This window comes from Papio anubis, chromosome 9 (assembly GCF_008728515.1).
Source record: "Papio anubis isolate 15944 chromosome 9, Panubis1.0, whole genome shotgun sequence".
Taxonomy (NCBI): Eukaryota; Metazoa; Chordata; class Mammalia; order Primates; family Cercopithecidae; genus Papio; species Papio anubis.
In genome coordinates this window covers 117317259-117555895 of record NC_044984.1, presented here as the reverse complement: position 1 = coordinate 117555895, position 238637 = coordinate 117317259, and the positions used below count along the sequence as shown (strand labels likewise).

Genomic DNA, 238637 nt, shown 5'->3' with positions numbered 1-238637 from the left:
TAGGCCGCCTTAATTTTAGCTTGTCCTCTCCAGGGGAGCACCGCCGGTTCCTCAGCCTTATAAGGCGATAAGAAGGGATGGGTCGCCCATCACTAAGTTTTAGGTGTGCCCTCTTTAGTTCCATGACTTCAGATTTTGCCAAACAAGTCCACCCTGGCTCAACCTAACAAACACCTCAGGTTTTTAAGGAATGTCACCAGACGCCCCCCCACTGGGGGCTCTTCCCATTGGAGAGCCCTGTCGTGCCAGATCATCGGGATTAAGCTGTTCGTGATCCTCTTCCAGCTACTCCCTGAGGTGGGAACCGGGGCGGCTGCGGTCCCGGCTCTGCAGTTCCTTGGGCCGTGGCCCGGGCGTCCTGAGGGGAGAGCGCGGACCCGGCGTGTGGCGAGCACCGCGTGCGGGGCTGGGCTTCGGTGAGCGGCCCGCTGCGCTCTGCCCTCCCTGGTTTGCCATTTCGCTCCTAAGAAACTTCATTTTTTAAAATGAGGCTGTTTTAAGAGTCACAGTGGCCGCAAGTCGGCAGGTTCCCGCCTCCGAGTGCGCTTGGCTGCTGCGGACGGTGGGCGAGGACCCTGAGGCGGGGATCCGCGCCGCCGCCCCCGAGTGCAGTCCCGGGGTGTGAGGACACGGGCGAGCTGGGGAGGAGCGGGGGCGCCGCGGCGGGGCTGAGGAACCAGGCGGGCTGCCTGAGTCGGAGAGGTTTCTTCCGGCGGAGGCGGCGGGGCCGGGCCGGGACTCCGCAGGGACGCGCCCCCGCCGCCGCCGCCGCCGCCGCCGCCGCCCTGAGGAGGCGCCGCCGCCACTGAGGGAATGCGAGTACGGCCAGCGCGCGCGGGCAGCAGCGGCCGCTGGGGTGCCCCGCGCGGGAGACACAGCCATGACGTGTAAGGCTGTCAGGCGGCCCCGGCACCGCCCGCCGCCAACGTTTCCTCAATCCGCGGCACTGCAGCAAACCGCCCGCAGCACGTGCGCCGCCGCCATGCACCTGCGACGCCGGGGAGCAATGCCCGCCGGGGCCCTGCCTCGCCCCGGGTCAGCAGGCGAAAGCGAGGCTGCATGAGGCTCGGCCAGGCCGGGGGCCGCGGGCAGGCCGCTCCCCGTGAGGAGCTAGCGAAATAGAAATTGCTTGGCAGCCCACCCGGGGCCGGGGACGGAGCCATGACGCTCAGGCAGGGGAGTGAGAGTGCGTCCAGGCGGCCGCTCCGCAGGCCCGTGGCTAGTCCCGCAGTGCCGGGCGCGGGCCGGGGACCTGGGGATCTGGGGCGGCGGCTCCCAGAGAGGCCCCGGCCCGCCCGCCCTCGAGCCGCCGGGGCTGGAGGAGGGAGCGGAGACCCGGGCAGGGAGGAGGGTGTGGCGTGCGGGAACCCCGCTCGGGAGATGGCCTCAGTGAGTCGCCGGCCCCGGATTCGTGCCCGAAACGCTGATTTCCGAATTTCCGTCGGTCGCGGCCGCATGGGGGACCCCCGCCAGGGACAAGTGTCATAGCGGTCGGGGGGCAGGCGTGGGCAGTGCCGGTGACAGGGCGAGGAAGGGGCTGTCGGCAGGAAACGGAGGTGAGCCCCCTGGCCCGCCGCCTCTGCTTCCCGCCTCCAGCTCAACGTCCCCAGGCCCGGGCCGTGACCTCTGCGTGTCGGGGCCCAGGGTTGGGGTGTGGCCCGTCTCCATCCTCAGTGCCCCCTTCCTGTTGTTATGGGGGTGCCGCCTCTGTCTTCTTCACACCCCGAATCCTTTCTTATCCGTGGGAGGGCTGATGGGGGGGGCTTGGGGAGAGGGAAAGTTCAGTGTCCCCCGCCCCAGTGTGCACTGATTCCCCGCAAGAAATCCCAAACGACCAGTCCAGGTGAACATAGTGCGTGTGGTGCAAATGTCATTTCAAGGCAAGTCCTCCAGACTTGTCCCCTTTCCACCGACTTGCTCCTGCAGGCATCCTGCACTCCTCTCCCTCCCTCTGAAGTGTGGGCTGGGCGCCTCTGCAAACACCCTGGCCTACCTGCCTCCCCCACCCAGAATCTGGATTCTTCAAAGGAGACCTCACTGCAACATCTGTCTTTGTTCACGACCAGCTCTCTCCCCGGCCCCCATCTGGGAGTGACCAGAGCTGCTGATAGACCCCCCACTTCTGGAGGGAAGGCAGTAAGTGCTCCCCTTCATCTGAATCTTCTCTGACACCCATCCCCCAGACTCCTCTCTGCTCTGAACTCCCACTGCCTGCTATCTGTATCTCCTGTGTAACTCTTATCGACGTCTGCCTTATTTTATAGTTACTTTTCCATCTGCCTTATCTCCCCTGCTGGACGGTGAGCTCCAGGGCTGGAGTTGATTCATCTCTGGTCCCCTGCTCTGGTCAGTACCCTGCGTGCAGTCAGTGTCTCCGTGGAGCAGAAGGCCCTTCCAAGGCTTGCCTCTGGAACCCTAGCTTTTCTGGTTCCTGGACTGTTGCTGTTAAATTATTTTTCTTCCGTGAAGAGACTGTATTCTGTGGTTGGAATGGACTTCCAGCCCTCTCCCACTGCAGAGAGAAACACAGTGAGCTAGGAAGGACTGTTTTTCTTGTAAGGAGTGGCTTGCCAAGTGAACAGGACAGTACATCCTCTGCCCTGAAGATGGCCAGGCACAGACTCTAGATTCTAGATCTGGGTAGTGAGTGTTGAATGGGCCATTCTCTCTCCTGGCCTTCTCCAGCTGCTCAGGCATGGGAGGCAGTAGGGGAGAGAAGGGGACTGCGGGAAAGGGGAGAAGGGGACTGGGGTTCCAGGCCTGGCTTTTCCCCATAACTTGCTGTAGGAGCTTAACTACATCGCTTGATTTCTCTTGGTTGTGGTTGCACCTTATGGAATCTGAAAGAATTCCTTTGCGTATCTAAGGCCCCTTGGGATCTGGGTCCTGTCTACCTTTTCTGCCTCCTCTGCTAGCATTTCATTCATACTCTAAGCTGCAGTCCTCTCAGGCTACCTAGAGGCTTTCAAAGACTTGGTGCTCCCTTGCCCTCCATCTCCCCAGGTACCTTCAACTCTTCACTGGTTGAGACCCAGTCTTGGCCTTCACAGGTGGAACTGGTCCCCCTTCTGATTTTCGAACCACCCTAGTCTGACTTGCCTGCCACACAGAATGGCCCTTATCTATTTACATGTGCCCCCCACTAGACCGTGAGCTCCTGGGCGGTCAATGCTGCTTCATGTTTCTCTGCGTCCCCAATGCTTCGCTGCACAGTAAGGCACTTAGGAAAATAGTGAGAGGGTTGGCATAGATGAGCACTGATAGCCCTTCTTGTCCAGAGTCGATTGCTTATACATTCTCTGTTATGGGGACCCATTGCCTTCCTTCGTGTCTAGAGGCCTGTTTTAACACAAAGTAGATAGATGCTCTCCTAACCAGCCCATCCAGTTAGTCTTTCCAACTTGGTCTTCGAGAAGACCAGTCACAGAGGATGTGCAGTTATCTGTAGAGATTAGCAGAGGAAACGTCTGGTACTTCGAGATCACTGCCTTGCTGTTTATGGAAAAGATGTTGGGGGCCATGTGCTCTTTAAAGTAAACGTAGTGGTATTGCTCCAGTGTCTTTGGCCATAGGCAGGAGGAGCCACTGCTTATGACCGCAAGGTCAATCCAAAACGAGCCATTGGGTTCTTGTATGCCAGTTCTCAACTTTGCTTAGATGAGATCAATCCCTTTGCAGATAGTCACCCTGAAAGCTGCTTAACAGGACTCCCTGCCTCCAAACACAGATGCGGATAAGTGGTCTTTGCCCAGCTTCTCTGTAGGTCATTTGGTTGATGTTTATTAAGCTTTTACTGGGTACCCTGGAATGTTATCAAATAGAGCCATGGCAAATCCTCATCTGGTTTACTCTAAAACCATAATCTGAGGCATTTCCCCCTTTTCTAAAGGCTTCCTACAGTGACCCATATTAAAAATTTCTTTTAGAATTTAGGGCCAGGCAAACTTTTCCTTCCCCCAGGAAACTAGGTTGCTTTCTTCTTTGATAATGAAAAGGAAAGTGGGGAAGGAAAACATGTTTTGTTTGTATACTTTGCACCATGCAGTGTGTGCTTGGGCCTCCCTGACACACCCTGCAGGGTAGGTGGTATTCTGCTGCTTTTTTTCCAGAGAAAGAAGTTAAGACACACAGAGAGGTCAGCTAACTTGCCCAAGTTTCCCTGGATTTGTACTCAGTTCTGCTTCTTTGCCACACTATGTGTGGCTCTTTCTATACCACACTATCTTTCCAACTGATTATGTTTCTCCTCTTCTCCTTGGCTTCCAGGCTGCTCAGCACACAATGTGATATTCTGTCTAGCAACTATATTCACTTACCCTCAACATCAGCATATTTATTTCTGGACTCTTTTTTCTGTGTGTGTGTTTATGTGTAAATCTCTCTCTATATGCTCTTTATAAAGTTATCACAAAAGGTTTCTGGAAAACTGTATGGGTAAGAGAATTGAATATAGTAAGTAACATTGCTCGCTGGGCATGGTGGTGTGCACCTGCAGCTGAGGTGGGAGGATCCCTTTAGCCGAGGAGTGTGAGGCTGCAGTGAGTTATATAAGCTTGTGCCAGTGCACTCCAGCCTGGGCAGCAGAGTGAGACCCTGTCTCTAAAAGAAAAAATAAATAAAAATAAAAAGGTAACATTGTACCTAACACACTAACTCACAGTGTGGTTAGGGAGATGAGTCCACAGATAACAAAAGGTATGTGTGATAAGAGTTGTTGAAGGTAGAGGTCAGAGGGGTAGATGCCCTTTCTGGGTAAGGCAGTCAGGGTTGACTTCCTGAAAGAAGTGGGACTTGAAGGAAGCCTTGAAGAATGGGTAGTTTTGATAGTCCACAGCAACTGTAAAGGTGTGTAGGACTTACATTCTAAAATCTGTGGTTATCGTGATGGCCCTGCAAGACAGGTCTTCTGGTGGGAAAGGAGAGAATTGGTCCAGATACTAAAGTGGGGAGCCTGGTGATGCCTTCTTCAAATCTTGTGTATCCTTGATGGAGGATCCCAGAGCACTGGGGCTGGGAGGGCCTGCACCCTATTGAGGATGAGAGGCAGAGGCTGGAAGAATAGAAGTGATTTGGGCAAGACCTCTCTGCTAGCCTGGAACCCAAGTCCCTGATTACCAGTTTAGTGTTCTTTTTTTAAAGTGACAGCTCTGTACGTGGGTCCTTGATTCCTGTAAAATGAGTATGGAGTACTGACCTCCTCACGCCCAGTCTGGCAACACCAGGGCAAACCTCTGCTAAACATTTATGGTCAAACACATGACGAGTGCTGTTAGGAGGGGCATGCTGGCATTTGCTTAAATTACTCTTTTTTTTTTTAACTTTTATTTTTTAAAAAATTATTATTTTTAGATGGAGTTTCGCTCTTGTTGCCCAGGCTGGAGTGCAATGGTGTGATCTTGGCTCACTGCAACCTCCGTCTCCCAGGTTCAAGCGATTATCCTACCTCAACCTCCCAAGTAGCTGGGATTACAGGCGCCTACCACCATGCCCGGCTAATTTTTGTATTTTTAGTAGAGACAGGTTTTCGCCATGTTGGCCAGGCTGATCTTGAACTCCTGACCTCAGGTGATCTGCCCTGAGCCTCCCAAAGTGCTGGGATTACAGGCGTGAGGCACCGCGTCCAGCTGTTAACTTTTAAGTTCAGGGATACAAGTGCAGGTTTGTTGCATCGGTAGACTTGTGTCATGAAGGCTTGTTATACAGATCATTTTGTCACTCAGGTACTAGTACCCATTAGTACCTAAACCTAGTACCCATTAGTTATTTTTCCTGATCCTTTCCCTCCTCCCACCCTTCACCCTCCAATAGGTCCCAGTGTGTGTTGCCCTCCTCTGTGTGTCCATATGTTCTCACCTTTAGCTCCCACTTTAGCTCCCACTTATAAGTGAGAACTTGTGGTGTTTGGTTTTCTGTTCCTTCATTAGTTTGCTAAGAATAATGGCCTCCAATTGCATCCATGTTCCTGCAAAGGACATGATCTCATTCTTTTTTATGACTGTATAGTATTCTATACTATGTGTATATATACCACATTTTCTTTTCCAGTTTACCATTGATGGGGCATTTAGGTTGATTCTATGTCTTTGCTATTGCAAATAGCGCTTCAGTGAACATACGCATGCCTGTATCTTTATGATAGAACGGTATTTTTAGTAGAGACGATGTCTTGCTGTGTTGCCCAGACTGGTCTGGAACTCCCAGGTTCAAGCAGTCCTCTTACCTGGGCCTCTCTAAGTGTTGGGATTACAGGTGTAAGCCATTGCACCTGGTCAAATTATATTAACAACTGCCCTTGCCAGAGGACACAGGAAATAAACTAACAGGCAGGGTTCCAGTAATAGACAAATCAAAAACCCAAGACAGCCTTGGAGAGAGAGCCTGGAAAGATGAGTTTCACACTCTCCTTGTTGAAGTTCCCCATCCTTCACAAAGCTTTTCCTTGAATGCCCTTGCCCCTGCAGTCCCTTATCTCTATTGTGGAAAGGGGTCTTATTAAGACCCGGCTAGTCAGAAAGATCAGAGGTCATGATCAGGGACGTCAGTGGGAGTCATGGGTCCAGGGAAAAGGCAGAGTGTTATCAGAGCAGCGGGAGGACCCAAGAGACCTTGAGGCTGATTCCAGTCTTGGAGCAGAAGCTGACAGCTCAGACTCCTTGTTGGGTGTGGACATGCCAACCTGCAGCCTTAGGAGCACATGACTGCAGGCTGGAATAGCTCTGTCTGAGGAAAGTATATCCTGACTATGCATACATGTATGCATAGTCATTTGATTCATATTGTTGGCCATAGTTAGGTTCTTTTTTTTCTTATTTTTTGAGACAGGGTCTCTCTCTGTCTCCCAGGCTGGAGTGCAGTGGCGTAATCATTGCTCACTGCAGCCTCAAACTCCTGGGCCGAATGATCCTCCTGCCTCAGCCTCCTGAGTAGCTGGGACTACAGACATGTGCACCACGCTGGCTAACATAGTTATGTTCTATAAAGTCCCGCTTAAAACACTGAGTTAGTGAACACTGAACCACCGCTCTTAGGGAAAACACAGGATTAGGCTTCTTTGAGCCTGTGGGCACAACATTTTCTTTAACCAATCCATATGTAATCTTATGTTGTATGTTTCTGTTGAAAGAGGTCTGGCGCGGTGGCTCATGCCTGTAATCCCAGCACTTTGGGAGGCCAAGGTGAGTGGATAATGAGGTCAAGAGATCGAGACCATCCTGGTCAACATGGTGAAACCCCGTCTCTACTAAAAATACAAAAATTAGCTGGGTGTGATGGCGTGCATCTGTAGTCTCAGCTACTCAGGAGGCTGAGGCAGGAGAATTGCTTGAACCCAGGAGGTGGAGGTTGCAGTGAGCCAAGATCGTGCCACTGCACTCTGGCCTGGCGACAGAGTGAGACTCTGTCTCAAAACAACAACAAAAAAGACACCCTATTTAATATGTATTATTGATTCATTAACATTAAACTCCTGGCCATCAACACTGTGACTCATGCCTGAATGAAGCTTCTCTAACATACAGATTTTCTCTGCATGTCATAACCATCTTGCACCCAAGAACTAGACTGCACCTCAGCACTATGATTGGGGGCCATTCCAAACAGCAAAATCACCAACACAGAGCACACAAGTGCCAAAAATATGGCACTGGACAGACCACAAAAAGGACCCTTGTTTCCATTAGGAGAGCTGAGATGGGAAGATAATGTCCCCTCCTTCAACCTCAGCAGGGAATGTGCTATCAGGCAACTTAAATTTTTTGCCAGTCTGCACAGATTCGAAAATGAATTTGAAAGCACCATGAGCATTGATTTTGGGGCTATAGATACATTTTAGTGAGTAGGTTAATTCACAAATATGGAATCCATGGATAGTGAGGATCTGCCACCTTTGGCCTCATGTCAGCCCCCATGGTGTATCCAGCCTAGCTCAGGGCACCATGCTGATGGTACTTAATGGATGAAGGCTGGAGCTGCGGGATGAGGCTGTGGGCAGATTCTTGTGTTTGCTTGTCTTAGGTGCGAGAGAAAGACAAGCTGTCCTCCCTCAGCCCTCCTGTAGCTTCTTCTAGAAGGGCTGCTGCCAGCAGAATGGTGCCCATCTCTCTCTGCTCAGGTCTACAGGTAGGAGGGACTCTGTACTTTCATGCCGAGGGTTCTGGCGGCAGCCCTGCAACAGACTTGGCCTTTCTTAAGAGGAGCTGAGACCAATCCTTCGCCCAAAGGAATAATCCTCTTACGGAGGTGTTTCAGGCCAAAGTGGGGGGTTCCTGGGGCCCCCATGCCTCAAATTGTGGCCTTCTTATGCCTGGGCTCTCTCAGAGGAACCTTTCCCAAGTCTTTTGCCTATTGTGTGCCCTCTTAAGAATTGGTACCTAAGTCATACAGATTATTACTGTTTCTCCTCTGCAGAGCTGTTTATTTCCGTTTGAGAGGTGATTCCTGGGGAGGGCCTGAATTTTATCTTTTGGCAGCTGGGGGGCTTCCCTCCCAAGTCTGAGGCACAGGCTGTGCCATGGAGCAGGGCTGTGCACTTTGCTTCCTTTTTTTTTTTTGAGAGGGAGTCTTGCACTGTCACCCAGGCTGGAGTGCAGTGGCATGATCTCGGCTCACTGCAAGCTCCGCCTCCCGGGTTCACACCATTCTCCTGCCTCAGCCTCCCGAGTAGCTGGGACTGCAGGTGCCCGCCACCTCACCCAGCTAATTTTTTGTATTTTTAGTAAAGATGGGTTTCACCGTGTTAGCCAGGATGATCTCTATCTCCTGACCTCATGATCCGCCCGCCTCGGCCTCCCAAAGTGTTGGGATTACAGGCGTGAGCCACCGCTCCCGGCCCGCACTTTGCTTCCGTTGTCCTCCTGGGATTAGAATCAGGCCCTTCGGCCTCCCGGCCCCTTAGGGAGGGCTCACTGGGCACCAGTGTCCTGCATGAGGTCGTGAGCCTGTGGGGGGCCTGGTTGTGGTACTGCTGGCCTCCACCCTCTGCTGTCTCTCTAGATAGCCCCTTGGAGGAAGGGAGGGAGGGGGGAGGGGGATAGGGATGTGTGTGTCAGGGTAGAAATAGGTGGCCATTCCCAGCTTCCATCAGTGGCGTGAGGTTGTCTGACAGGCAGGGCTTCCCCACAGGTGTGGATGCGTGGTTAACGCTGGCTTGGCCATGGTGCTCTGGAGAACAGGAGGACAATCTCTCTCTCACACTGAAGGGCCCATTTAATTGCTTTCCTTGGTACTTTATAACAGTTGACTTTTCACTTGCTTTTTTTTTTTTTTTTTTTTCATAAGAGGGAGAAAAACTCAACATTTTTTGCAATTAGAATTTTTCCCATGTGGGTAATCACACTGGAAAGAAGCATTTAAATCCCTTGAAAACCACACATAAGTGAGGCTCACAGAGCAGGGGGAACATTCAGTCAGCAGGGGTGGCCAGACGTGGAGGCACTTCAGCGGGTTATCATGTAAGGAAACAATTATTCCACATTTATTTTGGATTTGCTTGTTGCAGCATATTTCAATTAGTTCGTCAATGTTGTGCATCTGACAGGCCAAACGTTTATTGTGGTTGAACCATCTGGGAGGTGGGAGGCCTGCAGCCTTCCCCGTGGCAGTCAGGAACTACTAGTTTAAAGGAAATTTGTTTGATGTGTTTAAGAAGCCAACACTGAAACACCATTAATAACAAAATCCTCAATAATTCTGAAAGCACTCTCACCTATTTCGCCATCAATTGGGCATGCATCACCCGAGACTTCATTCTTCCCCTAAGCGGGACATTTTCCAATATGCTGAAGCAAAGTTTTGAAATGGCTTACTTAATTGGTCCAGAGCACGATTTGTATTAACCCAGCAAGGAAAATAGCTCACTAATTTATATTTGAGTGTGAAGTAGCTTATGCATTTGCTGCTGGGAGTAGCAAGGGATGCGTTTAGTGGATTCTTGCCATTAGTATGCAGCTGAGCTCCTGTCCTGTACTGTGATAGAGAGTGTTAGTTTGATTTCAGTTCCCAGCCTTGGGTGACTCACCAAAGCATTGTGAGTTCACGGTAATGACTGCTGACCGGTGCAATTTGTTGTGCACTCTTTTATAGTACCTGATTTCACCCATTTTTCATTTTACCTCAGTTATTCCTCCCCACCACACCCCCGCTAAAAGTTCTCTTTCCTGAGGAATGTTCTGTCTGACTTTCCAGCAGAGGGGATAAAGGAATTTAGAATCAAACAAATAGGAGAGCCAGAAGGAGCATTGGAAAAAACCGAGCCCAAGGGTTTGACCTTTCCACAAAGAGGAATGACTTTCCATTTCCCTGAAACCCTAAGATCACAGGGCTGGGTGTGGGGTGTTGGCGGTGGAGCGGGATTAAGACTCAAGGACACAGCTAGTGAACTGGAGGCTGGCTTATAAAATCTGGGACGTGCAGCTCACTCAGGTTTGTCTTGGTGGCCTGGGAGCTGTAGGACTGGAGTTTGCAGGGTTCAGGCCAATGGCTCCCATACCATACCCAGCCTTATCGACTCTGTGTTATGGGCTTTTCTGGTGCTTAAGATTCCTGCTCCAGGAGACGGCTGCTCTTCCCTCACCTGGGAAGCCTCCAAACCAGAGGCATCCCTGGTCTATCCCAGCTGCTTCTCAGGCTGAGGGGATCTCAGCTATTTGTGTTTGAGTTGCTGGTGCCAGGCGCAGTGGTATGGTGGCGATCCAGTGTCTGTGGATTGTTCTTGCAGAGGCAGTGGCTGGAGGTACAGAGAGGAGGGGCCTTTCCCGCTTACCCACCTTTTATCTAAGACACCACAGTGCATGGCATACTTCTGCCCATTGTGCTTCACAGGACTCTCACAAATGTTGCTGTGCCCATTTTACAGGTGAGGAAGCTGAGGCTCAGAGAAGTCATGGTGTGGCCCCCAGTGCTTTCATTTGTTGTGTCTCACAGATGGGGACCCTAAGACTCAGAGACGTCATGACTTAGGCCTCACCGCACAGGGAGTTAACTGCTGACTGGACTCTAGACCTGATCCCTCATGTTCATGCTTGTATTCGGTCATGTTCTGTTACACAGCCTGTGCTGTTGTTTTAAAACATCAGTATTTCCTGATGTGGTTGAGTTTAAGCAGTACAAAGTACCTTTCCATTTGGGTTTGTGTGGGTTTTTTTGTTTTTTTTTTTTTTCCTTTTCTTTTTTCCAAGAGGAAAACAGAATTCCTCTTCTGTTTGTTCCTTTTCAAAGAGGCCAAACGGATGCATGGACTTAGAGCAGATTCACCAAGACAGGATTGCATGCTCTGGGATCACATCTGTTTATGTGACTTTGAGGCCAAATTCGGACCTACTTGTGAAGTTGTTCAGGCATGCACCTGTAGGCTGGAGGTTAGAGAGCAGGAGTGGGGTCTAGCTAGGCCTCTGGGGTGTGGTCCTGGGGGGTTTAGGAGTCTTACTTGAGAGTTGCTGCCTTTTTCTCCCTTTAAGGGAGAACGACGTTCAGACTGCCTGGGTGACAGCTGGTCAAGCAGATCCCTGTTTATGGCCTCCTTTCTGTTAGGGGGTGGGGCAGGGGATTTTTAAAAAAAGAGCAGAGTTCCTAGCAGCTTGTCCTGGAGGAGGGGCCTCGCTCACCTTCAGCCAGGGCCAGCTTAGTCTCCATCTTTCCCTGTGCCTGCTCACTTTTGCTCTTTCCTTGTTCTCTGACTCATTAAAGAAGGAGCAGGGGCCCAGAGCTGACCTCAGGATAGGGCAACAGGAAGCCAGGTTGGGGAGGAGGAGGCTGGAACTCGTGGCTGCGTCCTCTGGGGGTGCCCGCCTTCCTTGCTGTCTCTGTGCTCTTCTGGGCTGAAGGAGCAGAAGGGCCTGTGGCCAGTGGGCTAAGAGGATTAAGAGGTTATGCAGGTGGGCCCAGTGTGGGAATCTCTGACTCAGGTCCCCTGAGCAGGAGTCATAGGGCCTGCGTTCCCCGGGGGCCTAAGAGGGCATGTCCGGAGCAGCTGAACCTGGGTTCTTCATCTAGATAGAGACACATCCCTTGAACTTCTCAGACCATCTAGAATTAGACCTGCATTGCTGTCCTCTTGATTTAGCTCCCAGAGCCTGGGTGTCCCAGCCAGCTGGTGGGGTGCCTGGGGACACTGAATTATCCCTTTTTACGTTCCCTCAGGTTGCCTAACTTGGTTCTAAATTTGAAAGAGGGATTTAATTAAATCTCTGGATGAAAGAAAACTTGGGGGAGGTGGTCTGTGGGGAAGGGGTGATAGTAAGTCATACCTAGAAAAGTAGAAGTGGACTACTTGGCCTCTGGGATGGCCAGGATTCCCCCAAAAAGCAAACAGTGAGGTCTCAGGGCTGGGCCTTCCTGCTCGCCAGGTGGTGGATTGCCAGTTTATTTCTACTCTCACTATAGTCTTGCCTAGGTGCTTGGAATAACCCAGAAGGATTCCAAGTTTCTGGCCATGTTAAGGCTGGAGATGCAGAGAGAAAATGCAGTAGATTCCAGGAGATGTGGTGTGTGGGAGAGGACAGGAAGGGTCTCTGGAAGCCCAGTGGAAAAAGAGAGGCACCAGATGAGGCTTTGGACAGAACAGGAAAGAAGGCAGAGATGTGCGATTGTCTGTTTTTTTTTTTGTTTTTTTTGTTTTTTTTTGGAGGGAGAATCTCGCATTGTCGCCCAGGCTGGAGTGCAGTGGCACGATCTCGGCTCACTGCAAGCTCCGCCTCCCGGGTTCACGCCATTCTCCTGCCTCAGCCTCCCGAGTAGCTGGGACTACAGGTGCCCGCCGCCACGCCCAGCTAATTTTTTTGTGTTTTTAGTAGAGATGTGGTTTCACTGTGTTAGCCAGGATCTCGATCTCCTGACCTGGTGATCCACCTGCCTCAGCCTCCCAAAGTGCTGGGATTACAGGTGTGAGCCACCATGCCCAGCCAATGATTGTCTGTTTTTAAAAATTGAGGTGAATTTACACATGATATGAAATTAAACATTTTATTTATTTATTTATTTATTTTTGAGACAGGATCTCACTCTCTCACCCAGGCTGGGGTACAGTAGCACAATCGTAGCTCACTACAACCTCAACCACTTGGGCTCAAGGGATCCTCCTGCCTCAGCCTCCCAAGTAGCTGGGACTACAGGCTTGCATCACAGTGCCTGGCTAATTGCCTAATTTTTTGTAGAGGCAGGGTCTTGCTATATTGCCCAGGCTGGTCTTGAACTCCTGGCTTCAAGTGATCCTCCTGCCTGGGCCTCTCAAAGTGCTATGATTACAGATGTGAACCACTGTGCCCATCCTATAAAATTAAAAGTATTTTAATTTGAAAATTAAAATTTAATTTTATAAAATTAAAAGTATTTTTAAAGTATATAATTCAGTGTTATATAGTATATTCACAACAGTGTGCACCCATTGGCTCTATCGAATTCCAGAACACTTTCATCACTCCAGAAGGAAACCCTACACCCATGGGCAGTCACTCCCCATTCTTCCCTCTCCCAGCCCCCTGGCAACAACTCATCTACTTTCTGTTTCTATTGATTTACCTATTCTGAACATTTCATATACATGGAATCATATAATGTTTGGCTTTTTTTGTTTTTTTTTGTTTTTTTTTGAGACAGAGTCTCGCTCTGTGGCCCAGGCTGGAGTGCAGTAGCACAATCTCGGCTCACTGCAAGCTCTGCCTCCCGGGTTCACGCCATTCTCCTGCCTCAGCCTCCTGAGTAGCTGGGACTACAGGTGCCCGCCACCACACCCGGCTAGTTTTTTTGTATTTTTAGTAGAGACGGGGTTTCACCGTGTTAGCCAGGATGGTCTCGATCTCCTGACCTCGTGATCCGCTCACCTCGGCCTCCCAAAGTGCTGGGAGTATAGGCGTGAGCCACTGCACCCAGCATGTTTGGCCTTTTGTGTTTGGTTTCTTTCACATAACATAATGTTTTCAAGGTTCAACCATGTCATATCATGGATCAGTACTTCATTCCTTTTTTTTGTGGTAAAATATACATAATATAAAATGTACCATTTTAAACATTTTTATTTTTGAAACAGGGTCTCTCTCTGTCACTTGTGCAGTGACACCAACACAGCTTACTGCAGCCTCGAACTCCTAGGCTCAAGTGATCCTCTTGCCTCAGCCTCCCAAGTAGCTGGGACTACAGGCATGCACCACCATGTCTGGATAATTTTTGTATTTTTTTGCAGAGATAGGGTTTTGCCATGTTGTCCAGGCTGGTCTTGAACTCCTGAGCTCAAGCGATCCACCCACCTCAGCCTCCCAAAGTGTTGAGATTACTGGCGTGAACCATTGCAACAGCTAGCTGTCTTTTCTTTTTAAGACTGACTAATGGTTCCTTGTAGGCATACACTACATTTTCTTTCTTCATTTGTCCATTTATAGACATTTAGGTGTTTCTGGGCCAGTAAATTTTGACTTTGGTTTGCCTCTGGATGAGAAACAAGAAAAGACAACTGAACTAGGAGGGTTTAGGGCCATCAGTTGTCCCATTTCCAAGGTAAGTGACCATTGATAGTTGCATCTTTTTTTTTTTTCTTTCCTCCTCCTCCTCCTCCTTCTTATTCTTCCTCTTCTTCCCCTTCCCCTTCCCCTTCCCCTTCTTCTTCTTTTTTTTTTTTTTGAGACAGAATCTCGCTCTGTCACCCAGGCTGGAGTGCAGTGGCGTGAACTTGGCTCACTGCAGCCTCCACCTCCCAGGTTCAAGTGATTTTCTTGCCTCAGCCTCCTGAGTAGCTGGGACTACAGGCGCGCACCACCACGTCCCACTAATTTTTGTATTTTTAGTGGAGATGGGGTTTTACTATGTTCTCCAGGCTGGTCTTAAATTCTTGGCCTCAAGTGATCTGCCTGCCTCGGCCTCCCAAAGTGCTGGGACTATAGGTGTGAGCCACTGCGCCCAGCCACAAGAGCACCTTTCTGTGCCTTGGTTCCAATACCCACCTGGTGACAGTAGCAGTGGTCCCTCTCAAGGCTGCTGTGTGGATTCAGAGAGACTGGCTGGGAGGGTGGCTTTATGATCTATCAAGTACAATCATGAGCTGCTGTTGTCCTGGTCAGGCACAGAGCAGGTATTCATCAGTCATGGGTATGAGGGTTGGTAAGGCACAGCCTTCTTCTGCCCACCTGGGACTTCTGTGGTCTGGAAGGAGCCAGAGAGGCTCACCTGTGACTCTGTCTGCCAGAGGGCCCCCTTTCCTGCAGAGGTTCTGGGGCCAGCTCCAGGAAAAGGTGGCGGGTAAGTGTCCTGGCTCTCGGTGGCCTTTGGAATGTGTGCTGACTCCTAGCAGATAGTAGCAGGGAAGGCACAGGGCACATGGCCTCCTGTAGTTCTGTCCCCTTGGTTGGCCTTTTTGGTGCTCCAGGAAATGAATCCAGGAGGATGACATGGGCAGCCTCCTGGGTGGCTGACTCAGATCAGAAAGTCAGTCTGGCATTCACAAAGTCACACTTGCCCTCATTAGGCTAATTAACTTTCGATGAGAAAGTGCTCCATGAGCAAGTGACTTAGGAAATCCATTTTCAGGCCGGGGTCAATTTTGTGTGCAGTGGTGCCTACAATGCTGTGCTGTACATTTCCATATTCACCAATTTAAAGGTGCTTAATTATTATTATTATTATTTTGAGATGGAGTCTCACTCTCTCTGGCCGGAGTGCAGTGGTGTGATCTCGGCTCACTGCAATTCCTGCCTCCTGGGTTCAAGCGATTCTTCTGCCTCAGCCTCCCAAATAGCTGGGACTACAGGCACGAGCCACCACGCCTGGCTAATTTTTTGTATATTTAGTAGAGATGGGGTTTCACTGTGTTAGCCAGGAAGGTCTCCATCTCCTGACCTCGTGATCCTCCCACCTTGGCCTCCCAGAATGCTGGGATTACAGGCATGAACCACCATGCCTGGCTGAGTGCTTAATTATTAACTTAGGGCTGGGTGACTAAGGAGGAGTTGCATTCAACATGCTTTGAGAATTTTAAGGCCATTTGTGAATTAGCTGTAATATGGTAAATAATCATACTCTTTTTTTTTTTTTTTTTTTTTTGAGACGGAGTCTCCCTCTGTAGCCCAGGCTGGAGTGCAGTGGCCGGATCTCAGCTCACTGCAAGCTCCGCCTCCTGGGTTCATGCCATTCTCCTGCCTCAGCCTCCCGAGTAGCTGGGACTACAGGCGCCCGCCACCTCGCCCAGCTAGTTTTTTTTGTATTTTTAGTAGAGACGGGGTTTTACCGTGTTAGCCAGGATGGTCTCGGTCTCCTGACCTTGTGATCCGCCCATCTCGGCCTCCCAAAGTGCTGGGATTACAGGCTTGAGCCACCGCGCCGGGCCAATAATCATACTCTTAATCTTGTGATCTGTGTTCTAGATTACATGGAAGATAAAGTGAGGCCAAGGGGTTGATTTATTGAAGGCCACGGGGATTGAGATTGAGGGGGAGTCAGAAAGAACAAGCAGGAGGCCCCTTTCTTTTTCTTTTTTTTTTTTTTTGTCCGAAACGGAGTCTCACACTGTCGCTCAGGCTGGAGTGCTGTGGCGCGATCTCAGCTCACTGCAAGCTCCGCCCCCTGGGTTCATGCCAATCTCCTGCCTCAGCCTCCTGAGTAGCTGGGACTACAGGTGCCCACCACCACACCCGGCTAATTTTTTTGTAGTTTTAGTAGAGGCGGGGTGTCACCGTGTTAGCCAGAATGGTCTCGATCTTCTGACCTCGTGATCCGTCTGCCTGGGCCTCCCAAAGTGCTGGGATTACAGGCGTGAGCAACTGCGCCTGGCCTGCAGGAGGCCCCTTTCTTTAATACCAAGTTAAATTTTTTATTTTTTGTTACTTTTTCTGGTTTTTATAAATGTGCTTAAAATTTTTTTTTTTTTTGAGACAGAGTCTTGCTCTCTTGCCCAGGCTGGAGTGCAGTGGTGCGATCTCGGCTCACTACAAGCTCTGCCTCCCAGGTTCATGCCATTCTCCTGCCTTAACCTCCCGAGTAGCTGGGACTACAGGTGCCCGCCACCACACCCAGCTAATTTTTTTGTATTTTTAGTAGAGACGAGGTTTCACCGTGTTAGCCAGGATGGTCTCCATCTGACCTCGTGATCCACCCACCTCGGCCTCCCAAAGTGCTGGGATTATAGGTGTGAGCCACTGTGCCTGGCGAAAAAATTTGTAAGTAGTATGTGTTCATGGGAAATTAACAAAGATAAGTTAAAAAATCAAATAATTAAAAAATATCCATCAGCTGATGAATAGGTAAAGAAAATGTGGAATTCAACAAAATAGTATTCAGTCATAAAAAAGAAGAAAATCCTAAACTGGGTAGGGTAGCACAGGCTTGCAATCCCAGCTACTTGGGAGGATCACTTGAGCTCAGGAGTTTGGGGCTATGGTGTGCTATGATCTCGCCTGTTAATAGCTACTGCACTCCAGCCTAGGCAGCATAGTGAGACCCTGTCTCTAAAACACCAAACAAAAAAGGAAATCTTGCCATGTGGAATAACATGGATGAACCTGTAGGACATGATGTTACATGAAATAGAACAGTCACAGAAAGACAAATGCTGCATGATCTCACTTATACAAGGTACCTAGAGTAGTCAAATTCATAGAGTCAGAGAGTGGAATGGTGGTTGCCAGGGTCTGAGGGGAGGAAGCAATGGGGAGTTAGTAATCTATGGGCATAATGTTTTAGTCAAGTGAGATGAATAAGCTCTAGGGATCTGCTATACAACATTGTACTTATAATCAACAATAACATATTTTACACTTAAGTTTTGGTAAGGGGGAGGTCATATGTTACTATGCTTATCACAATAAAACTTTTTAAAAAGTCAAATGGTTTAAAAATATTTAAAATGAAAGTACCTTATTCCTAGCTATAAACATGTTTTATTTTTGCTTTTTTACAAAAATGGAACCTGAACCTGCAGGTTGCAGGTTTGTTCCTGCCACTGGGAAGGGTCCCACCTTCACCCTGGATATCTTTGCTTGACTTCTGCCTTTGTGGTCTCCTAGGCTGGGTGTGGCCAGATTTAATTCAGCGTGTGTAAAGTGCTGGCTGGTGTGGGGCGTTTCCAGCTGACACACAGTGGGCACTGCGAAAGGCTGCTTTCCATGAGAATGCCTGTCCACATGGTTAGGTTCCCGGGCTAGCCCACTAACAAAACATGATCCACCACGCAGCTGAATTTCTGAGTTTTGTCCTGCTAGGCCTACCAGCTACAGCACCTGTGCTTGTTGGGGAACTTATTGAATACCAGAGGCTCACTTCATCCCACAACAACCCTCTGTAATGAACTCTATTGTACAGATGAGAAAATAGTCCCACAGAGGCCTTACTTCCTCAAGGTCCCATGGCTAACAGATTCAAATTTAGGTCACCTGGCCCTGAGCTTTATGTTAAAGTGCTGCTTTTGATAGTTCACCACACAACAGGCCTATTTTGGAGTTAAATAGGCTTTTGGAATCTAAGCATTTTGTAAAACCTTTTTTTTTTCCTTGTAAGTGGGAAAATCTGTCCCGGGCACACCCCAGAAGGAACACTTCATGTTTTCAAGGCTTGAGAGGAGCCTCCCTGCAGCCTGGTTTGAAGGAGGCATTTGTGTGTGCAAAAATGGTTGTGCCTGGAGGTCTTCTTGGCACTGACTCATGCGAAGCCCATTTGTCCAGGACCCTGTGGGTGACACCGCTGCAGACTCTTGCAGGAGGTGTGGAGTGGTGGTTTCCATCACATCACCAGTGTCCTGGGTGTACTCTTACCTGGTCATATGGCTCAGGGGTGGTTACTGGGCTTGGCAGAACCCCAGCACTTTCGGAGGCCAAGGCAGGCAGATCACAAGGTCAGAAGATCGAGACCATCTTGGCTAACATAGTGAAACCTCGTCTCTACTAAAAATCCAAAAAATTAGCTGGGCGTGGTGGCACGTGTCTGTAATCCCAGCTACTTGGGAGACTGAGGCAGGAGAATCGCTTGAACCCAGAGGCAGAGGTTGCAGTGAGCCAAGATTGCACCACTGCACTCCAGTCTGGGCAACAGAGCGAGACTCCATCTCAAAAAACAAACAAACAAACGGATAAAGTAGCTCCTAATTGGAGATATTCCTTATCATGTTGAAGTCTTTGCCTATCCCTCAGTCTCTATGTTTTTAAGAGTAGTGAGGCTGGGGCTGAATGCGGTGGCTCACACCTGTAATCCCAGCACTTGGGAGGCCAAGGTGGGCATATCACCTGAGGTCAGGAGTTCAAGATTATTCTGGCTAACATGGATCTGGGGACATAGAGATTTGGGCAAACTTTTTCGTCTACAGTGAGGGATGAGCATGTGTGTGTGTGTGTGTGTGTGTGTGTGTGTGTGTGTGTGTGTGTGTTCATTAATTATGTGATGCTAAGGTTGCCTTCGGTAGTTCATCTAGATATTTTTTTTCCCCATTCCTCATGTTTCTACTTTTTCCTGTATTTTGGATTCTCCATTCGAAGGCAGGGAAAGAGGAGGAGGTTGAAGGGAAAAGTATTCTAGTCCTTTCCAAACATTATCATGAAAGGTTTATCAAGGGAGATCGAAACAGTCTCTTCTTGCCACCACCTACTGTCATCCCACAGAGTTTAAGAAAATACTCAAATTCTCTGTCTTCCGTTGGCATCAGATTCACAGCCCTGCCTTTGGTGGGAAGCGACCTTGGTGCATTGGCTCCATTCCCACAGTGGACATAATTGAGGCTCTGAGCAATCGATATATTTATTCAGGGTCACACAGCCAGCAGGCCACAGAGCTGGAACTAAAATTGGATTTTCCTGACCCTACAGCCAGCATTCTTCTTCTTTCTGCTGCTCTGTACACAATGGCAGGAATGAAGTTGGCAGATGGCAGGGATTTGCCATGGAGCCATATCTGGGGCTCTTATGGGACTTGCCTCTTCCCTGCCTCTAAAATTTCAGTTTTGGCAAGTATTGGCAAGGATGTGGAGAAATTGAAACCTTCATGTGTTTCTGGTGGGAATGTCAAATGGTTGCAGCTGCTGTGGAAGACAATTTGGTGGTTCCTCAAGTGGTTAAACATAAAATCCCCATATGACATAGTAGATCCACACCTAGTTCTAGGTCTATACCCAAGAGACTTGAAAGCAGGGACTTGAACAGATACTTGTAGCTTAATATTCATAGTAGTGCTGTTCTCAACGGCCAAAAGGTGGAAACAACTCACGTGTCCAGCAGTTGATGAGTGGGTAAACAGAATGTGGTCTGTTCATACGCCATACTGTTTGGTTCCATCAGACAATATGTGTCAGCATTCCATTCCTCTTTATGGCCAAATAATATTGGCCAAGTATTGAATGAACTATGGATGAACCTTGAAAACATTTTAAATGAAAGAAGTCAGACACAAAAGGACAATATTGTATAATTCTACTTATATGAGGTACCTAGAGTAGGCAAATACACAGATAGAGAAAGTAGAATAGTGGTTATCAGGGATTGGGGAAGGGAGATGGGGAATGAGTGTTTAGTGGGTACAAAGCTTCTGGTTGGGATAATGAAAATGTTCTGGAAATGGATAGTGGTGGTGGTTGTACAACATTGTGAATGTCCTTGATGCCACTAAATTTTACACTTATAAATTGTCAAAATGGTTAAAAAAGGAAAGAAAGAAAAGAACAAAAGAATGACAACAAACAAAAATTTCAGGCTTATAGGGCTGTTCATGAATACTGCTTAGAACCTCCAGTGGCTCTCGGGGCTAGACCACACCTTGCCCTGTGTTTATGGAGCGCTGGCTGTCCCAGGCACTGCAAGAGGCAACCCCACACCTGTGGCCCAACTGAGAGCTCCTTGCTCAACAGTGTACTCGCCATGCTCTTGGGGGAGTGGAGGGGGGTGTTCCTGGCAGTTAACGGCCACGTCTGGTCCCTGCGTATGAATGACATCTGTCTCTGGAACGCTTGTGCACCTGACGTTGGGCATGTCCTTATATGGCTCTCGCTTGCTCTCAGTGAGTGGAAAGATAAATACCTTTTCAAAGAGCAGATGCCAACTGCCTGCGGTCCCTGACATCCACAGCTGCAGAGCGAGTGGGAGACAGTTCTGTCGAGGGGCAGGTGCTTCAGCCCTGGGGGAATCGGGCACTGGGTGTGCCGAGAACCCAACAGCCCTCATGCAGACAGCCTGAATGTGGAGCAGGGTTCTGCCATGGACATGCTGTGGGACCCTGAGCAGGTCACATGCTTTCTCAGAGCTTGTCTTTCCTTCCTGCCTCTGGTTGGTCCTGAGGTTTAAAGGAGAATGTATGTGAAAGGGCCCAGCACAGTTCCTGGCACCTCCCAGAGCTTGACATGCACTTGGATTCATCCTTGTGCCTGGCCCATGTGATGGTCCCTTTCAGTAAGCAGTCACAGTCGGCCCGGGGCTGCTGCTTCCGTCAGGACCTTGCACAGACACAGGCTAGGAGCTGCTCTGGAAGAGCAGTGGAAGGTGTGGCTGGCTGGCAGAGTGAGGCTCTGTGATTGGGGCAAGAGTAAGGATGATGTCCTTGAGGGATTCCAGATGGAACCAGACCCTCCCTCTGCCTCCTGGAGCCTCTGCTCCTAGGGCAGGCATGCAGGGGCTTGTGTACTACCATATCTTTGTGTTAATTCCCTAGGGCTGCCATAACAACCCACCAGAACTGGATGGCTTAAAACAATGAAAATGTATTATCTCACAGTACTGGAGGCCACACATCCAAATTTTGAGTTTCAACAGTTTGGTTCCTTCTAGAGACCGCAAAGAGTATCTGTTCCCGGCCTCCCTCCTAGCTTCTGGTGGTTGCAGGCCATTCTTGGCGTTCCTTAACTTGAAGACACATAATTCCAACCCCTGCTTAAGTTGTCACATGGTTGTCTCCCTCTGTGTCTATCTGCCTCTGTGACTTTTATAAGGACACCAGTCATTGGATTTAGGGCTCACCCTACTCCAATGTGACCTCACCTTAACTAATGACATCTGCAGTGACCCTGTTTCCAAGTAAAGTCACATTCTGAGTTTCTGACAATGATACGAGTTTTGGGAGGACATTCTTCAACCCAGTATAATCTCCATATTTGTTGAATGAATAAATGAATGAGTGAATGAATGAATGAATGAAAGCCATCCTCACACGTCTGCTCAGGTGTATTGATGTAGACTAGAAGGTGGGGATGTCTCTGGTGAGCTAGGCATGTGCGGGTGGGGTGGGGGACAGCACCAGGATCATCTCCTTTTCCTGTCCAAGCATCTCCTATTTCTGGCCTCTACACCCTAAACCTAGCACCCTGGTCACCTCCTGACTTAGCCAGTTTTTCAGGTAGAAGCAATTACATCTATTACAGGGAAAGCTGTTCTCATCTTCCTTTCTGCCCAGCATCTCAAAGCTCTTTTATTTCTCTTCCCCTTCCCCTTGGAGCCAAGAAGGACATAGGGATGGCTCAGTGATGTTGGGCAAATGAGCCCTGCCCCCAACCTTAGCTTCTGTTTTCAAATGAAGGAGGCAGAGCTGGGTGTTTCCAATGGTCTTTTCCATCTATAATTATTTCTACTGTTTTACTGCTGAGATAAGTGTGGGCCAGGAAAGTGTGCCCTTCCGTCCCACACAAGGTAGGACTGAAATCCATAGGCCCTCATTTCCAGCCTGTCCCCAAATGCTCTGTGCCACCTCCTGGAAGCCCTGTGGGATTAGCATGATTCATGTGTGGTTCCCTGGGGTCCTCACTATGCCCTGTGTGTGACACATTGATTCACAAGTACTACTAGCCTGGGCGACTTACTGAGACCCCATCTCTGCAAAAAATTTCAAAAATTAGCTGGGTGTATACCTGTAGTCCCAGCACTTTGGGAGGCCAAGGCAGGAGGATCGCTTGAGCCCAAGAATTTGAGGCTGCAGTGAGCTATGATCGTACCACTGCACTCCAGCTTGGGCAACAGAGCAAAACCTCATCTCAAAAAAAACACACGAAAAACAAAATTCACAAGTACTAGCCTGCTGTTCAGATGGTATTGCAGGAGTGTGCATGTGCATGTGTGTGTTGTTTTCCCCATCTTCCTCTGCCCTCTCTTCCTTCTGTAGGCAAGAACTCTATGCATTTTTCTGTGTCTCTGTGTTTCCCCAGTACAAGTACCCAGCACAGGGCTCATTATGCTGAGTTGTGGGCCAGCCTCAAAAACAGAGATTAAATGTTAGGAGATCTACTAAAAGAAAAAAGGAAAAAAATACAAATAAAACAACTAATATGCTTTCAGTTGATGCCAGAAAAGCATCTGATAAAGTTCACTATCCATTACTTTTTAATTTTTTTAGAGAGAGGACTCCCATGTTGCCTGGGCTGGCCTTTAACTTCTGGGCTTAAGGGATTCTCCTCCCTCAGCCTCCCAAGTAGCTGGGACTACAACTGTGCGCCACCATGCCCAGCCTCATTACTCCATTTTTTTTTTTTTTTGGTGGAGTTTCGCTTTTGTTCTCCAGGCTGGAGTGCAATGGCAGTGATCTTGGCTCACTGCAGTCTCTGCCTCCCGGGTTCAAGCAATTCTCCTGCCTCAGCCTCCTGAGTAGCTGGAATTACAGGTGCTTACCACCACACCTGGCTGATTTTTATATTTTTAGTAAAGACGGGATTTCATCATGTTGGCCAGACTAATCTTGAATTCGTGACCTCAGGTGATACGCCCACCTTGGCCTCCCAACTGCTGGGATTACAGGCGTGAGCCACTGGCCTCAGCCTCATTACTCTTAAAAATGTAGAGACTGAGGGATAGGCAGAGATTTCAACATGATAAGGAATATCTCCCATCAGCAGCTACTTTATCCGTTTTTTGTTTTGTTTTGTTTTATTTTGTTTTTGAGATGGAGTCTTGCTCTGTTGCCCAGGCTGGAGTGCAATGGTGCGATCTTGGCTCACTGCAACCTCTGCCTCTGGGTTCACGCAATTCTCCTGCCTCAGTCTCCCAAGTAGCTGGGACTACAGACGCGTGCCACCACGCCCGACTAATTTTTTGTATTTTTAGTAGAGACGGGGTTTCACCATGTTAGCCAAGATGGTCTCGATCTTCTGACCTTGTGATCCGCCTCAGCCTCCCAAAGTGCTGGGATTACATGAGCCACTGCACCCGCCCCTCCTGCCTTTTTTTTTTTTTTTTGAGACAGGGTCTTGCTCTGTCACCCAGGCTGGAGTGCAGTGGCATGATTTAGCTCACTGCAACCTCTACCTCCTGTGCTCAAGTGATTCTCCCACCTCAGCCTCCTAAGTAGCTGGGACTAGAGGTGCCAGCCAGCTATTTTTTTTTTTTTTTTTTTTTGTAGAGATGGGGTTTCGCCATGTTTACCAGGCTCGTCTTGAATGCCTGACTTTAAGTGATCCCCCTCGGCCTCCCAAAGTGGTAGGATTATAGGCATGAGCAACCACACTCAGCCATTTTATCCTTAATAGTCAAACGCTTTAGTAGCATTTTCCAAAGTATGTTTGAGGAACACAGAATGCTCCTGGGTATTGCATCAAAAAAGCATTCTAGGGACAAATAACATCTAGAAAGCACTACTGCTCTAAGACACATGCCTTTTAATGTCGGTTACAAGACAAGCATGCCTTCTCTCTCATTAGTACTGATCGTTATTCTAGATTCAAGCCAATGCAACAGGCTAGGAAAAAGAGGCAGGACCTAACTCTCAGATAAGAGGTTGCAAAATGAATGTTTTGAATGGATACAACTGTTGTCTTAGGGTTTCAAAGTAGACAAACTGAAAATTAATTAGAATAAGACAGTATGGCAGCCTGTTGCAAAATAAGTAGGCAAACACCATTGTTTTTCTATGCGTCAGTGGAAACCATTGGTGAATTTGATGGGAAGGAGCACCTCTGAAACCTGTGTGCTTGGGCGTCAACAAGCCAGTGACCTTATTTTCTGGTTAGAAACAAGAGTAACACCCGGACAGTTGAGGCGGCTGCCGGCGCCTCCTGGGCCCCCTGTGACCTGGACTCGCAGGAAATGGAGGGCAGCGGTGTAAGTGGTGTGATGCAGGATGTTCAGCATCTCTCATTGGGGTTATTCTGAGGACTCTTCCAGAATGTTTTGAACATATTTTTGCACCATTAAATCGTTATCACAGGGCCTGGAAGTCCATTATTTCAAACTCATCCTGGATGATGGATGTAACTTGAGGAGGGATGAACCATTCGTACATTCTCCAAGGGCAAGGCTCTCAGAAATTCCCTGTAGCTTTGTGGTCCCTTGCCCTGGCATCCCCCAGACCACCGTGTTGAGTGGGAGTGAGGGCAGTGTTTGGACGAGACCCCAATGAACAAAGCCTGGTTGTTGGAAGTAAATCTTTCGCTCCTGCTGGAAACCAGAGAATAGACACTGCTTCATCACTGCCGTCATTCATGCAAGCTTCATCACATTTCCCCAGTCATTATCCTGATCTTTCTCAAAGGCAATTCTTGCCTCTCTTTCAATCAACAGAGAACCCTAGAGATAATTCAGTCTTTGAGGGATTGCTGAATCATTTAGCTGACTGAGGCTACCACGATGAAGCTTAAGTTCCAATATCATGAACCAGGCTGTTCTCGGAGGCCACGGAAGGGGCGGATGGATGTGTGTCTGCCAGATGTCCTTCAGGCTGAACCCATCATGCTGGCCATACTTCCTAAGTCATCCTCCCTCCTCCCTAGTTCTGTTTCTTTTCTCTCCTCAGTGTGGTTTTGCTACTTTTAATTTTCTGCCTTATTTTAACCATAGTGGTTTGCATGACCACCAGAGGGGTCAGTGCAGTTCTCCTAGGACAGAAGCCCTCTGGCTTTGTGACAGCTTTTTTCCTGAAGCTTCGTGGTCTGATCTGCAAGTTGGCCCTCTTCTAAATGGTGGGGGTTGTAGGCAGCCTGCTTGCCAGACTGGATTGTGGAGAATAGTAGGGCAAGAGTGACAGGTTAGTAAGGCAAGAGTTCCCAAGCTTACCCAAGGATATGCATCAATCCCTGAAGAACCCTTTGCAGTTCTATTCAACTCACTGAAGGGTCTGCTTGGTTTTTAGATCTTCTTTCTGATTCTTTAGGGATATGAGGGTCACAGGACCCTACTTTTTTTTTTTTTTTTTGAGACGGCGTCTTGCTCTGTCGCCTAGGCTGGAGTACAGTGGTGCAATCTTGGCTCACTGCAACCTCGGCCTCCCAGGTTCAAGCGATTTTCCTGCCTCAGCCTCCTGAGAGCTGGGGTTATAGGTGCGCACCACCACGCCCGGCTAATTTTTTCGTATTTTTAGTAGAGATGAGGTTTCACTATGTTGGTCAGGCTGGTCTTGAACTCCTAACCTGATGAGCTGCCTGCCTCGGCCTCCCAAAGTGTTGGGATTATAGGCGTGAGCCACCGCGCCCGGCCCCTAATGTGGTTTTAAAGAATGGATTTTAAAATTGTTTTGGACCGTACATTTTCTTTCTTTCCTTTTTTTTTTTTTGAGTTGGAGTCTTCACTCTGTCACCCAGGCTGGAGTGCGGTGGTGATCTCGGCTCACTGCAACCTCTGCCTCCCAGGATTGGCGATTCTCCTGCCTAAGCCTCCTGGTAGCTGGAGTTACCAGGCACACACCACGGCGTAGCTAATTTTTGTATTTTTAATAGAGATGGGGTTTCACCCGTTGGTCAGGCTGGTCTCGAACTCCTGACCTGCATTGATCCGCCTGCCTCGGCCTCCCAAAGTGCTGGGATTACAGGCGTGAGCCACCCACACCTGGCCTGGACCATACATTTCTTTGCATTCCTGCTATTCCAAAAGAAATATTAAATATTGGCATTTTAAAACATAAAATAGTTATTAGAATTGGGGAAATTTTAAAAACTCCTATTAAATCTGTAACATCAACTTAAATGAACCATCATTTAGTATGACTTGGATATGACTGAGTCTGCTTTTTGTACCCAGATATCAATTATTGATTTGTTTTTGTTTCTACCTAACTTCTTCCTTCTCTAACAATTCAAGACTCATAATTTTCTTTTTTTTTTTTTTTTTTTTTTTTTTTTTTTTTTGAGGCCGGAGTCTGCATCTGTCGCCAGGCTGGATTGCAGTGGCCCGATCTCGGCTCACTGCAAGCTCCGCCTCCCAGTTCCGCCATTCTCCTGCCTCAGCCTCCGGAGTAGCTGGGACTACAGGCGCCCGCCACCACGCCCGGCTAGTTTTTTGTATCTTTTAGTAGAGACGGGGTTTCATCGTGTTAGCCAGGATGGTCTCGATCGCCTGACCTCGTGATCCGCCCGTCTCGGCCTCCCAAAGTGCTGGGATTACAGGCTTGAGCCACCGCGCCCGGCCAAGACTCACAATTTTCTAGGATTCAAAGAACGTTGTTTTTTGAGTGCTTTAGAATCATTTACTCATTCATTCTTTCACTTATTAAAAAACATTTAACATTTGCGAGGTTGAGGTGGGCAGATTCCTTGAGCCCAGGAGTTTGAGATCAACCTGGGCAACATGGCAAGACCTCATCTCTACAAAAAAATACAAAAATTAGCGGGGTGTGGTGACACATGCCTGTAGTCCCAGCTACTCGGGAGGCTGAAGCAGGAGGATCAAGGGAGCCCAAGAGGTCGAGGCTGCAGTGAGCTGTGATCTCACCACTGTGCTCCAGCCTGGACTACAGAGCGAGACTCTGTCTCAAAAAAAAAATTTTTTTTAACAAAACACTGAAAAGGCTATGCATGACATTGTACCAGACATTAGCAAGATTCTGAAGATAAATTAGATACATTCCTTATGGAACTTACAAACTCATAGATTACAGTTAAGTAATAAAATATAAAGATCATGTATATATTAAATATTATTTGTGTAAGTAAGTAATGCATTATACTTGGTACCAAAATGAAAAGCAGCTACAGGCAAACATAAGACTTCTTGCCGCCCCTGTCTTCAATATCTTAGTTTTCCTTCCCAGAGACAGCAATGGTTGCTAGTTTTGTGTGTGTGTCCTCTTTCAGAGAGATTCTCTCTATATATTAATGTATATTACTTTTTAAATTTTTTTTTTTCTGAGACGGAGTCTTGCTCCGTTGCTCAGGTTGGAGTGCAGTGGTGTGATCTTGGCTCACTGCAGCTTCTCTTTCCTGGGTTCAAGCGATTCTCCTGCCTCAGTCTCCCAAGTAGCTGAAATTACAGGTGCACACCACCATGCCTGGCTAATTTTTTGTATTTTTATTTTTATTTTATTTTATTATTTTATTTTATTATTATTATTTTTTTGAGACAGAGTCTCCCTCTGTCGCCCAGGCTGGAGTGCAGTGGCACAATCTTGGACTCACTGCAACCTCCGTTTCCCGGGTCCAAGCAATTCTCCTGCCTCAGCCTCCCAAGTAGCTGGGGTTACAGGCACCCGCCACCACGCCCGGCTAATTTTTTGTATTTTTAGTAGAGTTGGAGTTTCACCGTGTTAGCCAGGATGGTCTCAATCTCCTGACCTCATGATCCGCCTGATTTGGCCTCCCAAAGTGCTGGGATTACAGGCGTGAGGCACCGCACCAGGCCAATTTTTTGTATTTTTAGTAGAGATGGGGTTTTGCCACATTGGCCAGGCTGGTCTTGAACTCCTGACCTCAGGTGATCCACCCACCTTGGCCTCCCAAAGTGATGGGATTACAGTTGTGAGCCACCGTGCCCAGCCACTTTTTAAATTTTAAATTTAATTTTTTTTTTTTTTTTTTTTGAGGCAGAATCTTGCTCTGTTGCCCAGGGTAGAGTGCGGTGGTGCGATCTCCACTCACTACAACCTCTGCCTCCTGGATTCAAGCGATTCTTGTGCCTCAGCCTCCCAAGTAGCTGAGATTACAGGAATGCATCCCCCACACCTGGCTAATTTTTGTATTTTTTAGTAGAGCCAGGGTTTTGCCATGTTGGCTAGACTGGTATCCCACTCCTGGCCTCAAGTGATCTGCCTGTCTCGGCCTCCCAAAGTGCTGGGATTATAGGCAGGAGCCAACGCTCCCGGCCTAAAAATTTAATTTAATTTTTTTTTCTTTAGAGAGAGGGTTTGCTCTGTTACCCAAGGTAGAGAGCAGTGATGTGATCATAGCTCACTGCAGCCTCGAACTCCCGGGCTCAAGCAGTCCTCCCGCCTCAGCCTCTTGAGTAGCTGGGACTATTGTCATGTGCTGCTGCACCTGGTTAATTTTTTTACTTTTGTGGACACGGAGTCTTGCTATGTTGCCCAGGCTGGTCTCAAACTCCTGGCTTCAAGCAGTCCTCTCACCTCGGCCTCCTAGAGTGTTGGGATTATAGGCATGATCAACCTTGCCTGGCCTATATTACTTAAAAATAAAGCTAAACACAAATGACTGCTTATTGTTGTGCATCTTTTTTTTTGACTTTGCAATACATAAATCCTGCAAATGGTTCTCTGTTGGCTCATTTAGTGTTGCTCAGTTCTTGTAATGGTGGGCTTAGTATTCTGCTCATGGATGGACCATCATGTGTTAAACCAGGTCCCTGTTGATGGGGTTTTAGATTGTAATAGCAGAAGGTGGGAAGCAAACAGTGCTGTAGCAAGCATCTCGATAAGTAGGTTTTCATGCAAATATACTCTCATGTCTGTAGAATAAATTTCCAGAAGTAGTATTGCTGGGTCAAGGAGTGTTTTTCTTTTATTTTTGTTAGCAATTGCTAAATTGCTCTCCATAAAGGTAGTACCAATTTACACTCCCACTTACAATGTGTGACTGTGAGGCAGTGGTTTTCAACCTCAAAACCCCAGGCAAGGAAGAGCTTTTAAGTAAAATAAAAATCTGGAGAAAACTCCTTCTGTGTGAGAGCCTTTTCTACCGCAAAGGGCAGGCTGTAGGGTAGTTCCTGGCATAGCCAGTTAAGACTGTTCATTCCCATTAGCTGCCAACTTGCACATCACTGAAGGGCTCTTGGGTTTTTGGATTCCTGTAGTCAGGTTGTGGTCTGGAAGGTTCGTTCCTGGTAAAGGGTGGGGGCAGCAGCTGCCTTGCCCCTCCTCTGTCAACTTGTTTATCACCAAGTATCTAAGAAACACCAGAAGCTTACCTTCAGGGAGGTTATGTTTTTGGGGGAGCTCAGATGTGACCAGGAGTCCTGTCAACAGGCTTGTGACTTGGATTTCCCAGATCTGTAAGTTGATGTCATTTCTGTCTTTTTTTTTTTTTTTTTTTTGGAGACGGAATCTTGCTCTGTCGCCCAGGTTGGAGTGCAATGATATGATCTTGGCTCACTGCAGCCTCTGCCTCCCAGGTTCAAGCGATTCTTCTGCCTCTGCCTCCTGAGTAGTTGAGATTACAGGCATGAGCCATCATGCCTGGCTAATTTTTGTATTTTTAGTAGAGACCGGGTTTCACCATGTTGGCCAGGCTGGTCTCAAACTCCCGACCTCAGATGATCTGCCCGCCTCAGCCTCCTAAAGTGCTGGGATTACAGGTGTGAGCCACCGTGCCAGGCCAATTGACTTCATCTCTAAAGAGGTTCCCCAGGGAGCTGGGGGCAGGAGGAATGGAGAGTTAGTATTTGATAGGTACAGAGTTCAGTTTGGGAAGATGAAGAAGTTCTGGAGGTAGATGGCAGTGCTGATTGTGCAACATTGTGAATGTCCTTCAAACCATTGAACTGTACACTTAAAAATGGTTGACATGTTAGCTGGGCATGGTGGCGTGTGCCTGTAGTCCCAACTATGATACTTGTGAGGCTGAGGTGGGAGAATCACTTGAGCCTGGGAGGCAGAGGTTGCAGTGAGCCAAGATCATGCCACTACACTCCAGCCTGGGTGACAGAGCAAAACCCTGTTTCAAAAACAAACAAATGGAAGGTTGACATGGGCTGAGCATGGTAGTCCAAGCCTGTAATCTCAGTGACTCAGGAGGCAGAGGTGGGAGGATTGCTTGAGGCCAGGAGTTAGAGACCACCCTGGACGACATAGACCTTTTCTCTACAAAAAAAAAAATTTGTTAAAGTCAGATGTAGTGGTGCGTGCCTGTAGTCCCACCTACTCAGGAGGCTGAGGCAGGAGGTTTGTTTGAGCCAGGAATTCAAGGTTGCAATGACCGGTAATCATGCCCCTGCACTCCAGCCTGGGAGACAGAGTGAGACCCTGTCTCAAAAATAAATAAATAAAAATAAAAAAGTTAATATGGTAATTGTTATTTTATGCGTATTTAACCACAAACACAAAAAAGGTATGATTCACTGTAGCTATCATCTCATGAACAAAAGGAACACTGAGAAGTAGGAAAGATCTAAGAATAAAGAAACTAAGTGGAGCTTTTTGATTTTTGTTCTTTTGTTTTGACACATGGTCTTGTTCTGTTGCCCAGGCTGGAGGGCATGATCATGTCCTACTGCAGCCTCAAACTCCTGGGTTTGAGAGATCCTTCTATCTCAGCCTCGTAAAGTGTTGAGATCGCAGGTGTGAGCCACCATGCCCCGCCTAATTGTAGCTCTTTGAACAGCTTGGCCCATTAGCCATGTTCTCATTTCTCCTTGAACTGGTGAGAGCTTGGCCAGGCCTGGCGCTGACCTGCTCACTGGGGTTTGGGAGTCAGCAGAGAGGCCTCTGAGGGCTGGAGCCAGAGTCAGCTCCCCAGAGAAGGAGCCTGGGCTGGGCCTGGAGAAGCTGTGTGTTCTGAGAAAAGATTCTGTTCTCTGACTTGGGAGACCTGGGGCTGTCTCATTTCTCTGTTTTTAAACAAGAAGTGTGTCCTTGGCCTGCTGCCGGATGTTTTGGAGGCTGGTTCAAGTGAAGCACCCAGTGATCTGGGTGTGGTCTTCGTTATGATTTTCCAATTTCCCCAGGGGCTCAGATAACTTTTGCAAAAAGAGCAGGTGAGCAGAGCAGATGTTTGTTTAGAATGACATGGTGGCTCAGAGTAGGTGCTCAAAGAGGTTGTCTCTGCTGGGGCTGTGGGGTCTGACCGGCAGGGAGGAGCTTTGCAGAGGTATTGCGTGGCCTCTGCACAGCCATCCTGCCTCACTAAGGTGCTAGGTGTTGTACCAGCAAAGGTCATCATCCCAGACTGTAATTACTTTCAGTAAACACGTGCCACTAAATCTCAGTGCCTTTAGAGGGTGTGGATGTGAACTCACTCTCACTGGCCAGGGTGTGACTAACAGTGAATTAGCTTTATGCTACATCTGACTGAGGGCTCTGACTCTTCCATAATCCACTCTCCATATGAGAGGTCTGTGGTCATCACTCTACTTGCAGAGAGAGAGGCACTAGTCCTATAGAAGACCAGGGAACCCCTATTGCACTCTTGACCACAAGGAGGCTGCTGCCCCGAGCCAGTGCCTGCCAGCCAACCTGTGAGTATTAGACCAGGATGCTGCTTAGACCCCTGTTGTCTTACCCCTCCTTTCACAGCCAAAACACAGATTCCAGGAGGTGAGGGGCTGTCCAAGCTCACAGCCAGTTGGAGTCAGAACTGGCTCTTGAACCCAGTCCGTGAACTCAGGTCCTGAATGCTCTGGTTGGGACATTTTAAATCTTAGAGGATGTTAGTTATTAGGTGACCTTAAATCTGCGGGTTCATATTTGACAAAACCAAAGCCAGGCCTTTGCTGCAGGTGTGCCCTCAGAAGGCCCTTGTCAGCTGTGCAGCAAAACCCCGGCAGGCCATGTAGACACCTGTGATGAGTTTCCCTTTGACTCACCGGTTGTCAAGTAGGTAACATGACTTCACCATATTCACAGGGCAGTATGGTTGCTGAGCTGACACAGCCTCCTCACGTGGGTGGCAAGCGTATGCTTCCCATTAAGAAAATTGCTACTTTTGAACGGGCTCCCAACAGAACTTTTTCTCGCTTACTAAAAGTAAGAAAATAATAATAAAACAAGCCACCCAACACCCCAAACTCAAAAAAAAAAAAAAAAAGAAAGAAATATTTAACACCGACCCAGAAAAAAACCTCTGTATTCAGCCGGATATTAGTGCTCATGGAGCCACATGGATAGAACGAAGAAATTCTCATTTAGGTGCGATTATGATCACCATCCTCCATCCTTCTAGATAGAGCACAACCTTTAGTTATGCTATCTAATCCTTGTCCCTACCTCCCGAGTGTGCCAAAGCTTAGGCAGAAGCTGCTTCAAACACAAATGAACTGTGCTGAATTTTCCTCTGAGAATTCTCAGCGGTCCCAGGAGATCACTGGAGAAATCCCCCAGGTGGCCACAGAATCAGAGCTGTCTTGCTGCGTTAAGTCTTGTTGGAGCACTTGAGTCCTGAAGAGGCCCTTGATAAAGGGAATAGTTAGACTATTGTCATCATTGCTGAGCCCAGATAGATCTGGGAGTGGGAGCTGGAGATCTCTGCCCCTGACCTGGAGGTGACTGAAGCTGACAGCATGGGCACAGGCCACAGGGACACAGTTGAGTGACACTGTTTCACATCCCTGCAGCCTGGCCTCCATCAGCACTAAGGCACAGCATTTGCGGAAGGGCCATGTGTTCGACAATACTTACCGCATCCAGTAGCCAGATGGTCTAAACAACCCATCAGTGGTATGGTATGTAAATATTTTCCGTCATTATCATGGTCCTGCCATATTGACATTAACGAGGATGAAGAATTACTCTGAGGAGCTCTCCATTAAGAGCCAGTCAGGCCGCAGGCGGGGCTACAAAGCTATCCCTACACCCTGGAGGCTGACAGCTTTCCAGGCTAGCTTGGTTTCCTCTTGCTGCCTCCTGCCCAGGCACAAATTGCCTCACACACTGGCCCCGTGGACATTCCCCTCAGAGCTCTTCCCAAGCACAACGTTTGTTTCGCATCATGAACTAATATGTTTTCCACTATTGGGAAGAGCTTTGTGACCCAGCATATTTCCCTCTTTGCTTTGCCTACCAGGAAGCACACAGGTAAGATTTTTACTTATTTGCTTTTAGATTGTTCTCAATTTGGAACCTTGATAGAGATTTTCTCCCTCCTATTTGGTTGCTTTCTTTCTTTGCTCATCTCATGTTTGGTGGGAAAATGTGATGAGTCTATGTTGTAAGGTTTTTGGAAGCAGGCAGTATGAATAGAGCTTTAACAGGTTCCCATCATGATTGCAGAGTACAGAACTGGTCTGTATCCAATCTCCCTGAACAATCACCTAGACTGGTAGTTCTAAGAAGGCTAAAATTAGACCTCAGCCTAATTCTCTTATGTATCTCCTACATATCTGACACTTAGTATCAATTTGGTGAATGTATTAGTTAAGTAATGCTAACTGCTAGACAATCCTCTAGTCTCAGTGGCTTATCACAATAAAGGCTTATCCCCACTCTTGTCTTAGATGAATTTCATACTCTATGAGTGACCTCCATGTGGTGAATTGGGGACCCAGGATCCTTTCATACTGTGGCTCTCCCATCCCCTGGGGCTCCCCTGGAGTTCTCCAGTGAATCTGTGCAGTCAGCTGACTGGTAAGCAGAGAAAGAGGGAGCATAGGAGATTGCGTGGGGCATTCTGGGGGCCAGGCTTTGAAGTGGTGGACCTCCCCTACTCATATAACTAGTCCCATAGCCTCACCTAGAGTCCAGGGGGCTAAACATGTGATTTAGGAAGAGGAAATTGGACCAAGCCAGAGTCTGCCACAGTGAGATATTGAACAATGAATGAACAAATCCATGAAGGACACAGAGAGCAGAGCAGGGCTCCAGGAGCACACATGTGAGGAGCCCAGTGAGCACATGTGTCTGCCTTGTAAACCCAGATGCAAGTCACTGGACTTGGTGCAGGGCTTTGGATTATAGGCCAGCATTTCCTTCTGTCCAAATCATAGGATTGTAGAATGTTGGAGCCGAACTGAGAGCGCCCTTTCAGAGATCACCACGCCCAGCCTCCTTACACTACAGATGAGGAAACAGAGGCCCAGTGAGCAGAGCTGACTCACCCAGAGTCAGCAGCCAGAACTCTGGTCTCAATCCCATGCCAATGATCACTTCACTTCTCTCAGGGAATCCCATCCATATCTCTGTCCACAATGTGCAAACCCCTGCTCTGCACAGAGAGATGGAGAGTCATGTAATTAAGTGACAGCTTGAGTTGATCATCTGATGGCCTGCTTACTTCATAGGATCATTGGAGAAATTCCCCAGCCTCACAACAGCTCTTTGAAACTCAGCACCAGCTTCATTTCAGCATTCACTCCATTGGGATATTGGGAGTGGAAGACTACTCTTCCTAAGACTCATTTAAGCACTAGTATCTCTCAGCGACTCTCATATGTGAGGATGCAAAAGGTCTTCATGAGTCTTATGATAGGAATAGAAATTCCTGCAAACCCGCTAGAGAGCTTGGCCACCGTCAGTTACCTATTGCTGCTTAACAGAGTGCGTCTAAACATAGTGATGCAAAACACTAGCCATTTTATTTATTTGCTCACAATGTGGCAATTTGGGCAGGGCCCAGTGGTAAGCTTAGCTCATCCCTGCGCCACTGGTGTCAGCTGGAACAACTTGACTACTTGAGGTGGAGGACCCATTGACAAGGTGGCTGGCTGCACTCCTGTGGCTGGTGAGGTGGTACTGGTGTTGGCTGTATCTGCTAGGGCTGCTGACTGGGACATCTGTTCCCCTCCTCATCACCCCTTGGGTGAGGTACAGGTGGTTGGCTTCTTACCTGGCTTCAGCTTCCCTAGAGTTCAAATGCAGAAGCATCCAGGCCACCACCACCACTTCATTCTCCTCACCCCTCCCCCTGCCTTTTTTTTTTTTTTTTAAAACAAGGTCTTGCCCTGTCACCAGGCTAGAGTGCAGTGGCATCATCATGGCTCACTGCAGCCTCAACCTCTTGGGCTCAATGAATTATCCTGCTTCAGCCTCCTGAGTAGCTGAGACGCGGTAGTGTGCCACTGCACCTGGTTAAATTTTGTATTTTTTGTAGAGATGGGCTTTCTCTATGTTGCCCAGGCTGGTCTTGGACTCCTGCCCTTAAGTGATCCTCTTACCTTGGCCTCCCGAAGCACTGGGACTACACATGTGAACCACCGCTCCTGGCCAGAATGTCCGTCTTTTTTAAGGCTAACATTCCATTGTGTGGATAGACTACATTTTTTATCTGTTCATCTGTTTGTGGATGCCTGGATTGTGCCCACCTTTTGGCTATTGTGAACATTGCTGCTGTGAACATTGGTGCACAAATACCTGTTTGCATCCTGCTTTCAATTCTTAGCCAGGCCTCCCTAAGCTTAGAGGTACAAATCTGGCACAGTGTTACTTCCACCGCATACTGTTGGTTAAAACAGGCCACAAGGCCAGGCTAGATTAAAAGGGAGGGGACTCCACGAGGGCATGGCTCATTGAAAGCCATCAAAGTAACAGTCCTTGACAACCACCCTGGGAAAAGATCTTTGCAGACCCACTCACACAAACCCTTCCAAAGCCTGGCTGTGCTGCTGGATGCCCCTGGAATATCCAGGTTCCCATGGCCCAAGCAAGGTCCTACTGGAGCCACTCAAGCCAGATCCCAACTGTTCCCTCCCTTGGAGAAGGCTGCACGCTTGTGCTGTGTTTTGTATTGCTGATGGTGGTGCCTCCTATTACATAATCTGTTATTTTGCACTGCACAAGGCCCTGGTTACTTGTCAAAAGTTTCTAAAAGCCAGCTGTATCAGCTCCAGGCAACTGGGGGTGCTGCCTCTCCCTCATAGTATTAGTCACTCTGTACTTAGCTAAATTTAACTTTTTATCATCCAAATGATATTTTTGTGGGCTTGGGATTTTACATAATGCTACCAACTGCTGCAGGCTAAGAATTTCTCCTCTTTGTTATGCGCGCGCGTGTGTGTGTATGTGTGTGTATGTGTGTGCGCGTGTGTTGGGTTTTTTCCCTCCATCAACTTCTGCACAATTAAGCAAGGCTTGTTCCGTTTCTCTTCCCTTGCTCTGCTTTCCCAGGTCTGGGTTTGGTTCTTTGGGCTCTGCTTTTGCCACTTGCCAGCAGAGAGAAAAATCACTCCTAACAGCCTTTTAATGGCCCTGCAAATGCTTCCGCCTTCACTGGAGGTCTCTCCACTTTGAAGGTCTCTGAGGGTTTCCCTGCTGCCTCCAATAATCTGGGCTTCTGAAAGAGAAGCTCAGCTCTGGAGTAGAGTGTTTGTTGAAGAAGCTGGAAGGGAGGCGGAGTAGGGTCATGAAATAAGAAATCCAGCCAGCCAGCCTGTCCAAGGCATGGGGTCCATGATGCCAGCTCCTCCTCTCGGCCTGTGGGAGGGTGGGTGATGGTGGAAGCTTCAGAGCTGTTCTTGGGAGAACACAGGGAGGTGGGCCGGTGAGAGGATGGAGACCTAGCCTCAGAAGGGCCTGGAGCAGCACGCAGGGAGCTGGAGACACATCTCAGCCACCTGACTTTCCCTGAGTCCCCGCTGCTCAGAGGCTGTAGCACTCCTGTCCCTCACGCAGGGATCTCGGGTCTACACCATAACTGTGCCTGGGAGGTGCCTCCCTTCATTTTCCTGAGGAGAAAGCTGAAGATCAGCTCAGTGAGGTGAAGCAGCAGTAGTAATCACAGCAGTAGCAAAACACCGAGCACTTACTGTGTGCCAGGCATGGTGCTAAGCACTTACTTTTGTTAGCTCATTGACTCTTCAGACATTCTATGAATTAGGTACCAGTATCCACTCTCTTTTTTAAATAGAGAAACCAAGTCCCAGAGAGGTTAAGCAGGTTGCTTGAGTGAGGCCTCGTAACTGAAATGGAGGGCCACATTTCAGAACCCATCTACCTCCCGGACTCCTCTTGCCACCCACTTCTGTGGCCTCTTCTAGGCTACATGGCTTTCCAAGGGGCACACTGGGACAAAGGGGAGAGATGGCACTTGGACTGTGCTCATTTCCTGGCGTTACTGGGCTGATTCCAGCCTGATTCCGGCCTGATCTAGTTGCCAAGTTCCTCCCATGCAAGCTGTCTTTAAAATAAAGCAGGGTGTATATGTATAGGCGGTCTCTGGGAGGATTAGCCAGAAACTGGAATTTGCCTCTGGGCAGGGAACTGGGTGCTGGGGAACAGGGACAAGAGAGAAACTTACTCTCACCCTCTACCCATTTTATCCTTTTGAGTTTTGAAAGGTTTCAAAATACAGATGCATTCCTTGTCTTAAATTAAGTGATGTTATCTTATTAAAAAATTAGGAACAACTAGGTATATACCCAAAATAATTGAAAACAAATGTTCACACAAAAATTTGTACAGCAGTGTTCACAGTAGCATTTATTCGCAATAACCAAAAGGTGGAACCAACCCAGATGTCCTTTGATGGATGAATGGATAAACAAGGTGTAGTGTATATAATAGAATGTTACTCCGTCGTAAAAAGAAATGAAGTACCAACACATGCTATAACATTGGTGAACCTCAAAAACATTATGCTAAATGAAGGATGCCAGACACAAAAGGATACATATTATATGATTCCATTTACGTGAAGTGTCTAGAATAGGCAAACCCATAGAGGCAGAAAGATTAGTGGTTGCCAGGGGCAGGGAGGAGGGGAGGATGGGAAGTGACTACTTACGGGTACAAGCTTTCTTTCTGGGGTGATGAAAATGTTCTGGTATCAGATAGTGGTGATGGTTGTACAACACTGTAAGTAGACTAATAACCATTGACCTATATACTTTGAAAGGGTGGGGTTTTGTTGGGTTTATAGATGGTCTTGCTGCGTCACTCAGGCTGGAGTGCAGTGGTGTGATCACAGTTCACTGTGGCCTTGATCTCCCAGACTCAAGTTATCCTCCCAACTCAGCCTCCTGAGTAACTGGAATTACAGGCATGTGCCACCAGACCCAGCTAATTTATGAATTTTTCTAAAGATGGGGGGGTCTCACTATGTTGCCCAGGCTTGTCTTGAACTCCTGAGCTCAAATGATCCTCCTGCCTCGGCCTCTCTAAGTGCTGGGATTACAAGCATGAGCCATGGCACCTGGCTAAAAGGGCGGGTTTTATGGTGTGTAAATTATATCTAAATTGAAAAAAATTAGGAACCATGCCTCCAGATGGAGTCAAAGGCCATGGTCTGTTGTCAGCACTCTGGACAGTTTGCCGTGGTGCCACCTACCATACGTATGGGTCTCTCTCTACCCATTCTTTAGCCACCTGCCTCACGGTCGCCATGTCAGCGGAGGCTGGAGACAGCAGTGTTTAACTTCGGCAGCACTACCCACTCATTTGGAACTTATACTTTCCACAAGGGCCAGCCTGAGACGTGTGGACATCTGGGCAGGCTAGTAGCTGGCACCCCATCAAACTGGTATTCTTTAAGTGTTTGTTTGACATTTATTTAGTGGGGATGAGGAGAGACTGATATTCTATTAATAGGAATCATATAGAGAAACAGATTCACTTGCTAATTCACTTCCATGGACTGAAACAGAGTCAGGGATCTGAAAAATTTTGAGGAAAGCGATTCTGACTTCTGTTGTTCTTGTCTCCTAAGGTATATTTTTGTTTTGTTTTTCTTTCCCCTGCAGTTTTCCAAATCATTCAAGAAGTATATTGAAGATTTAGGCCAGGCACGGTGGCTCACACCTGTAATCCCAGCACTTTGGGAGGCCGAGGTGGGCGGATCACGAGGTCAGGAGATAAAGACCATCCTGGCTAACATGGTGAAACCCCATCTCTGCTAAAAAATACAAAAAGAATTAGCTGAGCATGGTGGTGGGTACCTGTAGTCCCAGCTACTCGGGAGGTTGAGGCAGGAGAATGGTGTGAACCCGGGAGGTGGAGCTTGCAGTGAGCTGAGATCGCGCCACCTCACTCCAGCCTGGGTGACAAGAGTGAGACTCCGTCTCAAAAAAAAAAAAAAGTGTATTGAAGATTTAGATTTAAAACTTAAAGGAATGAAATGACATTTGTTCCTGGGAAATAGCAACACGATGTATTATTTGGTCTTGGATGCACTGCTCCCCTCCAGGACTGTGACTACACATGTATGGAGCGTACATTACACACAACAAACCCCAGCAAGGAATTATGTTTTGTTGTGGCTTTCCATGTCCCCTTAGGGCAGTGGTCAGGTTCACTGTTTACCATTTATGTGAGGGGTCACTGGAGGAAAACTGAGTTAGCCAGCAGCACATTTTAATTTCTTTCCAGGGATGTTTTGAGCCCCCTGCCCCTAGAGGTCTGTTCCCCAAATAGCTGCCTACTGGGTTGGCTCCTTAGCCTGACCCTGCATTCACTTTTTTCACTTTTAATACTTTTAGTCAGAAACATAATTCCCTTCAGTGCCTCTCTTTGCATTCCGAGAGTGCTTTTTTCTCATAGCCCCTGTGGATCTGATTCTGCGAGGTGTGAGTCACCACTGCCCTTCTCACCTGCCGAGAAGCATTGTGGTGGGCTGGAGCAGGGCTGGACTACCAAATCTGGCTCGCCATTGATGGGTGTGTTACCACGGCAAACCCTCAACCCTCTCAACAGCTTTCCTCACCTCAAACATGGGGAGACTTCAGAGCTGCTGGCCTCAGCTGTGGCCTACGGTGGCTTGTAGAGGCGAGACTGGAAGGCCAGCTTGCTCATGGTCACTGGGAGGGCTGGGACCTGCATCCACCCTGCTGCGGGTGCCTGGGTTGTTTCATTTGTTCTGGGGGTCGAGGGTGTATGTGGGTGTGTACATGTAGCCATGAAGACAAGGGGCTGGGGCAGGACAGCGATGGAGCCTCAGTCCCACAGAGGAGCCTGCACGGGGGTGGGCATGCAGGACGCAGTGGCGGTGGCGGGGTTGGGTGCGTGAAGAGCCGCCCGCTCCCTGCAGCCACACCTCCCACTACTGTGCATTGCTAGCTATCTTCACACCTCCCCAATTCCACTCTTCCTCCTCTGACTCTTACTGTCTGGCCACTCACTTGGCAGTTGATGACTTTGCCATCCCCAGCCACCATTCCATTTCCCTTTGTTTGGGACATGCTTGCCCCTAGCGGGCATGGACTGGTATCTGAGGAGACCCCCACCATGCCTGTCCTCAGCTCTTAAAGCAGGGTTGCCCTGGAATTGGGCATCAGTTCCTGAAACACTCCCAGCTTCCATAACCAGCAGACAAGCGGCCTCTCTGTCATGGTCATTGGAGAGCCCTGTAGGCTGCTACCTGCTCTCTAGGCCCAGGGTCAGGAGGCTTGTATGTGTGTCAGGCAAACAAGAATGTGTGTTGAGCTGCGAGGTGGGCTACCCACCTTGTCTGTGGTCCCTGTAGGAGCCCTGGGTTGGGTGGTGGCTTCAGTGGTACCTGTGAAGACTGTTGTCTCTGAGGCTGTTGGACCTGGGACTCTTTGGAAGTCCGTTTCTCCAGTTTTTTTCATTTTGTTTTGAATGCTTGTCTCTGGCCTCTGTGTAATCAGATCACACTCTGCCCAGCTGGGGGGGCTTGCTGGAAGGCTGGAAGCCATTTGCATCACCCCACAATATGACCACACCCCTGCCCCGGCATCAGGATGCCATCCTCTCGGACTATGTCTCCCTCTCTTCTTCCTGCATTATCTCATTTTCCAGCCTCCCCTCTGTGGTCTGAAGTCCTCCAATCCCAGTGGAGTTCACGAGTGAAAATCAAGGTTTGAGACAGAGCTCCAAGGGGCTTCTGAAATAAGATGGCTTATGGTGTGTGCTGGTAGTCTCAGTTCCCGCTCCCTGAGCAGTTTTCCTAAGTAGAAGGGGTGCCGGGCAATGTTGGGGTGTATCTGTCGCCAATACTGAGTTAGGAACTTGCCTCCTAAATGGTCCTGGACTGGGTCCCTTTGTAAAATGGAGACACCTTTAGTCAGATGTCCCCTGTTCAACCCTCTTGGTCCATCAGCATTGTGAGTCTCCCAGTTGGATTGGTGTGGAGCGATCAGAGTCCAGGTGTCTCACCTCCTCTCCCATTGTGCTTCTCCCTGCAGAATGCTGGCACGTGTGTCCTGGTCCTTGACACCCTTCTGTGAGCCTAGGGACCCATTTCTCCTCCTGTGACAGGGACATCAGTGGAACCGTCTCAGACCCACAGGTAAAGCCGTCCACCTGTGCAGTAGCACCCAACTTCCCAGAGCTGGGGCCCTGCAGGCCACCCTAGCCTTTGGAGTTTGAGGGTACAGAGACTTTATTGCTGTTTCCTTTTTCCCCTAAAAACCGGACTGTTGTTGGGTGCAGTGGCTCACACCTATAATCCCAGCACTTTGGGAGGCTGAGGGAGGAGGATCACTGGAGACCAGGATTTCAAGACCAGCCTGGGCAACATAGTGAGACTGCATCTCTACAAAAAAAAAAAAAAAATTTACTGGGTGAGGTGCCACATGCCTATAGTCCCAGCTACTGGGGAGGCTGATATGGGACGATCACTTGAGCCCAGGAGTTCGAGGCTGCAGTAAGCCATAGTCGCACTATTTCACTCCAGCCTAAGTAACACAGTGAGACCGCGTCTCTTAAAAAAACACTAAAAACCTGACTTTATCTGATTAATGTGGGGTAGATTGTATTTATTGATTATGCTTTTTCAAATATTGACTTCTCTTCACTAAATAGGAAAGACCGATGTTTTGCCTCTGGTAGCTTTCGATTCCAAATATGATAAAAACTCCTTGGGTCAGCCTTTGAGTCCCCAACGGCTGCTAGTCTCCTGTTTATAGAACACCCCAGGGTGGCTCTTTTCTGTTTGCTGTTGAGGCTCAGCCTGACCTGCTCTTCCCTTAGTACATGGAACAGGACAGGCAGGAGTTTTGCTTCTTCTGTGCCTTGGCTGGGAAGCTCAGGCTCTGGCTACTCCCTGGCTTTGGCAGAGAGCAGAGGCTGGGCTGCTGCCTTGCTCAGCTGCCCACAAGTCATGGTCAGTGGCCCAGAAACAAGCATGAGTGTGTTTTTTAATGCACCATCCCTCTGGATGCACAGTGAGAAACCAAGGCTGAGTGGAGGGCAGGCCTGAGCCTCTGTCTTGAGTCTCAGGGAGTGCCAGGTCTAGAGATTGAAAGGCCCAGGGAGATGCAGTCTCTCCCCTCCCACCCCCAGCTGACAGCAGGAGCCCCTGGCCTCCCAAGCTTCTTTCCATTTCGTATTTCTGAGTCTCAGGCACAAACCCTGGCCTTGGCCTCATTTTCCATGCCAAGGCCTTTATTGGGTGGAACAGGAGGTAAAGTGATTTTTCCTTCTTTTTTTCTAAATTTTGATGAATCCTTCTCCCTGTGCACTCATTGGCTAGTTTCAGCTTTGGAGGCACGGAGGATGGATGTTCCATCAAGGGAAGCTAGCAAAGCCAAGTTGAGGATGCTGGTGGGGATTAATGGTTTAATGTACCCAGCCCCTGCTGCATGGGGCTAAGTCCCACAGTAACCATGAGCTGTGCCTGTTAGGGTCCCTTTTTACACAGGAAGCCGAGGCTCAGAGATGGCAGATATCAGCTCCAGGTTGCACAGCTAGTCAGTAGTGGGATTGGGATTGGACCGAGTCTTGACTTGGAAGCACATGGCATGGTTTTCCAAATTTGGCCCGTGACTCACAGGGCCCTTGGTTCAGCCCAGGCTCAACCGTCACTTGCTGTCTGATCTCAGGTAAGTCCCCTCCTTTCTCCAGGTGCCCTCATCCTCTCTGGGAAGACGGGGCACATTTTGATGGGGCCTCTTAAGTTGCCTCTGGCTCCATAGTTCCAGGCTGGCACTGTGGGCTGTTATCTTCTCTAATTGCTCATTCTTTTCAGTTGCTGTGAAAAGGCCTCCAAGTGCTAAGAAGAGAGAGTGCTATGTTGTATTTTTTGTTTTTCTGTTTTGTTTTAATTCACTTTCCAAGGTGTCCCAGCTACTGGGAGTGGGTGTAGGGAAGGGCGCATAGTAACACTCAGCCCTGACTTGCAGCTTCTCCAGGGGTCACTTGGGTTCTGCGGGGTTGGGGCCTCATGGTTGTCCTGTTGCCAAAGGTCTTGGCTGCCAAGTCGAGGCAGGGCCCAGTGAGAGCTCTTCTGCCCTGCATGGCCTGAGCACTGACATTGCTCTGAGGGACCCTGCTTCAACACGGCCTTGGTCTCCTGTCTCCTTTCTTATAGGAAGGAGGTTCTTTTCCTTCTTAACAACTGCATTCCAGAGTGCAGTGACTTTGCAGAGACCATGGCCTTGCAGCCCACCTCATCCGAAGGTCTTCACTTAGACCTAAAATATCTTCAGGAATTGTTCTGCTCCACTCATTTGTCCATAAAGTATTTATTGTTACTTAGTATGCACCAGGGACTATTCCAGTTGCCAGAGATGCCACTGTGAACAGGCGTCCTGCCCAGACAGGCATCCCTGCCCGCATCTAGTTTATATGCTGGTACATTCTCTGCGCTTTGCTTATGCAGTTCCAGCATGCTGAAGTTCCCTCTTCCCACCTCTACCTGTCAGGTTCCTGTTTCCCCTTCCAAGCCCATTTCAAACAGCTCCTTTCCTCTAAATTTCTTTGCAAGACCTGGGTCCACATTAGCCTCTTCTTCCTCCCTCTGTGCTGTCACGGCATACTGCTTGAACCTCATAGAATTCTTGGCATCATTTTCCCTGAAATATTTCGGTAAGTGTCTGTGTCTGCTGTCGGCCTGGGAGCCCTGTAACGTGGGAGACTTGCCTTTGGGTGCCATCCTTTCCCCCCAGATCCTGGACTAGAGAGCTGGTACCACCTGCTTTTCTCAAAACCCACCCAGACCCAGAAAATGGCAGGCTCTATGTGAGGATGATTAGGGTTGCCCCCTCCATGCCTCTGCACCCCTGCTTGGGAGTTTGTGGCATAGTGACCACCAGGCCCTGGTAGCAAGAGTCATGGGGTGGAGGGAGGCCACACTCCCTGGGGTCGGCTAAGAATGAGATATTTCCTTCTCCTCTCTCCTCCACAGGGGACTGAGGAAGGAAAGGGCTCAAGGACCAGGGTTTATTTTTAGAAAAGCTCCTTGCTGTGGAGGAACCCAGAGGCCTTCCTTCCAGAAGGTGGGGGTGGCAGGTGGTGGGTGGGGGTAGCTGGGGTTGTGTCTCCTAGTGCTGCCTGGCTGTCTTTCACAGAAGGGGTCTGCCTTAAAGATGAGGGTCCTAGCCAAGGAGATTATTTGTCCTCAGCCCCCACAGTTGAAGACATTTGCCATTTGGCATTGGTGAGCAGAGCTTCTGGCATTGCCAAGAGCCTCAGTGTCCCTCAGGCAGGAGCTCAGCAGGGAGGGTCCTGGGCCCAGGCAGTGGCTTCCTTCCGGACTCGGACTCCCCGTGGCTCAGGCAGGGAGGGGCACTTCCTGCCATTGTCTCTGTGACAGGCCTCAGAAGGTCACTGTCTCCTGAGGAGAAAGAGAGCTCATGACATGGGCAGGGCCTCAGACCACAGCAGCAACGACACAAACTTTCCAGGGCACGTCCCTACCTCCCCATGCTGTACCCCCACCCCCACCTCCAGCCCTTTGGATGAAGTTCCATCCCAGGCGAAGAAGGGGCTTCTCTCCACCTGCAGCAGCATTGGAGCCCTACCCATAACGAGGGCCTTACTTCTTAGTCTCTCCTCTCAGGCAGCCCCAGGTCCCACATGGGAACATGGGCCTGTCCGTCCCTGTGAGGTTTAGGTCTGTGATAAGTCTCACATGTTAGAAGGCTGCCCAGAGAGCCCAGAGCATGCGGAGGCTATGGAGAGGAAGTAGAGGGCTGAGCACCCTCATGCCTGGAGCAAAGATGCTGCCCTGAGGTCTGCAGAGAGCTCCTCCTCAGTTCCTTTGCTGTCCCCACAGAGCTTGGTAGGAAGCTGGGCACAATCTGATGACCCATGTCATGCCCTGGCCAGCTCTGTCACCTGTGCCCCTCCTGACTGCTCCTGTCTATATTTCATTTATCGACATGGTTCTTTGACACACACCGGACGCTGCTCAGTACGCGGGGCTTCAGCCAGAAATTGCTGGCTCTTCTCAGTCTCCTCTTCTTCCTGTTCCCCGGAGCTCTGGGGACCCACCCCTACATTTGCCTTGTTTGCTCTGATGCAGCATGTCTTCCTGAGACTGTACTTTCTTTTCTTCCTTTTTTTTTTTTTAAGGAATTATTTATTTACTTATTTTAGAGATGGAGTCTTGCTCTGCCACCCAGGCTGGAGTGCCGTGGTGTGATCATGGCTCACTACAGCCTTGAATTCCCAGGCTTAAGCAATCCTCCCACCTCAGCCTCCTGTGTAGCTGGGACTACAGGTACATGCCACCACACCTGGCCCAGAATGTATTTTATTTTCAACCAGGTGGCAGAAGCCAGCATTCCTCTGGCTTGTGTTGCATTGTGCTTCAGAAGGATGTCCTCTGGCTGCTGTGTTGAGAGCAGGCTAGCTGGGGTGAAGAGAGGAAGCAGGGGGCCTGTGGTGAGACGGTTGTGTTTCTGGGCGATGCTTTTGGTCACTTGTTGAGGTTTGCACAGGCATACCATGCTTGCCGGGGAATGGGCATGGGTCTGTTTCACTTGCGCTGTTCAGGATGGGCAGGGCCAGGAAGGAAGCTGGCCTGGCCTCCCTGAGGGCGTGTGAGGCCAGGTACCCTGCTGTCTCAGTCAGTCGTGGTCTGGGGCCGGGGGTTTCTCTGGATCTCTGCCTGCAGGTTCTTAGCATGGGAAACTCTTTCTCACCACCTTTCTTCTCTTTCTTCCTCTCGTTTCTGTTTTTCCTTGGCTAGCTCCTGTCTTCGGTTCATTTCCGGTACTTCTCCATGGTGGGTGTCCAGTGTACCCATGTTGATGACCTCATCCCGCCTGCAAGGAGGCAGCTGGAGGCATGAGGGCTCAGCACTCCAGGTGCCTAGAGGCATTCCCGTATGCGCTGAGTCTTCATGCCTCCCGGTAGCCAGGTGTCGTAAGCAGGAACTTTCTGGATCTGTGTCCCTTGTGTCACTTCCTTTCTTTGTTTCTTCACACACTTCCTGAGACACGAACCCTGCCTGGAACAATTGCTTTTGTTCCTGGAGACAGTGTTCAGAGCTTGGAATTCTCAGAGGGATTCCTGAGATGGCACCATTCAAGCCCAGGGGTTGAATAGCTTGAGACTCTTCATTTCAGCAGCATGATTGACCCCTCAGTGGATCAACAGCGATTCATTCCACTCATATTTAGTGAGTACCTACCATTCTAGGAGCTGGGCATAAAGATGTGATAAAATGTTAAAAACTTCTGGCCCTCCTGGGGCTTGTATTCTAGTCGGGGGTAGACACTCGATAGACAAATAGGCAGTAAAACCTGTAAGCACATCAGATGGTGATCAGAGCTGCAGAAGCAGGGGAAAGGAAGGCCTCTCAAGTTGGGGACATTTAGGTGAAGACCTGAAGGAGGTGGGGAGTGAGCCAGGACGGTAGCTCAGGGAGAAAGGCCCTGAGGCAGGAGCTTGTCCAGGATGTTAAGGAAACTGGAGTGAGTGAGGGGAAGAGAAGCAGGGGAGGAGGTCGGAGAATATTGAGGGCCCCCTTGTTGGCTGTATCAGGACTTTGGCCCTGACTCTGAGTGACCTGAAGCTTCGGAAGTGTTTGAGCAGTAGAGGGTCAGGATCTGAATTGTGCTTTAAAAGGATGGTTTCTGGCTATGGTGATGAGAGCAGGCTGGATGGGAGGAAGGGAGGAAGCTGGGGGACTGTGGGGAAACAATTGCAATAGGGAGAGGCAGTGGATGTGTGGGGGCTGCAAGCCTGTTGGGCCCCAGGTATGTTCTAAAGGTAGAGCCAGGCTGGGCGTGGTGGCCCTAGCCTGTAATCCCAACACTTTGGGAGGCTGAGGCAGGCGGATCACCTGAGGTTGGGAGTTCAAGACCAGCCTCCAGCCTGACTAACACGGAGAAACCCTGTCTCTACTAAAAATACAAAAATTAGCCAGATGTGGTGGTGCATGCCTGTAGTCCCAGCTACTTGGGAGGCTGAGTCAGGAGAATCACTTGAACCCGGGAGGTGGAGCTTGTGGTGAGCCAAGATCACGCCATTGCACTCCAGCCTGGGCAACAAGAGTGAAACTCTGTTTCAGCATACATACATACATACATACATACATACATACAAATAAATAAAAAAATAAATGTAGAGCCTAGAGGAATTCTGAGGCATTGGGTGCCCCTTGCTTAAAAGAAGAAGACGCGAGAAGTCATCTAGGCCGACCTTTACACCTAACCCACTGGAAAACTGAGGCCTAAGAAAAGAAGTGACTTGTCCAAAGTTTCATGGCAAACTGGCTAGTTGCAGAGCCAAGATTTGGGCCTCTGGAATGCAGGTCCAGTGTTTTTACAGCTGAAACAATGAATGGTTCCAGTGAAGTTGAGGTCCAAGGAAAGAAAGACTGGCCCCAGGGTCCCAGAGCCAAGCCGCAGGGTCCTGACAGCACCTACAGTGGCCAGGGTGGCAGCCTCCACTGGTTGGCAGGAGCCTGAGGCTTTGTGAGCTGAGGATTCTTGGCACTCTGGGCCTTCAGCAGCTCTCTATGGACCAGCATTTTGACCTTAGCTCTGCTGAAGTCTTGACGATGTCAGGCCTTGGACAGATCAAAGTCAGTGCTCCTGTGCATTATTCACTTGGCTGGTGCCGAGCCTCCATGGAGTGTCAGGCCTGAACAAATAAGAGAGTCTTGCTGTCAAGGCGCTAACAGTTCAAGGGAGACAGACGAGCAAACCCAGGGAGCCTGTATGATCAGGGTCATAGGTTCGTGTTAGAGGCATATGCAAGGAAATGGCCAAGGTCAGGGGATCATCACTGTAAGGACAGTCATGAAAACAACTTCTGTTGCTGCCAGATGCCCCAGGGAACACAAACCAGAGGCCTTGTGTCTACCAAGGTGGTTTGTTTAAAACCATGATTCAGTTAGCCTGGTGTGGTGGTGTTCACGTGTAGTCCCAGCTACTCAGGAGGCTGAGGTGGGAGGATTGCTTTAGGCCAGGAGGTCAAGGCTGTAGTGAGCTATGATTACCTCATTGCACTCCAGCCTGGGCGACAGAGTGAGACCTGTCTCTAAATAAACAAATTCATGATTCAGTCTCTTGGAATACAACAGGCAAAGAAGGTCGGTGGGGGCTGAGATCTGACTGCCCTACAGGTAACTGTGTCACCAAGAACAGGTTTCCCTTAAACCGCCAGGACCATACATACACTTAGGTTGATCACTGTGGGGTGTCCTCGCATTACATCGGATAACTCCCCTTTGCTTCTTTGTGAAGAAAGCTGGTACTTTTCTTTTTTAGTGTGCAAGGCTGCACTAATGACAAGTTTTAAGGTCTCCTGTGGCTGGTGGGATTTGGAATGAGACCTGTGAAGTTCCCAGCTCAGCATGGGAAGAATCAGGTGTTGTCTTTACATGTCTCAGCATGAGGGCTGCCTGTGGGGGATGGGAGGGAAAGATTCTGCTTTTGCTGTCCTGGGAGGAGTTGAATCTATAGGCCAAAGGGGAGGGAAATCCAGTTTGCTTTTTCTTTCAGTCTTTTAATTCATCATCCCCATCACAGTAAATGTATTGTTGAGGAATGACAACTTGGAAATTACTTCCATTGATTGGTGTATGGGCTGCCCCGGTAAACCATTCTCAACTGCCCTTTGCTCTGGTGAATGCCCTGGTGCTCACAGGTGATTACAGGACATGGCTAAGGACACAGTGCCCAGAGGTGGAGCAGGCAGAGCCAGGCTGCTGGAGGCAGGCTAAGGCCTGACTGGGCTTGGTGTTGGGCTAGCCCCATGTCCTTGCAGAAGGTGAGTTCTTAGTGTTTTCTTCTGAGGCTGGATGAGGGAGCGGAGACGGTGAGGAAACTGGAGACAAGCTCTCTGCCCTTAAGTAGCTCAGGGCAGCATCTTCCCCCACAGCACATGTTGTTCAGCCTTTTCCTTCCTCTCCCTAGCCTCCTCCCTCCTGCTCTGGGATGCAGCATTCTAACACACCTTGCTGGGGACTTCCTTGCATTTTCTGTGGCAATTCTCAGGTGTAGACATAGTTCTATGACAACTGAGGTTGAGTGCTATGTTTAGGTTGTGCCTCCAAATTAGTGGTGGGCACTATAATTTTTAAGAATTTGTTTTTTAGAGGCAAGATCACTCTGCCACCCAGGCTGGAGTACAGTGGTGCGATCTTAGCTCACTGCAGTCTCGAACTTGCATGTCACAGATGCATACCACACCCAGCTAAGTTTTTAATTTTATGTAGAGATACGATCTTGCTATGTTGCCCAGGCTGGTCTTGAACTCCCATCCTCAAGTGATCCTCCCACCTTGGCCTCTCAAAGTGCTGGAATTACAGGTATAAGCCACCATGCCGGACTGGTGGTGGGTTTTAGAACTCACTCCACCACCCCCGGAAAAGGGAACTTGATGGCTTGTCCCCATGGAGCTTGCACTAGAGCTTTCTAGGGGACAGGTTCCCAGATGGGAGGAGTGGCGTTAGGTAGGCCACTTAACACATGACAAACATGTACTAAGCACCTTCTGTGTGCCTGAACTGCACTATGTGCCAGAGGTAAAAATAATATGTAAATGTTGTGCTTTGAGGGGCTTGGGAAGGAGAGCCATTTCTCCATTATCCCTCCAGTGCCTGAAATTTCACTACTGATCCCTTATTCCTTTTAGTCAAGCATTGCCCTCTTTCTAGTTTTCATTCAGATGATAAATACTATTGGGAAATATGTTGCATTCACTGATACTTCACTGTGGATGTGTTTATTGAGTGAACCAAGAAGCAGGGCAAGTTGATGACAGTGAGATAGGAGTGCGGAGGTGGCATCTCGGCAGGAGGGAGCTTGTCCTGCATCACAGGTTGGCCCAGGGTCAGCCCACACTATGTCCCACTGCAAGGGGATATTTGAGGTCGTAAGTGTGTGTTTTTGAAGCATTAAAGCATCTCCCAAAAATGGCCTAGGTTTGAAAATACTTTGACCAAAGGAAAGAAAAGAAATAAGAAAACCAGTACAGAGCACCTGTGCACTGTGTCAGGCACTTATTAAGTGCTCAATAAAGAATGTTCTTCCCTAGAACAAATAGGAGTGGCCATGGCTCCTGGCACTTGCAGCTACCTGGGAAAGGTGGCCGTGCACCTGGCTGGCAGAGCTCTCTGATCCATGCCAGTGTGGGGTATGCCTGGGAAAGGTGGCCGTGCACCTGGCTGGCAGAGCTCTCTGATCCGTGCCAGTGTGGGGTATGCCTGGGAAAGGTGGCCGTGTACCTGGCTGGCAGAGCTCTCTGATCAATGTCAGTGTGGGGTATGTGTGGGGAATGGGGCACATGAAATGATCAGTTCCTTCATATGTGAAGTCAGGAAAGGATTCTGGAACCAGGGAGTTCTAGACATTATATGGAGTTACAGAAACACAGTGGAAAGGGTGGCGTTAGATGCTGTTCCTGCCTCAGGTGAGTCTGACTGGGTCTCAGTCTTTTCTGATAGAGAAGAAGAATGGCTAATGCCTTTTCTGGACATTTCGTATGAATGGAGTCATACATGATGTGGTCTTTTGCATCTGTGTCTGGCTTCTTTCACTCAGCATCGTGTTTTCATGGTTCATCCGTGCTGTACCATGTGTCAGTGCTGCATTACTTTATTTATTTATTTATTTTGAGACAGAGTCTCTCTCTGTTGCCCAGACTGGAGTGCAGTGGCGCGATCTCGGCTCACTGCAAGCTCCACCTAGCAGGCTCAAGCGATTCTCCTCCCTCAGCCTCCCAAGTAGCTGGGATTATAGACGTCCGCCACCACGTCCAGCTAATTTTTGTGTTTTTAGTAGGGACGGAGTTTCACCATGTTGGTCAGGCTGGTCTCGATCTCCTGACCTCAGGTGATCCACCTGCCTCAGCCTCCCAAAGTGCTGGGATTACAGGCGTGAGCCACCATGCCCAGCTTGTGTACAAGTTTTTATTGGACATGTTTCATTTCTCTTGTGCATATGCCTACAAGTGGCATTGCTGGGTCACATGGTAACTCTGTGTTCAGCATATTTAAGGAATTGCCGGACTGTTTTCCAGAGAGGCTGCAGCATTTTTTGTTGCACAGTGTTTTATCTGCATGGAGAATTGTATAGTGTGGTGGTTAATGCAGGTTCCAGAACCTAACTGCCTGGGACACCTTGGGCAAGTCTCCTCAACTCACTGCACCTCAGTTTCTTCATCTGTGAAATGCGGACCTTATTAGTCCTTACTGCATGTGATCATGTGGAGGAAAGGAGCGGGTGTCTGCAGAGTCCTTGGTAAGGCTGTGCGCGTATCACCTGCAATTCTTACTTCCCCCGGGCATAGGTGCCCGCACGCCTGGGTGCTCTGTCAGTGGTGTTTTCTGTGGATGTAGAGTTGTCCTTACAGGGCACTGCCTTTTTCAGTGCTTTCTAGTCTTCTGATTGCCCCTGGGAATAGGCCTCCCAGGCTATCAGTGCCTGGCACATCTGTGCATCTCTCTCCTCAGCTGGAGGGCCTTCCTGAGGGTATTGCGCCAGCTGTGGGATCTGAGAGGCTGTGGGTGGGACTTGGAACAGTGCCAGCATGGAGAGACATCTAAATCCAGGCACACAGCGGGACCTGGAGCCAGGCATCCAGGAGCTAGGACCTGTTTGGGTCTTTAAAAAAGCAGCGTGGAGAAAGTTAACCCAGCCCTTAGCTACGTGCCTAGTTCTCCTCTGCACTGGTCTCCTCCTCTATGATCGGCCATGCGGAAGAAGATAGTGTTCAGGCCAGGAGCCTGTGGGAAGTCTGCCAGTGCTGCAGGTGTGGCCCAGAGCCCCCAGGGCTTCGCCAGCCCACAGGCACAAAGGTGGGTCTGCTCCCTCTCCATAGAGGAGTATCCCACTTGTCCTGCCAGCCAAACCCTGGCCTAACAGTAGCTTCCCAATCTTGCTGCACTGGGTGCTCTCCGAGGAGCATAGGGAGGCAGATTCAGAGAGCCAGACTTGCCTTTGCCCTCATCTCCAAAGGAGTTCTGGTATATATGAGGTTTCATTCTTTAAAAACATATATATATATATATATATATATATATATTTTTTTTTTTTTCCGGCAAAATCGACAGTTCTGGGTGAGCGTGAAGCGTGAAGGAGGGAATCAGTTGCCTCCCTTATCTGGCGGGTGCTTGCTCTGCCTACTGAATCAGTGAGATCCAGTGAGGAAGGGGAACTCAGCCCCTGGGATGGGGATATAGACACGTGTTAGAATGCATAGCACATGCACAGACGGGAGGCACAGAGTGCAGCTAGAGCAGAGAGAAGGCAGCAGCTGACATCCGATGGAGAAAATTTCATAGAAGAGGGAGCATTTCAAATGGGCTTTGAAGGATGTGGAGGAGTTTATCAGGAGTAAAGGGGGAAAGGCAGAGGGACCAGAATGAGCCTTCAGTACTCAAAGTGCATGGTATCTTTGGGGAGTGCTGAGAAGTTTCAGGTTCTTGAAGTGCAGAGACAAAGGCTGGCAGGATGGAGATCGAGCTGGGAAGGAAGCTGGCCCCTGAGCTCAGCTCTCAGGAGTGGACACTTGGGAGCCTGTGGGATTCGGGAGACTCACTCACCAACCTTGTGGCTGTCTCTATGGCATCTGTGTGTTTGCTTCTAATTAGGAGGGGCTTCCTTTTCTCCATTTGCTTATTAGCTCACTGCAGCCTTGAACTCCTGGGCTCAGGCAATCCTCCCACCTATGCCTCTGGAGTAGCTGGGACTACAGGTGCAGGCCACTGTGCCTGGCTAATTTAAAAAAAAATTCTCTTTTTGTAGAGACAGAGTCTTACTGTGTTGCCCAGGCTGGTCTTGAACTCCTGAGCTCAAGTGATCCTCCCAGTTTCCCAAAGTGCTGGGATTACAGGTGTGAGCCACTGTGCCCGGCCTGCACATGTTTCTTTTCTCGCACTGCTGCCCTCCTATGATAGGGCTCCAGCTGGTGGTCCCTGACACCCTCCACCCTGCCTAAATGTCCAGCTCCCCATCCTGGTCCTGACTTACATCTGGCGCCTTCTTCCTCCTCCCATGAGCCCTGACCCATTCCGGGCCTCTTTAGGACCCAGATCCTTGTTCCCCTGAGAGTATCTCCCAGAGCCTGTGGGCCAGCACTCATCCCAGAGGACAGAAATGGGAAATGGGCCCATGATTCTGTTGTCCAGGTGCAAGAAGCCAGACAGGAGGGCATCTCCCTGCAACCTGGGTGCTTGGGGTGACCTGCTTTCTGTGAGGCTATGCTGCTGCCTTTGATTCTTCTCTCTTTCTCTGGACTGTCTACTCTGATTAGCACACTGACGTCAGGAATCTCTGTCACCTTTGGTCTCCCTGTGGCCTGGCAACTGTAATGTGTCATTTTCGATGTGTCCCCTGCATCACTACAGAGGGCCAAGGCCAGCAGAGAAAGGAGGATTATGTTGTTCCCATCTGGCTGCAGCCGCTTCCCGAGCTCTGTCAAGCTGTTCCTCATACCCACTGCCAAGTGGCAGATGTAGGGGCGAGGTCAGCCCAGGAGCTGGGGACCTGCCTATCATCTTCACGTGAATGTCTTCAAGGCTATTTCTGTTCTTGCCATTATCCCAATGGCTTTGGGCGATAAATATAGACACAGATTGAAAAGCCCCAGTGGAAGGCAGGCAGGCAGGCAAGTGAGGCAGGCCACACTGGAGAGTGTGTGGACAGGCTGCTTGGCTATAAATAAGTCTGCTGGAACACCTCCCCATCCGTGCCACCACTGCTGAGTGTGTGTGTGCCTTAAGAAAGACACTCTCCCCTCCTGACTCCCAGCCACAGCTCACTTGTGCCTGTGGGGTCAAGGGTAGAGGAGCGAGGGAGGGTCTGCCAAGGAGAGGAGAGGAGGTGCTGGCCTCTTGAGGACTGTGCAGAAAAGTGGGCTCCTGGAAGTCTTTCCCCCTTAGCACTTTGCAATCACTAATAAAAGGGAGATGGCAGACTGGGCATGGTGACTCAAGCCTATAATCCCAGCACTTTGGGAGGCCAAGGCAGATGGATCACCTGAGGTGAAGAGATCGAGACCAGCCTGGCCAACATGGTGAAACCCCATCTCTACTAAAAGTACAAAAATTAGCTGGGCGTGGTGGTGGGCACCTGTAATCCCAGCTACTCAGGAGGCTGAGGCAGGAGAATCACTTGAACCCGGGAGGCAGAGGTTGTAGCAAGCCGAGATTGCACCACTGCACTCCAGCGTGGGCGACAAGAGCGAGACTTCGTACCAAAAAAAAATAATAATAATAAATAAAATAATAATAATAAAGAGAGATGGCAGGGTGGCCCCACCCTGGGGAGTCTTGGGGACAGCTGTGTTGCGCTAAGCACAGTGGCACCAATCCAACATCCTTTCGTTCCCCTAGCTTCCCTGGGCCTCGTTTTTGCTGCAGAGGGGCCAGGGAGACCTGCTGGGCCTGGAGGATTCTATGGCCAGCCTGCCATCCTGCTGGGTGGCTCCTGGCTTCCACAAGCCACCTTCCTGTGTCTTTTTTCTGCTTCCGCCCTGCCTGGATCCCTCCTCTTGACAAGAGTACAGCTTTGCCTTCTGGTTGCAGGTCATTACTGCTCAGCCCAGGCTGGCTGGTGTTGGGGACCCTCGTTTAGGCTAGTGGCGCAGGGGGAGGGATTCCAGATGCCCCCGGGCCTGCGGCTGGCTCCTTCCCTATTCCTCTCTGCTCCTTCCTCACACCTTCCTCCCTCTTTCTTCCTTCTTCATGTCCTTTTGCATTCTCTCTCATTCCTCGCCCCCCTCCCCATCTTCCCACTGCCTCTTCCTAGCTAGAAGCAGATTCTGGCATTGGGTGAGGAACAGAACGCATGCCCAAGACACACTTTTCATGGAAAAGGATTGAAGTCGGTAAGCTGGCAAGAATCCCAGGAACTCACCGTGAATAAAATATGGTTGCTGTGCAGTCACCAATCATGGGAAATGGCTTCCCACAAGCCCGTTTCTCTTCTGTGGCCTCATTTAACCAGGGCCAAGAGCTGGGGCATGCAAGCAGGGTATGCGTTAATATTGCATAAATAAATGGTGCCTGGGCGTGCTTGCTGGCTACAGATGGGGAGTGAGCTGCCATCACATGGGAGTGGGGCCAGTCCCTCAAAGGAGGGGTCTGTCCTCCTGTCCCAATTCCCAATGTATTCCTGGTGCTTTAGGGCTTCAGGGGACAAGCCACGGGGCCACTTTGGCTCCCTGAGCAGGCAACAAGTGTATGTATTCATCTTTCAGCCCTGAGTATGGGCTCTGAGCTACAGGGCTGCAGAGTGAATCAGTTTCAGCCCCCCACTCTCAAGGAGCTCTCACGCCATCGGAGGCATCAGTCATGGGCGGTGGTGATCCTTACAATAGTGCCAAGCCCTGTGGAAGTGGGGTTGGGGAGTCTGCCCCTGGGGTGTGGAGCCCATGGAGCGAGCCTCAGGGTGCTGATGCTTGGTCTAGACCCTGTGGGGTGCCAAGTTCACACAACACAGGAGGCAGGGTTGGGTGTAAACGAGGGTAGAGGGAACCGCCTTTGCAAGGGCCCGAGGCAGGAGCCCCATGGGCTCCTGTCTGTGAGAGCCTGGCTGGGACTCAGCTGAGGGAAGGACCAGGCTGGGGGCCTTGTGCCCTGGTTAAGGAGCTTAGATGTCGCCTTGAAACCCAAGGGGAGCGCTGAGGGGCTTTAATCAGAGAAGTGACACGCTCTGATGTGTGTATTGAAGACACTTCATCTCACTTCATCTGGGTGACAGGTCGGAGGCGGGGGGAGGAGGGGGCAGGCTGGTGGCAGCATCACGACATCTTGCTTTGTTGAGTACCTGAAAGATCTTTGCGCTTTTAACAGAGCCTGTAAAATCGAGATGTACACATGTGGGTGCATGCCCAAGAAACGATTGTTTCTAAAGATGGCAGCACAGAGCAATTGTCAGCAGGGGCTGCCAAACGGGATCTGTGCCCAGCACAGGGCCGTCGGTTCCGATTTGCTTGGCTCTCGTCACCACAGGGGTGACTGTCCAGCAAGCTTGGCTACTGCCAGGAGCCAGGGTCTGGAGCAGAGATAGCTGACTCCCCAGGGGACCAGCTCATTCCCCCAGGCCCCCTCACCACGTTTCAAGCCCTGAATCAGCCTGCTGTGCAAGGATGGTGGGGTGGAAGGTCTTGGTTCCCCCACCAACCACCCTAATGTGGACGCACTGCTGTGCTGTGAGCCCCAGCGCCTTGAAAAATAAGTGACTGAGCAAAAAGTGTTGTGTGAGGGAAGGATAAACATGCTTGCTTCAGTGCGCCATGAAGCCCAGGAGTTAATCTGGTCATATAAATATTTTCACGTGTCTGTGGTTCTGCGAGGGTGTACTGATAAATAGAGTGAAGAAAGGAGAGGTTGTGTGGCTGCAATCTTGCCTTGGGGGTAGATGCGATGTTTGTTCCCAACTATGAGTCAGACGTGGGGTCAGAGCCAGGAGGTCGCTCAGTCCAAGGCCTTCGATTCTCAGATGGGAACCTGCCCTTCCCTGCCCTTGGCCCCACCTGGGAGCTGCTTCTTGGAGGTGGACCCCACCCCAGGACCCCACCCCACTGCCTGTGCTTGGTTTCAGAGAAGGCTGTCTGGGCCTTTGATGCATCTGTGCAGATGGAGGACGGTGATTTATGGTCCTGTGGGGGAAGGAGAAGAGTTTCTTCAATTACCAGCTTCCCAAGTTCCTGGCTTTATGGCCAGAGTTGGAGGCAGCTGTTTGGGTAACGTCCCCAGAGGACTCAGCCCACTTTCCTGGGGCAGAGCAGATGATGGAGACTTCAGTGGCATTGTGTGTGAGCCCAGTGCGCCAGAGGATAAGCCTGGCAGGAAGCACAGGCTCACAGGCCTTGGCTGGGCTCCGCTTCAGCCTGCTGGGTGAAGACATGAGGCCTTTCCGAGGTCAGACAGGGTCACCACCCTCAGGAACCTCCCTGAGCTCTCTCAGAGCCTTGGACTGGCTTCCCGGTACCCTGGGACCCCCTGCACCACTTGAGTTCCATTCCTCTGGCTGGCGGACCTGTCACCTTGGTCAGCCCCCTTTAAGTCTACAGCCAGCCCTGGACTGATGAGGCTCAAATAAGACAAGTATTCCTGAAATGTGTCACCTGGCTCGGTTGGCTAAGCCAGCAGTACCACAAGAGAAGCAGCTGCCATGGTCCAGTGATACCTGGAGTGTTTGACGATGCTTTGTGTCCATGTAGCCCCTAACCAGGCCTTTCTCACAACCACATAGCATCCCCAGGCCTGCTGCACTGGGCCAGCCGCGGCCTCAGAGCCCAGCCTGAGGGGCCTCTCGCTGGGTTTGTCCCTGAGATGAGGGGGCTGATCCTGAGTGTGGGTGGGGATGCCTCTACCCAGGGGATTCTGGTGGTGTTGGGCTCTGGCCCAGGCCTCCTGGCTCTGTGTCCTTCCACGGACTCCAGGTTCCTCACAGTCATTCACAAACCAACTGGATGTTGGTGTCTTGGGGCTTCTGGTCTCAGGGTTGGAGGTATTAAAGCCGTGGAAGAGCAGTCTCTCCTGGGCTGCAGCAGCCTGTCTTCTGGGGCCTCTGGCTCCATCCTCAGAGTTTGGGAAAGGGGCTGAGTCTTTTGCTTGTTCTCCCTCCCAGGGCTGGCCCCCAGAGTCAGTACTTAAGGTTGGGGGGAGTGGGAGGTTGGCTCTGGAGGGGCTGCCAAGTGGCAGGACTAAGGGGCTCAGGAGCAGAGGGTCGCTCCACTGCAGCGGCCAGACTCTGTTGATTACAGATGATTATTTCAAGGTATGTGTGTGTGTGTGTGTGTGTGTGTATTTTTAAATAACAGCTTTATTGAGATATAGTTCACATGCCATACAATTCACCCATTGAAAGTGTATAATTCAGTGGTTTCTAATATGTTCACAGAGTTGTACAGTGAACACCACAGTTACTTTTAGGACATTTTCTTCTATTATCTTACAATGTGTAAAAATAAATAAAGGTTTTTAAAAAAGAACACTTTCATCACACCAAAAATGAGCTCCTAGATAGATGTTATCCCTCATTTGTCCCCAAACCCCCAGCCCCTGGCAACCACTAATCTACTTTCTATCTCTGGATTTGCCTATCCTGGACATTTCATATGAATGGAGTGATACACCATGTGGCCTTTTGTGTCTGGTTTCTTCCACTGAGCATCATGATTTCAAGTTCATGTAGGAGCATGCATCTGAGCTTCATTCCTTCTCATGGCAGAATCATCTTCTACTGTGTGTATAAGACCACATTTTGTCAATCCACACATCCATGGATCACAAGTGCATTTTTAAAGGGTGCTTTTACATCTCAAACACAGTTCTCAGTTGGCAACAGGGTCAGAGGATATACAGCAGTGACTGTAAGTGACATAAACTGTAGCTTCCCAGAGGGGTTCCAGGGACTGCAGGGAGAGGTCAAGGTGGGGAGGCGATGTCCTTCCTTTGAGCAACCACTGAGAGGGAGGAAGAGTTGCAGAGATCAGGAAGGAAAGGATTTCTTTCCAGTTTTCTGGCAGTTTTTCCTCGCTCTTTCGGAGACCTGGGATGGGTTAGGAGAGGGTATGGCAAAGGCAGAAGTGGCTCTGCTGGAGGAGGCCGAAGGTGTCTGCAGGCCAAACCTGGGGAGCCAGCTGTGTCTGGCCTCAGGCCCTGCTTTGAGAAGATCTAAAGCCTTGAGGAGGCTTTTGGGCAGATCTGGGAATCCAGCAAGACTAGATTAGCCTGACTGATCACAGCCCAGGGATAGGGATGAGGGCAGTTAAGTATTTGTTTACTCTTGCTTTGTCTTTTCAAACAGCGATTTAGTAGTCCTGTTTGAGGCTGCAGTGTGGCAGTGCTTTCCGGAGGATGGAGTCCTTTTTTTTTGTTTTGAAAAAATACAGATGAGGTTTTTAACTATGTTGCCTAGGCTGGTCTCATACTCTTGGCCTCAAGCCATCTTCCTGCCTGGGCCTCCCAAAGTGTTGGGATTACAGGCGTGAGCCACGGTGCCAGACCTGGAGTCCTTTTATTAAAATTAACTGCCCTGCTCAGCTTTCTGCTAGGCCACCCCAGAGCCACTCCTTGGTTCTTGTTCCAAGGCTGGAACCAGGGGTTGCAGGAAACAATCTGCAGCATCCAAGTGGGGTCCGTCGTACCCACTCCAGTGTGTAGGTGCAGAACGCTCTTTAGGGGATTTCTCTGCTGGGCCACCTTACTCCAGGGATCCCTTAGGTTTCAAAACAAAGCAAGAGGGCAAGGAAGAATGGAGAAACAGCTCAGTGTTGACTCTCTTCCCCCTGGTGAGTGCCGTGCTGGGGCCTCTGTGCACATCATACCACTTCCCCCTCGAATCAGCCCCACAAGGCAGGGTGAGAGATGAGGACTCAGGGTGCAAGGAGGTCTCACGGCTTGGAAGTGGATCAGGACAGCTCTAATTCTCCAAGGCCAAGGTCTTCTCTACATGACAAGGCAGCCCAAAGATGTGTTTCTACACATCTTCTGTGTAGAAACTCAGGCCAGGCTCCTGTATGCTCTGGGTGACAGCAGGAAGGTGCCTTCCAGTGTGAATCATTGTGGCTCACCTGGGGGTCATAATGTCATGGCCTCTTCCAAAATATCAGCATAGCTGACCCTAGTCCTTGTAGTGCTCAAATGTACTTCTCTGCATTTGTGCCATAGGGAAATGGATTTGATCCTGGGGGTGGTGATACCAACTTCTGTCTCCATTCCACGACTCACACTCAGCACCCCCACTCCAGGCCTGTGCAGAGGAGGAATAACTGTCCTTGAGAACCATCCAGCCCTGGGTGGAGAAGTTAGATTTATGGACTTAATCAGTTCTTTTTCCCTGTCTGTGGTGGTGAGAATGAAATGGGGGAAATTGATAAGCCTCAGTCGTGTTTTCCTGCGAGACAAGGCAGCTTTGGCAGCTGGTGGGACTGACGCCTTCTTCACCTGTGTCCTCCGCCTCTGAGTGACTATAAATTGCAAATCCCATGAGGTGGCACCTGCAGCCACAGATCGCTTAGGCGCCTTGCACAGGGGGCCACCTAATGAACTGGCTGCAGGACGGCAATCCTGCTGTGAAGTCAGGCACCTCGGGAGGGGACAAGGTGGCAGAACCGAGAGAGCAGATGCTCCTTGCTGTTTCTGTAATGCCACCAGTGGCCGGGTGGCCTGTTCCTGGTAGCAAAGTGGTGACCGTGTGAGTAGCTGAACGCTGCACTTCTCCTGAGCCTCCTTCCACCTGGATTCCTGCAACTATATTCTCACTACATGACTCACCACCGATTTGTTCTCTCTGCCCCAAGAAGGCTGGACAAGAGGCTCAGGTCAGTGCGGATATGCAGGAACCTATGTCTATAAAATGAAAATGCCTGCCTTCAGGGGCTGTCTTGAGGATGAAAGAAGATGGTCTAGATCAAGGGTTAGGAAGACCACAATGTGGCTGTGCTGGCCACCTCCAGGCTGGCTTCAGTCTCCCATCCCTGTAGTCATACCCCTGTGCAGTCCCTTCCCATACTGAATCGGGCTACCTGTGTATCTTATAGGGTGTTGGGAATGACAGAGTGTGAATTCCAAGGCCCTATAAAAGACAGTGTGGGCCAGGTGTGGTAGCTCACGCATGTAATCCCAGTACTTTGGGAGGCTGAGCCAAGCAGATCACTTGAGGTCAGGAGTTCTAGGCCAGCCTGGCCAACATGGTGAAACCCTATCTCTACTAAAAATACCAAAAAAAAAAAAAAAAAAAATTAGCCAGGTGTGTTGGTGCCTGTGCTTGTAGTCGCAGCTACTCAGGAGGCTGAGCCAGGAGAATCACTTGAACCTGAGAGGTGAAGGTTGCAGTGAACCGAGATTGTGCCACTGCACTCCAGCCTGGGCAACAGAGTGAGACTCTGTCTCTAAAAAAAGAAAATGTGATTTCTGCTGTCCTTTCTCTTGGATCACTTTCTCTGGGAAACCAGTCGCCATCTTGTGAGGACACTCAAGCTCTCTGGAAAGGTCCAGAAATGTGAGGAACTGAGACAGACCTCTTGCCAAAAACCATATACTAACTTATCAATCACGTACATGAGTTGACTTAGAAGTGACTCTATCAGCCTCAGCCAAACCTTTAGATGACCCTGGTCAACATCTTGACTGTGACCCCATGGAAGACCCTGAAACGCTCAGCCAAGCCACACTCAGCTTCCTGATCCACAGAAACAGCATGAAATAATAACTTTTTCTTGTTTTAGACTGCTAAGTTTTGGGTTAATGTGTTACACAGCTGTCGATAACTCCGAGAATACTCCATAAATGTTGATTTCCTTTCTGCGGCTCCACTGAGTCATCTTTGTTCATGGGCAAAGCTCATTGTCTCTCCACTGGCTGCAAAAGATGTCCATTTGTTGGCTCTGACTCATGCTTGTGGTCTTGATGGCTCACAGCAAGACCTTTTCACAGAGGATGGTGGTTTGTCACACTCAGAACCCAGGTCTTACCTGCTTTCCTGCTCCATGGAATTTTGATCTGAGTTTGAAGGCTGGTAGGGGATTGATGGGTGAGGGAGAAAGACAGAGTCAGTTCTTAGAGCAGTAACTAACCTAGGGGTTTCTCTGACTTTGTTGGCATGAGTGGTGATAGTTGGGGATGAAGCAGGGGTATTCGAGATCCTTTTTTGTGTAAGTATGGGAGGAAAAATTCTGTTCTCTACTTCCTCCATCTTTTTTCTTCTCTGTCTTCCCTCGGCTCAGCTTTAAAGACCCCTGAGACTCTAGGACTTGGTTTGCTTTTTTCTCACCACTGGGATCCATCTCCCACTAGTAGGAAGAAGGATCTAAGAAGTTGAGCTGCATAAAGGGGAAGTAAACAGCCAGACAAATGTTACATTTTAGAGCCTTGAGTCACCCAGAACTTTCTATCAGCTTCATTGGGTGCAGGGAGGGTAGCGATTTCTGGCTGCTGTCACCTCCTTGCTCATATCAGGAAGCGCTAATTTTGAGGCACAGTTCAGTGCCCTCTGGCTCACCTAGGGCCCCTCTTGCCTAATTTCATGGGGCCAAGAGTTTGAGGGTGGGCTCAGGGCTGCGCAGCCTGGATGCCTTGGTTTGCATGCCTACAGCAGCTGTGCCCGAAAGCTTTTTTTAGAGTAAATATGTAGCTTTTGCTAGGCTTTTTGTGTGCCTTGTTCATTTCCTCTATCATTTTTTGTATACCTGCTATGGTGTCAGGCACTGGGGATACAAATTAGCCGGAGACTCGGACTTGTAAGCAAGTAAGCCCAACAGCAGCTAACATTTATGCAGTGCTCACTGTGTGCTTGGATGTCCAGAGTAATAGAGCAGGTTTAGTAAGGAGAACAGAGGGTTCAGACCAGAGGCAAGGTGGAGAAGGGCATTTCTGGAGGTGGCAACATTAGTGCAAAGGAGACATACACATGGTTCCCTGGGGGATTCCAAGTTGTTGCTGTCGTGGCTTCAAATCTTACTTTAGCGCCTACTCAGATGGCATCTTGATCATGAAGATGTGCCTGTTTTTTGTTTTATTTGTCCCCCTTCCCCCAACAAAAAGTGACCTTTCCTTCTGAGCTTCTTGAAAGTTTGCTAGCATCACCTATAAAACTCTCTGGGCCTGGGGATATTTTGGGGGGAGCAGGGAAGATCTTTGATTACCATTTTAACTTATTTCATATTCATTTATCCAAAGTTTTTCTTCTTTCACCAATTCTCAAAAGCCCCACACCACCCTCCTGCCACCCCCACACCCCTCCACGTCCAGTCACTACCTTCCACGAATCATTCTCACTTCTAAAGCCATCAGCAGAGGTTTTGAACACCACTCATGTGTCAGGTATTGTTCTAAGCACAGATTCATCAGTGAACCAAATGAAATTCCTTCCTAAAATACACTCTTTGGTGGTGCTAAATGCGAGAAAGAAAAGTAAGCAAAGGGAGGGAAGAGAGAGGTGTGGGGTGGTGGGGTGGCGAGAGCTTGGATAGTCAGAAAGGACCTCTTTGTAGAAACTTAAATAAATTTAGAAAGCAAGTCATGTAATATCTGGGAAAGAGGAAATAGCAGGTGCAAAGGCCCTGAGGTTGAAGTGTCCTGGCAAGTTTGAGGCAAGCAAGGAAGGCAGTGTGGTTGGAACAGAACAAGAGAGGAAAGGTGATTGGAAATGATGGAGAGAGAGTCAGGGGCTCAACCTTGGAGGACTTGCAGGTCATTGTAAAGACGCTGGACTTGATGCAAAGTGTGAACAGAGTTCTTGGAGGATTCTGAGGTAGAGAGTAACACAATCTCATTTGTGTTTTTATTTTAACATGCTCACTTGGGCCACCTTGTAGAGGCTGGAGTGGAAAGGAGGGAGACTAGTTAGAAATTCTGTATTGCTGGCTGGGCATGGTAGCTCCCAGCACTGTGGGAGGCCAAGGCCAGAGGATCACTTGAGTCTAGCAGTTTGAGGCCAGCCTGGGCAACATAGCGAGACCCTGTCTCTGCAAAAAATTTTAAAATTGCCCAAGGATGGTGGTGCACACTTGTAATCCCAGCTACTTGGGAGGCTGAGATGGGAGGATTGCCTGAGCTCAGGAGTTTGAGGCTCCAGTGAGCTGTGATTGTGCCATTGTGCTCCAGCCTGGGTGACAGAGCGAGACCCTGTCTCTAAAAAAAAAAAAGAAAAAGAAAAAAAGAAATTCTGTATTGCAGTAGCCAAAGAGAGTCATTAGTTAAGAGGTTTGTAGTAGGCATTTTTTAGAAAGTTGCACTGAGCGCTAGGCGCAGTGGCTCACTCCTGTAATCCCAGCACTTTGGGAGGCCAAAGTTGGTAGATCATTTGAGGTCAGGAGCCTGGCCAACATAGCGAAACCCTGTCTCTACTAAAAAAATTAGCCGGACGGTAGTGGCATGCACCTGTAATCCCCGCTACTCGGGAGGCTGAGGCAGGAGAATTGCTTGAGCCTGGGAGGTGGAGGTTGCTGGTGAGCCGAGATCGCGCCACTGCACTCCACCAGTCTGGGCAACAGAGTGAGACCCTGTCTCAAAAAAAAAAAAAAAAAGAAAGTTGCATTGAGGGAAATTCATTCCCTTTGAGAAGGAGTTGGAAGCAGCTTGCCCTTCAGCAGGACACACAGAGTCTCCTGTGAGTGTACAGGGCCTGCTATTTCTAGTCCCTAGAAGGATTTGGGTCTCTAGTTGTCTCCAGTCTCTCTGACGGTATCTAAGGAAAGCCTCATAAGCGAGAACATGGAGATACAAATTCCCTTTAGTGCCCTAGTCTTGGTTCTGGAGGAGTTAATTGCACCCTTGGGTGCTAATCAACGTGGCTGGGCTGAGCAGAACTGAGTACCAAAGTCTTGGGCCTGAGAAGAACCTTGAGCAGAACCAGGCCAGTCCAACCATTCTGTGGGCTTCCCTGAGGGACCTGCTCTGAAACATTTCCCTAGGACCTCCAGAGACTCACGTCCAGAAGTCAGAGCTGTGCAAGCCGGCTGTGGGTCTGCCTCTGCATGCCAGAGACTCTTCTCTGAGCCTCCTTCCACACTTCCCTGAGACACCCTATGGAACAGTGGTGGCCAGCTCAGGCCTGTAGCCAGATGACTAGAATTTGAATCTGGGCTCCACCATCTCTTGGCTGTGTGTCCTGGGGCAAGTCACTATCCTCTCTGTGCTTCAGTTTCCTCATATGCAACACAGGGACAAAATGATTCAATCAGTTAATTCACATGCTGAGAAGAGTAGTTGTAGTTGTGATCTGGCCCTACTGGCCCCTTCTCCTGCCTTCAGGATCGCTGACCCACACATCCTGGCCAGCCTTATGGGATTAATGTTGTACTTCCATTATAATCCATGTATCGTTACCATTTACCAACCTTTGACCATGTCCCAGCCATATGCTAAACACTTACTATACATCATCTCATTGTAGTCCTCAGAAAAGCCCAAGAGACAAACACTGTCTTCACCCCCATTTTGTAGATGAGAAAACCGAGGTTTAGGGGGTTGAAGAAACTGGCCAAGGCCCCCTAGCTGGTAAATGATGGAGCCCGGACCTGATGCCCCCTGCAAGCTGCTTTTCTGGAGCCAGGGAGCATGAAGGTGCTGGCATGTCATAGTGTTGGGGCCTTGGCTTTCCTTTTCTTGCTCACGGCTACCTTGCCTGGCTCCAGCAACCTTCCCTGTATTTTTCCGACTGTAGATGGTCAGAGAGGACCTCCCTGTGAAAACCTAAATAAACGTAGGAAGCAAGTTACGGAATTCTGGGAAGTGCGTTTCAGGAAGAGGGTGCAGTGAATGCAGAGACCAGGAGGTGCCTTCCAGGGAGGTGTCCATGGAGACTTCTCAGCCCCTGCCTGCCCTGTGGCATCTGGCTGGCTGCCAGCGAGACAGGGCATCCTGGCTCAGTCATGCTGGCTCACACAAAGAGCCCTTCTCTGAAGGTCCCTAGTGTTCCTACATGACAAGACAGGCCCTGTGAGCCTCTGAGCTGTGCTTTAAGCATTGAGTCTGGCTGGGTGCAGTTTGCAGAGGGTCCCACCATCGTCCCTATGGAGTTGTTGGCCATCCTGTATCTTCAAGTTGCATTCTGGAGAGTGGGCTTTTTTCTCCTTGTATTTTTTTTGTTGTTGTTGTTGTGATAAGATATACATAACGTAAAATTTACTGTGTTAACCACTTTTATGTGTATAGTTCATTGGCATAAGTACATTTACAATGGGTGCAACCATCACCCCTATCCATTTCCAGAATTTTATTTATCATCTCAAACAGAAACTGCACCCATTAACTAACAACTCCCAACCCTTTTCCTCACCCCCAGTAGCCCCTGCCATACTCTGTCTCTATGGATTTGCGTCTTCTCGATGTTTCATAGGAATGGAGTCTTGCAATATGTGGCCTTTTGTGTCTGGCTTCTTTTGCTCAGCATCATGTTTTTGAGGTTTGTCTATGTTGTAGGGGGTGGACTTTTTGAAGCAAAGGGATGTCAGCACTGTGTGCTGACCCTGTACCAGGTGTTGCCAGGGAGCAAAAGAGGAAGAGAAGCCCAGGTCCTGCCCAGGAGCCTCCACCTGGGTCACGCAGATGGCGCTAGCTCACACCTACTGAGTTACTCCTCAGCTCCTGGATCTACCTGTTTGCATCTCTCCAGACAGGCGCCTCTTGAAATCAAGGACTCAGTTCCACATGTAGGACTCCACGGTGCATGCCACAACTCTAGGTTCATCTCAGGGCCTGATTTCTATGCTTGGGCACCTGACATCTCTCAGCCTCATCTCTCTCATCTGTGGAATGGATCTGGTGCTCTATTAAGAGCCGTACTTGGCCTGATTAAGCTAGCTTCCCAGAATCAGCTCAGAGCTGACCTTTGATGGGGAAGGGGGGTATGTGGGGTGGTGCTTCTTAGACTATGACTTTTTTATTTATTAAAAATTAATTCAGGGACTTTGATGTATCAGACCTTAAAAGGAGTTGACAGGTCACATGGTCTCTGAAAGCACAGGGCTGGTAATCCATTTAAGAAAACATTTTCTTCTTCTTTTTAATTTAATGGAGGAAATCATTAGCTGGGAAATTGGTAGAACTGATTTATTCTTGTTTTGGGGAAGGGGAGTGGAAGAGAAAATCTGCTTTAATTGCTGCTGGCTCTAGAAATATCTCCGCAAACTATTCCCATCAGCTGGGCCTGGCATGAGAGGCGGCAGTAGGCTAAGCGTTCGTCTCTTCACCCATGCTCTGGGGGCAGCGAAGGGGCTCTTTCTGGCCCCAGGTGGGTGGCCATGATGTCAGCAGTGGCAAATCTTCAAAGTTGCAGCCTTGGCTCCCTGGTGCTCCAGTTCCTCCCGCGAGCCTGAATGCACCGCGTGGTTCTGGTCGGGGGCTGGGTCCCAGAGAGCTCATGCTCAAGCCTCATTCCCAGGGAAACAGGACCAGGACCCCCGCCTGGGAAAAAGGACTACGTGCCTCTGGGGCTTCATCCGGTTCCAAGGGGAGGCAACTGGGTTCACCCTAAAAATAACTGAAGATGCAAACAGCTTCAACATGCAAATGTTTTTCGTATCTGTGGGCCAGATAATTTAAAGGTACAGCTGTTTTTCCACTGTCCCAATCTGTTTGTTTTTCCTAAAGCAGGGAGGAGGCCTGGGGTGAGCTGAACCCTTCTGGGGTCACCATCCTCCAGCATCTCTGGCTGAGGTATGCCTGGGTGCCCAGCTGCTGCCTTCTCTTTAGATGCCATCTTCCCGGGGACACCCCAAACCTGTGACTCTCAGCAGGCCCTCAAGGGTCCCTGTCATGGAGCAGGAGCTGTCAGCAAGCCTGGCCTGAGTGCAGTCACCCCAGCAGGCTTGCTGAGGTTGGGGGGGTGGTCCACCTGACTTCAATTCACCAAGCTTGTTAAGCTCAGAAAAATGGGTGAAGGAGTTTTCAGAAAGAGGGAGGCTATAAATATCCCGGGAGGACGAGGAGAAGGTGAGAGGTTAGTGATTGTCAAGGTTGTAGCCCAGCTCCTGGCCAGCTGCCACATCTCCAGGTCTCCCGAATGCCCCCAGGCTGCTTCCCCTCCACAACGTGCTGGCCTTAGGCTCTGTTGGCCGAATTCTGGTGTTCCAGGACCTTCCTGGCCTCCATGTCTCTTCCTGGTGGCTGCTGCCCTGTGAGGCTCCAAGGCACCTTGTCACCTCCATGGCTGGGACTCTCATCTGCCCATGTCATAATTCTCCCGTAGACATGTTACATCTGGGGGATGTAACTGGGGGAAAGACTTGAAGCAGTTAGCCATCTGGGAGAAGCCTACCGTCAAATGGGGCATCTTGCCATGCTGAGCACAGCTGCCTCTCAGGGATGGTAGGCCTGGGGCTTCAGCTCCAAAGCTGTAGTATGGGACCAGGAGTTAGTCTACAGTGGGGATAAGGGACATAACTCAAGGCCAGGCACAGACATTTGAGGCACTGACCTATACAGGGTCTTCATTCATCCATCCATCCATTGGTTCATCTGTTTGTATATTTAGAAATTCTATTCAGTGCCTGCTGCTTGCCGGTACTCTTCCAGCCCAAGGATACAGCCAACCAACATCGCTGCCCTCACAGAGACTCCATTCTAGTAGGAGAGACAGACAGTGAAAAACTTTTTTTGTGTTTTTTTTTTAGAGATAGGGTCTTGCTATGTTGCCCAGAGGGGCTGGACTCAAACTCCTGGGTCAAACGATCCTCCCACCGCAGCCTCCAGTAGCTGGGACTACAAGCATATGCTACTGTGCCTGAGCAGACAATATTTTTAAAAGAACATGCTATAACACATGAATGAACCCATAAGACATGCTTGGTGAAAGACACCGGACACAAAAGGATAAATACTATATGATTCCACTTACCATGATTATATGATGAGGTCCCTAGAGTTGTCAAATGCACAGTGACAGACAGTAGAACAGGCTGGTGAAGGGGGAATGGGGAGTTAGTGTTGAATGCATAGAGAGTTCAGTTGAGGAAGGTGAGTTGGTTCTGGAGAAGGATGGTGGGGATGTTGCACAACAATGTGAATGTGCTTAATGCCATGGAACCGTGCACTTGGGAGTGGCTAAGATGGGTCAGGCATGGTGGCCACGCCTATAATCCCAGCACTTTGGGAGGCCAAGGCAGGCGGATCAGTTGAGGTCAGGAGTTTGAGACCAGCCTGACCAACATGGTGAAACCCCGTCTTACTAAAAATATAAAAATTAGCTGGGCATGGTGGTGGGCGCCCGTAATCCCAGCTACTTGGAGGCTGAGGCAGGAGAATCGCTTGAACTGGGAGGCAGAGGTTGCAGTGAGCTAAGATCGTGCCACTGCACTCTAACCTGGGCAAGACTCTGTCTCAAAAAAACAAAAATAAAGAAGTGGCTAAGATGGTAAATTTTATGTTACATGTATTTTACCACAATTTTTAAAATAAGAAGGAAAGAAGAAAGAAAACTAAGTCGGGTACCAGATAACGATCAACGCTCTGAAGAAAATTAGAAAGGGTCAGAGGAATGCCAGGGTTAGAGTCAGGGCCAAGTTTTACATCAGGGTGTCAAGGAAGGCCTTAGTGAGAAGAGGCCCTTGACCAGAGGGGAGGGAGAGTGGCAAGTCCAGATGCCCCAAGGCGGGAACTTGCCCACGGCCTTGCCAGGGCAGAGAGGTAGCAGGGCGGAGCCTGCAGGACCTCACTCTGAGAGGGTGGAGAGAGGCCATTCAGGGCTTTGAGCATGTCCTGGTCCTTCTGGCCAGTCTTTTGAGGGAGCCAGGAGAAGGCTTTGCAGGGTAGGGGTACAGGCCCATCTTCAGCTGCAGCTCCCACCTCTGCGTGACTCCTACCTGTATGTGGGCTCAGCACAGCAGGAGTTAACGATGCTTTACTTAGTGGTTGTGTTTAAATTTTTCCTGTTTTTCTGGAGTCTCCACTACCCCTCCTTTCCCAGCTTTGGTGGGTTCAGGTGGGTCTGGGACAAGAGAGGGATGGCTTGCTCAGTCTTCAGTCCCTGATGTCTGGGCTTTGAAGCCACACAGCTGTAGAGAAGCAGACAGACTTTTGCCTTACCCAGCAAGGGTGCACAGTGCCCTCTGCCCCTGGGTCTGCTCCCGAGGCTCCTGCAGGGCCAGCTCAGTGGGCTGTGACCAGCCTGTGACCCTGCCCTGCTGGGAGAAGTTACTCCATTTCCTTTTCTTTTTTTTTTTGAGACGCAGTCTCACTCTGCTGTCAGGCTGGAGGCAATGGCTGATCTTGGCTCACTGCAAGCTCTTGCCTCCAGGGTTCATGCCATATTCTACTGCTCCCAGCCTCCCGAGTAGCTGGGACTACAGATCACCACCACCACGCCTCTGGCTAATTTTTTTTTTTTGTATTTCTTAGTAGAGACAGGGTTTCACACCGTGTTAGCCAGGATGTCTCGATTCTGACTTCAAGTGATCCATCCACTTTCAGCTTCCCAAAGTGCTGGGATTACAGGTGTGAGCCACCACCAGCCAAGCATTTCCCTTTCTACCTGAATTGCCTCTGCAAAGTGAGAGGGCTGGGTGGCAGTCAGTTCTGGATTCTTGTCCTGACGCTCCCTTTCAGAGGAGCCTGAGAGAGCAGCTTCTTGGCTATGCGAAGCTTTCCCTGAGTGCCTAGCTCCACAGCCTAGCTGAGAACCAAGGCCCTCTGTACATCTCCTCAGGGGTCTCTGCCACCACATGAGGGATTGGGGTGGGACATGTTCCAATTTTACAGCCCTTGCCCAGACATTCCAGGGATAACCTCAAGAGTTGCTAGGGGAAACAGCAGTTGGGGGGTTCTAGAACAGGGCAGAGGAGAGGCCAGACCCACGTCATTATGGAGTCTATGGTGCCCACTCCCCAGTTGGTGTCTGTGCTGTTCCCTGAGAGCCCCACCATCCACCTTCTGTCCTTTTAGAGGTGCCTTTGGAGCTGGGCTGTGGACAGAGCCTGCTCCCCTGCCCAGACACTGTGGGGTAAGTAGGAGAGGAGGGGTTGAGGGAAGAGATCAGGAGCTAGGCCTGGGCCTGGACCATGCGTCCTTTCACACTTGTCATCTCTTCAGGCCTTAGAACTGACCACCAGTCTCGTGTGACTATTTAAGTTCAATTGTCAATTAAAGTGAAATAAAATGGAAAAATTCTATTCCCCTCTCCCACTCATCACATTTCAGGTGCTCGGTAGCCACCTGGGGACAGTGGCAGGTCACTGTGGCTGCACTGGACAGCGCAGGTGTGTAACATGTTCGTCATTGGGGAAAGTTCTACTGGGCAGCGCCAGCCTCGTCTCTAGAGCAACCCCATGGGGTAGAGATTGTTGCCCCATTTCACAGCTGAACAAGCTAAAGCTCAGAGAGGGGTGATGACTGGCTAGTCACGTAGTCAGTGAGTGCCAGTGGTCCTGGCACTGGGTTCATTTGGTCTCAAAGCATGAGTGTGGGGTTGGCACATGCACGTTTCTCCCTGCCCAGCTGACTGCTTACCTGGGACGGGATGGAGGAGGCTGGAGGCCCACTTGCAGGCTACACACAGGCTTTTAGGATCTCTGCATTGGGCCCCAGGGCCAGCCAGAGCCTCCCTTACTTGGTCACCCATGGGGAGCATTGCTTTAGTGGAAAGGCAGGGTGAGGTGAGCACTCACTTTGGGGCCTCTGGGCCTGCAACGTTGGGAACAAATCCCTTAGGAGGGGCTCTAGGACATTTCACTGGGCTCTGAAGACTTCATTTTAAAAGTGAGAAGCTGAGCACAGTGGCGTGACCCTGGCCTGTAGTCCCAGATACTCAGGAGACTGAGGCGGGAGGATCACTTGAATCCAGGAGGTTGAGGCTGTAGTAACCTATAATCACACTACTGCACTCCAGCCTGGGCAACAGAGCGAGACCCTGTCTCTTAAAAAAAAAATGTGACAACAATAGCTAAAGGTGAAAACAGCTCACACGTCCATTGGCTGATGGATAATGCATAAGCTGAATGTGGTCCATCCATGTACTGGGGTACAATTCAGTCATAAAACAGAATGAAGAACTGACACACGCCACAACATGGATGGACCTTGAAAACAGGATACTGAGTGAAAGAAGCCAGACACAGAAGGCCATGTAGTTTATGAGTCTGTTTATATGAAATGTCCAGAATAGGCAAATCCATAGAGACAAACAGTAGATTTTTTGTTGACAGAGCCTGAGGGAGAGGGCACTGGAGAGAACTGCTAATGGGTCTCCTTTTGGGTTGTTGAAACTCTGGAACTAGGTAGAGGTGGTGGTTTTACAACATTGTGAATATACTCAATGCCACTGAAGTGAACACTTTAAAATGGTTAAAATGGTAAATTTTGCGTTATATGTATTTTACTGCAATAAAAAAAGTGAGAAGAAGCGGTAGAATCTAGATGGTGAATATATGGATGTTCATTATAAAATGTTTTCAACTTTGCCATATGCTTGAACACTTTCATCATAAAACACTGAGAGAGAGGCCGGGCACGGTGGCTCATGCCTGTAATCCCAGTACTTTGGGAGGCTGAGATGGGCGGATCACCGGAGGTCAGGAGTTCAAGACCAGCCTGGCCAACATGGTGAAACCTGTCTCTACTAAAAATACAAAAAATTAGCCGGGCGTGGTGGTGGGCGCCTATAATCCCAGCTACTTGGGCTGAGGCAGGAGAATTGCTTTGAGCCCGGGACGTGGAGGTTGCAGTGAGCTGTGATCACACTACTGCACTCCAGCCTCTGTCTCAAAAAAAAAAAAAAAAGAAAAAGAAAAAAGAAAAAGAAATGAAATAAAACACTGAGGGAGAAAGTGACAGGATTGGGCTGCCCCCCAACTCAGATGTCTCTGTGTCAGGGCAGCCGGGTCTGGTAGGCTCTGGTGCCGGCTGCAAGCCTGCTAGAGTCTTAGTCCTGAGGGATCTGCCAAGTGATCGGGGAGAGATAGGAGGCTGGGGGATGCTGCTACTGTGCTCCCAGCCCTAAGGAGACCACAGCTCCTGAGATGGACCCAGGACAGCACTAGTGCCTGCCCTGAGCCTTCCCCAAGTCCTGCCTTGTCTAAGTGCCTGGGAGTGCCGGTTGGTAGAACGTGGTAGCATCTCTGTCTGTAATAAGGAGATAGAAGCTCAAAGAAGTGACCAGACTTGCCCCTGGTCCTGTGATCTCCAAGGAGAGAGACTGAGACCCCACCGAGGTCTCGTGGCTCTCTCCCCAGCCCCATTTCACTTCTCCCAGTATGAGTGGGGCCAGGTGGCTGAAGCCAGTATCGAAGCTGGGACGTGGGCAGCTGCAGCAGTGAGGCTGGCACAGGCGTGATGGGAGACGCCACCCAGCATGGGGAGCCTGGGAGTTCCCGTCCACCTGCCAGTGTGTCCAGGAGAGCCCCCTCCCCCTGCTGTGCCCAGCAGCCTCCCTTCTCCTCTGCTTCCCACATGGGTGGCACTGGGCCATCGGAGCCCTTCCATAGGTGGGTATCCCCTCATCCCTGAGGGTGGGAAGATATGACTCAGGATTTGGCAACAGAGTTTTAGAAACAGGGAGGCTGGGCAGGTGGAAATCTGCAATGCCTCCCCAAACACCAGGTAACACCTAAGCCTGGGGAGAGGGTCACTTTACTCTCTGGGGTCCCGACTTCAGGCTCTGACTGGGCAGCGTGGCATGAGACGGAGGGCCCAGGCTCTTGGGGCAGCGGAGCACCACGGGCCAGGAGAGAAAGCCCCCATCTCCACCCTTTTCCTTGGCATGGTGGCCACCAGCTGCTGCTTTTGCCCGCTGGTCCGGCCAGTACCCCTCCCCGCCTGGCCACCTGAACCCTGAGGCCTGGTATGGGGGAGGCTGCAGCAGCAGAACTGTTGGATTGGCTCTCTGCTGATGCCTTCCCTCCGACATATGGCTCCTCCGCCTGCCTTGGGCTCTGCCAGCGGCTCCCCTTTCTCCATGGCAACTCAGCTCAGTGGTCCCAGTGGAGGAGAGAAAATCAATTCTCCCTCCTTCCCGCCCTCCCTCTCCACTCCCCACCCCTTCCTCTCCGGCCTGCCTTTCTCCCTTCCTCCAGCATCCCTGACCAGGCTCGCAGCTCCTCCGTCCACCCGTCCCGGGGACACGCGTGCTCCTCAGCGTCCTCTGTCTCTAGGCATGGGCTGCTGGGAGAGCCGTGCGCTGGGGGCGGCCCCCTGAGGCTGGCAGCATGGGGAGCTCAGTGGACCTCTGCAGGGATGGGGGGCTGCTGTGCGACCCCAGCCCGGCTCCTGTGGTGCGCACCTCCTGGCTCTGATACTTTGTCCCCCCACCCCTTCCCTCACATTGGCTTCCTAAAAGGTAATTTTCTGCTCCTTCTGAAACATGTCACAGCCTCAGGAGGGGTTTATTAGCAAAGAAGGCTCCGTCTGGTCATGCGGGCTGCTTGCATTCTCTCCAAAGAGCTGGGATGGAGGGAGAGAGAGAGGGAGAGGCCTCACCTGGCACGTTCAGAGCTCAGAGGGGGCACAGCAGAGTTTGGGTGCGTGGGGTTCTCCTCTAGGGAGTCTGTGAGTAGCTCGGCTCCTGCCTCCTGGTGCTTGGGTAGGTACAGCACTCCGTTGTACTTCCATTTTCCACTGTGATTGCCGTGGAGCATAGAAAATCTGCTTTCCTGGACTGTGGTTGGACCAAGGAGAGGGGAGGAAATTTAGAGGCATGCACGTGCGCCCTAGATGGGGCAGGGCTCTGGAGTGGTGATTGTTGGCCACAGATTGGCTATCTCTCCAGACAATCCTTCATTGTCTGAAAATGAGAGTTCAGTGAGGAAATGTTTTGTCCCTCCCCACCCCGATACCAAGGGTTGCCCCTCCCCACCCCGATATCCCCCATAATCAAGATTTCCAAGAAGGTGGTGTAGGGAGGATCGTTTGCCGGCTGGCTTCAGGCACAGTGGCCCTGCAAGGGTGTCTGTCTGGATAGCACCATCTGTGTGGGACAGCCCCTCGGCACAGTTTGGTTCAGGCAGGATTTCAAACCTGCTACCCAGTGGGTCAACATTCTGCATCATTTCTTCCCACATCCCAATGGGCATTCAGAATGACTCTTTCTTTTTTTTTTTTTTTTTTTTTTGAGGCGGGTCTGGCTCTGTCGCCCAGGCTGGAGTGCAGTGGCTGGATGCCGGCTCACTGCAAGCCTCCCGCCTCCGGGTTCACGCCATTCTCCTGCCTCAGCCTCGGTGGCTGGGACTGAAGCCAAGCGCCCGGCTAGTTTTTGTATTTTTTAGTAGAGGCGAGGGTTTCACCGTGTTAGCCAGGATGGTCTCGATCTCCTGACCTCGTGATCCGCCCGTCTCCGCCTCCCAAAGTGCTGGGATTACAGGCTTGAGCCACCGAGCCTGGCCAGAATGACTCTTAAATGGCTTTCCCAGAGGGAATCTGTGAGGCTAACCCCTCAGCAGAGCAGCCTGGGAGACACACTCCGACCCATGCCCGGCATAGGCAGCTCCCACCGTGACTTCTGCTTCCTGTGCAGCAGGCAATGGAAAAAAGAACCCCTGGTTGTCAACGAGAACAGCTCCCGTGTTGATGGAAAGTGAGGGCCAAAGAAACCGGATTTAGCACCCAGTTCTTAGAAGTCATGGGTTTGAATGGTGTCTGAGCGTAAGCCCTGTCTGATCTTTAAATAGAAAGTGTACACCAAGTAGCCCCGTCTGACTCACCAGGGAGCTTCAAAGTTCAGGTACCAGGGAACCCATAGTCAACTCTGAAAGAGGCACCCAACTTGGAGGGCTGACTGCAGAGAAGTCTAGACGTTCAGGTATGTGTCTGTGCCTCAGGGTGCAGTGGATTCAGGGTGGGACCAGAGTTGGTTCACAGAGTGAATAGTTGAATGTAGGACTTCAGCCTCATGAGCACCTGATTGGATTCTGGTTTTTGTTTCAGCATTCTCTCTGTCAGATTGTTTTAATAACAGCATCGGAGCTTCAAAGGTGGCCTGAGACAGGACTCCCTGTGTGGTTCTATGGTTGGGCATCTTTAAACTATGTTTATCTCCCCAAAGCCCTGTTTCTTTAAAGCTGCCTTTGAGCCCCCCAGAGACCCTGAATTCTTGGTGCTTCTCTTTGAGCAATCAGATGGGTTACGACTGGGCAGGATGAGAGGAACGCTTTTGTGTCTGCACAGGTCTGTGCTGTTTCTTCCTCTGCTTTGGGGCTGGAGACTCACCCAGACCCTCTTGGCATCTGGGCAGTGTGCAGGCTTCTTAACGACATTATGGGCGTCTGGATTCTGGTTGGTTGCTGAAAATTCTGATGGGTTTACGAGTTATGTGATGGGTGGGGAGGCCATGTGCTAGTTTTGTTTGGTTTGGTTTTGGTTTGCTAGCGAGCGGAAAATCTGATGTGACACCTTAAAGGCCAGCCCACTAGTGGCAGCACCCGATCCTCATCTCTGCTCTCAGCCTCTATGGGAGGCACCTGGCCCTGTCATTCCAGCTGGGCTTCCTCTGCCCTGGGGGCTTTCATGTGAGCCCAGAGCAATGCAAGTGTGTGTTCAGTCGGCAAGCCCAAAAGTCAAAAGAACAGCCAGAGCCAAGCTGGCTTTTGAGGAGAGAGCCCGGCTCCTCCAGCCTAGCTGCATTTGCCTGAGGTAGATCCTGAGTGCTCTGCCCCGGCCTCTCCGCCCTCCTGTGTGCTTTCTCAGCGGCTGCTCTGAAGTGTCATTTCACGTAGTGGTGACTTAACTTGAAAGGAGCCGCAGGGGGCGTGAGAGCAGCTTGGAGAGGTGGGAGCCTGGGCTGCCGATGGCTCCAGCCCGTGAAAGTGTGGAAAGCTCATTCCAGGAAAATTGGAATAATCACTGCATTGGCTGGCTTTCAGGCGGTGAGTGGTTCTTTCTTTAATTTGAGAGGAGCTCTGGGATTCAGGGAAGGGCGTGGTGGGAAACCCTGTGGTTCAGACAGACCTCACGAAGCAAGTGAAGATCCCAGGAGAAAGTCTGATTTATTTTCCCCTGGCCTGGCTCGCAGCATGGTGGGGTCCACCACCCAGGCTATGCTGGGCAGGACAGGCAGCTCTGATGTGGGTCAGAGATTCTGGGACTCAGAACATCTGCCTTGGCCCCCGCCCAGCCTGTGCCTAGCTTTGAAAAAGTCTGTTGGTGGTGTTGCATGATAACTTAAACTGCGGGAAGAGAGAAGCTCATGAACATTAAACTCTCCCCCAGTCTCTCTTGTGAATTTCCTGAACACACACATACTTATACATGCACATATACGCCCTTGCCCAATTGTGCACATACACAAGTACACATATGCTTGCAGATACACAGCCTCCCCACATGCACACTCACACAAATACATGTGCACATGCCATGCAGGCACACACATGCAACTCACAAGCTCACACACACATGCACACACACACAAATATGTTTTTCCTGCCTGCTAGCAGGGGTGTACCTACCATTTGGCATTGTTCTCATGCTAACGTGATCCCATGTAAACGGTTCCCAGGATTCGTAAGATCAGACAGCTGTCCTTTTTATGCATCGCTTTAAAGCTCAGTGTCTTACCTGAGCGAGACAACAGTCCCTGTCCACTTCTGGAAAGAGCTGCCTCTGTTCCCTTTTTTCCTCCCTGGTGCTCTGCTGCATGGTCTGGGGTGTTATAGAGATTGGCATGTTTGTGTCTGCAGGGGAGCCTCTGGGTGCTGGCTTTCTGTCCAGGGCTTCTGAGGGCCACCAGCCCAAAGGGAAGGGATTCATCAGAGACTGATAAGCTTAAGGTGTGCTGAGCTGTAAGGCCATGTGTGTGTGTTTGTGTGTGGGGGTGTGTGTGGGTGTATGTGTAGGCGTGTGTGTGTCCATGTGAGGTGTGTGATGTGTTTGCATATGCGTGTGTGGTGTGTGCATGTGGGGGGGTGTATATGTGTGTGTTGTGTGTATTTATATGTGCATGTGTGGTATGTTGTGTGTGTGAGGTTGTGTGTGCATGTGTGTGGCATGTATATGTGCCTGTGTGTGCCTGCGGGGTATGTGAGAGTGTGTGCAGTGAGTGTGAATGTGGCATTTGTATTTGGGCATCTTTAGCTTTTCATTCTGTTTCTCCCCATTTTCTGCTTCAATTCCCAGAGCAGGGCTCAGCAAACTCCTTAACCCACATCTGCACTGGGATCTTAAATCCACGTCACAGACACTTTCCCAGGTCTCATCTGATTTAACAGTTTGCAACCACCCTAGAAGTCCTTGGTGTTGTTCCCATTTTACAGAAAAGCAGACCGAGTCTCAGAGGGTTGAGTAGCCTGCCACCTGTGAAGGCAGAACCAGAACTTGGATCCCTGGCTCTTTCACTGCTTCACTCCCTCCCTCCCTCTCCCTCACTCATTTGTTATACATGCAACCTGCTCTGCACCAGGCACGGCTGCTGAGCTCTTGGCCTGAAGACTATATTCAGCCCTTGTCTTTCAGTGGGAGCCCCATATGGGAGGAGGCTGAGGAGGTTGGGTGAGGAGAGCTGGGGGATGCTCACTCTCCCTGCACTCCATGGCCACCCACCTTAGTTGTCTGAGAAGAGAAAAGGAAGGAAGTAGTGAGAGGAAGGAGCAGGCAGCCTGGGGCTGAGCCGGAGGAGAGCCCCCTGCATCTGCCCTACCAGTCACTTGCCCCAGGGCTTCCACCCAGAGTGCATGAGGCCACTCTACACTGTGGAAATCCGGGTCACTCTGATCCTGATCCACTGTTATTCTGCTATAGGAGCAGATTGTCTGTCTCCCTTCCTTTTAAAAATTGCTATATCATATATCATCAGAAAGATAGTCTGCATCATGGGGTCTACGTGTTTTAGGCTGAGGATTTCAGCATTGGTGGCTCAGGGTAGTAGGAGCAGTACTGCACATGAGGAGATATGTGCCTCAGTTTCCTCATCTGTAACAGGGAGATAACACTGTCTACTTCACGTATCAACCCAGAGAACAAGTGTGACGTGCTTGGAGATGAACCACCTGTGTGGGCAGTGGCAAATGGTAGGCTGTTGTTAGAGACCAGGCATTCCCGTAACTTACTCTTCAATGGGTCAGGAGTGTTTATGCCCAGAGATGCACACAGAGAGCAGGAGAGGCACAGATGCAAGGCAGATGAAACAAAAAGGAAGCAATTGCTGCTTTTGAGCAGAGCGTAGAGGGGAGTTCTTGTGTTAGTTTTGCAATTTTTCTGTAGCTTAGATACTATATGGAAAATGAAATATAGAAAAAAAAGAAGATTCATTCATTTAAGAGCTCTTCCTAAGAGGTTGACAGAATATTGATGTAACAAACAGCAGAGGGTTTGTACCTTAATGACCCACGAGAAGCCAAGTGAATAAAACGGAAGCTCCATCCTCATGGAAGCTGGAGACAGCTGGCCATCCCTGAAGGGGACAGGGAGCTCTGGGGAGGGGGGCAGGTGATGGAATCACACCAGCCAAACTCTCAAGAGGCAGGGCTCTCCCTAAACACCAGGCCTCAGAAATCAGGCTTCTTCCCTGATCCCTGTTGGGGCTCCGGATTCTGGCTTGGATGACTTCCCCAGGGCCCTTGCCTGGTGGCCAGAGCCTCTTCTTCCAGAGCTCCAGGTGAGGGAAAGTTGTATCTTATGATGGTTTCCTGACTCGGTGCTGGTTTTATTTGGTCCAACGTGCAGTTGCAGGTTCACCCAGTAGGTCAGCTTTGTGTCCCTCTCTGCTGCCACTGGCATCCTGGAAGCCCCTTTCAGATGAATGTTTAACCTCAAACCCTTGAGAACCTGTTGACAGGGAGCACTAGACCTGGAGTCCGAGAGTCTGGGGTCCCAGCTCTGCCCCAGTGGACCTCTCTGAGCCCTGACTGTCTTCCTGACAAAGCCAAGTTTGGTGGAAATGAATGAACGAGGCACTTGAACATGCTCTGTCACTGTGCAAATGGTAGGTGTGTCTTGGGAGAAGATAGGATGGAGACAATTGCCAGCCTTAACTTGCTGTCTACTTTGTGCCTCAGTTTCCCCACCTTGTTGCCATAGTGACAGGAATTTTCCTCATCAAGTCCCCATCACCTTTCTCTCAGCAAGACTGTGCTCAGGGGCTGGAGGGGAGAATGCAAGTTAGAAGACCTTGTCCCTGTCCTCTGTCTGCCATCAGCCTGGTTATAAGATCTTGGAGAATTCCTTTGGCCTCTTGGAGCCTCAGTTTCCTGGTGTGCACAGCAGGGTTAGCAATGGGTGCCCTCAGGAGAATGGAAAGGACAAAGGGATGGTGTGTGCCCAGCACTTTGTTTCATGCCAGTGTCCTCACTTTTCCCGTCACCCTGTGCCCTTGTAAAGCACTTCACAGCTTTCTAGGCGTGGGCACACCATTATCACAGCCTGTGGCTGTGAACAGTCTTTGTCAAGCCTGTGCAGACAGGGAATGGGGAATGGGTAAATTTAAAACACTCCTTCCGCCTGACTTCATTTGCCTGCTGGGCCTGTGCTAATTGCATGGCTGAAGTCCCCTTTCCAGGACTTTAGGTTTCTGAGATGGAAAGGATTGGGACTGGGCTGCTCTAGGACTTTCCTCAGCTGGTAGGAAGAGCAAAACTTGGTAGTCATATAGGCTCGGGTTTGAGCCCTGGCTGTGTGATCCACAGAAGCTGCTTAATCCGCATTGCACCTCAGTTTCCTATTGTGTGGAATGGGAGCGATGGTCCCCCCATGGGCATTGTGCGAGAATTCAAGAGTCTGTGCTTCTTGACTGCCTTGTCACAGGAGTGTGTGAAGTGGATGATTGTCTTGTAGAGCTCTCCTCCAGTGTCGGATTGCTCTGTACCAGAGGCTGTCCTAGGATCAGGGCCAGGCCAACCGCTGCTTTTCGTGCTCCCAAATGTTTGGAGAGCCAGTGCGGTGTCTCAGCCAGCAGAGCTTTCTGTCAGGAGGTGTGATCATTGAGCCATTTGTGCCCTGCCAGCCACCTGAACCCAGAGCCACTCCCTGGACTGAGTTTGCCTTCAGGGGAAGGTGGGCAGCAGAGTTCTCCAGCTTGCAGGTCTCTGGCTGGCTGTCCTCCACCCCAGGAAGCACAACACGTGGTCAGCAGTGTGGCTCATGGAGAGCACAGGGAAAAGATGAGCAGCTCCGTATTTCATGGCTGGAGCTTGGGTATGGCCGCAGTGCCAAGGAGGGGCCTCCCCTGGACCCAGAAAGAGCAGGGGCTGGAAGTTAGGCAGCTTCATCTTAGAGGAGAAGAGCCGGCATGCCTGTTCCCCTCTGCTGCCTGCAGCCCTCTGCCCACCCTACTCAAGAGTTCAGCCTGTTGCTCCCTCCCAGGCAATAGTGGACACTCGAGCATCCCAGATCAGACCTGGCAGATGGGGACACTGACCCAGACAGACCCAGGGCAGCTTTCCTGAGTCACTTGGAATCACACTGAGCTGGGCCAGCTGGACAGGCTCCTGGAGGCAGAACGGAGTTCAACTCCCTGTCTCTGCTGGCCTCCTTCCCTGTATCCCCCCATTTGCAGCTAGGAAGGTCTGAGCTAGTGACTCGGTGACATCCCTTCCATGTGGCCCCAACATGAGTCACATGTCATGGCATTCTCTGGGTTGGGCAGATGCACGAAGGGGCATGTTGGTGCGGGGCCCTTAGGGCTGCCCCCACAACTAGCCTGGGCTGAAGAACCGGTTGGTCCTGTGGGGTTATTTAGAAGGCATGGGGGGCAGGCCTAAGCTCCCAAGCTCCTCCTTGGAAGAGGCCTGGCCTGTGTAAGCTGTGACTGCCTGGCTTGAGGAAGTGGCATACCGAGGAGCGTCCTGTCCCATGGGGAGCTCATCCCGTGGGCAGCTCTGCTCCTCAGGGCAGCCAGTGGAGCTGGGAGGGGGCACGACGCCTGCTTCCCAGACTCAGCGCGTGTCACATTCCTCTGGGCTGCCCAGCTGGGACCTGCTCCAGCTCCCAGGAGCTTGTTACCACTACTTGATGTGAGCTTCTGTGTGCAGCCTGATAGCTTTCAGGGCCCAGTCCCTGCTCCCCACAGTGGACATGGGCTTAGGGCATGACTTAAGCCCCAAGAGCAGTGAACAGAGCTGGGCAAGGGGCCAGGGCATGGTGACCTCTCGCCCCAGGCTCAAGGCTAGTAGAACCTCTGGACTCACCTGTCCCTGGGCTCTATCTATCAGCAGACTCTCCTGGCTGGGTCTTGCCACCCTGGGGACTCTTAGCTACTTGCCAGTCACTCAGTGAGCCCCTGCTTCTCATGTGAGCCCCAGATGCAAAGCCCCACTTCTGGGCAGCTTCCCGAGTGCATTGCATCTGGCTTTTCACTGTGGCCTTGGTAAACAGTCAGGGCAGATGACCAGAATCTGTTCCAGGAAGGCGCCTGGAAGTTGGATCACCTGCCCAAGATCAGATAACTGTTCTGGGACAGAGTTTGGAATTAAAATCTTTTATCTCACAAATATTTGCTGGGTACCTGCCTTTATTAAGCAACTGCTGTGGCCGAGCCCTGGGGACACAACTTTGAACAAGGCTCGGGCCCTGAGCGCCACGGCAAACATGCGGCTATACTACAGTCTGATAAACACCAAAAGGAAAGTGGGTGCAAGGTGCCCGGGGGGCTAACTCAGCCCACGGGGCTTGGGAAGGCTTCCAGGGGGCCTGGACGGCAAGGAAGCTTCACCTGGGGGAAGGGCTGTTTGAGCACAGAGGACTCTGGCCATCTGATTCCAGGCCTATGGGGACCCCAGCAAGCCCAGAAGAGGTGTGGACTCTGGCCTTGGCTTAGCTACGTGGCCTGCAGCAATCCCTGTCCTGTCTCCAGTCTCTCCATCTGTCTGCAGGGGAGATTGTACCAGGCCACGTGTTTTCATTCTCTGAAGGGTTTCCTGATAACCTCAGGAGATGTGTTTAAAATGCAGGTTCCGGGGCCCATCACACAGAGGTTCTGATTTAGCAGGTCTGGGAGCAGGGCACAGGAATCTGCATCTTTTTTCCTTTTTTTTTTTTTTTTAGAGAGAGGGTCTTACTCTGTTGTCCAGGCTAGAGTGCGGTGGTGCAATCATAGCTCACTGCAGCCTCCTGGGCTCAAGCCATCCTCCTACCTCAGTCCCCTGAGTAGCTGCTTCTACAGGCACGATCCACCACTTCTGGCTAATTTTTAATTTTTTTGTATAGATGGTGGCTCATCATGTTGCCCAGGCTGGTCTCAAACTCCTGGTCTCAAGCGATCCTCCCACCTCAGCCTCCCAAAGTGCTGGGATTATAGGTGTGAGCCACTATACCTGGCCCTGGAATCTGCATTTTAAACAATCTCACTAGGTGTTTCTAAAGCAGCTCATCCTTGTACTTCAGTTTGAGAAAAGCCGGACTCAACCATCTTGGCTCTGACATTATCAGTCCTACAATGGTCCCGACCATGTCCCTTGATGTGGGCAGAGCCTATGCTGTTGGGATGGTGGAGGTGCCTGGGATTCGCAAATGCTGGAGCTCTCTGAGATCCCAAACTCTGCAGAATCTCAGAGAAACCATTGGTCTTAGTCCTAAAGCTTCCAAAAGTCTTGGCCAACTCCCTCAGCTCCCCATTATGGGAGAGTCTCCAAAAGTGGAGACAGGTAGGAGATGCTGAGCCCATTGGGGATAGAGGGGTGTTAAGTATTTCTCAGGTCTTGCTTCAAGCATTTCTGATCAGAAATACCTGCAATCCCTGGGTTAGTTCTTAAGGCTGTCTGCTTAGGGCTGGTGTGCCCAAGGATTATTATTAGTTAGTTAGTTAGTTAGTTTTTGTAACACTCTGTTGCCCAGGCTGGAGAGCAGTGATACAATCTTGGCTCACTGTAACCTCCACTTCCCAGTTTCAAGTGATTCTCTTGCCTCAGCTTCCTGAGTAGCTGGGATTACAGGCATGCGCCACTATGCCTGGCTAATTTTTGTAATTTTTAGTAGAGACAGGGTTTTACCATGTTGGCCAGGCTGGTCTCGAGCGCCTGACCTCAAGTGATTCAGCCACCTCAGCCTCCCAAAGTGCTGGGATTACAGGCGTGAGCTACTGTGCCCGGCTGTGCCCGAGGATTTTTAGCAAAGCTGAGCTGGCCTGACCTGATGTGGGGGCCTAGAAAAAGCTGTTTGGGGGAGGTGGAGAAAGTGGGGAGGCTGGGCAGGGGGAGGCCAGTGCATTCTGGGCCACATGACTACTTCCCCTCAAGTGTCTTAAGAGTCTGGATGTAGACGGGCTTCTCACCGTTGATTCCTCACGTGCCCTGAGCTAATTGGGCTGCAGCCCTGCTAACAGCCTGGTGACAGGCTAGCTCAGTCCTGCCCAGATGCTAGTGTCACCCTCCCAGCCAGGAGGCCCATTGGTTCTTCACCTTCTCCAGGGTGCCTGGAGCAGGGGACACTAGCTGACATATATGTGGTCAACTCAGAGTATGTCCTATTTCCTAATGCCACAAACCCAATGTACTGGTTTCCTGGGGCTGCCGTCTTAAATGACCACAAACTGCATGGCCTAAACAGCAGAAATTTATTCTCTCACAGTTCTGGAGGCCAGAAGTCTCAAATCAAGGTGTCAGCAGGACCACACTCCCTCTGAGGGCTCTAAGGAGAATCCTTCCTTGCCTCTTGCAGCTTCTGGTGGCCCCAAGTGTTCTTTGGCTTGTGGCTGTATCACTGCAGTCTCTGCCTCTGCCTTCACATGGCCTTGTGTCCTCTCCTCCATTTTTTTTTTTTTTTTTTGAGACGGAGTTTCGCTCTTGTCACCCAGGCTGGAGTGCAGTGGCACAATCTCGGCTCATTGCAACCTCCGCCTCCTGGGTTCAAGTAATTCTCCTGCCTCAGCCTCCCGAGTAGTTGGGATTACAGGCACATGCAACCATGCCCAGCTAATTTTTGTATTTTTGGTAGAAACGGGGTTTCACCATGTTGCCCATGCTGGTCTCGAACTCCTGACCTCAGGTGTTCAGCCACCTTGGCCTCCCAAAGTGCTGGGATTACAGGCATGAGCCATCATACCTGGCCATGGCTGTAGACTCTCTCCTCTTCTTACAAGAACACCAGTCATTGGGTTTTGAGCCCATCCTCAATCCAGTATGATTTCATCTAGAAATCCTTCACTAATCATATCCACAAAGACCCTATTTCCAAATAAGGTCATGTTCTGAGGCTCTAGTTAGATGTGAATTTGGGGAGGGGGCTGCACTATTCAACCCCTTGCACCCAGCAGGCAGAATGTCACCAGATAAAGGGCAAACCTGCTACACCAGCTGGGGAGTGTGGCCTGACAGCGGGTCCCAGAAAACACACCCAGGGCTTTTAGCAGCCTCAGGCCCTGTCATCGACAAGGGCAACTTTGCCTCCATGAATAGAATCAGAGAGCCCAGAGCAGCGGAGGGGGCCCAGTGGGCAGCCACTGTGGAGAGGGTGTACTAGTCAGACACATATTTTAAGGTGTCCTGCAGGAGAAAGGCTGCATTTGGCTCCAAAAAGTCAATCAAGACCCCAGGTTGAGTCCCAGGGGGCAAACTCTGTTCAGTATAGGAAATTTCTATAATAGCAATACCTTGTAGCCTATCCCAGGGGGTGGTTAAGCCCCTCTCACAGGGTGGGCTTTGCAGAGAGGAGTCCATCTTTCTCCCAGCTGTCAGTCTGTGCTTGTCTCAGAGGTTCATGCCCCCAGCCCCAACAGCTGTGGGGTGAGGTCAGGGACTCACTCTCCAAAGGCAGTGGGGATGATGGTGGCATACATAGCCAGACCCCTGCTCTTGCTCCTGGCTGGTTTATGGGTTTGTGAGTTGTGGGGAGTACCCACAATGCTTAGTCTTTAGGGCATCTACAGTGACGGCTCCTCACCCTCTGCCCCTGCCTGCACCAGCCCACTCCATCTGTTTCCCAGCTGGGTCTTCTCTACTCCTCATCAGGCCCTTCCCTCACTCGGTCTTGACACTTGTCCTCCTTCCTAGCCAGTTTCTCTGCCTGCGTCCAGCCCTGGCTCCCTGAGCTCCTCTCGAACACATCACTGGGCACGTGGTCCAGTGGCCATCTCAACACTTGGCACCTGAAAGAGTTTTCATCTCCTTCTGCTGGCCCATCACAGATGAGACGCACTGACACCTCAGCTGTGAAGGTGACATTGGTCTACACACACACACACACACACACACACACGCATACAGGGCTGGATACAACAAGGGACAAGGCTTAGGTCTGCTGCAGACCTTGGGCGAGTCTCTGCCCCATGTCTCCAGCGGTTATTGAAAGACAATGTTGCTCTGGGAAGCACTTCCTACATCTGACTTCTAGAAGTCTCTGCTGTCCAGGATGACAGAGGGTGCCTCTGAATGCAGAAAGTGCTGAGTGTTGCCAGTACCAGTGCCCCCTGTGACTGCCTAACCACCATCCATTCCTTCCCATCCTCCTGCTCTGAAAACCAACAGGCCACCTTGGGGATGATGTCCCCTAGGGGTCCCAGGCTGGCCCAGGGTGCCTGTTGGGGAGCTGCCTCCTTACCCTCACACCCACAGGCTTTACATACAATTAATCATTTAAAATGAACAGCCCTTCTGAGCCTCCTGACCTCCTGCAAGTCTCATACCAACTTGCCAAAATCCTTTCGATTTTCTGGGCCCCTTGCTTTTACCTGTCAAAAAGACATATCTTCAGGGACAAGGCGTGTCAGCTGCTCCCACAGAGCCTGGTGCCTTGGAAATACCCCATAAATGGTTGTTCCTGTGCTGCGTCCTCCTGCCTTTCCTGCCAGCCCCATTGGTTCCCCATTGACTCCGTCTCCAGTGTCTGCCGTGCACATGCTCTGGGCAGAGCCTTGTGCTCCATTCCTGGCACCATGTGGCTCTCACGCTGCCCCTGCAAAGCAGCAGCTAGGAATGAGCTGAGACCTGCTGCCTGCCCCATGACAGTGACTGGAGGGCTGTGGGGAACCCTGGATACCATGGGGGACCTCTTCACCCTTTCCTCTGGTTTTTTGGATGCTCTTGGAGAGCCTTCTGGGTGGCCCCTTGGGCTTGACCTCACAGACGGATGAGGCAGCTGCTCCAGGCTCAGCACTGCAGTTGCACAAGGATGGACAGGGCCTTGTGCAGCTGTCCAGGGGCCTCCAGCGGCTGTGGGTGGCAAGTGCCTGCAGAATGGGGGCTGTAGCTCAGCTGTCCCACTAGGAGGCTCCAAGCAAGGCTCTGAAGGGTGAGCAGGGCATAGCAGGCCCAGGCGGAAGACATCTCAGGTGCCCAGTGCCTCACTGTCACCTCATTTAATCCCACTCAACCCTCCAAGGTGGGTGGTGGTACACAAATGGGTACACTGAGGCCTGGAGCAGGTATAGGACTTGCTCAAAGACAAGGCTTGAATGTGAACATGGTCTGGTCCCAAAGCTAGTCACTCCCTGTGTCCTGCTGCTTCTGATTCATTGTGGTGTTTGTTTCTCACTAGCTTTTTTTTGCAGGGTGAGGGTGATGTGCTTACCCCGACAACCTTCCCTGATTTTCTCCCATTCCTGCTCTTGGATTTGGGGCTGTTCAGGGCCTCCTCACTTCCCACCCTGTTGACACAGGGCTGTTGCTGGGCTTGTTTTGTTTTTGACCTAGTCAGCCTGGCAGGGAAGTGGCGGGCTGTGTGCAGAGCTTCCCGAAATAGCCCCAGGCTCCCCGCCAAAGATAGAGGAGCCAGACTGTGCTCGATGGGCTTGGGCCGGTTGAAAGATGACTCAGTTCCCTACTCCCCACAACTCCCCTGCCCTGTGCCACCCCCCAGCCCAGGTCTTGACGCTCCTGCACATACCTGTGCCCCATGGTGACTGAGAGGCTCCTGTGGGCTGCAGGCCTCAGGGTGCTGGTTGGGATTGGTTTGGTGTCACCCTGGGCCCAGAATCAGGAGTTCTCATCCCTTCCCTGTTACTGACTTGCCTGATGACCTTGACCAAGTCCCTGTTGCTCTCTTGGCTTCCATTTTCCAATTTGGAATGGGGAGAGTACCTCTGTCTCCCTGCTGGCAGTGTTGCTGGGAGGGTTGAAACAGTGAGCAACGGTCCCAACCCTGGGAAGGCTGGCGATAATGCATAGTGACAAAATGATATCAGTGAGTTATTTCTCCTAGTCCTGACTGTTTTGAGCGTGGGGACACAGTTCTTTAGCAGGGCTGATCCTCAGCATCACCGTCACAACCACGTCACTATCATCATTATAGTAATAATAGCGGCTGCTGCTGTTGCTTGGGTGTTGTGTGCTGTGTGCTTTACATTCATTGTCTCTTAATTTATTCCCCCTACTACCCTATGAGGTTTATGTGGTATTGGACCTAGTCTTATAAAATGAAGAACTGAGGCTCAGAGAGTTTAAGTAACTTCCTTAAGACCAAGTGACCAAGGGAGGAGTTGTGATCAGAGCACCGTTCTGATGTCAGAGCCTGAGTTTTGCCTGCAGTGCTGTGACCCCTCCTCCAGGGGTTCCTGCTCTAGGCTTTTCTTTCCAGGCCTGGAGCCTGGTCTCTTGGGGGCTGCTCTTGGCAGCCAGAGCATCCAGTAGGTCCCCTCTGCATTCTGACGAGAGAGCCCTGGTATAGGACAGAGATCCACAAGGGGCTCTGCCTCAAAAGAGAGCCCTGGGGGAGAGGGAAATGTTTCTGGGACTGAAGGGGCCACTCATTTTAGCCCCCTCTTTTAAATATTATGCATTTAAGCAATGTCACAGAATGGAGTCGGCAAGCACTTCCTAAGCACCAGCTATGTGCCAAGCCCTGGGGGCTCCTGTGTGCCCCTCACCAAGCCCAAGAGGCCTGTATCACTCAGAATTTGCAGGTGAAGAAATGCAGCCCAGCCAGGGGTGCAGGCCATCTGCCCAAGGCCACCCATCTGAGGCCACCGGCTGGGCAGTGGCAGTGCTGGTACTAGAGCCAGGTCTGCCTGGCATACCTGCCCCTCCTCCACACTGCAGAGATGAGGAAGCTCTCAACCACCAAGCACTGCCCTGTTCCTCATTCCTGCCTACCCTTGCTTGCCCAGGCATAGGCCTGGAAACACAGGCCTTGCCCTGAGCAGGGGTCAGCGGGCCCTAGGGCAACACAGGTTCCATCAGCAGAGCTGGGCTCTGCGTCCTTGTGGACCTCTGTGCCTGCAGGCCTGTGTTATAAATATATTTATAGGCATTGCTGTTTGTGTGTGTGTGTGCACATTTGCTTTCGTATGTGACTCGTCTCTTTGTACTGTGTTCCCCAAGGTCACAGGGCCTGGTGAGTTTTAGAGGCAGAGCACATGTAACCCCTCATCTGTCCTGCATTGGTAGTGGGATGAAGCAGAGGTGATGTGCAGTTGGTTCACACTGATATGTGGTGAAAACATTGACGTGCAGATCCACAATTCCTTATCCTCAGTTCCAAAATCCAGCACACTCTGAAAACCAGACACTTTTTTGTAACTCATTTGGCAGCAAAATTTTGCCTGAACTGAGGTGAGGCTATTTATAGTCCAAGTGAGGCTGTTTATAGTCTTTATGTATTCTATATTCACGTCTTTCACTTCAAAGAGTTCAGTGTATTTATTTATTGGATGCTGCTGAGATATGCAGCTTTACCTGTCTAAAGTTCAGGATATTCTGAAATCCTAGATACATCTGGCCCCAAGAGCAAGAGTGCTGTACTTTTTTTTGCTGGTTGTAAATAGCCTTAGCCTTTGCCCCTGCCCCGTCCCCCTTAGTGTCCCTTCCCTGGGATTCCTGGAGCTAAGTGGGCAATGCTGTCCACAGGCACCTCCAGGATTCCCCCAGCCCCACAGCCAGCAGCAGTGCCCAGCCGTTAGATATTTTTAGTATTCCCGTGGGCGATAGAACACATCTTGGTTACCAGGCATAGTGTTCTCCATGCTGTCTAACCGCCTCACTGGATGTATTACCACCTCCCTTTATAGATGAGTAAACCAAGGCTCAGTTGCAAGTATCAGATCTAAGGATGGAGAGATGAGAAGTGCAGGCACTGGACCCCAAACTTTCCCTTCTACCCAGTTGCCTGTCTGGGAGGGAGTCTGGGGACTCAGCAATCTGTCTCCCTGGATTTGTTGAAATGGGAGGCAGCAAGCGACAGGGTCCCAGGTGCACCAGAGGGGAGCAGACAGATGCAAGCCAGGCCGCTCCACTTGGCAGGGAGGAGGAAGAGGAGCAGGGGCCCCTTGGCTGCTGCAGGGCCTCCCTAGGAACCTACCGCCTATCTCTACACCATAGTTCCTGCTTCTCAGAGAGTCCCTTTGTTAGAATACTTGTGCCTTCCTCCACACCCAACTCCATCTCTTCCCAGCAGCCAGCAGCCCATGGCACTCATAGCTGAGCTTCAGCTCTTGGGTCTTTCCTTCAGAACTCTCTGAAGCCACTGGCATACAGGGAGATGGCATAACTTTGTCCAGACTCTGTCAGCAGCTGTTCTTGGGGACCCTGCTAGCAGCCACCTTCCCCCACAACCTTCAGAAGCTCCCTTGGACGCAGGAACTTTGTCAGGGTCTGAAAGCCACAGGCTTCCCCCTTCTCCTGACTCTCCAGTGTACAAGTTCTTTCCCATTTCCTGTGAGACGCATCATCTTGTGATGACCAGTGACTCCCACCATCCACCACATTGGCCCTGGCTCAGAAGCCTTTGGTCTGAGAAGCCTTTTACTCACTGGGACGCCTCCTATCCACCCTGCCCAAGCCATGCCTGACATGCTGTAGTGCAATGAGAGGGCCTGCTCTTGGACAGTGGAGAGATCTGGGAAAGGGTTATGGCTGTAGTGGTTAACCATCCTTGGGTGGTAGGCACATCAGCAGACCTCTCCAGAGCTTGTTTCCTGTTTCCTCATCTGCAGAGTGGGCTTAGGGTTGGCTGCCCTCACAGAGCTGTTGATGAGGATTGGCCTTAGGACTGGCACCCTGCATAGACCATACCTTGTCATGAGCCCTGATTCCCATTCCACTAGCAAGACCTTTCTTCCTGTATACCCCTTAAAGGGTCAGAAAGTTTCTCAGAGCTGCCATGAGTGTAAAGAAGTCAACTGTGACCTGTTATGAAGAACTTTGGGTTTAGAGGCAGAGGCTCTGGGCTCCAGTCCCAGCCCTGCCCTATGTAGATGGTGGATGGATGCATGGGTGGATGGATCCGTGGATGCATGCATGAATGAATGGCTCAGTAGCTACATGGGTAGATGGATAGGTGGATGCGTGGGTGAAGGGATGCATGGGTAGATGCGAGTAGGGTTGTATAGGTGGAAGGATGAGTAAATCAACTCTCTGCCCTTTTCTGAGCCTTAATTTTCCATCTACCCAATGATAGGGTTGGATTACAAGTTCTTCAGTTTCTGAGGTTTGTGACCCCATCTGTGTCAACCTGGCACCCTTAAGGACTGCTGCCCCCTTAGGTGGTGACCTATAAGGAGGACCATGCCTATACCCAGGGACCCTGGAACCCTCTCTGAGTTCTACCTTCCACCCTGCCTTGGGCCTTCCCAGCTCTGACCTGGTACCCTCCTTGGAGTCTCTGCGCTCCTCATCCCTTTCCAATAGGGGTGCAGTTTTCTTCTGGCTCTTTTGTTGACAGAATCACTTGTTTATTTGTGTTGGGGGGGGTCTGTATGTCCTGTGTGCAGTCACTTCCCTCCAGGCCACTCTGCATTCATGCAGGATGAGCTGCTGAGTGAGCACTGGGTGGAAGTGTCATGCGCTGGGGGCTTGGCAGAAGGACTGTCACAAGGCCAGGGCGACTTTACTGCCAAGGTGGCTCTTGAGTTAGGTCAGGAGCTAGGTCAACTCAGTAGGTCAGGATTTCCCGGTGGAGGGGGAGACCCAGGTGATGGCACCCAGATGGGCTGGGTCCCCACAGGTGAGGGTGTCAGTTCGCCAGCCTGTGCAAAGACTTCCAGTGCCAAGGCAAGGAGCTCAGGGGTGCTTTAGTGAACGAAGGTGAATTCTTGAAGGGTTTTAACCAGGAGGTGACCCAGTCAAGTTCCTTCTCCTGCAGTATGCTGGAGCATCTTTGGTTAAAAATACAAAAATAAAGGTCAACACGGAAAACTCACCCTTGATTTGTGCTCTGAGCCCTTGGGGCCTGGGGGTTGATAAAAAGAGCCAGGATGCTAGCTTGCAGAAAAGGGAGTGCTGCCAGTACTTGGAGAAAAAAAGGAAACTGATACTTGGAGTTCTGCCTGACCTTTCTTTCCTCATTTTTTTTTTTTTTTAGGTGAAATTCAATAAGCTTAAACATGTTAAAAGTGCACAATTCAGTGGCATATAGTATGCTCACAAGGTTGTGCAGCCCCCATCTCTATCTAGTTCTAAAACATTTCCATCACCCTGAAAGGAACCCCTGTCCCTGTTAAGCAGTCATTCCCCATTCCTCCCTCCCCACAGCTCCTGGCCACCATCTGTCTGTGTGCTAGCTCTATGGATTTGTCTATTGTGGACGTTTCATAGCCACAGAATCAGGCATACACTGGACGCTGGGCCCTTTTTTAGGCTCTGTCTTGTCCCTGCTGTGCTACAAGCTCACCATATATTTGCTGCTCTGTGGCCCTCAGGCCAGTCCTGTGTGTAGCCTGGGTGGAGCTCCCAGCCTCTGACTGTCCAAGAGAGAAGCTCAGATGATATGAAAATGAATCAGTCAAGCTTGTTCTGGGGGAGAAGCGGGTCTCCACCCTTCTGGAGGCATTAGTGGGTGTATGTGGCCAGGTGCTAAAGGGCCAGAAGGTGGTAAAGCTGGGACAGTGCCCCTTACTGCAGAGAGTGCAGACCCAGCCCTGGAAGTGAAGTCACAGAGCCTTGTGGGCATCTGGCTTCCCAGTCAGGTTCCTCCCTGACCTTCTCTGGGCCCTCTGCCCCACATCTGAGACCTTTTACCAGATTCAGGCTAAGTGGCTCAGTGCTGCTATGGAAAGGGGCAGGGGCTGAGCCACACAGGAGGTGACTGGTTGACTCACTGCTCTCCAGATGACCCTTGGAAGAGCCCCCAGAAAAGGTCCCATGCTTGTGAGCTCCTCCTCTGTGACTGTTTGGAAACACGTGGGCTCTTCAGCCTGTGATATCCTTGGTTGGCCTTCTCCCTGCCTGGTTCTCTCCCTGCCCAGATGCTGACCTCTGCCCCCACAGCTGTGCCTCCCCTAAGTACTTATGGAGATCTGTAGAACACCTAGCTGTGGGCTTGGCCCTGAAGATGCAGAAATGATGCAGATGCGGGCGCTGCCCTGAGCTTCATGATTTGGGGACAGACAGTGGGAATGGGGTGTGGTGGGAGCTGGGGCTGAGGTGCTCTCAGTGCACCTGGGTACTCAGCTTTGCCCAGAGTAGTCTCGGAGAGCTTCTCAGAGTGAGTGCTGTGTAAGCTGATTCTTAATAGACACTTTGGAAATTTGCCAGGTGGACCCCGTGGGAAAGAGCTTTTTCCCCAAAAGAACCAGCAGGGGTGAACTTGAGCACTTGAGCAAATGCCTCAGGCAACAGTTACCAGCTTCTGCAGCGCTTGGGGCCAAGGTGTAAGAGGCAGGTGCTGCTCTTGAGGGCTTTGGAGCTGAGGACTGCAAACAGGGAACAGCAAGAATGACAGTAGGGAACAGCAGGTAGTTGGGAACAGCAAGAATGGTGGAATGAGAGAGGGCCTGGAGAGGCTGTGGGTGGGGCACAATGGCTTCCAGTGACATTCTGGGGAGCTGGCAAACACAGTTGGATCTGCATTGGGAAGATGTCCTCTAATGGTTTCTAGAAGGAGGATTTCAGGGGAACCAAACTGGAAGCATGGAGACCAATTAGAAGGCTGTCTCTGACACCCAGGGAGTGCTGGCGAGGGCCAGAATCAAGAGGGATGGAGGCAGAGGGCAAATTAGAGAGAGACATAGCAGGTGTTCTTCCCATGGCTCAGCCATGGGTGTCTTGGAATTTTCAGGGAGGGGACCCCATGGTGGCACTGGAGACGGAGACCTGGTGTACATCATGACCTCCTCCCTGGCAGCCCTACAACCTTGGCTGAATTGTCTGATCTCTCCTGGCCTTGGTTTATCCTTCCGACAAAATGCCCAAAAAGAAGCAGTAAAGAATGTGGGTTTGTAAGTAGTTTGAAGAGTAAAAGGTCAGGGGATGAAGGCATAGTTTGTTTTTTGCTGCCTAGTGGCCCAGAGAGGAGGGAGCACCTGTCAGGTATACAGGAGGTGTCCCCGGGACTTGGGGCCCAACTGGCATGGAGGGTCACATTCCAACTTCTGGATCCCTTGGGTCTGCAAAACGGTCCCAGTTCTCCTCTCCAACTCTGAGAGCAGCTGCACCTGATTCCCCCAGGGCCTTGGCTGTACCTCCTCCTCTGTGGTTAATAATTCAGGATGAGCCAGATGGCTCTGTTTTCCCCTTCCTTCTCTCCCATAGCCTCCTAGGGCGTGTTCCTCGGCTAGGGGTGGGCATGGGGGTGGGCAGCCCAGGAGGCTCAGCCACTTGTAACTCAGATGAGCCGTCACCACCAGAGCCTACAGCCTCTATGGGCCCTGGGGCTCCAGGTTCTGGCCAGGCACCCCAACTTCAGAATCCATAGGCCCATTGCCTGGGGAAGTGGAGAGAGCCCTGAGAAACCACAGGTCCTGCCTCCCGCCCAGCTCTGATTTCAGATGGGGTCTTGTCTAGGGCACTTTGTAAATACTTATAGGGTAAGGAGACCAATGGTACCATTTGCATTCTCAGGAACATTCTTTCCTTAGCTATTCTGAATGTTCCTGTTAGGAAGAAGTTCTTTTTGTGTTTGAAATAATTAATTTATTAATTAATTTATTTATTTATTGAGACGGAGTTTTGCTCTTGTTGCCCAGGCTGGAATGCAATGGTGTGATCTCGGCTCACCACAACTTCTGCCTCCCGGGTTCAAGTGATTCTCCTGCCTCAGCCTCCCGAGTAGCTGGGATTATAGGCATGCGCCACCATGCCCAGCTAATTTTGTATTTTTAGTAGAGATGGGGTTTCTTCATGTTGGTCAGGCTGGTCTTGAACTCCCTACCTCAGGTGATCCACCCGCCTCGGCCTCTCAAAATGCTGGGATCATAGGCGTGAGCCACCACGCCTGGCCTGAATTTAGGTTTTTAACCTAAAGTTGCCCTGAAGATATGCTCCCTGGTTAGGAAGGAATTCTCACATATGTTCAGACGCGCTTTTCTCTTTCACATTTGGGATCTGAGGCTTCTGAGTACTCTGACTTGTCTGGCGCTGAGCAGCAGATCAGTGGCCTCTACTTCCAGTTCACACCTGCTTGGTTCCCATTCAAGGCCAGGGGCTAGACCTCAGTGAACTGCCACCTCCTGGGTCTGCAAGGTCCTGCAGGGACCTGCAGGGTGTCCCCATTCTCTGTGATTCTTAGCACCCATCTTAATAGGATTAGGCTGGGTATGGAGAGAGCCAGGGCCTGATACTATCCCAGCCCCTGGCCCGGGACCTCCTGGGAGAGGACAGGGACAGTGTCCAGTGTCACCCAGTGCAGGGACAGCCTTTCTTTGTCAACCCAGGAGGGCTTGTTAGAAGAGGAGGGCTGGACAGCTCAGCTCTTTCCTACCTGGGGTCTGGCAGCAGGAGGCCACTCCTGGCTCTGGGCCTCCTGGAGTTGGCAAGAGCTGCTGACCGAGAACCCGACCCAGGACCATGAAGGCAGCGTCCAGGGCAAGCCAGCACAGTGGCCATCCACATACCTGTATGCTCAGGTGAAGCCGCCACAGTGAGAAGCTGGCGCAGAACATTTTGGGGCAGCTCTAAATAGAAATTTGTCTCCCAGGCAACGTGGACATGAGACATCAGCCTACACGCCTCTATGTTGGCTCCCAGACTGCCTAAAAGCTCCAGCTAAGTTCTCCAGAGCGCTCAGGTGATAGCTCTTCTTCTCAGACGAGTACATTGAGGCCACTGTCATGCCAGACATGTAAGTGGCCAAGCTTGGCCTGATGCTGCAGCCACTTTCCACTGACCCACAGCTGTGACTCATCACCACTGCCTTGACATCAGGGCCAGAGCCTGGAACGCAAGCTGCAGGGCCTATCAGAGTGAACTCAAGGAAGCCCAGGTGGGCTTGGGACTGGGCAGTGTTCTAAGATCCAGATGAAGCAGAGGTGAGATTAACACCACAGGAAAGAACCCCAGGGAGAGGCGGAGGCAGGACATTGGCTGGTGGAGTGTGAACACATCATAAAAAGGTGCCACTCTATTTCTTTTCATCGTGCTTTCACTAACATCTTGTAAGTGTGTGTGTGTGTGTGTGTGTGTGTGTGTGTCTTCAGACTATCATATTAGTATATTGGGGATGCTTTTATGGAGGGGGCTTGTGGGCAATCACCATTCCCTCTACCCTGTATGCTTCTGCTGGCGAAGGGAGCAAGATGCGGGTGGCTTAAGAGAGCCTGGCAAGAAGAATTCTCACCCAGAATCTGTTGAAAGGACCTAGTTTTGAAGCTGAATGGAAGATCCCATAGCCTGAGCTACCCTCACAGTGGTCCAGAAACATGTGAATCTGAGCCAAGTCTACTGATGTGTGATTAATTTACAAATAGGCGTGCAGAGCAGAACGGTGTGTACACAGGAGCCTGCTGTTCCTACAAAGCTGCATCAAGATGTCACTGAGTTGGGTTTTATTTTAGTTCTAAGTATTGTATCTATTTAGCACCCAGTCAGCATGGTGCCGTGTGCACGCTGGGCAGGCTGAGCTAGTGGCGTTTACTGCTTCCTACACAGGAGAAGCCTTTGAGGTAGTTCCAAGCCCCATGTGCTGGGCCCAGAGCAACTCCCCAGATTCACAGAAAGCTCATATTTCACGGGTGGTCGTTTTGCAGAAGAGTCGGCACATGATGAAAGGGTGGCACATTGGGAACACTGGACTTTATGTCGAGCTGCATCTGCCCTTTACCCCAACCAGCTGCAGTGTCTTTCCCCTGACCAGATTCACACCATGTCTTCTGTGGACTCAGAGGACAGACTTTGAGACTTCAGAACCATCATACAAAGAAAAAACACCTTAACTTATTTGGTGTTTTCAACCATTTTTTGACCTTGGGGTAAAGTGAAATGTACCTTTTCTTTTCTTTTTTTTTTTTTTTGAGATGGAGTTTTGCTCTCTCACCCAGGCTGGAGCGCTGTGGTGTGATCTCAGCTCACTTCAACCTCTGCCTCCTGGATTCAAGTGATTCTCCTGCCTCAGCCTCCTAAGTAGCTGGGACGACAAGCATACCCCACTATGCCAGGCTAATTTTTGTATTTTTAGTAGAGATGGGTTTTCACTTTGTTGTCCAGGCTGGTCTTAAACTCCTGACCTCAGGTGATCCTGTTGCCTTGGCATCCCAAAGTGCTAGGATTACAGGCATGAGCCACCATACCTGAGCATAAATGTATCCTTCTGCCCTTCAGGAGGAAAGGGTTTGCTTCGCAAGTGAATAACATGCAGAAGGTCAAAGGAAGATGTATCATCCTACTCTTAGTCAGGACTTTCCTGAGTACAACAGAAATCCAGTTCGAACTCAGGCAAAAAGGACACCTAATTGGAATGCTCATGTTCATCATCCGTGGAAGGACAGCAACTGCTGGAGCCCAGGATTCTCTTGGACTGCATGGAAGAGGGCACAGCTGCTGACAGCTTCCCTGCCTTTGCCACCAGTGAAGGATTGACCCACATTCTCTCTTTGACCCCAAGTTTAAAAAAGAAAATCCCTGGGAAGTGTAAGCAGGGGTGAGATCATGGCTGCAGATTGAGGACGTGCTCCAAATCCCTAAATCTGATAGAACAAATGTTATTAAAAGCCCATATCCATGCGGGCAGAGAAATGCCTTTAGGGGCTAAGAAATCATGCAGAATCCTGAAAAGATGCAGTGAAAATGGGATTCAACTGAAAAAGGAAACAATAGCCAAGATTGTACCCAGGAGGTAGAGAGGTTTCTAGGTGTGGATTGCTTGAGCCCAGGAGTGTGAGGCTGCAGTGAGCTATGATTGTGCCACTACACTCCAGTCTGGGCGACAGAGTGTAAGACCCTGTCTCTAGGATAAAAAAATTATAAATAAATAAATTGATGATATAGCAAGTGAAAAAAATGACAGATATAGAGTGAATAATGTAGAGTTTTTAAAATCCAGGATAGGTATTTTATTATATATACAAACCTACATAAGTGATAAAATTATATGGAACTTAATACATACACACACTGCACACACAAATAAATACAAGTAAAACTGGCATATCTGACTGAAGTCTATAGAATGTATCAGTGTCAATATCCTGATAGTAATATTATAGTTTTGTAAGATGTCACCACCTGTAATCCCAGCACTTTGGGAGGCTGAGGCGGGTGGATCACCTGAGGTCGGGAGCTCAAGACCAGCCTGACCAACATGCAGAAACCCCATCTCTACTAAAAATACAAAATTGGCCAGGCGTAGGGCGCATGCCTGTAATCCTAGCTACTCAAGAGGCTGAGGCAGGAGAGTCACTTGAACCCAGGAGGTGGAGGTTGTGGTGAGCCGAGATCACGCCATTGCACTCCAGCCTGGGCAACAAGAACGAAACTCCGTCTCAAAAAAAAAAAAAAAAAAAAAGATGTCACCACTGGGGGACACTGGACAAAGTATACAAGGGATCGCTTTGTGTTATTGCTTACAGCTGCATGTGAATTTACAATTATCAATAAAAATTTCAATAGAAAAATCTGTTGGGAGTAACAGATTAGTTACAAAAATCTAAATGACTGTTAGTTTAAATGGGGATGTCAAAATGAAAATTTTAAACAGCAGTGTTTGAACTAAATGGCAGTAAGAACACTGGATGTAAAAACCTATGGGATGAAGCCAAATCAGTACTCAAAGGAAAATATATAGCCCTGAATTCATTTATTCAGAGACAAATCAAGTTAAAAATTATTGAACTCAGCTTTCAATTCAAGAAGCTAGAAAAACAAGTAAATTCAAAGAGGTTAAAAAGGGCCAGGCAAGGTGGCTTACACCTGTAATCCCAGCACTTTGGGAGGCCGAGGTAGGAGGATTCCTTGAGTCCAGGAGTTGGAGACCAACCCTGGCAACATAGACCCTGTCTCTACAAAAAATAAAAAATTAGCCAGGTGTGTGGTGGTGCACACCTGTAGTCCTAGCTACTACAAAAAATAAAAAATTAGCCAGGTGTGGTGTGGTGGTGTGCACCTGTAGTCCTGGCTACTTGGGAGGCTGAAGGGGGAGGATTGCTTGAACTCAGGAGGTTGAGGCTGCTGTGAGCTGTGATAGTGCCACTGCACCCCAGCTGGGGTGCAGAGTAAAAAATAATATACAAATAAATGTTACAGCTCTTTTACAAGGAACCCTGTTACCAAAATCAAAGAAGGAGAATTCAGTAACTCCACAAAACTACAGGCTGTTTCACTTAAAAAAAAAAAAAAAAAACTCAAATAAAATATTAGCAAATTTCATTCAACTGAATGTATTATTACAGCATGACCAAATAGGATTTATTCCAACAATGGAAGGGAGATTCAAGAGTAGAAAAGAATTTTCATCTAATTTATTATATTGGCTGTTTTAAAATTTTACTTTATATTATTATTGATTGATTGAGACAAAGTTCTTGCTCTGTCACTCTAGCTGGCGTGCAGTTGTGTGATCATGGCTCATGCAGCTTGAGCACCTGGGTTCAAGTGAGCTTCCAACCTCAGCTTCCCAAGTAGCTAGGATTACAGGCGCGCCCCACCATGCCCAGCTAATTTTTAAAATTTTTTGTAGAGATGAGGTATCCCTATTTTGCTCAGGCTGTTCTTAAACTCCTGGCCTCAAGAAATCCACCAGCCTTACTGACACCTTCATTTCAGACTTCTGGCCTCCAGAACTGTAAGAGAATAAATTTATTTTGTTTAAAGCCACTCAGTTTGTGGCATTTTGTGATGGTTGCCCTAGGAAACAAACATACCCACTGTCTATTCCAGGGTAAGAATAGAATGGAAAAACTAGACTGGGCACCATGGCTCACACTGTAATTCCAGCACTTTGGGAAGCCAAGGAAGGCAGATCATTTGAGGTCAGGAGTTCAAGACCAGCCTGGCCAACATGGTGAAACTAGGTCTCTACTAAAAATACTAAAAATAAAAAATAAAAAAAATGTAACCGGGCATGATGGTATGCACCTGTAATCTCAGCTACTCAGGAGACTGAGGCAGGAGACTTGCTTGAATCCAGGAGGCAGAGGTTGCAATGAGCTGAGGTGGCACCACTGCACTCCAGCATGGGCAACGGAATGAGATTCTGTCTCAAAAAAAAAAAAAAAAAAAAAAGAATAGAATGGAAAAACGAGAAAGGTGAACTTACATGACCTGCTGGTTCACACGAACCTCTACCTGCGAATTTAGAGGGATCGCAGATGGGTATTAACCCAGGCATTTGCTGGAGCAAATATAAGCCTTCTCTGGAAAAACAGACCCTCATCCTAAGCCTCAAAAGAATTTCTACAAATATCTTCCCCAGAAAATGAGCAGTTCTTAGTCAAAAATAACTGAGTACAAGAGGAGATAAAGCACTAAGAGCCAGAGCCAGCATGAACAATTTACAGCAGAAACAGACTCTGGAGACTTCAGATGCTGCAATATTTAAGCATAGCCAATAAAATAACTGTTCAGTGCATTTAAATAAATAAAAGGCAAAGTTGAGAATATGTGCAGGGAATTAAAAGCTCTAAAGAATGATGAAGCAGATTTGAACAACGAAACAGAACTTTAAGTCAAACATGGAGAAATTCAGAATACAACACGGGAAGAAAAGGAAGCTGCAGAGAGGATAAGACACATACATGGAGAAAGTCTAACGTTTATCTAATTAGAGAGCCAGAAAGAGAAGAGAGAAATAGAACAAAGTCTATGTAAGTGAGATTCAGCCCTTAAAAGGTGGCTAATACTTCTCTGTAGTCCTGGGCTTAGTGCTTGATTTCAGCCCAGCCAGTCAAGTGGCTCACGAAATAGATGCCAAACCCTTTGCCTTGACTCCTCCCCAACCTTGGTCATTTCTTCCTGCAAGAGGGGTATCGACGAGCAGTTTCTGAGAACTGAGAGGCCTAGGACAAGGTGTCAGTGAGGGGTGGGCCTTGAGGATATTGAAGACATTGCCCAAAATCATGCAAGGTCCTTTCCCTGCACTTCCTAACTCAAGGGAATGTCATTTGTACTGTAGTACATGAGAATGTCATCGCTTGGAGTTGGACAGTGCATAGCCTGTGCAGCTGAACACAGCAACCCAGCTATCTCTGATGCCTTTTCTGCCCAGGTTATGTGCCCATGGGACTTTCCAAGTTTGACCAGTGGTTTTTTCCTATGTGTTTCGTTTCCTCCCTGTTTCCCTCCCTGGAGAAGGATGAGATCTGTCATCGGCTGGAGGATTTTATGGCATGATAAAGGGAAGCTAATAGCTCTGTAAAGAAGAGCCAGTTACCTGGGAAACTTTCCAGGCATGTTGTGTTTCTGGCAGCCCTGGGAGGCTGGGCTGTAAAGGCCACACCGCTCACAGTGCTATGGAGCAAGGCCTGGGTGAAGTTGTACAGACACGTGAATGTACCTGTCCCTACCTCCCCTAAGGACACTGGCTGGGCCTTTCGTTGTCCTCTAGGTCCTCTGGCTCTGCCTGCTTGCTCCCTTCTGAGTCGAGCGTTTGGACCTGGTTATTGGTGACCTAAGATGCCTGGGATTTCTGCTCACCTAACAGTGCAGTAGATCAGTCCTGGGTCACAGCCCAGGAGATACAGAGTCTGGGACCGTTCTGCCCTGACTCACTGTGTGGCCTTGTCAAATGACTCAGTCCCTCTGGGCTTTTGTCTTCCCATCTTGCCCTGACTGCTTCTGAGCATTGAGTTTCCAGTGAGATTGTTGCAGCAGAGTGTTTATAAACTGAGCTGCACTGAGTGTGTCTGAGAGGGGGTGGTAGTTATACTAAGGGCATTTGGGCTGCCTGGCATTGCCATGTCTCATTCAGGGCCCAGCTTGTCTCTCCCAAACTTGCCCATCAGAAAGTGCTGAGATGACTTCAGATACCCCCACCCCCACCCCACACCGTGGACAGCAACATCCAGTTGTCCTGTTTGACATTTATGCCCTGCACATGCTCTTGAGGAGGGCAAGTCTGGCTCCATGAAAAGTCTGAGTCACAGGCGCTGTCAAGAAACAGGGACATGGCAGGGAGTGTGCACTATTCTTGGAGAATCTTAGCTGTGCTAAGGAACAGCTAACAGAGCAGTTTGTAATTAGCACTTTGGCTGCTTGGCGGCGGCGTTATCTGCCTGTAGAGGGTTTTTTTGTGAACATTTGCCAATTACCCTTCTTAAGTACCTACTAAGTGCCAGGCCCTGGCTGCCTAGCACCTCTTGTGAATGGAGAGACAAATGAAAGATGTTGTCCTTTTCTTTTGTCCAGGCACCGTTCTAGCTACTGGGATTATGGCAACAAATAAGACAGACAAGTTCCCTACCCTCCTGTCACCTGTGCTGGGATGGAGGGAGGCAATCTTCAGGTACACAAATCAGATCATTGCAAAGCATGGCAATGGGACTGAACTGGGCAGGAGAGGAAAGCTACACTGCAGAAGGGAAGGCATGGCATTTGTGCCCAGACCTGGTTGATGCCAGGGAGTGAGGGAGCAGCTGTTCCCTGGCCTGGGGAATGGGTGCTTCCCAGGCATGGCAGCAGCTGGAATGGAGAGCTAACATAGTGGGTTCCTAGCAAAGCAAGCATCCATGTGACTGGAGAGTGGTGGTGGAGGAGCTGTGGCTCATGAGCAGGCAGGGCACACGGGATCTTACAGACCTAGAACCTGGAAGTAAACGGAACTGAGGGATGCACAAAGTCCTGTGGGTGAGAGACAGGATCGGGAGGAGACAAGGCAAGGTGAAGGGCGGCCTAGGCACGGAACCCTCCTGGACAAGCACACTTGGGAGCTGTTGTCGGATCTCTCTGGTTATGGAACCCTCAGGCAGCACTGGCTTCTCCACTGTGGCTCCTGTCAGAGCTTTTGTAGGAGGGGTGTGTGTGTGTGTGTGTGTTTCAGAGACAGGGTCTTGCTCTGTTGCTCAGGCTGGAGTGCAGTGGCATAATCATAGCTCAGTGTAGCCTCAAACTCCTGCGCTCAAGAGATCCTCCAGCCTCAGCCTTCTGAGTAGCTGGGACTACAGGTACATGCCACCATGCTGGGCTAATTTTATTCTTTTTTGGAGAAATGGTGTCTCACTATGTTGCCCAGGTTGGCCTCAAACTCCTGGCCTCCAGTGACCCTCCTGTCTCAGTCTTCCAAAATGGTGGGATTATATGCATGAGCCACTGTGCCTGGTCCCATGTTGACCATTTTTAAGCATATAGTTCTGTGACATTAAGGACATTCACACTGTTATACAACCATAACCACCATCCATCTCCAGGACCCTTTCATCTTCCCAAACTAAAACTCTGTCCTCATTAAACACCAACTACTCATTCTCTTTTCCCCAAGTCCCTAGCACCCACCATTCTACTTTCTGTCTCTATGAATTTGACACTCTAGGGACTTCCTGTAAGTGAAATCATGCAGTATTTGTCCTTTTGTGTCTGGTTTATTTCACTTTGCTTAATGTCTTCAGAGTTCATCCATGTTGTAGCATGTGTCAGAATGTCCTTCCTTTTTGAGGCTGAATAATATTTCCCATCAGGTCCTTCCCACCCTTTTTTTCTCATTAGGTTTTGATGACTCATGTGATGTCGGTCTGTCTTTTTTTTTTTGAAACAGAGTCTTGCTCTGTCGCCCAGGCTGGAGTACAGTTGTGCAATCTTGGCTCACTGCAGCCTCCACCTCCCGGGTTCAAGTGATTCTCTTGCCTCAGCCTCCCGGATAGCTGGGACTACAAGCATGCACCACAATGCCTGGCTAATTTTTGTATTTTTAGTAGATACAGGGTTTCACCATGTTGGCCGGGATGGTCTCGATCTTCTGACCTCGTGATCTGCCTGCCTTGGCCTCCCAAAGTGCTGGGATTACAGGCATGAGCCATTGTACCCGGCCAATTCTGTCTCTTTTTGAGGCTGAATAGTATTTCCCATCACGTTCCCCCCACCCTTTTTTTCTCATTAGGTTTTGATAACTCATGTGATGTCTATCTCCCCTGGAGCCTGGAGGCTCCCTGAGGCCTCTGTCTTGGTCCCCTGTATCCTTAGCACCCATCATAGAACCTGGCCCCTAAGAGGCACTTAATGAACATTTGTTAGGTCCATAGAGTTCAGAGTGATTAGAATTCTTACTGAAAGAGGGGGTTGGCGTTGAGATGACAATATTAAAGACTATATTTGCCAGACTGTGGAGCTTTGGCTTCTAGGCAAATGTTTCCATTGATCCAAGCCACCTAGGGGACTTGTTAAAAATTCTTATTCCCAGGTCTTTCCCTTTGCAATGCAGCTGTTTTGGGCTGGAACCAAGAAGCCTGTATTTTGAAAGAGATATTAACCTTTATTTCCTAGATCATTTAAGAACATTAGAATAAAAACAAGTAACCACTCTCTGATGAAGTTTAAGTGGGGTTTTCCCTCAGCCAGAAGATTTGTACTTACTACAAAATATTCTGAAAGAAAAAACCAAAAATTGTTTCTCTAAATCATGCATCTTTATTAAAAAGCATTAAAGCAGCTCTGTTAGCTTGTGTTGTATCCAGAGTCAGGTGCAGCCACCGTTCACGCATCAATACATAGCTCTAGCCTGGAATATATCACTTAAATTGTGGGGGCTTTCATTTCTTCCAAAGATGGGAGCATCGTTACCTTTTCCACCTCGGGAGATCATTCTGAAGAAGCAAGAATAAAAAGGCTAAAAGCATTTGTAAGTCATAAAATGCTACTATCAATGCTAGGGATGCATATGTATATAAATTGATTTAAGTAAAGAAGATGATGGTTCAATTCTTAAGCTATTTACTATCCTGGCTGTACAGTAAGATACTCCTGACTCCACCACTTACTGAGTAATGGGGGCAAGGTGCCGTAATGACACAAAGCCCTGGGTCTCCTTAGTTATAAAAATGGGGCCTTGCAGCACAGAATTATTCAGTCATAAAAAGCAATGAAGTTCTCGCAATGCTAAAACATGAACCTCAAAAACATGATGCCAAGTGAAAAAGCCCAGACACAGAAAGCACATATTGTATGACTCCACCAATAAGAAATGTCCAGAACAGGCAAATCCATCAAAACAGAAAGCAGCTTAGTTGGTGCCAGGGGCTGGGGTAATGGGAAATGACTGCTTAATGAGCTTAATGAGAAATGGGCTTTCTCTTTGGGTGAGGAAAATGTTCTGGAATTTTCCTCTGTAAGTATACTCTGTGAGTATACTAAAAACTACTTTAAAGGGGTGAATTACATGGCATGTGAATTATATTGCAATAAAATACTTAAATAAGTGGGGTCACTACATCTAACTCCGGGGAGTCGTGAGGATTAAGTCACTTACAATGTATTAATAGGGCCCAAGTGTGTAAAACCATGGGCCAGATTCATAAACCAAGCACCAAGCAGAAGAGTCTGATTGCCAGATGTGCCCACCAGAGAGTGGGGGCTGTTGGGGTGTGGGGTCTGATGAGACCCTGGCACCATTTACAAGAGGGGACTGTTCACACTGGGAATGCCTTCAGGAAAGGCAGGACTGGGCAGACTGTGTATTTTCTCCTACACCCTCCTCCTCACAGGATGCATGAAGAATGGGGGGCCAGGGTCAGGGTGGGGACTAAGTCTCTGACTGTTCAGCTGCTCTGGCATCTGTGTCTTTAAGGAGTCAACTCCAGTTGACTGTTGTAATGTGGCAAGTTCGGAAAACCCCGTCTTAGGCAGCACAGGGAGCTGTGGGCAATTTCTCTGAGCTAAAGGACTGTGACACCCTCGCTGCGACACCCAGGGAAGGCTGGGTCTGCACCCCGCTCAGCTGTAGCTATTGCAGAAGGAGCCACTGGGGCTCAGAGTGGTGGGCTAGTGCACCTTTGGTACCATGCGTAGGGTGGGCTTAAGGAGGCAGGACTAGGGACACTGGCTGCTGAGACTCCAGCATGGCATTTGTGCCTCTCTGGACTTGAGGTTGGCCCCACAGCGCTCCTTGCAGGCTGCACAATACCAGCTGTTGTTTTGGAACAACAAAAATTCATTATTTGCAGCTGATAACTAACAAGCACCCGAATAAGTTGGCTGAGAGCCTCAGTGCTGGAATCTTGCACATGGTGGGCTCCAAGTGGAAGTTTATTGGGAGGTATGTTGGCCGAGTAAAGAGGAGAACCTTATTCAGGGAAAAAATCGATCCCGGGACTGTGCCCACCTGCTCACAAGCCATGGGGAGGCATCTGCAGCCAACATTCAATCCATTTATGTTAAATGCAGGAATTAAGGAAAGACAGAATTTGATGAGAATTGTCTGCCGACTTAGCCACGTGGAGGTCATTTGTGACCTTGACCAATATGGTTTCAGTGGAGTGGGGCTGGTCAAAGTGGGTTGGAAAGAGATTGGGAGGTGAGACAGTGGAAACAGCAAGTATAGCTAAGCTTGAGGAGGATTTGCTATAAAGGGGATCAAGGAAGCGGGATGGTGCCAAGGAGATGGAGTGAGGGGGGCTGTGGGGTCTTGTTTTGTTTTTGCAGATATGGGAGCTATAACTTGCATGTTTGAATGCTGATGGTGAATGGGGAGGTCCGTTAGGGAGACAAGAGAGGGGAGCATTTTGGGAGAAATGACAAAAGGGCTTGGACCCCAGTGACAGAGAGTTGGCCTTCAATGGGAGCAGAGACGTCCATGCATTGCAACAGCAGCTAGTGGATTGGTGCAGTGGGTCAGTCCATTTGATGATGGGAATTTGAGGAAACAAAGAAGAGTGGAGCCTGACACGGTACACATGTCTGTGGTCCCAGCTACTTAGGAGGCTGAGGCAGGAAAATCACTTGAGCCCGGGAGTTGGAGGCTGCAGTTAGCTAGGATTGCACCACTGTGCTCTATCTAGCCTGGGCAAAGAGTGAGACTCCATCTCCAAAAAAATTAATAATAAAAAAGTAAAAAAGACTCAAGATGGAAAGAAGGTATAAAATCAGGAGTGGGAAATAGTGAAGGAACTGAATCAGTGAAGAAGGACTGTAGGAGCTGGGCCCTCCTGGGGTGTCCTGTCAGAGTTGTGAAGGCTGGCCCAGAGGAGCAAGCACTCAGGGCTTTGTATTCTCATTATGTATCTTCTCTGTCATCACAAGGGCTTATCACCAGTTCAGGAGTAACCCGGGTGAAAATCTCAGCAGTGCCTCTTATCAACTCTGGTGTCTTGGATGGTTCTGGAAAGCTCTGATTTCCCTGGAGAATTGATCGAGTTGAGTTTTGCTTAGGGACAGGGCCTGCAGCACAGCCAGCTCTCTGCCAATGGGCTCCCAGCCTCTAAGCATCTCAGGGGGCCCTCCCTCCTGCCTGCCCCAGAAGCTGGGAGCTTTCACCCCTAAAGGACTGGCCATTTCTAAGGCCAATGGCCTCCTGAAAAACCTCGGCACTTCTTATATAGGAGGATGGTCTGGGTGCTGCTGCTGAAATGGTGGTAGCCTCAGGGAGGTGACCAGGAGTGAGAAAGAAAGGCCTCTGAGCAAACCCCAGCCTACGATTTTGTAGCCACAGCTTAGACCCTAACTGCTGGGGCCAAGGTCGCCTCTGGGCTTGTTTCTGTTGTCACATCTGAGCCTCCTGTGGCATTTTGTTTAAGGGCCCAGCCTTATTTCAGCCATACTCAGTGTTAAATTAGGGGAGCACCAACCCTGGAGGCCAGTGTGGTAGTGGTAGTAGCTCCATGACCAGCAGGGTCACCAGAGGACCAAGGTAGGAGGTGAGTTCCAGATAATTCTTCTTCATGCCATGCTTATCATCTTGGAGGCTCTGACTTTCAAGCTTATTTCCTCACATGCACATCTGTGCCCTTTTCCACCCAACTGAGGGTACTATGCTGACAGCCACAGCCAGGGAGGAGGAGTCATAAAAACAGAGCTCCCTTGCCTTGCCGCAGTCCTTAAGCAGGATGCGCCCTCTCGGAGCCTGCTCTGTGGTCTGCACCACTGCTTCCCTGGGGCTGTTGTTTGGGTTGAGGCATTACATAGAGATGCCTCATAACTCTACCATCCCACTCCTGCTCCTGGAGCTGCAGAGCACTGCAAGCCCCACGGTGCCCCCAGGTGGCTGCTGTGCTGTGGGGTCTGGTGGCCAACTTCTACAGTGGCTTGGCAGTTGCCCCAGCTTGGCACTCCAGGCGTACAATGGTGAGATTAATGACTTTCTGTGGGATATGGGGTAACTGCAGCAGTGCCCAGGGCTTTAAGGCTCTCTGGGACCCCCCTTCACTGCCTAGGCCAGCGTTAGAGGAAGGAGTCACGTCCTACTTAAAGGTGTCAAGGAAACTGTGGGGGGCAGGGTAGGAGCTGTGTCCTCCTGCTCAAAGTCTCCTTGGTCCTTGCCCCTTCAGCCTGGCCACCCCTGCCTCATGAACCTGAAGCTCTTTCTGTGTCGTTTTTCTCCTCTAATGCCTGGAGGTATGTGGCTGGGTGGAGGAAGAAGCTGGGAGTCAGGATCCTTGTTCCCAACCCAGCTCTCTGCCCGTTTCCTGAGCCTTTGTCCCCTCATTTGTAAAGGGAGGGTTGGCCTGCAGCAGGGTCCTCTGCTTGTTTCTTAGCCCAGAAATCCTTTCTTCAAAAGAAATCTCTGCTGGAAGCCCGGTGTCTAACACATAAAGGTAGAACTACTCTAGGGCAGGGATTGGACGATTCTGTGGGTGTGTGACTTCTCCTGCTTTCAGCTTCAGGACACAGAGAGGCAGCTGATCAGTGCTAACCTCATAACACACACCTGCAGAGCAGCCACACACTCCCGCAACCCCAGCCCAGGCGTAGGGGCTGGTTGCTGGACACAAAGAACAGCCTCTTATTCCTCTGTGCCGCCTTCCATTTATCCAGAGCTTTGGGTCCCTGGATACACATAGATGGTTGGGGGAAGCCTGGGGAGCCTTGTCTGGCTGCATCTGGAGAAGAAGTGCTTTTACCATTGCCTGCTTCAGATCCTGATTGGGGCCCAGTAGGTTTGGGAAGCAGAGAGCAGAAGAAGGAAGCTCTCTTAGAGCAAGAGGCAAGGGACTCAAGGGAGGCAGAAGGAGGTTATGGATACCCGCAGTCCTGAGTCCCAAGCCCCCAGACCTGCTGGCGGCTCCCTTGCTTCCCACTGCTGCAAAAGCCGGAGCTCCCGCTGGCCTGGCTTGGAGTAGCTTCCAGATTTAATAGCCAGAATGCAGCTGAACTGCATTTGGATGGATTCCATCCCCGCTTGACTTTGCACAGCCTCACTCCTAAATTCCATCTGTGACGTCAGACCCCTGCTAATCACGGAAAAACAGATTAAGTTCTGTAAATTCAATTCTCGTGCTTTCCCTCCCAGTCAGGGTGTCTCATGGCCTCTGCTCAAAGGAGCTGTCCACCTCCCTGCTCGGTCCACCCCACCTCATCCTGGGCCAAACCCCAATAATCCACTTCATTATTCATCTTCATCACATGCCTCCAACCTGGCCACCCCTGCCTCATGAACCTGAAGCTCTTTCTGTGTTGCTTTTCTCCTCTACTGCCTGGGTGGTTCAGGAAGATCTCTGGGCTCCAGCCTGGGAGGCCCAGCTGGTGCTCTGTGTCTTGGTGGGAAGCCATGCCCTTGAATCTTTGGGTGACATCCCTCATAGCTCTTCTTGTTTGTCTGCCTGTGCCTGGAACCCTGGTCCAGGTGCAGCCTGTACCTCGCGCCTTGCCCACGGCTGGTCTCTTGCTCCTTGGCCACCCTGAGTGGCCCCACTCTGACATGGTCTGGCTAGGTGTTTCCTCAAAGACATCAATGAACATGGGGCTGGGGGTTCTTTCTAGGGTCGTGAATGCTGGGGTCTGGAACCTGAAGACTTTTCTAAGGGCCAGGGCCCAGGTGCCACATTTGAAGCCCAGGGAAGAGTCCCGTCATCCCTGGAGCAGAGCCATGTGGGCTGTGCGTGTGGGCGGCCACCCAGACCCCTTGCCTGGCCTTCTTCCCCGAAGGGCCTCTGGAGACCTGTATGTGTCTTTTTTCCTCTGGCAGTGCCAGGCCCCAAAAGATGCCCTGTAGACAGCAGTAAAACCTAATTCTGTCTAACCCATCACGACTCCAACAGAGACGAGATGAAATGTGTGTCTGTCTCGTTTGCACCCAGGCAGCCAGACTGGGTGTAATGAGATTGTCTGAGTGAGGGTTCAGCTTCGGGCCAAGGGGGCTCCAGGGAGAGACAGACACACAAGTCACACTGCTCTGATACGAGGAGGGTCTGCCGTGTCCCTGGCCTCAGCTCAACCAGGGAGAAAGTGAGGAGGACTCTATCTCACCCCAGCAGGCCCGTGTCTTGCTGTAAGGCCAGCCAGCACCACAGCAGGGCTGCTCCTCCTTCAGGTCTGGGTTTATTGTCTGCACCTGGGGGTAAGCAGCCCTACCAGGAAGCCCACAGGCCCTGTGTCTCAGGGACCCACCTTCCAGACCCTGCTAGGGACAGCAGTGCCACCTTTTTGCTCGCTCCTGGTAGTTGAACGCTGGTTGGAAAAGGGCTGAGCACTTCATGTGCATCATCTCATTTAATCCACAGACACCCCAGGGTGTCTGTGGGCAGGGTGGTTCTTACCCCCAGAAGACAAAACGAAAGATCAAAGTATTAAGCAGTTTGCCCACAGTCACAGCTGGGAGGTGGCAGAAGGTCTAGCTGATTATTTTATTTTAATCACAACGCTACCAGCCCTTCTCTGTCTGTTTACACACACACCACTCAAATGCTGCAGCTGCTGCCTTTTGAAACATCAGGTAATAAAGTGCAGGTAAAAGTTGCCCACAAATTCCATCCATCTGATGGAACCCTCTCCAGCATTCAGTGAACATTTATTCCATACTCTTCATCCAAACAGACATATACAGAGTAGTAATAATCTTTTTTTTTTTAAAGTATCATGTTCTACATGAATTTTTAAAGTAAAAATTAAATTTAATGTTATTTGAATTTAACCAGACAAATGTATCAATTTTCATGTATCTTAAGTGAAATGGGAGTTGCTAACCTGAGGAAAAAGATTTCTTTATTGTAAGTGATAATAGTCCTAAAAGATTAAAGGTAAGAGAAAAACTTTTGAAAATAGCTTGATTGAAGTATAATGACATACCATACATATACTCATTTAAAGCATACAATTCAATGGTTTTGGTATATTATTGATTTTTTTAAATTGTGGTAAGTGTGTGTGTATATATATATATATGTATATATATATATATATAAAAAACATAAACTTTGCCATTTTAACAGTTTTTAAGTGTACTATTTCATCGCAGTGAGTATATTCACAATGTTGAGCAACCATCACCACTACCACTTCCAAAGCTTTTTTATCACCCAAATAGAAACTCTGTAACCATTAAACAGCTACTCCCATCTCCTCCAACCCTAGATCCTGGTGACCTCTAATCTATTTTCTGAGAGAACAACTTTTAAAAGGTTAAAGTCATTATTTTTTTAAATAATAAACTTTATTTATTTTTTGAGACAGGGTCTCGCTCTGTCACCCAGGCTGGAGTGCAGTGGCACAATCTTGGCTCACTGCAACCTCCACCTCTCAGGCTCAAGGGATCCTCCCACCTCAGCCTCCCAAGTAGCTGGGACTACAGGCACTCCACCACACCTGGCTAACTATTGTATTTTTTGTAGAGATGGGGTTTCATCATGTTGCCCAGGCTGGTCTCAAACTCCTGATCTCAAGTGATCTACCTATCTTGGCCTCCCAAAGTACTGGGATTAAGGCGTGAGCCACCTAAACTTTATTTTTTAAAGAGCTGTTTTAGATTCACAGCAAAATTGAGTGGCAAGTACGGAGTTCCCATATGCCCCTTCCCCCACTCTCAGCATCCCACACCAGTGTGCCCTATTTGTTACAATGAATGAGCCTGCAGTGACATGGCATCACCCAGAGTCCATAGATTACATGAGGGCTCACTCTTGATGTTGTACTTTATATGGGTTTGGACAAACGTGTGAGGACATGCATCCGCCATTGTAGTATCCCACAGAGTACTTTTATTTCCCTAAAAATCTTCCATTCTCTGCCTGTTCATTTCTCACTAATTTTTCTACTTCATGAACCAACTTCTATGCTATGAAAGTTGAGGAAACTATATTTCCACCTTTGTTCTTCTGCTCCAGATTTGTCTTAGTTATGTTATCATTTGTGTACAGTGTTGAGGTTTTGATATTCAATTCAATCACATAATTGCCATGATTTCAAAAATATCAATGCCATGTTCATCAGGATTTCTCCATTTATGACCTCATTTTGACTTATCTTTTGGTTAGTTGGATTTCAACATCAGATAATTTTTTCTTTTTAAAAAAATTGTATTTATTTATTTTTGAGACAGGGCCTTGCTCTGTCATTCAGGCTGGAGTGCAGTAGCGCAAACATGGCTCACTGCAGCCCTGACCTCCTGTGCTCAAGCCATCCTCCCACCTCATCTCCCCAGGATGCCGCCTGGCCATGCCAGAGGTGCATGGTGGGAGGCCACTCGATGGAGCCCCACGTTCCTGCCCTGGGGCCTTTGCTCATGCTGTTCCTTCTTACTGGATTGAGTCCTTCTCACACCTACCCTCAGCTCTGCCCTTAGCTTCCCTAAGTGTCTGGATTACAGGCATCTGCTGCCGATGCCCAGCTAATTTTTTTTAATTGTATGATTTTTTGAAGAGACAGGATCTCACTGTATTGCCCAGGCTGGTCTTTAACTCCTGGGCTCAGGCAATCCTCCTGCCTTGGTTTCCCAAAGTGCTGGGATTATAAGTGTGAGCCACTGTGCCCAGCCAGGTAATTATTTTTTAGAGGACTTTAAGGATGTCTAAATCCCTAAACTCATGCTTCAGAGAGCCCCACCTTATCTCCCCAGGATGCAGCCCAGCCATGCCAGCATACATGGTGGGAAGCCACTCAATGGAGCCCCACGTTCCTGCCCAGGGGCCTTTGCTCACGCTGTTCCTTCTTACTGGACTGAGTCCTTCTCACACCTGCCCTCAGCTCTGCCGAGCAGAATCCCATGGATCTCAGAGAGCCTGGCTCTGCCTTCCATGAAGCCTTTCCTGAGACCCCTCTGGACTGAGTGACTTATCTTGTTTTCATGACACTCATGGTAACTCCAGAAGTCAGATAGTATTATCCCCACTTTATATACGGAGAGACCGAGGCTCAGCAGGTACAAGGGCTTTTCCAGGAGGTCACACAGCTGGTAAAGGCATTGTGAGGCTTTGTAGTCAGATCCCAGAGCGAGCTCCAAACTGTCACCTCCCCTCACATTCTGTGTCACTCTTAGAGTTCTGAGTCCTCTCCTATTAGTCACCCGTGCACTTAACTGTAAGATATAGAACCATTTATTTGTTCTTTCCTTCTTCCTATCCATGTCTCTACCTACTTACTTACCTCTACAGCTCTTTAGTTCCTCGCGGGCAGAAACACGGTTGCTTTTCCCTAAGCCAGCGGTGATGGAATTGCATCCTGAGCACTTGCACTTTCTGATGCTCTTCCACCATGTGGCTGCTGCCCCTGCACAGTCCTAAGCTTTGCCCCGCTCCACCCAGGTGCCAGGAGCCTCCAAGGGGCCTCTGGGCCCTCCAGGTGCGTGTTCCCTCTCTGTCTCTGTCCCTCTGCCTGCACGCAAAAATATCCCAGCGGAGCTGTGGACAGCACCTGTGCAATTACAGCTCATCTGACAGCTTGTCTGTGGGGGAACATCATTAGGTATCTGTTCCAGACACGTGCTTACAGAGCCTCTGAAATCAGAGACCCAAGCCAGTGTCTGGGTGCTGGCTCAGGCTGTGAGATTTCACCCCTGATTGTTATTTGAGGAGATGGAAACATTTAAGGAACATGATGAATCTGGCCCAGGGGGTTCTGCCTTGCTAGTGCCTGGTGGGCCTGGAATCTGAGAGGATTGAGAAAGGACTGATTTGCATGGGGATGAGCAGGGCAGGTCATGTACTCTGGAGGGGTTAAGACTCTGAAAGGGCAGAATGCTTAGACTCCTAAGGTTTCTGAAGAACATTTAGAGTCTGTGTCTGACCATGCTGTTATTTAGATGACTAAATGAGACTTGCACACTCTGAGTCGCTGCATTTGCGCCACAGTAAAGGAGCCCACCTGAGGCCCCACAGAGGCGGGGTGGGTGCTGCACGTCACACAGGTGTGCTGCTTGACACCAAGCCCCTGCTGTGCCTTCCTGGTTGGGCGATTCTGGGACTTCAATGAAGAACCATGTAAAGAAGCTTCAGAAACAACCCCCATTGAACTTCAGTTTTCCCTTCCTGTCTCCAACCCTATTTTTCTCCAACTTCCCTCAAACATAAAGTTGTGTCTCCTTTGTGTATGTAAGTTTCCCAGATCAGGTGCCTGTGCTACCCTCCTAGCCAGCTGGAAGTCCATCCAGGTGCCAGGTGTCAGACTTGGGTCCCTTGCTACTTTGGCTGAGCCAGCTCTTGTTTCATACCTCGCAGGATAAAGTGCAGCCTGGGGACTGTAGGGCCATTGCTTCTCTCTCCTGTGGCCTCAGCTTCCAGCCAGGTTTGAGGATAGACAAGTGGGCCTAGGCAGGTGGAGCTGAGTCTGGGAGTATGGGGAAGAACTCCACAAGGCCTCAGGCCCTAAACTTGCAGGTCCCATGAGCTATTAACTAGACCCATTGACCTTGAAGAAGGTCAGCAATGGTCTCTTTTCACTTGAGCACAGCCTCTGGGGCGCTTTGGGGTTGATCAGGGATCAGAAAGGTTGGCGGACAGGTTGCAGGAGAGGGGAAGCCCCTCCTAGCAAGAGTCCTTCTGGATATAGCAGGGCCTGGAGCCACCCCGAGGAGGGGAACAGGGCAAGGAAACTTCCCAGGGGGATTTCTATGTCCGGGTGATGTTGCTCAGCAGCACCGTGGGGGGTCTGGGTCAGAGACCTCCAAGGGGAAGTCAGGGTCTGGGATCCAGGGTTATCTTATCTACAGCCAGTAGATGTTGGGTGCAGTTTCTGGAGTATATAAAGTATCTAGGCTCTAATTGGCTAAAAAAGAGCTTCATTTGGACTATATTTAAAGCAACTGGATGTGAGAATTGGGTTCTTTTTTAATAGAGAGGAGGGTCTTGCTATGTTTCCCAGGCTGGTCTTGAGCTTGCTGGGCCTCAAGCAGTCCTCCTGCCTTGGCTTCCCATAATGCCAGGATGGATGTGAGAATTTGAATGGACTTCAGGCTGACGTTCCTACCTGCTGTGAACTAAACAACTGGGGGCCACTGTTTTAGGCCAACACAAGGGATGTCTTTATCAGACCTTTCCTCTCTCTGTCTCTCTCCCTAAGTGGCTTATTTAAGAACTTCTTTCAACCCTGTCTACTGGTATTCCTGAGAGTTCTCGTAAATGTTTTTCTCAACCTTGTTAGCTACCCAGTAATGCTTTAGCACCTGGGTGATGCTCCAATGTCCAATAGAGAGCCATACCCCGGGGAAGTCGTCTGACTGGCCAGGCCCTTGCTTTTATCACTTAGCAGGAGTCTTGCCCATTGTCACTGTGAATCCTCCCTGGCTGCGGTCCTTGGAGTAATCTTGCGAAAATACTATCCTTAGCCGGGTGTGGGTGGCGTACACCTGTAGTCCCAGCTACTCTGGAGGCTGAGGTGGAAGGATAGCTTGAGCCCAGGAGATCAAGGCTGCAGTGAGCTGGGATTGCACCGTTGCACTCTGGCCCGGGCGCAGAATGAGACCTTGTCTTTAAACAATAAATAAATATAAAATTTATTTATCGTCCATCCTGAAAACCTTCCCTTGGCTTCATGTTAACAATATGTGACCTTTGGAGGTGACCAAATGATATTTATGGCAAAACTTCAGCCATCTGGGGCTTGGGTTTTAAGGCGTGATTTCATTTTCCAGATAACTGAGTATGAGCCTCTTCCAAGCACTAAGTTTTCTTTTCTTTTTTTTTTTTTGAGATGGAGTTTCACTCTTGTCCCCCAGGCTGGAGTGCAATGGTGCGATCTCAGCTCACTGCAGCCTCCACCTCCTGGGTTCAAGTGATTCTTCTCTCTCAGCCTCCCAAGTAGTTGGGACCACAGGCTCCTGCAACCACCCACGGCTAATTTTTGTATTTTTAGTAGAGACGGGGTTTCACCATGTTGGCCAGCTGATCTTGAACTCCAAACCTCAAGTGATCTGCCTGCCTTGGCCTCCCAAAGTGTTGGGATTACAAGTGTGAGCCATTGTGCCCAGCCCGGTTTAAAAAAAAAAAAAAAAAAAAAGTGATTGCTTAGGGGCAAATCTTCATCAAATATATTCTTTGTCACTTAAATAGAGGTTGCTATGAGTGCACTCTCTGCTTATCTTGTTTCATCTACTTCCCAGACATAGCCCAATGGAAGGAATAAAATAGATGCCAATAAATGTTTCTTATTGGATTGAACTGAAACCAAATTTTAAATCACTCAGAGTCTCCCCTTGGGATGCAGTGATGTCATCTGCCCCTAATGGCATGGCTCAGACCGCTAACTTGTGAATGTCTTATGTCTGTGCTTCTTAGTTTTATTTGATCTGCCTGCTTTTCCATGACCAGCTATCATTACTTGCTGTGTCAGTACCAGGGAAATAGATGCTGTAGCTTGTTAGGATTGTGAGTAAAACAAGAGCACAGTGTTCTTACCCTGGCCCTTGCTAATGGAGTGACAATTCTTTACTTCCCCGTGGCTGTTTATTGATCAGAGACCTTACACGCAGCCTCTCACTTGTACTTTTGGTAGCTGTTAGCAAACAAAAAAAATAAAAGTTGGAAAGGAGAGAACCTGCTCAATCGAAGTTGCACCTTTGGATCATGCCTGATCAGAGCCCAGAATTCCAGCCTCAGGTCTAGACCGGGCCTTTCCTCTGTGCTACGGTATTCACCAGCCTTTGCAGAAAGTGACTGTTTATTCTGTCCTCTCTGTCTCCCAGGGGTCCTCGGTGAATTTTGTAATGGTTATTTAAGGAACCTTGCCTAGAAGTCCCAACTTGCAGTTCCCCATCGACGGGAAGGCTTGGACTCCAAGATGATTATAAAGGAATATCGGATTCCTCTGCCAATGACCGTGGAGGAGTACCGCATTGCCCAGCTGTACATGATACAGGTGGGTCATGGGGCAAGGGTGGGTCATGGGGTGAGGGTGGGTCGTGCCAGCGCACAGACACCACATGTGGGTTAGGTGGAGTTGTGGCCTTCACAGTCCCAGAACTTCCTGGTAAGTGTGAATTGTGCTGGACCCCTGGCCTCTAGGCATGGTGCTAGGCACACAGGGCACACTATGGGCACATGGCATTGGATTGCTTTCCGGCACTGTGTCCTACCACCTACAACGCAAACACTTGCCCTTGCATTCAGCACCATTATCTCCCTGGCCCAGACGTTATCCCTGTGTTTCCCTATGTTTCAGTTTGCCTGGGCTGCCATCACTAAATACCACAAAGTGGGGGCGTAGAGGAACATACTTCCTCACAGTTCTGGGGGCCGGAAGTCCCAGATGAAGGCCTGGCAGGTGCAGTTTCTGGTGAGGGCCCTCTTCCTTGCTTGCACATGGGCACCTTCTCCCTGTTTCCTAACATGGCAGGAAGTGAGCAGGCTCTGGTGTCTTCTCTTTTTCTTTTTCTTTTCTGTTTTTTATTTGTATAAATGTATAGGACACAACTGTAACTTTGTTGCATGCACAGATTGGAAAATGGTGCTTGTAGGGTATCTGTCACTCAAATACACCGTACTCATTAAGTAATCCCTCATCTTCCACCCTTCCTTTTCTTCTAAGGACACCGGTCCCATTGTGAGGGCCCCACCCATATGATCTCATCTAGCCCTGATTACCACCCAAAGGCCCCGTCTCCAAATACCATCACACTGGGGGTCAGGCCTTTTGGAGGGACACAGATATTCAGTCCATAACACCCCATTCTACAGACAGGAAGGCACATGAGGCCCAGAGATGTTAAATTCTTGCCAAGGAGCACAGGGCCTGTCTCCTAGTTCCCAGCTCCATGCTTTCCTCACCACCCTGACTGCTTGCAAAACAGCAGTGTCAGACATGTGGCTCACTTACAGACGCTCGCAGGAGTTTGAGGATGACAGGCTCCTTTGATGAGCCAGAGACTCTTGCTTAGGAGACACCTCCAGTCTCCCTACTCAGTGCCTGACCAACCTGGAACACAAGACCTGGCTGCCTCTGGCTGACCCAAGATGGGACCACTGCTCCCACTTGCTGCGGTCCTGGCTGCAGTCCTTTCTATGTAGAGGTTCCATCCCAGCTCTCCTGCTGGCCTCCTGTCCACACTCAGTGCCTGGCATGGCCTAGCCCGGCAGCTTTCCTCCAGATCATTCCCTAGCCAAGGCTTGCAGGCTTGCACCCTGGGTCCCTGGGTGTCTTTGGGCCTCCCACACTTATCATGAACTTGCTGTTGGCCTGGCTCTGGCTCCTCTGGGCATATCAGTGCCTCCAGTCCCTGCGACCCAGTGGGGCTTGCCCTCCTCCAGCTTCTTGCTGTACAGCCCGTTAATTACAGCGTCAGACTGAGTCGTTGGTGTTGGGGAGAGGCTTCGGCAGGCAGGGCCTCTACCTCCCATCCCTGGCTTCGCCTGTTAGGCTCCCACCTTCCACCCAGGTCAGGGGAGGTAGCTATGAGCTCCCAGCAGAGCCTGCAGCCCCAGCTACCTTTTGGGAGGAACTTGAGGAAGTTGCATGGGTTTGTGGGAGCCTTGGCTGGGAAAAGAACGGAAGGTGAACCCAGTCTCTCTGGGGGGCTGTTTGCTCTGAGCTGCTTCAGAAGGGCCACTCAATTCCCTCTTGAACCACTTACCCCATAATTATTTCTAGAGAGTGGAGAGAGAAGAAGAGGCTTAAATCAGCCCCCCATCTCTGAGCACTCTGGAAATAGCTCAGCCTATTCAAGGACCAGGCTGATCTGCCAATGCTGCTGTTGTCTTACTGCTTCTCAGTTCCCACCCAAGCCAGACAGCAGCCCCTCAGCTCCACCTGGCCTCCTGGTGGCTGTCAAGATTGGGAGGACTGGCCTCCAGCCCCTAGGAGATCCCAAAGCTGTTCTGGGCATAGAATCACCTCTGGGCTCCTCAAAACACCTGTCACTCCAGGTTTTTGCTGTTGTTGTTGTTTGTTTTTTGTTTTTTGTTTTTTGTTTTTTGTTTTGTTTTGGTTTGGTTGTTTTGAGACGGAGTCTCGCTGTGTCACCAGGCTGGAGTGCAGTGTTGTGATCTCGGCTCACTGCAACCTCCGCCTCCTGGGTTCAAGCAATTCTCATGCCTCAGCCTCCCAAGTAGCTGGGATTACAGGCACACGCTACCACACCCGGCTAATTTTCGTATTTTTAGTAGAGACGGGGTTTCACCGTGTTGGCCAGGATGGTCTCGATCTCCCGACCTTGTGATCCACTCACCTTGGCCTCCCAAAGTGCTGGGATTACAGGCGTGAGCCACCATGCCCGGCCACTCCAGGGTTTTTTTGAACACCTATCCTTATGCCTCCAATGAATGTAATTGTTAAGCATCATATAGTTCCCTGTTAGATGCTCAGACCTCCCTGCACCTGTGCAGCCAGGCCCCGTCCATCTAGCCGACACATGCAGTGTCTTTTGAGAAGCTCCATTGATTAGGATTGTGGCAGGATGGAAACATCTCCTACCTCACACATCATGAGCAGCAGCACTCTCATGAGAGCCTGTTGGACAGATGGGCATCCTTCCCAGCTAGGGAGAGCCACCGTGGCCTCTTAAGGGCTGGCTGGAGTTATTGCTGGTGCTCTGAGCTTCCAGAGCCTTTCCCTGTGCCCCTTCTGAGTGAGCAAGCATGTGTGCACACATCTGGTTTCCTGTTAAAAAAGAAAGGTGAAAGAAGCCAGGTATTGCCGGGAGAGGTGCTTCTGTGACAGGCGCTAGCATGCTTGGAGGGGAGAAGGGGAGATTGGGAGCGAGGTTATTGCTGTTCCTGCTCAGGCTGGCTGGCTGGGCAACTTTCCTCTGGGCAGGCCTTGAGGCTGGGAGTGTGGGATAGACAGCTTGGTGATGGGGCAGGGGGTCTGCTGCACATCACAGGTGCTAGTGCCCTGCACCTGTGTCCTCTGTGTTCTTGGTGTGTGCTGTCTCTGGCCTGAGGACTAATTGCTGTGTCTGAGGTGCTGCTGCCCTCACGTTGTTACCAGGAAGCCATAGGTTCCTGCGAGAACTACTGACTGGGAAGTTTCCCATGTACTTAAGGCCCCTGCTGGCCAGCCCTGCCCCAGCTGGGTCTTAGACAGGCAGATGCATCGCTGGGTTCTGGCCTCCACAGCCCCCAGTTCGAGCTCCAACAAAATGAGCTCCAAGACATTGCAAGCCTGTGGGTCCTGTGCCCTCTGAGGGGCAAGGCACTGGCCTGCTTACTGTCTGCATGGACGGGGCTCAGGTTGTCAGCTCTCTATAGCATTTGGAAGAAATTCTTTTGGGACTAGGGGGTTTGGGCTTACTTGATTGGGTGTTGTCTTGTTTTGCTTTTATTGAGGTGAAATTCACATAACATAAACAACTATTTTTAAGTGAACAATTCAGTGGCATTCAGTATACTCACAATGTTGTGCAGCCATTAACTTTACTTCCAAAACACTTTCATCACCCCAGAAAGAAACCGCATATCCATTAAACAGTCACTCCTCATTCCCGCTCCCTACCCCCTGGCAATCACTAATGTACTACCTGTCTCCCTGGGTTTGCCTGTTCTGGATGTTACATACACATGGAATCCTTCACTGTGTTGCTCTTTGTGTCTGTCTTCTTTCACTCAGCATCATGTTGTTGGGGTTCATCCATGTCAGAGCATGTGTCAGTGCCTCATTACGTTTTATGGCTGAATCATATTTCGTTGTATGAACAGATCACATTTGCTTATCCATTCATCCATTGATGGACATTTGGGTTGACATTAGCATACAAGTATCTGTTTTCAATTCTTCCTGGTCTACACCTAGGAAGGGAATTTCTGGGTCACATGGTGACGCTATGCTTGATGTCTGGAGGAACCACCAGACTGTTTTCCACAGTGGCTGCACCATTTTACATTCCTACTGGGAATGTATAAAGTTTCCAGTTTCTCCACATCCTCACCAGCACTTACTGTCCTCTTTTTAAATAAATGCTACCCTAGTGAGTATGTTTTGAAACAGAAGAGTCCCCAGGTTATCTCAAGGGTCCTTCTGCCCGTCTTTCAGACCAGCCCACATGCTGCGTCCTTCTCGGAGGCTTTTCTGATCTCCATGGGCAGCATGAGTGATTTCTTTCCCTGAATCCTCGCAGTTTCCTGTTGGTCCCACGCCTGGGCACCTAGTGCCTTCCACCTCTTTGTGGGTGTCTGTCTGCTTACTGCTGGACAGTGAGTGTCGCAGGGCAGGGTTTAGGTCTGTGGGTCTGTTTTCCCAGTTTCTGGCTCATATCCTCTTTGGTGTACATGGGCTGCTCCTTCCTTCCTCACCAATGGCTCTAGTGCACACACACATGTGTGTGTCCACACACAACATGTGTACATGCAAGCACAGCCACCTATGCATACAGGTATGTACACAAATACATGCAGACACATGCACACACCTACACAGACACGTGCATGCACACAGCATGTGCACATATGTGCACATGTATACATGCACCTACTCAGACACACACACACACACACACACACACACACACACCACTAGACCCAAGGGGGTTTCACCATGTTGGCCAGGCTGGTCTCAAACTCCTGACCTCAGGTGATCCACCCACCTCGGTCTCTCAAAGTGCTGGGATTATAGGCATGAGCCACCACGCCCGGTCAGTTTCTTTATCTGTAACTTAAGCTAGGCTCTCAGAGAGCATAGTTTCCCATTTTACATATGGGGAAATTGAGGCCCACAGAGCCAGGGTTGGAGTTCAGATCTCTGGGCTCCTAGGTGGCCTCTTTGGGACCCCAGTAGGCCAAGGGAGGCTGCTGCCAATCTCAGAGGTGAGGGCACCCTGGCAGGCTGAGAGGACCAGGAGGTGCCAGTATCTAGATTGGGAAGGAGGCAGTATTGGGAGGGATCTCCCCTCTCACCCCCAGCCTGTGCTGTGGCTCTCAGGCCTGAGGGCAGAGCAGGTGGGCAGGAGGGGAGAGGTTCAGGCCACCCCGACTTGGAGACCGGAGGCACGACCTGTGCCCTTCCTGTCACCAAGACCCCTACTCTCAGCCCGATTTCCATCTTGAGAGCTTTTGCCCCTCCCGCAGGGCTGGTGTGAATGCCCCTCCTCCAGGCAGCTTCCTCTGCCCCTCTGGGTCCTGAGGGCACTCATTCTTCTCAGCCCCACCTGCCCATCTGTCCCCGCTCTGGCCTTTTTCTAACCCACGGTTCCTAGGGCTCTTGTCACCGTAGGGTGATGGAACTCAAAAGTGTGAACATACATCAGAATCACCAGCTGCTCCTTTACATGTGTACAGCTTATTGTATGTCAGTCATACCTCAGTAACACTGCTAAAAAGTAAGTTGAAGTCACCAGACTTTCCTGTGCCCTGCCTGTGCCGAGGGCCAAGTTGCAGAGGGGGATGAAAGAAAGTGTTTCCCGTTCTCTGGGAAGATAGATTTCACATACGTTTCAGCACAGGCTCAAGGGCACAGTCTGCACTGGCCTCCTGAGATGGACAGGCCTTCAAGAAGGCTGCTGCATTTTTGTGGAAAGAATAAGAAGAAGACCTTAGTTCATCATTTTCCACTTGTGCCGCTTGCCAGCCAGTGGCAGCTAGGAATAGGCCTTCCTCTGTGCGAGCTGCCCCACTGGAAGGTTGTGAAAAATATGGGCTGGGCTCACGTGTCAAAGTGCCTGGCACCCTGCTGGAGCAGCACTCAATATACACCGTGTTAAAGGTGAGAAAACAAAATCATCTGCCTGGCTGGGAGAGGGCCATCCATCCGAGGTGTTGAGCGAATGTGTGCTGCCAAGGGAGTGGCCGGAGGTGGCCTGGCCAGGACCCTGGGAACGGCTGCTTTCAGGGGTTTCTAGGTCTTGGTTTTTCTTTGCATCCTCCCCCAAACTCCTTCATCAGCCCCTGGGGAGCCAGGCCTGTCTCTGCTGTCCAACTGCCACCGTCTCTGAAAACAGCACTGCAGCACTGTTTAGGGGAATGGTCGGCAGGGACAAGGGGGTGGCTGCTCATGTGGCAGGGATCAGAGTGACTCGAGAAGAGCTTGCTCCTATGTGGCATGACTGAGTAGCTGTGCCAGGAGAGGCCTGCCCCCTTTGGACACCATCGCTGGTGGGGAGCCAGAGGTCAGCTTGGGGAGGACTGGCTGCCCTTGGTGATGCCAGCTTTGAAGTTCCTGGTGACAGTTGGAACTAGAATCCATTATTCATTCGACCAGTCTTTACCTAGCATCTATTTCACGAAATACCAAAGTGCTGTACAGAGGGTCCCGTCTGGGTCCCAGCGGCTCTGCCACTGACTTCAGCCCTCACACCCCTCCACAGCCCACTGAATCAGTGTCCAGCAAGTGATCAGAACCTGCTTTAATCCTCACGATAACCTGCACAGTTGGTGGTACTCATCCCCATCCCCAGATGACAGCTTGAGGCTCAGAGATGTCAAGGAACTTGCCCAAGGGTACATAGCTGGCCTAATGATACCAGTCTGCCCAGAGATGTGGTGGGCTGCCTTTTTCACATAGCTTTTAGTGGAGCACTTTGAGGTCTCCTAGTCCACCCCTTCTCTGAAGTTCCAGCTGTTGGAGGTTACATGCTCTCCACCCTGTCTGATTCTGAAGCCAGTGCTCTCCCTTTCACAGCTCTGCCTTCCAGTCCTCAAATACTCAGAACTACACATAGCCCAGGGTCACCTGTGGGCAGCAAGGCCCAGGGTGCTGGGGTCAGCATGAAGAGTTGCCATACACTGGGGAAAGTGCTGGTGACTGAAGACGTATGTGGCCAAGGGCTGGGTGGTGGTGAGGACCCCACCTGCCCCACCGAGAGATGAGGGACAGGTGGGAGGCCATCAGGGTAGTGCGCTTGTTTCTCCAGCGGGCAGGCTGAAGCTCACTCACAGGAGGCCATTGTGGGCACACGTCCCACTGGTGACCAGTGTGCCCCCCAGAATCTGCATCCACCTGCAATCTCAGAATGTGACCTTATTTTGAAATAGGGTCTCTGAAGATGTAATTTGTTAAGGATCTTAAAATAAGATCATTCTGGATTTAGAGAGGTCCCTGAATGAATGACTATTTTCCCTATAAGAAAAGGAAAGGGCCGGGCGCGGTGGCTCAAGCCTGTAATCCCAGCACTTTGGGAGGCCGAGACGGGCGGATCATGAGGTCAGGAGATCGAGACCATCTTGGCTAACACAGTGAAACCCCGTCTCTACTAAAAAATACAAAAAACTAGCCGGGCGAGGTGGCGGGCACCTGTAGTCCCAGCTACTCGGGAGGCTGAGGCAGGAGAATGGCGCAAACCCGGGAGGCGGAGCTTGCAGTGAGCTGAGATCCGGCCACTGCACTCCAGCCCGGGCGACAGAGCGAGACTCCGTCTCAAAAAAAAAAAAAAAAAAAAAGAAAGAAAAGGAAAGGACCGAGACACAGGAAAGATGAAGCAGAGATTGAAGAGATATAGCATGGGCCAAGGAGCACCGGGAGCCAACAGCAGCTGGAAGAGACAGGAGGTATCCTCCCCAGAGCCCGCACAGGATGCTGCTGGGTGAGCCTGCTGTCCTGAAAAAGGCATGAAGTCTGCCTGAGTGGGCAGGGGCTTCTGCGCAGCCACCCAGCAAGGCCAAGGTGGAAGGGACCCTCCCGGACCCTGTCCTGGCTCCACCCTCAGCTGCTGGCAGGTGGGTCACCAGGCCTCTGCCCAAAGAGACTCCTGCAGGCAGCTCTGAACCCCCTGTCCTGCACACCTTCTCACTGAGCCTGCCAGCATCCCAAGTATCTTACTTCTTGGTGCTGCCATAACAAAGAACCACAAACTGCATAGTTTGAAAGAATAGACATTTATTCTTTCATAGTTCTGGAGGCCAGAAACTGGAGAGGCAGGTGTCCGCAGGGCTGCACTTCCTCCAAAGGTTCTACGGGTAGACCCTTCCTTGTCTCCTCCAGCTTCTGGTGGCTCCAAGCATTCCTTAGCTTGTGGCCACATCACTCCAATTACATCAGCAAAGACCCTATTTCCAAATAAGGTCACATTCCAAGGGCCTGGTGGGGACATTCCACCCATTACACCAGGGCATGGGCAGATAGGTAGTCCTGTCTCCACTTATAGTTTGGAAATTGACACCAGAGAGAAGCGACTTGTCCAGGAGAGGGAGTTGGTCAGAGTTGGGACTAGAGTTCATTTATTTGTTCAATAAGAATTTACGGAGCACCCACCTTATGCTGAGGTCTTTTCGTTGAGGCACCTTGGTGCTATGGGCTGAGTAGGCTCTGGAATGACACAGGTCTGAATTCACGGCCTGGCTGTGCCATTTAGTAACTGTGTGACCTTGGATAAGTTTGAGCCTCTCATAGCCTTGATCGTCTTATCTGTGACTTGGGGGTAATAGTACTAATACACCTTTCCTAAGGGGATGTTGCAATAACCAACATCCCCTTAGGAAAGTTGGAAGGGGACTTAGTTGCTCTGGGCCATGGAGATATAGCACATTTTTGTGCCTTAGAGAGGCCTGTGCCTGTATATGCATGTGCATCCGTGTGCCTACGTGTATGCACGCACACACACATACACCTGCTGTTCAGGAAGCTGACCGAGGATGCCCTTGGCTAGCCCGTCATATCTCCATGGAAACAGATGCTCGGCTTAAAGTCGCCACTGCCTCAAACATGAGGTTTCCTGCATAAGCAGAAAACTGAACTTTTGGACACTAGGAGGGACATTCGTGGCAGAAAGATGCTTAGAGGTGACCCATCTCTCTCTCACAGTGCCAGCGAGGCCCCTTCCTGCTTGCCACATTTGATTTTTTTGATCTTAGTAAGTGCAAGAGGCAGGATTGGTTTCTGTTTGTTTTGTTTTATAACAGCTTTATTGAGATATAAGTCACACACCGCATGACTCATCCATTTAAAGTGCACAGTTCGGTGATTTTTAGCCTATTCAGAGTTGTACAACCATCACCAGAATCAATTTTAGAACATTTCTATTACCCCAAAAAGGAAATCACTATTTTCACCCCAGCCCCAGGCAACCAATAATGTGCTTTCTGTCTCTGTAGATTCCACTATTCTGGGCATTTTATATAAATGGAATCATACAATATGTGTCCTTTTGTGTCTGGCTTCTTTCACTCAGCATAATATTTCCAGGTTTCATCCTTGTCGTATCATGTGCCAGTGCTCCATTACTTTCTATGGCCAAATAATATTCCATTCCATGGTAGGCCACAGTTTGTTTACCCGTTCATCTGTTGGTGGACATTTGGGTTGTTTCCACTTTTTGGCTACAGTGAATAATGCTGCCATAAATATTCGTGTATAAGTTTTTATGTGGACATATGTTTTCGTCTTCTTGGATATTTACTTCGAGTGGAATTGCTGGGTCATATGGTAACTCTATGTTTAACTTTTTGAGGAACCGCCAAACTGTTTGCCACAGCAGCTGCACCATTTTACGTTCCCACCGTCAATGTACGAGGGTTCCATTGCTCCACACCCTGAACAACACTTGCTGCTGTGTGTCTTTTTAACTGCCCCAGTGAGTGTGAAGTGGTATCTCATTATGGTTTTGATTTGCATTTCCCTAATGACAAATGATGTTGAGCATCTTTTCATTTGCTCATTGACCATTTGTATAATCTTTTTGTAGAAATGTCTGTTCAAGTTCTTTGCCCTTATTTTTCTTATTATTGTTTTAGAGATGGAATCTTGCTATGCCGCTTAGGCTGACCTTGAACTCCTGGGCTCCAGCCATCCTGCCAACTTCACCTCTGGAGTAACTGAGTCTACAGGTGTACAACACCATGCCCAGCTCCTTTGCCAGTTTTTGAATGGGGTTGTTGTTTCTTTGTTGTTGCATTGGAGGAGTTCTTTATATATTTTGGATACAAGTTACTATAAGATATATTGTTGGCCGGGCGCGGTGGCTCAAGCCTGTAATCCCAGCACTTTGGGAGGCCGAGACGGGCGGATCACGAGGTCAGGAGATCGAGACCATCCTGGCTAATACGGCGAAACCCCGTCTCTACTAAAAAATACAAAAAACTAGCCGGGCGAGGTGGCGGGCGCCTGTAGTCCCAGCTACTCCGGAAGCTGAGGCAGGAGAATGGCCTAAACCCGGGAGGCGGAGCTTGCAGTGAGCTGAGATCCGGCCACTGCACTCCAGCCTGGGCGACAGAGCGAGACTCCGTCTCGAAAAAAAAAAGATATATTGTTAATAAAAATTATCTCCCATTCTGTAGGTTGTTTTTTCACTTTCTTTTTAGTTTCCTTTGAAGCATAAAAGCTGTTAATTTTGATGAGGTCCAGTGTATCTGTCTTTTCTTTTGTTGCTTGTGCTTTTGTTGTCATGGCTCCAAAACCGTTGCCGAATTCAAGGTCATAGAACTTATGCCTATGTTTTCTCCTAAGAATTTTATAGTTTGAGCCCTTACATTTAGGAGAACATGTTTTTAATGAGCTGTTGGCAGCAGCCAGTGAGAAGGTGGCATCCTCTGGGGAGTCTGTGGACTTGTGCATTGCCCAGGAGTCCCACCAGAATCCTTCCTGCCTCCAGTCACGTCTGGCCCTCCAGCTGTATGGCCCAAACATGTTGCTTACAGTCCCTGGCCCTCAGTTTCCCCATGTATACCACAAGTAGGTCATCTTGAGGATGTCTTTGTAAGTGTCCTCCTGGTTCCTTTCTTTGCCATCTCTAGAGATGGCTCTGGTCACGTGCACCTTCTGCTCCACCCAGAAGAGCCCTGAATCCATGGGCCTTGGCTCCTGCACCCCCACACACGCCACATGTGTGTGCACACATGCACGCCTGTGCACTGACATCCTGAGTGGCAGCTTCAGTGAGCCCAGCACAGGGGGCATAGCCCTCAGTCCCCTGAGCCATACACCAAGTCCAGGAGACACATTTCTACCCTGGGGTCAGGCTTTTTGGCAGCAAGGGCCACTCCTAGCTGTCCCCTCCCTCCAGTGAGCTGGCCCCAGCCCAGCCTGTGCTTCAAGCTGCCTACCTCATTCAGCTGTGCAGTAAATTCCATGTCAAGGCTAATGAGCAGGAGAAGCTGCTGACCTAGCCAGGAGACAGGGCCATGCCCCTGTGACAGGGAGCTGGGAGAACAAGCAGAGCAGAGCCTGCCTTGCTTGGTCCTGGTGGGCCTCTGGGGAGAGAGGCTTGGGTGAAGGGCCCTAGGGGAAGAGGCAGGGCATATCAGATCCCTGAGTGTAGATGTGGCATCTGGCCAGTGCCCCTCCTTCAGGAACAGACCTCCCCTTCCCCTCAATTCTTGCCAGACCAACCACCCATCATGCCTGGCCCCTGTTAGGTAGGGGTTGGGGGGTCTGATGCACACGCAGGTTTCTGCAGTTTAATGCGATCTGTGGCTTCTTCTCTGTCTCTGCACTACCACAGTCACTCATGGCCTGGGAGACTTGGCTGTCCCCTTGGTGAGTTGGCTCCAGTACTCTGTGCCTCAGTTTCCCCACTTGTGGAGTAGGGAGCATGATCCCACAATATCTCAGGGCTCTGAAGTGCAGAGGAGAATAGGCGGTTGCAAAGGCAAGCTGTAAATTGAGACAGGGTCTGGAAATCTCTGCTTGGGGCTCTCGTTCATGCTCTTTGCCTCTCCTGGTAGCCTCTTTTTCCAGGAAGCCCTCTCTCCCTGCCTGCATTGCTCCTGATAATGACAGTTGAGCAGCTGAGGCCACTATCTGAGTCTCAGCCCCAGCATGCACCAGGAGTGCCGGTGTCTGGTGCTCTGCGGGTCTTCCAAGCAGGCCTGGTGCCTATAGCTATGAAAAGGGCCTTCCTCCCCAGCCGCATCCTGCTCAGAGACACAGCTGAAACCCGGCTGCACTCCTCTGCCGTGTCCTTGTAGCCCAAGTGCTGATATCAATGGCTGATCCAGGCCTAGAAAAAGGCTGAGCAGAGAGCCATGCTGCCTGGGCCCTCGTCACCACCCTTCCCCACACCTCTTGGCTGTACCGGGAGCCTCTGAGCACCGGAAATGAAGGGTTTTCCAGGCCTGGCTCTTCACTCCATCCTTCAGGGGAACTTTGAAGCCATGGAGACATCTGCCTTTGGAGCCAGGGCGATTCCCCTGCCAGTCTCCCTGCTGGGATAAAGCCAAGGCGTGGCATCCTAGAATGATGTTCGCTGTTGCTGAGCACACACACATCCTGAACTCATCCTGTGTACGTCAACTACACGTGCTCGCATCTAATTTTCTCAACAACCCAGCCAGTACTATTGCTTCTCCTCCTCTTACAGATGGGGAGATGATGACATATAGAGGTTAACTTATCAGAGACCACACAGAAAGAAAGAAAAAGAGGAAGGTTTGCACCCAGACATTTGAACTGCAGAAACTATGCTCTGAGCCCGCATGTTCTGCCACCTCCCTGAGAGGGAGCCCCTCTTGGACCCTGATAGCTGAAGGTAAACTCCATGCCCCACATCCTCAGGAAAGGGCAGCTTGCTGTTCAAGCGGAATGGTCATGGTCTTCACCTGACACCGCAATGGAGCTTGATTTAGAAACTCTGATTCCCAGGCTGAGCACAGAGGCTTACTCCTGTAATCCCAGCATTTTGAGAGACCAAGGCATTCAACAAAAAAAAATAAAAAATTAGCCAGGTGTGGTGGGGTGCATGCCTGTAGTCCCAGCTACTCTAGAGTCTGAGTCAGAAGGATTGCTTGAGCCTGGGGGGTCAAAGCTGCAGTGAGCCATGATCATGGTATTGCACTTCAGCCTGGGGGACAGAGTGAGACCCTATCTCATAAATAAATAAATAAATAAATAAATAAATAAACGGAAATTCTCAGCAGGTGGGTCCTCAGTAAACAGGGCTGGGGCCCCTGCAGCCCAGATGGTAAATATGTGGCTCCCTTTTGCCTGGACCCTGTGGCCTCTACCCAGTTTGAGCACAGGACAGGTCTGGGCACAGGGTGAGGAGCAGATCTCAGCCCATTGGCAGGGTGGGTGGCTGCTCAGGGGCATGGGGCCTCTGTCCCACCATGGTAGGCAGGAAAAGGCTGAGTCACTAGTCTATAGAGTGTACCTGGGCTCACTAACCACTTTCTTTCTTTCTCTTTTTTTTTTTCTGAGACGGAGTCTTGCTCTGTCGCCCAGGCTGGAGTGCAGTGGCGTGATCTCAGTTCACTGTAAGCTCTGCCTCCCGGATTCACGCCATTCTCCTGCCTCAGCCTCCTGAGTAGCTGGGACTACAGGCGCCTGCCATCACGCCTGGCTAATTTTTTTGTATTTTTAATAGAGACGAGGTTTCACTGCATTAGCCAGGATGGTCTTAATCTCCTGACCTCGTGATCTGCCCGTCTCGGCCTCCCAAAGTGCTGGGATTACAGGCCTGAGCCACCATGCCCGGCCTTTTTTTTTTTTTTTTTTGAGATGGAATTTCACTCGTCACCCAGGCTGGAGTGCAATGGCACAATCTCAGCTCACTGCAACCTCCGCCTCCTGGGTTCAAGTGATTCTCCTGCCTCAGCCTTCCAAGTAGCTGGGATTAGTGGCACCCACCACCACGCCTGTTTTTTTTTTTTTTTAATTTTTAGTAGAGACACGGTTTTGCCATGTTGGCCAGGCTAGTCTCGAACTCCTGACCTCAGGTGATCTGCCTGCCTAAGCCTCCCAAAGTGCTGGGATTACAGGCTTGAGCCACTGTGCCTGGCCCACTGACCACTTTCACCTGCAGCCTGGCCTCTCCCTTTTCCCCTTTGCCCTCAGCTACCAAGATTTCATGTTCATAAAGCCACTAAGTACCTGGCCTACCTGCTGAGTACAGAGGCATCTCCTGCTGCTCCCAGAGCTGGGGGCCTCACCTCCTATCTAAACCCAGGAAAGAACACCCCTGTGGGCAGCTGCCCACGCCAGGGGATCTTCCATTCTCCATACGTGTACCAGGGCGTTCTTCCTGGGACCCAGATTCGATTGTGCTCCTCTCCTGCTTAAACCCTTTTCTTCCTTTAGCATCAAAACTGTGCTTTTATGGCCAGGCACGGTTGCTCACTCCTATAATCCCAGCACTTTGGGAGGCAGAGGCGGGCAGATCACTTGAGGTCAGGAGTGTGAGACCAGCCTGGCCAACATAGTGAAACCCCGTCTCTACTAAAAATACAAAAATTAGCCGGGTGTGGTGGTGCGTGACTGTAATCCCGGCTATTCGAGAGGCTGAAGTGGGAGAATCACTTGAACCTGGGAGGCAGAGGTTGCAGTGAGCCGAGATCGTGCCATTGCACTCCAGCCTGGGTGACAGAGCCAGACTCTGTCTCATCTGTCTCAAAACAAACAAACAAAAACTTTTGTGATCTGGCTTCTGCCTAGCTCCCAGGCCCTTCCCTGCCACTTCTTGCCTCACAGCCTACACCCAGGCAACTGAGTCCACACGCTTCCAGGGCTCCCTCCAGACACACACCTTTCACTCTGTCACCTGCCTCCCTACCCAGCATATCTGTCCTATCTACCCCTGCCTAGTGAGTGCCTCCTCACCTCCCAGCTCCCCTGCAGGTCACTTTCCCTGACCCCCCTGAGGCTGAGTAAAGGCCTCCCCTCGTGTCTTCTAATCCCTCATCACATGATGGTCGTTCTTACCCCAAGTCTGAAGTCTGGAGCAGGGATGATTCTTCCCAAAGCGGACCAGCCTGGACAATGACATCTCTTTCTTCTACTTTCTGTGAACTCCTCTGGGTGAGGCCTGCACAGGCCCTCCACTGGGTGGGGGATTTTGCTCTCTGGGGTTATTTCCGCTTCAACTGTTTGGCTGATGGGGCTTGTGGCTTTCCTGGAGGGAGAGAGGAGCGCTTGCTCATTCTCAGAGACCCTGCTGCCTGGCAAAAGTCAGCTCATAGTGGTGTGCCGTAGGCTTGTCAGGGAGATGGCTCTGAGTGGCAGGGCCCTCATCGGCCTGGTGTTCTGAAGGTGGGGTACTCTGAGCAGCCTGCAGACTTTTCTTTCCCAGTTTCATTCCTAATTCTTTTTCACCTTTTATTCAAGTGTTATATATATACAGAAAAGTTTATGATTCATAAGTGTCTATCCTGATGGTCTTGCAAAAAGTGAATATGCCTGTGTAGCCAGCACCAGGCCAAGCAACAGAACATTCCTCAGCAAACCCCTCAGGCCCCCTTGACCCATGGGATTTTTAAATAACTTGACAGCTACTTGAGCTATAATTCATACACCATATAATTCACTCACTTAAAGTGTACAGTTCAAAGGTTCTTGGTATATTCACAGAGCTGTGCAACCATCACCACTACCTAATTCCAGAGCACTTTCATCACCTCAAAAGAAACCTGTACCAGCCAGGCACGATGGCTCATTCCTGTAATCCCAGCACTTTGGGAGGCCGAGGCAGGTGCATCACTTGGGGTCAAGAGTTTGAGACCAGCCTGGCTGATACGGCAAAACCCTTTCTCTACTAATAATATAAAAATTAGCCAGGCTTGGTAGCGCACACCTGTAATCCCAGCTACTTGGGCAGCTGAGGCAGGAGAATCACTTGAGCCTGGGAGGCGGAGGTTGCAGTGAGCTGAGATCTCGCCACTGCACTCCAGCCTGGGAGACAGAGTGAGACTCTATCCCAAAAAAAAAAAAAAAAAAAGAAAAAGAAAGAAAAGAAAAGAAAAAGAAACCTGTACCAGCTGAGTGTAGTGGCTCACGCCTGTGATGCCAAAGCTTTGGGAGGTTGAGACAGGAGGGTTACTTGAGGCCAAGAGTTTGAGACAAGCCTGGGCAACATAGTGAGACTCCATTCTCTAGAAAAGAGATTTTTTAATTAGCCGAGCATGGCTGGGCATGGTGGCTCACGCCTGTAATCCCAGCACTTTAGGAGGCCGAGGCAGGCGGATCACTTGGAGTCAGGAGTTTGAGTCCAGCCTGGCCAACATGGCAAAACACTGTCTTTACTAATAATTCAAAAATTAGTCAGGCATGGTGGTGCACGCCTGTAATCCCAGCTACTTGGGAGGCTGAGGCAGGATAATCAGTTGAGCCTGGGAGGCTGAGGTTGCAGTCAGCCTAGATTGCGCCACTGCCCTCCAGCCTGTGTGATAGAATGAGACTCTGTCTCAAAAAAAAAAAGAAAGAAAGAAAAGAAAAGAAAAACGATAAAAGAAATAACCAGGTGTGGTGGAATGGTCCTGTAGTCTCAGCTACTCAGGTGGTTGAGGTGGGAGGATCACTAGAGCCCAAGAGTTAGAGGTTACAACAAGCTGTGATCATGCCAGTGCACTCCAGCCTGGGTGACAGAGCAGGAGGGAAGAAAGAAAGAGAAAGAAAGAGGGAGAGAAGAGAGGGAGGGAGGGAGGGAGGAAGGAAGGAAGGAAAGAAAGAAAGGAAGGAAGGAAAAGAGAGAGGAAGAGAAGAGAGGCAAGGAATGAGGGAGGAAAAGAGGAAGAGAGGGAGGAAGGAAGGAAGGAAGGAACGAAAGAAGGAAGGAAGGAAAAGCGAGAGAAAGGGAAGAAAGAAAAGAAAATGAAGGAAAGGAAAGAAGGAGAGAGGGAGGAAGGGATGGAGGGAGGGAGGGAGGGACCTGTGCCCATTAGCAGTCACTCCTCATTTCCCCCGTGTTCCCCAGCAGTAGGCCACCACTAATTCACTTTCCGTCTATATATATTTTCCTTTTCTGTACTTTCCATGTAAATGGAATCACAGGATATGTGGTCCTTTATGTCTGGCTTGTTTCACTTAATATAATCTTTTCAAGGTTCATCCATGTTGTGGTATGTAGCATTACTTCATTCCTCTTTGTGACTGAATAATATTCTATTATTGTATGGATAGACCACATTTTATTCATTCATCTGTTGATGGACGCTTGAGTTGTTTACACCTTTTGACTATTGTGAATAATACTGCAACGAACATTGTTGTACAGGTTTTTCTGTGAATACTTGGCAGCAGCTGGTAGGGCTGGAGTCATCTGAAGGCTTGGTGTACAAGTATCTGTTCGAGTCCCTGTTTTCAGTTATTTTGGGTGCATACCCAGAAGTGGAATTGCTGGTCATATGGTAATGCTATGTTTAACTTTTTGAGAAAGTGATAAACTTTTTTTTTTTTTTTTTTTGAGACGGAGTCTTACTGTCACCCAGGCTAGAGTGCAGTGGCACGATCTCGGCTCACTGTGGCCTCTGCCTCCTGGGTTCAAGCAATTCTCCTGCCTCAACCTCCCAAATAGCTGGGATTGCAGGCTGCGCCACCACACACGGCAAATTTTTGTATTTTTTTAGTAGAGATGGTGTTTCACCATTTTGGCCAGGCTAGCGTTGAACTCCTGACTTCAAGTGAACCACCCGCCTCAGCCTCCCAAAGTGCTGGGATTACAGGAGTGAGCCACCATGCCTGCCCTGCTAAACTATTATCTTTTCTCTTTTTTTATTATTTTATTTTATTATTTTTTTTTTTTTGAGATGGAGTCTCACTCTGTTGCCCAGGCTGGAGTGCAGTGGCACAGTCTCGGCTCACTGCAACCTCCGCCTCCCAGGTTCAAGCGATTCTCCTGCCTCATCCTCCTGAGTAGCTGGGACTACAGGTGCATGCCACCATTCCAGCTAGTTTTTGTATTTTTTTAGTAGAGATGGGGTTTCATCATGCTGGCCAGGCTGGTCTTGAACTCCTGACTGCGTGATCCGGCCACCTCGGCCCCCCAAAGTGTTAAGATTACAGGTGTGAGCCACCACACCTGGCCTACTAAACTATTTTCAGCAGTTTTACATTCCCACCATTTTATATTCCCACCAGTAGGGTTCCAGTTTCTCCACATGCCGACCAACATTGATTCTTTTTTCCAGGTTTTTTTTTTTTTTTTTTTTTTTTTTTTTTTTAATACTAGCCACCTTAATGGGTGTGAGGTGCTATCTCATTGTGGTTTTTTTTTGTTTGCTTTGTTTGTTTGTTTTTGAGACAGAGTCTTAGGCCGAGGCGGGCGGATCACGAGGTCAAGAGATCAAGACCATCCTGGCCAACATGGTGAAACCCCATCTCTACTAAAAATACAAAACATTAGCTGGATATGGTGGTGGGCACCTATAGTACCAGACATTTGGGAGGCTGAGGCAGGAGAATTGCTTGAACCCAGGAGGCAGAGATTGCAGTGAGCCAAGATCATGCCACTGCACTCCAGCCTGGTGACAGAGTGAGACTCCATATCAAAAAAAAAGAGAGATAGAGTCTTGCTCTGTCACCCAGGCTGGACTGCAGTGGCACGATCTCGGCTTCACTGCAACCTCTGCCTCCTGGGTTCAAGCGATTCTCCTACCTGAGCCTCCCAAGTAGCTGGGATTACAGGTGCACGCCACCACACCCAGCTACTTTTTGTATTTTCAGTAGAGATGGGGTTTTACCATGTTGGCTAGGCTGGTCTCTAATTCCTGGCCTCAAGTGATCTGCCTGCCTCGGCCTCCCAAATTGCTGGGATTATAGGCATAAGCCAACATGCTCGGCCCTCATGGTGGTTTTGATTTGCATGTCCTAATGAATAGTGATGTCGGACATCTTTTCATGTGCTTATTGGCCGTTCGTATATCTTCTTTGGAGAAATGGCTATTCAAGTCCTTTGCTCATTTTTGAATTGTGTTGTTTGTTTTATTATTGAGTTGTAGGAGTTCTTTATATATTCTAGATACAAGTCCCTTGTCAGATACATGGTATGCAAATGTCTTCTCCCATTTGATGGGTTGTCTCTTTCTCTCTTCATAGTGCTCTTTGATACACTAAGGTTTTTAATTTTGATTAAGTCCAGTTCATCTATTTTTTCTTTTGTTGCTTGTGCTTTTGGTGTCATATTTGAGAAAGCATTGCCAAATCTAAAGTCATAAAGATGACCTTGTTTGCCCCAGTTTTCTTCTGTTTTATCATTTTGTGATTTTATTTCTTTTTTTAAACTACCATTTCTCAAGCATCTTATACTTTTATAGTTTTAGTTCTTATTTGTAAATCTTTGATTCATATCGAGTTTTTGTATCTGCTATGAGATAGGGTCCAGCTTCATTCTTTTACATGTTGTTATCCAATTGTCCCAGCACCATTTTTTAAAGACTATTATTTCCACATTGAATGGTCTTGGCACCCTTCTCAAAAATTAATTGATCATAGATATATGGTTTATTTCTAGACTCTCAATTATATTCTATCTATCTGTCTGTCTGTTGATCTATTCATCTATCCTATGCCAGTGCTACACTTTTTTGGTTACTGTAGTTTTGTAGTAAGGTTTGATATAGGGAAGTGTGAGTCCTCCAACTTGGTTTTGTTTTGTTTTCAAAATTGTTTTGGCTCTTTGGGGTCTCCTGTAATTCCATATGAATTTTAGGATCAGCTGTTCCATTTCTACAAATAAAGCTGCCAGGATTTTGATAAAGATCACATTATATCTGTAGGTTGTTTGGGGCAGTGTTGTCATCTTAACAATATTAAATCTTCCAATCTATCAACATGGAATGTCTTTCCATTTATTTAGGACTTTAATTTCTTTCAGCAACATTTTGTAGTTTTAAGTGCACAGGTCTTTCACCTCTTTGGTTAAATATATTCCTAGGTATTTATTCTTTCAGAGGCTACTATAAACGGAATTGTTTCTTAATTTTCTTTGACATTGTTCATTTCTGTGTGTCATTTTGTATTCTGCAACTTTGTTGAATTTGTTTATTAGGTCTAACAGGCTTTGGTGGAGATTGTTTAGCATTTTCCATATATAAGATTATGGCATCAGGAATTCGAAATAGTTTTACTTCTATCTTTCCAATTTGGATGCCTCTTATTCCTTTTGTTTTGTTTTGTTTTTTGTTGGTTGGTTGGTTGGTTGGTTTTTTTGAGACAGAGTCTTACTTTGTCACCAAGGCTGGAGTGCAGAGGCATGATCTCAGCTCACTGCAACCTCTGCCTCCCGGGTTCAAGAGATTCTCCTGTCTCAGCCTTTGAGTAGCTGGGGCTACAGGCATGTGCCAACATGCCTGGCCAATTATTCTGTTTTTAATAGAGATGAGGTTTCACCATGTTGCCCAGGCTGGTCTCAAACTCCTGACCTCAAGTGATCTGCCCGCCTCAGCCTCCCAAGGTGCTGGGATTACAGGCGTGAGGCACTGTGCCCGGTCGCCTCTTACTATTTCTTTTTCTTGTCTAATTGCTCTAGCTAGAACTTATAGCACAGTGTTGAGGAGAAGCAAGTAAGTGAGCATCCTTGTCTTGTTCCTGATCTTGGGAATGGTTTTAGTCCTGGGACAGGTGGGAGTCAAAATATAGGACTTGTATGTGCAGCACTAGGTCTAGGAGAAGGAGTCTGTGGCCCCTTCAGCCTCTTGCACAAACCCTGGCATATAGATCTGGGGGTCTGGAAGTGACATAGGAGGAGCCAGCCTTGTTGACCAAAGCCCCTCCTCCCTTTCCACACCCCTGGGCCCAGTCTCCTGTGCCCCTTCCCTCCTGAAAAGTGCTCTGGCCCCACACACATTGCAGGTGCTTTTGTCCCCACAGAAGAAGAGCCGTAACGAGACATACGGTGAAGGCAGCGGCGTGGAGATCCTGGAGAACCGGCCGTACACAGATGGCCCAGGCGGCTCTGGGCAGTACACACACAAGGTGTATCATGTGGGCATGCACATCCCCAGCTGGTTCCGCTCCATCCTGCCCAAGGCAGCCCTGCGGGTGGTGGAGGAGTCCTGGAATGCCTACCCCTACACCCGAACCAGGTGCGCCTGCTTTGGCCTCCATGTGCCTCCCACCTCCACATGCCATCTGGCAGGAAGCAGCCTTGTGGCATAGATCCAGGGGATGGGATCAGCCTTCAAGCAGGCTCAACACCCCATAACCCCAGGGAGCCCAGGCTTTGTTCCATACAGGTACCCCGAAGGTCACCCAGGGCAGGCACAGGCAAGAGAGGGAAGGATGCACCCTGAAATGCCTCCTGACTCCTCATGTGTGGAGGCCATGAAGGCATGAGTCAAGCGAGGGCTGTTGGAGACTCCTTTGCCATCCCAGAAGATGCAGGGAATATAAACCTACTTCAGGCTCCCTAAGAAGGCCGAGACAGCCTGCTGGACAGAAACTGAGGGTAGACCAGATGACACAGAGGTCCCTTTCAACTCGGAGACCTTCAGCTGCTGTGACAGTGTTGTCCCACATCCCATGCTGAGCAGGGCTGTCCTTGGGATTTCCTGGCAGAGGGTTCTTCACTCTGTGTCCCCCAGTGTGTAGCTCAGCACTGCTGAGTTGGATAGATGGGGGCTGGTTCCACCAGCTGCCTACTGCTGAGCAGGTAGGGTCCCCACAAATCTCCTGGGGCTCCCTTCCCCACACTGGTAGGCACCTGGAACTTACTTAGGGATCCACAGAGCTTGTTCCTCTTCCCAGTAGTACTTTCCCCTCTAAGCTCATCTCCAGCCTAGAGAGAGGCTATTCCCCCATTACCAGAGCTGGCTTCTTGGGAACTAGGGATGGCATGCCCCATGGAGCACCCCAGCTTCCTCCTGCTTGGCAGTATGCTGCCATAGCTGTTCCTGTGTTCCTGCCATGCTGTGGACATTGGACATGGGGCTTCTAGAAGCCACCGAAGATGTACTGTCTTCCTCTCCCCCTAAATCCTTCCCTGCCCCCATCCTGGTTGTTCTTGGGACAAAGTGGCGGTCCAGGAGGTAGACGGGGCAGGCGAGTCTTGGCTACCCTCCACCCTCCTTCTATGCCCGCTCACTGGCTCCACTCCTACCCAGTGGGTCAACAGGCCCTGGCCAGCTACACTGGGCCTCTCCAAGGACAGGTCCTGATGGGTGCTTTCCTTCCCGCACAGGTTCACCTGCCCTTTCGTGGAGAAATTCTCCATCGACATCGAAACCTTTTATAAAACTGATGCTGGAGAAAACCCCGATGTGTTCAACCTCTCTCCTGTGGAAAAGAACCAGCTGACAATCGGTAACCAGAAAGGGCAGAGCCCCACAGGGCTGTACTCTGGATTTCCTACCCACAGGCCCCACTTGTCCTGCCCCTTTTCCTTACACCTGGTAGACTCCAGACCTGGCCCTGTCCTGGGCAGGCAGGTCAGAGTTGGAGCAAGCATGGGGCCCATGGGGGAGGCAGGACAGGCCTCCTCAGCCCCATTCTCCTGATGTATATACCAAGTCCAAGTGCCTTTTCTACCCAGAGCCCCCAGAGTCACTTCCCTCCATCCCTTTGAGGGATCCCTACTCCCCAGAAGTACACGTGTGCTTGGGGATCCATCTCTAGCTGACAGCCATGCACAAGTGCCCCTGGCACACGATGGGGTCTATGACCTCCTGATGGCGGATGCCCTACCCACTGCCTCCAGATGACAGTGACATTCAGGGAATGGGCACCATTTGTTAGATCTTCGTTTTCAAGAGAAGCCAGTGATAAGGATTTTCATGAGAAATCTCCCAATACTAAATGTTAGCAACCAATTAGAAATCTTTGTAAATAAATTTATGCCAGTCAAACAAAACACATATGTGGGCCAGTGCAGCTCAGCAGCCACCCTCCTGCAACCTCTGGATGCAAGGCCCAAGTCACCGTGGAGGCATCTCAGCAGGGCATGCCAGGTTGGGGGTGGGTGTCCATGCCCCAGGAGCTGCTCCAGGCCCAACCCCCTACCTCTGCTGGGATTTCCTGGGTCTGCGGAACAAAGCATGATAGCACGAGTGGCTTGTACAACATGCAGTTATTCTCTCAGGGCTCTGGAGGCCCGAAGTCTGAGATCACGGCATGTGGGCTCTTCCCCCTGGGGGAGACTCTGTTCAGGCCCCTTCAGTGTCTGTGCTTGCCAGCAGTCCTTGGTGCTCCTTGACTTGTAGAAGCATCCCTCAATCTCTGCCTCGGTCGCCACGTGGTCACTCCCCTCTGTGTCTGTCTGCCTCTGTGTCTCCTTTTCTTATAAGAACACCAGTCATACTGGATTAGGACCCACCTTAATGGCCTTACTTTTAACTTGATTACCTCTTTAAAAACCTTATCTCTAGATAAGATCACATTCTGAGGCACTGGGTTTAATACTTCAGCATAGGAATTGGGGTTGGGGGGTACATAGCTCTTCCCATAGCAGGCAGCCCTGACACTGCCAGAGCTCTGCAGGCTCCCTCTGAGGCCAGCTGCCATGGGTCCTAAGTCTCTGTGACATTTCCTGTGCCGGCCCGCATGGGCAGGGCATGTGGTCTGCTCCGGGAAGAGCTCTCATCCCTCCTGGCATTCTATGGTTCTCAGACTCGCTCCCGACCCTTCTGGTTTTGGTGGAGCTGATGTCTGTGTCTGCAGTCTGCAGCCTGGATACAGAGGGGCCCATGCATTGGAGAAAATGAGGTAGCCAAGGGCCTGGCTAGAGCAGACCCAACCATAAAAAAGGGCTCTGTGAGCCACAAACCCTTTCCTAGGGCTCTCTCTCACTCAGTGAGTGCTCCAGTCCTGTCCAACACACATGTGCCTCAGGAGTGAGCACACAGGAGGGCTCTGCCTCCACCGTGGGAGGTGGCCATGGGAGGGCTCTGAGATGCCCCTGTGGAGGGGAAGCCTGTGATCATAAGTGGCCTGGCCTACGTCCTGCCCAGAGCCATCACCCCTCTTCTTGTCACCCTCACCAGGTCCTGTCAGCCCCTAACCCTGTTTTCTGCACCCCTACCTCTGTGGCATCTGCCCCTGCTCTCAGACCCAGCCCAAAGCAAGCTTGGCCAGACACCCCCTGTAGGCTTCTGCAGACATCTCTTCTGGTCTCTGTCCAGGAAGGCTTTTCCAACAGGCCGGCCTGCCTGCGTCCCTCTCAACCTCAGACCTATACCTGGGTCCACTTGGCCCTCAGGGCACTACCTGGGCTCCTAGCTTGGAGAGAAATGGCTAGCATGTCCAGGGCATCCCCATTGCTCTGTGACCACTGCCATCCTTCTCCCCACGCAGACACCCTGGTGGTTCCTTCCCCAGAAACCCCCACCTCTTGTTCAAGGGCCAGTGCTACTGAGACATTCTTGACCTCTCGATTCCACCCCTCTGGCTGAAACACCATCTTTGTGGGAAGCTTTTCCCAGCCTTCTCTTCTGTTCCTCACACCCTGTATTCTTCATGGAAATTCATCTCCCCAGTGTTTCCTCATTGCCTTATTTATCTGCTTTGCCAAGAGGTAGTGCACTCAGAACATGGGTTTTGCTGAAGTGACTTGAAAAGGCAACAAGGGACCAGGTGCATTGGCTTATACCTATAATCTCAGCACTTTGGGACGCTGAGGTGGGAGGAGTGCTTGAGCCTGGGCAACATAGCAAGACCCCTGTCTGAATGAATGAATGCACCAAGGAAACTGCAAGCCCCATTGTCAAGGATATTGAGGTCAGAGCTGCCCAGAACATGATCCTTACTCCCCAGAGTCTCTCTGGCAGGGCAAGGCCCAGAATCCTGGGAGGATTTGGGGGTAGAGGAACATGGAGAGGAGATGTGGGTGGAGGTTGAGGTCAGGGCTGAAGTGGCCACTCTAAGGGTTTTCCCACAGACTTCATCGACATTGTCAAAGACCCTGTGCCCCACAATGAGTATAAGACAGAAGAGGACCCCAAACTGTTCCAGTCAACCAAGACCCAGCGGGGGCCCCTGTCAGACAACTGGATCGAGGAGTACAAGAAGCAGGTCTTCCCCATCATGTGTGCATACAAGCTCTGCAAGGTGGAGTTCCGCTACTGGGGCATGCAGTCCAAGATCGAGAGGTTCATCCATGACACCGGTGAGCACAGAGCACACCCCATGCTGGGTGGGCAGTGGCCGGGCCACCCAACCCTTCTGTCTCCTGTCACCTGCCTGTCTGCCTCCTCTCTCTGCATGTCTGCCTGGGAGTCTGCATTTCTGTTGTTCTGGGAAGGTGACACCAAAGCCCATTTCCAGCTTCCCCACTACCCCGCAACCATGTGTTATCTTGGGCATCCATGAATACCTACGAGCACGTGCAGAGACAAGCAGTATGTGTTACTGGATGAAGAAGCCCTAGGCACTGCCCCCAGACATTCCTGACCTGGTTCGCATTTGATAAAGTGTAGCCCACACTCCACAGGTCTGAGTAGCCCCTGGGGACAGCTTCCTTGCTGCTCACCTGGGTCTCTGGGCTCCCAGGCCTTTGTTTCCTCTACTCGAGGAGGCCCAGAACCCAGGGTCACAGCTCAGACTCCCTCTTTGGGCTGGAAGCTCCCAGGAGCAGGGTGTCTCAGACTTCATAGTGGCCTTCACACCCACACCAGCCTAGCCAGGTAGGTGCCCGTGGAACAGGTAGACAGCAGATGGCCTGGGTGTCCTGGTGCAGTGAGTGCCATTTCCTCACCTAGAGCCCTCAACCCCACTCTGCTGAGGTTATAACATGACATCAGTCCAACGGCTGGTTCCAGTCCCTGAGGCCCGTGATTCAAAAGGCACCCCAGCCAGACACCTTGTGATGCCATGAGCAAGGGTGACTTAATTTAAGAATGAACAGAGCCACACTGTTGACAGTACACATCACGCATGTCACACAGGCTCATGATGACTCATGAGGGTAGGCATTGTCACCCCACTTACGCAGGAGGAAGCAGAGACCCAACACGGGCTGAACGAGATCTGCCTCCCATCCCAGCCACCCTCGTCCTGAATTAACATCCTCCTGTTCTTAGCATCAGCAAGGGGGGTGTCTCACTGGACAGCCATGTTCAGTGTTGAGGCTGCGACCCCAAGGGAAGGTTGGGTGTGTACCCAAAAGGGTTGGGGTCCGAGGACACGGTCTTCCATTTGGAGAAACAGAGACGTGGACGGGGCCTCAACGGGTGTGATGATGTCACCACCTCCATCCCCAGGGAAGAACCCTCAGACACATTGTCCACCATTCTTTTTCCAGAAGGGCTACCTCAGTGTCAGTCAGCAGCTGGGAGAGGTGGCAGGAAGAGAAAGAAGCTGTCCCATCCATTGAGAGGGATGCATTCCTGCAATCCGTCTCTCTAATCCCTTGGGAGCTTAGATTGGCCCAAACCTGCCTCTCTCCATTACCCAGGGCTCACAGACTGGGACCTGCAACCCTAGTGCTGAAGTCCCAAAATGGGAATGGTGGTTCTCACTTCCCAGGGAATATGAGGAGTGGAGGAGCATATGGGCAGGACTGGGAGGGGCTCACCGATCCTGGGCAAGGCATCGCCTACTGCCCTTCTCGACCTCAGGAACCTGAATACATCAGCGCTGGTGACTTGAGGGTTCTCTCCTCAAGGCTTCTCTAGGTTCAGCCCTGCACAGGACACCCAGCAGACCTACTAAGGCTGCAGCTCCTGGCACTCCGGCTCTGTGGGTCCCGTTGACCCTCCCCAGCCCTACGCAGCAGCTGAGATCCTGGCCAAGCTGCAGAGACTCCCCTGCTCCCTGAAAGTCAGTTCTCCCCTCAGAAAGCAGGAACTTGTGACTGGTGGGAAGAAAGAAGACAACTTTGGAGTCCAGGCCTGACTCACACGTAGTGGTTCTGTGGTCTCTCAGCCTCACTGAGCTTTGCTTTTATCTTCTGTAAAATAGGTGTAATGACACCAATCCTATCGGACTGTTGTGGGCTGAGACCGTGAGTTCAGAACCAAAGATGGGGTGTGGCACATAGGTGGGGCTTGATGACAACTGTGAGCACTAGTCCTATAACATCACGGGGATGATCTCATGAACTCATGTGAGCTGCGCTGAGCTTCTTGGGGACCTTGAGGAGGTGACTCCTGGGAGTTGGGACAGCTCTCAGCTGTCCTCATTACTGCCTGGCCCCAGATGTCGTGCATGTCCCAGCCCTTCCGTTCACCCCAGGAGGAGGCATTTCCCTATATAGGGTAGAGCAAGGGATGCGGCCCTTCCTGGCAGCCCTGTGAGGCCAGCAGACGGTCCCAGAAAAGGAAACCAAGGCTCTTCAGTGTGCCACGCCTGAAGCCCCCCTGGGACTTGGCAGGGGACACAGGACTCCATCCCACAGAGATGTCTTTAAGAATGGATGGGATTTAGAAAGGAAGACTCAGCAAAGCCAGAGGTGGGAAGTGAGGAGGCAGGAAAAGAGGGTGCACAGGAGACCAGCCTGGGAGGCTGGCGTGGCCCAACTGCTCGCAAAGCCGCTCAGCATGCTCTAGGGGAGGCAGGGGTACATGCCCTGAGATTGCTTCTCCCGGGTTTGTCCCCTGGAGAAATCCCCATGCCTGTTCTGGAATGTTCAGAGCAGCAGGTTTGTGAAAGCAAAATGGAGAAACAATGCAAATTAGCCAAAGGCCCATTGGCAGGAAAAGGAATCAATGGAATGTGGCATTTCACACACACACGGGTGCCACACGGTCCCAGCTTGATGAGCCAAAGCCTCCACGCGCGCATCCATGGACAAAACTCACCCAGAGAAGCAAGTGGCGGAAAAATACAGCGTGATACATAGCTGCGAAATTCAGCAACAGCCACACCAGCCTGATACAGTGTGCAGGAAAACACATCTGTGTGCTGAGACCAGAAGGCAAAGCACATGACAAGCAAAATTCAGGACCAACTGTCAGGGACCGGGCGAGTGGAGGGCTCCCTGTCGCTGGTGATGGTGTGTTCCTTCGCTGGAGCTGTGGATGTGGATGTCTCATTGCTTTTTAATGTTTTTTAAACAGCTTTATTGAGGCATAATTTTAGATACCATATGATTCACTCATTGTAAGATAACAGTTTGGTAAGTTTTAATATATTCACAGCTGGGCACAACTTCAGAGCATTCATCACCCCAGAAGGTCCTTTGTTCCCATTTCACGTCATCCCCATCCCACCCTGGCCCAAGGCATTCTATTATTATTATTATTACTATTTTGAGACAGGGTCTTACTCTGTCACCCAGGCTGGAGTGCAGTGGCATGATCATGGCTCACTGCAGCCTTAAACTCCTGGGCTCAAGCCATCCCCCCACCTCTACCTCCCAAGTAGCTGGGACCACAGACGCACAACACCATGCCTGGCTATTTTTTTGTTGTTGTCTTTTTTGGTAGAGATGGGGGATCTCCCTGTGTTGCCCAGGCTGGTCTGAAGCTCCTGGCCTCAAGCCATGCTCTCACCTCAGCCTCCCAAAATGCTGGGATTACAGGTGTGAGCTGCCATGCCTGGCCCTTTAATTGTTTTTTACACTTTAAAAGGTATATATTTTTTACGTTATTCTACATCTTAATTTATATGTATAATATATGCTTATATATCTCATGTGCAGAATATATTCTACTAAAAGCATTTTTTTAAAAACAAAAGAAAAGGAGAACCAACCCAGTTTGAACTTGAACTGGATTTTCCATGGGAAATTCAACAGGAAAAATATACCAGACACTGAGACAGGAGACTCTCAGGAAGTCCTATTTTACCTCCCCTGTGGCAGGAAACTCCCAGAAAATTAACTGTGGCTTCTTATTTATTTACCTATTTAGAGACAGGGTCCCACTCTGTTATCCAGGCTGGAATGCAGTGGCACAATCATAGCTTACTGCAGGCTTAAACTCCTGGGCTCAAGTGATCCTCCCACCTCGGCCTCTAGAGTAGCTGGGACTACACACACACCAGCACGCCTGGCTAATTTTTAATTTTTTTTTTATAGAGACAGGGTCTTGCTTCATTGCCCAGGCTGTTCTTGAACTCCTGGGCTCAAGCTGTCCTCCCACCTCATCCTCTCAAAGTGTTGGGATTACAGGCATGAGCCACTGCACCCTTCCAACTATGGCTTCTGACCGGACACATTGCTTTGGGAGGCCCCTCCACTCTAATTATAGAACCACTGTGAGCTTGTGAGAACATCTGTGAGCCAGTCCCCTTATTTTACAAATGGGGAAACTGAGGCACAGACAGGCAGTGACTTTAGTCTGACCTGCAACATGGGTGCAGCCTCCTAAAGCCCCTGCCTGGGCCCACACCTCCGTGCAGGCTCCTGTGCTGACCTCCATCCCCTCGTCTCTCTCCCTCTCCAATCCCCGTGGGGGCACAGGACTACGGAGGGTGATGGTGCGGGCTCACCGGCAGGCCTGGTGCTGGCAGGACGAGTGGTATGGGCTGAGCATGGAGAACATCCGGGAGCTGGAGAAGGAGGCGCAGCTCATGCTTTCCCGCAAGATGGCCCAGTTCAATGAGGATGGTGAGGAGGCCACCGAGCTCGTCAAGCACGAAGCCGCCTCGGACCAGGCCTCTGGGGAGCCCCCGGAGCCCAGCAGCAGCAATGGGGAGCCCCTGGTGGGGCGGGGCCTCAAGAAACAGTGGTCCACATCCTCCAAGTCATCTCGGTCGTCCAAGCGGGGAGGTGAGCCCCTGTGCCACCTGCCATCCACACTCAAGGTCCCTCCCCACAAGGCAGCCCCACCTACTGCTGGATCACTGCACCTCCTCAGAGTCCTTTCCGATGGACATTGAGGCACCAAGCCCAGAGGAAGTCAGAGCCCTGGGCTAGTCCTCCCACACGGGGAAGCCTGGGCCCTGCCCCAGCAGGCTCCCCAACACTTCCCCTCCATGCCCAGGGAAGACAGTGCTGCCCATAGGAACCAGTGGAGGTGGCTGGGCTCCTGCAGTGCTGTGGAGGGGCCATCCCTCCTGATGGGGACCCTGGGAGACTTCAGACCCTGAGAGAAAGGATCAACCCAGGCATCCTGGGTGGAGCCAGCTTCTCCAGCAGGCAGGCCTGGCTCACTCATCTCCCGCCTGGGCCCTGCTGTGTCCGAATTTCAGGAGTTTGCTCTTGGTCAGACTGAGTGGACCCAGGCCTGTCTCACCCCATGTCCTGGGATTATGTCTGTCATGCTCTTCCCCACACATGCTCCCCAGGACACGACTGCCTTTTGCCAGGCAGACAGGAGATGAGCCTAGGCCGCTCCTCACTCATTTACCCACTTCATTCTCTTTGGAACCTTCCTGGCTCCTGTGGCAGCCTCTGCGATGCTTGTCAGGCCTGTGGGTTGCCCTCCCTGCCTCCTGCCAGCTCGGGGCAGCCTCTGGGCCCTTCCTCTCCAGTTGGCGGTCATTCTGAGGTTTTGCCTTCCAGCGAGTCCTTCCCGCCACAGCATCTCGGAGTGGAGGATGCAGAGTATCGCCAGGGACTCGGACGAGAGCTCAGACGACGAGTTCTTCGATGCGCACGGTAGGCAGGCAGCGCCCTGCAGTCCTTGGGGCCTTCCTGGGCGAGGTGTGGAGGGGTCTGAAAGGGCTTAGGGTGTGGGTGTGGACTGATACGGGTGTTGCCTGTTACTGTTCTATATCCGGTCCCTACTCCTGCGCTGTCCCAGGTGGACAGCATGGTGTTTGGGGCGATGCACAGAGGATGAGATGAAGTCATCTTGTTCCCTTGAGTCTGGGGTCTCAGGCTTACCCTAACCTGATATCAGGATGTGCTGTGGGCCTGGCAGATGGGGACTGCGCTCTTGAAACCCCAAATAAGGATACGCCATCAGACTACAGCTTTATTCCGTATGTGAATTTATTTCCATGGAAGCATAACTTCTTTTAATTTTCTAATTTTTTGTACTTACCTTATTTTTTCTTGATTAAATTAATACCACATCTAATGTAGGCACTTTAGGAAATGCAATAAGCAGAAAACATGTGAAGTGCCCATTTTCCCACTTGTCCCAAAATAAGCGCATGACCACACAGCAGATGCACCACCTGTGCCAGGAAGAGGCATGCATACAGTGCTCGCCTGCTTCGTGCCCCAGCCATTCCGCTCCAGGAAGCCGGAGGGGCCAGCGGGTGTAGGGGTTGGGGGCTTGGGTCCCTCTGCAAGCCAGTGGCTGAGCCAGCCCAAAATTCACACAGCAGGTCAGAGGCTCAGAAAGGGACGGGGGCGAGTCCATAGGCACTCAGCAGACACAGGCAGCACCAGATCTCATGTCACCACTGTGGCTTGGAGGGGCACAGGAGCCAAATAAGGTGGCATTTTGGTTAACTGGCCAGCTGCCATCAAGGGAAGGAACCTGGGGAGTCAGTGTCCAGGCAGAAGAAAGGTCCTGGTTTGGCCCTGGAACTGGAGGACCTGGAATGGTGGCTGGGGACTCCTGAGCTGGCCTCTGCACCAGGGGCCTTGCCCAGGATGGAGAAGGGGCCTCTTGGCGTCTCTCCCCTCCCAGGTGGCTCTCTGACCCTGATGAGAGGAAAATACATATTTAACGTAGAAAATGCTGTAAAAGAGACAGCAAAGCAGGAAGTACCAGGGCAGCACTGTTCTGGGGAAATGGGCCCAGGAGCCCATCCAGAGCTGGAGGAGGGCCAGCGAGTGCCAGAGTCAGACGGTAGCCATGAGCCTGGTGGTCCTGGGCAGAAGTTCTCAGAGGAGCGGAAGCAGGAGTCTTGGAGGTGGTGTTCATAGCAGCACTTCTGAAGCTGTGCTTTTGTGGAGGGACAGGGAGAAACCTGTTAGAGGATATGAAATTATATCTAGATGGGAGGAATGAGTTCTAGTTCTGTGACACTGCAGGATGACTAGAGTTAACAGTAATGTATTAGGCCAGGCGCAGTGGCTCACACCATAATCCCAGCACTTTGGGAGGCTGAGGCAGGTGGATTACTTGAGCCCAGGAGTTTGAGACCAGCCTGGGCAACATGGCGAAACCCTGTCAATACCAAACATAAAAAAAATTTTTTTAAACCACAGTAATACGTAATTTCAAATCGCTGGAAGATAGAAATTGAACATTCCCAACACAAAGAAATGATAAATATTTGACATGATGGATGTGCTAATTACCCTAATCTGATCACCATACACTGGTGTATTGAAACATCACTGTGTACCCCATGAATATGTACAATTATGATTATTTGTCAATTTAGCAAAACAGGAACTGGGTATGGTGGCTCAAGCCTGTTATCCTGACACTTTGGGATCGCTTAAGCCTGGGAGTTCAAGACCAGCTAGGGTAACATAGAGAGACCTTGTCCCTACAAAAATAAAAATAAAAAAATTAGCCAAGTGTAGTGAGCATGCCTGTCGTTCCAACTACTCGGGAGGCTGAGATGGGAGGATCAATTGAGCCCAGGAGGTCGAGGCTGCAGTAAGCTATGACTGTGCCACTACACTCCAGCCTTGGCATCAAAGCAAGACCTCAAAAAATAAAATATATAAGAAATTTTAAAAATGGTAAAGATGGAATAAAGTAAATGTAGCATTTTTTATTTTTTTTTTATTTATTTATTTTTGAAATGGAGTCTCACTCTGTTGCCCAGGCTGAAGTGCAGTGGTGTGATCTCGGCTCACTGCAATCTCTGACTCCCAGATTCAAGTGATTCTCATGCCTCAGCCCCCTGAGAAGCTGGGACTACAGGCACATGCCACCATGCCTGGCCAATTTTTGTATCTTTAGTAGAGACAGGGTTTTGCCATGTTGGCTAGGCTGGTCTTGAACTCCTGACCTCAGGTGATCCACCTGACTCGGCCTTCCAAAGTGTTGGGATTACAGATATGAACCACCACCCCCAGCCTAAATGTAGCTTTTTTTTTTTTTGAGACAAGAGTTTTGCTCTGTCACCCAGGCTGGAATGCAACGGCACGATCTCAGCTTACTGCAACCTCTGCCTCCCAGGTTCAAGTGACTCTCCTGCCTCAGCCTCCTGAGTAGCTGGGACTACAGGTGCACACCACCATGCCTGGCTAATTTTTGTATTTTTAGTAGACATGCGATTTCACCATGTTGGTCAGGCTGATCTTGAACTCCTGACCTCGAGCAGTCCACCCGCCTCAGCCTCCTAGAGTCCTGGGATTACAGGGATGAGCCACTGCGCCCGGCCAATATAGCATTTTAAAAAAAAAAAAAAAAAACAGGAACATCAACTGATGAGTGGATAAACAAAAGTGGTGTGTCCATGCAATGGACTATGGTTCAGCCGTAAAAAGGAATGAAGCGTCTGACACACACTACAACATAGAGGAACCCCAGAAACCCTGTGCTGAGTGCAAGAAGCCAGACACAAGTGTATGGTTCCATTTATAGGAAATGTCCATAATAGACAAATCTGTAGAGACAGAAAATTGATTGGGGGTGGCCAGGGGCTAAGGAAGGCAAGACTGAGGACTCACTGCTCCCGAATATGGGGCTTCCATTTAGGGAAGTAAGATGTTCTGGAATTAGATAGTGGTGATGGTTGCACGGCATCGTGAATATACTAAATGCCACTTTATAAATGGTGAATTTTGTTATGTGAATGTTACCACTATTTTTTTAATGGTCAGGAAGAAGGCCAAGGTGTGGGGCTATGCGGCCGTCCTGTTGAGGAGGGGTCAGAGCAGAGCCAAACACAGGGGTACACAGGAGCACACAGGGGCATCCCCACCTCGGGAAACCGGGCCTCCCCACTGTTCCCAGTCCCACCTGAGTTTCCTTCTCTCCTCTCCAGAGGACCTGTCTGACACAGAGGAAATGTTCCCCAAGGACATCACCAAGTGGAGTTCCAATGACCTCATGGACAAGATCGAGAGCCCAGAGCCGGAAGACACACAAGGTCAGCAGGTCTGGGGGTGCTGCAGAGCCTAGGGAGGGTGGCTGCAGGGCTTCAGCCCCCTCCTTTCTGACCCAGCTCCTGCACAGTGCTGGACATACATGGGGATTGGGGGCCCCCAAGCTCCCCTCGTCACGGTTGCAGCCTCCGTCCGGTCGGCCAGGCTGGGCTGCCCCTTAGCTCACAGCACGGCTTCTGTGTTGTTGCAGATGGTCTGTACCGCCAGAGCGCCCCTGAGTTCAGGGTGGCCTCCAGTGTGGAGCAGCTGAACATCATAGAGGTGGGTGCCCGGGTGTCAGAGGGACAGGGGCACGGCCGCCAAGGGAGGGGCAGGGCACAGAGGAATAGTCTGAGGGGCTACAGAGGTGGAACTCTGGGCCTGGCAGCCTCACCTCCACACCTGCCTGGGTACTGTCCGGGGAGAGGCCTGGGCCTCCTTTTTTGCTGCCCTGCTAGGAAGGCGCCTGCCGCCCTCTGTCTCTGAGGTCCCCAAGAACCAGGGACTACAGACAACCCCTGAGAAAACCTTATCCAAGCTCCACCCATGGGAAAGTAAAATGAGAAACTTGTAAATTCCAGATCAAAAATAAGATCTTCACCTTGTGCCCAGCCTGTCTGCTGTCCCTGAAGATAAAAAGACGAAAAGGGAGGAAGCGACAGTCGTCTAGGCAGAAGTGATGTGGCCGTGGCCGACAAGATGGCCCCGCGGGAGGCAGGCGGAGCTCAGTGTGTCCAATAAAGCTGTCTTGGTAGAGCGCCTGTGTCCGCTTCGGGGGTTCTCTGTGGGAGTTCACGCCCCATCCTCCTCCACCTGCGGGCCGTCAGAGCTGTTTGCACTGGGACAGGAGCCAGGGCTGAGCTGGGCTGTCCCACCATCACCTGCGGTCACCGCACTGCTCTGGCCTCAAGCTGCCTAAGGTGGAGGCAGCACCACTTCTGTGGGGAACTCGGGCCCCTGGGGAGTCTGGGGGAGGAGGAGGGACATCCACACAGCCTCCCCTTCCTGTGGTTTTCTGCTTTGCAGTCTGACGCCGAGGTAGGCTTTCTAGAAGGGGTCATGGAATAAGGGGAGTTGATTCCAATTGCTGCTTAATGTCTAGATAAGCAAACGGAGCCCCCTCCCCACCTGCAGCACACACAGCTCTGACGCCCCCCCAGGGGAGGGGCAGAAGGGGCCTGGGGCTCTGGATCTGCCTTGGGGTGTGTGTTCAGAACCCAGCACTGATTCTGGGGCACCGCCATCCAAAGCCAAATCCATTTGCTTGCAAGAACCCCCAAACCGGAGCCCCTGCTCCTGGCCTTGCGGAGACACTAGTAGGGGGATGCCTCTATAGCTGCTAGATATATACTAGAGCCCAGGGGAGGGTGAGTCCCTGTCTCGGGCTGAGGCATGATGTCCCCTTGGAGAAAGCAGGCTGAGTGTAGTAGGGAGACTGTGTTCCAGGGGTCTCTGGGGGCCCCTGGGTCGTCTCCAGGACTGAGCCCAGTCAGATAGGCCTATGCAGGATTCTTTCGGCCCCCAGTGCCAAGCCCTGCCCGTCTCCTGGTGACTCAGTACCACTGGACATCACCTTCCTGTCCTGGAGGCTGCATAAGACATTTCTTCCATAAACCCTTTGCCTCACTGGACTGCAAATAAAACCCTTGTCAAAGCCGGATAGGGCTCATGTTGTTCCCTCCTGCCCTGTGTTCTGGGCAGCTGGTGGCCCCCTCTGCCCTGGGCTGAGTGTGTTTGTGTCCAGGCCAACCAGTGGTGGCTAGTCCCCATGTGAGGACAAGTGTCGGTCCTGCGCTGGCCCCTGGGAAGAAGAGGGAAGCCCCGTGGCTCCTCCTGGGGTGAGGGCAGCCCAGCCTTCCTCCTCCAGCTCAGCAGCACCCACCAGGCTTCCTGCTGCTCAGTGGCTCCTGGCCCAGCCCATCCATTCCCTTGCCCTTCCTGGTGGCCACTTTCTTTTTCTTTTCTTTTTTTTTTTTTTTTTTTGAGACGGGATCTCACTCTCTCACCCAGTTTGCAGTGCAGTGGCACGATCTCGGCTCACTGCAACCTCTGCCTCCTGGGTACAAATGATTTTCCTGCCTCAGCCTCCCGAGTAGCTGGGATTACAGATGTGCACAGCCATGCCTGGCTAATTTTTGTATTTTTGGTAGAGACAGGGTTTTGCTATGTTGGTCAGGCTGGTCTCAAACTCCTGGCCTCAAGTGATCTGCCTGCTTCGGCCTCCCAAAGTGCTGGGATTACAGGCTCAAGCCACTGCTCCCAGCCACCTGGTAGCCTCTTAAGTCCTGGGTCCAGCCCCTACCCTCCCCACCCACCCAACCTGTGTTGGCACCTGGGTCCTGGTGCTACCCCTACCCCATGGCCAGCTGTCCTCACCATAGGCCCTCTAGATGGCTTTGGCTCCTTGGTCTGTCTCCTCGGGTTCTTGGAGGCAGGACTCTCCCTTCAGCTCCCTTCCCTGCCCCTACACCCCAGACATCATATGGACACAGCAAGTACTTATCAGTGGCCCCTCTTGGGCCCTGGCCCTGCTGCTATCCTCCGGTCACATACCAGAAGCTTGGGGCAGGGGAGGGTGACCTCTGGGGACAGGGCCACAGCCTGGCCTGGCAGGAGAGTGCTGAGTTGTGGCAGAGGCTTCAGGTTCCGGTCCAGCCTAGCACTGACACATCGTGTGATATTAGCCCAGTCCCCTAGCCTGGAGCAGTTTGTAGCCCTTACACAGGTGTGCAGGTCTAGGGTCTCACCTTGACCTCATAGGCAGGCCTGGCCTGCAGGAAGGTGGTGTCATTACCTCTCGAAATCTGATCGGCCTCCTCTCTAAGGTGCTAGGGCTCCATCCCCACCAGGACACCTCTCCTTTTGGAGACCCTGGTCTTAGAGAGAGGCCAGGAATGGCAGGGCCTTAGGGTGGGGGCCTGGGGAGGAGGCCCTGTGTAGCTTGGGAGAGAGCTCAGAGCTGCAGACAGAGGGGCTGGGGTTGCCACCCACCCAGGCTGTGGATGCCCTGACCCCGGCCATTCTCAGGTGACCTTTGTAACTTTGAGCTGGTGGTGGCCCTGTCTGCTCACGCCAAGACAGACACATACAGGGCAGGCAGCCCCCAAGGCCAAGACCAGGCTGAGCCTCTGCCTCCCCTTAAAGCTGGAAGCCCCAGAAGCCACTGCCTGGGCTCCTTGAAGGAAGCAGAGCTCATGCTCTCAAAGGAGTGGACTCCCTCAATGGCCTCTGCACCCCTGGTCAGAGTGGCAGACGGGGGCAGGGCTGCAGGAGGAGGAGTGGACAGGCCCACTTCCCTGACTCCTCCTCCAGGCTCCAGTCCCAGCAAGGGTCCCAGGGGAGGGGTTAAGGCAGCCAAACCCCAGACCCCAGGACTGAATAACCAACTGGGGTTCTCAGAGGGAACAGTTGGGCTGTGTGCAACAGGCACACCCCCACCAAGGGTGACAGAGGGGCCTCAGCAAAGAGCTGGGTTCCCTGGGGAGCTGACACTGCCCCCCAACCCATGCAGGACGAGGTTAGCCAGCCGCTGGCTGCACCGCCCTCCAAGATCCACGTGCTGCTACTGGTGCTGCACGGAGGCACCATCCTGGACACGGGCGCCGGGGACCCCAGTTCCAAGAAGGGTGATGCCAACACCATCGCCAACGTGTTCGACACCGTCATGCGCGTGCACTACCCCAGCGCCCTGGGCCGCCTTGCCATCCGCCTGGTGCCCTGCCCGCCTGTCTGCTCTGACGCCTTTGCCCTGGTGTCCAAGTGAGTGGCACCTGCCCTTGACTGCAGCCTCCGGCTGTGCACTGTCGTCCTCCCACCCCTGGGCCTCAGGTGGCTCCCCAGTTTCAGGACTCCTGCCTCAATGTCCAGACCCACCAGCCAGCTCCTTCTACCTTGAGGTGCCCAAACATATACATGCAGGCTAAGCCTCAAGTCCCAGGAGGGCTGGGCCCATGGCTGAGCCTTCGTTTCCAAACGTGTAATGTGGGGATATTGGCCTGCCTTTGAGACATGGGGTCTTACTCACCCTGGTCCCCCAAGCCTACCCAGGGCCTGGCCAGGAAGGGTTATCACTAGCGTGAGCTGAGTCCATGGCTGAGACTCGGGTCAGGGGAGAGGGGCCCTTTGGGCTGAGCTGGAGCCGCCTGCCCTCTCTTGACTGGCCCCTCTCCCCAGCCTCAGCCCCTACAGCCATGACGAAGGCTGTCTGTCCAGCAGTCAGGACCACATTCCCCTGGCTGCCCTCCCCCTGCTGGCCACCTCCTCCCCCCAGTACCAGGAGGCGGTTGCCACAGTGATTCAGCGAGCCAACCTTGCGTATGGGGACTTCATCAAGTCCCAGGAGGGCATGACCTTCAATGGGCAGGTGAGTCCCGGGGAGGTTGGGGAGGGGAGGAGGATGGAAGACCCTGTAGGGCGGGCTGGCCTGAAGGGGAAGGTGATGGCCTCCCCAGCCTGTAGTCCAGCGAGTGGGTGAACGGCTCAGGCTTCTGGCCCCTCTCCCCCAAGGTCTGCCTGATTGGGGACTGCGTCGGGGGCATCCTGGCATTTGATGCCCTATGCTACAGCAACCAGCCGGTGTCTGAGAGTCAGAGCAGCAGCCGCCGGGGCAGTGTGGTCAGCATGCAGGTACCCAAATGGGGGCCCAGACATTCCCCAAGGCCTGAAGCCTCCTGCATGCCCCCAGGGTCGCTGCCTTGCCTGTTCCTGCACCTGGCCCCAGGCTGTGCCCACCAAGCAGAAGGCTGGCAGCACTTCCTGAGTCCAGCTGGCTTGGACTCTACCCAGTTAAGCTCCATTCATTCAACAAACATTTTCCAAGCCCCTGAACCCCAGCCCTGCTGCCAGAGCTCACCTCCAGGGCAGGGGCTATGGAGGAGTTGGGGGTGCAGGTGAGCTGAGGAAGCCCAGCCCATTCTGGCTGAAGAGTCGGGGAAAGTGCCTGGGCCCTGAAAGAGCTGTAGCAGTTTTTCTCACAATCTCTCTCCCCTCACCTCTCCAAAAAAGGATGGGAAGGGCAGAGGTTGGCAGCACAGGTGCCCAGAGGCGGCAGGGCAGGTGCATGGGGGCAGGGGAACAGCTGCCACGTGGCCAAGCCTAGGAATGCGAGTGGTTTCATGAGCCTGAACCAGGGTCGGCACTGTGGGAAGTGGGGTCTGGTTCCTAGGAGGTGGGTTGGGCGACCCCTCTCTGCTTCGCTGCCTCTGCTGCACAGTGGCAAATGGCCTGTAGACCAATGAGGTCCAGGGTGGCTTGTGGGTGGGGGGACAGAAGGGAACAGGGGCCCTCCCCTCTGGTTTGATGAGAGGCCGGCTGGACTGTGGCCACTGGGCCTGGGGTTAGGAGGGAGGAGGCAGCTTCCAGGATGCTGGAGAAGGGATCAGGCCAGCGGCCACCTGGCAGTGAGCCTCCATGGGGCCATTCCAGGACAACGACCTGCTGTCCCCGGGCATTCTGGTGAATGCAGCACACTGCTCCGGTGGTGGCGGTGGCGGTGGTGGCAACAGTGGTGGTGGTGGCAGTAGTGGTGGCTCCAGCCTGGAGAGCAGTCGGCACCTGAGCCGAAGCAACGTCGACATCCCCCGCAGCAATGGCACCGAGGACCCCAAAAGGCAGCTACCCCGCAAGAGAAGCGACTCGTCCACCTATGAGCTAGACACCATCCAGCAGCACCAGGCCTTCCTGTCCAGGTGGGTGGGGCTGGGGGGCTGGGGCTCGCCTCTGGGTGCAGGAAGAGGCTCCAAGAGGGAGGAGCGTCCCCCGCAATGGCCAACGGGAGGCCTGGGGTCTCTGCCTGAGGTTCCCCCAGCCTGAGAGCTGGGATCCCAGTCTGGGCCCAGGAGAAAGTGGCTTATTGGGTGCCTTGTCTCATATACACCAAGGGTCATCTCGGGCCTGAGGGAGCAATTTGTCTTGAGGGTGAGGGTGGGGAATGGCAGAGTTGGGGGCAGAATGGACCAGGGGCAGGTGGTCCAGGTCAGGGCTGTCCCGAAGCCAGTGGGCCCCCGAGAGAGGTTGGGTGCCACCAGCAGTGTCTTGGCAGATGATGGCAGCTACACTCACATACAGCTAAGTCTTATTTAGGTTAGGTCTGATGACTCTTGGGGGCTGTGGGACCCACCCTGTCCCTCGTGAGACTAGGGGAAGGCCAGCTGTGAGAGGGGCCGTGGTGTGACCTCGTGCGTCCCCCACTGCAGCCTCCATGCCAGCATGCTGAGGACTGAGCCCTGCTCACGCCGTTCCAGCAGCTCCACCATGCTGGACGGCACAGGTGCCCTGGGCAGGTTTGACTTTGAGATCACGGACCTCTTCCTCTTCGGGTGCCCGCTGGGGCTGGTCCTGGCCTTGAGGAAGACTGTCATCCCAGCCCTGGATGGTGAGAGCCCAGCAGGGGCGGTACATGCGCTGGGTGGGTGTGGGGGGTCTCAGTGGACCCCTGTGACGAGATCATGGCCACATCCCAGGCCTGTTTCTGCCCTCCTTCCTGTCTTCCCCACCAAGGGCCCCTTGCTATCCTCTGCTCCTGCTTCAGCAGCTCAGTCACTGGCTGTCCGTGACACCTGCTCTTTCATTTCATCTCCAGGATGCCTGTGGGAGCTGAGGGTCATCCCCTAGATGGGAAAGCTGAGGTCCAGGGAGAAAAGACACCACCCCAGAGTCAGATGGAGACAGACCCAGCCTCCCAGGTCCAAGGTCCTCCCATAGGGAGAGATACAGAGGCAGGGCATCCCCAAAGCCTCCTGGGTATAGTGGGCTCCCGGCCCTGGAGGGGCCACAGCTGTGCGTCTGTCTACCCAAGTCAGGCAGGCCGGCGGCTGGGCATCACTGAAGCAGCAGTCCCTGCCGTGTGCCCTGGGATCAGCCTGCAAAGTCCCAGGAGCCACACAATCCTGAGAGTAGCCACACAGGGCCCATGTTACACCCCCAGATGACAGAGGGGGAAACTGAGGCTCAGAGAGGTTTAGATGCTTGCCAAGTGCTAGGTTAAAAATGCAGACCTGGCCGGGTACAGTGGCTCATACCTGTAATCCCAGCACTTTGGGAGGCCGAGGCAGGCGGATCACCTGAGGTCGGGAGTTCGAGACCAGCCTGACCAACATGGAGAAACCCCGTCTCTACTAAAATTACAAAATTAGCTGGGTGTGGTGGCGCATATCTGTAATCCCAGCTACTCGGGAGGCTGAGGCAGGAGAATCACTTGAACCTGGGAGGTGGAGGTTATGGTGAGCCAAGATGGTGCCATTACACTCCAGCCTGGGCAACAAAAGTGAAACTCGGTCTCAAAAAAAAAAAAAGCAGATCTCTGGACTCAGTGCCCAGGACCCTTCCCCTTCCACAAACTGGTGACCAGCACTGCCAGGAAGAGAAATGGGTAGCTTTAAAGGGACCCCAACAACCAAGGCAGCTCACACTTGGTGTAAAGGGGTGCAGCCCCATGGAGGGCATCCCTGTGCCCCGTCCACTGCAGGCTCTGAACAGCCCCACAGAGTCCTACACAGGTGCATGGAGACTTAGGGACAGTGCCGTTGTGGTCACATTATGTGTCACTGTGAAAAACCAGAACCAACTTAAATGTCCATCTATTTGGAGGGGACTGTTTAAATCAATTCTGGCACAGTCACACAGTGGAGTACCTGCCTCCTCTGAAAAAGAGCAAGGAGAAACTATGCATGCTCACATGAAAGACGCCAGCATTTGTTGTGTTAAGCGGGAAGAAAAGGCAAAGTTCAGAAGGCATAGCATATGTTCCGGTTTATGTCCCTCTAAAAGTGAGATACAGCACTGATAATTAACACATCCTTACATTCACGTGATCTCCTTAACTCCATGATGTGGTTGGAACTGCCACCCCATTTGACAGATGAAGAAACATTTTCCCATACAGGCAGGGCAGGGCTGCCTTAGCCAGTACTCGGTGGGGCTCCTGCAAGATGAACTGGAGCTGCAGGGGACCTGGGGTGGAAGGGGTTTCCACCATGTGCCCTTCATCATGTGCTCTTCTGTACTGCAAACCACTTTTTACCACAATCATTATAACTTTTGCAATGAAAAAAAAATTAAGAGGTTGGACGTGGGGGCTCACGCCTGTAATCCCAGCACTTTGGGAGGCCCAGGTGGGAGGATGCCTTGAGTCCAGGAGTTTGAGACCAGCCTGGGTAACATACTGAGACCCCATCTCTACAAAAAATAAAATAGCCAGGTGTGGTGGTGTATACCTGTGGTCCCAGCTACTCAGGAGGCTGAGGGGGGAGGATCACTTGAGCCCAGGAGACTGAGGCTACAGTGAACCAAGATCGCACCACTGCCCTCCAGACTGGGTGCCAGAGCAAGAGCCTGTCTGAAAAAAAGTGACAATGACCGAAACAGGTCCTAAATTGACAGAGACACACCCCCGTCTCTCCCAAACTTTCGGCAGACAACCCAGTTCCCAGTTCCCAAATTTCCCACTCCCCACCCCTGCTCCTCAGGGCCGGCCCCAGCTCTGCAGCCAACACCCCCACCCCCAGTTTTCCAGCTGCGGCCAGCCTGCCAGCAAGTCTACAACCTCTTCCACCCCGCGGACCCGTCAGCGTCGCGCCTGGAGCCGCTGCTGGAACGGCGCTTCCACGCTCTGCCGCCTTTCAGTGTCCCCCGCTACCAACGCTACCCGCTGGGGGACGGCTGCTCCACACTGCTGGGTGAGAGGCACATTCCGCCCTGCTCCTCTGGGGGAAGGTGGGGTAGGCGTGGCTCCCTGGCTCCTAGGCCCTCCGTGCCACGTGGTTCTTCCCCAGGTGAGAGGGACAGCCTGTGCTGAATGCCTCTCGGAGGTGGACAGCTGTTGGGGGTGGGGGGCGGGGGGTGGTGCATCCCTCCGCACTGATCCCTGAGGCAGGAATGATGGTTCCCACCTTTCGGAGGGTACAGGTCAGGGCCTTGTTCCAGGGTCCCCGGAGCAGGGAAGGGGCAGAATGAGACCAGACTCCCCTCTCCACAGCTGAGCCTCCATCCCAGCAGAGACAGAGCTAAGGACCCACCAGGGACCCTCACTGAGTTGGGGGCCTGGTCGGCTGGGTCCCATCATGGCAGGTGGCTGGCCCCGAGACAGGATGCAGGAGACGGGTTGGGGCAGGGGAGGTCCAGGTGGGCTTGGCCCGACCCCTGCCCCGGCGTGTGTCCCAGCGTCTTGTCATGTCCTGGTCCTAAAAGAGCCCTGAGTCTCTGTGTTGGAGCGTGTCTGGATGGCCCATGCAAGTGTCTGTTCTTGTCCTCTGTTCTCTCCCCGTCTGCCTCCAGTCGAGACCGTGCAGAGAAACCCTGAGCTGGTCCTGGAGGGCGGCCCCCTGGCCCCTCTCCCCCACGGGGACAGCTTCCTGGAAGCCAGTATGCCTGTTCCCGCGCCCACCTGGCAAGACGGGCCCCGCCCGGGCTCTGCCGAGTGTGTGTACCCTCCCCTGCTCGTGGTGACGTCTGCTTCGCTGGCTGACCCAGTCCTCAGGGACACCCCCCAACCCATGCCCTCCTTGGCCACTCAAGAGTTGGTGGGACCTGGGTGGTGAGGAACAGAGACTTGGGCGGGACGGCCCTGAGGAACTGGTATGGGTGCCTCCTCCCGCATATTGTGGGCCAGAGGCGGGGCAGACCCAAAGCAAAGGGGCGCAGCAGCTCAGAAACAGCAGAGGCTGTCTCAGGGCCACAGAGCACGTCAGTGACGGTTCCAGGGCTCTGCCAGAAGCAGACGGGAGATGGGATGAGGCCTTGAGCCAGCCAGGCCCACCCCTCACTTGGGGAAGCTTCTGGTCCCAGTGAGGGGTTGGATTCCCCAGGGCCCACTCCTTCCCTCTCTGAGGTCACCCAGGCACCTCCTGTACCCCGTCCAGGTGTGGCTTGTCTGACTGATCCCTGTCCTCCCCGTTCTGTCCTGTCTTCAGCCTGGGCCTGGGTGAGCCTGGCTTGAGTCCCCAGCACCTGCCTTTGTCCCCAAAAGCCCATCAGGGACTGCTGGCTGTGGCCTGTGTGAGGGACGTCCAGGGCTTGCCTCTCTCCGTGCTCTGCATGTGTAGGGCATCCCCAGGAAGCCACCTGTGGCACCTGTTGTCAGCACCCTGCAAACCTGGGTGGAGCCGCTGCTTTTGCTGTGGGCTGTGGGTCAGGTCAGGCCAGGCTGAGCTCTGGAGGCCCTGGAGCCGCTGGGGCTGCTGGACACAAGCTGAGGGGTGTGTGGGGGGCAGGAGGGTGACTGAGGTTGAGCCCAGCTGCCACCCCTCCCTGCCCTGTGTCTGTGTCCATTCTTCAGTCCACCCTGCCCCAGCCCTCCTCCTCACCTGCTGAAGCTCTGGGCCCCTCCCTCTCACGGCCCTGAGCAGGTGGCTCTGGCACAGCTGCTGCCCGGCCCCCAGCCTAGGCACACACTGGACCCTGACACACTGGCTCCCCAACTGCTCCGGGGCTGGGCAGGGCTGGGCAGGGCCTCTCTTACCTGGCCTCTGGTCCCTGTCCACCTGCAGCGGATGTGCTCCAGACCTACAATGCGGCCTTCCAAGAGCATGCCACCCCCTCCTCGCCCAGCACTGCCCCTGCCAGTCGTGGCTTCCGCCGAGCCAGTGAGATCAGCATCGCCAGCCAGGTGTCAGGCATGGCCGAGAGCTACACGGCATCCAGCATTGCCCAGAGTGAGTGTACCAGGCCCCTCACCCTCCTCACTCAGCCAGGGCCGTCGTGCCCATAGGGGACAGCTGATGACCAGGTCTCGGAGCATTTCTAGCTGCTGAAGCTGGGGAGGGATGCTGCTGGCACCTGGTGGGTAGAAGGAGGGAGGCTGCTGGGCACCTGCAGTGCCCGGACCAGCCCCACAGCAGAGACTGGTCAAGTCCAAAGACTCTGCAGTGTCCAGGCTGAGAAGCTTCGCCTTCTCTGGAGGATTCTGGAAGAAGGCGCATTAGGAAGGGCCCCACCTTCCTCATGCTTGGCTCCTGCATGAAGCTTCTTGGTGCTTCAAGCAGAGTCTGAGTTTCCTTCTCAGTCCCCGCCAGGTGGCTGCCCCCCCCCATGCTGGGCCAGGGATTCTCACAGCTGTGGTCAGCGTGGCTATACGGGGGCTGAGGCTGGGATGGGGGTTTCTAGCAGTTGTGTTCATCCGTGAGGAGGGCCAAGGGGCCCACCCTTGATAGCCGCAGGCCTGGCACTGTCCCAGTGTCCTGCCTGGCCCCTGGTAGACGTGGCAGCGCAGTGGCCCCCCATGTGGCTGAGCCATCCATTGCTCTTGCTTCTCAGAGGCCCCCGATGCGCTCAGCCATACCCCCAGCGTCAGGCGTCTGTCCCTGCTCGCCCTGCCCCCACCCCGCCCTATCACCCCTGGCCCCCACCCTCCAGCCAGGCAGGCGAGCCCCAGCCTGGAGAGGGCCCCTGGCCTCCCTGAGCTGGACATCAGAGAAGGTACCACCCCACACGCTTTCCCCTCACTGGGGGGTCACTCTGCTGCTGAGCACCCCTCACCACCAGGCTCTGCCCACCTGGACCCCTGCTTCGGCCTAACAGGGAGCTGGGGGTTGGGCTGGGAGGACTTGGCCATCCAGGGAGGAGGTGGGAGCTGGTAGCATTGTCTAGTGGGGTGGGGGGACCGGAGACCTAACAAAGCTGGAATGAGGCCAGATGAGGACCAAGGAAGCTCCGAGGAAAGCTTCGGGCAGAACCTAGGGAAGCCCGGACCTGTAAACCAGGCCCTGCTGCTGGGCCCCCCTGCGGACAGCCCAAGAGGCACTTTACAAGCTCGTCTTGTTCAGGAAGGTTGCCCTCGCCAAGCCCCTAGTGGCAGAGCCAGATGCACCAGGACCATCCATCTGGAGGCCCAGGCTTCCCCACCCACACTGCTGTGCCTCAGGGCTCATGGGGTGTCCCAGGTGCGAGGAGGGCAGCACCCTTGCCCTGGGGGTCAGGAATTGTAACCCCACCTCTGTGCAGCCTTTCCCAGTCTTGAGGCCTAGGGGGAAGACGGGAGACCAGGAGTGGCCCAGAGAGGGCAGCGATGGGGTTGCTACAGGGCAGAGGGTCACCAGAGTCAGTAAGGGACCAGGGACAGCTGGTACCATCCCACAGATTCCAACTGGTCCCCCCATGCAACCACGGGAGCCCCTCAGCAGGGCTGGCACTCACCACTGGCCTGGGTCTGTGTGCTTCTGCCTGCACTCCCTCCCGCTTGCCTCACTCCCCCAGCCTGGGAGAAGATTCACTTTGGCTATAGCTGGTGGGGGGTCTGGGCTGGGCTGAGCAGGCCAGAGGGGCCGAGTGACCCTTTGGGCTATACAGCCCCAGCCCAATCACGGCCCCTCCTGGCAGTCGCTGCAAAGTGGTGGGGCCAGAAGCGGATCGACTATGCCCTGTACTGCCCTGATGCCCTCACGGCCTTCCCCACGGTGGCTCTGCCTCACCTCTTCCACGCCAGCTACTGGGAGTCAACAGACGTGGTCTCCTTCCTGCTGAGACAGGTACCCGGGGCCCCGGGCCTCCCAGGAGGGCCCTGAGTGACAACACCCATGACAGGACCCCGTTTCACAGACGAGGAGACAGTGAGGACTCCCCTCCAACCCCATCAGATCACAGAGCAAGCAAGACGAAGGCACCTTTATGCTGGGGTGTGTTCAGAATTTTAAGGATATTGGGATGGAGGGAACATATCTACACATTCGTCAGGTGAACGAACAGGGATCTGAGGACTACTGGGCAAATGGTAGTGGGTTGAAGAACGCACCCTACAACCCACAGGCTCCTCTTGCTCCCGGGCGCTGGGCCTCCTCCTCCTCCTACGGCAGGAAGCCCCAGGGTGCCATCTGCCCCATGGCCCTGCCCTGTCCCCTCTTCCCAGGTCATGAGGCATGACAACTCCAGCATCTTGGAGCTGGATGGCAAAGAGGTGTCGGTGTTCACCCCCTCCAAGCCAAGGGAGAAGTGGCAGCGCAAGCGGACCCACGTGAAGCTGCGGGTGAGGGTCCCCCGGGCGCCCAGGCCCCCACGCTGTCACCCTGTCACCAGCCTCCGTGTCCAGATGAGGAAACTGAGTTGCAGGAAAGCCTGCAGTCTTATGTACCTTCCAGGGCCATGAGGCTGGAGCTGTCAGCCCACTTCACAGACAGGGAAGGCAGCAAGGCTTCCTAGTTTTTTCCAAGGCCACACCATCGTGTCTGATCCAGACTTGGATGTGGGCTGTGCAGCTCATAGCTCAAGCCTGCCCCTCAGGCCCACAGAGCTTGAGCAGAACACAGGCACCTGGGGTGCCCTCTGACCCCCTGACCCGGGCTTGCTGCTCCCTCCACAGAACGTGACGGCCAACCACCGGATCAATGATGCCCTCGCCAATGAGGACGGCCCCCAGGTCCTGACGGGCAGGTTCATGTATGGGCCCCTGGACATGGTCACCCTGACTGGGGAGAAGGTAAGGACACGGCGGGTAGGGGTAACATGGAGGGACTTTGGGGAGCTCCCTGCTGCCCTCTGGCCGGGGTGCAGGGGGTGGGGAGGCCAGACACAGCCAGCCCGTGACCAGCCTGCTGGGCCCAGGTGGATGTGCACATCATGACCCAGCCACCCTCGGGCGAGTGGCTCTACCTGGATACGCTGGTGACCAACAACAGTGGGCGTGTCTCCTACACCATCCCTGAGTCGCACCGCCTGGGCGTGGGTGTCTACCCCATCAAGATGGTGGTCAGGTATATGCCTGCACTGGGTGGGCAGGGTGGGCAGGGCGATGCTCTGGGTGGTTCTGATGAGCACCCCACCACCTGCCAGGGGAGACCACACGTTTGCCGACAGCTACATCACTGTGCTGCCCAAGGGCACAGAGTTCGTGGTCTTCAGCATCGACGGCTCCTTTGCCGCTAGCGTGTCCATCATGGGCAGCGACCCCAAGGTGCGGGCCGGGGCCGTGGACGTGGTGCGGTGAGTGGCCCGGAGGGGCAGAAAAGGGCTGTAGCAAGGTGTGTGGGCTCAGGGGCTCCTGCTAGCCAAGTGGAGGAGGACAGGGGAACCTCTGTGGGGGACGCTTGGCTCAGGCACTGGGCCTTGATGACCTCAGTTCAGAGCCTGGCACCCCCAATTATCAGCTATGTCACTTTGGGCAAGCGATGTCATTTCTCAATGTCGGCTTTCAATTCCCGCATCTGGAAAGTGAGGCTGGTAAGCCAGGGACACCACAGCAGGGGCATCTGCCGCCCGGTGCAAGCACCTGAGGGCCTGCTGCGGCACCGTCATTGTCACCATTGTCATCGTCACTGTCTGAGCTCTATCAGATGTGCTTTCCAATGGCCCAAGTGGGCCCTGGCTGGGCAGGAGACAGGGAGGCCCAGGAGCGAGGAAGGGGTGGCCATGAGACACCCAGGCCTGCCCCTCACCCCCAGGCACTGGCAGGACCTGGGCTACCTCATCATCTACGTGACGGGCCGGCCCGACATGCAGAAGCAGCGGGTGGTGGCGTGGCTGGCCCAGCACAACTTCCCCCACGGCGTGGTGTCCTTCTGTGACGGCCTGGTGCATGACCCGCTGCGGCACAAGGCCAACTTCCTGAAGCTGCTCATCTCCGAGGTGGGGCCCGGGAGGATGGGGGCAGGACGGGTGGCGGCAGAGGGACCATGGTGCCTGTGCCCATGCCAGTCTCCCCACAGCTGCACCTGCGTGTGCACGCGGCCTACGGCTCCACCAAGGACGTGGCGGTCTACAGTGCCATCAGCCTGTCCCCCATGCAGATCTACATCGTGGGCCGGCCTACCAAGAAGCTGCAGCAGCAGTGCCAGGTGAGCAGGCGCATTGTAAGGCGGGTGCAGGCGGGCAGCTCAGGGAGCCCCGGCCTGTGACAGCCGTCCTCACTGCCCCCGCAGTTCATCACGGACGGCTATGCAGCCCACCTGGCGCAGCTGAAGTACAGCCACCGGGCGCGGCCTGCTCGCAACACAGCCACCCGCATGGCGCTGCGCAAGGGCAGCTTCGGCCTGCCTGGCCAGGGCGACTTCCTGCGTTCCCGGAACCACCTGCTTCGCACCATCTCGGCCCAGCCCAGCGGGCCCAGCCACCGGCACGAGCGGACACAGAGCCAGGCAGATGGCGAGCAGCGGGGCCAGCGCAGCATGAGCATGGCGGCCGGCTGCTGGGGCCGCGCCATGACTGGCCGCCTGGAGCCGGGGGCGGCCACAGGCCCCAAGTAGGGCACCGTGAGTGCAGTGCGAGGTCTCCATGGTGCTAGGAGGCCTGGCCTGGGTACATGCAGAGACGTGGGCCCGGGAGCTTGTCCCAGGGCCTTGCAGAGGACACGGGCCACACCACACAGTGCTCCCTGCCCTGCCTCACGTCCTCGGGCCTGACGGGTCCAGCTTGTCATGGAAGCTGGCAGGGACCACCAGCCCCAGGATGGCAGAGGGACCAGGACTCCCCACTCAGACTGGCCTGGGAGGCTCTCCCAGACATTTTGCCCTGTGTGGATCTCCAAGTGTCCTGGTGCCAGGTGTGGGCCCAAGCCCAGCCTGTCACATCCCCATTCACTGGCCACCCTCACTCCCAGGTCCCCTCCCATTTGGTAGCAGCTCCAACGGGGTCCAGCCTGCATCTTGTTAACTCGAGTTTCTCAACTGTCCAACCTCACTGGTTTTGCACTGATTTTTGAGAGCGGAGACCCATTACCACCTCCTATGGCTACAGACCCGTTGACATGCATGAAACTCAGTACCTGCTGACCCAGGACCTACAACCACACTGAAGGCTCCAGTGCGGCAGAGCCTCGTGCAAGCAGGAGAGAAAGGCCATATCTTAATTTCTGCGCCCCGGACCCTGCCCACCTGTCCGCCTGCCCTGCCTGGAGCCCAGGCCAGTGTTGTTTCCAGCCTCAGGCCACGGGCTGGACGGGCCTGGCCGCCTCTTCCGCTCCCTGCCATCAGTCAAGGCCGCCCGCCCACATTTCTACGCCTTTCTACTTCTCAATCTGATTTCTATGAGGTTTTTTTAAATGAGCAATCCTTGGCTGCTTCCTTTTCTTAACTCTTTCAGTACTGAGAGCAGCCCCTCCACACTGAAAACACCCAGCACTGTGACGGAGTCCAGCCTGGTTCTGGGTCCCGTGGGCCCTGCTCCTGCCCACTCAGCGAGGCATGGGCTCCTTGCCTCACCCGCCCCCGGCAATCCCACTGAATTTCTACTCTGGGGTGGGTGGGGCACACACTTCGGTTTTTTTAACGCCAATTCCGTTTTCATGCCGAATCTAAGAAGCCACAACTTGCTTTGTCAGCTTCAGGGCAGGCAGCCATGACTTCATTTCTCGCTTGAACAAGGACCATGCTGTCCTGCACGCTGGGTCTGACCGTCTGCCCTCTCTCCCCAGCACCAAGCGTACCTTGGCTGTGGCGCTCAATGGCCAGCTCCAGTGGCCCCTCTGCTGCTCCTCGGCTTTCCTTGAGGTGGGAGAGCCTGCCTGGCCTCAGCCTTTGTCCAGCGAACAGGCTACGTCCCCAAGAAGCTACGGCCGACCTGGGCCTGGCGTTGGGCCGCGTGGACGGGGCTGGGGAGGTGCACAGAGTGATGTTAAGTTTTTCTTGTGTGTAGATATGTACAGCCAAAGGGTCGTGTAAATGTTCTGCAAAAGTGGGTCTATACAGAGTGAAAGCTATTTATTTTGTGCAGAGAAAAATGTCTGGAGGGATGGAACCTTCAGGGTTTATTCATATTTAAGATGTAGCTTTTTGTTGTTGTTTCAGGCATTATGTATAAAGCAACGATTATTTTATGGACCAAGTTTTCATGTAACTGTTGCAGTGAAAGTGCAATATCTGACACCCCTGCTCCCAGCGGGAAGTCGCTTGGCCCGACAATCACAGCCCCAGTCAGGGGCCCTGTGGCCAGTGCCTCCTCCACTCTCGGCCCCACCTCATCCTGTCTTGCCTGCTGCCTCGGTGACCAGCCATCCAGAGAAGCACCTGGAAGAGTCTCGGGCCCTCCTGCAATAAAGGCCGGGAGGCCCTGTGGGCATTGGGCTCAGCCTCTCCCCTAGGGGGCAGCTCCCCCACGGCTCCTCGGCTCCTCGCTCCCCACCTGCCTGCCCAGCCGCCAGCCATGCCAAGGACAACAGCAATAGTCCCCTGGGGCTCTCCCAGCGGCCCTCAGCCATAGATGGCAAGGTGGGCAGCCCGCCCCCCATGGGAAGTCTCTTCTGTATCCAGGTCTGCTTTCCTCCTCCCTTCAGATTCCTTTTGGCACATTCTCCTCTTGAGGAAGCACCAGTCTTTCTGAAACTGAGAGAGGGAGGGCAACGTCCTTTAAAAATACCAAAAATGTTTACAGAGTTGGGTGCTGAGCTGCAGGGCTCAGGCCTGACCAGTCATAACCAAAGGGTGAGGCAGGCCTTGCTGACTGCCACCCCCCAGGCCTGTTAGAATAGAAGCCTTAGTCCCACTCCCACCACACCCCCAGGCCCCAGGCCCCACCACCTGCCTTCTCTTTGATTTCTAAAGAGGGATTCAGCAGAGACCCCCACCCCTCCCTGGCTCGGTCTGAGTCCCACTGCCCGCCCCATCACAGCCTTCACGTCTCAGCCCCTCCTGTCTGGTCTGTCCATGTGCCATCTGTCTCTCTGGGCCATGTGTGAGCAGCATCCCACTCTCCCCACCCGTCCCTGCTGTCCCCGCATCATTGGGCCTGAGTGTGCTCTGTATACAACGTCATGTCTGTTACACCAATTAAAGAAGCGGGAAGGCTTCCTTCTGGGTCTCTTTACTGCACTGGCGACCGTGGGGCATGGTGGGATGGGGGCATGGAACAGTAACGCTAGTGACACTCACAGTGACGCCAACACATTCGTGCAGGGCTGACTCTGGGCCTAGCCTGATTCTAGCTCCTTCCTGGGCTGGAACTCAGTTTGCCCTCACAGACCCCCCGTGAAGCGGGTGCTGTGAGCCTCCCTGCTTCAGAATGGAGGACACAGCTGGGCAGTAGGAGCCAGGCCTCCCACACAGGCCACCCGGCCCCAGCACCTGGCTCTGCACTGTTGTGATCTGTGGAATGAACATGGCAGGGGAAGCTGTCTCTCTCCATGCCTCAGGGCATGGCATTTCAGAGCCAGCTCTCTGGGTTTGGGGTTCAGCTGGCATGGGGTCTGGTCCAGGCAAGATGAGGAGGGCTCAGGCGCTGGTGTGGCCTGTGCTCACTACCACCAGAGGACACCCCAGCTTTTCCCGAAAGCTCCCGGAGCCCTTGTTTTCCCCTGGCAGTCATGTAGCACCCTTCCCTCCCCCTCAGCACAAAAAGCCACAGAACAGAGAAAGTCTCTAACCAGAGAACCTTTAATAGCTTAGAAGTGTCGCTGTTTCAGATGGGGGTGCCGAGCAGGCTGGTGACCCCATCCTCCACCCCCTGCCCCTGAGAAGAGGCTGGGCTGGGCCAGAGGCCAATCCACGGGGAAAAGGCCACCAGCACTCATCAGGCTTCCCACTGGCACCCTGAAGCCTGCCCAGGCCGGGTCGCCAGCACCGTCCACAGGCCTTGGCCAGCCGGGGCCCTCAGGGAAGCAACCCAGCTCGCATCTGGAAGGCCAGGCCGTCCCCGCGGGTGGCTTGCTGGGGAAGAAAGCACACAGGAGGAGGGGGATATCACAAACAGAGCTGGGGGTGGATGGCAGGCAGAGGGGCCGCACCCACCTTGTTGATCTCTCTGTGTCGGTCTTTGGTGACGATTTCCTCTAGGACCTCACCATCTCCCTTAATTAGCCTGGGGGTGGGAGGGTCTCCATTCAGCAAGGAATAGGCAGCTCCCCTAATGCCAAAGGAGCAGAACCAGAAGCAGCCGGCAGAGGGGTCCCAGGCTCCTGCCCCGCAGCCTTGAGTGGGCCGACTCTGGGCCCTCACCCACTCTCCCTGATAAAGGCAGCCGAGCTGGGCTCCACCTTGCCAGCCTCAGCCCCGCCAACAACAGCCCTTTGAAAAGCCTCCTCCAGGCCCTTCCAGCCCCTACAACTGCTTACTCGCAGTGATGGTTTTTTGCCCACATCTGGCCTTTTTCAGGCAGCAGCACCCCCACCCGGCCCGGCTCCTCACATCTTCGGCCAACACTCCCAGATCCCGCGGTGTAAGTCAGGCCGAGGGCTCCCCACCTGGTGCGCCCCGTCTCGGGGTCCACCACCTTGCGGATTATGCTCTGCCGGGCATCCCACTCCTCCTTGGTCATGGGCTTCATGGCCTGGATTCGGGACTTCTGCTCATCCGTCAGGACTGGAAGGGAAGATGGAGGTGGTGGCCAGGCCTTGTGAAGGGACCTTCTCCCTCTCAGGTGCTGGGCAGCACAGTACCTGGGCCATCCTCTTCCTCCCCAGCTGATCGGTGCCACTGGTCCAGCGAGGGGCCCGGCAGAGCCTCCACTTGCTGTGCTTCCACCTTCTCCTTGCCCTTCTTCTTCAGCTTCTTCTTCTTCTTCTTCTTCCTCCTCTTCTTGTCCTTGTACTTCCCCCGCTTCTTCCGGCCATCACTGGAAGAAGAGGAGGAGGACGAGGAGGAAGAAGAGGAGCTAGAACTGGAACAGGAGGAGGAGGAGCTGGATCGTGGTCTCCTCCGGGCCTTGTGCTTGCTTCTCTCTGTGATGCAGGGAGAAGGTGAGGCTAGAAGGCCAGGAGGGGAAGAGGTAAACCTTCGTCCCCTACTCTGGCCTGGGGCAGGCACAGACCATCTACAGGGTGAGCGCCTCCTGCGGGGCTTTCCAGAACAGAGATGGAGCTTCCCGGAGGAGCCCTTTCCCGGCTCCCGTGGCGCCTGGCCCTCACATCTCAGGCCCGGATGCACAGAGGCATGACTGAGCGTCCCCGACCGCTGCTCGCCCCGACTTCCCCGGGAAGTGGCTGTGCCTCCTCTCCCCGATGCCTGTGGTCCTCACCCTCCGCCCCGAGGGCCGTGCTGGCCTTGCGACCTTGGGATGCGGAGGAGTCCTTCCTGCTCTTCTTCTTTCTCTTTTCCGACCCCCGTCCCCGGGACCGGCTGCGACTCCTCGAGCGCTTGCGGGAGCCGACGTGAGCCATGGCGCCGCGGGCTAGCGATGGGGAGGAAGCGCTTGAGCCGAAGCCCCCCAAGCCGGCCACGGGCGGGCTCCAAGGGCGGCTCTAGCGGGGTTGGGGCCTCGCGGCGCCCAGTACCCGTCACCGCCCTGGGAAAATAAGCGACCCTCACCCACCCCCAATGCTGGGGACTCCGGCTTCTCATGCCGACTCCAGTCCCCGCAGCGGCGCCTATTAAGGGCGCGCCCCCACCCGGAGGCCCCACGCCCGCGCACCCGGCCCGGAGCCCCTGGGAACCAGCCGCAGTCCGCCGCGAGTGGCGTCTGGGGCGCTTTCCCGCGCTCTCCTACCCTCCAGCCTAGCGCCCTCGCCGCCTCAAGGGGTCCCCTGGGGCTGTTCCGTTCCCACCTTGACCGCCCTGCGGGCCGGACAGCCCGCCCCACGCCTTCTCGAGAGGAAGCGGCGGCGAGAAGGCTTCCGGCCGGGGAGCTGCGCTGGAGGCTGTCCGGCCGGGAAGCGCGGCGCCACTGCCTTTCGTTCTGACGCCCCAGGTTCCGTCTTGGGCGCGCCCACCTCCCGCAGAGGCAAGGAGGGGCGCCGGGGCGAGGCCGTGTCCTGCAGCCTGGCGCCGGCCCTCGAGCTCCGCAGCCCCTCAGGCCTGTGTCTGCCGAAGCTGCGCCCGCTTCCAAGGCTGCCCTTTCGGTGCGCTCCCGCAGCACCCACGCCCCCGGTGCCCTGGGAAGAAGGCGACCCTCGCGCGCGCCGCCCTCCTCCCCGGCTGGTGCTGTCTTCTCTGTACGACCGTGAGCTCCAGAGTGAGACGCCCACGAGCCCACCCAGTGACTCAGAGGTCGCAAACTCGTGTCCGTAGGGGCCAGAGAGATCTTGGCAGTGAGCGCGGGCATGGACCCAGGCCCATTCGGAGGGAAGCCGGGATTCTGCTCCAGCTGATCCGTGCAACGGGGGCATGGGGCTGGTGGCCCCACCTTCCCAGGGAGACCGAACTCAAGACTGCAATATGGAAGCCCCCTGATTTTCAAATGTGTAACCCAAATCGTGGCTGTGCGCTTCATCCGATTTCAGGCCCCCAAGTAGCAACTCTTCCACAATAATGACAGCCGCAAACACAAAGGGCTCTTGCAAAGCACTTTATATAGATACATCGGCGTATCTGACTCTCAAAACAGCTCTAGGAAGTAGGTGCTAAATGCGGAAACCAAGGCACCAAAAGGCAAAGGCTCATCCAGAGCCACACAGCTGGAAGTGCCAGCAGCAGAATGGGAACCCAGGCAGCCTGGCTCCTGGCCCTGCCATTCCCCCTCTGCCATCTAGAAGATGCTACTGGTGGCCCACCGAGCCACTGGGGGGGATGCCTGCTGCTGAGGGTTCACATCTGTGCTGTCTCTGGAAGCTTCCCTTGGCTACTGGAAGGTACCCTGCCCTGGAGATAAGTGCATGGGAAGTTACTCACCCCTCTCTGGTCTCCTCATCTGGGAGCCAACCGATGGTGTGGGCACACCGTGGTACTGTGGGCTCTGCCTGGAGCTCTTTGCAGGTCCTGCTGAGGCTGGACTTCCTCTGAAGCCACCTCCTTGCCCAGCTGCTCCCTCCCCTCCCCTGCTTCCCTCACTCCCTTGCCGAAGCCTCATTCCAGACTCTGCTTCCGACAAACCTGAACTAAGGCAGCCTGTTTGCCCAGAGGATGACCCAGAAGCTGGCACAGCCTCGAGCCAAGAAATGCGGTAGGCTGCGGGGAGTTTATTTCTACCCCCAGCCCAAGGCGACAGAGCCCTCACCTGCCCTGCCACCCCCACACTGGGCCCAAGCAGCCTCAGGTGAGCGCACACACATCCACCGTGGTTGGCTCCTCTCGGGTGAAGCCATCACTGAAGCCCTCATCATCCACCAGGTCGGGCTCACGGTGGCACATGGGACAGAGGCGGTTGCGCACGGCAGAGGCTCGGAGCCAGACGACGAGGTTCCAACGCTCACCAGTGCCCAAAGGCCGGGCCCCATGTAGCTGGCCGCCACGGTGGAGAACACCCTGGCCCACCACGTGCTCCACCTCCAGGGGCTCCGTCAGGGCTGTGGGTGCCTGCAGATGGCACGGCTCAGGCCTGGGCACTCACAGCTGCCCCAGGTCCTGCCGCATGGGTCGCACACTCACCTGGAAGAGGCCCCCAAAATACAGGGCGCCCCCTGTGAAGACCTTGCCCAAGGCCACGTTGAGGGTGAGCTCGGCATTATCATAGTGGCAGCCCAGCTCGAGGTCCTGGCCCAGTGCGTATTTGACCACAAAGGCCCGGTGGCTGTCGAGCCGGCCCCCGCCACAGTCGGGGTACAGCAGGGCCATCAGTGGCTGCAGGAAGCGCTCCCGCAGTGGTGTCATCAGCGGCTCGTCCAGTCCGAGCTCGTGCAGCAGCACCTGGGAGGGGATTCCTGGGGTCAGCAAGGAAACTAGGGGGCTGCAACCCTGGGGTTCCACTCCGCCGTGATCCCACTGTGACCTTTCGCAGCCCGGGCAGGCTGCCCATCTGCAGCACCTCCAACACTGCCTCCTGACCTCAGCCACCCCCTCCACCGCCACTGGCCAGGCCTCACCCACCCCGTAGTTGTTCATGGTGTTGGGCCTCCCCTTAGGCATGTCCGACTGCTCGAAATGCTCCAGCTCTTCCAGCAGGGCCTGGCAGAAGGGTGCTGTGAACACAGGCACCCGGTAGATGCGCTTCTCCCCTGTGGAAGGAGGGATGGTCTGTTGGCCTGAATGTGGCTGTGGGCCGGCCAAGCCTGGGCTTCAGTCTTCCCGTGAACCATGTGAGTGTGGGCGTGTCTGTTCACTCTCCCAAGCCTCAGTTTCATCACCTGTGCCATGGGGATAAGGCCCTCGCTTTTCAGGGCTGTTGTGATGACTGAAGTAACATGAGGAGCAGGGGAGGCTGATTCCCATGCCCCCCTACTTATGCCCGGAACCATTCCCCAGACTCCACAAGTGTCCACAGGGCTGGCCCTGGGAGCTCCCATATGGGTCCTCAGGCCCATAGAGGGAAAGGAAGTAGCCCAGCGACACCCGGCAGGCCAGTGACGGCCAAGCTGGGATCACAGAGCCAACTTCAGGCTCTCTGCACCTCCTTTCACCTGAAGAGCCACCGAGGTCTGTACCCCAACTCAGAAGTGGCTCTGGGAGCCTCTGTCCCCCAGCAGGAAGGCCAGGAGGGGCTGTTCTTTCTTGCTGGGCCCTGGAGGGGGAAGAAGCCAGGCTGAGAATGGAAACCTAAACATTTCTTGGCAGATGCACCAGTGCCCGGGGTGCAGGGCTAGTGTGCCCCCGATGGGGCCACCTCGCAGCCTGGGCCCTGCCCCAGCCAACAGCCTCAGCACAATCTCAGCTGCCGGGGAGTGGAAGGCAATGAGGAGAGCACCCCCAGGCTGGGAGGAGGGGAGTTCCTTCCACCCATGCCCCCTAACAAAGCACAGCCTCCGTGAGGGGAAACATATCTGTCTCCCACAGGAGCCCCTAGCCCAGGCTAGCAGTGCCAGTAAGAGGAAACACTTTCCAAACACTAGGTACGGGCCTGTGTCAGGCACTCTATGTAGATTAACTCACTTGATCATCACGGTGCCTTAAGAGAGGGGGTTACTGTTGCTCCCATTTTACAGATGAGGAAACTGAGTCACAGAGGTTAAACAATACGCAAACCTCCCTTGCCCAGCATTTCCTGCTGGGTTTAGCCAATAAGTGAGCCCAGCAGGAAATCCAAAGGTAAGAGGAGAAATGGGGCATTTTTTGCCCTACTTGGAGTCTGGCATGGCTCCAGGCCTCTGCCCAGAGCCACAACTCCAGGTGGTAACTGCTCCCTCCCGTTGCCAGCCCTGGGGGGCGGGGCTTTGCCATTCCTTACTGGTCCCTTTACCCTGCCCACACCTATCTCAGTGGTCCCTTTAAGATCTTGGATCGGCCGGGCGCGGTGGCTCAAGCCTGTAATCCCAGCACTTTGGGAGGCCGAGGCGGGCGGATCACGAGGTCAGGAGATCAAGACCATCCTGGCTAACACGGTGAAATCCCGTCTCTACTAAAAAAGACACAAAAACTAGCCGGGCGAGGTGGCGGGCGCCTGTAGTCCCAGCTACTCGGGAGGCTGAGGCGGGAGAATGGCGTAAACCCGGGAGGCGGAGCTTGCAGTGAGCTGAGATCCGGCCACTGCAGGGCAGCATGGGCGACAGCGCGCTCCCCGATCTCCAAAAAAAAAAAAAAAAAAATCTTGGATCAGCCTTGTTTCAGTGTGCCAGCTGTCCCACACTTGACACAAATACCTACTATTTGCTGGATGAGGGCACGAAGGAAGGTGTGAAGGAAGGAATGAAGATACCAGGCTCATGGCAGGTATTGAATGAATGCAGATGTCCTGTTCCTGGCAGGCTGGTCCCACTGACCCTTCCAGCTCCTGCTGCTTTGGTTTTTGGAGGCAGAGATGGTGGCTGGAGGGACCCCAGTATCCCACACCCAGGTTTCCCAGGCTGCCATCCCCTGGTCCTGCCAGGTCTCAGGGCTAGGACCTCACCTGATACTGTCTCCAGCCGCTGGAGAAGGCCCTTGAGGTCTGCGCCCGGGGACACACTGTACTCAGCCGCGGCCAGAAACTCGGGGGCCAGAGCTGCATCCTGGGGGCAGAACACACCAGCTATGGGACAAGCAGCCCCTCAGCCCTGGATGCTACCTCCTCTTTCCAGTACCGGCCTTCAAGCACTCTGGCTGGCTGGTACCTGCAGTGAGTCATAGACCTCAGGCCGTGCTGGGTGGTAGGAACTCGCGATGAGGGCTTTCCTAGCTGCTGACTCCGGCCCGAGCCGCTGCCGCCGCTCCACCTCCTGCTCCAGCTGGGGTGGCACAAGGCTGTTACCAGGTGGGGCCTCCCATCCTCCTGAGGCCACTGTACAGATGAAGAAACGGAAGCCCAGGAACGCCAGACAGGGCCCAGGCTGGAAGCCAAGTCTAGCCTACACTCCTGAATCTATCTGTGTCAATTGCAAGTTCCAGATTGTTAGCTGAAAGGGACTTCTAGAAGGAGACCCATCCTGTTTCAGGCTGCCCAACCTGAGCCTAGCTGGGATGAGAACCCCTAGATGTACCTCAACCATCTGGGCCCACACAGGGGAGGGAGACAGTCATGGCCAAGTCCTGTGTTCAGAGGTTGCTGAGGACTCTCCTGGGAAGCTTCCCACCACTGACTCCAGGGGAAGGGGGAGGAGGGAGTGGGTCAGCAACCCTGGCAGCAGCCTGCGGGGTATGTGGGAAGGTGTGAGGAGCCCAGGGGTCTGGAAGCCACGGCTAGGATCGCATCCACTCCTGCTGTAAAAGCTTGGGCAAGTGGCCGGGCGCGGTGGCTCACGCCTGTAATCCCAGCACTTTGGGAGGCCGAGGAGGGTGGATCACGAGGTCAGGAGATTGAGACCATCCTGGCTAACATGGTGAAACTCTGTCTCTATTAAAAAATACAAAAAATTAGCCGGGCTTGGTGGCGGGCACCTGTAGTCCCCACTACTCGGGAGCCTGAGGCAGAAGAATGGCGTGAACCCGGGAGGCGGAGCTTGCAGTGAACCGAGATCGCGCCACTGCACTCCAGCCTAGGCGACAGAGCAAGACTCCATGTCAAAAAAAAAAAAAAAAAAAAAAAAGCTTGGGCAAGTGATCCTTCTTTAAGCCTCAGCTTCTCAATCCAAAATGAGGGTGGTGCTTGTGCTTATCTCGCAGAGGTGTTAAGAACGGCATGACTAGGCAACTCAGCATTTCCCCTTCTCTCTCCTGGTGCCAAGACCCAGGTGTGGAGGGATGAGTAGGGGGCAGGAAGGAGGAAAGTGAGGGCCTAAGTGATCCTTCAGGGATCAGGGACTGAGGCTAGGGGACCCCTCAAGCTGCGGACACAAATCTAACAAGGACGAACTGTGCAGGGGCAGGGGACTGGTACCTCTGCTAACAGCTGCTGGAAGTCCTTGGCGCTAACACAGCCTCGGCTGCGCAGGATCTGGGAGCAGAAAGAACACTGAGCATTACTGTATGCCCTTAGGAAGTCCCTTCACTCTCTAAGCCTCAGTTTCCCCTGCTTAAAATGGGGAGAGGAGCCCCGACCTCAAAGGATCATGGAGAGGATGAACTCCGGAACCTTGTCAAGCTGACGGCAGGGCTCCGGGCTGGTGTTGCTATAAGGTGGCAAGCTGAGCCCGGCCCTGTCCTAAGCCCTCTACATGCGTGTTCATTCCTTCCTCACAACCTCACAGAGAGATACTATTACCCCTTTACGGTGAGAAAACTGAGGCACAGAGAGGCCGTCATTCTTGTATTTAAGGATGCGGTGCGCGCCGAAGGGAAGCAAACGACCTTGGGGACAAACTTCCCTCCGCCACTGCCCCTCTCTGCCCACTGCTCCGTAGGGACAACAGCGGCCACTCACCGGGCCGTAGTCCCGGAGCAGCTGCTGCTCGCCTCGGAAGCGCACGTGCAGCCCATAGCGCGCCACGTACAAGTTATCCGTGTAGAAGCAGGCGCAGCGGCAGAAGCGCCGCGGAGCCGCCACCGTCGCCATAGTGAAGCGCCCACGGCCCTGCCCGCTTAGGCAGGGGCACTTCCGGGTACGCCCCAACCGCGGGAGGCGCGGAACCAGCGGCCAAGGGGCCGCTGTAAGTTCCCAAGGGCGGAAAAGGACGAAGATGCACCTCGCCAGGAAACGGTCTGCGGAGAAAGATGCTCCTGGGACGGGTTGGGACCGGCGGCCCCCTCGTTCCGCCTCTCAGTTTTCCCACCACGAGGCAGGGACTAATGGCTCCACTTTACAGACAGCTGAACTGGGTCGCGCCTTCACAGGACGGGGAGAGGGAGGGACTCGGAGCCCCAAGGCCTTTGACTTAAACGTCGGCCCCTCTTCTGCTTGGAGCTTGTGGAGAACCGGCCGAGCCCACGGGGAAGGCTGAGGACAGTTTAAAGAGCTCGGAGGTCCTACTAGTTCCCGCCGCTGCTTCAATCATCCAGACCTCTGCGTTTGAGTTTGGATTTAGCATCTACCCCGGGTCCCTGCCTGGCGCTTCCGGTCCCTCCGCCACAGTCTCTTGGAGTACCTCAGAGTGCCCCAGTGAGTGTCTCCGCTAAAACGTTCCGCCTCGCGTTACTTCCGGTGGCGATCCCGGCGCACGCGGGAGGGCGGGGTCAGATGTGGGATGGCGACGGGGCGTGGTCTCACCGCGGCCAACAAATGACAAGTCGTGCCGACCGAGCCTCTTCCGTCCCCGCACCTTTGCTCAGTGATCTGCCAGCATTAAACCTTTGAGCTAGGTACTATTACATCGCCGTGTTACAGATGGGGAAACTGAGACCCAGAGAGGCACAGGGACCCACCGCAGGTCACACATCCAGTAAGGGACAAATATGGCGTTTGAACCCAACAGTCTGCCCTCTGAGTTCCCCAGTTCACCACCACAGGGCTTCTGGGAGTGGTGGGAGTATGTGGGATTTGGGGTTTTCTCGTGCAGAGCTGCCTGGCCCGAGAAGGTGTTTAAAGTTTTACAGCCGTCTTGATTGCCCAGTGATAGCGAGAGGCCCTGCTATCTAGGAAAGGATCCATTTCCCCTGCTCAGTGGTCATTACCCGCCTAACTGCCCTTTTTCCCCAGGAGGCCCAGAGCAGGTCGGCTCCCCAGCCAGCCACCAGGCAGGCCTGGCACATGCAGTACCCCACCCCATCCTCACCCCCTCTCCCTTTGCAGCAGTTTGCAAGATGAGCGTGTACTATTTATCAGTTTATTTACTTATTTATTTTTTGAGATGGAATTTCACCCAGGCTGGAGTGCAGTAGCGCTATCTCGGCTCACTGCAACCTCTGCCTCCCGGATTCAAGCAATTTTCCTGCCTCAGCCTCGCCGAGTAGCTGGGATTATAGGCACGCGCCACCACGCCCAGCTAATTTTTTTGTTTTTTGTTTGTTTGTTTGTTTGTTTTGAGACGGAGTCTTACTCTGTCGCCCTGGCTGGAGTGCAGTGGCGCGATCTCGGCTCACTGCAAGCTCCGCCTCCCGGGTTCACGCCATTCTCCTGCCTCAGCCTCCTGAGTAGCTGGGACTACAGGTGCCCCCCACCACGCCCGGCTAATTTTTTTTTTTTTTTTTTGTATTTTTAGTAGAGACAGGGTTTCACCGTGTTAGCCAGGATGGTCTCAATCTCCTGACCTCGTGATCCAGCCGCCTCGGCCTCGGCCTCCCAAAGTTCTTGTATTTTAGTAGAAACGAGATTTCGCCATGTTGGCCAGGCTGGTCTGGAACTGAGACCACAGCGCCCGGCCTGCTAATCAGTTTAGATTGGCCCTCTCCATGGACCCCCTCCCCCTTCCAGACACTCTGGGCTCAGTCACCACAGGGAGCAGCAGCGAGAAGAATATTTACCAGAAAGTACTGAATCAACGTGTGCTGCCAGCCAGCACTGACATCTTTGCTGACTGCTTAAGGTATTATTATCCCCATTTTACAGATAAGGAAACTGAGGCTCAGTGGTATAGGAACCCATCTAGAGTCATAAACCTAGTGAATAGCAGAACCAGAATTAGAACGCTCTGGAATTAGAGTATTCTGATTCCAGAGTGGCACGTATATGTGTATGTGAATGTATGTACATGAATGTGTAATCAAATGTATATGTTTGTATATGTGTATATATACACATACTTTAAAAATTGACATAGAGGCCGGGCGCCAAGCCTGTAATCCCAGCACTTTGGGAGGCCGAGACGGGCGGATCACGAGGTCAGGAGATCGAGACCATCCTGGCTTACACGGTGAAACCCCGTCTCTACTAAAAATACAAAAAAATAAGCCGGGCGAGGTGGCGGGCGCCTGTAGTCCCAGCTGCTCGGGAGGCTGAGGCAGGAGAATTGCGCGAACCCGGGAGGCGGAGCTTGCAGTGAGCGGAGATCCTGCCACTGCACTCCAGCCTGGGCGACAGAGCGAGACTCCGTCTCAAAAAAAAAAAAAAAAAAATTGACATAGAGGCCAGGCATGGTGGCTCACGCCTGTAATCCTAGCACTTTGGGAGGCTGAGGCCAGCGGATCACCTGAGGTCAGAAGTTCGAGACCAGCCTGGCCAACATGGTGAAACTTCATCTCTACTAAAAATACAAAAATTAGCCAGGCATGGTGACGTGCCCCTGTAATCCCTGGTACTCGGGAGGCTGAGGCAGGAGAGTCACTGGAGCCTAGGAGATGGAGGTTGCAGTGAGCCGAGATCACACCACTGCCCTCCAGCCTGGGTGACAGAGTGAGACTCCATCTCAAAAAAATAAATAAATTAGCCGGGCATGGTGGCAGGCTCCTGTAATCCCAGCTGATCAGGAGGCTGAGGCAGGAGAATCGCTTGACCCTGGGAGGCGGAGGTTGCAGTGAGCTGAGTTCATGCCATTGCACTCCAGCCTGGGAGACAGAGTGAGACTCCATCGCAAAAGTAATAATAATAAAGCTTCTATAAACATCTGTGGACAGGTGTTTCTGTAGACGTAAATGTTTAATTCCTCTGGGTAAATATCACGAAGTGTGATTGCTTGATCATGTAGTAAGAATATAGTTAGTTTTATAAAAAAACCTGCCGAACTGCCTTCCTCCCTGACTGTACTGTTTTGCATCCCCCGCAGTGATGAATGAGGGTTCCTGTTGCTCCTCATCGTTGACAGAGTTTGGTGTTGTCAGTGCTCCAGATCTCAGCTATTCTAGGATGTGTGTATTGATACCACATTGCTGTTTTAATTTGCATTTCCTTGATGGCATATGGCATGGAGTGTTTTTTCTTTTTTTTTTTTCTTTTTTTTTTTTTTGAGACAGGGTGTGTCGCCCAGGCTGGAGTTCGGTGGTATGAACACAGCTCACTGCAGCCTCAACATCCCAGGTTCAAGCAATCCTCCCACCTCAGCCTCCTGAGTAGCTGGGACTACAGGCATGTGCCACTATACCCAGCTAATTTTTTAAATTGTTTGTAGCAACTGGGTCTCCCAAAGTGCTGGAATTACAGGCATAAGCCAGTTGCCTGGCCTTCTTTTTGTAATAATAGCTTTTTTGAGATATACTTGACATACCATACAATTCACCAAATTAAAGTGTACAATTCAAGAGTTTTTAGTATATTCACAGAGTTGTGCAACCATCACCACAATCAACTTTTAGAACATTCCTTACCCAAAAAGACACTGTATCCATTAGCAGTCACTCACACAATGGTTCTTAGTCCAAGTTTACCAGAGCCAGTCTCTATGACTAGGCTGGGGATTCAATGGAACCACTTGGCTGCCACACAGCAGGGGCGGGGGTGGAAAGGATGCTGGGAAGGCAGTGACCGGTGCCCCACTCACCTGTGCCTCACCTGTTTCACCCTCCCCTTGTCACAAGGCTGACAGCCTCCTGCAGTGCACCTGGCATTGCAACTTACCTTCCCCGCCTCACCAAGCTCTCATTCTAAGATTGTTTCAAGTGCAAGGAGAGTGGGCCAGATATGTAAAAGGGATGCAGTGGCCAGGATTTGAGAAGCCCATCCTTGGCAGAGGTGACAAGCTATGCAAAGGTACAGAGAGGCCGGGTGCAGTGGCTGATGCTTGTAATCCCAGCACCGTGGGAGGCCAAGGCGGGTGGATCACCTGAGGTCAGGAGTTCGAGACCAGCCTGGTCAACATGGTGAAACCCTGTCTCTACTAAAAGTAGAAAAGTCAGCTGGGCGTGTTGGTGCATACCTGTAATCCCAGCTACTCGGGAGGCTGAGGTGAAAAGATTGCTTGAACCTGGGAGGCGGAGGCTGCAGTGAGCCTGGATGTTAGAGCGAGACTCCGTCAAAAAAAAAAAAAAGGTACAGAGGAATGAGAGACTGGAGAGCTTGCAAACTTGATCACTGGAAAGCAACATCCATGTGAAGAAACGGCATGTGATGAGGCCGACTTGTTTCTGTCCGTTTCACATTTCTGACAGCTCCTGTTGATTTTTGCTATACTATGCTAATAGTTACCTAAAGGTTCAGTCATCCCATCTCTCCTAAAAATAATCCTTGTTTTCCTTTACTGAAAGTTTATCACATGCCAGGGGCTGCCCTCACTGGCCTTGTCACATTTTACCTTTAACTGATGCAGTCGATATCTTTATTACCCCATTTCTCCGATGAGAAAACAGGCTCATATAGGCAAAGTCACCTCTTTAAGGTCACACAGCATAAATGACAGAGCCCAGCTCTGAGCGACTCCTGCTTTTTGGACAGTCCATCCAAAATATCGTCTTCAAGTACAATTAGATATTTGCCTTTGTTTTTGCACAAATAGTAACATGGTTCAACTTTATTCTCTCCTTGGTTTTTACTTAATACATTTAGGAGGTCATTCCATACCTTTATATAACTCTATATCTTCTATTTTTTTTCCTGCTACAGAGTATTCTGTTGAACAGGTGTTCTCTAATTATGTGGCCAGTTCCCTGTGGAAGGGTATTTAGGTTATTTCCAGACTTTTGCTCCTGTAGTAACTACCTTTAAGCTAGTACCTTAGCTCCCCTGCACAGGTGTATCTGTACAGGAAATTCCTTCTGGGTTAAAAAAAAAACAACATAGTGTTGTAAGTTCTGAACAAATTCCCCTCCAAAGAAGCTGTCCCACCAAATAGCAGAGGACATTTCCAATTCAGAGAGGGCTGGGCATGTGTGGCTCACACCTCTAATCCCAGCACTTTGGGAGGACGAGGAGGGCAGATCACTTGAGGTCAGGAGTTTGAGACGAGCCCGGCCAACATGACTAAACCCCATCTCTACTAGAAATACAAAAATTAGCCAGTCGTGGTGGTGGACACCTGTAATCCCAGCTACTCGGGAAGCTGAGGCAGGAGAATCACTCGAAGCTGGGAGGCGGCGGCTGCAGTGAGCTAACTTGCCACTGCACTCCATTCTGGAGTCTGTGTCTCAGGAAAAAAAGCCCCTGATCGGAGGATCCGGGGATGTGGGCAGTTCTCGCCTCACATGCTGTCCCTCTGGGCCGTAAGCCCACTCCCCACTTCCCATGGTTCAGGACCCATGGACCCTTTTCTGGTCCTCAGGTGGCCAAGCTGGTTCCCACCTCAGAGCCTTTGAACTTGCAGGCCTTAGCATAGGATGTTCTTCCCTCCCCATGGCTCACGCCTTCTCACCTTTCACTTACACAGTTTTATTTATTTTTTATTTATTTTTATTTTATTATTATTTTTTTTGAGACGGAGTCTCGCTCTGTAGCCCAGGCTGGAGTGCAGTGGTGCGATCTCTGCTCACTGCAAGCTCCCTCGCCTCCCGGGTCGATGCCATTCTCCTGCCTCAGCCTACCGAGAAGCTGGGACTACAGGCGCCCGCCACCACGCCCGGCTAATTTTTTTGTATTTTTAGTAGAGACGGGGTTTCACCATGTTAGCCAGGATGGTCTCGATCTCCTGACCTCGTGATCTGCCCGCCTCGGCCTCCCAAAGTGCTGGGATTACAGGTGTGAGCCACCGCGCCCGGCCAGTTTTATTTATTTTACTGCACCCAGTACCTGAATGGGCTTATGCACTTACTTGCTGATGTTCTGTCCCCTTCACGCCATGAAGGCTGGGAGTTTTCTGTCTTTTCACACACAGCTGTGTTCCCAGCACCTGGCAGTCGCTGAGGACATATCGCTGCCTCCCCTCTCCAATGCCCCGGATCCCCGATCTTGTACTAATTTTCTCCGTAAAATGTATTCCCTTCCAATATATCTCATTTGCTTGTATATGTTGTCTGACACCCTCACTAGAATGTCAGCTCCAGAAGGGCCAGGATCTTGTTTTGTTAATTGTTTAATTTCAGATGCTTAAAAGGGCATATGGCATGCGCAGGCACTGAATAAATATCTGTTGGGTGAATAAAAGAATGAGTGAATGAATGAGGACCATAACCCACCCTCCTGGACTGGCTAGCTGTCCCTCCAGGGAAAAAGACCAGTTAAAAAGCGGACCTCCTTCAGGTGAAACCATTTCCGCCCCCTCAGGATGGGCCTGTGGCTCCAGGTGAGGAGCGCGCAGTGTGGAGGGCCTGGCTGGTCAGATGTGGGAGGAGTTTGCCACAGGTGAGCAGGTGGCCAGCTTTGGCCCCGCCCCCAGGAGGCCCCGCCCCACCCGGAGGCTTCGCCGGCCCCCTCCCCGGGAGCCCCGCCCCGTCCAGAAGAGCCCGCCCACTCCTCATGAGGCCCCGCCCCTCCCGGGAGGCCCTGCCGGTCCCTGTCCCAGGATCCCCGCCCCCTTCGTCCCTTAGGCCCCGCCCCGTCCGTCAGCCGGTCTCAGCGCACGCCAGGCTCAGCTCCGACCTTGCAGCGGCGCAGCGCGGGCGGGAGGCGGGGAGGAGCAGCGGGAAGAGCGGAGCGAGCACCGCGTCCGGCGCAGTCGCCAATGAGCAGCGCGGAACCTGCACCACAGACCCGATCCTGCTGCGCGCCCCCTCCCACAGCTCACCTGGTGCCAGGTAACAGGTAAGGGCAAGACACCCTGGACCCCTGGTTTTGGGACCTTTCCAGGCCAGGGTGCCAGGCCAGGCACGGGTTGGGGGGCGTCTGGGCACCCCTGCCTCGGTGGGAGTAGGCATCTCCATTGAAGGTGGGAGTCTCCCTGGAGCCCTCCCGGCGCCCGCAGCCGCAGCTCCCAGCCCCCATCCCTGCAGCATCCTTTACGCGCCCGCAGGGCGAATGTTGCCATTTTTTTTAACCCCCCAGGCGCCGCTGCCTCTTGGAAAATATGGGAGGTGTAGGAGGATCCTGGGATGGCTGTTATTCCCCCAGGACGGGGCTGGCGGGTCTTCTGAGGGCTCCTACTGTCCATGTCGGGCTTCCCAGGAATCCTGAGCACCAAGGCTTTGGCAGAAGCCTGGGGATCTGGCCTGTGCCTGCTGACCTGGGCAAAGCCCTTTCCTCAGTCTCCCCAGCAGGCCAATGGGCTGCCGCTGCTCCCCACCATCCACCCTGGCAGTGAGGCCTGCAGGTTCCCAGGGGAGCCTCCTTTATTTCTGGGCCTCTGTAAAAAAAAAAAAAAAAAAAAAAGCCTCCTCCCCCGGCCTGACATTAACTGAGACAGCTTTAATCTGGGCTGACAGGATCCCCGCCTCTGCCCTACCCCCTGGAGATGGAGTGGCTTCCATTCCCCTTTTCCGGATGGGGCAGGGCCAGGTGACAAGAGGAGGCTTGGAGGGAGGGCACCTGGCACCTCTCTTTGCCTCCCCTAGAGCTGAGAGCACCTGAGACAGCTTCTCAAGTCCCAGAGTGAGGCTGGGCCCCACGTGGGCTGCGGGAGGTTCAGCAGGGATGAAATCAGGATGGACCCATGCAGACCCAGCCCGGTCCTACCCCAGAGCCAGAGACCCCCACAGTCACGCCCTCACACCCAGCGGGCCTCCGTCAGCCAGTGCTTTGCTGCGCAGCGAATGGAATGGGCTTGTCCAGGTCTGGGCCCATGCCGGGGTGAAAAGCTCACCATGTCAGGGGTGAACTGAGGCCACTGGGCCACCCAAGTTCTTTGGCCCCTTTTCTTGTAGTCCCTGAATAGCCTGGGCAGGCCCTCCCCCGAGTCTCTATCCTGGAGATCCTGGAGAACCTGGATGCGGGTCTCCATCCTGCCTTCGTCCTTTTTCTGCATGTCACTTAACCTCTTCTTTCTCCCTAGCTGTAAAACGAAGCTGATGACCACAGGGTCCTCCCAGGGAAGTGGGGAGGCCTGGCTGCGTTGGGAGGTGCCAGGCACATAGTAGGGCCCGGTGAAGGGTCTCTGTTGCAGCGTCATAATAACTTTTATCTATTGTCTCTTGGCCTTCTCTGCAAAGGGTCTCTGTTGCAGTGTCATAATAACTGCTATCTATCGTCTTCTGGCCTTCTCTGCAGCTGACGCCTAGAGATACCCCAACCAACATCTCCTATCCTGGGAAGAAAAGCCTTTGACAAGACCCCTGGTGGGGACAGGGCCACTTGCTCATCCTGTGCCATTCTTTAGTGCGCGGAGTCAGGGCGAGCCACCCGTGTCTTCCTGGGCCTTGTCCCGTTCTAGGCGGGGCCTGTTCTGGCCACCACCTTGTCCTTGTCCTTGTCCCTCGGGCCAAGCAGGTCACCCATGTGCTCACAATTTGCCCTCTAGCTCCACCTGGCCAAGCCCAGCGCATCCTCTGAGTCAGGCAGATGGAGAGCGGGGACAGGCCTCTAAGCAGCCTTGGCTGGTGGTCACACTTCTGCCCAGTAGCTTCAAAAATAACGGAGTAACTGTCCCCACCGAGGACTGTAACCCGACCCGGGGCTGGATTCCACTCTGCTGGGAGCCTGTGGTAGAAGGACTAGTGCTTGGGGGCAGGGACTCAGGTGCTAGCACTGCTCTGCCCCAGCCTGCTGGATGACCTGAGACAAGCCTCACCCCTCCCTCTCTGGGCCTCAGTTTCCCCATCTGCAAAATGTGGCTTTGGTGGTCTGTGATATGGGTGTTTGAAATTTTGTTTACTCTGATGAAGATAAATAGGCTCCTGGAGGTGGGGGGCATGACTGGTACCCTGGGCTGTCAGGGGATGGGGAAGGAACTCCCCCAGAGGCTGGGAGTCAAGTTGGGAGAGTCAGCCAAGCCCCTGGGCTGCTGTCCAGCTTTTGAGTCTCTTGTGGATCTGCCTCCTTTTCCACTTCTGAGCCCCAGCCCCTTTCTGGGGACTGAGGGACCCCATGTGCCCACCACGAGGAAAGCAGCAGCTGAGGCGGCTGGCAGCACCTGGTGCAGACGGCAGTGGCTTGGCTGGGAGGCCTGGAATGGCATCGGGCCAGGAGCTTCCCTCCCTGGGCTCCGACTGGAGCTCACCCACTTGCTCGCTCCCCATGGCCTCTGCATTGCAGCAGACAAGAGCCTGCGTGGGCAGCACAGGCAGGGCTGGGGAGGGAGGGAGGACCTGGGCTGGGGGTGTCCAACCATCCTACCACTTCCCCCTGCCCTTGACCCTGCTCGGCCCTGACCATCTTTGGAGGGGCAGCTGCTGACTAAGCAACTGTCATCTCTGTGATGGGCTTCAGTGTGCCTGGACGTGTGGGGGTGAAAGCAGGGCCCAGGCTTGGGGGTCGTTATATCCCCCCACTCCATTCCCCCTCTGCATCTCAGACCCCTTCTCAGAATCAGTAGGGGTTGTGCCTACCTCCTGGAGAGGCTGTTTTGAAGGATTGGAGCTCTGGAGTTGAGAGTACAGATTTTGGAACTCAATGGCCAGGGTTCACATCCCAGCTTGGTCACTTCCTAGCTTGTGTGACCCAGGGCAGGTCACTTAACCTCTCTCTCTGTTCCTCAGTTTTCCTAACTGTAAAATGGGGATAATGATAGGACCTACTTCATAGAGCTGTGGTGAGTGCTGATGCATGTAAGTGCCTAGAGCCAGTGTCAGCTCACACCAGCTGCTGTCATTGCCAGCAATTAGCCTCAGCAGTCTTATCACCTCTGCCACACAGCCCAGCCCTCTGCTGGGAACCCTTTTCCTTAGATGAACACTTCCCAGTAGCATTTTCTTTCGCTCTGTCACCCAGGCTGGAGTGCAGTGGCGCGATCTCGGCTCACTGCAACCCCCACCTCCCTGTTTCAAGCGATTCTTCTGCCTCAGCCTCCTGAGTTGCTGGGATTACAGGCATGCGCCACCATGCTCGGCTAATTTTTGTATTTTTAGTAGAAACGGGATTTTGCCACGTTACCCAGGCTGGAGTCGAACTCGTGAGCTCAAGCAATCTGCCCATCTCGGCCTCCCAAGAGATGTGAGCCACCGTGCCTGGCCCCTGGTAGCATTTTCTATATTGAATGTTATCTTAGTTTAGGGGTGAAGAACACAGATTCTAGACTCGGACACCTGTGAGTCCACATCCCAGCTCTGCTGTTCAGAAGCTGTGTAATCTTGGGCAATCTTCACTTCTCTGGTCCTCAGTTTCTCCATCTGTTAAGTGGGAGGGATGAGAGTGCACATCTCACAAAGTCGCTGTGAGGATTAAATAGGTGGAGCCACCTGAATTTGAAGCACATGGCACAGGGCAGGGCTCACAGGAAGTGCAGTGTTACATCCCCGTCTGCTTGTAGTTATTAGACACTTGCTGTGTGCCAGGCATGCAGTGGACAGGTGGAGAGGCAGATGCTGGGGTCCTGCACTCACTGCTTCAAGTCCTGGCTTGGGCCCTTGTTGGCTGAATGTCTGGATCAGATGATTTTGTCTCTCTGTGCCTCAGTTTCCCCAACTGTAAGTGGGACTATGGAAACCCTGACCTCGTGGGATTGTGTGAGGTTCCAATCATGGCATAGTATGAGCGGTTTGTGTATCTGGGCGCCAGAGCTTTGGGGAAAGGATCTTTCTCAGGATGGCCCCTTCCCAGCCATGACACAGTCATCCCCGCTTTCTCCCAGCCCCTCGCCCCTCCTCTTGGGGGATCTAGAGCTCAGCCCATTTTGCAGATGGGAAAACAAAAGGCCCAGGGGAGGAAGGACTGGACCTGAGACAGGAGGTAGCACCCAGGGACACCCCCCAGCCCGGTCCTAACCCTACCCTGGACAAGCCCCACTCACAAACTCAGGCCTCTAGGCCCACTTCCCAGGTGTCCCTGCAGCTCTGGGAGAGTCCTGAGGGACCCAGTGCCAGGAGATGCCTTGGATAAAGCAGACATCAAGATTCAGAAAACCAAAGGGGCCTAGGGCTGGGCACGAGGGCCAACCTGGGCAGGAGGAAAAGGTTCTAGAAACTTCCAAACAGATGCCAAGGTTTCTGGATTGCTGTGTGGCCTGCAAGCCCCCCCCCCACGCCACAGCTGTGAAGTTCTTTCTTAGACCAAAACAGTTCATTTGGGGTTGCAGAGATAGACGGCCTGATGTGGAGAGGAGAAAAGTGGACAGATATTTATTAAGCACACACTGTATATGGTTGATTACAATCAGCAGCAATTATGCACCAGGTACTCTGCCCAGAACTGACACCTTGAACCTCACACTCACATTTTGCGAATGAGGAAACAGGTTCAGAGAAATTAGTAGTGGTAGTAAAGACAGAGGCTGTTTATTAAACTCTGCTTATCTCAGCTTCGTTCTCATTATCGATGCAAAATGCTCCAGATGCTCCCCACCCTCTCTGACCTCATGGGGCCTTGCTGCCTTCCCAAGGGCTACTCCTGCCTCGGGGCTCTGGCACTGTTTCACCTGTGCCAAGTGCTTTTCCCCAGATAGCCACTTGGCAGACTTCCGTACCTCTTTCAAGTCTTGCTCAAGTGTTACCTACCCAACGAGGTCTTCTCTGGCCCCCTATTTAAAACTGATCTTTGGCCCGGCGCAGTGGCTCACACCTGTGTTCCCAGCACTTTGGGATACCGAGGCAGGCGGATCACTTGAGGTCAGGTGTTTAAGAATAGCCTGGCTAACATGGTGAAACCCCTAAAAAAATACAAAAGTTAGCTGGGCATGGTGGTGGGGTACCTGTAGATCGCACCACTGTACTCCAGCCTGGGCGACAGAGCAAGACTCTGTCTCAAAAAAAATAAATAAATAAAATAAAATTGATCTCTCTCTTCCCTCACCCCTATCCTGTTCACCCCCCTCTTTTTTCTGCCATAACCCTTATCTCTTTTTTTTTAACTAAAAAAAATTTTTAGGCCAGGCGCGGTGGCTCATGCCTGTAATCCCAGCACTTTGGGAGGCCAAGGCGGGTGGATCACCTGAGGTCAGGAGTTCAAGACCAGCCTGACCAACGTGAAGAAACCCCATCTCTACTAAAAATACAAAATTAGCCAGGCGTGATGGCGGCCACCTGTAATCCCAGCTACTCGGGAGGCTGAGGCAGGAGAATCGCTTGAACCTGGGAGGTGGAAGCTGCAGTGAGCCGAGATCACGCCATTGCACTCCAGCCTGGGCAAAAAGAGCGAAACTCTGTCTCAAAAAAAAAAAAAATTTTTTTTTTTTTTTTTTAGAGATAGGATCTTGCTGTCACCAAGGCTGGAGTGCAGTGGCATGATCATAGCTCACTGTAGCTTCCTGCTCTGGTGGCTGCTGTCCACCATGCGGCCAGGTACCCAGGCCCAGGTACCCAGGCCCTGGAGCCAGAGCCTCAAACTCCCAGGCTGAAGCGATCCCCCCGTCTTGGCCTCCCAAGTAGCTTGGACTACAGGAGCATGCTACCACACTCATTTATTTATTTATTTTTAAGACAGGGTCTCACCCTGTTGCCCAGGCTGCTCTCCAACTCCTAGCCTCAAGGGATCCTCCAACCGTGGCCTCACAATACACACATCCCAGTCTGTTCTTAAACTCCTGACCTCAGGTGATCCACCTACCTCAGCCTCCCAAAGTGCTGGGATTACAGGCGTGAGCCACCTCGCCTGACCCATTTCCTTATTATCTGTCTCCTGCATGAGCATGTCATCTCCAGGAGAGCAGGGATCTTTGTTACTTTTGTTCATGACACAAAAAAACAAAGAACAGCGCCTGGCCACAGTGGGCACTCAATAAGTATCCCTTGAATGAGTGGAATCTTCGTAGTACCCCAGGAAGTTGATATTGCCATTTTACAGGTGAGAAAACGAAGGCTCAGAGATGTCAAGTGACTTTCTCAAGGTCACAGAGCCAGCGAGTGGCAAACCCGAACCCCTTGTGCTGATGTTTGCTGTTGTCCCTACAGGCCTGGCCTCGCCCTGTGGACGATGATGGCCTTGCCCCCGTGAGCTACAACCTGGCCCTCAGCACCCGCCCACCTTCAGCCAGCAGGATGCGGCTGTGGAAGGCGGTGGTGGTGACTTTGGCCTTCATGAGTGTGGACATCTGCGTGACCACGGCCATCTATGTCTTCAGTCACCTGGACCGCAGCCTTCTGGAGGACATCCGCCACTTCAACATCTTTGACTCGGTGCTGGACCTCTGGGCAGCCTGCCTGTACCGCAGCTGCCTGCTGCTGGGGGCCACCATTGGTGTGGCCAAGAACAGTGCGCTGGGGCCCCGGCGGCTGCGGGCCTCATGGCTGGTCATCACCCTCGTGTGCCTCTTCGTGGGCATCTACGCCATGGTGAAGCTGCTGCTCTTCTCAGAGGTGCGCAGGCCCATCCGGGACCCCTGGTTCTGGGCCCTGTTCGTGTGGACGTACATTTCACTTGGCGCATCCTTCCTGCTCTGGTGGCTGCTGTCCACTGTGCGACCAAGCACCCAGGCCCTGGAGCCAGGGGCGGCCACTGAGGCCGAGGGCTTCCCTGGGAGTGGCCTGCCACCGCCCGAGCAGGCGTCTGGGGCCACGCTGCAGAAGCTGCTCTCCTACACTAAGCCCGATGTGGCCTTCCTCGTGGCCGCCTCTTTCTTCCTCATCGTGGCAGCTCTGGGTAAGTAAGGACCTCGGGGACACGTGGCCACCAGAAAATCAAATTAGGTGAATATGACTGCCTTAGATTTTAAAGATTTTACTTACATGGTTCAGACATCAAACTGATTCGAAAAGGAAAACAGGCCAGGCATGGTGGCTCATATTGATAATCCTAGCACTTTGGGAGGCTGAGGTGGGAAGATCACTTGAGCCCAGGAGTTCAAGACCAGCCTGGGCAACATAGCAAGAACCCATTTCTATTTTATTTTATTTTATTTTATTTATTTATTTAATTTATTTTTTCGAAACGTAGTCTTGCTCTGTTGCCCAGGCTGGAGTGCAGTGGCACAGTCTCAGGTCACTGCAACCTCTGCCTCCCAGCTTCAAGTGATTCTCCTGCCTCAGCCTCCCGAGTAGCTGGGACTACAGGCACGTGCCACCACGCCCAGCTAATTTTTGTATTTTTAGTAGAGACGGGGTTTTGCCATGTTGGCCATGCTGATCTCGAACTTCTGACCTCAGGTGATCCTCTGGCCTTGGCCTCCCAAAGTGCTGGGATTATAGGTGTGAGCCACAGTGCCTGCCCCATTTCTATTTTATGTAATTTAAAATGAAAAAATAGGCCAGGCACGGTGGCTCACGCCTGTAATCCCAGCACTTTGGGAGGCCAAGGTGGGAAGATTGCCTGAGCCCAGGAGTTCAAGACCAGCCTGGGCAACATGACAAGACCCCATCTCAATTTATAAAAGGAAAAAGTAAAAGACAAGAGAAGAAAAAGGAAACTATGAGTTCCACACCTACCTGTTTTTTTTCTTTTTAGACAGGGTCTCACTCTGTTGCCCAGGCTGTAGTGCAGTGGCATGATCACAGCTTATGGCAGCTTCAACCTCCCAGGCTCAAGTAATACCCCCACCTCCGTCTCCGGAATAGCTGGGACTACAGGCGTGTGCACCACACCCAGCTAATTAAAAAAAAAAAACTTGTAGAGATAGGATCTCACTATGTTGTCCAGGCTGATCTCGAATTCCTGGGCTCAAGTGGTCCTCCCACCTTGGCCTCTCAAAGCACTGGGATTACAGGCACAAGCCACAATGCCTGACTGTGTTTCACTTCTAATTCTACCCTGATCATCCTGCCTAGGGCTAACTGCTGGAAAAGGATCCAGAAACTCCCAGGTGGCCAGGAAAACACTCTTTCTTAATCAGTTCTTGTGCATGTTCCCAGCTTTTCCTTATGCAGCTACAAGCACATCAAAAGAGCATGCGTCACTCCCCCACCTCTCACCCACATTGTTTTATGTTTTGCTCTTTTCACTTAACAATGTGTTCTGGAATTTTCCCAACCAGTACCTCATTGTTTTATTTGGCTGCATAATATTCCATTGTATATACCATGGATTATTTAGTTGGTCTCCCATCATTTGACTCGGGTTATTTTGAGCCTTTTCCTCTGAACATGAATAATTTTTTTTTTTTTAGACAGAGTCTTACTCTGTCACCCAGACTGGAACGCAGTGGTGCCATCTTGGCTCACCACAACCTCCATTTCCCGGGTTCAAGCGATTCTCTTGCCTCAGCCTCCCAAGTAGCTGGGATTACAGGCGCCTGCCACCACAACTGGCTAATTTTTATATTTTTAGTAGAGACATGGTTTCTCCGTGTTGGCCAGACTGGTCTCGAACTCCTGAGTTCAAGCGATCCACCTGCCTTGGCCTCCCAAAATGCTAGGATTACAGGCATGAGCCACTGCGCCCGGCCTGCATGTGAATAATTCTGTTCATACACATTTCATATGAATGTGGATGGATCTGTAGAATAAATTCCTGGAGCTGGGATCATCAGAGAATAGACTAGAAAACATCGGAGTGGGCAGGCGTGGTGGCTCATGCCTGTAATCCTAGCACTTTGGGAGGTCAAGGCGGGCAGATCACAAAAAAAAAAAAAAGCAAACATCAGAGTGTGTTGCTTGTGGAAAGATGCAGCGTTGATTTGTGACACTGTTATTAATATTTTAGTTGTGTGTGCCTACGTGCAAGTGTGGCCTGGTTTGTGATGTGAAATGTATTTGTGCCTGTGAGTCTGGTCCAAACAGTTTGAAGGCACCACTCAGCAACACAGGTGGGAAGGTGGCACTGCAGGGTTGGAGCTCCACAGGTTCTGGGGGCAACGAGGCCTGGGCACAAATCCCTGTCCTGCTCCCTACCCAGCTGCATGGCCCTGCGCAAGTTCTCCAGCCTTTCTGAGCCTCCCTTCCTCTGTGCAATGAGGATTGTTAGAGTCCTTATTTCCTGATGTTTTAGATGCTGAAAAAAACAGGAGAGCTGGGTGCAGTGGCTCATGTCTAATCCCAGCACTTTGGGAGGCCAAGGCTACAGGATCACTTGAGCCCAGGAGTTTGAGACCACTCTGGGCAACATAGCAGGACCCTGACTCTAAAAAAATTTTTTTTTTAATTAGCTGGGCATGGTGGTACTTGCCTATAGTCCCAGCTACTCAGGAGGCTGAGGTGGGAGGATCCCTTGAGCTCAGGAGTTTGAGGTTGTAGTGAGCCATGATGACGCCACTGCACTCCAGCCTGGGCAACAGAGCAAGAACCTGTCTCTACAAAAAACAACAACAACAACAACAACAAAAAAAATAGAAGGACTAAGTACAGAGCTTGGCTTGTCGTGGTAAGTGCTCAGGGTTGTTAGCTATTATGAGTTTTAAAAATTTTAGGCCGGGCATTGTGGCTCACACCTGTAATCCCAACATTTTGGGAGGCCCAGGTGGGTGGATCACTTGAGGTCAGGAGTTCGAGACAAGCCTGGCGACATGGTGAAACCCCATCTCTACTAAAAATATAAAACTTAGCCAGATGTGTTGGCATATGCCTGTAATTCCAGCTACTGGGGAGGCTGAGGCAGGAGAATCGCTTGAACCTGGGAGGCAGAGGTTGCAGTGAGCCAAGATCACACAACTGCACTCCAGCCTGGGTGACAGGTGAGACTCCGTCTCAAAAAAATAATAATAAAAAAAAAATAAAATAAAAATGTTAATTGACAGAGACAGAGCCTGGAGAGGTGACAATGCAGTAACAATGCCAGAATGTTCTGAAAGAGGACAGGTAAACCCAGAGCTGGCCCTGACTCTGCAGCCCTATTCTCCTATGATCCATCTCTGCCCTCTCAGTCCCATCCCCTCAACAGCTGTGTGAGGTTAGGCAAGTTATTTAACCCCTCTAAGTCTTAGCCTCCTCTTCTGTGACATGGGCATCGTAGTACCCTCCTACTGGGATTGGAAGGGTCAGGGAATCCACATGGGTGAGATACCTCAGACAGCTCCTGGCACGTAGACAGCTCCCAGTAAACGCTAGCAGCTGTGGGGACTGGGATGACCCCTTCCTGTTCAACCAGACAGTTTCTCCTGCTCATGCTGGGAAGCCCAAAAGTCCCCTCCTTAGGAAGCCACCTTAGATTCTGCTGACTGTGGCAACTTTGTCTGCACCTCAGTTATAGCTTTTATGACATAAAAATCATGCATTCAGGCCGGGCGCGGTGGCTCACGTCTGTAATCCCAGCACTTTGGGGAGCCGAGGCCTGCAGATCACCTAAGGTTAGGAGTTCGAGACCAGCCTGGACAATATGGCAAAACCCTGTCACTACTAAAAATACAAAAATTAGCTGGGTGTGGTGGCAGCCGCCTGTAATCCCAGCTGCTCAGAAGGCTGAGGCAGGAGGATCTCTTGAACCCAGGAGGTGGAGGCTGCAGTGAGCTAAGATTGTGCCACAGCACTCCAGCCTGGGCAACAAAGTGAGACTCCATCTCAAAAAAAAAACAAAACAAAAAAAAAAAACAAAAAACTATGCATTTATGCTGGGCACAGTGGCTCATGCCTAAAATCCCAGTACTTTGGGAGTCTGAGGCAGGAGGATCACTTGAGGCCAGGAGTTCAAGACCAGCCTGGCCAACATAGCAAGACCCTGTTATGCATTCACCCTCCTGCCTCCCCTCCGAGGTCCTGAGCCCCTCAGGGGCAGGGGCCAGGTCTGACTCACCCTGGATCCCAGTAGCTGGCACAGAGACGGGCTCACTGAATGAATAAATGAATGACTGTCATGCCTGTGCAGACAGCACTCTGTGCCATGACCTTGTTTACCCTGCCTGCTGGGGCCCTGCTGTCAGCTGCTGTGTGGTCGAGGAATGCAGACATCCTCAAATACTGCTGAGCACATTTTCCCTGCTTGCAGGATTGCATCAAGAGTCAGGGCACAGACTCGCAGCTCAGCCCCCCAACTTCTTTGATAACTTTAGGCAAGTTATTCACCTAGCCAGTGCTCACTTGCCCATTCTGAAGTGAGGGCTTTGTTAGGGTATTGTGAGAAAGAAGTGAGAGGAGGCCTTGGTGCCTAGCACAAGTAAATACTTAATCAGTGTCAGGGCCAGATACAATGGCACACACCTGTGATCCCAACTACTTGGATGGCCAAGGAGGGAGGGTTGCTTTGGCTCAGGAGTTTGAGACCAGCCTGGGCAACACAGCAACACCTCATCTCAAAAAAAAAACAATTAGGTACTATGATAATTAATAATTATTTTTCAATCAACACGCATTCAGCAGTGCCCAGCTTTTCTGTACCCTCAGAATCTTCAAACAAACAAACAAAAATAAAAAAACCACCAACTGGGAAATGTTAGTTTTAAGGTTGAGTATCTCTTATTAAATTAAGGTTCTTTAGAGGCCAAGTGTGGTGGCTCACGCCTGTAATCCTAACACTTTGGAAGGCTGAGGTGGGCGGATCACTTGAAGTCAGGAGTTCAAGATTAGCTTGGCCAACGTGGTGAAACCCTGTCTCTACTAAAAATGCAAAATTAGCCAGGTGTGGTGGCGCATGCCTGTAATCCCAGCTACTCAGGAGGCTGAGGCAGGAGATGTGTTTGAACTTTGGAGGCAGAGGTTGCTGTGAGCGGAGATCGCGCCATTTACTCCCCAGCCTGGGCAACAAAAGTGAACCTCCATCCCAAAAACAAATGGAGTCCTTTTTTTCTTTCTTTCTTTTTTTTTTTTTTTTTTTGAGGCAGGGCCTCCCTCTGTCACCCAGGCTGGCTGGAGTACGGTGGACCAATCACAGCTCAGTGCAGCCTTGACCTCTCCAGCTTAAGTGATCCTCCCACCTCGGCCTCCCAAAGTGCTGGGATTGCAGGTGTAAGCTACCTTCTGTAGCCTAAGATTCTTTAATATGGATTTCATGGTAAACCAAATGTATAAACTTGGGCAAGTGACTTAATCTCCCTGAGCCTCAATTTCCTCTTCTGTGGAAAGAATACATTTCCACAAATGGAAGGAATAATTGTACCAAACCTATAGGATTACTGGGTAGCCTTTGACACTTGAAGAAGGTAGGGGAGCAGATATCTGGGGTAAGCGGCTGGGTGCGGTGGCTCACACCTGTAATCCCAGCATTTTGGGAGGCCGAGGCGGGCAGATCACTTGAGGTCAGGAGTTCGAGACCAGCCTGGGCAACATGATGAAACCCTGTCTCTAATAAAAATATAAAATTTAGGCCGGGCGCAGTGGCTCACACCTATAATCCCAGCACTTTGAGAGGCCAAGGTAGGTAGATCACAAAGTCAGGAGTTCAAGATCAGCCTGGCCAACATGGTGAAACTCCGTCTCTACTAAAAATACAAAAATTAGCCGGGCACAGTGGCAGGCATCTGTAATCCCAGCTACTTGGGAGGCTGAGGCAGGAGAGTCACTTGAACCCGGGTGGCAGAGGTGCCAGCAAGCCAAAATTATGCCAATACACTCCAGCCTGGGCGACAGAGTGAGACTCCGTCTCAAAAAAAGAAAAAAAAAAAAAATATATATATATATATATATACACACACACACACATATATAAAATTTAGCCGGGCGTTGTGGCAGTCACCTGTAATCCCAACTACTTGGGAGGCTGAGGCATGAGAATCACTTGAACCTGGGAGGTGGAGGTTACAGTGAGCTGAGGTCATGCCACTGCACTCCAGCCTGGGTAACAGACTGAGACTCCATCTCAGAAAAAAAAAAAGATGTCTCTAGTAAGAGCACTCCAGGCAGAAGGACCAGCCCATGCAAAGGTCCTGAGGCAGGAAGGTGTCCAGTTGTTCAAGAGGAGACACCAGTTAGCTAGAGCAGAGGGAGTGAGATGGAGCGGGGAGAAGACAAAGGTCTCTGCTAGCAGCTCAGTCATGCAGGTCCTTTGGGGTATTGTAAAGACTTTGGCTTTTACCATCTCACTGGATGAGAAGGGGGCTTTGGACTGTTTTGAGCCGAGGGACAACAAGATCTGAGTTAGTTCCAACAGGATCCTGCCGTCTGCTGTGTGAACAGGTTGATGTGAGCAAAGTTGAGAGCAGGCTACTGAGATAGTCCCAATGAGGTGAATGACTTGGACCAGGGTCGGGGCAGTAGAGGCAGTGAAAGTGGTCGGGTTCTGGAAATGGTCTGTTTGCTGGTACATTGGAGAGTTTCGCGTAATTCTTGTGCAGGTACGGCAGGACAGTTTGCCGGCATGCACAGCCCCTGGTACCCAGTAGGGCGATTATTAGCATTGGTGCTTGCTGGAACCAAAATGCTGTCACAGCTCACCGTTGCCCTCTTCTTTTCTGTGGGTAAACTGAGGCAGAAATTCAGGCTGGGCAGAACTCTGCAGCCTTGGCTGGAGACCCCGTCTGGCCAAGGACTGTGGGGACACAGGCCCTCTAGGCTGCCACCTCGTGGTCCCAGCAGAGGGCACCAGAACTGCACAGAAAGTCTCACTATCCACATGTCTGAGCCAGGTCAGACAGTGCTAGCCAGACCTGCCCGGGGTTCATTCCCTAACCTTTATTGAGCACCTACTGTATACCCAGCCCCAAACCTGGCTCTGCTCATGGAAAGAACTTCAGTGGAAACAGGTCCTGGGATGAACAAGGGCCTGGCCTGGTGACACCACTATTTCCATAAGAGGAGAGTGGGCATTCCAGATTATTGCCGGGGGGGTCTCGTTTCTGCTGCTATAACAAAATACCACAGACTGGGTCATTTAGAAACAAGAGAAACTGATTTCTCACTGTTCTGAAGGCTGGGAAGTCCCAGATCAAGGTGCCAGCAGGCTTGGTTTTGTGAAGGCCACTCTCTGCTTCCAAGATGGTCCCTCCTTGCTGTGTCCTCCGGAGGGGAAGACTGCCGTGTCCTCACACTGCAGAAGGTGGAAGGGCGAGAGACGGCAAACCAGGCTCACAAGTCCTTTGAAAAAGGCCCTCATCCCATCCTGGAGAGCTCTGTCCTTGTGACTTACTCACCATCACATTGTGATTGTGTTTCAATGTATAAATTCTGGGAGATGCATTCAGACCACAGCAGGAAGGGAAAAGAAAGAGCCCCCAGATTGGAAGCCAGTTTAGGTTTGAGTCCCACCCTTTCCCCTTGCTGTGTGACCCGGAGTAAATTTCTCAGCCTCTCTGAGTCTCGCATTCCACCCCAGGATTGTTGTGAAAACACAGTAAGGCAAGTGGGTAGGAAAGCACCCAGCAAGGTGTCAAGTGCCCCACCAGGAGGGGTGGGGTGGCAATTTCCGGCATTGTCTGGAACCAGAATAGCAACATCTTGTGAGGTTCTAGAATTTGGATTCTGAACCCAGTGAGAAGAATGAAATCAACTTTGGTGTCAATCAGCCACTGATTGCCATGTGGCCTGGGCGAGTCTTCTGATTCAACTTCACTTTCAGCCGGGTACTGTGACTCAGGCCTGTAACCCCAGCACTTTGGGAAGCTGAGGTGGGTGGATCGCTTGAGCCCAGGAGTTAGAGACCAGCCTGGGCAGCCTAGCGAAACCTCGTCTCCACAAAAAAGGACAAAAAATTTAGCTAGGCCTGGTGGCGCGTGCCTGTAGTCCCAGCTACTTAGGAGTCTGAGGTGGGAGGATCCACTGAGCCCAGGAGGTTGAGGCTACACTCCAGCCTGGGCAACAAGAGCGAAACCCTGTCTCAAAAAGTTAAAAAAAAAAAAAAAAAAAAAAGAAAATATTTTACAAAAATAAAAATAAAAACAAATTAAATTAACTTTTCTCATTTGTAAAATGCGGGGTGATCCTAGGGCCTGCTCCAAAGGGAATGAAACAAAGGTCAGGAGTGGGGGCCCATACCTATAATCCCAGTACTTTGGGAGGCCAAGGTGGGAGGATTGCTTCGACCCAGGAGGTTGAGACCAGCTTGGGCAACATAGTAAGACCCCCATCTCTACAAAAATAAATAAATTAATTAATTAAATTAGCCTGGCATGGTGGCACATGCCTGTATTCCCTACCAGGAGGCTGAGACAGGAGGATCATGTGAGCCCAGGAGTTTGATGCTGCAGTGAGCTATGATTGCACCACTGCATTCCAGCCTGGGGGACAGAGCGAGACCCTGTCTCAAAAAAGAAGAGAATGAAGCATCCCACGGGAGCCCTGGCTCGATGCCTGGTAGCCACTACAAATAAGAACCAGCAGGCTGTGTGGATGCAAGGCCCAGTGCTCCCCTGTTCTCTGAGGCCCCACGATGGGCAGCAAGAGTTTGCCGAGGGAGGAAAGCCCACTGGTGGAGCGGGCGGATGGGTTGGTGTGTGGACTTCTGGAGCCTCAGGAGGAAGGGTGCGGGTTCCCCTGGCTGCAGATGTCCCTGAGGCTGCCCTGCCTCCCCCAGGAGAGACCTTCCTGCCCTACTACACGGGCCGAGCCATTGACGGCATCGTCATCCAGAAAAGCATGGATCAGTTCAGCACGGCTGTCACCATCGTGTGCCTGCTGGCCATTGGCAGGTAGCCGGCTCAGCCCCCACGCCCCGCCCCGCCCCGCACACCCGCCTGCACCAGGGAGGGAAGGGAGGGCCTATTCCTAAGGAAGACGGGCCAGGGAGGCCCTGGAAATGCCCCTGGTGGGCCTGTCCCTCAGCTGGTCATCCTGGGAACTGGCTTCCACACTGACTTAGAGTACCCTAGAACCACACCCTGTGGTCCCTGAAAAGGGCTTCAGTCCTCAGGGTTCCCCGCTCACCCTCCCTGGCTGTTTTCCAAGCAGGAATCTAGTCCCAGACAGAACCAGCTTTGTCTGAGCTGTTCTGGAAGGGAGAGGGTCTGGCTGGCACATTTGGGTCTCTTGCCCCACCACTGTCCCCTTTGCCCTCACCCTGGGGGGGCTCCCACTGGGAATGAGGGGGACCCCACAGAGGTGCCAGCCCTGGAGCGGGGCTGCGGTGGGGCTCCCAGGCCTGCCGGCAGCGGGAGGGGGCAGCCGGGTGTGGTCATTGGTCTGGAAGGACGTCGTGCTATAACATCTCTTATCTGCAATTAGCTCATTTGCCGCAGGTATTCGGGGCGGCATTTTTACCCTCATATTTGCCAGACTGAACATTCGCCTTCGAAACTGTCTCTTCCGCTCACTGGTGTCCCAGGAGACAAGCTTCTTTGATGAGAATCGCACAGGTTGGTCCTCCCAGTGCCCTAGGTGTCCTGGGGGCTGGGCCCCACCCCAGTGGGCTTGCCTGGCTCTGAGGAATGAAATGGGCGTGTGGGTGGTCTCGGCCCTCTGCCTTCGCCTCCTGCTGTTAGTTCGGGCTGGGAACACCCTGGGCTTGGCCTGTGTCCTGGGAGCTGGCTTGCTCACTGAGGTTTTGGTGTGGGCTGCGGCCCCTGTGGGGCCCTGGCCAGGCCACCCGAGGTCCCTGCAGGGGCCAAGGCCTTGCTTTCCATTGCCCCGTGGAAACCACCAGGGCCAGGACTAGTCACCCCTGTGACCGGCAGAGATTCCGCTCCTATGGGGGTCAGCGGGTGAGGGCCAGGGACCACAACAGGAAAGATGATAGAATATCCACCAAGATCCAAGCTGAGACACACCAGCCTGGGTCCAAGCCCTGGTGCCTCCACTTGCAAACTTCACCTCTCTGAGCCTCTGTTTTCTTGTCTGTAAAATGGGAACACGGATAGTAGCCACCCGTGGGGTCCTTACACAGCTCTTAGCACAGCGTCCAACTTAGGTAAGAAGTGTCTGTGCGTTTCTGCCTGCCACCAGCCAGGCTATTTCTCTAGAAGGGAAGGGGAGTTGCCCCCTCTGCCAGTGACAGGGAGGAGACATGGCTTTGAAGTCTGGCTCAGTCACAGACAGGCCATGTGACTACGGGGGCCTTCCTGTTCTGAGCCCCAGCCTCCTCCGCTGTACAGCGGGATGTCATGAAGCTTAAGCAAGATGCTGGTTACTGGGATTGGCTCAGAGTAGCCCTCGAGGAGTATCTGCTCTTCTCTCCCACCTCCCAACCCCGCCCACAGGTAGGGAGGCCCAGCTTCCCAGTGTCTGTCTCAGTGGCCCCTTAGCATCCCCCACCGCCACCCCCAAAGCCCGGGTTGCTGTGGCAGGAGCTGAGCCGCCTGTGTTCCAGGGGACCTCATCTCCCGCCTGACCTCGGACACCACCATGGTCAGCGACCTGGTCTCCCAGAACATCAATGTCTTTCTGCGGAACACGGTCAAGGTCACGGGCGTGGTGGTCTTCATGTTCAGCCTCTCATGGCAGCTCTCCTTGGTCACCTTCATGGGCTTCCCCATCATCATGATGGTGTCCAACATCTACGGCAAGTACTACAAGGTAGGCCCGCCCCGACCCTGCTGGGGGCTGTGCACCCTGGAAGCCCCCAAACATCCCCAAATAGCCCCTTAGGGGCTCAGGGGGCCACAAAGGGCTAGTGAAGGACTGGTCTCGAGGCTGTGTTTGCATTCATTCATTCATTTGTTTGCTCATTCAGTAAATAATGATTGAGCATCTGCTATGTCCCAGGCACTGGGATACATCAGTGAAACAGCCAAGGCCCTTGCCTTCCTGGAACTTGTATTCAGAGACAGATACTAGGTACCAACAGCACAAAGAATAAGAATCCACAATACAGTAAAAGATGGTCAGTGCTAAGGAGAAATACGAAGTGAGGAGCAGAGGGATTGGGAGCATTGGGGGTAGTTGCAATTTTAAATTTTACTTGCTGGCTGGGCCCGGTGGGTCATGCCTGTAATCCCAGAACTTTGGGAGACACAGGCATGAGGACCACTTGAACCTAGGAGTTCGAGACAAGATTGGGCAATATAGCAAGACCCCATCTCTACAAAAAAATTTTTTTTTTGTAATTAGCTGGGTTTGGTGGCACATGCCTGTGGTCCCAGCTACCTGGGAGGCTGAGGTGGAGGATTGCCTAAGCCCAGGAGGTCGAGGCTGTAGTGAGCTATGATTGTGCCACTATACTCTAGCCTGGGTGACAGAACAGGACCCTGTCTCTAAAACGAATGAATAAATACAAGTTAAATAAGTCTTGCTGAGAAGGGTCTGAAGGAGGCGGGCGTCTTGGGAGGTATGTGCTGAGCAGAGGGCACAGCCAGTGGAAAGGCCCTGGGTTGGAACGTGCCTGGCGTGTATGTGGGGATGGTGCGGGCCTGCCGTGATGCCGTCATGGGCAGGCTGCTGTCCCCTCTGGCCACCCCACAGCACTGTTTCTGCTTCGGAGCTAGGCCCGTGAGCCAGGTTTGGCCTCACCCTCCTTCAGCTTCCCAAATGGGTGGGTGCCCCCGAGCCCTAAGGGACAGACAGGCTGGGTTCAGACAGGCAGGGCTGTGACCCTGTGACAGGTGCAGGCAACCCCCTCACAGTCACCTAGGCCCACGCGGGGTACTTCTGAGCAGGGGCTCGGATGCATGATGGCCTCCAGGTGGTGCCGGGTAAGTAACTGTCGCAGCTCCATTGGAGTCTTTGGTGTTGGTGACCTGAGACCAGGGTAGCAAAGGAAGCCGTCTCCCACCCAGCCCCCGGTGAGGCCACTCCCCACAGCCTTCTCCAGCCACACAGGAGGGACCTCTTCCTGAAGTTCCAGGTCACGAACCTCCCCGCTGTCCTCACTGAGATGAGAAAGTAAATCTATTCTTTAGAGTCTGAGCCGTTTCCGGCATGCTGCTCCCCACCCCTTGCTTCCAGTCTTCCCACCAGCCCCTGGTACAGAGCAGGAAACCCTGGAGCTCCCCCTCAGCCCCCACCTCTGTGTGCACTGCAGGCCCCGCCTTTGAGCTCAGCTAAGGGAGGCCTCAGGAAGGCTCTGTGTGGGTTTTCCACCCCATGCCTGAATGTGTTGTGTATAGTCAGTGAGTCATCTCCACAAGCCACACACACTGCCCGTGGCCAGACATGACTCAGGCACCCTGCATGCTTCCTGTGGCCAGGGTGTAACACATGGCCATGGGACATGCCAGTGCATGCTCCTGTCCTGGCCTCTAGGGCAGCCTTCCTGGCTGGCTTGAGAATCAGCATAGTGACTCCTGCAAAGTGTGAACAACTCCACCCAGGGGCCTCTTCCAGGACTCTGGTGAACAGCAGCCTGATGGCCGCACACTTGGGACCACTTTTCAGCTCTGCGTGTGGTGACATGCACATGGTGTGGGCAGATTTCACAACCCATGGCCCCTGCCACCATCTAGAACTTGGCTGGGAGTTCTGGAATCTCTTTGTCAACCCTCAGGCTCTAACATAATTTATGTTGATGATGTAAATGGTGCCCCTTTAATAGTTTGTGTTTCTTGTATAGTGTACAACCTGAACAACCGTCCAAGGCATCCCCTGCTCTTCCAGCACAGAGTCAGGTGTTGAGGCCCCTTTTCTGAAAGGATTACCAAAAACTGTCCGGTCATGAATAACCTCTTTTGAATACTGGGGATGACTTAATGATCAGCACCCCCCATCCTTCAGGAACTGAAACCATCGCCCCAAAAGCCTCTCTGGAGTTGACTATCTGAGTGTGTCCAATTGAGCCAGAAAGAGATGAGGGAGAAAGGACTAGATTTTGTCTTTTTGTCCCAGGAACCTCTTGCATATAGCTGGTGCCAGCGAAGGGTGGAAAAAACCAGAGAGGCCTGGGGGCTCCAGTACATAGTGAGGCTATTTTGGGGTCTTCTTCTTGTCCCCCTCCTGTCCATAGAGGCTCTCCAAAGAGGTCCAGAATGCCCTGGCCAGAGCGAGCAACACGGCCGAGGAGACCATCAGCGCCATGAAGACTGTCCGGAGCTTCGCCAACGAGGAGGAGGAGGCAGAGGTGTACCTGCGGAAGCTGCAGCAGGTGTACAAGCTGAACAGGAAGGAGGCGGCCGCCTACATGTACTACGTCTGGGGCAGCGGGGTATGTGCCCCTGGCCAGGCAGCTCTGGCTGTGGAGGGAAGGGATGCAAAGATGGGGGAAGCCCTCGATCTAGGACTTCAGCCCTGCGTGTTGGTGTCAAGCTGGTAGAAATCTTTCTTTCTTTCTTTCTTTTCTTTCTTTCTTTCTTTCTTTCTTTCTTTCTTTCTTTCTTTCTTTCTTTCTTTCTTTCTTTCTTTTCTTTCTTTCTTTCTTTCTTTCTTTTCTCTTTCTTTTTCTTTCTTTCTTTTTCTTTTTCTTTCTGTCTCTCTCTCTTCTTTCTTTTCTTTCTTTCTTTCTTTCTTTCTTGACAGAGCCTCGCTCTGTCACCCAGGCTGGAATGCAGTGGCGCCATCTCAGCTCACTGCAACCTCTGCCTCCTGGGTTCAAGCGATTCTCCTGCCTCAGCCTCTTGCATAGCTGGGACCACAGGCACCCGCCACCATGCCTGGCCAATTTTTGTATTTTTGGTACAGACAGGGTTTCACTGTGTTGGCCAGGCTGGTCTCGAACTCCTGAGCTCAGGTTATCCACCCGTGTCAGCCTCCCAAAGTGCTGGGATTACAGGCATGAGCCACTGTGCCTGGCTGAGAATCTTTCCAGGATGCAAGGCCACCCCTCTCTCCCCCTCACCTGGCGTGGGGTGGCAGGGTGGGAACTTTCTTTTCCCAGCTGGGGAAACATCCTTGCTGAGGTGGGGAGTCAGCAGGTCCCTAGGCCACTTTCGGGCAGGTCTCATGTCACAGCCACACACACTCCTGACAGTGTCTGGCACACTCCCGGGAGTGAGTCACAGCCCCTCCTTGGAGGATGGGGAGCACTTGGATCATGTCACTGCCCCACTGGCCACACATGGGAGGTGGGCAGGTCAGGGCATAGCTGGGGAGGAATGAGGAGGGTTTGGAGTGAGAGGGAGGAGGGAGTCGGTGGTCTACAGGGGAGCCAGGGGACAGAGGATATCTGGGTCCTCCTGGGCTGCCACCTCCTGAAAGTACCAGCCAAGGAGGAGAGGAGGGACTGGGGCCAGCTCAGCCGGCCGAGCCTCTTAGCAATCTGTCTGCCGGCAGGGGGTGCCTTTGCAGCTTCCACCAAGGCACGGTGGTCCAGACAGCAGCCTAGTTCTGGCTGGGCATGAGGAGGACAGATGGAGTCCCTGATTAGGTGTGGGCTGCCATGGGTACTCAGCCTCCACTCCCTTCCCAGATGCCCCCCAGGCACAGAAGGAAGGCACGGGCGCCCCCAACACAGCCCCTTCTTCACGGAACCCCGCTGGGGGAGGAAACACAGAGTTCGCTGTGTGACCTTAGCCAGGGCACTTGCCCTCTCCGAGTCATGCTCTTCCCCATGAGGAGGATGAATAGCTCCCGTGTGGCCAAGCTGAGGAGCCTGGGGGTGGCATGTGTGTGCCAGGGGCTCACAAAGAAAGCCTTGTTCTGTGGCCAAACCCACAGCCTGCTCCAGCTGGAGGCCTCTGTAGGGAAATGCTCGGGGCAGGGGCGGGCCTGAGTGACAAGCCTTGGAAGGCACCCCTGCCAATGGCTGGCATTTCAGTTTGTGGCTGAGTCTGCCCTCACCTCCCCCTGCAGCCTGGGATGGGGCAGGGAATGGGGGATAGTGGGGGATCTAAAGTCCCCCCGACCCATATCCCCTCTCCCTCTGCCCCAGCTCACACTGCTGGTGGTCCAGGTCAGCATCCTCTACTACGGGGGCCACCTTGTCATCTCGGGCCAGATGACCAGCGGCAACCTCATCGCCTTCATCATCTACGAGTTTGTCCTGGGAGATTGTATGGAGGTGAGGGGCCAGTACTTCCAGGGATCCAGAGAGAAGGGAGGGGTGTGGGGAAGAAGGATCTTAACGGGGTGGTGGGGCTCTGGGGGCTCTGAGCAATGTGGTATTTCTCCCTAAGGTAAGTAGGGGAGACAGCACGATCATGTCAAGAATAATACTAGGCAGGGCGTGGTGGCTCAGGCCTAGAATCCCAGAACTTTGGGAGGCGGAGGCAGGTGGATCACTTGAGGTCAGGAGTTCGAGACTGGACTCAAGTGATCTTCCCACCTTAGCCACTTGAGTAGCTGGGGTTATAGGCACCCGCCACCACACCCAACATGCCACCACACCTAGCTAATTTTTTTTTTTTGAGACAGAGTCTTGCTCTGTCCCCCAGGCTGGAGTATAGTGGTACAATCTCAGCTCACTGCAACCTCTGCCTCCGGTTTCAAGCTGTTCTCCTGCCTCACCCTCCCCAGTAGCTGGGACTACAGGCACACACCACCATGCCCAGCTAATTTTTGTACTCTTAGTAGAGAGGGGTTTTCACCATGTTGGCCAGGCTGATCTCGAACTTCTGACCTCAAATGATCCTCCTGCCTCGGCCTCCCAAAGTGCTGGGATTACAGGCCCCGTGCCCGACCAGCTCTGGGGTTTTGAGTGTTTACTACCAGCTGTTGTCTTCACAGCAACAGGACACAGGTGCTGATATCACCCCCATATCACCAGTGAGGACATTCAGCACCTAAGAGCCTCAGGAGACAGACGGGCCTGGATTCAAATCCTGGCCCTGCCACTTCTAGGCTGTGTGACCTGGGCCAAGTTACTTGAGCCCTCTGTGCCTGAGTTTCCTCATCAGTAAAAAGAGAGATAATGTTAGAACCTGCCTCCTAACATACAGAGCATGCTTGGCCGGGTACAGTGGCCCACACCTGTAATCCCAGCACTTGGGAGGCTGAGGCAGGCGGATTCCTTGAGCTCAGAAGTTTGAGAGCAGCCTGGGCAACATGGCGCAACCCCATTTCTGCTGAAAATACAAAAAATTAACTGGGCGTGGTGGTGGCTCATGCCTGTGGTCCCAGCTATTCGGGAGGCTGAGGTTGGAGAATCGCTTGAACTCAGGAGGCAGAAGTTGCAGTGAGCAAGATCGCACCACTGCACTCCAGCCTGGGCAACAGAGTGAGACCCTCCTCTCAAAAACATAAATACATAAAAGCAGAATGCTCAAGAAAATGGGCCGTGGCCGGGCGCGGTGGCTCAAGCCTGTAATCCCAGCACTTTGGGAGGCCGAGATGGGCGGATCACAAGGTCAGGAGATCAAGACCATCCTGGCTAACACAGTGAAACCCCGTCTCTACTAAAAAATACAAAAATCTAGCCGGGCGAGGTGGCGGGCGCCTGTAGTCCCAGCTACTCGGGAGGCTGAGGCAGGAGAACGGCGTAAACCTGGGAGGCGGAGCTTGCAGTGAGCTGAGATCCGGCCACTGCACTCCAGCCTGGGCGACAGAGGGAGACTCCGCCTAAAAAAAAAAAAAAAAAGAAAAGAAAATGGGCCGTTATTGTGATTTACATTCATATTCTATGTATTTTTACCCAAGGAGAATATATTTATAGTACACATTAAGACCCATTTTGAAAATTGAAATCAAGCCAGGTCTGGTGGCTCATGCCTGTAATCCCAGCACTTTGGGAGGGTGAGGTGGGAGGATCACTTAAGGTCAGGAGTTTGAGACCAGCCTGGCCAACATGGTGAAACCCTGTCTCTACTAAAAATACAAATACTAGCTGGGTGTGGTGGCGAGCACCTGTAGTCCCAGCTACTCTGGAGGCTGAGGCAGGAGAATCACTTGACTTGGGAGGTGGAGGGTGCAGTGAGCCAAGATTGCACCAGTGCACTCCAGCCTGGGCGACAGAGTGAGACTCCATCTCAAAAAAAAAAAAAGCTGTGTTATGACAATTGAGAGACCAAGGCTGGATTCCCGCTGTGCCACACCCCTGCCGGTTCCTGTGCTTCCATCTGCTCCTGTCGGGATGATAGCACCTACTCGGCTGGATGGCTGGGAGAGTGCTGGTGACGCTGCTGTCCTCACCTCCCCTAACTGTCGTTATCTAATGCAACAGTGAGTGGTCACTGGCCTCCTGCACCTCCCCACCAGAACTCTTTGCTTTCTCTGTACCCGCCTCATCTCTCTACTAGCAGGGGTGGGTGCTAGGAGTCGGGTGTCAGTGGGACAGGAATGCGTGTCTCCTCTCCCCAGTCCGTGGGCTCCGTCTACAGTGGCCTGATGCAGGGAGTGGGGGCTGCTGAGAAGGTGTTCGAGTTCATCGACCGGCAGCCAACCATGGTGCACGATGGCAGCTTGGCCCCCGACCACCTGGAGGGCCGGGTGGACTTTGAGAACGTGACCTTCACCTACCGCACTCGGCCCCACACCCAGGTCCTGCAGGTGAGGGCACGGCTTGAGGCCTGCCAGAATCAGCCTTTCCGTCACCCCATTTCTCATGCACCTCCTATACCCCAGGCTGTGGCAGTGCAGCTGGGAATATGTCAGGCAAGATCCTTGCCCTCCAGGAGTTTTGGGCTCCAGTTGGGGAAGACAGATACTTAACAGAATGATTCCAGATAATAAGTGCTAGAAAGAAAATAGATCAGGGTGCTGTGGTAGGGATGGTCCATGGGAATGGTGATAACAGTCAAGAAGGGGTTCTCGGAGGAGGTGACATTTGAGGTGAGACCTCATCAGAGGGCTCCCGGCAGAGAGAACATTCCAGACAGAGGAAACAGCAAATCTAAAGGTGCTTCCAAGTCCTAGTGTCCTAGAAAGGAGAACGTTTAGGGGCCAGCAGTGTCCAAGCGAGGCAGAGGCACATGGGGTGGGCTGGGAAGGGCACCCACCTGTGTTGAAGGCCAGGGCATCCAGTCCTGGGACCTGAGCCAATGACCCCACACTGTGCCTGTGTGTTCTTTGCAGAATGTCTCCTTCAGCCTGTGCCCCGGCAAGGTGACGGCCCTGGTGGGGCCCTCGGGCAGTGGGAAGAGCTCCTGCGTCAACATCCTAGAGAACTTCTACCCCCTGGAGGGAGGCCGCGTGCTGCTGGACGGCAAGCCCATCAGCGCCTACGACCACAAGTACTTGCACCGTGTGGTATGTGGATGGGCCTGGGCCACACTCCTCTGCCCTTTCTGTGTCTGTCTGTCTTGTGAGCTGTAACAGGTGCAGAAGAGGGCACTAAAGATAAATGGACAGTTCAAAGAATTATCACCAATTACAGCGCCCTCCTAGAGAAAGAGAACATTCTTGGCCGGGCGCAGTGGCTCACACCTGTAATCCCAGCACTTTGGGAAGCTGAGGCTGGAGGATTCCTTGAGGCCAGCCTGGACAATATAGTGAGACTCCGTCTCTATTAAAAAAGAAAAAAAGGGCAGGTGTGATGGCCCACACCTGTAATCCCAGCACTTTGGGAGGCTGAGGCAGGTGGATTGCTTGAGCTCGAGAGTTCAAGACCAGCCTGGCCAACATGGCGAAACCCCATCTCTACTAAAAATAGAAAAATTAGCCGGGTGTGGTGGCACATGCCTATAATCTCAGCTACTCGGGAGGTTGAGGCACGAGAGTCACTTGAACCCAGGAGGTAGAGGTTGCAATGAGCTGAGATTGGGCCACTGCACTGCAGTCTGGGCAACAGAATGAGACTCTGTCTCAAGGGAAAAAAAAAAAGAAATAGAACATTCTGGCACTCCAGAAGCCTCCTCCTCCCCCTGCCATGTGTCCCTTCTCTTCCCCCAAGAAGTAATGTCCTGACTTTTAGAGTCTTCATGTTCTTGCTTTTCCCTGGTTCTGCCATCTCTGTGTGCACCCTCGAACAGCAGAGCTCTGGGCTGCCTGCTTGGAACTTCATCTGGGTAGAATCCTGATTGGTGTGTGGATTAGCTTGTGTCTTGTGTCTCCCACTCGACATTGTGAGTCATCCAGGTTGAGGCTGGGGACAGAGTTCGTTCATTTTCATTGCTGGGTACAAATGTCTATCACAATTATTTATGCATGCTGGATATTTGGGTTGCTTCCCTTTTTTTTTTTTTGAGATGGAGTCTTGCTCTGTTGCCCAAGCTGGAGTGCAGTGGTGCAGTCTCAGCTCACTACAGCCTCTGCGCTCCCGGGTTCAAGCTATTCTCCTATCTCAGCCTACCTACTAGCTGGGATTATAGGAGTGCGCCACCATGCCTGACTAATTTTTGTATTTTTTTTTTTTTTGAGACGGAGTCTTGCTCTGTGCCCCAGGCTGGAGTCCAGTGGCGCGATCTCGGCTCACTGCAAGCTCCGCCCCCCCGGGTTCACGCCATTCTCCTGCCTCAGCCTCCCAAGTAGCTGGGACTACAGGCGCCCACCATCTCGCCCGGCTAATTTTCTTGTATTTTTAGTAGAGACGGGGTTTCACCGTGTTAGCCAGGATGGTCTCGATCTCCTGACCTCGTGATCCGCCCGTCTCGGCCTCCCAAAGTGCTGGGATTACAGGCTTGAGCCACCGCGCCCGGCCTAATTTTTGTATTTTTAATACAGACAGGGTTTCACCGTGTTTCCCAGGCTGGTCTCAAACCCTTGAACTTAGGTGATCAGCCTGCCTTGGCCTCCCAAAGTGCTGGGATTGCAGGCATGAGCCACCACACCTGGCTGGGTTGTTTCCCTTTATATTTTATTTTATTTTATTTTATTTTATTTTATTTTATTTATTTAGTTATTATTTATTATTATTTTTTTTTTGAGATGGAGTCTCGCTCTGTCACCCAGGCTGGAGTGCAGTGGCATGATCTCGGCTCACTGCAAGCTCTGCCTCCCGGGTTCAAGCCATTCTCCTGCCTCAGCCTCCTGAGTAGCTGGGACCACAGGTGCCCGCCATACCCGCCTGGCTAATTTTTTGTATTTTTAGTGGAGACGGGGTTTCGCCATGTTAGCCAGGATGGTCTCAATCTCCTGACCTCGTGATCCACACTCCTCGGCCTCCCAAAGTGCTGAGACTACAGGCATGAGCCACCACGCCTGGCCTATTTTTATTTTTTTGAGACAGGGTCTCCCTCTGTTGCCCAGGCTGGAGTGCAGTGGCACAGTCACAACTCACTGCAGCCTCAGAGTCCTGTGCTCAAGCCATCTTCCCACCTCAACCTCCCAAGTAGCTGGGACTGCAGGCACATGCCACCATGCCCAGCTAATTTTATTTTTTTTGTAGACATATGGTCTCACCATGTTGCCCAGGCTGATCTCAAACACCTGGCCTCAAGTGATCCTCCTACCTTAGCCTCCCAAAGTGCTGGGATGACAGGTGTGAGCCTCTGTACCTGGCCTGTTTTTCAGTTTTTTTTTTGTTTTGTTTTACCATTACTAAAAATACCAATGTGGGATATGGACAATTTTGTCTATGTTTTCTGGTGTACATGAGTATGTTCTCCCAAGGTATAATCCTAAGAGTAGAAAGCTTGGTGATAGTGGATGTACATCCCCAGCTGCAGTAGTTTCTGCCACAACAGCTATCCCCAGGTGGTTATACCAATTTATATTTTACAATTTACATTCTACCAGCAGTGAAGGAGAGTGTCAGCTGTTCCACATTTAGGTCATCTCCAGTACTCAAAATAGGCTATTCATGACTGTACAGTTTTTAGTAATCCTTTCAGGAAAGGAACCGTAACACCTGTCCCTGTGCTGGCCTAAGAGCAGGGATGCCCTGGATGGTTGCTCAGGTTGTGCACTGTCCAAGAAATATAAACTATTAAGGGAGCACCATTTACATCATCAATATAAATCATGTGAAAGCCTGGGTGTTGGCACAGAGATTCCAGAACTCCTAGCCAAGTTCTAGATGGTGGTGAGGGCCATGGGTTGTGAAATCTGCCCACACCATGTGCATGTAACCAGAGGTAGATTGTTGTGAAGTGGTACCAAGTGGGGGGCCACCAGGCTGCTGCTCACCCAAGTTTTAGAAGAGGCCCCTGGGTAGAGCTGTTCACACTTTGCAATAGGTACCACACTTCAATTCTCAGACACCTAGCATTATCAGTCCTGAATTTTTGCTAACTGGTGAGAATGTAGTGGTAGCTTATTGTGGTTTTTTGCGTTTTCCTGATTACCGAAGATATTAAACACCTTTTCATATATTTATTGGCCATTTGGTTTTCCTCCTTCATGAATAGCCTCTCTTAATTATTTATTTATGTACTTTTGCTTTCTTTTCTTTTTTTTTTTTTTAAGATGGAGTCTCGTTCTGTGGCCCAGGCTGGAGTGCTGTGGCGTGATCTCGACTCACTGCAACCTCTTCCTCCTGGGTTCAAGCAATTCTCCTGCCTTAGCCTCCCAAGTAGCTGGGACTACAGGCACATACCACCACACCTGGCTAATTTTTTGTATTTTTAGTAGAGACAAGGTTTTACCATGTTGGCCAGGCTGGTCTCGAACTCCTGACCTCAAGTGATACACACACCTCAGCCTCCCAAAGTGCTGGGAGTAAGCTATGGTGCCTGGCCTATTTATGTACTTTTTGTTTGAGATAGGACCTCGCTCTGTCACCCAGGCTGGAATTTGGTGGTGTGATCATGGTTCACTGTAGCCACGACCTCCTGGGCTCCAGCAATCCTCCCACATCAGCACATCAGCCTCCTGAGGGACTATAGGTGCACACCACCACATCTGGTCAACTTTTTTTTTTTTCCAAGATGGAGTTTTGCTCTTGTTGCCTAGGCCAGAGTACAATGGCACGATCTCCACTCACCACAACCTCTGCCTCATGGGTTCAAGCGATTCTCCTGCTGCATCCTCCCGAGTAGCTGGGATTACAGGCATGCGCCACCACACCTGGCTAATTTTGTGTTTTTAGTAGAGGCGGGGTTTCTCCATGTTGGTCGGGCTAGTCTGGAACTCTTGACCTCAGATGATCTTCCCACCTTGGCCTCCCAAAGTGCTAGGATTATGGGCATGAGCCACTGTGCACACCTGGCCAATTTTTTAATTATTGAGACGGGCTCTCACTATGTTGCCCAGGCTAATCTCAAACTCCTGGGCTCAAGCCATCCTCCCACCTTAGCCTCCCAAAGTGCTGGGGTTACAGGTGTGAACCACCATACCTGGCCTCTAAATTTAAATTTAAAAATGTTAATTTCCGTAAACATAAAACAATAAAATGCTACAAGCAAATCATATTCTCATAGTTATAATGAATCTTGTAACTAAGACATGAGTGTCCCCCTCTACCTTACCTTTTGAGTTCCAACACATGGAGGTAACCAGTGTTAACAGTTTAGTAAATACCCTTTTCAGTGTGTTTCCTATCTTTATAGAAATATATCAGTATGTGAAGGCACATGCTGATAATTTTTTTAAACAAAAATAGAATCATGCTGTGTATATGTACCTATTGCAATTCAGTTTTAAGGATGCGCTGTCACTATTTAACCAATCCCCACTTATGGACACCTAGATTGTTTCTTTTTAATTTAATTAATTAACTAGTTATTTTTTGCTACTTACCGTGTTGCAATGATATCTTCCATACTATGTTTTTTTTTCATTTTGTAGATATGGGGTCTTGCTGTGTTGCCCAAGCTGGTCTTGAACCCCTAGACTAAAGAAGTTCTCCTGCCTCTGCCTCCCTAAGTGCTGGGATTACAGGCATAAGCCACCAAACCTGGCCATACTATTATTTTTGCAGGCCCAGGTTCCTGAAACTGGAATCTAGAGATGATAGCTCCTTTAAATTGTTCTCTTAGAGGGGAGGGGACCACCGCCTGGGCAGTCTGTGACCTGGAGCCCTGCTGTGGCCTCTTGCTTCCTGAGATGGGCAAACTCATTCAGAGCAACATTCTATACTCTATTCCTCTTTCTTTTTTTCCAGGACAGGGATGGCCAGTGAGCTTTCTCTTGGAGGTCAGGGAACTTGGCTTATCCCAGAGCAGCAAATGTAGCAGGCCCCGTTTGCTGATTAGGGGAGGGTGAGGGCTTGTGGGTACAGGCAGGAGTCGCTGTTGGGGAAGAAGAGAAGCAGCTCAGTGTAGTCACTGGGCCCTGATCAGGTTTCAGGCCTGAGACTGCTGGCGTCTCCAGGCCCCAGGCAGCAAGGCTGCTGGGGGCAGCTGGGTGAACACATTCCTGGCCTTTCATGCCCCGTGCTTCCTCCTCCCCAGATCTCCCTGGTGAGCCAGGAGCCCGTGCTGTTCGCCCGCTCCATCACAGACAACATCTCCTATGGCCTGCCCACTGTGCCCTTCGAGATGGTGGTGGAGGCCGCACAGAAGGCCAATGCCCACGGCTTCATCATGGAACTCCAGGACGGCTACAGCACAGGTGTGGAGCTGGGGGTGGCCCCTCTCCTGGGCCCACAGGGTCACCCTCAGGGACATAACCTTCTTGAGGGTTAAGGACTGCCCTCTGCTACCTGCTCTCTTTTTGTGAAGATGGGGTCCCGCTACGTTACCCAGGCTAGACTCGACCTCCTGGGCTCAAGCAATCTTCCTGCAATCCCCAAAGGGCTGGGATTACAGGCATGAGCCACTGTGCTCTGACTCACCAAAGTATGTACTAACTAAATTATTACAGAAGCCCATACACTGGAATATTATGCTGCTGGGAAAAAGAGGAAGTAGAAGGAGGAGGAGGAGGTGGAGGCAGAGGAGGAGGCAGCTCTCCATATATCAGTATAGAAAGGTCACTGAGATATGATGCTAAGTGAAAAGAGCCAGGTGCAGAGTATAACGAGCTGTTGATTTTTCCTATTAAAGGATCAGGGAGATAAAAATAACATGTTCATATTTGCATAAAGAAACTCGATAAGGACGTGTAAGCAACTAATGAAAGAAGTTTTGGTGGGAGCAGGAGGGAACTGAAGAAAGGACTTAAACTTTTCATTATTTATAGTTTTTTGTTTTTTGTTTTTTTTTTGAGATGGAGTCTTGCTCTGTCACCCAGGCTAGAGTGCAGTGGAGTGATCTCGGCTCACTGCAGGCTCCACCTCCCGGGTTCACACCATTCTCCTGCCTCAGCCTCCCGAGTAGCTGGGACTACAGGTGCCCGCCACCAAGCCTGGCTAATTTTTTTGTATTTTTAGTAGAGATGGGGTTTCACCATATTAGCCAGGATGGTCTCGATCTCCTGACCGCATGATCCGCCCACCTCAGTTTCCCAAAGTGCTGGGATTACAGGCATGAGCCACCATGCCCGACTTATTTATAGTTTTATATAGTTTTAGAATTTTTTTTTTTTTTTGAGGCAGGGTCTTGCTCTGTCACTCAGGTGGGAGTGCAGTGGCGTGATCACGGCTCATTGCACCCTCAACCTCTTGGGCTCGAGCTATCCTCCTGCCCCATTTTTTATTTTTGTTGTAGAGATGGGGTCTTGCTATGTTTCCCGGGCTGGTCTCAAACTCCTGGGCTCATGCAATCCTCCTGCCTCCCAAAGTGCTGGGATTACAGGCATGAGCCATTGTGCCCAGCCTATATTTTTAGATTTTTGAATCACACGAATAGCCCCTTTTCAATAATTAAATATATACAATGTATAGGGGGGATTGGGGAGATGTTGATCAAAAGATAAAAATTTTCATTTAGGAATAAGGTCAAGAGACCTGTTGACTATAGTTTTTTGTTTGTTTGTTTGTTTGTTTGTTTGTTTGTTTTTGAGACAGTCTCACTCTGTCGCCCAGGCTGGAGTGTAGTGAAGCAATCTCACCTCACTGCAACCTCTGCCTCCCAGGTTCAAGCCATTCTCCTGCCTCAGCCTCCCGAGTAGCTGGGATTACAAGTGCCCGCCACCACGCCTGGCTAATTTTTTTTGTATTATTAGTAGAGACGGAGTTTCACCATGTCGGCCAGGCTGGTCTCGAACTCCTGACCTCAGGTGATCCGCCCGCCTCGGCCTCCCAAATTGGTGGGATTTCAGGTGTGAGCCAACATGCCTGGCCAGCTATAGTTAATAACAGTGTACTGTGTACTTGAAAATAGCTAAGAGAGTAGATTTTAAGTGTTCCCTCTAAAAATAAGTGATAAATATGTGAGACAATGCATATGTTAACTGGCTTGATTTAGCCATTCCACAGTATATATGTATTTCAGAGCATCACATTGTACACCATTAAATATGAACTATTTTTACTTGTCAATTTAAAATAATTTCTAAATAAAAATATACTAAATATACTATTTTTTAAAAAGTTACCTAATTAATATGAACTTAAGTGGTTCTAATTAATTTATATAATAAATATTTTAAAATAATGTTTTAGAATTAAACAGAGGTGGTAGTTATGCAACACTGTGAATGCACTAAATGTCACTGGATTATTCACTTTTTTTTTGAGATGGAGTCCCGCTCTGTCACTCAGGCTGGAGTGCAGTAGCGCGATCTCAGCTCACGGCAACCTCTGCCTCCTGGGTTCAAGTGATTCTCTTGCCTCAGCCTCCCGAGTAGCTGAGATTACAAGCATGTGCCACCACACCTGGCTAATTTTTTGTATTTTTAGTAGAGACAGGGTTTCGCCATGTTAGCCAGGATGGTCTCGATCTCCTGACCTTGTGATCTGCCCGCCTCAGCCTCCCAAAGTGCTGGGATTGCAAGCGTGAGCTACTGTGCCCAGCCCAGATTATTCACTTTACAATGGTTATGTTTATGTTATGTCAGTTTTATCTCAATGAAAGCAAAATGAAATAATAAAGAGCTGGTGGCATGTCCAGGTGCAGTGGCTCACGCCTGTAATCCCAGCACTTTGGAGGCCAAGGCAAGAGGATCGCTTGAGGCCAGGGGTTTGAGAACAGCTTGGGCAGTGTAGTGAGACCCCACCTCTATAGAAAAATATTTTAAGTTAACCAGGTGTGGTGGCATGCACCTGTATTCTCAGTTACTCAGAAGGCTGAGGCTGGAGGATTGCTTGAACCAAGAAGTTTGAGGCTACAGTAAGCAATGATTCACTACTGCACTCTAGCATGGGTGAGAGAGTGAGACCCTGTCTCTAAAATAATAATAATTTATTGACTCCATTTCCTGTTGATGGACATTTGAGTCTATTTGTTTTATTTTTTGCAATAACAGTGCTGTGAGTCATGCGTGACCTGTGTCTATATTGTTGTGCATGGGAGGAAGTTGGTCCATGGGGAAAACTGGTCCAGGTGGGCTTGCTGGGCCATAGGCCGCACATCTGTGGTGAATACACACAACCTTTGCACTGCACAGACTCAGACCCAGGGTGATGGCTGCAGCTCTTCAAGCCATGGGACTTGCTCCAACTCCCCTTCTCCAGGAGGATGGGTGAGGGCCTGTCTCCCCGCAGCCTCACCTGCACTGTGTACTGTCAGATGTTTGGGTTTCTGCCAAATGAATGGGTGAAAATTGGTAACTTGGTATCAATTCACATGTAGGCTTAATCTGCATGCCCCTGATGAGTTGGGTGAGGGGAACATCATTTCATGAGCTTTCAAGCTGTGGGTTCCAGCCGGCCCTTTGCACAGCTGCAGGGCAGGGCCCCTCACTCTTCCCCAGGGCTGCCCGGCCTCACCTGTTGCTAAACTGTCTCTGTGTCTCCACCATACAGAGACAGGGGAGAAGGGTGCCCAGCTGTCAGGTGGCCAGAAGCAGCGGGTGGCCATGGCCCGGGCTCTGGTTCGGAACCCCCCGGTCCTCATCCTGGATGAAGCCACCAGCGCTTTGGATGCCGAGAGCGAGTATCTGGTGAGTCACAGGGCGGTGGGCAATGCCGGGGCAGGAGCGGCTCCAGGCGGCCAGAGCCCCCATCACCCTGCAGATGGGTGCTGAGAAGAGACGGGCCCCAGAAGCTCTCCCAGGCTGTCAGCCTCCTGGGCTGGTGAATTCCTGGTGTTGAGAGTGGGGAACCAGGAGCCACTCTGGGCCCAGCCTTCAGGCTCCAGGCAGAGCTGTATGGTGTGGGGCGAGAGAAGGAATCAGAATGGGGAGACCTGGGTCATGAGCGGTGGCTCACGCCTGTAATCCCAGCACTTTGGGAGGCCAAAGCAGGTGGATCACCTCAGGTCAGGAGTTGGAGACCAGGCTGGCCAACATGGTGAAACCACGTCTCTACTAGAAATACAAAAACTAGCCAGGCGTGGTAGCACATACCTGTAATCCCAGCTACTTGGGAGGCTGAGGCAGGAGAATTGCTTGAACCTGGGAGGTGGAGGTTGCAGTGAGCCGAGATCGTGCCACTGCACTCCAGCCTGGGCGACAGAGCCAGACTCCATCTGGCTCAAACAAACAAACACAAACAAAACAGGCACGGTATGGTGGCTCACGCCTGTAATCCCAGCACTTTGGGAGGCCAAGGCAGGCGGATCACTTGAGGTCTGAAGTTCGAGACCAGCCTGGTCAACATGGTAAAACCCTGTCTCTACTAAAAATACAAAAATTAGCTGGGCATGGTGGTGTATGCCTGTAACCCCAGCTACTCAGGAGGCTGAGGCAGGAGAATCACTTGAACCCGGGAGATGGAGGTTGCAGTGAGCTGAGATTGTGCCACTACACTCTAGCCTGGGTGACAGAGTGAGACTCCATCTCAAAAAAAAAAAAAAAAAAAGCCTGGGTGCAGTGGTTCACACCTATAATCCCAGCACTTTGGGAGGCTGAGGCGGGCGGATCACCTGAGGTCAGGAGTTCAAGACCAGCCGGGACAACATGGTGAAACCCCATCTCTACTAAAAATACAAAAGTCAGCCAGGTGTGGTGGTGGGTGCCTGTAATCCTAGCTACTTGGGAGACTGAGACAGGAGAATAGCTGGAACCTGGGAAGCAGAGGTTGCAGTGAGCCAAGATTGTACCATTGCACTGCAGCCTTGGCAACAGAGCGAGACTCCGTCTCAAAAAACAAACAAACAAACAAAAACAAAAAACAGAATGGGGAGACCTGGACTAGCAGCTCCGTCCTGCAGTTTATAACCGTGTGACCTCAAGCTAGTGCTTCCCCTCTGAGTTTCATTCTCACTGGTCAGGTGGGCCCAGTCATGTATTTGTAGATGGCTAGCAATCTCAGTCTATCCGCAGATTGATGCACTTATTACACAGAGAGTTCCTGAGCTCTTTCCAGGCACCAGGCACCGTTCTGGGGTTATCGTGGTAGGCTGACCAGACCAAGACCCTTGTCCCCACGGTGTTTCCATTCCAGTGGGGAAGGCAGATAAGAAACAAGGAATGCCAGGCGTGGTGGCTCACGCCTGTAATCCCAGCACTTCAGGAGGCCGAGGCCAGCAGATCACGAGGTCAGGTGTTCGAGACCAGCCTGGTCAACATGGTGAAACCCCATCTCTACTAAAAATACAAAAATTAGCTGGGTGTGGTGGCGGGCACCTGTAATCCCAGCTACTTGGGAGGCTGAGGAAGGAAAATGGCTTGAACCCAGGAGGTGGAGTTTGCGGTGAGCCGAGATCACACCACTGCACTCCAGCCTGGGCGACAGAGCAAGACTTCGTCTCAAAAAAAAAAAGGAAACAAGCATGCATTCACCCCGTGGCCTGTGCTACGAAGCAAATGAAACAGTCTTGGGGCACCAGGAGACTGGGAGGGGACACCGTTGTCAAAGATGAGCACAACTGGCCGCCAGTAGAAGTCATAGAAACAGATTTTATGCAGTGACTCCTGACAGTGGGAAAGGAGCCGTGTGCCATCCCAATTTGGTGGTGACAGGCATTTTAAAGGGAGAATGAGGGGGTAGAGAGCGGAGCAGGAAGAGGCCCCCAGGAAAAATAAAAGCAAGCCCAGGGGACAGCCAGGAGGCCACCTGTGTCTAGCTGTCCATTTCAAGGGCATGGCTTTCAGGTCCTTAAGAGAGACACTTCTGAGATACAGGAGATCACATACACATCTCAGAGGGACAGAGGAAGGAGTCACAGTTGTAAGTTAGTAAACACTCCAAGAAAAAGAGGTTGGGGCCAGTCAGCAGGTATTGACTAAAACACAGCAAATTCTCCTTGCCAAGCTGAGCTTTCTCACACAGGCACTTGAATGGGGGCTGTGGTCATCCCAGGGATACGGCTTTCTGCTGCTAGAAGCCATACTAGAGTTTGGTTACTTGGCACAGCGGTTTGGATGGAGTCACCATGTGCCAAGAGTTCTGTGGTTCTCACCGTTAGAACCAAGGCCATCAGGTGCCATCTGAGCTGAGACATGAAAGAAAAGAAGTCAGTGGTGGAGAGTTCTGGAGGTAAGAACGTGCCAGGAGGAAGGGTCAGCAGGTGCAAAGGCCCAGAGTGGGGAATGAGCTTGGCAAGTTCAAAGCCTTAAGGTCAGTGTGGCTGGTGGGTGGGTATTGAATGGAGAGGGGTGAGGACAAAGTCGCAGGGAGGCAAACTCCTCGGCCTCTAGTACGGAGTTTGGATTGTTTGTAAAAATTAATAGGCTTTATTTTTGTTGTTGTTGGTTTTTTTTGTTTTGAGACAGGGCCTCACTCCGTCACCCAGGCTGGTGTGCAGTGGCACAATCACAGTTCTCCCGGGCTCAAGTGATGCTCCCATCTCCCAGCCTCCTAAGTAGCTGGGACTACAGCAGCATGCCACCACACACAGCTAAATTTTTGTATTTTTTGTAGAGATGGGGTTTCGCCATGTTGCCCAGGCTGGTCTCAAACTCCTGAGCTCAAGGGATCCACCTGCCTTGGCCTCCCAAAGTGCTGGGATTAAAGGTGTGAGCCACTGCTTCCAGTGGCTTTATTTTTTAGAGCGGTTTTAGGTTTAAAAAAAATTAAACAGAGGCTGGGTGTAGTGGCTCACACCTATAATCCTGGCACTTTAGGAGGCCAGTGTGGGAGGATGGCTTGGGGCCAGGAGTTCAAGACCAGCCTGGGTAACATAGTGGGACACCTGTCTCTACAAAAGAATACAAAAATTAGCTGGGCATGATGGTGCATGCCTGTGGTCCCAGCTACTTGGAAGGCTGAGGCAGGAGGATTCCTTGAGGCCAGGAGGTTGAGGATGCAGTGAGCCGTGATCACGCCATTGCACGCCAGCCTGGGCCACAGAGAGAGACCCTGTCTCAAAAAGAAAAGAAAAAGGAGGGAGGCTGGTCACTTGAGGTCAGGAGTTCGAGACCAGCTTGGCCAACATAGCGAAACCCCACCTCTACTAAAAATACAAAACAAAATTAGCTGGGCATGATGGTGTGTACCTGTAATCCCCCAGCTACTTGGGAGGCTGAGGCATGAAAATCAATTGAACCCACGAGGCAGAGGTAGCAGTGAGCTGAGATCGCACCACTGCACTCCAGTCTGGGTGACAGCAAGACTTAGTCAAAAAAAAAAAAAAAACGTTGGGGAAGGGAGGGGCCAGAAGACTACAGGGCCAGGGTAGGGCTGATCCCTCATTCACCAGGTGCCTCCCTGTGTCTGGCCCTGGGCTGTCTCCCTTTAAGAAAAACCCAGGAAGCTGGCCATCCTTTATGAACTGAGCCTCAAAGAGGTTAAGCCTCAGCCCATAGGCGGTGGCATGGAGCGCGGTTGCGGGTGGGGCATCTGTGCCATGCAAGCCAGGTCCCCACTGTCCCCGCAGATCCAGCAGGCCATCCACGGCAACCTGCAGAAGCACACGGTACTCATCATCGCGCACCGGCTGAGCACTGTGGAGCACGCGCACCTCATTGTGGTGCTGGACAAGGGCCGCGTAGTGCAGCAGGGCACCCACCAGCAGCTGCTGGCCCAGGGTGGCCTCTATGCCAAGCTGGTGCAGCGGCAGATGCTGGGGCTTGAGCCCGCCGTGGACTTCACAGCTGGCCACAAGGAGCCTGCAGCTAACGGCAGTCACAAGGCCTGATGGGGGGCCCCTGCTTCTCCCGGTGGGGCAGAGGCCCCGGTGCCTGCCTGGCAGATGTGCCCATGGAGGCCCCCGGTGGCCCCCAGCTGCCCTCCAAGCCCAGGCCTCCAGCACTGGAGGGCGACCTGCCATGTCCCATGGATCACCGCTTCCTGCATCTTGCCCCTGGTCCCCGCCCCATTCCCAGGGCACTCCCTACCCCTGCTGCCCTGAGCCAACGCCTTCACGGACCTCCCCAGCCTCCTAAGCAAAGGTAGAGCTGCCTTTTTAAACCTAGATCTTACCAGGGTTTTTACTGCTTGGTTTGAGGCACCCCAGTCAACTCCTAGATTTCAAACACCTTTTTCTAATTGGGAGTAATGGCGGGCACATTCACCAAGATGTTCTAGAAACTTCTGAGCCAGGAGTGAATGGCCCTTACTTAGTAGCCTGGGGGATGTCAAGAGACTAGGCCTCTCCTCTTTACCCCTCCAGAGAAGGGGCTTCCCTGTCCCAGAGGGAGACACAGGGAACGGGATTTTCCGTCTCTCCCTCTTGCCAGCTCTGTGAGTCCGGCCAGGGCGGGTGGGGAGCGTGGAGGGCATCTGTCTACCATCGCCCGCTGCCAATCTAAGCCAGTCTCACTGTGAACCACACTAAACCTCGACTGGGGGAGTGAGGGGCTGGCCAGGTCTGGCGGGGCCTCAGGGGTGCCCCCAGCCTGGCACCCGGCGCTTTCGCCCCTCGTCCACCCACCCCTGGCTGGCAGCCTCCCTCCCCACACCTGCCCCTGCGCTCTGCTGTCTGGAGGCCATGTGGATGTTCATGAGATGTGTTCTCTTCTCTCTTTGGTGGATGGGATGGTGGCAAAGCCCAGGGTCTGACTTTGCCAGAGGTTGCAACATGTTGGGAGAACCCAGTCAATAAAGTGTACTACCTCTTACCCCTAACCTCTGACTTCTCCTTGGGCCAACTGCCTCATTGCCCAGTTAGGTTTTTCTACCAGACCACAGCTCTCCTCTCAGCCCTCTCTGGTGGAGTTGCAGAGAGACTTTGGGTGGTCCAGGGCCTCCTCCTGTGTCTGGGAGCCCCATCTGCACTCCTCCCATCCCAGGGTCTCTGGTGCAGACATTCCTGTCTGCCTGTCTCCACGGGGATTGTGCAGGGGAATAGAGACGTTGCCTCGAAATCCCAGGGGCCTCTGTTCTTCCCGTGACAGCTGAACTGAGGCCCAGCAAATGCCACCTGTTCTTTTCCATCGGGGTCCAGGCACCCAACACCCACCCCAATCCATGCAGCAAAGAAATATTACCCCGCAGAACAGCTCGATCCGCAGGGAGGTTTGGGCCCGGACACGGGAAGACCCCTGCGGCGGTTATTGTTACTTGCTGAATTGTGAAGAAGTCTGGGTCGCAGGGGGAGGGCTCTGTGCCAACTGGTAGAGTAGTATTTCAATTTATTTTTTCTTTTTTTTTTTGAGACAGAGCCTTGCTCTGTCACCCAGGCTGGAGTGCAGTGGCACAATCTTGGCTTACTACAACCTCCACCTCCCAAGTTCAAGCAATTCTCCTGCCTCAGCCTCCTGAGTAACTGGGACTACAGGCACCCATCACCACACCTGGCTCATTTTTGTATTTTTAGTAAAGACGGGTTTCACTTTGTGGGCCAGGCTGGTCTCGAACTCAGATGACCTGCCCACCTCGGCCTCCCAAAGTGCTGGAATTATAGGCGTGAGTCACCATGCCCGGCCAGCCTTGCCTTTCTCTTATAAAAGCACTTGTCATTGGATTTAGAGGCCACCTAGAGAGTCTGGGCTAATCTCCTCTAGAGGTCCTTAACTCAATTGCATCTGCAAAGACCCTTTTTTCCAAATATGGTCACTTTACAGATTCAGGGGTTTGACAAGGGAAGCTTTTGGGGCCACCACTCAGCCTGCTACAGAGGGGAACTTGCAATTGGTTGAAGGTAACCTCAGGACTTCCTTTTCGATTTTAGGAAGCAGAGGGGGTTAAGTTTTCAGAGACTTAGCATATCTTCAGATGTTTCCAGAGAAGTTGGAAATTCCAGTTTTCATGTGAGATCAGCTGTTTTTTATGTATTGGCTCAAATTATTTTGACAAAACCAAGGACAACACGGCACAGGTGTAGGGGTGCTCTCCAGCCTGCGGGTCTCTATTTTACAGCATCAGTGTTGGATATTCATGTTCTGCAAAGTCCCTCCCAAGCAGCTGGCCCCAGCCCAGCCCCGTTCCAGTCTGAGCTCCTCTCCCATCTGCCCGTCTCTTCTCATCCCTCCACTTTCAGGCTGAGAAGTCCAAATTCTTCTCCCTCTCCTATGGAGTCAGCTCCAGCGCCTTGATTTGTAAACCCACACCCAAAAGTGTGCCATAGGCAGACAAAAGAACCTTCCAGAGACTGAACTAGCTTCTTTTTAGGAGATACATAGGAGTTTTAGAAAAGTAATGTTTAGGCCAGGTGCGGTGGCTCATGCCTGTAATCCCAGCACTTTGGGAGGCCGAGGTGGGTGGATCACGAGGTCAGGAGTTCAAGACCAGCCTGGCCAACATGGTGAAACCCTGTCTCTACTAAAAATAACAAAAATTAGCTAGGCGTGGTGGCGCACTCCTTTAGTCCCAGCTACTCGGGAGGCTGAGGCAGGAGAATTGCTTGAATCCAGGAGGCAGAGGTTGCAGTGAGCTGAGATCGCCGTCACTACACTCCATCATGGGTGACAGAGCGATTCTGTCTCAAAAAAAAAAAAAAAGTTTAATTTTGAAATAATTTTAGATTTACAGAAAAGTCACAAGACAATACAGAAAGTTCCCTATGGCCCGCCCCTCACAGTTTCCTCTTGTCTTAAAATCCCACGGTACTGGGGTATATTTGTCACAACTAGGAAACCAACACAGCATGTCACTATCAGTGAAACTGCAAGCTGTATTTGTGTGTCACTAGTTTTCTCACTAATGTCCTCTTTCTGTTCCAGGGTCCCACATTACATTTAAGATAGGAGTGTTTTTTTGTTGTTGTTTGTTTGTTTGTTTGTTTGTTTTAGAGGCAGGTTCTTGCTCTATTGCCCAGACTGGAATGCAGAGGTGCTGTCACGGCTCACTATAGCCCCAACCTTCTGGGCTCAAGTGATCCTCCCACCTCAGCCTTCAGAGTAGCTGGGGCTACAGGTGAACATCACCATGCCCAGCTAATTCTTTTTTTGTTTGTTTGTTTGTAGAGACAGGGCCTTGCTCTGTTGAACAGGCTGGTCTCAAACTCCTGGCCTCAAACAATCCTCCCACCTTGGCCTCACAAAGTGTTGAGCTTATAGGTGTGAGCCACCACACCCGGCCAGAGATCTAATGTTTTCTTTTGTTTGTTTTATTGTGGTGGGGTGTTTTGTTTTGTTTTTGAGACAGGATCTCTCTCTGTCATCCAGGCTGGCGTGCAGTGGCACAATCTTAGCTCACTGCAACCTCTGCCTCCCTGGTTCAAGCAATTATCCTGCCTCAGCCTTTTGAGTAGCTGGTACTACAGGCGCCTGCTACCATACCCAGCTAATTTTTTTGTATTTTTAGTACAGACAGTGTTTCACCATGTTGGCCAGGCTGGTCTCGAACTCCTGGCTTCAAGTAACCCACCTGCCTCAGCCTCCCAAAGTGCTGAGATTTAGGTGTGAGCCACTGCGCCCATCCTCATGTTTTTAAAATTGTTTTTACTGCAGCAACATGCAGATGATATAAAACTTATCATTCGTGACATCTAGTACATTTATGATGTTGTGTAACCATCATTGTTATCCATTTCCAGGACATTTTCATCACCCTAACACAAAACCCTATACCCATTAACAGCCACTCCCCAATTCTTCCTCCACACAGCCCCTGGCTGCCAGCAATCTAAAATCTGGCTCTGCAGATTGGCCCCTCTGGCCTTTTCATGTACATGGAACCCCATACTATGTGGCCTTTCATGTCTGGCTTCTCTCATCATGTGTGCAAGGTCCAACCATGCTGTGGCATGAATCAGCACTTTATTCCTTTTTATGGCTGAATAATATCCTATTGCATGGCTAGGCCACATTTTGTTTATCCGTTCATCCGTTGGTAGATATCTGGGCTGTTTCCACGTTTGGGCTATTGTGAATAGTGCTGCTGGGAACATTCATGTTTTGTTGTTGTTGACAGGAGTCTCACTCTGTCGCCCAGGCTGGAGTGCAGTGGTGCGATCTCAGCTCATTGCAAGCTCCGCCTCCCAGGTTCACGCTATTCTCCTGCCTCAGCCTCCCGAGTAGCTGGGATTACAGGTGTGAGCCACCGCGCCTGGCCCAACATTCATGTTTTTTTTGTGGGAGTTTGCTTTTGCCTCTCTTGGGTAGATGCCTGGGAGTGGAATTGCTGGGTCCCGTGAGAACTCTATGCTCAACGTTTTGAGGAACTGCCAGACTGTCTTCCACAGCAGCTGCACCATTTTGCATTCCCACCAACAATCCACAAGGGTTGCAATTTCCCCCACGTCCTCACCAACACTTGTTATTTTCTGGTTTTGATTTTGTTTTTAATTATCACCATCCAGGGCTGGGAATGGTGGCTTGCACCCGTAATCCCAGCACTTTGGGAGGCTGAGGCAGGCAGATTGCTTGAGCCCAGGAGTTCAAGACCAGCCTGGGCAACGTGGTGAAACCTCATCTCTACTAAAAAATCCAAAAACTAGCCGGGCATGGTAGCACACACCTGTGGTCTCAGCTGTTAATGAAGCTGAAGTGGGAGGATTGCTGGAACCCGGGAGGTGGAGGTTGTGGTGAGCTGATATCATGCCACTGCACTGCAGCCTGGGTGACAGAGTGAGACCCTGTTTCAAAAACAAACAATAAAAAATTGTCACCATCCTGGTGGGTGTGGAGGGTTATGACTTTTAAAGCTGACTTTTTTCTGTTACAATTTAGCAAATGTCACTGTCCTCCTTCTGTCCCACACAGTGTGCTAGGTAAACCAGGAGAAAGTCATTGCAGTCGAGGGCTTTGGGGACAGCACAGTTGGCCAGAGAGACAGACGAGGAAACAAGCAGGGATGAGAGAGAATGAAGAGGAGCACAGCGCTCCAGGACTGGGTTAGTCCTGGTGCCCGAACTTAGTTTACTCTGTCATTGTTTCTTTCCCACATTAGATTTTGTCTTGGTCACTGCTGTATTCCCCAGTGCCTAGAACAGTGGCTGACACATAGTATGTACTCAGTAAACAGCCATTAAAGAAACGTTTGAGCTGGCCGGGCGCGGTGGCTCAAGCCTGTAATCCCAGCACTTTGGGAGGCTGAGACGGGCGGATCACGAGGTCAGGAGATCGAGACCATCCTGGCTAACCCGGTGAAACCCCGTCTCTACTAAAAAATACAAAAAACTAGCTGGGCGAGGTGGCGGGCGCCTGTAGTCCCAGCTACTCGGGAGGCTGGGGCGGGAGAATGGTGTGAACCTCGGGAGGCGGAGCTTGCAGTGAGCTGAGATCCGGCCACTGTACTCCAGCCTGGGCGACAGAGCGAGACTCCGTCTCAAAAAAAAAAAAAAAAAAAAAAAAAAGAAATGTTTGAGCTGAGCATAGAGGTCCATGCCTGTAATTCCAGCTACTCAGGAGGCTTAAGTGGGAGGATCGCTTGAGTCCACGAGTTTGAGGCTGCCGTGAGCTATGATCGTGCCACTGCACTGCAGCCTGGGCAACAGAGCGTGACTCTGTCTCTACAAAACTTGAAAAAGAAAGGGATGACTGAACTCTTGGACACACCATAACACAGTGTGAAAACAATGAATACAGTCCAATCACCTCAGTTAACAGACAGGGAAACTGAGGCCCAGAGAAAAGAAATGACTGCGGGGTTATAAATGTATTCAGCAGAATGGCTGAGGCTGTAACCCAGGTCCCCAGACTCCCTGCTGTTGCCTTTGTCTGGAGAGTGTATTTCAGTTTCCAACTTGCCAGGGCTAAAGACAACCCCGATCCCAGGAAGACAGCAGCCCAAGTCAATGGCTGAGGCAGCTGCTGGGCCATGAGAGGTCCCTGAGGTGCCTTGGGGTCCTAGGAGCCCACAGGGACCCTGGTTATGACTTCAGGATGAAGATGTGCACAAAGAAGCTTGCGGGGCAGAGCCCCTTCCCCATGCCCCCTGCTGTCTGCTGCAGCTCCCCTGTCAACTGGACTGGTCTGTGTCAACTTTACCCCATGTCAGCAGGTTCAAAAGCCACGCCTGAGAAAACAGAAACAGCACAGAGGAGGGCTAAGCCCAATGACCCTGGCTCTTCAGGGTTTTGTTCCAGACCTATTGGGGTCATAAATCCCTTTGGAAATTTATGAAAATTCTAGAAACTCTCCCTAGAAAAATACCCATACACATAAAGCATTGTATGCAATTTGTGGGAAACATGGTATTTTACAATTCCTCTGTAAGGGGGCCCTGAGTTAAGGACCATTGCTCCACTGGGATTAACAATTAAGAATTTAAGAATTAACCAATAAGAAGTATTGGTGTGGGCCGGGCGCGGTGGCTCAAGCCTGTAATCCCAGCACTTTGGGAGGCCGAGGCAGGTGGATCACGAGGTCAGGAGATCGAGACTATCCTGGCTAACATGGTGAAACCCCGTCTCTACTAAAAATACAAAAAATTAGCCGGGCGCGGTGGCGGGCGCCTGTAGTCCCAGCTACTTGGGAGGCTGAGGCGGGAGAATGGCGTGAACCCGGGAGGCGGAGCTTGCAGTGAACAGCCTGGGAGACACAGTGAGACTCCGTCTCAAAAAAAAAAAAAAAAAGAAGAAGTATTGGTGTGGCCGGGCGTGGTGGCTCACGCCTGTAATCCCAGCACTTTGGGAGGCCGAGGCAGGTGGATCACGAGGTCAGGAGATTGAGACCACGGTGAAACCCCGTCTCTACTAAAAATACAAAAAAAACTAGCCTGGCATGGTGGCGGGCACCTGTAGTCCCAGCTACTCGGGAGGCTGAGGCAGGAGAATGGCGTGAACCCGGGAGGTGGAGCTTGCAGTGAGCGGAGATCGCGCCACTGCACTCCAGCCTGGGTGACAGAGCGAGACTCCGTCTCAAAAAAAAAAAGTATTGGCGTAAGGCAGGACACAGTGGTGCACGCCTGTAGTTTCAGCTACTCAGGAGGCTGAAGCGGGAGGATTGCTTGAGCCTGGGAGGTTGAGGCAGCAGTGAGCCATGATTGCGCCACTGCACTCCAGCCTGGGCACAGAGTGAGACCCTGTCTCAAGAAAAAAAAAAATTGCCAAGCACTGTGGCTCCCAACTGTAGTCCCAGTACTTTGGGAGGCTGAGGCAGGTGGATCACTTGAGTCTAAGAGTTAAAGACCAGCCTGGGCAACATAATAAGACCCCATCTCTACTAAAAACTTAAAAAAAAAAAAAAAAAAAAGAAGAAGAAGAAGAAAAATTAGCCAGGTGTGGTGGCATGTGCCTATAGTCTCAGCTACCCCGAAGGCTGAGGTGGGAAAATCGCTTAAGTCCAGGAGTTCGAGGCTGCAGTGAGCCCGTAATTGCGCCACTGCACTCCAGCCCGGGTGATAGAGCCCAACCTTCTCTCTAAATAAAATAATAATAGATTGGAAGGCTACACAACCAATTCGTGTTGGAGTCTGGGGATTGGAGACAAAAGCATGAAGATATGCAATACCTTACTTCTTTAAGAATAAAAATAGAGGCCGGGTGCGGTGGCTCAAGCCTGTAATCCCAGCACTTTGGGAGGCCGAGACGGGCGGATCACGAGGTCAGGAGATCAAGACCAGCCTGGCTAACACGGTGAAACCCCGTCTCTACCAAAAAATACAAAAAACTAGCCGGGCGAGGTGGCGGGCGCCTGTAGTCCCAGCTACCCGGGAGGCTGAGGCAGGAGAATGGCGGGAACCCGGGAGGCGGAGCTTGCAGTGAGCTGAGATCCGGCCACCGCACTCCAGCCTTGGCGACAGAGCGAGACTCCGTCTCAAAAAAAAAAAAAAAAAAAAAAAGAATAAAAATAGACTTGGCCGGGCACGGTGGCTCACACCTGTAATCCCAGCACTTTGGGAGGCTGAGGTGAGCGGAACACTTGAGGCCAGGAGTTCGAGACCATCTTGGCCAGCACAGCATAACCGGTCTCTACTAAAAATACAAAAATTAGCTGGGCATGGTGGCACATGCCTGTAGTCCCAGCTACTCGGTAGGCTGAGGCAGGAGAATCACTTGAACCCGGGAGGTGGAAGTTGCAGTGAGCCAAGATGGTGCCACTGCACTCCAGCCTGGACAACAGAGTGAGACTCCATCTCAAAAAAATAAAGTCCATATTTCTAAAAAAAAAAAAAAAAAAAAAAGACTCAAAGCAAAGAGCGGAAATCATTAGCAATGGCTAGTCCTGAGCGGTGGGTTCCATGTGTTTGTTTTATGGTTCTATGTACATTTCTGAATACTAGAATTTTCTTCAGGGGTGGGGGAGGGAACACTAAACAAACTAAACAAACCCTGGCATGATAAGTGCTGCTGTGTCTCAGGAAGACTTCCTGGGAGAAATGGAAAGCAGCTGTTCTGACTTCTGTTGACTGAAAATAGTTGTTAAGCCACCCAACAGCAAGCCAGTGCATCCGGCTGAGAACCTGGCCCAGACCTGAGCGGCCGGCCGGGCATCTCCACCTCCTCCCTCCCTGGCTCCCTCTATTCCCTGAGCCCAGCCTGGAACAGGGGCCTGGCATTCTAGACAGTTCCACAGAGAAGAAACTCTGGACACAGCCTTTGCTGCTGACCATTTGTTTCTGGCTCCAGGTAAGGAGCTGCTATTTCAAATAATAATATGGAAATTTTTTAAATTTTTTGTTATGGCAGAGGGAGGTCAGAAGGAGGTTAATTCTTTAATGTTTGCTTTTTGTTTTGTTTTGTTTTGAGACGGAGTCTCACTCTGTCTCCCAGGGTAGAGTGCTGTGGTGCGATCTCGGCTCACTGCAAACCCCACCTCCCACGTTCAAGCGATTCTCCTGCCTCAGCCTCCCGAGTAGCTGGGATTGCAGGCACGTGCCACCGCACCCAGCTGACTTTTGTATTTTTAATAGAGATGGGGTTTCATCATGTTGGCCAGGCTGGTCTCAAACTCCTGACCTCAGGTAATCCACCTGTCTTGCTCTCCCAAAGTTTACAGGCGTGAGCCACTGTCCCCGGCCAATATTTGCTTTTTAAATTGTGGTAAAATACACATAATATAACATTAACCATTGCATTTATTTATTATTGTTATTTTTTAGAGACAGGGTCTTGGGTCTTGCTCTGTTGCCTAGCCCGGAGTGCAGTGGTGCCATCATAGTTCGCTTCAGCCTTGAACTTCTGGGCTCAAGTGATCCTCCTGCCTCAGGCTCCTAAATAGCTGGGACCACAGGCCTGTGCCACCATGCCTGGCTAATTTTTAGATTTTCTGTAGAGACAGGGTTGTCGTTATGTTGCCCAGTCTGATCTTACACTCCTAGTTTCAAGCGATCCTTCTGCTTCAGCCTCCCAAAGTGCTGGGATTACAGATGTGCCCCATCACACCCAACAAACCATTTTAAATCGCATGATCCAAAGGCATTAAGCAGACTCCCAGTGTTTCCTTTGACATTTAGCTAGCGTATTTATTATCTCCTTTGATCTGAACGACCAGCCTGCAGATATCAGAACCGAGATGGATTGATGATGATGATGATGATAACTATTCAGGTATAAAACATTTTCAGTGCAGCAAACACGAGTCTATGCACCTTATGTGATTTTTTTGTCTTTTGAAGATAGAGGTCTCACTCTGTTGCCCAGGCTGGAGTGCAGTGGTACGATGTTACCTCACTGCAACATCTGCCTCCCAGATTCCAGCGAGCTTCCCACCTCACCCTCCCAAGTAGCTGGGACTACAGGCATGTGCCATCATGCCTGGCTATTTTTTTTTTTTTTTTTGTAGAAACGGGGTTTCACCATGTCACCCAGGCTGGTCTCAAACTCCTGACCTCAAGTGATCCTCCCAGCTTGGCCTCCCAAAGTACTGGGATTACAAACGTGAGCCACTGTGCCTGGCCCACTTTATGTGACTTTAATGCCTTCAGTCCTCACAACACATCTATGAAGCAGCTACTACGGTTAATGCCGTTTTTTTTGGGAGGCGGGTCTCGGCTCTGTCACAGACTGGAGTGCAGTGGCCGGATCTCCAGCTCGCAAGCTCCGCCTCCGGGTTCGCCATTCTCCTGCCTCAGCCGGGCGAGGTGGCTGGCGCCTGTAGTCCCAGCTACTCGGGAGGCTAGTTTTTTGTATTTTTTAGTAGAGACGGGGTTTCACCGTGTTAGCCAGGATGGTCTCGATCTCCTGACCTCGTGATCCGCCCGTCTCGGCCTCCCAAAGTGCTAGGATTACAGGCTTGAGCCACCGCGCCCGGCCTTTTTTTTTTTTCAAGAAAGAAAAATGAGGTTAAGTAACCTGCAAAAATTAAGTGGCACAGCACTGGAAACTGAACACAGGCAGCCTGAACTCTGACTGGAGCCCCTAACCTTTGCCCTAGACTAGATAAGCAGGTTTATATGCTTATCTCATCTCCACCCAAATTATTTTCCACCTTTGCCTTTTTTTTTTTTTTTTTTTTTCTTTTGCAGTTGTCAGTAAGGGCTGCCTGTTGCACCTCAGGAGCTGGGGATAGTAAAGGAGATACCTGTGCCGAGTCACTAACAGGAAAGGACTGAGAAAGAAACATCGCCAATGGTTTCCCTTTCCTGGTTTTTATTCTTTCCTCAGAGAGGAGGAGGTTGACCATTTAAACAGGTGAGTTGGCCGGGCGTGGTGGCTCATGCCTATAATCCCAGCACTTTGGGAGGCTGAGGCAGGCAGATTACTCGAGATCAGGAACTTGAGACCAGCCTGGCCAACATGGTGAAAACTTGTCTCTACTAAAAATACAAAAATCAGCTGGGTGTGGAGGCTGAGGCAGGAGAATCACTTGAACCCAGGAGGCAGAGGCTGCAGTGAGCCGAGATTGTGCCTCTGAACTCCAGCCTGGACTACAGAGTGATAAAATAAATAAATAAACAGGTGAGTCACCCGTGGGGAGGTCCTAACAGCGACCTAAGGTGACAGTGACAGTGCCTCACATTGTTACAGCTCTTTACCTTTACTACCTGAGATCAGTCATTCAGCAAGCATTTATTGAGAACCTCCGCTTACCAGGCACTGTGCTAGGTTGTAGGTCACGGTGGAGACTAATAGGCCTGAGATCACCTACATCCTACTGGGTAATAAACCCCAGATGGTGAAAAGATGGTGGCAGACAAGAGAGTGATTTGGGAGAGGGACACTGTTTGAGCCGGGGTGGTCTGGGGAGGTGATATGGGAGCTGAGCCCTGAATGACGAGGAGGTACCAGCTTTGGGTATCTAGAGGAAAGAATGATCCTGACCACAGTCTGGCACTTCTTCAAAAAGCTGAACATGGCCTGGGCACAGTGGCCCACAGTTGTAATCCCAGCACTTTGGGAGGCTGAGGCGGGAGGATTGGTTGAAGCCAGGAGTTTGAGGACAGCCTGGGCAACATAGTGGGACCCCATCGCTACAAAAATTAAAAAATTAGCCGGGCGTGGAGCACACACTGGTGGTCCCAGCTACTTGCATGGCTGAGGCAGGAGGATCCTTTGAGGTCAAGGAGGTTGAGGCTGCAACGAACCGTGATGGTGCCACTGCACTCCTGGATGACAGTGAGACCTCATCTCTAAAAATAATAAAATAAAGCCAAAAAGTACAAACAATCCAATGTATGAATGGATAAACTGCAAACTGCAGTATGCGCATACCGTGGGGCATGATTCAGCTGTAGAAAGGAATGAAGTACTGGTACGTGCTACAACATAGATGGTCCTTGGAAGCATTATGCAAATGAAAGATGCCAGGCAGGGAAGGTCACATATCATATGATTCTTTTTACATGATATATTCAGAATAAGCAAATCTACAGGGACAGAAAGCAGATTAGAGGTTCCCAGGGCATGGGGAGGGAGGAATGGGGAGTGACTGCTTGCTGGCTACAAGGTGTTTTTATGGGGTGATGAGAAAGTTTGGAAGCTGGAGAGACCTGGTGTTTGCACAATATTGCGAATACATTTGATACCAATGCATTCGTATACTTTAAAATTGGTAAGTGGCCAGGTGCAATGGCTCATGCCTGTAATCCCAGCACTTTAGGAGGCTGAGGTGGGAGGGTCACTTGAGTCCAGGAGTTCAAGACCAGCCTGGGCAACGTAGGGAGACCCCATCTCTACAAAAAATAAAATATGAGTTGTGCAAGGTGGTCCGTGCTTATCGTCCCAGCTACTTCACAGACTGATGGGGAATGACTGCTGGGCCCAGGAGTTTGAGGCTGGAGTGAGCCGTGATTGCACCACTGCACTCCAGCCTGGGCGACAGAGTGAGACTGTCTCAAAAATAAAAAGGAAAAAAAGGTTAAGTGCATGTTATGTGAATTTCACCTCATTAAGGAAAAAAAAGATAAGTAGGGGAGGAGATGGATCCCACAAAGGATTGTGAAGTACAAAGACCTTGAGGCAGCAAGAGGCGGGACATCTGCCAAGCAGGACATAGCCAGGGGACAGAGCGGGGGGCACCCAAGTGAGGAAGGAGGGGGGGACAGGAAGGCAAGAGCTCCTGGGGCCATGGTGAGGTGGTTGACTTTTATTTAATGAAAACCGGGGCCACTGAAGGGTTCTGATCAGGGCGTGACCTGATTGATCCTCTGGGCTCAGTGTGGAGAAGGTACTAGATGAGGACCAAGAGAGGTGACTCCCCCCACACCCCAGGCAGCCAGGCCTGGGCTCACCCCACTCTGTAGATAAGGAAATGCTGCCTGCAGAGGCTGCAGCCATGCTCTCATCGCTTTCTGCAACCCTTATTCAGCATGTCCTGCTGTTATTTATAGCTGAAGGAACCTCGTGAGTGGAGGATGCATTGAGAAATGCTTCAAGGGATTTTCTGCTCTGCATACAGCAAAAAACACTGGTCAGCAAGAGCCCTGGGGCAGCAGCACAGAGCCACACAGACATACAATAGAGGGCCTTTACCTCCTCCGGACCCAGGTCTGTGCTGGGCACGCCCTGGCTGGGAAGAACTAATTCAGGGCAGCTACACAAGCCCTGCCCGAGGCCCTGTGTTGACAAGGCCTGGTCAGCTGCCAAATACAATTCCCTGACCTCTGGTCCTTAATGATCTGGCTTTTCTGGACAATCAATGGCCTAAAGAAAGGGAAGATTCTTTTCAAACTGGAGCCTGGCTGGAGGCCATGAGACGGTAGTGGTGACTGATGTGTGCTGGCTCTGGTTGAGGACGGGCTTCTCTGGAACAGGAAGATGGCTGCTTTGGGGACATCTGGATTGGACATCCTTCATGCACCACAGCCTCCAGGCAGTCTCCCCGGATTTCTCACTACCATAGCTGGTCTCCTCCATCTTCATTTATTTGGCCTGTATAGGCTTTTCTATCATGTTGTTTGCTCTTCAAACATTCTAGGAATTTCTTTTTCTTTTCTTTTTTTTTCTTTGAGATAGAGTCTCGCTCTTCTGCCCAGGCTGGAGTGCAATGGCGCGATCTCGGCTCACTGCAAGCTCTGCCTCCCGGGTTCTGGCCATTCTCCTGCCTCAGCCTCCCGAGTAGCTGGGACTACAGGTGCCCACCACCACGCCCCGCTAATTTTTTGTACTTTTTAGTAGAGACAGGGTTTCACTGTTAGCCAGGATGGTCTCAATCTCCTGACCTCGTGATCCGCCCGCCTCGGCATCCCAAAGTGCTGGGATTACAGGCCTGAGCCACCACACCCAGCCCATTCTAGGAATTTCTTTTTTTTTTTTTTTTTTTTTTTGGGGACCAGGTCTTTCGGCTGTGTCACCCAGGCTGGAGTGCAGTGGGGCGATCTCGGCCTCACTGCAAGCCTCCGCCTCCCAGGTTCAGGCCATTCTCCTGCACCAGCCTCCCGAGGTAGCTGGGACTACCAGGCGCCCGCCACCCAGCCGGCTAGTTTTTTGTATTTTTTTAGTAGAGGCGGGGTTTCACCATGGTAGCCAGGATGGTCGCCGATCTCCTGACCTCGTGTCCCAGCCGCCTCGGCTCCCAAAGTGCTGCGGGATTACACGAGCGAGCCACCGCGCCCGGCCTTTTTTTTTTTTTGAGGCGGGTCTTGCTGTCGCCCAGGCCTGGAGTGCAGTGCGCCAATCTCGGCTCACTGCAAGCTCCCGCCTCCCGAATGCCATTCTCCGGCCTCAGCCTCGGTGGCGCTGGGACCACCGTCCAGCCACCTCAGCCCGGCCCCAGTTTTGTATTTTTTTAGTAGAGGCGGAGACTGCGGTGGTAGGGTCGTTAGGTCTCACCGGCCGCATTGATCCGCCCGTCTCGGCCTCCCAAAGTGCTGGGATTACAGGCTTGAGCCACCGCGCCCGGCCGACGGGAGTTTTTACACCACAGGAAGTAGTAAGTACTACAAATTAATACTCTTTCCCAGGTAGTCTTTTGTATTTTTTTATTTTAATTTTTTAAATCTTAGAGACAGAGTGTTGCTATGTTGGGCAGGCTGGTCTCAAACTTCTGACCTCAAGTGATCCACCCACCTCAGCATCCCAAAGTGCTGGGATTACAGGCATGAGCCACCACACCCAGCCCAGATTCTTTTTCTTCCCCTAGGAAAAAAAAGGCCTTCTTTGGCCAGGCGTGGTGGCTCATGCCTGTTATCCCAGCACTTTGGGAGGCCAAGGTGGGTGGATTATCTGAGGTCAGGAGTTCGAGACCAGCCTGGTCTCTACTAAAAATACAAAAACTAGCCGTGAGTGATGGCACACACCTGCAATCCCAGCTACTTAGGAGGCTGAGGCAGAATTGCTTGAACCTGGGAGACGGAGGTTGCAGTGAGCCGAGATCGTGCCACTGCACACCAGCCTGGCTGACAGAGCGAGACTCTGTCTCAAAAAAAAAAAAAAAAAAGCCTTCTGATTACTTCATTTTCTGAATCCCCCTGGAGTAAGTTATTCTTATTCACGGTGTTGGTGAACTTCCTATGACCCGTCTCAAGTTGGTTGCTGGACTAGGTGCTTTTTTAGCCTTGGTTCTGTCTCTGTTTTACATAGAACATACACAAGTCACTTAACCTTGTTATGTACAAAATATCAATATCATGAATATACTGAGAGAAATAAAGGTGAAAGCATTCACGAAAATAAATACCTGGGAAATACCTTTTCCCAAGTATTTCCAGAGGTAGCTGATTGCTAAACATTTATTTGGATAACCACTGAGGGATATTGCTGACCCCAACCTCAGGGGACAGTAAAGAAGCTTTCCGGCCGGGCGCGGTGGCTCAAGCCTGTAATCCCAGCACTTTGGGAGGCCGAAGGCCAGGCCCGGATCCGCGAGGTCAGGAGGGTCCCGAGACCATCCTGGCTGCATGGTGAAACCCGTCTCTAGTAGAAATATAAAAACTAGCGAGGCGAGGTGGCGAGCGTCTGTAGTCCCAGCTACCGGGGAGGCTGAGGCGAAGAATGGCGTGAACCCGGGGGCCCGGGCTTGCAGTGAGTGAGATCCGGCCACTGCCTCCAGCCGAGGCGACAGAGCCCGAGACTCCGTCTCAAAAAAGCTTCAGGCGGGCACAGTGGTACACCTGTAATCCCAGCATGCTAAGGCTGAGGTGGGGCCAGTCCTGAGTGGGAGTTTGAGACCAGCCTATGGAGAGAAACCCGTCTCTACTAAAATAAAATTAACCCGGGCGTGGTGCTGTCCTGTAATCCCAGCTGGGAGGCTGAGGCAGGAGAATAAAGCGAACCTGGGAGGCAGAGAAGTTGCAATGAGCCAAGGTCGTGCTACTGCACTCCAGCCTGGGCAACAAGAGCGAAATTCTGTCTCAAAAAAAAAAAAGAAGAAGAAGAAGTTTTCCTTGACGCTGCACAAACCAGAAAAAGGAAAAGGAAGAAGGAGAATAAATAATTCCTGAAAGATTATTGCCACTGGCCTGCCTGCCCATGGATACACATCAGCCGGGGGCACAGGGAAGTAAAGCCGGGAACTCGATCTGAGGCTGCCCTGACTGGCGGTGCCCAAGAGTGTGGCAGAAGCAGGTACCTGCCTTCTCCAGAGGAGAGCTCCTTCCTTCTAGGCCTCAGAGAATTCCCCACAAATAACTGTTCCAGGGCAGTAACTAACACACATGGTCCATAGGAAAACAAGGCCATACGAACAGGAACCAGAAGAAACAGGCAGCAGAAACAGACTCACGCAGACCTCAGACGCTGAAATTATCCAACGCAGATTCTAAAACAGTTATGCTCAACAATTTAAAAAAGTAATCATCAGGGCTGGGTGCAGAGGTTCATGCCTGTAATCCCAGTGCTTTAGGAGGCCAAGGCAGAAGGATTGCTTGAGGCCAGGAGTTCAAGAACAGCCAGGGCAACATGGCAAGACCCCCATACTACAAAAGATTTTTTAAAAAATTAACTGGGCATGGTGGCATATACTTGCAGTCCCAGTTACACGGGAGGCTGTGGCAGGAGGATCCCTTGAGCCCAAGATTTCCAGGGTACAGTGGCTATGGTTGTACCACTGCACTCCAGCCTGGTGACAGAGAGAGGCCCTGTCTCTAGAATAAACAACAACAAAATCATCAAGCTTGAAAACATTTACAGGGAATATAAGGCTATAAAAAATAACATAACCGATTTCTTTTATTTTTTTGAGAGGGAGTCTTGTTCTGCCCCCCAGGCTGGAGTGCAGTGGCTCACTGCAAACTCTGCCTCCTGGATTCAAGTGATTCTCCTGCCTCAGCCTCCTGAGTTGCTGGGATTACA

At 51.7% G+C, this 238637-nt stretch overlaps 4 protein-coding genes and 1 long non-coding RNA gene across 36 annotated transcripts; 2 read left to right on the top strand and 3 right to left on the bottom strand.

The window, feature by feature from the left end:
- The first annotated feature begins 1313 nt into the window (after window positions 1-1313).
- On the top strand, window positions 1314-168498 carry PITPNM2 (phosphatidylinositol transfer protein membrane associated 2). Of its 20 annotated transcripts, XM_021923073.2 has the most exons (28): window positions 29187-30077; window positions 33354-33461; window positions 41808-41911; window positions 117155-117327; window positions 137824-138056; window positions 139151-139272; window positions 141842-142069; window positions 146306-146614; window positions 147350-147445; window positions 150694-150798; window positions 151005-151075; window positions 154305-154552; window positions 154967-155156; window positions 155300-155419; window positions 156218-156480; window positions 156988-157166; window positions 159259-159468; window positions 160067-160210; window positions 161278-161442; window positions 163106-163254; window positions 163632-163748; window positions 164082-164198; window positions 164324-164472; window positions 164552-164701; window positions 165160-165343; window positions 165424-165552; window positions 165637-165966; window positions 167500-168498. In XM_021923073.2, the coding sequence occupies exons 4-27, from the start codon at window positions 117250-117252 to the stop codon at window positions 165958-165960; spliced, it is 4080 nt and encodes a 1359-aa protein (XP_021778765.2). In that variant the 5' UTR covers window positions 29187-30077; window positions 33354-33461; window positions 41808-41911; window positions 117155-117249; the 3' UTR covers window positions 165961-165966; window positions 167500-168498. The 20 variants fall into 20 exon arrangements, with proteins under 20 accessions (XP_031506718.1, XP_021778776.2, XP_021778765.2 ...); XM_031650858.1 differs by lacking the exons at window positions 29187-30077; window positions 33354-33461 and adding an exon at window positions 1314-2136; XM_021923084.2 differs by lacking the exons at window positions 29187-30077; window positions 33354-33461 and adding an exon at window positions 1315-2136 and having other exon boundaries at window positions 137842-138056.
- Window positions 67299-74857, bottom strand: LOC116268948. Its single transcript, XR_004176235.1, has 2 exons — window positions 74669-74857; window positions 67299-68824 (listed from the first exon to the last, which is right to left on the bottom strand). It is a non-coding gene; the product is annotated as an uncharacterized LOC116268948 (long non-coding RNA).
- Window positions 168499-169057: 559 nt separating the features above from the next.
- On the bottom strand, window positions 169058-172503 carry ARL6IP4 (ADP ribosylation factor like GTPase 6 interacting protein 4). Its single transcript, XM_031650865.1, is given in 9 exon segments — window positions 169058-169353; window positions 169435-169504; window positions 169887-170004; window positions 170082-170363; window positions 170660-170812; window positions 171186-171379; window positions 171411-171599; window positions 171601-171685; window positions 171688-172503. Coding segments are annotated over 9 exon segments (1311 nt in total). The 5' UTR covers window positions 171851-172503; the 3' UTR covers window positions 169058-169296.
- Window positions 171913-177406, bottom strand: OGFOD2 (2-oxoglutarate and iron dependent oxygenase domain containing 2). Of its 7 annotated transcripts, none has more exons than XM_021923099.2 (8): window positions 177224-177406; window positions 176741-176797; window positions 175539-175705; window positions 175337-175436; window positions 175093-175222; window positions 173383-173510; window positions 172945-173202; window positions 171913-172872 (listed from the first exon to the last, which is right to left on the bottom strand). In XM_021923099.2, exons 1-8 carry the CDS (start codon window positions 177353-177355, stop codon window positions 172609-172611), a joined length of 1236 nt encoding a protein of 411 aa, XP_021778791.1. In that variant the 5' UTR covers window positions 177356-177406; the 3' UTR covers window positions 171913-172608. The 7 variants fall into 7 exon arrangements, with proteins under 7 accessions (XP_021778791.1, XP_021778793.1, XP_021778792.1 ...); XM_021923101.2 differs by having other exon boundaries at window positions 175539-175652; XM_021923100.2 differs by having other exon boundaries at window positions 175145-175222; window positions 175539-175652.
- A 486-nt stretch (window positions 177407-177892) lies between these two features.
- ABCB9 (ATP binding cassette subfamily B member 9) lies at window positions 177893-232691 on the top strand. 7 transcript variants are annotated; one of them, XM_021923095.2, is made up of 14 exons: window positions 177893-178098; window positions 183619-183775; window positions 184063-184276; window positions 190447-191134; window positions 199799-199913; window positions 200446-200576; window positions 201527-201732; window positions 204095-204292; window positions 205955-206083; window positions 208318-208506; window positions 209032-209205; window positions 214227-214386; window positions 217622-217758; window positions 232433-232688. In XM_021923095.2, the coding sequence occupies exons 4-14, from the start codon at window positions 190534-190536 to the stop codon at window positions 232517-232519; spliced, it is 2127 nt and encodes a 708-aa protein (XP_021778787.1). In that variant the 5' UTR covers window positions 177893-178098; window positions 183619-183775; window positions 184063-184276; window positions 190447-190533; the 3' UTR covers window positions 232520-232688. The 7 variants fall into 7 exon arrangements, with proteins under 7 accessions (XP_021778787.1, XP_017801784.1, XP_021778786.1 ...); XM_017946295.3 differs by lacking the exon at window positions 232433-232688 and adding an exon at window positions 221577-222766; XM_021923094.2 differs by lacking the exon at window positions 232433-232688 and adding an exon at window positions 220031-220509.
- Window positions 232692-238637: the final 5946 nt, after the last annotated feature.

What these genes read in the sequence shown, in the direction of transcription:
- OGFOD2 (XM_021923099.2), bottom strand. Translation starts at nt 177,355, where the DNA reads ATGGCGACGGTGGCGGCTCCGCGGCGCTTCTGCCGCTGCGCCTGCTTC. An exon ending in TGCTCCGGGACTACGGCCCG is followed by an intron (nt 176,798 to 177,223) that starts GTGAGTGGCCGC and finishes TTCTGCTCCCAG; the next exon opens with ATCCTGCGCAGCCGAGGCTG. An exon ending in ATTTTGGGGGCCTCTTCCAG is followed by an intron (nt 172,873 to 172,944) that starts GTGAGTGTGCGA and finishes TGCCATCTGCAG; the next exon opens with GCACCCACAGCCCTGACGGA.
- PITPNM2 (XM_031650858.1), top strand. Translation starts at nt 117,250, where the DNA reads ATGATTATAAAGGAATATCGGATTCCTCTGCCAATGACCGTGGAGGAG. An exon ending in GCCTTTGCCCTGGTGTCCAA is followed by an intron (nt 154,553 to 154,966) that starts GTGAGTGGCACC and finishes CCCTCTCCCCAG; the next exon opens with CCTCAGCCCCTACAGCCATG. An exon ending in GGACCCACGTGAAGCTGCGG is followed by an intron (nt 163,749 to 164,081) that starts GTGAGGGTCCCC and finishes CTCCCTCCACAG; the next exon opens with AACGTGACGGCCAACCACCG.
- ABCB9 (XM_017946295.3), top strand. Translation starts at nt 190,534, where the DNA reads ATGCGGCTGTGGAAGGCGGTGGTGGTGACTTTGGCCTTCATGAGTGTG. An exon ending in CTTTGATGAGAATCGCACAG is followed by an intron (nt 200,577 to 201,526) that starts GTTGGTCCTCCC and finishes CCTGTGTTCCAG; the next exon opens with GGGACCTCATCTCCCGCCTG. An exon ending in CCCACACCCAGGTCCTGCAG is followed by an intron (nt 208,507 to 209,031) that starts GTGAGGGCACGG and finishes TGTTCTTTGCAG; the next exon opens with AATGTCTCCTTCAGCCTGTG.